The 264719-nt window shown below is 40.6% G+C and overlaps 9 protein-coding genes and 1 long non-coding RNA gene across 22 annotated transcripts; 4 read left to right on the forward strand and 6 right to left on the reverse strand.

Moving 5' to 3' along the window:
* Positions 1 to 2628: 2628 nt before the first annotated feature.
* Positions 2629 to 115886, forward strand: LOC144038104 (protocadherin-15-like). Of its 2 annotated transcripts, XM_077550271.1 has the most exons (40): positions 2629 to 2940; positions 16913 to 17072; positions 27860 to 27874; positions 28067 to 28132; positions 32681 to 32841; positions 33800 to 33955; positions 37079 to 37198; positions 37753 to 37863; positions 40474 to 40644; positions 44276 to 44384; positions 47106 to 47218; positions 48499 to 48705; positions 52027 to 52161; positions 54113 to 54262; positions 54356 to 54447; positions 55370 to 55471; positions 60072 to 60204; positions 62102 to 62181; positions 63580 to 63673; positions 66558 to 66686; positions 72727 to 72846; positions 72922 to 73107; positions 73281 to 73517; positions 75970 to 76086; positions 78782 to 78919; positions 79663 to 79775; positions 91443 to 91552; positions 91762 to 91902; positions 95504 to 95631; positions 99391 to 99621; positions 99803 to 99891; positions 100196 to 100372; positions 100445 to 100663; positions 101515 to 101523; positions 101935 to 102045; positions 108744 to 108765; positions 109112 to 109150; positions 109264 to 109337; positions 112430 to 112559; positions 114825 to 115886. In XM_077550271.1, the coding sequence occupies exons 2-40, from the start codon at positions 16931 to 16933 to the stop codon at positions 115530 to 115532; spliced, it is 5385 nt and encodes a 1794-aa protein (XP_077406397.1). In that variant the 5' UTR covers positions 2629 to 2940; positions 16913 to 16930; the 3' UTR covers positions 115533 to 115886. The 2 variants fall into 2 exon arrangements, with proteins under 2 accessions (XP_077406397.1, XP_077406396.1); XM_077550270.1 differs by lacking the exons at positions 27860 to 27874; positions 101515 to 101523; positions 101935 to 102045; ... (3 more) ...; positions 112430 to 112559; positions 114825 to 115886 and having other exon boundaries at positions 100445 to 101364.
* On the reverse strand, positions 5788 to 111031 carry LOC144038110 (uncharacterized). 6 transcript variants are annotated; one of them, XR_013289148.1, is made up of 6 exons: positions 110976 to 111031; positions 110623 to 110695; positions 108711 to 108850; positions 92392 to 92512; positions 6267 to 6379; positions 5788 to 5981 (listed from the first exon to the last, which is right to left on the reverse strand). It is a non-coding gene; the product is annotated as an uncharacterized LOC144038110 (long non-coding RNA). The 6 variants fall into 6 exon arrangements; XR_013289147.1 differs by having other exon boundaries at positions 5788 to 6379; XR_013289149.1 differs by lacking the exons at positions 5788 to 5981; positions 6267 to 6379 and adding an exon at positions 16882 to 16994.
* LOC144038109 (uncharacterized) lies at positions 112566 to 114551 on the forward strand. Its single transcript, XM_077550281.1, has one exon. It carries the CDS (start codon positions 112994 to 112996, stop codon positions 114062 to 114064), a length of 1071 nt encoding a protein of 356 aa, XP_077406407.1. The 5' UTR covers positions 112566 to 112993; the 3' UTR covers positions 114065 to 114551.
* A 2122-nt stretch (positions 115887 to 118008) lies between the features above and the next one.
* plce1 (phospholipase C, epsilon 1) lies at positions 118009 to 180042 on the reverse strand. Of its 5 annotated transcripts, XM_077550264.1 has the most exons (45): positions 179944 to 180042; positions 173332 to 174486; positions 172876 to 173226; positions 171773 to 171988; positions 154299 to 154498; positions 153019 to 153164; positions 141980 to 142131; positions 141731 to 141898; positions 137574 to 137719; positions 137356 to 137503; positions 135857 to 135967; positions 135670 to 135779; positions 135479 to 135598; positions 134702 to 134743; positions 133771 to 133899; positions 133497 to 133633; positions 133123 to 133229; positions 132871 to 132995; positions 132024 to 132168; positions 131795 to 131959; positions 131268 to 131382; positions 131000 to 131159; positions 130809 to 130931; positions 130602 to 130738; positions 130292 to 130530; positions 130098 to 130159; positions 129851 to 130016; positions 129661 to 129768; positions 129421 to 129537; positions 128744 to 128902; positions 128532 to 128667; positions 128359 to 128400; positions 126908 to 127026; positions 125455 to 125572; positions 124737 to 124874; positions 123392 to 123694; positions 123162 to 123325; positions 121482 to 121743; positions 121293 to 121411; positions 121068 to 121196; positions 120784 to 120981; positions 120497 to 120688; positions 119552 to 119764; positions 119156 to 119371; positions 118009 to 118156 (listed from the first exon to the last, which is right to left on the reverse strand). In XM_077550264.1, the coding sequence occupies exons 2-44, from the start codon at positions 173836 to 173838 to the stop codon at positions 119195 to 119197; spliced, it is 6921 nt and encodes a 2306-aa protein (XP_077406390.1). In that variant the 5' UTR covers positions 173839 to 174486; positions 179944 to 180042; the 3' UTR covers positions 118009 to 118156; positions 119156 to 119194. The 5 variants fall into 5 exon arrangements, with proteins under 5 accessions (XP_077406390.1, XP_077406392.1, XP_077406391.1 ...); XM_077550266.1 differs by lacking the exon at positions 134702 to 134743; XM_077550265.1 differs by lacking the exon at positions 128359 to 128400.
* Positions 180043 to 182086: 2044 nt separating this feature from the next.
* Positions 182087 to 191029, reverse strand: slc35g1 (solute carrier family 35 member G1). Its single transcript, XM_077551613.1, has 5 exons — positions 189849 to 191029; positions 188474 to 188648; positions 187272 to 187406; positions 187003 to 187199; positions 182087 to 186094 (listed from the first exon to the last, which is right to left on the reverse strand). Exons 1-5 carry the CDS (start codon positions 190153 to 190155, stop codon positions 185682 to 185684), a joined length of 1227 nt encoding a protein of 408 aa, XP_077407739.1. The 5' UTR covers positions 190156 to 191029; the 3' UTR covers positions 182087 to 185681.
* A 147-nt stretch (positions 191030 to 191176) lies between these two features.
* Positions 191177 to 199591, reverse strand: lgi1b (leucine-rich, glioma inactivated 1b). Its single transcript, XM_077551612.1, has 10 exons — positions 199077 to 199591; positions 198914 to 198985; positions 197575 to 197646; positions 197402 to 197473; positions 195292 to 195363; positions 194954 to 195123; positions 193979 to 194143; positions 193667 to 193887; positions 193343 to 193589; positions 191177 to 192986 (listed from the first exon to the last, which is right to left on the reverse strand). The coding sequence occupies exons 1-10, from the start codon at positions 199268 to 199270 to the stop codon at positions 192637 to 192639; spliced, it is 1635 nt and encodes a 544-aa protein (XP_077407738.1). The 5' UTR covers positions 199271 to 199591; the 3' UTR covers positions 191177 to 192636.
* Positions 199592 to 200503: 912 nt separating this feature from the next.
* fra10ac1 (FRA10A associated CGG repeat 1) lies at positions 200504 to 216352 on the forward strand. Of its 2 annotated transcripts, XM_077551614.1 has the most exons (14): positions 200504 to 200622; positions 201001 to 201083; positions 201205 to 201297; positions 201377 to 201422; positions 201500 to 201576; positions 201639 to 201722; positions 202428 to 202512; positions 203446 to 203491; positions 213121 to 213234; positions 214121 to 214163; positions 214250 to 214383; positions 214502 to 214546; positions 215838 to 215922; positions 216240 to 216352. In XM_077551614.1, exons 1-14 carry the CDS (start codon positions 200605 to 200607, stop codon positions 216280 to 216282), a joined length of 996 nt encoding a protein of 331 aa, XP_077407740.1. In that variant the 5' UTR covers positions 200504 to 200604; the 3' UTR covers positions 216283 to 216352. The 2 variants fall into 2 exon arrangements, with proteins under 2 accessions (XP_077407740.1, XP_077407741.1); XM_077551615.1 differs by lacking the exons at positions 215838 to 215922; positions 216240 to 216352 and having other exon boundaries at positions 214458 to 214546.
* Positions 216353 to 218314: 1962 nt separating this feature from the next.
* On the reverse strand, positions 218315 to 234993 carry pde6c (phosphodiesterase 6C, cGMP-specific, cone, alpha prime). The gene is made up of 21 exons (XM_077551611.1): positions 233651 to 234993; positions 232200 to 232352; positions 232017 to 232106; positions 230445 to 230660; positions 230291 to 230355; positions 229676 to 229742; positions 228554 to 228601; positions 228308 to 228457; positions 226465 to 226608; positions 226306 to 226371; positions 225541 to 225696; positions 225268 to 225375; positions 223942 to 224051; positions 223769 to 223856; positions 223584 to 223684; positions 222852 to 222959; positions 222692 to 222755; positions 221661 to 221735; positions 221441 to 221524; positions 220914 to 221067; positions 218315 to 219714 (listed from the first exon to the last, which is right to left on the reverse strand). The coding sequence occupies exons 1-21, from the start codon at positions 234116 to 234118 to the stop codon at positions 219671 to 219673; spliced, it is 2559 nt and encodes an 852-aa protein (XP_077407737.1). The 5' UTR covers positions 234119 to 234993; the 3' UTR covers positions 218315 to 219670.
* A 2342-nt stretch (positions 234994 to 237335) lies between these two features.
* Positions 237336 to 240122, forward strand: rbp4 (retinol binding protein 4, plasma). The gene is made up of 6 exons (XM_077551102.1): positions 237336 to 237383; positions 237496 to 237604; positions 238022 to 238158; positions 238232 to 238338; positions 239247 to 239459; positions 239589 to 240122. The coding sequence occupies exons 2-6, from the start codon at positions 237503 to 237505 to the stop codon at positions 239609 to 239611; spliced, it is 582 nt and encodes a 193-aa protein (XP_077407228.1). The 5' UTR covers positions 237336 to 237383; positions 237496 to 237502; the 3' UTR covers positions 239612 to 240122.
* A 260-nt stretch (positions 240123 to 240382) lies between these two features.
* cep55l (centrosomal protein 55 like) lies at positions 240383 to 248961 on the reverse strand. Of its 2 annotated transcripts, none has more exons than XM_077551101.1 (11): positions 248851 to 248961; positions 248058 to 248268; positions 247846 to 247953; positions 246688 to 246843; positions 243841 to 243894; positions 243473 to 243766; positions 242626 to 242819; positions 242414 to 242537; positions 242217 to 242288; positions 241623 to 241748; positions 240383 to 241473 (listed from the first exon to the last, which is right to left on the reverse strand). In XM_077551101.1, exons 2-11 carry the CDS (start codon positions 248244 to 248246, stop codon positions 241261 to 241263), a joined length of 1530 nt encoding a protein of 509 aa, XP_077407227.1. In that variant the 5' UTR covers positions 248247 to 248268; positions 248851 to 248961; the 3' UTR covers positions 240383 to 241260. The 2 variants fall into 2 exon arrangements, with proteins under 2 accessions (XP_077407227.1, XP_077407226.1); XM_077551100.1 differs by having other exon boundaries at positions 248058 to 248271; positions 248851 to 248958.
* Between the last annotated feature and the right edge of the window lie 15758 nt (positions 248962 to 264719).

Below are 264719 nucleotides of genomic sequence, written 5' to 3' on the forward strand. Positions count from 1 at the left end.
CACGTCAACATACTTCTTTGATACCAATAACTACTTTCCTATTCGCCACAGCTTTGACGGCATCTTACTTCGAAAGCACAAAAACAATGTGGATTTAATTAATTGATTCATTTAGATGCCTTGCCCTATAAAATCACACTTTTTTGCGGAAATATGCTACTCATAGCATCGGCGTAATCTGTGCCGCAATCTCAAGAGCAGATGGACGGATGAAGAGGTCCGCAGTGATTAGACTGCTCTGGCTCACTGCCTCCATCCATCACATCACAAGTTTGACACCAAATTATAAAATAAAGAAAGCAATATCTCCGAGCAGATGGTCTTCTTTGGGCTATTACTCATTCTATCACAATTTACTGGCACAAGACGAGCGTGCCGCGTTCCAGTAAGCCCGCGCGAGTCCGTTTTTTTAACATGCTTATTATTATTATTATTATTATATCGCGGAACATTTTTTATTAGCTCATTGTTGCTTTGCTACTATAACTCGTTCAATATGACAATAAAGCCAGACTTTGCTGGCCGTTTACCAAAAGCGATGTAACACTCAGCCAAAATGGCGCCCTGTAAAGAAAATACTTTTAACTACCTTGGCAGATTTTCACTCACTGACAGTGAGTCAAAAAGAAATGTTGTATTAAATAGGGCTGATTAATAAAAAAGCGCGGCGATAAAAGTAGGCATCGTTCCACAGTCGAACCAACAGCCCGTGTCATTTGCCATGTACCTGTTTGGAGTTTTACAGCAGATGCATTTAAACGGCTCTCAAGAGCTGCAGTGCACAAACACTGCTGGCACTGCACTTTGCTTTAATGGAGCTTCGACTTAACACCTGTATTACATTTCGGCACGGAAATTCATTCAAAATAAAACCGAGGCAGGGACACGCCACATCATTATGCATAAAAATGAGAACCTTTGTTAATTAAGGGTAACATGTTTTAATTAACATTGGAACATTCCTACACAGTAAGTTCTGTAGAGTCAATTTGACAGAATTTACTGAGTGGCTGCCGTAAATGGGGAAGGTGCGAACATCTTCATATAATTGATGTTCATTAAAAATGCATTGAGTTTTCCTTTTTTTTTTTTTTCATGAAAAATCTGGGGTTCCCCTTAAAAATAAATGTTTTTAATTTATATGGCATATTTAGGTAAAAAGTAAAGAAATAAACAGTTTTTGCCACAACTGTTTGCTTTTGCTGCTCCTTCTGGTGTACCTTACTTGGCCAAGGGGGGCAGTATAATACAGTCTTCCACACACAAACAAAGAAGAGTCATGACTACCCTCAGTGAAATCTTATTAGTCATTTTTTTGCAGAGGATAAAAAATACATTTTATTTATTTATAAAATATGATTTAAACTATATATATTATATATATATTAAATTATTTGTATATTATTTTTTATAAATTAATAATAATATATTATTATTATTTATATTATTGGTTTACATGTTTTGCGCTAACAACTATCGAAGCTAATCATTAAACCTGCCTATGGCTTTTTCCGTTGTGTATTACAGGGATGTGATTTGACCAAAGTGAAATTATCTGAAAATTTAGCCGGGGGTCTGGGGGCCGCTGGCACCCAGCTAGGGTCTCCCCGGAGCTCATGGGTTTTCCGTGTTTTTAAGTACTTTCAATGCACTCACATAACAAAGAAATAGACAAAACAACAGCATAAATTTTCAATGTATATTGAACTATCCCATATAAAATGGCAGTTTTAGTCAACTCAAAATCAGTCGCATTCAAAAACATTGGACTGCCTTTGCTTTTAAAAACTATCACTGAGAATATCGTCATATCTAACTAATGTGATTACTAAGTTAACACATAAATAATGTTGAAGAGTTCAAATTTCATGAACAAATAATTGTATCATGACCAAATGAAAAGTAACTCATATTAGAGCATACCACAAATGTCTTTGTTATAGCAGAAGATGTTATCTGTCGGAGTCATGTGCATACACAATGAACTACTACTACTACTACTAAAAAAAATTAAATAAAAAATCGGAGTTTTTTTGGGGGGGGGGGGATAAAAAAAGCGGAATTCCGCGAATTAGCGGAAAAATCACATCCCTGTATATATTAAATTATTTGTATATTATTTTTTATAAATTAATAATAATATATTATTATTATTTATATTATTGGTTTACATGTTTTGTGCTAACAACTATCGATGCTAATCATTAAACCTGCCTATGGCTTTTTCCGATGTGTATTAGCATTATGCTAGCTGGGGCATTTACCTGCAATTATCAGTACACTGCACATGCTTCTTCCCTTGCAGTAATTAATAATCATTTAAGAGTGAGTCTGTCTGTCTGTCTGTCTGTCTCGGTGGTGCAATAGCCCCGTCAGGAATCTGTGTATCCCCAGTTACGCTCCTCCAACATTTTTGATATTCTACAATATATTTAGAAATTATTTTCTCAGCCCCCTCTCCCCGATGCATCGGTCGAGCCTCTTATAGACCTAGAAAAAAATAAATAAAAAATCCTGGAGCTGTGCCTGCCCTCTCTCTCCCCCCCCCCCCCTCTCTCTTTCTCTCTCTCTCTCCACCGCCCTCCACTTGCTACCTCCTGGCTCCGGTTGTCAAAGCAGAGGGGGGAACACAAGAGAAGGTGTCCTGTTACTCTGTAGCACAGCTCGAGCACCCTCCGCTCTAAAAGAAACCGGCAAAAGGATTTCCACGCAACCAAAAGACACACTCTTCATTCCGTGCTAGGAAGTGTGCCCCCCCCGCCCCTCTTCTTGTTCTGGGAGGAGTCGCTTCGCACCCGTGGTCACGCAGGCGTCCGGATGACTTGCATGGATGTTATTTGCCGGATTGTCTCCCGGGTGGCGCGGGGCCCATGCGGAGCCGCTGACGGCGCGCGGAAAAGTGGATGTTAACCTCATGGCTGCGACGAGGAGGATAACGCGGTGAGTGGAGTCTCGGCGCCGCACTTCTCCCCTCGCGGAAATGCGCATTCCGGATGGGAGATGCGAAACTATTGGCGCTGAAGTCACGGCAAGTGGGGATTCGGGGCTGTCCGTGGTACTGAAAAGTGACGTGACGAGAGCTATCCCTGGTGCTGAAAACGACCAGACGCGCTTTTTATGCAACAAGATGCCTTATGTACCTTTTTTTTTTTTTTTTGTGTCTGTTTTACTTCCACCGCATGACTCCAACAAGTGTATTGTATGCGGAACGAAAGCCCACTTTCCACCTTCTTTTTTTTTGAGGGGGGGGGTGGGGGTCTCTTTTCTCCCGTGCGCATGTGCATGTGTGTGTTTTCAACAAGTAGGCAAGCGGGAGTGTGCGGCCGGTGCGAGTGCAAGCCGGTTACCTCACGGCAGCCGGTGTCTCGGATTAGGAAGGAAGGGAGAGTCATCCGATTAGCTAAATGAAGGCAAGCTGTCGCCGCCTCCTGCTCGTTCGCAATCGCAGTGCACGGCCGCGGGGAGAAAGTCAAAGGTTACCAGTGTGTGTGTGTGTGTGCGTGAGATGGTGGGCATACAAACAAGTGGCCGTTTGTTTGTTTTTCCACGTTGTATGTTGTTATGAGAAAGAGGTTAACTCTTTGACTGCCAAAAACGTTAAATAACGTTTAGTAAAATCCTATGGAGGAGTGCCAAAGACGTTAAAAGACGTTTGTTTCAAAACAGAGGTGAAACTAACCATTTTCTATTGTTGATTACTGAAAAACGGAATAAGGTAGAAACAAACTTTTTTTTCTGATGAAAGATGAGAGTACAATCTTTCATTTGGTAGTATGTGTGTTTCCATAGTCCAAACACATAATTTTCTATGGACCTTGAAAGATCAGTCAAAATGCTTAAAATCGGCTGGCACCCACGGCATCCCTTTTCTGAAAACGTCTGGCAGTCAAAGAGTTAATTTATTGATCGATATGTTGATCAAATTCACTTTACGGATGGCTAAGTAGGTTGTTAGATTGATTGGATTATTGATTGAGTTCAATTCAGGCAAATGTAGTTTGTGGAAGGCGATGGTTGGTTGATTGATTGATTGAATCGGTTGCCAATCAATAGATTATACTTTTCTGATTGAGAGCTGGACCAATGGACAGTAGATACTGTCCATCAATTGATTAACTAATGTTCAGGATCAACGGACAGTTGACGGTATTGATTGACTGAATTCATCTTATTGATGGCTTATTAGGTAGGTAGAAAGATTGAATGATGTATTAAGTAAGATCATTTCGCTGGACAGAAAGCTAGATAACTATTTTGATTAATGGATTGAACATGTTTTGTTTGTTTAATTTAAAAAAAAATATTATTATTATTTTTAAACGTGTTAATATTATGGATCGATGGATGGACACAGCTGTGGACAATTTGATTTGATCGATGGATTGGCATTATTAAACTGGTGAGTGCACAGGGGACGCGCTGTTGATTATGAGTAATGTTCATGTGTCATATTACACGTTTGGAAGAAACACAGCGGGTAGAACACTCTGGCATATAAGAAGCTGATTGGTAGTACACAAGGGGGGCGGGGCTAAGACAATCTCATCACAAATGTAAACCAGCATCAAGTGGAAAATCAACAGCTCTGACCTGATATATGATGAGCACAAGTGCTAATGGCTGACAAGCCTAATATGGTCATCGTATTTTGACATCGTCTCCTTGTGCGTGTGTATATTTTTTTGCATTCAAGTGCGCTAGTGTGTGCGAGTAGAGGGTCAATCAGACGGGATGTGTTAGTCCAAGCTGGGACACGTCCATGTCTCAGCATGTCAAAGCCTGTTAGTCATGCCGGATGACAGAAGCTGCAAGTTTCAGGTTTAAATGGCGGCCGCCGCTAAAGTGCTTAGACTGGCAGTTTGTCCTAAAAGCGACGGCGCCGGAGAAAAAGTTTGATGGATGAAGAATACTTGAGTGCATTTTCAGTCACGGTGTGGTTCAAGCAGGAAATGAGCTTTTTCCGTACGTGTAATTATCTTTAATTAAGGCAACAGCAGAGCGACAAATCAATATTTTGAAATGAGATCGTTGCGATATTGCAAATTTTGTCTGAAAAAACGTTTTCTCGTAATATTACGTTTTTCTTGTAAATAAAAAATGATATTGTGACTGTTATTGACTTTTTTCCCATAAACAAAGAAAGACACATAACTTTATCACCATATTAAACTTAAAATATGACTTGAGAAACTATTTTCTTGAGGAAAAAGAAGCACATTTATTCTTGCAATATTTGTGATATGACTTATTTAAACATTTATTATTTTATAAATCTTTTTTTTGTTTGTTTGGCCAAGGTAATATTATGACTTTTTATATATATTTCCCCCCCCCCTTGTGCAAATCAAAATGTATTCTGTAATATAATTTTTTTTCTTCAGGGGAAAAAATACAAATTAATTCATATAACTTATATTTCACATAAAAATATAATTTTATTCCTGTGATATTTCCTATTAAAAAATGACGTTATTATTGTAACATTAAACGTTTATTTTCTTAACTTTTCTTCGGTTCTAACTTTTTGTTTTTGTAATGATATTAATGTCAACTAAACACACATATTAATTCTTGTGTTTAAAAGGATCATTTGGTTTCTTTTTTTATTTTAAAATTAAGAGCAATAAATGACTTAAGGAATGAGTTCCATATGCATGGAAATTTGAAAGAACAATAGAATAATAAAGAATATGCCATCTTAATGACACTTTTACATTCATCAGGGGAAATAAAAAAAAGTTGAGTTTTTATTGAAACTTTCACACCTATCATTTATTTCCCAATTGCTTGCTAATGTACACACATCATGATTAGTAAACGCAATTAGATAAATCCCATGGCGACAGGAAACTTCTCTTTGGCACTAACGTTGTGAAGAATGCAAAGTAACATGGGGCTAATTAGCGGTGTACCCTTTCCAAAATGGGAAATCTTTCATTTTTATGGCGGAAACGGGATCACTTGATGGCGTCTGGGGTCGACTGAAAAATAACACAATTCCCATGAAGTACGACTGGCGGGCACGTTAGGAGGGGGGGGGGGGGGCTGAAATCAATCTTGCGATTTTGACGCTTCAATTCTTAATGAGGGGCTGCCATTAAAAGTGCCGAGAGGATTTCAAGCGCTGCCGTTAGCTCAGACGCTCACGCAGACGCTAATTAAAAAAAATAAAAAAATAAAAAAAACGTTTTCTGGACTTTTTTTTGCAAGTGATGTTTGGTCTGAGAATGGACATTGATGGAAGGCAGTGTTGGCCACGCACGCACCTGCACTTAACCTCTGGCTGCGCTCACTCCTCTTCAGCCTTGTGAAGCTCTGACGTGATGTTAAAAGAAGACTGAAAGGCAGCCATTAGTGAAGCTCACTCAGATGGAAAATTCTGCAAAAGGAAGCACAAGAAAAAGTGTACATTAAACTGCGACTTAGTAAGATGCTTCAATTTAAGTCATTTTCATAGAAGAGGATAAAAAATGTACTCCTGAATGCTAACCGTTAGCATGTCAGCGGTGTTTTGCATTGTTTGTTAGTGTAATTCAATTTAAGTCATTTTCATAGAAGAGGATAAAAAATGTACTCCTGAATGCTAACCGTTAGCATGTCAGCGGTGTTTTGCATTGTTTGTTAGTGTAATTCAATTTAAGTCATTTTCATAGAAGAGGATAAAAAATTTACTCGTGAATGCTAACCGTTAGCATGTCAGCGGTGTTTTGCATTGTTTGTTAGTGTAATTCAATTTAAGTCATTTTCATAGAAGAGGATAAAAAATGTACTCCTGAATGCTAACCGTTAGCATGTCAGCGGTGTTTTGCATTGTTTGTTAGTGTAATTCAATTTAAGTCATTTTCATAGAAGAGGATAAAAAATGTACTCCTGAATGCTAACCGTTAGCATGTCAGCGGTGTTTTGCATTGTTTGTTAGTGTAATTCAATTTAAGTCATTTTCATAGAAGAGGATAAAAAATGTACTCCTGAATGCTAACCGTTAGCATGTCAGCGGTGTTTTGCATTGTTTGTTAGTGTAATTCAATTTAAGTCATTTTCATAGAAGAGGATAAAAAATGTACTCCTGAATGCTAACCGTTAGCATGTCAGCGGTGTTTTGCATTGTTTGTTAGTGTAATTCAATTTAAGTCATTTTCATAGAAGAGGATAAAAAATGTACTCCTGAATGCTAACCGTTAGCATGTCAGCGGTGTTTTGCATTGTTTGTTAGTGTAATTCAATTTAAGTCATTTTCATAGAAGAGGATAAAAAATGTACTCCTGAATGCTAACCGTTAGCATGTCAGCGGTGTTTTGCATTGTTTGTTAGTGTAATTCAATTTAAGTCATTTTCATAGAAGAGGATAAAAAATGTACTCCTGAATGCTAACCGTTAGCATGTCAGCGGTGTTTTGCATTGTTTGTTAGTGTAATTCAATTCTGCATTTTAATAGGACAATTTTGACTGGGGAGTCCAGAAAACTGTCCTAGTCTCCATCACATTTACACAGGTTTCTGTTTAAACATGCACCCGTTGCTCTTTAACTCATTTGCTACCAAAAACATATAAATACGTTCTATTTTAAATATGACCATGCTCCCAAAGACTTATTTACATGTTTTTTTTTATGCTTTTCATGCTAGAGCATACAAAAGGTTTTGATGCAGCCTCTGAACTGAAGAGAATGGTTGAAGCAATGGTAGTTAATACAAAAACGACCAGCAGGTGGCTTGGCTGGAGAGTATAAGAGATCAACCAGGTCCATGTTGCAAAAAGCTAATTTACCCACAGTTTTAAACATATTTGTAAATAATGATGAAACTTAGCTATATTCTATTGTGAATTACTGCAAAACAGAAACAGATACAAATATACTTTTTTTTTTACTGATGAAACAAGAGATCGAATCTTTCCTTTGGTAGGTTCCGTATTTTTTATAGCAATAAAGCAGAATATTCTGTGAGCCTTGAAAAATCTGTCAAAATCCAGCTCCTTTTCATATATATTTTTTTTTAACTCCACTCTCACTTTCCATCTAACGGTAATATAAACAATGCTTTTCTACCAATTTTGGCACCGACTAATAAATGTAACTAATAGAAGCCTGTTTCTGTCTGCAGTTGGCAAATTAACACCCCCCCGGCCACTTTATGGCTACTACTGTAAATAGATGACATTAACGTGACTATTATTTCCTCGCTTTCTGTGCAAAAAAAAAGAAAAAAAATTGTGTCGCCTGACAGATTCAAGCTCAAACCTTTTAGGGATCAACAGAACTCAATTATTGTTAAGTGAAACTGCATTGACGGCCTGACTGCAGTGGTGATGTTTGCATTTTTTATCTTTAATGTTAATCATTAGGATAATGCAGCCTCTCTCTTTTTTTTTTTTTTTTTTTTTTTATCTGCTCCTCTCAACATTCATCAGGAAAAACCAAGTGACAGAGTGTCTTGCATCCTGCCATGGAGTCCATTTATCCATTTGGACACGCTTGTCCGCAGTCAAGAGGAGAATAAATGAGGTGCAGTTGCACCAAACGGCAGATTAAACAGAAGCCTTTGACAAGCAAATGTCGTCCATTTGCAGATTGCGGATCAGATTGGAAATGGACCTCGTCCAACTGCCCGGAACGGAGTCCACTTTGTTTTGGGATTCTTTTACTTTCACGTTTCCCCTTGTTGCAGCTACAAAGTCTCTGTCAGATATTTCTTAGGAAAATGTTCTTGATTTAAACAAACCTAACCCAACCCACAGCAAAAAAATGTTACTCAAGTCCCCCTGAAAAGAAATTTCGACGATCGCAATATTGTGGAGCGGCCACGTGTTAAAGACCACCGGAAGGCCGGACTGGATGTGTTCTAATTCCCATTTGTTGGAATGTGATTGGCTAATTCGGAACGCATCAAAAGCCCAGATAAGAAGGCGTGTACACTTGTGCAACCGAATAAACAGTTTATTTTTAATGCCTCTCAAATCTATTTTTTTACAGGTTAGAGGTAACTTCATTGGTGTAAAAAAAAAAAAAGTGCTTATTTGTCGACAATTATAGGGCATATCATATATTTATCTACGGGAAATTGTTATCCAGTATAAAACATCAACTTAAAATGTATATGCATTAGTAAGGACCTACTTTTAGTGTAATAACGTCGTCTTTTCAACAACCTCCATGTCAATATGCCTCAGGACTCTTTTTCCAAATGTTATTTTCTGATGTTTTGAATCCTTTTTTTTCTTTTCTTCTGGACAATCGCCACACCTCAGGGTGCCTGACTCATACTAATGACCCTCTCAAATGCCTGATGAGCAACACTCATCTTCCTTTTTTTGCAGCCAGTCCATTTAGAAAGTCTTTATCTCCCCCCCCCCCCCCCCTCCAAAAAGCACGGCCCTGCTCGTTAATCAAACACTTTGCACGAGTTGTAAGCTGTCACGGCGCATCCGACGTTGCGATGCTTTTACCGAGACGTTCTTTGCTAGTTTCCCTTCAAAGTGTCAGATAAAAACAGAAACGCTCAAGTATTTTTTGCGCATTAAAACACAACACGCAGGCAACACCGTGCTCGTTTGAAACGGATATGCAAAGAGCGACAAGTTGCTGGGTTTGACTTGAATTAATGAGAGATGCAACATTGTCTGCAAAAAAAAATCATCGGAATACCCCAAGGATAAGTAATTACAGCACACTTTACACACGCTTTTCAACATTCCCAAGCAACAGAAATTGCACTTTGTCTAGTTCTGAATCTGTCTAGTGCATCAATGCTGCTATTGATAACCTTTAACTCACTCACTCCTCAAAACGTATTTATACGTTTTTAATACTTTTGTCCCTCCCTCCCAAAAACGTATTTATACGTTTTTATGGGGGTTTTTTTTATGCTAGAGCATACAGAAGGCTTTCTTGCAGCTTCTGACATGAAGAGGCAGCTTAAGCAACGATAGTTATTACAAAGAACGGCCAGCAGGTGGCAGCAGAGTATAAGAGATCAGCCAGGGTCATGTTGCAACAAGCTCTTTTTGACAGTGTTTTTAACAGGTTTGTGAATAATGATGAAACTTAGCTATGTTATTGTAATGCTAACTGCTGCAAAACGGAAACAGATACAAATGTACTTTTTTTTTCCTGATAAAAGAAGACACTCTAATCTTTATTTTGGTACGTTCATGTTTTTGTAGCAATAGAGCTAAATATTCTGTGGGCTTTGCAAAATCAGTCAGAATCCAGTAAAACAGCCAGGAGCGAAGGGGGTTGCTTCAGTGAAAATGGCTGGGACTGAATGAGTTAAGCAAAATATATTTGTTGTGGACTGACACTATAACACTCACAAGCAAAAAAAAAAAAAAAAAAAAAAAACACTTAACATCATGTAACTTAATGCAGCTCTGCTTACCATTTACCATTTATTTTCATTTACTTACGTTTTGAAAAAAAAATCCACGTAACGTATTTGCATCCAACTGACTTTCATATTCCAAATTTATAAGTCTCGATCCTCTTTCCGCAAGCTTGATGAAATTTGACGGTTTCGCTGCCTGCATATTGTTTTCGACAGCCCGTGCAAAAGATTGGATTTACATTCAACAAAAACAACCAAGTTAATTGTTCCGAACAAGTTTATGCGCCTGTCGGCCAAAACGCGGCCGGGAATCTGCATAGCTGGCAACCAAAGCAGGAGAAGAAGCACCGAGTCAAATCAGCCTAACTTCTTCTCACGTCTCATCACAATGTTTTCATTCTCTCCCACCGATTTCCATTTGTACATCCACTTTGGACATTTGCGAGCGTAATGAAGACGTTGGATGCATGGAAATGTTTTTTTTTCATTTATCCACTCACAAAAGGAAATACAAACATGAAGCAATTAAAAAAAAAAAAAAAAAAAGATACCCTAGACTTTACCCCCCCAAAACGTATGAAATGGGTCAAAAAATTTTCTTGGGCCGCTTTTTGAATTAAAAGTTTACAAGTGTGTTTGAATCCCGGCGGGAGATTAAATGAGCACAGTTTTAATCCATTGTGGTAAAAAGTTGCGAGAGGCTGCCCCAGTTAAGTTATTCTAAGTAGCTTTCTCTCTGATCAGCGCCTCCCCCAAAACATCGGCAGTCCCCGGACCCAAATAAGAACGAATTAGCCAATATACACATTACTGTATATTCTACCGTTCAGCATCTCCTCGCTGGAGGCTGACGCATGATTTGACTTAAACTAAGAAGCAATCATAAGCTCGAAAATGTGGAGAATTGAAGTTAGGGACGCAGTTTGGTTATTTGGGTTTTATTTTCAGACGCAACGGGTGCTTTTACTAGCACTTGAAACTCGAGTCAAATTTATTTGTGTAACCGCAAAAAGCGGCTCATCAAGCCTTTAATTGACAGAGTTTAATGATAATGAAAATGAGGGGGGGGGGGGGTTGATACAAGAAACCTTGAGAAGGGATAACAGCAGAAAAGGTGAAGAGGCAGTAAAACAGGCCAAAATTCCGATGACAGCGAGTAAGGCGGTGTAAGAGGTTATTTGCATATTTTTTTGATTTAGTATTAGTTTGTTTCCCTTTTTAACTCTTTGACTGCCAAAAACGTTAAATAACGTTTAGTAAAATCCTATGGAGGAGTGCCAAAGACGTTAAAAGACGTTTGTTTCAAAACAGAGGTGAAACTAACCATTTTCTATTGTTGATTACTCAAAAACGGAATAAGGTAGAAACAAACTTTTTTTTCTGATGAAAGATGAGAGTCCAATCTTTCATTTGGTAGTATGTGTGTTTCCATAGTCCAAACACATAATTTTCTATGGACCTTGAAAGATCAATCAAAATGCTTAAAATCGGCTGGCACTGGGGACAACCCGTTTCTGAAAACGTCTGGCAGCGAGGTGTCAGGTGAAAGTAAAAAAAAAGCACACGGTTGAAATTTGATTGTGATTAAACAATTCGATGATACAGCTACCTTAATTTAAAAAAAAAAAACATATACCTTTTTAAAAAATTGTTTTTAAAGAATTGATATCAATATCTGTATCGGCGATACTGGCCTTTATTTACTTGGTATCGAATCCAAAATTTCCAGTATGGCACACCACTAGTTTTATTACCAGGCACTTCTTCCTTTTTTTTTTTACACTCAGTAAGGTTATTTTTCATTGGAGAGCATCCTTTTTATTTTATTTTTTATTTTTTACTACCACCGATGTGAAAGTACGAGTAGTAAAGACTCTTATTCACACTTGCGTAACTGTCAGCAAGGATTTCCACTCCAGATAGCAAGAAAAGAAATAAAATGCAAGTCGTTACCGCACTTTTTTTCCCTTTTTTTTTTTTACTTCATTGGAGAATACATCAATGTTTATCTCTGTAGGCAGGAGACACTGCAATTGTGCGCGTGTGCAAGTGGTGAGTGAGAGGCAGACTACACGTCAAGCCACAGTGTGTTAGCGGTGTTAAGTCTTGCCCCTGGCTGTGCGCGCGCACGTGCACGTGTGTGAGGGAGATTACAGTGCCGGTGCCAACTTCAAAGTGTCTACTGGTGTTGTGCCAGGTCAGCATGTTTACACAGGGGAGCGTGTTGTTGCGACACACACACACAGCATAAGTAGTCCACTTGCTAGCTCACACGAACAAACACACACCGACAACACAAATGGCCCCCCCCCCCCCCCCGGGTGCATTGGTCTTATCAGCGGTCCCAGTGAGTGAGGGGAGGCGTTTAATCAGGGGCAACTGGCAGCTGTCGGCATCAGACTGCTTCCACCGTCTTTCCTCTCGCTCGGCGCCGATATTGCTGGGCGCCACACCCGCGCCCTGGAAATGTCGGCGGAATTGGCCCGCCGGAGGCTCAGAATAGTTTGACGCTCGCGTGTTTTATTTACAAACGTTCTCCTCGAGCTGTGCGCAACATAGCGAGTTGCTCGCGACGCTCTGAATTAGTTCCCGTTCCTCATTTTTTGGGGATAGTCGACCTTTATCATGCTTAAAAAAAGACAAGGTTGGCGATTTAGCAGTATTTTTGCCCGATTTATTTACAGGTAACGTCAGGACGACAAAGGAGGAAACCTTAAAAAAATGTGATATTTCAAGTGTCACAAGCTTTGGGACACGCATGAGATTCCCGCCAAGTTATTAGTAAAGGATGTATCTGTGGTCGCTACACAACACTTCCAAATATGGGCACGCTGGCAACCGGGGTGTAATCGTCTTTCACACTAAGCAAGTGCAGAGCGAAAAGGGTGAAAATACAATCAGAGGCGGCAATTCCAGGTCCAGAAAGTACTACAAACCCTTCCACAGTTTGGCTTTAGCCCCTGATGCTAGCTAGCTAGCTAGCTCTCTAGCAGGTAAACGAGCAACAATGGAGCTAGCTAACGGTCATTGCCTTTGTTTAGTTGGACAGTTCTAACATAAGCTCGAAAAACTCTCAAGTCAGGTCACTTGTATCTCAAAGCACCATTGTGACCAATGGACACTTTTACCCTTGTTATGTGAGTGATTTACAGTATGTGTTATGAGCAAGTGGCATTGGACAGGCTCATTGTAAAGAGCAAAACTACACATCGGACCAAAAAAAAAAAAAAATAGACTTTAGTGAGATAAAGGCCTTGCTGTTGTGGTCTTTTACGAGATAAGAAGACAGATTTGTTTCTCTGCTCTTCATTTCTTCTCGCGTCTCGTCTCAACTCTGCTTTTGCTCCTTCCCCGATTGTAAAACCGCCACTTCTTCCAGAAAAGGCAACCTCGCAGCCAATTATTTTCACGTCATCAATTATTCGAGCGCGATCTCTGCCTTCCAGTTCTCCCTGCTCCCCTCCGTCATGAATATTCGACAGAGTTGTCAGTCTTGACGCCTAATTGCTCTTTGTTGCTCTTTGTCTGCCCAGCAACTTGACTTGCAGTTTGTCCGAATCAGAAAGGTGCTTTTGTGAATGATTTGTTTGACGTGCCCGCTGCAATTGTTCTTTCTGCTGCCTGTCAATTGTGACTGAACGGTTGTTTGCTTGTTTCAATAAAATAGCTAAAAACAATTTCCACATAGTGACACTTGTGTTTTACTCGTTCTGTAGGAGTGCACGTAATGGCCGCCAGAGGTCTTGATTAACTAATTTGCTCCCAAAAACGTATAAAAACGTTCTATTTTAAACATTGTCATGGTCCCAAAAACGTATTTTTACGTTTTTTATGCTAAAGCATACAGAAGGCTTTGATGAAGCCTCTGACCTGAAGAGGTTGCTTAAAGCAATGGTAGTTATTACAATAAACGGCCAACAGGTGGCAGCAAAGTATAAGAGACCATGTTGGGCCATGTTGCATCTTTTCCCCAGTGTTTTGAAAAGGTTTGGGAATAATGATGAAACTTAGCTATATTCTAATGTCAATTGCTGCAAAACGGAAACAGATACAAAGTTTTTATAGCTAGGAGCGAAGGCTTCAGTGAAAATGGCTGGGAGTGAATGAGTTAAAAAAAAAAAAGAGAGAGAAAGGAGCCCTAAAATAGAACCCTGTGGAACACCATATGACAGAGACCAAGGCTAACACAAAAACTCTTGCCTGCCAAATAGGATCCAAATCACTCTAGAGCGCTACACCACTAATGGCCACCTTGTGCTGACAACAAGCCCAAAAAAAGATTGTGGCCCACCGTGATCGCACCCAGTGTCATTTGCCAGAAGGATATCACTAACAACTCATGACAAGGCTGACTGTGCTATGCATCATCTTAAGACCTGACTGGAAAACTTTGGATGCAATGCAATCCGTGATTTATGGAATGAATGTGTTGTAAAGCGCGAGTAGCACTATCGGCAGATTTGTAGCCCAGTTCAGGTTGACGCCGTTTAATCGGTGCTGGCAGCAGAGAGGTGCGTGCCAGCCTGAGCCGCCTGGTCCAGGGCAGTGTGTCAACCCCGCGTCGTGGGAATTGGAATTAGCTCATCCGCCAATTAGTTCACCATGAGGATGGCAATTGGAATGTAAACATGATTATAACCAGAGCAGTGTAAGACTAAAGCTACATTTCCACCATTTTTTTTCACTTGTTAGAAGAGAACAGAATTTTTGATGTGAGCTATCTTAATAACACACAGTGACCCACATACAGTATCAACAGCGTCTCAGTCCATCTCGGCCCTCAAAATTGACAGCGACATCAGCGCCAAACTCAATCATTGTTAGACTTCTTATGGTGGGACAAATTGAAACCGGAGACAACATTAGAGGAGAAGTCAAGCGGCGGGAATGAGATGTGGGACGTATCGCCAGCCGCACAATTAGACCATTGCGGAAGTAATGAGGGGCAGAAAGATGGCGGCTTATCCGTGCGATCAAGCGTGGCGCACCGGTGGGGGAGCCATTCGTCATGGTTAGCCACGTAGCTGCGTCCCGAGGGAGAGTCCATACCGTGTGTTAAAATGAATGGATGGATGGATGTCATGTGCTGATGTAGCGGTTGTATGACGCAGAATACCTCACAGCTTCAAAGTAGCATGAGGACCCATCGTTTTTGAAGCGTTAGTTGAAAATATAATCGAGATTTCAACAGTCCAATTGATTCAGGAAAACTGGATGGAAATTCAGATAGAAAATGATCACAAAGGGACTAGCTAAATTTGACTTTTCAGTTAATTTGGATTAATTTGTGATCTTTTGATTGTGAGATTAACAGATTGTTGTAGCACTGACGTTAGCTAACATGCTAGCCAGTCTTGACATCTTCCTGACTCCGATTAGCTCTAGGCTAATGGCTTTACGTGACTGCATTTGTCTATTGTTGTGACTTAGATGACGATCATCATATAATTTGGTGTGATCAATTTATCGTTGCCGTTAAGATTGAATTCTCACATTTATTCCAAAAAAAAAAAAAAAACAGACGATGTGGGGAAAGACCAAAAGGTAATTTATCTGAAAATATGACATTGACCATATTTAGGCATTTATTGTTGATTTAAAACCTCCATATCTCTAATGAGATCGTATGCCTTTTGAATTCTAACAAAAGTTGAGTTAAACTGTGATTTCCAGACAACGAAGGGCCGCGGGCAGGAATTGATAAGAAATGGATTGAAATCATTTCAAGGCCGTGCATTCAGATTTTGTCAAAGCGTACCCGTTGGGTGACATGCTAAATCCTCTAAGTGGAACAAATAGAATTGGAAACGCCCTGGAAGTCACCTCGGCTGACATGACATCGCAATTCATTTAAATCTGAAAAATCTGGCTTTGGTTTTCAATTATTTATTGGGAGTATATTTCAACAAATATATATATATATATATATATATATATATATATATATATATTAATGTATAATACGGCAATTTGACACTTTATTGCATAATTTCCGAGCGGAGAAGATGCGTTATATGCTGCAATTTCTATCTTCCTTCACTCACCGTAGTCACATTTAGTTTTATGATTATGGTGTGATTGTTCTTATTTCGGTTGTTTTTGGCTTGAAATGCCGTCGCGCAGATTTCAACCTGCGACACTTCGTTTTGCCTCAATTGCTGAAGTGGCGCGGAATGCGCACTCGCATTTTTGTTCATTGTGCCTTTTGTGGCGGAGCGATAACAGACTGCTCGCATTGGGAAAAAGAAAGGTCCTTGGAGGCAGACGCGTGGAAATCCCACAAATTGCTCGAATTATTTCGGCGCCACTTCAAGTGACATCACCGCAACAAGTGTCGGCTCTGTTGACATGATGCTGCCGTGTTGCCAATTTGTATTCCGGCTGTTGAAAATATTCCAATTACAGCTCAAGTGCATAGAAAAGGCCAGGCGACATCATCGGAAATATTGAGTTAATGAGATATAATAGAAAGGGTGCTATATAAAAAAAAAAAAACTTTTATTTTGAGCTACTGCACATTCCACTTTCTACATTTTTTTTCCCCGATTTTAATGATTGTAACGACACGTTGCTTTCTCCTCTCCTCGCAGCTGGGCGCTGGGCAGAAGATGGTGGTGAAGATGGCGGAGACGCGCTTAATGGGACCCCTGTCACATGCCGGGGTCAAATGGCCTGGGAAAACGGGAATAGGAGTCGTTTATCTGCTGCTCTCGCTGCTGCTAACAACTTGTCAGGGCCAAGACACAGACGGTAAATATGGAGCCTTTTTTTTTTTCATGAATTCAGAGAATATATTGTACGTGTTAGATAATTGCTGATAATGGCTGCTTTAGAGCGCCTCGTTGTTTGGCCACGAGCGCATGCACGCCACGGGGAGAAGGCGGCAGGAGCGCGGGAAAGAAAGCATCGGGCTTGAGAGGCGCTATGTGGATTGGGGTGGGGCTGGCTTTAGAGCGCCCCGTTGTTGGGTGTGAGTGCAGAGAGAGGCCGAGGAGTCATTTTATATGCTTGCCGATTTATTTAATTATTCAAATTAGGCAGGGTTGTTAGTAAAAGTCCTTTCTGTAGTGTATCAAATTTAAAAGATGTTTATTTTCGCTTTAGGTGTGAAACGAAGAACCCGAGCAAAATGAATACATTTGGAATAAATAAATATCCGCATAAAATGTTTTGAGCAGAAAGAAAAAAAAAGTCACCGACGGTGGCGAAGCTCAGCGCGATACCCGCGAGGCTCCATTTGTCAGAACATTAATATTACGTTTATCGTTGGGTCCTTGAGATTTATCTGCTTGGCATTTAGCCGACACGAGTGCGCTGATATTCAGCTCGGGCCACGTAGATGTGAGCATCAAGTGTGTGCGTGTATGCAAGTGCGAGAAGAGCTTTCATTTCGTTTCTCGCCGTCCATTAATTCACAACTCCACTCAATGCCTACCATGATAGCACGGATACACCTCAATTTAGTCCCACTTGACGTGGTCTTTAAAACGGTGTTTGCAGGGATGGATTCTGAGGATGACCTAAATACGGTACAGTTCTGTCTCGAGATAAAAAAAAAAAAGTAGAAAGAAAGAAAAAAAATAAAGTAACAGAACTTTTGCCGATTGTGAACACGCCACACTCCCAGTTTAAGTTTGCAAAAAAACTTTCGAGTCACAAGACAAAGTGCAATTTCTGGAGTGGTAATGCTGCTAAAGCTAAAAAAAAAAAAAAAAGAAGGTGAATGCATTTGGAATGCTTGTAAGTAAATTGCGTGAAAATGACTTATTAATTGTAGATGGGGGGAAAAAGAAGACTTGAATTGCAATCAGTCTAAGCTGGAATTCGAACCATCGTCTCCCGTTTACTGGACAATGCACCGCCGCAATACCCACTGAACCACAACAGACTTGCTGCCATCGTTGAAGTCTTGTGAAATGGTATCGAAGGATTTCAATTTCAATGTGTCACATTGAAAATGAATGAGGAAAAAGTTGATATGTAACGTTAAATTGTGCAAAAAAAAAAAAATCTGTCAATAATGTGGAATCAAGACGATATATTCCGAGGGAGGCGAGAAGCAAGCACGGCAAAAAAGTGTGGAAAACAAAAAGTACCTGAAACTAGACTAAGTGCAATTTGTGCAGAAATTGCGTGGGAATGCTGAAAGCTGAATGCTAATAGCTGAATGCGAATGTAGTAAATTGAAAGATAAATTATGTTAAAAATACAAAGTTTTAATTGTAGAAAAAGGTTGGATTTAAATCCTCGCCTACCGTTTATCGGTCAAAGCTCCGCTGCCATAAAAGAATCTGTGACATTGGATGTAATTGTAGTGAATATTGAGGTAAGCTGAAATCTTGCGTTGAATTTTGAATATAGAACGGATAATATAGAAACAAAATTTAATAATGAAAAATTGTAGTAAATGTAATGAATGCTGAAAGCTAATATCTGAATGCTTGTGAAACACTTGTGGAGTGCTTATGAAGTCAAATGAGTTGACTTCATAAGCACTCCACAAGTGTGAAAAGTTAAGTCGGTGCTGGATTTCACTTTCCTTTCCTTTCTTTGGTCCTTCCTCGGGTCTCCTGACAGCCTCACGGCTCTGGCTGGGTTCTGAAGTGTTCGGTTTAGGTGAACGGTATGGGATTTTTTAATAGGTTTTTGGTTAACTAATTAATACACACTCACACACATGCAAAATAAAAATTAATTAAAAAAATTTATAGTAAAAAAAAAAAAAAAAGAGCAATGATGATGACTTGGCAAATCGGTAAAATTACTGAATGAACAATACTGAGCTCTCCAGAAAAAACTAAGCAAAAACAAATGAAAGTTAAATTATTATGCAGTTTCAGTGTTTTGCGTTACGAGCATGGTTATGGAACTACAACTCTTATCTCAAGTCAGTTTTAATGAGGCTGGTTTGCGATTGGCACTTTTCCTCAATTCAACCCAAGCGCCATCACCACCGGGGACTTTGCCTTAATGAGCCGCAGTCCCGGGATGTTTCTAGCGGTTTGGACCGGGTGCGATGAGCAGGAGTACTACACTTTTAATTAGACCCCATCCCTTGCTGAGAAAGGAGATGTATTCATTCTTTTTGGTTCCCCCGAATGACACGAGTTCTGGTGCATTTTTAACGAGCCCAGTGTGAGAGAATACACAATGTGTCAACTTGGAGCTCCTGGCTGAAGTTTCCGCTCTGAAGCAATTTACTCCCGTTTGCTTTTCCTCCCAGGAAAATGTCATAACCAAAAGACTAAACTGCTATTTATTGCCTTGACGAGCTCGGATTACGCCGGATTCAAAGAGACGAACGAACAACACAACGGGCGCCGATTCGAGGAATAGCGAACCCGCCGCTGCTCTGGTGAATTCCTTGCACTCGACATTCGTCTGATTAGGAATTCATGTGAAGTTTTGGGCTGTGTAGGCGGCGCCTCCGCGGCTGCTTTAATTGAATGTGACTTATGTGCGCATCAGAACAAGACGCAACAGGAGGCTCGACTTATGCCGGCGTCTTCGAAAGTATTCTTGTGAGCGTGTTTGGATGAAAAGCTAACATGACGTTCAGCCATAACATGGCTGCCATATGGCTAGCTACCCGTTTGCTAGCATGACCGTAATTCGGACTGACTCTTTAACATAGGAACGATCACCATCAATTAGCGTAAGCAGGACCAATTCTATTTAAGACTTGTTCAGTCAGATGTGATGCTATACTGTTGCTGTATCCAAAATTCCAAAACAAAGTACAGCACAGTGATACAAAAATATTGTCACTTTTTTTTTTTTTTAAGTGTGATATTCAATATCACTTTTTTCAGACAGATAACAGTACGAATATCCACAGTTTGAGTACTTAATGTCAGATTTTTTCGCTTTAAGTATTGGTGGCTGGTATCGGCAGTCTCCATGAGGCCCTCGTTACCTTAATATAAGGCTGGTATTGGCCCCGTTTCCTATTCGCCCATGCTTAAAAAAACGATAACTGAAACTACATTTAACGTTTACAAAACAAATTTTTGTCAAAATCTGCTTTGTTTTTGTCAATTTCATAATTGGTTTTTGGGGGTTTTCATCCATCCATCTTTCCATTTATCGATTTATTCACCCCTCCATCCATCTTTTTTTTTTTTAAATGTATCTATTAACAAAACTAAAACTAATAAAGGCTAAACTAAAATTTAAAAAAAAAAAAAGAGTACAAAATAACAATCCTGCTCCAAAACCTAATTAAAACTGAGTTTGAAAAGCAAAAGTCAAAACAAAACACAGCAAAAACACATAATCGATTCTATTTTCCTCAATTGTTTCGATTTCGATTCACAAAAAATCAGTTTGATTAGATTTTGAATTTTTTCTCCACAAACATTAAATTCCAAATACAAATTTTGGGAGGCAGTACTTGGTTAAATTATTTATTTATTAAACATAGTGATGAAAATGTTTTCATAATTTTAATTCAATATTTGTAGATAAAAGATTAAAACTTTCAGAATTATTACGAAGCGCAATAAGTCGGGCCTTTCATAAATGTAAAAAAATACTTTTATATTCACGTGAACAGCAAATTTCAAGAAAACAGTAAGATACAAAAAATACTTGGCTTTTAAATTCTTGTTAATTTATTGGGGGAAAAAAAATTAAAATAATCGATTCATGGTTTTATGAACTGATATCACGCTCGAAAAGGCAAATCGGTTCAATATTGATGATTCAATTCTTTAAACCCAGCCCTAGTATAACCACAGGGATAACCCGCCAATAAGATGAACTAAGGCAGCTGGCGCCTGGCAGAGGATCGAGACGCTTGCAACCGTAGGAGACCCGCGAGTTGACTTGCAGCTCAAAGACTCAACACTTTGAATTGGGCCCGCAATAATCATCTGCGCTTTTGGAAGCGCCATTGTTTACCACACGCATCGCTCGCTTGGCTCACTGCTGTCGCCGGCTGTCAATTAGTGCAAGCATGAAGCGTAGGCATGACTCGGATTCGCGTCACCTGCGTGCCAGACAGTGCGGGAACGTGCGTGTGAGTGTGTTTGCTGGCGACAGACTTTCTTAATTCCTTGTTCACCTCAAGGATCGCCTGGCAAATTGTTGTTGGGGAAACTTTGCATTTCAATTTCGGGTCGCAATGCAAAGCAAAAAAAAAAGAAAAAAGAAAAAGATTAAGCAATATATATATATATAAATAAATTAAGAAATAATATATTAATTATTAATATTGAGTTAATTTAAAGTTTCTTTAACGCCACAAAAAAATTTGAACGCACGATTAATGACCGCCCCTTATTTGGAAAGCCGGTACTGGGGGAATCCCAGTCGCAACGCAGCAGACACATCCATGTCAAAATTTAGCAGTAATAAAATGAATAATAATGCACATAATATTTGTGGCGACTGGGGGTCAATTTTAGAAATGTGCAGAATTTTACAAGTTACTTCATGTTAAAGATTAGATAGCTCTTAATATGAAAAGAAAAGTGCACTGCGCTGTCACCAATGTCTTACAAGTGCAATTATGCCATCTAGTGGCAAAAAAATTTCTTTTTTAAGTTTAACTAAATTTTATGAATTATGATGAAATTACTGTATGACTAAAAGATGCAGCCATATTTCTATTAGTTTAACATTTTTTATACTTTTAAACAAACATATGAAACTTATTTAAAAAAAAAACATTTTATTGTATATTTAGAATAGATTTAAAATTTGCGATCAATCGTGAGTTAACTATTGAAGTCATGCGATTAATTACGATTTACATTTTTAACCGTGTGACGCCCCTAATATTTTTAGATTTATTTTATAATCTAATATATAAAATATTTTATAATATCTATACACTTATTAATAATTATTAATTATTGTGTTTAATTAATAAATGTTGACATTCGCAAGTTAATGTGAGGCTGAATAATTTGCTCTGTGTTAAATATAAAATACGAGAAAAACAAGAAACATTTGGAGTAGACGGGCTTGAATGCCAGCTGGGTTGTTGACGAGATGAGCATTAAGCCCAACAACAAGGCTCGGTCGTGCGTCTTCGCCTTTGATTGGGCTCCGCCGTCAGCCGCGCTCGGCTCCACGCGGGCTCCGAGCCGGGCTGACACTCCCGAGAGCGGGACGGAGAGCCCGGTTAATGGACAACCCGGCCCGGTGGCAAAGTGGCGATCCCTCAAGCATTCGGTCTGCACGTGCGTGACTTTCTTGGGTGACTTTGTGTCTATGTGCGTGCGCGGGCGCGCAAGCTCAGGTCAACAATGCGTCGCCTCCAGAGACGCATCAATCTAACACAAGGTCACACTGTCTCTCGTCAGCCTTCTTTTCCTTTTACTCTCCATCTACCTTCTCCTACACGTACCGTCTTGCTTTTAATTCCTTCCCCGACGTTTACGTGTCCATTCCCCGCCAATCGCCCCACCCCCCCGCCTCGATTTCACCTCCCCACCCTGTCCTCCACGGTTGAGTGGATCGAGGGGCAAAAAGGATGGACGGTGTGATTGCTGAAGAGATGATGGATGGATGACGGGCGGGCTGGCCAGAGGCGAGGGATGGAGAGGAATTGGACCCCGGGGAGAGGTAGCGAAAGGTGCACTTGCTGATGGAGGCTTAAAGAGGACATGACGCGAGAGAACTTTTAGAGGGGAAAACTAAAAAAAAAATAAAAAAATTTCCGCGGAAATTTTGAATGGGACTGCTGACTCTTGCAAGGTGGAAAGCCGCATGTAGTACTTGTAGTAGTAGTGGTAGTACTTGTGGAAGTAGAAATCAGGTCACCTTCTGTTGATTTTAGGCCATTTCCTGTTGAAACAGGTCACTTCCTGTTGATTTGACAGTTTGGCTTGAGCCCCTGATGCTGGCTAGCTAGCTAGCTAGCTCCCTAGCAGGTAAACGAGCACTATGGGAGCTAGCTAGCTAGGCACCTGAAAGTAAAAACCCCGTCAAAATTTGGCTTCAACCCATGATGCTACCTAGCTAAGCTAGCTACCTGGCAGGTAAATGAGCACCATGGGAGCTAGCTAGGGAGCTAGCTCGTTTTTTTATTTTTTATTATGAAACTTGTAACCAGGGGTGTGTAGATTTTCTCACTTATGAATTTCCCTGAAATATTTTGCTTAGCATTCCGATGGGCTAAATATGGCCTTATACCTTAATTTGTTCTGTTTTATCTTCCATCCTAGTGTCTATATTAATCCTGTTTTTGTTTCGTGCGACCTCGCATTTTCTTTTCGGAGCGACTCATCCTCAGATCCGATGACGCTAACTCAATATACCCAAAGTTGGTCTCGATCAGCCAGATGCTCCGCTGAGTCATCGTCTAGCATGTATATTTGATGGTAACGCGAGCGTGCTTGTGTCGAGTGTCGATTGGTCTGCGTAATGTTGCGCTTGCGTCTCATGGAGACGTTTACTGAGGGTTGTTTGGGTCTTGTCGTCATGGTCACCTCTCGCTGTCTTCTACTTGTCTTTGTGACAACTGAGAGCTTATTGGCAGCCCGTTTTGTTGTTTTCCGCCTGCCAAGTCTGCATGGACTGCATTCATATAGTAAATAAAATATATTGATAGTCGGAGTTTTACAATACAGAGCCATTGGATGTATGATGCATCTAAAATGCAGCACGCCTTCTTATTGATTCCCTTTGACGTTCTCGGAATCAAACCCACCTCCCATATCCGTTCTTTCCTTCGTGTGGGCTACACCTTGAAAACGTCGCCTCATTCCCTTCACGTGGCTCTAAAGGGAGCGTTTCATCAGCTTGACAGAAACCTGGCATCAGATGGATTTATTCAATTTGCCTTGCACATTTCATTTCACAGATTTTTTTTGGGGGGTGGGGGTGGTGGTGGTGGTGGGGGGCTTTTCACAAGAAGAGAAAATAATCATATTGTTACCAGTGTAAGTGATGGCAAGATGGGCAATGAGGGTGAAAATGCAGATTGTGTGAAAAAACAGATCATTTTCTGCTGCCTGTAATCACATACAGTGCATATAAAAAGTCTGCACACCCCTGTTAAAATGCCAGGTTTTTTTTGTGATGATATGGAAAGATAGGTAATTTGAAATTTTCCTACCATTAATTCATTTGCTCCCAAAAACGTATAAATATGTTCCATTTTAAATATTACCATTGTCCCAAAGACGTATTTATATGTTTGTTTGTTTTAATGCTAGAGCATACATAAGGCTTTGATGCATCCTCTGAACTGAAGAGAACGGTTGCATCAATGCGACTTATTACAAAATAGCCAGCAGGTGGCAACAGAGTATAAGAGATCAACCAGGGCCATGTTGCAACAAGCTGTTTTCACCACAGTTTTAAACATAACTATTACTAAGGTCTTTCAAGGCATTTTTAAAATCATGTCTAAAATTCTCCTTAACTAGTAAATGCCTTTAAATGCTGTAGCCTACTTGTAATTATGTGAAGCACATTAACTGATGTTAAAAACAAGAACCCCAAAGCAGTATTTAGCTAAAAAGTAAAATCTTGGTTTCACCTGACAATAACAAAAGAGTAGAAGTCATCCATATAGGTTTGAAGCATTTTGTGCAAATTCCAAGGCTCATTCTTTGAAAACTCCTACTAGGAATTTCTCCCAAATGAGTCACAATTGGAAGCAGGTATCCCTGACGGATGTTCAATTGCAAAACCTTTTTGCCTACGGTGTCTAATGTTAGTGGAAAATGGCATCAACGCTTGAAGATTCGCCATAAAAAAATAAAAAAAGCGGTGCAAGGGCCTGCTCATCACTACCTTAATTAATAGCGCTTTTGCTTTTATATAGCGCGGTAATAGATGTCGAAAGTTTGAGGATCGTTTGAAAACTCTGCCAATTTTTTCAGTCGTGAAAGTGAAACCAATTACCTGCAGATCAAACTTTTGACCTCCACTAACTAAACTTGGGAGTCCTTTGAAATGAACAGCTCCGTTGCGCATTGCCATCCCGACAATCTCTGAACGTTTCAAGATCGGGAACCATTTGAAAATCTGACTGCGAGAGCACTCAAACTGCTAATTTGACCCCAGCTACAGTGAAGAATCGTTAGCTTTCTTGTTTGAATATTAAGGACGATTCTCATCGTGCAATCAACTCTTATGAGATTAGTGAGCTTTCCGTAGTGAGGCCAGAAGTTGCGCTAATTGGACTGTCATGGCGAGATAACGCGTATTACCGCGACATGATTTAATTTGCCGCCGATAACAGAGCGTCGCATCTTCCACTGATCTCATCTCCATTGTATCACTCATGGCTGCTTTCCTGCAATATCTAACATTTTAGTGAAGACGTCTTTAAATTTATTTTTTTTTTTAAAAAGGACTTCTTCAAATTATGCCCGCATAGTCCTTCATGATATTCATCCTTTTCAGGAAGTAACTCATTTCATTGTGCGATCTCATTGTGTTGCACCGTCACTTTGGATTACATCCCTGGCTGATACGGTTTCATTCCATTTAATGGGGACGGCTACAGAGGCAAAGTAGAATGACAGGTAAAAGCTGGGTAGATGGATGAGAAACGGCAGAAGGAAGACGAGTATGCGCGCCGCTTCCCAAAAAAAAAAAAAACACACCGAAATTCCCCATGTGGAACAAGTGGATGGTTCGTAATAGATGAGGGGCATCGTCTTACACCGAATAAAGAGGCAGTCGAGCAGGAGAAGCGCATCTGTCATGCACGCACACCCGCAAACAAATGTACTCTCTCAAAGGCCAGCTGGTCCGCTAACTATTGGCCATTGTTACGCTGCCTCGCTTGCCGGCGATGCACAATTACAAAAGCTTGAAAGGAGCGAGACGGAAAATTCCCTTCCAGCGTTTGAGCTTCAAGTGTTGGACGAATGAGCAAACCAAACATGCTTTCTCTATGTCTACAATATTGCCTTTAGAGCTCTAAACCAAAGCAGCAGGACGATCTGAATTTGGTTGTTAGTTGAATCCCACCGAAAGAACTCAAGGGATTCATTGTCGTTTATTTCAGTATCTTAACATGAGCCAAAAATGGATTCATTGTCGTTTATTTCAGTATCTTAACATGAGCCAAAAATGGATTCAATGACAGTTCTGTGATGCTGTGTAAGCACCCTAGAATGTTATAATTTCCTGAAAATACAATAAAAAACAACAACATATAAATACATTCTATTTTAAATATTACCAAACTCCCAAAGACGTATTTATATGTTTTTTTTTTATGCTAGAGCATACAGAAGGCTTTGATGCAGCCTCTGAAACTGAAGAGAATGCTTGACGCAATGGTAGTTATCACACAAACGGCCAGCAGGTGGCAGCAGAGCATAAGAGCTCAACCAGGGACATGTTGCAAAAAGCTCTTTTAAACAGATTTGTGAATAATGATGAAACTTAGCTATATTCTAAATGTGAATAGAAATATACTTTTTATTTCCTAATGAAAGAAGAGACTAATCTTTCTTTTGGTAGGTTCCATGTTTTTTTTATAGCAATAGAACAGAATATTCTGTGAGCCTTGCAAAATGAGTCAAAATCCAGTAAAATAGCCGGGAGCGAAGGCGGTTGCTTCAGTGAAAATGGCTGGGAGTCAATGAGTTAAGCAAAGGTGTGTTGATCAAAACTTACGCCTACTTAGACCATTTCTAAATATCGGCACAGCTGGTCTAACACCTTTGGGAACTCCACGAGCAACAAACTATCTGAATGATTGAATTCAAATTTTTAAACTGTCCCATCAACAGATACCTCGTCATCATTAGAAGTCAGCGTTCGATACCAACTGACTATGAGATAGAGAAATGGATTATAATTTCACGGAAATGATTTAAGCACATGCATTCAAATCTTCGCATTCAGCTCATCAGCATTCCCACCCAATTTCTGCAAAAAATGCACTTTGTCTAGTTTAACAGTTATATTTTACAGAAGTATTCTATTCAAGGATCAAAGAAAGCTATTAGAACAGTTTTCGATTCTAAATATACTTTCTATTTGATGATTTTACATGAATTCCAAGATTTGACTCAAGTAAATATCTGTTACAAGCTTAAGTAGAAAAATGCGATTAATTACAGAAAAACATTTTAATCGTTTGACATCACTTATTTTCCCCCCAAAATGCAAACCCATGAGTAGTTTAAAAGTAAATTTGTTTGCGACCTGACCTCACTACTGTCTTTAGAAAAAAAAAAATGTGATTGGTTGTGTGTCCTGGAGAGCATTTGAATGTTGTTGTTGAATGTGCCAAGGACGGATGGATCAGCCCCCCTTTTTGAATACTTGAATGTCACATTGGCACCTCCACACTCCTGCTTGGGTGCAAATAATTTCACAGCAGTCATTTTTTTTCCCCCCCTAAAATGTGGATGCTGGTTGTGAATTCAGGCGGAAAAAATGTCATACAGTACACATCAATGTCGCGCCTTAGAGTGCACATCTTTTCAAAACCTCAAAGGCACTCACAGCCTGCAGATTTATTCCTAATTTTCCTTCCTTTTTGTTGTTGTTGTTGTTTTTTTTCCTTTCCTTCATCTCTCCTTTCCTCCCTCCTGGTGGGTCTTCTGCTGCAGACTGGCAATATGAGGGTGAGAACTATTTCCACTTTTCCTCCTCTCCATTAATGTTGCGTTTGTGTGATCCTGCGACAGTTTGTCGAAATCATCTTAGAAGTTAATGGACTGTATTAATCCAGTGTTATTCAATGCGTCAATTGCACAATTTTGAACAATGTACTGCCTTAGTGATGCTCATGATGATATTTTGTCTCCCTCTCACAGAATGCAAACTTTCTCGATCGGGTCCTCCCGCTACCATTGTCGCCATAGATGAGGAGAGTCCCAATGGTAAGGCTTCCCTCTTTAATTGCCGCTTGAATGGCGGCCTGTGTCCATTGACTTTTGACAAAGTGTTTTAGGGGCTCCCATTAAAAATTCTACTCATAATTTGGGTCAAAGAATTAGCAGTCCGGATAACTTAACTCTTTGACTGCCAAAAACGTTAAATAACGTTTAGTAAAATCCTATGGAGGAGTGCCAAAGACGTTAAAAGACGTTTGTTTCAAAACAGAGGTGAAACTAACCATTTTCTATTGTTGATTACTGAAAAACGGAATAAGGTAGAAACAAACTCTTTTTTTTCTGATGAAAGATGAGAGTCCAATCTTTCATTTGGTAGTAAGTGTGTTTCCATAGTCCAAACACATAATTTTCTGTGGACCTTGAAAGATCAGTCAAAATGTTTAAAATCGGCTGGCACTGGGGACAACCCGTTTCTGAAAACGTCTGGCAGTCTTAATTACAAGAAAAAGCTAAGAAAAGATGTAAAAAAAGGTTGAAACGAGGGGTTAACATTTTTAATCGTAATTATTTGCATGATTTCAATAGTTAACATAAAAGTGGGAAAAAACAAGTAATTTTATAATAATAATAATAATAATTTTATAATAATTCTTAAAATTGAGTTAAAATTAAAAAGATGTACTGTACTGTAAAAAAAAAAAACGAGCGTGATATTGATTTGTGTTGAGGTCATCTTTCTGCCACTAGATGGCATAATTGCATTTTTTTTTTTTAAAGACATTGGTGACAGCTCAGAGCCTTTTTCTTTTCATATTAGGCGCTATCTAATCTTTAACATGAAGTAACTTGTGAAATTCTGCACATTTTTTAAATTGTAAAATACAACTGACCCCAGTCTCCACATTTATATGCTTTTTATTACATTTATTACAGCTAAATTTTGACGTGTACGTGTCTGCTGCGTTGCGACTGGAATTCCCCCAGTACAGAATTTCCAACTAAGGGGCGGTCATTAATCCCATGTTTAAAAAATGATTGGCGTTATAGAAACTTTAAATTAACTCACTCATTTTGAAACCTCTAACATATTTAAATAATAGTAATTGTGTTTCCGGATAGGACTGTTTAGGTTTCTGCTTGGCTAAGATGGCCTTATGGTTATTGGCTATATCAATTTGTTTGTAAATTGTTAATGCAGGCATGGTAATACCCAATTATTTTCTTGTAAATCTCATGAACCTGTTTGTTTAATGAAAGGCCATCCTATATTAACTGTCAAAAAGAAAATGCACATGAAGATAAAAACCCAAATCCAATGGGCTTACCCATGTAAACAGCTCAAGGGCTCGCAAGGACTGTCATGGCATTTTTTTTGTGTGCTGGAATATTACACCCAAACTCGCAGGCACGGCACTTTCTTGCTCATTTGTGGTCACATTGTGTGTCCGCTGCGAAATATATTTTAGTCAAGATGGCTGCAGGAGATCAAATGGATATATTTATTACAATACAGACAAGATATAATGCTAATATCACTTCTACTACATTTTATAGCGCCACATGTGCTTTCTAACTGGACTGCTGGACAATAAATAAACGGTTTGCATTCATAAGACATGGAAGGAGAAGGCTTTAAAAGAATAATGGATGTGATTTTTTTTTCTTCTTCTTATCCGGGTATGGTTCAGGCAAAGCAGGCACGCACACATACTCATATTTATTGCATATGCAGCCGCCAATCCCCCTTGTCAGGTAATCAGTGTGTAAAAACCGCACGCGATCCTTGATGCCGGGGCTGCTCGATGTAATCTCATTGCCATTATTTATCGTAAAACGTCTCCAATCTCATTGAAATTGTTGTTCTGCACCCAGGACATTAGCGGAACCCCCCCACAGCAAAATAAGATTTGCGTTTGTTTCCACTCAAGTCTACACGAGGGTTAAAGTAATTACTGAAACAGATCAATATTACGGAAAAGCGCTAATGGCGATGTTTATTATTCATTCATGTGCAAAGATGCAGATTAATTTTCAGCTAATTAGTTTATCAAACGAAAGTTCATGTGAGATTCACATTTTATTTATTGTTTTAATGAACTTTTCCACCGCAGCATGGCATACTAAAACGATTAATAATAGGATAGATACTGGTCTTAGCAAAGACATTATTTGAGGTTACAATCCATTTTATTTCACAAGAGTTGGGTCACATTAACTTTAGGAAAGTAATTATAATTATAACCATGTAAACATGATCAATATATCATGAAAAATCCACTTGCAAAGCTTCTCTGAATAAATGATTTGATCTGCTGCGTCCTGGCACGTTGAATGAGCGTACACGACCAAAAGTTATTTAGTAAAAATTTAACGAGCCAATCATCACGCCAAGTCAAATTGACTTTATTTATATAGCGCCAACTGACAACAGAAGGGCTGGATACACTTCCGCTGGCAACTTTTTCCCCATTTGCATGCAGCATAACAGCTAAATGCTGCTTCGCCATGTTTGCTTTGAAACCTTTGAAAATAGTGGCTTCCTTTTCTGGAAAATAGTCAAGTCAAGTCAACTTTACTTATACAGCACTATATTATTCAAATGCAGCTCAAAGTGCTTTATAATAAAATTAAAATAATTGCAATTTGAAATCAACTGATAACAACCCCCCCCCCCCCCACTCATCCTAGCCAAATGGAAGCAAAAAGGATACTCAGTGAATCACAGGAGATCAGAACTAAGAGATGAGCCAGACTATAAATTTTTATCGTTGTTGAAGAGAATAGCTACAACAAAAATAATAATAATAATAATCACAATATTTGCATCGTACCATCTACATGTTTGCTCCTTTTGGCTTTCCTCATGCAAGACCGAAACAATGCTAATGTGCATCGTACCTGGCTGATACCCCAGCTGCGTCGTCGCTTTCCGTTAAGCTAATGTACTGTAAAAAATGATAGATCAGCGCATCAGCACAAACGCTCATTTTCACCCTCAAGTCTTTATCAACAGCCTTTTATTATAGCGCATTTCTCGTTGTGCTTTATTGCGGCGGAATGGTTCTTTCTCTACCGAGTTACGGGTGTTATGCTAGCCCACAGTTATTCTCTGCTTTCTACACGTGGGTTATTTTAATCTGGCAGTCAGTCACACGTAAAGGGTGAGGCCACTGTGAAAAGAGCCGGTTTATATTACAAGCAATGTAAATGAGGTAAATTCGTTTTTATTTGTTAGCAGTACCTTTTTATTTGTTTTCCCTTAACCGTGAGAGACGAGTCGAGAAACCGGCAGACACCCGCCAGACCATATAGACTGAACCTCTGCGTGAATCTCATTTCGAACATAAAAAAAAAAAAGGCAATTTCATGAAATTCACCCCTCACCCCTTCCAGTATTCTGCGCAGCAGTGAATCACGTCAAGGCTTTTGACACGGTTTCCATGGGAGCGCAAAGGGCCGTGGCCCAATTGTGTGTTAAATATTAGATTGTGCAGATGTTGGATGTGGAAGCAAAAAAAAACAAAGATTTTTATGATTCTATTGAGACAGATGGCCACCGCCGTGCTATAAAGTGCATACATTTAGCATGTTTGCTGGGGCAAGCCTCAGTATGGCAAACGCGTTTGGGTCATTCTCATTCTTTTTTTTCGTCCAACAGACGACGTGGCATGCATTGCATCAATCTTTTTTAACAGGCGGAATGGCTCTTGAATTCTGTGGTCAAACACAAAATAGTTATGTGATTAATAATGCAGGACCCCGGGCATGGTAATGGGTCTCTGAAGACTTTGCTGCACAGCATATGTACTTTCAAGTAAGTTTCACTTGAAAACACATTTCTGTTCCAAGACGTCATCCCTGGGCTTGAGGTGGCGCTTATGGATGTTTATTTTTCATCTTTTAGCTGATGAGTGCGTCTCGTAGCTCCTTGTGAAAATGATCTGCTGCGAGTCGAGCGAGACGGAGATGATAGGACGACACATGCAAGCATTTAGAGCCAAATATATGTCGCTGTATCGACAGATCGTAATCATTTCTTTTATGGTCTGTGATATCTAGAAGGCACATCCAAAAGGAAGAGGGATGGGCGGAGTGATTTCAGAATACTATTTTGCCAGACGTACTGTCAACAGCATTGGCAAAAATGGAGGAAATAATTGCGGTGTCCCAAAGTCCTGAGCTTTAGGATAATAAAAAGTCTCCCAGTTACTTCCTGGTAGACTGCTAGGTCAGCGCTTCCAAATATGGACAAGCTTGCACCTGGGCGGTGTTGTCCTGTTGCAGCACCATGGCGAACACCAAGAAAACTAAGCGCAGTGTGAAAAGGACTTTACTTTGTTCCAGTGGTTTAGACCAGTGGTTCTCAACCCCGGTCATCGAGTACCCCTATCCAGCCAGTTTTCCATGTCTCCTTCAGCCAACACAGCTGAGGATCGTTATTAGGGTTCACGCAGCGCTGGCTGATTAGCTGTTTGAAAGACCTGTGTTGGGTTATAGGAGACATGGAAAACAGGCTGGATAGGAGTACTCGAGGACCGGGGTTTAAAAGCTGACGCATCTCATATCCATTCACTTCCCCTTCCTTCTCTTCAGGAACGTTGTTGGTGGAGAACATGCAAATCAACGGCGTGGCACAGGGGCCGGACCGAACCATCTCCTTGTCTCTGAGGGATAATCACAACTACTGGGTGATTCTGGACCCTTCCAAACAAGCCCTTTACCTCAACAGCACCGGACGTGTTCTCGACAGAGATGTAAGAAGGCAAAAATACTTTTTGAACCTGACCCGATGACTTATAAAAAAAAAAGGTTTGCTCCCCAAAAACGTATTAATACGCTCTATTTTAAATATCACCATGTTTTTTTTTTTAAATGTTAGAGCATACAGAAGGCTTTGATGCAGCCTCTGAACTGAAGACAACGGTTGAAGCAATGGTAGTTATTACAAAAAACGGCCAGCAGTTGGCAGCAGAGTATAAGAGATCGGGGCCATATTGCAAAAAGCTCTTTCCCCTTCTGGATATTCAAAGATTTGTGAATAATTATGAAACTTATATGCTATATTCTAATAGTAATTGCTGCGAAACAGAAACAGATAAAAAAATATATATAATTTTTTCCTGATGAAAAAAAGAGACTAATCTTTGTTTTGGTACGTCCCATGTTTTTTTAGAGCAATATAACACAATTATATATTCAAAGATTTGTGAATAATGATGAAACTTATATGCTATATTCTAATAGTAATTGCTGCGAAACAGAAACAGATAAAAAAAATATATCTATTTTTTTTCCAGATGAAAAAAGAGACTAATCTTTGTTTTGGTACGTCCCATGTTTTTTTATAGCAATATAACACAATATTTTGTGGGCCTTGCAAAATCAGTCAAAATCTAGTAATACAGCCGGGAGCGAAGGGGCTTGCTTCAGTGAAAATGGCTGAGAGTGAATAAGTTAGAGAGATTCAACTTCCTGGAGGAGCCCTAATGTCCATGCTCAAAAACAAAGGGTACTGATTGGTCAAGGGGTGATGTACGTAAATAAGAATCCTCCAGTTCCCAGATGTCTGTGAAGTGTGAAGCGAACTGAATTTGTAGTGAAAAGAACACGAAAATGATATGAAAACCGAAATACATTACATATGAATTATTTCAGCCTTTATTTACTGCTATTTTATAATTACACAACTTGAACTCTCCTTGTGTTTTTCAGCCTCCGTCGTACATTCAATCCATTGTGGTTCAGGTGCAGTGCACCAACGAGCTGGTTGGCACCGTGATACTGCACGAGGTCCGAATTGTGGTGCGTGATCGCAATGACAACAAGCCGCGTTTCCAGCAGCCCAGATACTACGTTGCCGTGAGCGAGGTAACAAGATACGCTTCAAGCAGCCCGCTTCTTATTCGCCGGCTGTCAATCAACCTGCCGCATGCAAGACTACAGTAGCAAGGACTGCGACGTTCCAAACAGAAACGCCGTCCAATCGATCAGTTGTGTCAAGTGTTCTTCTCTTGAGGGTCGAGTGACAACATTGACAGTTACAATGACTCTGAGAACTGTAAGCGGACTCTTTCCTTTGGATCCAGATGTCTCAACTCCAAAGTCAGACTTTAACTAAAAAAAACCTTACAGAAAAATATGCTTCAAAATTTTCAAACCAACTCCGCAGATGTGCTTTGTTTTTCAGTTGGCTTTTCTTACCACAGAATTCAACCAGTCATGACAAAGACCAAAAACCTGATGAGCTGGGATAGGCTCCAGTTAACCCATGACCTTAACTCTTTGACTGCCAGACGTTTTCAGAAAAGGGATGCCGTGGGTGCCAGCCGATTTTAAGCATTTTGACTGATCTTTCAAGGTCCATAGAAAATTATGTGTTTGGACTATGGCAACACACATACTGCCAAAACAAGATTGGACTCTCATCTTCCATCAGAAAAAAAAAGTTTGTTTCTACCTTATTCCGTTTTTGAGTAATCAACAATAGAAAATGGTTAGTTTCACCTGTTTTGAAAAAAAAACGTCTTTTAACGTCTTTGGCACTCCTCCATAGGATTTTATGAAACGTTATTTAACGTTTTTGGCAGTCAAAGAGTTAATGAGGTCAAGTGCTGTAGTAAAAGATTGGATGGATGGATTGTATTGCACTTTGGAGGTTCCACAGATTCATAAGCATCCGAAAGACATTTCAAAATCAGTTTCTCGGAGGCCTCCGCAAAAGTCTTTTAAATGCCAAACCTGTTGTTCCTCTGCTCTCCGCAGTCTGGGAAAGCATAATTTAAAGGTCCAACTGGATGTTGGCCTGCATGTTGGCGGCTGTTGCAGAATATCTCATTATGCAGTTTTCCACAGCCTGTCCAACTCAATCGGTCCTCTCAAGCCCTCTTTTTCTCTCTCCCCGGCATCATCAGCATCCACTTTTTGTGCAGCCCTTCTCCCTAAAAAAAAAAAAAAAAAAAAAACCTCCCCCCACCTCTGGCAGCTCTTCATCCTGTCACCTTTTCTCAACCTCGCCGCCCTTCCCTCTGCCACACTTGATATACTTCCCACTGTTCTCCTCCTCTGCCGCCTCATCACTCCCCGGGCAAAATGCGGCCCTTCATTCAAGCTGCCGCATCATTAGGAGATGCTTCGTTATTCAAATATGCATCGGGAACGTAACGGCTCTGGCTCTATGGCAGGCCCAGATAAAAAATGTGGTCGGTGTGGCTGTGATATATTTTTTTTTTTTAAAAAGGGATACATTTGCTCCCGTATGGGCGGTTCGGTCAAACTTGAGTGGGATTCTTCTCATTAGAAAGGCCATCAAATCACCTATTAAGTTATTACAAGTGCTCATAAGAAGGTACTCAGCTCATTTATGAGAACATCATAAAGGGAGTCATTGACATCATTGTGGAGGTTTTGGGCAAGAGGTTGAGATTTTTGCTGGACTTTATTATCTCGCTGTTTGCACGATACAAACGATAAATATAATTATGCAGGACATCAGTGATGGAGAAGCCAAATATACTTCATCATATGTTTCTCATGCTGTTTAGAGATTCACATTCTGGCACAGATCTAAAAAAAGCCCTTGGCTGTTGGAAACCAAAAAACAAAACAAAAATGTAGCATGGAAAATCATTGTTGGCAACATTTTATTTTTCATGTTGCGTGGCAAGTGTTCAACTGGAATAGACTTTTCCTCTACAATACAACAAATTCTCAGGGAAAATGAGTTCTCCTGCTGTGAGTATCCCGTGGTCTTAATTGAAAAGCCGCAAACTATAAAATGACTTGTTAGTTTGTATCCACGACACAGATAAACACTTCTCAAACTAACTAGTACTTTAGTTTAGTTTCTGCTAAGACGTTAAAAATATCAAACTATTATCGGGAAAAATCGCTGAGGGTGTGTTAGAGCAGGGACCAAATGAGATTGAGGTCCTGTCCTGTTTTCCTCTGAAGCTTAAGAAAAAGACTATGTTTCTTGAGCGCTGTAAGAATGGCAAAAGTCCAACATGTTTTCTTTGATTGGTCTGTCCTGAATGGGCTGATATTTAATCATGTCAGAGAAATGACCATATTTGGCCAATCCTGCTTGGACCTGCTTCTTTAGTGGTGTCATAAGTACGATCTAAAATAAATGAATAGAAATATGGGCTGCATTTTTTTAGTCACTGATACAGTAATTTCATAATAATTCATAAAATTGAGTTCAAATTAAAAAGATGTACTGTACTGTAAAAAAAACGGTGTGATAGTGATTTGTGTTGGTCATTTTTTTGCCACTAGATGGCATTATTGCATTTGAAAGGCATTGGTGACAGCTAAGTGCATTTTTCTTTTCATATTAAGAGCTATCTAATCTTTAACATGAAGTAACATGTATTTTAAATTGTAAAATACAACTTGACCCCAGTCTCCACAAATATATGGATTATTATTAAATGTATTACTGCAAAATTTTGACGTGGACGTGTCTGCTGGATTGCGACTGGAATTCCCCCAGTACAGGCTTTCCAAGTACGGGGCAGTCATTAATCGCGTGTTAAAAATTTTTTTGGTGGTGTTAAAGGAACTTTAAATTAAGTCTAAATTAATGCACTAATTTTGACACCCCTACTTTTTAATGTCTGTTTCTCTTTAATGGTGTCACTCTCCGTGTAGTATATAATTTATTGAATTTCAACTGAGGATCATTTTATTATATTGGAATCTCACTTTATTTAAAAAAAAAAAAAAAAAATGCAAGTTGAAACATATGTGAAAATCAAGTGTTTAGAAACACCATCCACCCTCATACAACCTACAATGAACAAAGACTTGCTAAAAATGGCCTTCCAGAAAGTCAGATATTATTAGCCCAGCACAAAAGGGAATTATCTTTTAGTCAACAAGATTCAAGTCCATGAAGAAAGTCAATTTTAGCTCAACCCTCAATGAGATGATTATTGGCCTTGGGGTATCTTGTCAGAGATGAATGAGAAATATCTCTTGTGTTTGCAGTTGACTCCAGTGGGCACCACCATCTTCTCGGGCTTTTCGGGCAACAATGGAGCGACCGACATCGACGACGGCCCAAACGGACAGATAGAATACACAATCCAGTACAACCCAAGAGACCCGGTGACTTTTCAATCAGCTCATTTGTCAGCAAAATGCATTTCATGTAACTTTTTCATGATCGAACCCATCTGAAAGTGACAGACGTCACAGCACTTTAGTTTGTGTCGCCTACATGACCTGCGTCTAAAAAAAAAAAAAAAAAAAAAAATGACAATCACGAATTTTTCAAAAATGACCCTTGGGGGCGCACACTGCAACTTTTTTTCTTTTAATCAACTTTTCAAAGCCCCGTCGACGATTCTGATTGGCTCAGTCCAATGAATCCGGTCTATCATTTCCTCTCTCTTTTCATCTGTATTGATTTGCCGGGAGCGTTTTTCTACCACAAGAGTGGCCATTTTTAGCCCTCCAGCACAGAAATATTCAACATCTAATGGAAAATCTCTCGCTTACCGTTTGCCTCAGATTTTTATTTTGATGCTACTTAGCCAAAGTTCATCAACGATACAAATACAATCCGCATCCTTAAATAAGACCTTTAACACACTGGCATCTACTTGAGGATATTTTGTCGTTATTAGCAGAGCGTAAGTGTGTTTTTTTTGTCTCTTCAGACAGCCAACAGAACCTTCGACATCCCGCTGACGTTGTTTGGCGCCGTCGTGCTCAGAGAACGCCTCAACTATGAGGAGATAACGCGCTACCTGGTCATCATACAGGCTAATGTGAGTTGTTACTCGATTCGGAATCGAAAGTGCTGCGCGGGGCCATTGGAAGGTGGCTAAAGGTAATCTGGGGCCAATAAAACGGCCTGCTGCTTGAGCGGGAATCAAGTTATGCAAATGAGCCTTATCATGGCAAAATTATTTACACAGTCTGGGACTATTTATGCTCTCTGAAGCCCGCCTTGAGGGAACCATGAACCCATCCTTAATTATCACTAATGTCTTTGTTAATGCCTTTGTTTTCCTACTTTTATTCCGCTGTCCTGTGAATGTTTTATTTGCAAACAAATACATTTTAGGATTCATCCATTAAGGCTTCTGTTGAGACAGGCCGACACCTTTAAAGCTCTTCAACAGAGCAAATAAACATTTTATGTCCTGAAGGGTTTTTATAGGGATGACGACGGAGCAAGCTTATCCTGCAATCTCCCGTAATATCTTTAATCTTCCATTAAAAAGCAGATTTCTTGGAATGGAAAAGAGCTTGGAAAAACACTCACCTATACCAAACAAACCATACATTTTGTTCATTCGCTACATTTCTTTAACTTGAGTCTCTTTTTTCATCAGGAAAAAAAAGTACATTTGTATCAGTTTCCAGTTTTGTTTCATCATTATTCACAAACCTGTTGAAAACACTGGGAAAAAGAGCTTGTTGCAACATGGCCCTGGCTGATCTCTTATACTCTGCTGCCACCTGGCTGGTCGTTTTTGTTATAACTACCTTTGCTTTAAGTAACCTCTTCAGGTCAGAGGCTTCATCAAAGTCTTCTGTATGCTCCAGCATAAAAAAGAAAAAAACGTATAACTACGTTTTTGGGACCGTGGCAATATTTAAACGAGAATGTTTATATTTGTTTTTGGGAGCAAATGAATTAGAAATTTGCTGGGACGTAAGCATCTAAAGAAATAAATAAAGAAAGTAACAAGTTGTTTTTGACAAAGTAAGAAGTCAAAGAGGTTGTCATGGCAAAAATACGCACAGTACACAGCGACTGCAGGAGTGAGTAATTCGAAGTTTCTACCGTATATCTTCACAAGTGACATCTTATCTCATGCACAAGGGCGGCAATCACCCTTGAGGAAGTTGATAAAGAACATTTTTTTTCCCTACCACACTTCATCTTGACCTCATCTAACTCAGCCAAAGTTAAGAATGAGTTCTTTCTCCAACACAATTTCCTTCTCCTGGGGTCGCTCAACCCCCAAAACGCGGAAATTTTCCAATATGAGAAGACGTGTGTGGTGTGTTAGAATTCATATTGATTTGATATTTTATTTGATTTCTTTATTTAACTATGAAAGCAAATGAGTTGACCAGTGGGCCCATTCTAGACTCAGTTATGCGCTGGACTGCTTAAAACCTCAAGGTAAAAAGTGATCAGATGAGTATTCTAAAGCTTTTAGGTAACAAAACGTCTGAGGAATTACTATTAAACCATTTAGTCTGAGGTCAACATTAGCCATCAAAAAGATATGCATAGTGGGAACGTCTAGTTCTGGTTCCTGTAACTAGTGTTACATTTGGAGGTTGCGCTCTACTGAAGAAACCTTAAGAGTTTAAGACTGATTCACTCCTTTGCTCCCCAAAACGAATAAAAAGGTTATATTTAAAATATTACCATGGTCCCAAAAACGTATGTATACGTTTAAAAAAAATAAAATAAAAAAATTATAATAATAATAATTATGCTAGAGCATACAGAAGGCTTTTATGCAGTGTCTGACCTGAAGAGTTGGTTTAAAGCAATGGTAGTTATTACAAAAAAAAAACGGCCAGCAGGTGGCCGCAGAGTATAAGAGATCAATTAGCAGGGATGTGATTTGACCAAAGTGAAATTATCTGAAAATTTAGCCGGGGGTCTGGGGGCCACTGGCACCCAGCTAGGTCCAGGGCAGTGCCCAGTGGGGGGGGGGGGAGGGGTGGAAGCATGAACAAATAATTATATCATGACCAAATGAAAAGTAACTCATATTAGAGCATACCACAAATGTCTTTGTTATAGCAGAAGATGTTATCTGTCGGAGTCATGTGCATACACAATGAACTACAAAAAAAAAAAAAAAAAAAAAAAATCGATTTTTTTTGTGGGGGGGGGGGGGATAAAAAAAGCGGAATTCCGCGAATTAGCGGAAAAATCCCATCCCTGAATTAGGGCCATGTTGCAACAAGCTCTCTTCCCCAGTGTTTTAAACAGGTTTGTGAATAATAATGAAACTTAGCTATAATCTAATGCCAATTGCTGCAAAACAGAAACAGATACAAATGTACTTTTTTCCTGATGAAAGATGAGACTCTAATCTTTCTTTTGGTAGGAGTTCCCTGTTTTTATAGCAATAGAACACAATATTCTGTGGGTCTTGCAAAATCAGTCAAAATCCAGTAAAACAGCCGGGAGCAAAGGGGCTTGCTTCAGTGAAAAATGGCTGGGAATTAATGAGTTAAGCAAACTCTTTGACTTAATAAACTGTATATTTCCATCAGTGACATTTTGTCTTGTGCACAAGGGCTTCAGTAAAATAATAACGTTCTTTACTTCCAATAATGTTTTGAATTTGGAGAACCGTTTAAGACCGATAAAGCAAATGGATGTACTTTTTTCCTAATAGGATCGAGCACCCAACCCCAGCGAGCGGCGCACCGCCACCACCACGCTGACCGTGGACGTCCTGGACGGCGACGACTTGGGGCCCATGTTTCTTCCGTGCACGCTCATCGGAAACACCCGCGACTGCAGTCCCATCACGTACAAGTCCAACGTGCTCGAGCTGACGGAGCCGGTGAGGGACTTGATAATCACTGCTCTCCTAACTTTATTGCTCTTTTGACTTTAACATTTGGAACGTGTAAGAGTTTTGATTTTCGCAAATGCAGTTGCTTCACTGTGGCGCGCTTTCCCAAGCCGCATCTTACTTTGCATTTCTACGGCGTTTATATTATAATAATCCTACTTTGTAAACATGACAAACTCGCTAGAATCCTCAAGCTTGCACTCAATAGTATATAGCCTGTGGAGCAGTCACGCTTTTACTGGACTGTCTTCATCCTGTTGTTTATCTTGTCGTCGTTCATACACATGCACCCGTCGTGAAGACCCTGGGAAATATCGCAGACACAGTCAAGAGCGGTCTGAGGCGCAACGGTAGTAAATCAAGTTTACAACCTGCTGTTTGGAGAAGTCGCAAGCAGACGCCGACAAGGACGGGCTTTTACGATAGCGAGGTGGTTTTCGTCCAAATGAGGCAGATGAGGAGAAAGCGGCAGTACTTGGAGGGTTGCGTTTCAAAGTTGAGCTTTTTAAGCTATTTTGCAGCGATTGGAATCACGTTTCGTCGCTGTTGGAGATAAAATCGAATCGTTCATACAAACGCAGCCTTCAATATTAAGTTCAACCTGAAATTGGCACATACATTGGGGAGAGTTTTAACTATGACCAGTAAATTGGGCTTACTCACATTAGCCACTGGAGCAATTAGTTGATTAGCAATGATGGCAAGAGCTTGAAGTCGATTAATTGGCTTTGTTTTGACATTAACTACATGGATGTGAGAAGGGTGTTGGGCCCAGGCAACAAACTAGCAGTGGCTATTAAAAATGAGACCGTGACGGGGGTGGGGCAACTGAGGTTGTATTTAGCAGTTACACAGAAAATAAATATATCAATTCAAATCCTCAAATAGTCGACGCCGACTTGACTATCATCGCCTTAGCATGGAGTGGAACAAAATGTGAAGTTGATCCAATACAAGAATAACTTTTTAACATCTGTAACTTTCATCTATTCTAAATATAAACAATCTTTATGTCAGGGTGGGCGTGAGTGGTTGAGGGATGGTGGACCCAAAATGCGGGCAAGCAAGGCAGTGAAAGAGGAATGAAGTGCAATATGAGCGCCTTTAATGAAACATAGGGAGAAAGGTGAGCAGACAATCGCGACAGACTTCCCTCTCCCCAGCCACTTCAACCAGCTCCTCTAGCCAGCCGAGAGACTTAGTGTCCCATCCAGCACATCCCTGGGGCCTCCCCGCTGGTGGGACATGCCCGAACCACCTCAACTGGCATCTGGCCAATATATTACATTATATAACAGTGTTTCCCACAGATTTGAAATCTACTTGGGTGGGTCTCAGTCCTGTTACTACGTCTCCTCTAGCCTCACGATCCACAAGTGAGTGGCGGCGAACTAACGTTACATGCGGTAAATCCTGTCGCCCCCCCCCCCCCTCTTTTTAAATATATATTTATTTTAATTTCTTGAAAACTTCTTGGGTGGTGGCCAATTTAATTGGGTGGCCCGCCCAAGCATTAACATGGTGTGGGAAACACTGCATAATATTAATATATTGCATTTAAAAATATATATATATATATATATTGGGGATGTGGTAAAACAATGAGTGATTACCGATACCAGGTTATCTTACGCTTAGCTAACTTGTGTTTTTATGATGTCGCATCCTGTGATGTGCGTTTGTGAACGGGCGACATCACAACAAATGGGATGACTGCGAGAGTGCCTGTACGTGTGCCTGCTATACTTTCCATCTTGTTTGCATGTTTATCATCAACACACTCAGTTTCATTTACAGCCTCTTTATGCCACCCCATTACTCACCGTAACTTCTTCCGTCACTGTGCTACACACACACACACACACACACACACACACGCGCCGGCGAGATGCATAGCTCATGATGGGGCTTGTAACTTGACTGCCGACGGCGCGTTTGCGAGATCACAGCAAGCCTATACGAGTGTGTGCATCTGTGATGCGTTCAAGCACATTTGTGAATATGGACAGCCCCCCCCCCCCCCCGCTTGACATTTTACAGCTTTGGTGATTGTGGATTTCTTCCAGTGGGGTTACTGCTGCTATTGCGCAGGGATCAGCATATTGCACCCGTATAAGTCATTATTATTGTTGGACCATTTAATTGCGGAGTGTGTGTGTTTGTGCGGATATGACGGTGCATGTGCGAGTGTGTCTGGCTCTCTCCCTAGTTTGTGTTTATTGATGTTATATTTTGTGTGTGGTTTTGTTTTATTTGGACCACACGTAGAGCTGAATATTGTACTTACCAGAAATGGATTTTTCTTGTTTTCCTCTCATCTAATAGCTTTTCTACGGTTGTATTTCTATCCCAATCTCATAAAAATTGATATTTTAGCTCATACTGTTTTTCATCAGTAAAAAAGGCAGACCGTCAATATATTCTTTATTTTCCTGCCTGAAATAATGTGTTATAAGAGTTCTTCATTTTTCTCGTCTACTACTTATAAGGTGGGCTTTCCATTGAGCTTTAATAGAGAGGCATCTTTAGATACGAGCTGTCATTATGCTAAAGCATACGGAAGGAAGGCTTTGTTGCAGCCTCTGAACTGAAGAGAATGGTTGAACCGATCGTAGTTTTTACAAAAACGGCCGGCAGGAGGCAGCAGCATAGTACAATAGATCAATCAGGGCCACGTTGCAAAAAGCTCATTTACCCACAGTTTTAAACAGACTTGTGAATAATGATGAAGCTTACCTATATTCTATTGCTAATTGCTGCAAAAACAGAAACAGATAGAAATATACTTTTTTTCCTGATGAAAGAAACAGAAAGTTACATTTAAAATATTACCATTGTCCCAAAAACGTATGTATACGTTAAAAAAAAAAAATAATAATAATATAATAATAATAATTATGCTAGAGCATACAGAAGGCTTTTATGCAGTGTCTGACCTGAAGAGTTGGTTTAAAGCAATGGTAGTTATTACAAAAAAAAACGGCCAGCAGGTGGCCGCAGAGTATAAGAGATCAATTAGGGCCATTTTGCAACAAGCTCTTTTCTCCAGTGTTTTAAACAGGTTTGTGAATAATAATGAAACTTAGCTCTATTTTAATGCTAATTGCTGCAAAACAGAAACGGATACAAATGTACTTTTTCTTCCTGATGAAAGATGAGACTCTAATCTTTCATTTGGTAGGTTCCATGTTTTTATAGCAATAGAACACAATATTCTGCGGGCCTTGCAAAATCAGTCAAAATCTATTCAACCGCCAGGAGTGAAGGGGGTTGCTTCAGTGAAAATGGCTGTGAAGGAATGAGTATCATTTGAGCAACTGATATTTGAACACAACCAAGCACAAACACATTTACAGTCAACATTCAATATAATACTGACAGTTACAGTATATATTCTTTATCCTCTGTGAGGAACTGGGCTATATATACTGTACAGTGGTGTGTGTGCAGTATATCCACCTTACTTGCACTGCCCTCCAGGTGGCCAAACTCACATAAGCTCTTGTTTGCATTTAGATAAGTAGAATCATGTGACCTTATCAAGGGGCCACAATCCTTTTCATATTTGAACCCTTAACACTGTTCAATAAAACAAAGCCAACTGCGCTTGTGTCTCCAGAACAAGGTGAAACCCCTCAATGTGACTCCGCCCATTCAGGCCGTGGATCAAGACAGGAACATTCAACCTCCATCGGACAGGCCGGGAATTCTCTACTCCATCCTTATTGGTGGGTAAAAAATAAAAATAAAAATGTCTTTCTAGAATTAACCCACATCATCAATCCAAGTACTTTTATTTATATCACAGACATTAAGACAAATATGCAAATATCACACACACGAGCTATTCAAAGAGTGCTCCAAACCAGCATGATTGCACAGTTCAGCGTCTGAGCCGCAACAAAAGTTTCTTCTTTCCTACTACCAACGTGCAAGTCGCTCTAAATGGACTGACATGCCTGACACGGACTCGATTCCGACACTCTCCAAAGCGAAACTAATCCCCGTCTGAGGCAGGATTATGAGAGACACAGTCACAAACACAACATCAGGAAAAAATAAAACTCTCTCGCAACCTCGTGGCTACGCTGCCATCTGTTATTTGAGTGAGTGAAAGAATCAAATAACTTGCTTAATGCCTAATTGATGCTTTCTTGTTATTAGCAGTAAGCGGAATGTTTCTTTCTTTCTGTCTGCTGACATTTAAATTCAAAAGTTGAACCGATTTACACAATCGCAGCTTTATTGCCCAAAGTTTTCATTCCCGCACAATCGTGTCTCAGTGACATTTCCAATGAATGTACCCCCCCCGAACAGCACATATTGATTTTAAACTTCTTGGGGGTTTGCATTATTAAGTCCTAAATGTTGTTTCTTTTTGGTTCAGTTGCAAAGATTAGGTCAGAATGATTACTGACCAAGTTGAAATGATTGTTTTTGGGATACAGTCGAGTTTTTTGGGAAACAAACTGAATTGTGGCAAAAGGATGAGTCACAGCTGGAAATTGCAATCAGCCAACTGTTTTCATCCAACCAAGACAGTTTTCATGTAATGCATATTGATGTCAATGGAGGGGAATAATAAAAAAATAAAACGTTACTCTCATGTATTAAGGCGCCAGATTATAGTGTCTTGCCAACGTCTACATTTGGGAGCCTACCAATGTGGACAGATTGATAAAATCATTAATCAACATTAACATCGGAATTTCTGGGATTGTCAGGACGATTCCACGTAAACGAAATTCACTTCATGAACTATCATTTTCTATCGCAATTGTGTCCTCATTGTGGGAATGTTGAACAGCTTCAACTTTTCCCCCATTCATTTGCTTTGAAGTCAAACTTGCCACGCCCACTCCCATACATCCAACTGATCATCATGACCAGCTGTCTGATGGTGCTCGGTGGGGCAGTCGGTAAAGTGCATTGTCCAGTAACCAGGAGGTCACAGGTTTGAATCCCATCTCCGACTGTACGTTTTGCTAAGTGATAAACATGTATACCAACTGACTATCATATCAGGAAATGGATTATAATTTCACTGAAATGATAAAATGCATGTTAGCGTTCAACATCAGATGACACTTTTCAAATAATATCTATATTATATAAAATATCTGCCTCAAATAAAAACCAAATATCAAAATTTATAGAAACATGGTCTACGTATATAGAATTTTTTAACCTAATTCCGGTTACTTAATTCTGTCTGTTAGCGAGAGCCACTACATCGTGATAACTTACATTGATGTTTCTGCATTTGGCAATTTATTATTATATTATATTATTAGTATGGGATTTTTTTTTAATGGGCTTTAGGTGAACTGATGAATACACACACGCTCGCACGCACGCACGCACACACACACACACACACACACGCACATACTCACCCACATACAAAAAAAAAAGTATATATATATATATATATATATATATATATATATATGTGTGTATATGTATATATACACACATATATGTATATGTATTTAAAAAAAAAACAACAACAAAAAAACATTTATTAAATTTTTTTTAATTGATTTGTTGGTTTAAAAAAAAAAAAAAAAAAGGAGAGCAATGATGATGTCAAATCGAATGAACAATACTGAGCTCTAAAAAAAAAAAAGATGACACTTTTCAAAATGAATACGCTATTAGCAATGCTTTTGAACAAGTCAAGTTATCTCAGTGGTTAGCGCAATTTATCTTTTCGATTTACTTCATACGCACATGCATTCAAATCTTAGCTTTCAGCTAATAGCATTCCGCTTTTCAGCATTCCCACGCAATTTCTGCAGAAATTGCACTTTGTCTCGTTAGGCTTGTAGGTGAGCTAGGCGGGGTGCAGCACTCTGGACTCGTCGCCAGCTAATCACAAGGCGTTATCAACCTCCACACTTGATAAAAAATGAACCACATCTAAAATCAATTGCACCAAAATTAGTTTGAAGTGAAGCAAGTCTATCAAGTGGAAAATGTGGCTTCAAGCCTGAATGTATATTTCAGAATGAAAAAAAAACAGTCTTTTTTTTAAAGCTGTTTGAGACAGAACCCATGGACAATAAGACCACCACTCAAAAGGGACTTGAACTTTCTTGGAGGCCAGCGTCCCTAATCTGAAGCCAGTCAAATAAATAAAAACTTTTTAAGACGCTGCTCACTGGCCGGATGCGATTGCGCACGTGTGCCGCTTCGGCCGCCGCTGCCAGCGCTTGATTTCCCTGCAGAGCAATGCAGCATTCCAAAGTACCGCATATGTCTAAAGAGTGAGCATCCCACCCGTGGAGAACAGCATTAAGCGTGCCTATCCCCTCTCTCTCTCTCGCGCTGTAATACTCTGCACCAAGACACCCAGCAGGAGACCATTTATTGATTTTTAACCCAATTGTGGATTTTTTTTTTTCCTCAATTCCACTTTTGGTATATATTTTTTCCTCCTCTCACAGGCAAACCAGAGTCCTACGCGGAATATTTCAGCTTGAACAGAACCACTGCTGAGCTTTTGCTGCTGAAGCCCATTGACAGAGAGCAGCACCGCAAATTCGATCTGGTTGTGAAGGTGAGAGACTGTGGACGTTTAACGTGAGCAAAGAAAATCACAGGTCAGGGGCTTCTCGGGCCATCGATGTGCCAATAGTTTATCCGGAAACGGTAGTACAGATTAGGGACTAGTTATTTTTTAGAATAGTCAGAAGACAGCATTACAATTAATTAAATAATTAATTCCAATAATTAATTAATAAAATTTAATGAACTCGTTCAAACACAAAAACGTGTAAAAAAAAATTACAAAAAATAAATCCTTAAAAAATTTGTTTACTGTTTTTTTAATATGTTTTTTTATGCAAGAGCATACAAAAGGCTTCGCTGCAGCTTCTCACATGAAGAGGTGGCTTAAAGCAATGATAATTATTTCAAAACACGGCCAGCAGGTGGGAGCAGAGTATAAGAGATCAGCCAGGGCCATGTTGTAAAAAGATCTTTTTGCCAGCGTTTTTAACAGGTTTGTGAATATCGATGAAACTTACTATGATAATATTCTATTGTCAATTATTACAAAACGGAAACAGATACAAATATACTTTCTTTTCCCCGATGAAAGCAGAGACGCTAATGTTTGGTAGGTTCCATGTTTTTATAGCAATAGAACACAATATTCTGTGGGCCTTGCAAAAGCAGTCAAAATACAGTAAAACAGCCGGGAGCGAAGGGGGGTTGCTTCAGTGAAAAAGAATGGGAGTGAATAAATTAATATATTTAAAAAAAAAAAAAAAAAACTCCTTTCTTGTCATTACAATTGTGGCCGTGTTGCTAAGCAGTAGAAATGTGACGACTCGGGATTAATTCTTCATTTGTTACCGTTTTGCTGCCAAAAATAACTGTAGCTGAAAATTAATACTAACACAGCATGAATTAGATAACAGCATGCTCACCATTATATTAATCTTCTGGAAATAGTAAAAACATTTTTTTAAAGCTGGGATAAGTCCAACTCTGCGTATAACATTGAGCCACAGCTAACCATTTCCTCAAACAGAGACTATTAGAAATCCTCGATTATTCCGTTCTCATCATGAAAAGCAGCATACTTGGGACCAAAGCTGATTGGCCAACGTGTTGTTATTTCACATGCACATCGCAACGTGGCCTCCAACAACACAAGCCGAATCCAAGGTGTTAATTACCATCCAGTATCATATTGCGAACCAACAGATGCTGGCAGAGGAAATCTATTATTTATTTGATGCGGCAGGATCAGCCACTGGATTCAAGAACAACCACGTATGCTAACAAAGCGCCGTGATATCATATTTTTTTGGGTTGTTCCTGTGATTGTAGGCAGAGCAGGACAACGGCCACCCGCTGCCGGCTTTCGCCAGCCTCCAGATTGAGGTGCTGGACGAGAACAACCAGGCGCCGTATTTCCTGGAGAGCAGTTACCACGGCTACGTGGTGGAGGGCTCGCCGGTGGGAACGACGGTTGCGGGCAACGCGAGTCTGTCGGACCCTTTGGCCGTGGTGGCCCTGGATAATGATGTGGAGGAGGTGAGCTTGAAAGCATCCCGGGGCGTGTGATTAAGCAAAGGCCGTGAGAGCTGCTTCATTATTAAGAATGAATGATCTCAGGCTTATCAGATGGGAGATAGCGCGTATTACAAGGAGGGATCAGTTGACTTAAGTGGCACCGCAAGGCTAAAGGCTTTTTTTTTATTGTCACATCATGAAGGAATGAGATGCAGTATGGTCATAGATATTACAGGCGATTAAAATATTTATTGAGTGATTTTTTTTTTTTTTCATCGGATATTATTAGTTCCATTTTTCCATCTAAATGAATGGAGGGTACTGCATGCCTAGGTGGCGCAATTGAGTGATTTTTTTTTGTTGTTGTTGGCATTTTTCCATTAGTTCCACTTTTCCATCTAAATGAATGGAGGGTAATTTCAGATAACACTTTTCCATATAAATTTCAACTTGCCTCAAAAATTCACAACTGTTCTTTTTATTCATTTATTCAACTACAATTTATACTTTGTCATTTTCACATAATTGATCTTCTAATTTACTTCATAAGCATTCAGCTTTCAGCATCCCCATGCAATTTCTAGCAGAAATTGCACTTAGTCTAGTTACATTTATGACTGCTAAATTTTGACGTGGACGTGTCTGCTGTGTTGTGACCACCAGTACAAGCTTTCCATTCAAGGGGCGGTCTTTAATCGCATGTTAAAAAAAAAAATTGTGGCATTAAAGGAAATTTAAATTAACTCTAAATGAACGCACTAACTCTGACAATTATCTCCCCAAAAAAAAAAAAAATCCTTAACTCTTTGACTGCCAAAAACGTTAAATAACGTTTAGTAAAATCCTATGGAGGAGTGCCAAAGACGTTAAAAGACGTTTGTTTCAAAACAGAGGTGAAACTAACCATTTTCTATTGTTGTTTACTGAAAAACGGAATAAGGTAGAAACAAACTTTTTTTTTCTGATGAAAGATGAGAGTCCAATCTTTCATTTGGTAGTATGTGTGTTTCCATAGTCCAAACACATAATTTTCTGTGGACCTTGAAAGATCAGTCAAAATGCTTACTTAAATCAGCTGGCACCCACGGCATCCCTTTTCTGAAAACGTCTGGCAGTCAAAGAGTTAACCCTAACCCTTTTGAAATTGGAATTGGCCATCTGTTTTCTAAAACTAAATAAAACAACCGTTTACTCACAGCCCTAAAATGAATACAATTCAACTTGTCATTGCCATTTTGTGCCTGTTGACAATTAAGACGCCTCCAATTAAAAACACTTCAGTTTGTAAGGATGAAATCCATTAGAAATGAGACCCTCAAGCATGAAATGTGATTATAATGTTTGTCATTTTACTTTCCCAAATAAACATGAATATTAATGATGTTTGTAGACCCGCAGTACAAGTCAGCCACTGTGCGTGACTGAATTTATTTTGTTTTGTAGGTGACAGCCAATGAGATGCCTGTAGGTACCATTTGAGTTAATATACCTTCTGTCTTTCTCTTTCTCTGTTGAGTGGTGTAGTTAGGCGTTATTGACTGAAACAGATTTTAGCCTCCCCCCCAAAAAAAAATCAGCAATCGTTTGACCTTTCCAGAAATTTACATGCTAACATGTAAATTTGTCAAAGTGATGCGATAACGCTAGAAGCTTACGAAACAGTGTAAGAGACTGTTAGACTTTACACAGATCTGATAAGATGGATTGGATCGGCGGATATTTTGCATTTTGTGCAAAATTTGTGATCGGTCATAATGTCATCATTTACCGATCAATCAGTGATGTTGTTGATTGGATCCACAAAATAAGATCCGCCAGTTTTTTCAGTTTGGTCGGATTTTCCCCCAATATTTTTTTCAATTTTTTTGAGAATTTCTAGAGTTAATTGTTATTATTTTCCCAATGTATTTGTGCGGGCGTCAATTAAACGCAAATTTGCCCAATCCCCTGCGAATAGCGGGCGTCGACCATACTGTACATACACAACTTGGATTGATTGATTGTTTTTTTTTTTTTTTACTCGATCGGCTCCAACATCCTGATCACGTAAAACTTACTGGTTATTGTCTACTAAACATTCAGACTTTCAATCTTGAGGCGCCATGATGCTGCACGGCTCCTGCATTGTGAGAATACTTGTCAGACTGTTCAAGACTCCAACAGTTATTTGATTTTTTTTTTCTCAAGCTATTCAACACTTTAAATTGGTTAATAATTCATAAAAACAAAAACAAAAAATGGACGACATGGGAACTGATCATTAGTATCAATTAAATAAAATACATTAAAATGGTCCTGCTTGGACGTACAATGTTAAAAAAAAAAGTGTTTCCGATGAGTGTGTAGCTATTTTCCCGAACAAGTATGTCAATGTGCAGCATGGCAGCAATACTAATGCTGCCCAAATGTTGCTATAAATAGCAGCATACAGCGGGTGTTTTTTTTTAATCCAACCTATAGTTGATTCTGGAGGCGTAGAGCCAACGCAACATGCTCACAACGTGCTACTATAGAAGCTAGCGCCCGCCGTTTTCTGCCCTTCTCTGGAATTGTTTCAAATCTGCTTTTGTGTTGATTGCTCTTTTTAATGTGACGCAAAAGCGTCTTAAGTGCCTTTCACCTATAGGATGAAATGTACTCTGCCGTGGCGTCGTTATCACCGATCGCTTGCCTTGCTTAAGATGTAGCACAGGCCTCTTGACACATTCAAGCTTTGCCTGCCCTTGTAGCACCGAATGGTCTTTGTGCAGATAATCTGCTTATGAATGCTTGTAGCCAATGATATACGTTGACTTCTTTTAAATATTGCTTACTCGTGGCTTTCCTCCAGCGCTAAGGAGCAACAATGATGATAACGGCCATCGCTTTTTATGCGCGCGTGCTTATTTATGACTCAATATTGGCGCCGGCTACATCGGCAAAATTGTCACACGCGAAGCAGCCTTATCTGAAGGAGAGCGCACACATGCACGTCCATGTTAAGAATGCTAAGGCGGAAATATTCGGCTGTATTATCATTTCTTTGCTCGCAGCTATTTCATGCATGAAGGTACGATAGTTTTTTTTTCTCTGCACACACACACACACACACACACTCATTTCGACATTCATTAATAAGCACATGGGCCATATAATAATACAGTGTAACCGTTTCATAACAAGAATAGATCCACCCTTGATTATTCACATGCTATTTCATCAAGAATCCAATCTGCATACCATGAACATACTCTGTCACTATCTGGCCGTTCATCAATGCTTCCTTTGCACTTTGTTAAAAAGGAATTGACAACTCTCCCCCCCTAATGACTGCCTGTCTATCTCTATCCATCATCCATCCAGACCAGGGATCCTCAGCTGCAATTGTCATTGGACAGCTACTCAAACATGTTTGCCGTGTCAACCAGCGGAATCGCAAGATACCTGACTCTGGTGCAGCCGTTGGATCGAGAGGCACAGGACTCCTACACCTTTATGGTAAGCCCGAAATTGGTGATGTCATTAGAGCACGACTGATAGAGGATTTTTTTGGGGAAAGCTTATACCGGCTTGAATTTTGTTTGTTAAATTTAGTTGGATTCAATTTCTTCACAGTGGATTTGTTGTTTTTGTTTAATCCATTCATTTTACTTACATTTTTATGAGTTGTATTTTTTATTTCATTTGGTGTATTTATTATGTCCGTAAGGTAAAAAAAAAAAACATCACGGTAAGTATTACATTTTAAAATAACCACCCAGTTACATATTGACCGACGTCGGTTTATCTGTGATATTCTATTAACTCATTCAAACCCAAAAACGTCTTTCACTCCCAAAAACGTATTTATACGCTTTTTATGTTTTGTTTTGTTTTTTATGCTAGAGCATATAGAAGGCTTTGATACAGGCTCTGGCATAAAGAGGTGGCTTAAAGCAATGGTAGTTATTAAAAAGAAAAAGAAAAAAAAAGGCCAGCAGGTGGCAGCAGAGTATGAGAGCTCAGCCAGGGCCACTTTGCAATGAACTCTTTTTGACAGTGTTTTTAACAGGTTTGTGAATAATGATGAAACTTAGCTATATTCTAATGCTAATTGCTGCAAAACGGAAATAGATAGAAATATACTTTTTGTTCTGATGAAAGAAAATACACTTTTTTTGGGGGGGGGGGGTAGGTTCCATGTTTTTATAGCTATAAAACAAATATTCTGTGGACCTTGCAAAACCAGTCAAAATCCAGTCGAGCAGCTGGGAGCAAAGGGGGTTGCTTCAGTGAAAAAGGCTGGGAGTGAATGAGTTAATCAGTACAATTAGTCGACCCACCGATTTACCAGTCGGGCACTAGATGTCAAGTATTCACAGTCTGTACCGCTGCTTCTAATAAAAAATACTCTGGTAAAACTAGAGGTACTGATTCAACTACTTTCCTTAAGTATAAGTAAAAAGGTACAGACAGTACATGTCCCTACAGCTTTTTTTAACGTTGTGAATTGAGTAACAAAAAAACAAGAAATATAAATAGCCGTTTCAAACGTAGGAAGTAAAAGTCATCAGAAAAATTGTGTAAATACAGACACCTTCAAATCTACTAAAGTACAGTTACGAAGTACCGGTATTTGTACTTTGCTACTTCCCGCCAGTGCCGAATACCGACATGAAAAACAGAAAACCTGACGACAATAAGAAGTCCGCACACTACATACGGCTCACTCGATATAAATTGTCATGGCTATTATGCTAATTCGCTCACTTCCTGTCTTGAAAAGTCAATGCTCGATCCACGCTTTGCTTCTTTTGTTGTAGCCGTCATCCTGCAGCCCTCCCGGCTCTCGCTCCTATTTCGGTGCAATCTCATTTAGCCGTGTCTTTACTGACGGGGGCACGGCGAGGCTGCCCTGTCGCCACATAATATAGAGCCAAGCTGGAAGCGTGCTTACGCGTCGAGCTGCGCCCCGGTCACGGCGCCGGCATTGTGCGTGCGCGGAATTGCGTCGGCGCGTCTCCGCTTGTCCTTGAGAGCCCATGTAGATATTTGGAGGAGATAGAGGAAGGAAAAAAGGTATTGATTGGAGAGAAGTACTGTACGGTAATCAGACCAACGTCTTTGAGGCGAAATGAAACTACTGAGAGAGGAGACGCGAGGCTGGCTGGGTGATTTTCATTTAAACAAGTCCATCAAGCTCTCGGCTGATGAGCCCAGCGAGTAGATTGAACATACACGCAGTTTCTAATCTTCATTTTAGTTGACATCCAACTAAAATGTATCTTTTGTAATCTGGAGAACGCAGCAAGCATGACATCACGCGTAGGCCGCGGTGGCGTGCAGCGCGTTATTTTGATGGAATTGTATTGGTTTAGAAGACTGAAAAGGCGCATAATGAACCTTATGTTCATTGATGTTTTTGTACCAATTGAAATGTAACTGCCGTCTTCTGTGTTTGTTGCTGTAGCTGCAAGCGTCAGACGGCGTCCAGCGGAGCGCCCCGGTCGCCGTGACGATAACCGTGTTGGACGCAAACGACAACACTCCGACGTTTGCCAACGTGTCCTATAATGTCCACCTGTACACAGACATGATGCCCGGAGAAACGGTGCTGCAGGTACGATTGGACTCGCGCGCCGCATGCATCTGCAATGATGGGAGTTTATTGTGTTAATTTTAATCAATTTTTTTTTATTTTTTATTTTTGCAGCTGTCAGCACTCGATAAGGATGAGGGTCCCAACGGACGGGTTACCTATCGAATTTTAGCGGGGGATCAAGGGCAGTTTCTTATTGGCAACAGGTAAGTATATTGTTAAAATTACTGAAAAAAATATATTACAAATGCCAATGTGGAGTAAACAGTTTTGACTGGGCTATGTCATTTGAACATAATGCAAAGTGGTTCGAACGACTTGGAAAAGTGGTTCCAAAGTCTTGACAAAGTCATTTGAACGTATTTCAAAGCGGTTTGAACGTGTTGATGAAAGTCGTTTGAAAATATTGGTAAAACGTAGGCTGAATGCTAACAGAACTTAGCATGAGCATTTGGCATTTCAATAAGTTGGCTCAACGGAAATCATGCACTGCAGACATAATAAAAATAAAAAAAAAGACAAATGCCAATGTGGAGTAAACAGTTTTGACTGGGCTATGTCATTTGAACATAATGCAAAGTGGTTCGAACGACTTGGAAAAGTGCTTCCAAAGTCTTGACAAAGTAAATTGAACGTATTTCAAAGCGGTTTGAACGTGTTGATAAAGTCGTTTGAAAATATTGGTAAAACGTAGGCTGAATGCTAACAGAACTTAGCATTAGCATTTCAACAAGTTGGCTGAACGGAAGTCATGCACTGCAGATATAATAATAAAAAACATTAAAATTACAAATATTTTTTTTTCTTTACTTACTGTCCACCTAATGCTATGTCATCAGCACTTGGTCTACATTTTAATTTTAATTGTTTGAATGACATAGCCCAGTCAAAACTGTTTACTCCACATTGGCATTTCTACGCTTCCGTAGGAGAGAACTTCAACTTTTGTAAGAATTTAAAAACAAACATGTCTACTGTCTAAGATAAAAAAAACTAACATTTTGCAAAACTGAAATGTGTTTGGATAAACATTTGCTTAAAGGTATTTAAACGGGGAGAAAAAACAAATCTATAATTTTCATGTATGTTGAGTTATTTTTCTCATTTCTGTTCATTTCCCCCTCCCAGCACTGGCATCATTACCGTAGCACCAGGTGTGGGACTGTCTGTGGGTCGAAGCTACGCGTTGACAGTGAAAGCCATGGACAATGGAGCAGAACCTCACAGAAGGTTAGAAAAGACAAACAAAAAAAAACTTTTTGGTTTCTCTTGCACCACACACTTTCTAGTCCAACCTTCCTGCTTTGCAGCGGAACCTATTTCACTTTCACCGAGATGTCATGAATTATAGATGTTGTATTGGAAAATGGCGAGAAAAGGGTTTTTGGGCTTCCCGGACGAAAGTGGGCAGCGTGTGTGTGTGAAGGAAGGAAGAGAAATGAAACGGAAGCGGAACGAACGGTAATGAGAGGGAGAGACACACTACTAGTTAGCTTCTCCTTTAGGGCGGCAGAGGAAATATATTGCAGAAAGACGAGAAAAAAAATGGACATGGAGGAGAAATATGAAGAAAAATGCCATATCTTGGCGAGGTGTTTTCCTTTTTCATTTCATTTGATGCAATCCACATAAAACATCCGAAGAACTGTTTAATAAGCCCAAAGTATTACGCTGCAAATTCTCAGAATATACAATAATAAAGCGCACATTTTTCCATAAATTCCGTATGGCCCTCAGGGGACTTGCCAAGGACTTCTATTACTAAGTCATGAGTTGTAGACATTGAGGATGGAAATTGATTGAATTTCCCCCGGGGGTCGAGGGGGCGGATCTATAAGTTTTCTGAATTCAAAAGATACAATTCCAGCTTGCACACAAACGTATCCCTGCTGACTGAAGTAGCGGTTGCCGAGAGATTCGTTCCTTCACTCTTTTTATTTGTCGGCAACACAACTGCACGCAGGCAGACTGCAAGCCGTGTACAAACTGCTGTCTCGTCGAGCTAACGTTCTTTTGATGCACGCTGACCTTCTTTTTCCTTGTTCTCGCTGCGCTCTTGTCTCGTAGCGCATCATCTGATGCAGACGCGCCGTAGGGAGGGCATAAACAATAGCTACTATCAAAATAGGTACCAAAACACAACACGTGCAAATCAAGCAACGCGCTTTGTTTGCTGACACTCAAAACGCATGCCGCGTTACACTTTGCCATTTAAAACAATGTTAACAATAAACTTGACAGGGAAAACAGCTCTCAGTAGGATACAGTATTTTTACACTGACTGAAAACCAAAATAATAATAAGTAGGGATGTTCGATACCAATACCAAGTACTGATACCACTAGTACTTTTGATACATAAAATTTCCCCTCAAAACAGGGATGTGATTTGACCAAAGTGAAATTATCTGAAAATTTAGCCGGGGGTCTGGGGGCCGCTGGCACCCAGCTAGGTCCAGGGCAGTGCCCTAGTGGGGGGACAAGGGGGGCTTCGCCCCCCGGAGCTCATGGGTTTTCCGTGTTTTTAAGTACTTTCAATGCACTCACATGACAAAGAAATAGACAAAACAACAGCATAAATTTTCAATGTATATTGAACTATCCCATATAAAATGGCAGTTTTAGTCAACTCAAAATCAGTCACATTCAAAAACATTGGACTGTCTTTGCTTTTAAAAAATATCACTGAGAATATCATCATATCTAACTAATGTGTTTACTAAGTTAACACATAAATAATGTTGAAGAGTTCAAATTTCATGAACAAATAATTGTATCATGACCAAATGAAAAGTAACTCATATTAGAGCATACCACAAATGTCTTTGTTATAGCAGAAGATGTTATCTGTCGGAGTCATGTGCATACACAATGAACTACTAAAAAAAAAAAAAAAAAAAAGGATTTTTTTTTTGGGGGGAGATAAAAAAAAAAGCGGAATTCCGCGAATTAGCGGAAAAATCACATCCCTGTCAAAAGAACGACAGATAATTCAGAGTCCACCATGCAGCCCAAGCTTATGTTTTGTTGACCTCAACATTTTTTTCTCCAGACCACTGAATGCATTTTTTATTGGGCCAGATGCAAGGGTGGCCTCTCGCCAATGATTTTTGTCAGTTATCAGCTGTGTGGTCCCCCTAATCAATAAAGAGCGCAGATTGTGCAGGTGGTCTCCACGCGGGTCCCCCCCCCCCCTCCCCTCCCCTCCCCCCTCAGTTTATCTCTGGAAACATAACCCGCACTGCAAATCAATATCCATCTCTGCTAGCTGATTTGTTATGGGTCAGGACCCAAAATGAGTTTTGTGTCCGCCTTCTGGTGGGCCCCTAACGAAACATGACTTCTCATGGGGGCTGATTACAGAACTGTTGACCCTTTGTTGTCATGGTGATGGATACGGAAGGATTCTCATTTTAAAGTCAGAATTCTGAGAATAAAGTATAACCTATATATATATATAGGTTATACTTTATTCTCAGAATTCTGACGATGATGGTAGCACTAAGAAAGTCACAATTGTGAGAATAGTTTATATATATAAACTATTCTCACAATTGTGACTTTCTTACTATTCTCACAATTGTGACTTTCTTAGTGCTACCATCATTCTCATTTTAAAGTCAGAATTCTGAGAATAAAGTATAACCTATATATATATATATATATATATATATATATATGTATATATATATATATATAAAAACTATTCTCACAATTCTGACTTTCTTAGTGCTACCATCATTCTCATTTTAAAGTCAGAATTCTGAAATTAAAGTCAGAATTCTCACTTTAAAGTCAGAATTCTGAGAATAAAGTCAGAATCCTGCCAACTTTTTTTTTTTTTTTTTTTTTAAATCTTTACTGGCCCTAATTCTCTTCCGTAGATGGACGGGTTCTATGATTTTTAATGTTGGTGACCAAAGTGAGCGTGCATCGTTTGTAAATTGGGCTCTTAAAAAATACAGTTGAAGTTTATTGGATTAGGAGGAGCAAAAGCCAATATTACTGACGTCCATCTAGCTCATGCTTATTTTATAATAATAAGTGGTGCCACGAGATGACATAATTAAATTGAATGTTCCGTATAATACAGACAAACTATGTTTAGTAAGCCACAGTAATATAAATAGTTCTTGGAGCCAAGTAAAGGAACTCCAAGCCAATTCTCCGACACTTCATCTTGAACTTTACCTGACATGAAGTACACAAGGTCACGAGTTACTTTTAGTCATGATACTATATTTCTGCCTGAATCTAAAGTTCCTCACACCCTCTTTTTTTGGCTTCAACTTTGGCCCTCAGCCACTCGGGGAAAATCAGCAGACTTGGCAGGTAGCGTGCGGTGGGCGTTCGGATGCTTAAGGCTGCCTGCGAGCTGTTTGCCAACCGACACTTGAGAAGCCGTCGTCATTTGTTTCCGCAAATTTGAACGTTTTGATAGCGGGCACACGAAGGCCCCTCCTGATAGGGATATGGTGGTAAGCTTTGTAAATAGTCTGTCTCCACGGTAACAAGCTGTCGCCAAGTGTCACGCTTATTAGGATGTTAAGAAAACATCGGTGAGCAGCACGAAGGAAAGAGGTTAGGTGAGCGGTGAGTCATTAAGACTTCATTAAATGACCTTGTGTTGGTGTCATTGTCTCAAATTAGCTTGCAGCCTCAATGACACTTTGGAGGAGGGGCCCGCCTGGGGCATAGCCAGGTGACATTGGAAGGATTTCCTCTCTTTTCTTTAATCCTTCCTCGGGTCTCCTGACGGCCTCACGACTCTGGCTGGAAGTGTTCGGTTTAGGTGAACGGTATGGGATTTTTTAATAGGTTTTAGGTGAACTAATGAATACAGACACATTCGCACATACAAAAAAAAATTATAATTTTTTTTTTTTAACTCTTTGACTGCCAAAAACGTTAAATAACGTTTAGTAAAACCCTATGGATGAGTGCCAAAGACGTTAAAATACGTTTTTTTTCAAAACAGAGGTGAAACTAACCATTTTCTATTGTTGATTACTGAAAAACGGAATAAGGTAGAAACAAACTTTTTTTTTCTGATGAAAGATGAGAGTCCAATCTTTTTTTTGGTAGTATGTGTGTTTCCATAGTCCAAACACATAATTTTCTGTGGACCTTGAAAGATCAGTCAAAAATGCTTAAAATCGGCTGGCACCCACGGCATCCCTTTTCTGAAAACGTCGTGGCAGTCAAAGAGTTAAAGAAAAAAAATGATGACATGTCAAATCGGTAAAATTACCGACTGAACAATACTGAGCTCTCCAGGAAAAAAAAAAAAGAAGGAAGGAATTTAAAGCAGGGCGTGGTTGGTTTGATGGGTCTCTGAGCATGACCCGTCATTGTAGAAGCTGTGCCACTGAAAATTCTTTTGGATAATATGCAGTCTTTCTCTGTCTAAAGATCTTGTTCTGGTAGTTTTCAAGCCACTATGCTGTCAACAAAAAGAATCCACTGATTAGCCTCATTAGTTGAGGTAGGCCCATTATAAAGAGACTTTAATCAATGCATACACGTTTATCTCTGTGCTGAAGCGGCGTTCCTAAAGGTCTTCCAATACTACATGCTGTATAATGAAGTGAGGGGCTGAGCATTGTTTCCTTACAAGGGGGCTTTCACGAAAATGAAGGAATACGAAAACAAAAGCTTTCCCGGCATTAAGCCTGAGCTCAGCAAGAGCACCTTTCGCAAGACTCAAAAGTTTGCCTTGTTGACTTGAATTGATTGATTAAACACAAGAGGGTAAGTGCAAAGAAAACCAAATCTCAAAAGGACAATTTGCAGTCTCTGACGCGGGTGTCTTGTTGTGTCATCCTCTCAAGGTCGTCCATTACGACGGTCTACATTGAAGTTTTGCCGCCCAACAACCAGAGTCCGCCGCGCTTTCCCCGCCAGCGGTACAGCCTGGAGATTAGCGAAGCAATGAGGACGGGGGCGACGCTGCTTAACCTCCAGGTACGAATGGAGACTACTCGCAAAAAAGTTGGCAGCGCCAATCGATTGATTAGCAGTACCTCAACCAGGGTTTAAAAAAAAAAAAAAACTGTCTGTGTTAGATCCTCTGCTAGTCGACAAAAGTATCAAGATAACTTGACTTTTCTTGTTTGTTGATGAAGTGTCACCTTGACTCCAAAAAGTTTCTTCAGTTTTACATTCAGTACAGATCAGTCCAGTTGGATGGACTCAACCTTTGCGGATTTACAACAGGTTGTTCTCAGCTAGAAGTGGCTACTGGAAAGGCCACAGAAATGGTGGACGTCCTGGGAAATCTTCATGGATTTAACACCTGTTGTGGATTTTCCCGCCTATTTCCTTCTTAACCCATTAAAGCCGGGAGCGCTCCAATGCTAACCTAGCAATAGCCAGATTGATAATCGTGATTCACCCAAGGGATCAAAAGGGAGTTCTCCACAAAATCCGTCTGGGATTGCTCCACGGTGATTTGCTCGGGAAAAGGCGGGACATTGGGTGCAACACTTTGAGCTGATTGGACGATGCGGCATCTTGTTACACGCTTGTTTTGACCAATCACGGCAACGGATGAAAATGTCATCTTTACCAACTAAAAACGCACGACGCGCGCCTCTTGCTGTTCAACATTCAACAAGGAAACAGTGAGTAATTCTGCAAGAATAGAATTAATTGCAGCGTCCCTTCGTCGATATTAGGTTATTACGTTTCCCACGGTGTCGCCGCTTCCTGGTTTCGTCCTACCAACCAAACACAATTTCGCTCTGTGATTGGTCGTTCGGATCGCTGGAAATCAACGGGCTCGGTACAAGATGTATTTTTGGGAGTTTGTGGAATCACAAATAGCGCGAGAATTCAGCTTGCAGAGCAAGGTTACTCCAGCTAGCTGTCTTCAACCTTTAAATCCGGGTACGAGCGGATACGTCATTTTGTTTTGTTTTGACCAATTCTTGGTCTCTTAGCCGATGAAATGCATCAGAATATACACGAGAGGGTGACGTGGGCCTCGTAGCACGGCCTGGATTTTTATCCGAGCATTTATGGCTTACGCAAATTCACGGGAGTTATGGAATAAATGACGCGATTGACCGCGGCGCGGGAGAACTTCGAATCAGTGTAATCAGCCGACGGGGACATATTGTTAAGAAATATGTTTGTAGACGATGAGGATGTTGAAAATTTGAACGGCTTTGTAACGGGATGGACGACGAATAATTAACAATCGATTCCCCGAGGTTATTACAATATGCGATTTCACTTTCCTTTCTTTGGTCCTTCCTCGGGTCTCCTGACGACCTCACGACTCTGGCTGGAAGTGATCGGTTTAGGTATGGGATTTTTTTAATAGGTTTTAGGTGAACTAATGAATACACACACACGCACGCACCCACATAAAAAATAAATAAAATAAAAAATAAAAAAAGAGCTGTGATGATGACATGTCAAATCGGTAAAATTACCGAATGAACAATACTGAGCTCTCCAGAAAAAAAAACAACAACAACTATGCAACGGCAGTGTTGAAGGTAAATATACTCGCAGATGCGACACATTTTTCCAATATTGAAGGTTTATAATAGTAAACTTACTGTAGGTTTGTGTGAACGCCACAGGTGTAAGCTCTGAAATGTTTTTTGGAATTATGTTTCCGCATCAGGCGCTGAGATATCAACTATTTATTAATATTGTTGAATTTCCAGGAAACTTCAGGTTTTCGGGGGTGACTCTCAGGCGCTTTAGGCCTTAATGGGTTAAGCAAGTTTTGTATCAAGTACTGAACCACTGAAGGAGTTTTAAAGTTTATAGTGCATTTGAAGTTCCAGCAAGTAACTTTTTGCGAGTTGGATACAAAGAATATCATGATGGTTGATCTTGATTTTAGGCCATCGATCGGGAGAGGGACCCCATCATCTACAGAATCAACCGTGGGGATCATCATGGACAGTTTTTACTGGAGCGCAAGTAAGCGTCAACAAACTAACACACACAAACTCAATGTCTGTCCGTCTTCAATCCCGCCTATCCGGGGTCGGGTCGCGGGGGCAGCAGCTTTAGCAGGGAAAGCCCAGACTTCCCTCCTCCCCAGCCACTTCACCCAGCTCCTCCGGCGGGATCCCAAGGCGTTCCCAGGCCAGCCGAGAGACGTAGTCTCTCCAGCGTGTCCCTGGGTCGTCCCCGGGGCCTCCCGCCGGTAGGACATGCCCGGAACACCTCCCCGGGGAGGCGTCCAGGAGGCATACGAACCAGATGCCCGAGCCACCTCAACTGGCTCCTCTAAATGTGGAGGAGTAGCGGCTTCTCACCCTAACTCAAACTCAATGTCTTTCTTATCTAATCTGCATCAATCTTAGAAACGGCAAAACAAGATCTTGTACGATCCAATATAAGATGTCTGCCTTTCTAAAGAGAAGAAAAAGAGCAACTTTCCTGGAGTGGTGCATGCTGAGTGTTTGTCAACAATCAGACAAGAGCGATGCAGTCCAAATCAGTAAGCACCACTGGAGAGACAATAATAGCTCCAAACGATCTTGGAGTCAAATAATGCCACGTTAGAGAATTGGGCTCCAACAAGAACTTTCTAACAAAAGGCGCACTGCTGTATTTATTCATTTATATGTCATCAAAAATGCATTTCCACCACCAGGGGAAGGTCTATTTACATTTCTTGGGGGTGTGAGGAGAAACCCGGGAATTATATTTTCCGAAAGAGAAACACAAGAGATGCAAATGCGAAGTGACGTGTGGAGTAAAAAATGACGGACCTAATGTTGAACAGCAGCCAGGAAGCGAAGACGCAGGATTTAAGGATTTAAAAATCCCAATGTAAGAATATGTATTCAGCAAAAAATAAAAAATAATTCATGAAACAAGCACTTTAAGGCGCTTTCATCTCCACGTTGGAGGAATATTAGATAGGCTTTGTCAGACATTGTAAAACTACTCTTGCTGAGCTTTGGCTGTATTATTATAGCACGACTACAAAGGTGTGCTGACTTGTACTTTCACGCAAGCTACATGACGCCCTGCAGCTCATGTCGACACAAACTTGCGCAATATTTTTTTACATTGGCCCACTTTGCAAATTAAAGACTTATATTTTGCTTTAAGAAATCCAAGCCGACGCAGCGCAGCCAATGCAAGGATGTACAGTCGAGAATTACATCAGCGTGCGTTGCATCTGTAAGCACGTTCAAAATATATTAGCATCATTTTGCTAACTGCTTAGACAGTAGCTTTCCTATTTTCAGAACTATATGGTTGTTAAGTATTAGCAAAAACTAAAATAATAATTTTTTAAAACTTTTTACACTCATAGCTCCAGGATTAACCGTATTTTATTGATGTGTTTCTCTCCTCCAGTTCCGGGTATCTGGTCCTGGAAAAACCTCTAGACAGGGAGGCTCTGGACTACTATACCCTGGTGGTCACAGCGTCAGATGAGCGACCCGATGGGGTAAGAACACTCACATTAACTCATTTGCTCCCAAAATTGTAAAAAAAAATATTCTATTTTAAATATTGCCATGGTCCCCAAAACATTTATACGTTTTAAAGTTGTTTATACGTTTTTTAAGGCTTTGATGCAGTCTCTGACCTGAAGAGGTTGCTTAAAGCAATAGTAGTTATTACAAAAACGGCCAGCAGGTGGCAGGAGAGTATAAGAGATCAACCAGGGCCATGTTGCAACAAGCTCTTTTTGCCAGTGTTTTCAACAGGTTTGTGAACAATGATGAAACTTAGCTATATTTTAATGCTAATTGCTGCAAAACGGAAACAAATACAAATATACTTTTTTTCTGATGAAAGAAGAGACTCTAATCTTTCTTTTGGTAGGTTCCATATTTTTATAGCAATAGAACAAAATATTCTGTGGGCCTTGCAAAATCAGTCAAAATCTAGTAAAACAGCCGGGAGTGAAGGGGGTTGCTTCAGTGAAAATGGCTAGGAGTGAATGAGTTAACAAGTAAATGAGGTAAAACATATACTGGAACCTCGGCTTCAAGTCGGACTAAATTTGAATCGTACGAAAACCAAAGCAATATTTCCAATAGGAGAAAATGTATGAATGTAGACAAGTAACACCTTCCAGTTTAACGATGGTCCTTTACGGTGCCATTAGCCTTGAGGGAATTGCAGATGCAGCAAAGTTAGAAAATGGCTTCTCTTTAAAAAAAAATTTTTTTATTTTTTATTTTTAAAAAGGATTGATTTGTGTTTTACCTAAAAATGAGCTTGAACCTGCAGTGCCTTCCCAGCCTAATTGATCTCAGGTCACCCAAGTCCAACTCAATCACTAGGCCTTATCTTTTCTTTATTTAGTCAACTCTTCAGGCGCTGGCACTTGAAAGTGGAATGAAATCACTGCATTTCCTCCTCGTCTTCTATACGCTCTTGGACCTCCTTTTAATCTTGTAAGAAGTCTACCTCCCCACTTAATAGCCCCGCCATTACACATATATAACCACGTGTAGTGTTCAAGGTGGTCCCCTTAAGTCGCCATGAGGCTTGCGTGTTCATTCAGGAAGGAAATGTTGACACTAATAGTCGATTGCGGAGTCAGCCTTGACAATTAGTGCAATGTCCTTGTGCTCTCAAGTCGGAGAAACGCTAAAAGCACTTTGACCATTCTTCCTGCTTGACACTCCATTACATACTTTTTTTAACATCGGGAAAAATATGGGTGCCGCGGAGAGAGAGAAAGTTGGACGGTTGGAGCACAGTTAGCTCACATACTCGAGGCTATTAATCAGCATCTTTCTAAAAGGCCTTGGCTTGCCTTCACGTACTGTATATGCGCACATAAAACTACACACACGCACGCTATTATTAAATGTAGCAGTGGCGAGAGTGTCAAACTACAAGGTGCCTAATTGGCTATTTGGCCGCTGAATCCATCATGCTGCCACTGGTTCCACAGGTTGCGAACAAGCCGGCCCTGACCCGCTGCCAGCATGACAAGCGTGGTCCGATTGGGCAGTTTTGCAGCGGATCACAGCGTGAATAAATCATCTCGTGCTGCAGTCATTCCGCACGAGCATACACACAGTTTGTTGTCATTACTTTAAGGAATTACCAATTTTTATTGGGCCCAAGGCATCTATTTTGGATTGCCAAACTAAAATAACACAAACAAATGGGAATACTGAAATGATGATAGTAGATGTGCAGCGATTAATCGAAAACTAATCGGTTATCAAAATAGTCGTATATTATTTTTGATAATTAATGAATTGTTTCGATGTCGTTTTTAATTTAAAATTGTCCAAATTCTCGGAATTTCAGTTCCTTATCAGAAATTATTCTCAGGTTTTTCGCTCCAATATTCTCCCCATGAAAGCGGACCGATTACATTTGTTTTGAACTAGAGGTGCACCGATCACAATTTTCCGGCCAATCACCAATCTTTTAAAAAGTCTGACCTGCCAATCCCGATTTTTGCCGATCCCCATTTTTTTCACAACAAGCAGCAGACACCTTCAGTGCGTGTTCCAATCTTATTTTATTGGAAAACATTGAAAAATATCTGTGAAATAATACAAATGGGTTTTAACTGCACATGAAGCAGTTCTCTCAAATAAAAATGAAAAACCTGTTAGTCATTTCAGCAGAAGAGAACAGTGGCTGACTTTTGAGGGAGCGATTGATGGAAAAGATCGGTTTAAATTGAAAAATGAAAAATTAAATTAGGGCCGATGAATCGGACGGCCGATCGATCGGTGCACCTCTATTTTGAACCAAAATAAAATTATTTTACTTTTGAAAACAATGATCAACACTTTTGCCGATTTCCCTCACATTACAGACCAAACCAGCAACTGAATCATCATTTGTTTGGGCGCTCTCGATTTGAAATAATGTCCAGTTTTTGAAAAAAAAGATGGAAATTTAAAGGGATTTTTGACCTACTTCATCAATTAATCGAAAAAATTAGACAGATTACTCGATTACCAAAATAACAATTAGTTGCAGCCTTAGATGAGAGTCCCAATTTACTTACTTTCACCAGTTTTGCTCCTAAAAAAAAGAGAGCACATTTTAATAACATTTCTAAAGTAGAATGGATGCAAAAGCAGCAATTTTTAAAATGAGAAGCTCACACAAAAGCAAGCAAGCAGACCACCAAGGTCTAAATGCAGGTAATTAGTAAGCAAAATTAGCTTTTAGTATCTCACACAGGGGAACTGTTGGGAAGAGAGATCTGGACTGGGAAAAAAAAAAAAAATGAACATAGCAACATGAGTGGCATATTTGCAGAAGCTTCGGATGCTCTTTGATAAAACTGTAATGGTAACAAACTTTTGTGTGATGTGCGCGTGTGTGTGTGTGTGTGCGCGTAGACATCCACCGCGACGGTGAACATTGTGGTGACAGACGTCAATGACAACGACCCGCTGTTCGATCCTTCATTGCCGGTGAACCTCACTGTCACCGAAAAGCAAGATCATGCATTTGTTGGACAGGTCAAGGTAGGAATTACCACACACACACACACTTTGATCGCCTGAATTTCATTTCAGTTTCAAGGCGCACATGATGAATATGAATGTAAAATGACAGATTGGAGTCGAGAGCAAGATTTGACACCAAGTGCCACTTTTTTTTATGATTAAATGGAAATTTAGTAACTCTTGCTAGGGCAATGCACAATTCCATATGATAGAATAAAGGCCTATAGAGACAAACAAAGTGGCTAATATATCATCATCATCATGAGGGACATAGCAACTACAAATATCACAATTTTTTTTTTTTTTTTTCAATTTCAGTTTCAGTTAGTTTTCATAACCTTAACGCAGTCGCATTTTCCTTCCAACCGCGACGCTGCAATAAGTCACGCGCGTCTCCTCCACCTGCGAAAGGTCACCACCATGACACATAATTAGAGACGCTCTGATCTACTTTCACGTGTCTCCTCCCACTCCACAAGTTCCACCGAGACTCTTAATCAAATAGAGCCGCTACCATTTACAGCGGGGATCGACGATCATCAACATACCTCTCTAATTAGGCCCGTGAGTTATCACGCTCACATGTCAGTGCGCATTTGCAGGTAATTTGAAGAGTGTGCTCGCCTGCATTCCCAAGTGCTTATTTTGAGCATTCTTGGAGTCTGTTTGAAGCCTTTGACCATGAAATGTAAAAAAAATAGTATGCTCACAACCTAATGAGATTTAGGATGCAACAATGAAACGTTTATTATTTTTGATAAAAATCAGAATTTTGAAATTAACTCATTCAAACCCAAAAACATATAAATACGTTTGCACTCCCAAAAACGTATTAATACGTTTTTTTTTTTTTTTTTTAATGCTAGAGCATACAGAAGGCTTTGATACAGCTTCTGCTTAAAGCAATATATATATATTTTTTTTTAAAGGCCAGCAGAGTATAAGAGATCAGCCAGGGCCATGTTGCAACAACATCTTTTTGACAGTGTTTTCAACAGCTTTGTGAATAACTAGACAAAGTGCAATTTCTGTAGAAATTGTATGCGAATGCTAAAAAGCTCCTGGTTGCTACCATTGGAAATGATTGGGGGGGAAGTAAATTGAGCAAATACTGTAAGTAATGTGGAATCAAACGATATAAACCCCCCGCAAGGCGTACATTTTTTAAGCAAGTTGAAATTTGAACGGTGTAAATCGGAAGTGTTATGTGGGAGCTGTTTCACGGCAAAAAAAGTGTGGAGAATAAAAAACAATGACGTGGGAATGCAGCAATTAGCAATGCAGAATTCAGCATTCCCACAATGATGAAATTTTGCTATATTCTAATGCAAATTGCTGCGAAACGGAAACCGATACAAATATACATTTTCCCTGATGAAAGAGACTCTAATCTTTCTTTTGGTAGGCTCCATGTTTTTCACACAATATTCTGTGGATTTTGCAAAATCAGTCAAAATCCCGTAAAACTGCCGGGAGCGAAGGGGGCTGCTTCAGTGAAAATGGCTGCGAGTGAATGAGTTCACTTTTGGGGGGGTATTTTTATTACAGTTCCTCTGAGGAACCACGTTAAGCGTAAATAATGAAAACTCCGGTGAGCATGTGGTAGACTTTTCCAAGAAGGTGTCATTTCATTTCGATCATTCCCAAGTATTCCCATCCTGATTTCCATCTCTGGAAATTCTCCAAGACTAAACAGACGGCGCTCATCCCCAGAGCGTGCGAGATGTGCGAGGCGTGACTGTGGGCCTCGATCCAAATCAGGGTCGCCACCTGTAGTTATTAAACATATTTTCCGGAAGGATGAATGGAGACCTGAACTTGGTGTGCTGATGCTGCTACAATGCGGCAGAGAAGGATGGGAGAAAAATAGTGAGAGCAAATAGAAAAAAAGTTGACTTTTGCACCACTAAAATGATTCCCATTTAAAGAAAATCGTTGAAATCAACAATCGTTAACAGGCCATTTTGCAATGATGTGTTTGGTATCAGGGCCACTATCCTGTTGTTGCAATTATAGCGAACCAATCAGAGGCTGGAAAAATGCTCAAGAAAATCATCACGTGCGATGACAATTTTGAAAACTGATTGGTTAAAGAAAGAGACCCTTTGCTAATAAAGTTGAAGTTACATCGGTCAATGCTGCTAATTCTACGGAAGAGGATTAGGGCCAGTGAAGACAAAACTATTGTATATTTAAGTGAGAATTCTGACTTTAAAGTGAGAATTCTCACTTTATTTTCAAATTTCTGACTTCTCCCAACAATTCATAGCTCTAGGTCACAGTCAGAATTCTCACTTCAAAGTCAGAACTCTGAGATTAAAGTCAGAATTCTCACTTCAAAGTCAGAACTCTGAGATTAAAGTCAGAATTCTCACTTCAAAGTCAGAACTCTGAGATTAAAGTCAGAATTCTCACTTCAAAGTCAGAACTCTGAGATTAAAATCAGAATTTTCACTTCAAAGTCAGAACTCTGAGATTAAAATCAGAATTCTCACTTCAAAGTCAGAACTCTGATATTAAAGTCAGAACTGAGATTAAAGTCAGAATTTTCACTTTAAAGTCAGAACTGAGATTAAAGTCAGAATTCTCACTTTAAAGTCAGAACTCTGAGATTAAAGTCAGAATTCTCACTTTAAAGTCAGAACTCTGAGATTAAAGTCAGAATTCTCACTTTAAAATCAGAACTCTGAGATTAAAGTCAGAATTCTCACTTCAAAGTCAGAACTCTGAGATTTAAGTCAGAATTCTCACTTCTAAATCAGAACTCTGAGATTAAAGTCAGAATTCTCACTTCAAAGTCAGAACTCTGAGATTAAAGTCAGAATTCTCACTTTAAAATCAGAACTCTGAGATTAAAGTCAGAACTCTGAGATTAAAGTCAGAATTCTCACTTTAAAGTCAGAATTCTCATTTTAAAGTCAGAATTCTCACTTTAAATTCAGAACTCTGACATTAAAGTCAGAATTTTCACTTTAAAGTCAGAATTCTGAGATAAAAGTGATTAAGTGAAAATTCTGAGTTTAAAATCAGAATTCTCACTTTAAAGTCAGAATTGTGAAAACAAAGTGAGAATTCTCCCAAAACTTTTTTTTCTCTTTTATATGATTCTGAGGGCCCTCGGCATCTTAGATATTGAAACGTCAACACATAGAAGCTGAAATCTGATTGGTAAATAAATAATTCAATAGAATTTAGCTATGCTGTATGTAGGTAATGCTAAAAGTATTTTGGCCATCTGAAAAGACTTCAGAGTGATTTTCCCTCCTCAAAAAAAGCAGTTAAAGAAAGAAAAATAGTGAAATGAGTAATCACCAGTTACGCTTGTTAGCGAGACAAAAAAAATCTCCACTCATTGGCCCCTCGCGGCGTGATTGTTCTCTTGCAGCGTGATTGTCGGCACCCTGCAGGTCCTGTCACTTCCCTTCAACCATGCGTTGATTAAGACGAGCATTTCCGTCAAAGTTATTCTCCCAAAGTAAATTGCCGATGTTTGAATACAAACGTCAACGATTGAGAAGACACACGCGAGAGCTTGGGAACAAGACATGAAGCTTCGTCTGTATGCAGATCAGCGCCGTGAACGCCTCCCGCGCTGTTGCAACACCTGGCTGCGCGCGCTCATTTGTTAGCGCGCTAATCGCGCAAATGTGACCGGCAAAATGTTTTATTTAACAAAAGTAGCGAGAGCTTTTGCTCATTGTTCCCAATGCAGACACGTACGCCGACCGCCGAAGGCTGCTTGCTTGGGATTCTGTCGCGGCTTTACAACGAACAAGCTCCCCTTTTTTGTCAACAACTTTGGCAACAGACACATTAATCCTTTTGCGTTTGTGGCCTTTAAATGTGTGACGATGTAATTACGCCACGAGACAACGCCGTGAGCGAGTGATGCGGCACCGAGAGTCGGATCTTAAATGGCTTTAATGCCACGCTGCAGGCACGTAAGCCCAGAGTTTTATTGATGGCGACAGATTGGGCATCTGTCGCTTTAAAAATTCTTTACTGGGGAGCATAACTTGTCTGTATATCATTTTCTCCTCCTCGTTCTCTGGCCTTGCAACTTTAGTGCCGTCACAAGACTGAATTATTTGTAAAAGTTGGGTGTTGGACAAAGTTGCTTCATGTTTATTGTTAGCTATTTTGCTAGTTCTTTACATCATCTTGATTTTAAACTGATTTAAACCCGTCCGTTTTCTTTTCAACTTTTTTCTCACTGAATGCGTTGTAAGATAAGTTAAGATACACGTGGTTCCCCCAGAGGAGAAATTCAATTCTTACAGTAGGAGCACATTCCATGCTTCAACAAATAAGAATAACAAAAAATAGACATTTATACCATTAAAGCAATAGTTTGGATACTACACTTGCTTGCTAAATGAGGATAGCATCTCCCTAGCCACCTCTCGTGATGTGTTAGCTTTAGCGCTGCTGCTAACATGCCTGTTCTGATTACCTGCTGTGTCTAAAAGTCCCTGAAAATAAAACTGCCTTGTACATTTGACACACCACAGAAATGAGTGCTGTTAAGCCGGCCAAATTTGAATGAGGGGGAAAAAAAAAAAAAGAGCCAAGTATACAAAATGAGGCTTCATGATGGTGAAAAATGAAGCCCTTCGATGATGTGACTGAAAACACTGTCAACCAAACAGTATATTTATGTGTCTAGCATCTTTATTAAGCTTACTACATACCACCGTTACCTGGAATATATCCCAGCGAGTCATCATGAGGCTTTCCGCTGACAAGAGATGCTAGCCGCCAGCTAGCTCGCGGGCTAACAGGCTTCCGGATGCGGTGGACCAACACTGTTGTGCTTGTCAAATAAGTCACCAAATGCGCCTTGCTTGGTGTTGTATCGTGTACAAATTTAATTGTACTCTGCAATGCTATAAATGAGCCAAGTAGGCTATAAGTCACACCTACACTGAATAACCGCTAACAAAGAAGCTCAATTTTTATATCGCAAGGGAGGGGTGATTCATGCTGGATGCCCAAGTATGTGACTGGGCGCCATTTTAGCCATGAAAATGGTGAAAAACTGTTTAACGCGGAGTACTACACAGTACTCAGTCTTTGCGCTTAATTTCAGAAATAATCTTTAACCTATGTATTTTTTTTTGTATTTAACTCTTTGACTGCCAGACGTTTTCAGAAAAGGGATGCCGTGGGTGCCAGCCGATTTAAGCATTTTGACTGATCTTTTGACTGATCTTTCAAGGTCCACAGAAAATTATGTGTTTGGACTATGGAAACACACAAACTACCAAATGAAAGATTGGACTCTCATCTTTCATCAGAAAAAAAAGTTTGTTTCTACCTTATTCCGTTTTTGAGTAATCAACAATAGAAAATGGTTAGTTTCACCTCTGTTTTGAAACAAACGTCTTTTAACGTCTTTGGCACTCCTCCGTAGGATTTTACTAAACGTTATTTAACGTTTTTGGCAGTCAAAGAGTTACAAACAAATTATGACTTTGCCTTACAAGGTCTTGAAAAATACTTATGGGCTGTTTTGGTTTCACAAATAAGCACCATAGCAAAAAAAGAGAATCAGATACGCACGCGGTTTCATCTGTTTTAATGCGACTCACCTCGCAATTTGTCACCTTGTGTTGGCCGAGAGGGATGACGTGGATTTATAGCACGTACCAGAAGAGGAGGCCATTTGCGGGAATAAACGAAGCGCAAAGGGAAGGAAGGAAGGAAGACGCTGTGCTTCTCTGAAGATTGAAACCGCCGTCTCATTAACTTTAGACGTTTGATGTTTGAACAATGGCCACTGGTAATAAAGCGCTTTTGATTCCCGCTGCCGTACTATAAAAAGAAAAGAATCAACAGATGAAGACAGACATACATCCACATTTCTTTTGTCTGAGTAGAAGAAGAAAAAAAACGGTTTGAACAAAAGACATACGCCAAGGCTAAAACCTTTGTCCCTTATAGAACTCAATGAGTGAATGGTAGACATTTTGTTCCCTTGAATCCAGAAGGTCACCGCATAACAAATCCTGAATGGATTTTATTTTAGACCTAAGTTGTGGATGCTCTGTGCAATTAGGCCACTGATCCAGATCTGGGGGCGAGCGGTCAAGTTCACTACCGACTGGTCAACCATCAAAAGCTTTTCTCCATCAACGCCACGGGAGCCATCAGAACCACGCTGCCGCTGGACAGAGAGGTACGTACACGTTCATGTCGGATTTCTGTCAACTGCGATACAGAGCCAGTTATGTTTCTAACTGTCGCGTCGAAGGTGAAGGGTCACTACTTTCTGATCGTGGAGGCTTGGGACGGCGCCGTGGACCCGCGGCGGTCCCGGCTGACGCTTTTGGTCACAGTTCTAGATGTGGACGACAACAGTCCCGTATTCAGTCAACAGACGTACAAGGTCAAGCTGCCAGAGAACAGCCCCAAAGACACCGTGATTCTCAGGCTGCACGTGAGTGGACCAATGACGATGTTCGCAATTGATCTGAGCAGTACCAGCAACAATTTCCAATACAGTACACCGATCCCTCGCTATATTTCGAATATCAATTTTTTGGAGATGGTGTCAGTTACTTTTTGACTTGTATTTCAGTTTTACACACTCTCAATCTCTGCCCCGTTTAGGCGATGGACGCCGATCTCGGCTCCAATCTCACCTACCGCATCAGAACCCACGGCTCCAGCGAGGAGATTCTTCGGCTATTCCGCGTGAACCCGATCACAGGAGAGTTGTCCGTGCGGAGAGTTCTAGACTTTGAGGCCTTGACCCCCTCCAATTATTCTTACACGTTCACCGTGGAGGCTCTGGACACGGAGGGGACGATGCCTCCGGGCCTGGCCTCCGTTACTGTAACCATCACGGTGCGTTGGTGTGAATGTGTTCTGGGTCTTGCGGTAAATGAGAAATATTGTGATAACCTTGTAGTTGTTTATTTGCCTTCACCTTTAAACATCATGCAAATATCTTAAGAACCATACAAATGTTTTTAACCCAATTATTTTTTTGCTATAATCAGGATTATGCTAACTAACGTTTGTGTGTTAAAGAAGGGCGGGTAGCACAGGCCAAGGTAGAGCTCATTAAATGGAGGCCAAATTGTTGTTTTGGCTGTTGTTTTATATTGGCTTTGGCAAAGACGTGACCTTCTCTCGGCATACAAAACAAGTGTCATGGGACTCTATGAAAGGGCTGGATTTTAATAGCGGAAACAAATACAACCAAAGTACCACATAATGTAGAGTAGAAATGTTTCAGCACTCTATTGAACTTGGATGACAAATAATTGTAGAAAATAGTTGTTTATTTTAATATGATATTTCTCCATTATCTCTATTCTTCTCGTTTTTACAACCTCACAGGGATGTGATTTGACCAAAGTGAAATTATCTGAAAATTTAGCCGGGGGTCTGGGGGCCCCCCGGAGCTCATGGGTTTTCCGTGTTTTTAAGTACTTTCAATGCACTCACATGACAAAGAAATAGACAAAACAACAGCATAAATTTTCAATGTATATTGAACTATCCCATATAAAATGTCAGTTTTAGTCAACTCAAAATCAGTCACATTCAAAACCATTGGACTGCCTTTGCTTTTAAAAACTATCACTGAGAATATCATCATATCTAACTAATGTGATTACTAAGTTAACACATAAATAATGTTGAAGAGTTCAAATTTCATGAACAAATAATTGTATCATGACCAAATGAAAAGTAACTCATATTAGAGCATACCACAAATGTCTTTGTTATAGCAGAAGATGTTATCTGTCGGAGTCATGTGCATACACAATGAACTACAACTAAAAAAAAATAAAAATAAAATAAAATAAATAAATAAAATAAAAATGGATTTTTTTTGGGGGGGGGATAAAAAAAAGCGGAATTCCGCGAATTAGCGGAAAAATCACATCCCTGAACCTCAGTAGCTGGTACGACAGTGTATTAGGGCCACATATAATATATATATTTTTTTTAGAGGGCGGGGGGAATAATCAGACGAGGAAAAAAGTGGCAAATTTGCGAGAGAAAAAACTCAGAAACGAGAAATACACGTAGCATACTACTTGGATGTTTGTGCCAATACTTTTCAGCCGGGTTTTCAAATAAGGAGATGCAGTAGTAATGGCGTTATATTTATATATATTTATATTATATGGCCATATTATGTCAAACATTCCCACTTTGAAACGTTGGGTACTGCCAGAGACAAAGACGCCTGCCTCGCTTTGCGAAGGTCCACACACCCTGAGGATAAAGTATTTAAGTTAATTTCTTAAAATGTATATTTAATTGTACATTTATCTTTCTAGAATTATTATTTACACATTCAGACATTTTTTTTTTTTTTTTTGTACAAGTAGCTAAGATGTGTCGAATCTGCTGTTCTCCGTCATACGCTTTCATTTACCTTTAAGTATGCTAGCTTCTGATTGGTTAGTGTTTAGTCAGCTGATAGGGGATCAGGAAGTGTTGTCGCTCTTGCTGCTGTGTATGACAAGTAAAGTTTAAATTAAGAATGAATCCGTCTCCATCTTGCCTTTTCCTTTAATGAACAGTGTCGCATTAACCACCAACGAATCTTCACATTAGATTATAGCTAGGCTACGTGTATTTATCGTTCTCGCAAATTTGCCACTTTATAAACTCGCAATTTTAAGATTTTTTTTTTAACGCAAATTTGCCACTTTGTGAGTTTTTTTCTTGGAATATTGCACCCACCCTCTAAAAAATAGATATATTTATACATGGTCCTAATACGCCGTCGTAGGTCTTGTGTCCTTGAATGTCAAAACCTAAAAATCAAACTGTGGTTTTCCTTCACTCTATCATCCATTTCACTCTATCAGATTTTTTTTAACGCAAATTTGCCACTTTGTGAGTTTTTTTCTTGGAATATTGCACCCACCCTCTAAAAAATATATATATTTATATATATATTAATACGCCGTCGTAGGTCTTGTGTCCTTGAATGTCAAAACCTAAAAATGAAACTGTGGTTTTCCTTCACTCTATCATCCATTAAGAGTTTTTTTGATGAATGATTTTAATCGACTCCACTCGAAAAGCTGATCAAAAGAACATTGGTCCATCCACTTACCATTCAGTGAGCAATTTTAATTTGTTCCTAGTCACTGGCTTGAGTAGTTTCTGACTAGCACATACACTTTTGTCACCTAGCAAGGCATGTTCTTTCAAAAGTCCTAAACACAAAAATAAAGCTATTTGGTGGCACATTTTTGCCATTTTATTGAAATAAGGCTGACATTATCAGCAATAGCACTAATGTTGCGTTGTGTTCATTTCTCCGCAGGACGTGAATGACTTTGCGCCAGTCTTCAGCCAGCCAATGTACCGTGGCATGGTGGCCCCGAACGCCGTCAAGGGGACTATAGTAACCACGGTGATGGCCAATGACTCTGACCCCGTGGTGAGCCTCTCCTGCTTGCTGTTATTCAGGCGAGCCGTTGTTGGCGGGGAGATATTGTGCATGGGAATGACGGGCGATAATGACATTGATTATCCCCTGTGTGCACTTCCAATGTGTTTCTCTTTTTCTCCTGTTTGTTTTGGCTCCCAGGGTGCCATTTCCTGATACGTCAGCCGGGCTTTTAGTATTGAACCGCTCTGTGATACGTCATTAAATCAGCGATTCTCAAACTTTTTACCCAATGTCAAATTGACCACCGTCTGTTATTTCCATCTACAGTAACATTTTTGCATTTTATTAATCAGTGATTCTACCACTAGTAGTATTGTCACTGCACTCGATGGTTCTGTTATGCGCTGCCAGATAGTTACGGGCCATTAAGGTCAGGTCTAAATGGTTGTCAAATGGTCAAACTGGGCTCTGAACGCTGTGCGAGAGAATGCCTTGAAAAGCATCTGCTCAGTCACATCACATTTGATTTAAATGCAGCTAAGATAGGCAGTAGCTGACTGAATAAGCACTCTCAAAAATAATAAGGGAGTTACATATCTAACTCATTTGCCTTTGAATAATATCATAAATCTCTCCAGATAAATATTAATGAGAAAGAACAAAAAAGCAGAAGTAGCTCGCGCCTTTGCAGTATTGCGTAAGATCCATGCCATTATTGCAAAAGAATACTCGGGTAGGAAAGTTATACTTATAGAAGAATACAGTTGTAGCATTAAAAGAAACATTTGGCCATGTTAAGAGAAAAAAAGATGGTCTAAACATAAAATGCGATGTCTGGAGAAATTGTGTTAAGGCGGAGAGGCTGTATGAAAAATCGTGGAATGATATCCATGGTGTGGAATAGCGATAGACCGATATTTTTTTTCAAGGCAGACACCGATACAGATTATTAGTAGTCAAGGAGGCCGATAACTGATATTTCAATCCAATATTCATTTGCAGTAAAAGAGAAAACATTAGCGCCAAAATAAAAAATGTTTTTTTTAATTTGAAACATAAAAAAAATAACAGCACTAATTAAAAATTAAAAATGCTAGCAAAAAAATTGCAGGAAGCTTCCAGGGTCATCAGCATGTGTTAAGCTAAATTAAAAACCAAGCACATAAATAGTTCCCCTTAAGGTTTTCTACTGTAAATAAAGTTTTCCAAAATTTCAAACAAATTTCTTAATTTTATATTTTTTTTTAAATGCAAAATGTAGGGAGTTCCCAGTGTCAGCTTAATTTTTTATAAAGTTCCGTCAGGGTTCATAAAAGGTTTCAAAAGTTAATTCGCAGACTGAAAAATTGTCTGAATATGTTCAAAATGTCTTTGAGACAAGTAAAAACTGTCTGCGAACATCTTACAAATCCTGATAAAAACCCTAAATTCGCTACCAGCTTTATCGATATTTGTCAAAATGTCAAATATCTGCACCGATAGTCGGCCCGGCCGATAATCTGAATGATATTCAATGACACATAATTATAAAAAAAATAATAATACTTTGAATGACCTGATGACATGTTGAAATTGGAATGGTTAGAATTAGTCGAGAAATGTACAAGTCGTTGAAGGAGCGCATTTATTCCATCCTACTTGATCATACCCTCAATCTGCTCATGCAATTTTGACACTGGCCGTCGTTGGCCCTTAAGCCGATTTCGAGGCACGGCAATCTTCCTTTGAGTCATGCGCTTTTCGTCAGCCACCGCCAGCTACTTTGATTCAAGTTTGAGCTTTAGCGTCAATCTATTCCCTCTGGGGTCAAACAAGTAACAATGTTATGCCGGCTAGACGCAATAAAGCTACGCCCCCGTCCTCCGACAAGGAAGTCAACTGCACCCTGACCGCTCGCTGATACATATATATGTAGGTGTTTATGTCATTTATACCCTCCAGTTCTTCAATTTACTACTCAACTCGGGCTGAGTCAGCACCCTTTCATGGCAGCTCAAGTACTTGCTCGTCTGGCTATAAAAATCAAGGTGGCCGTTAAAGAGCAAACGGCTGTATTCTTTGCTTCTGGGGACATTTTCAACCTTGCAATCTGATGACACTTGAATACTTGATTTAACTCAATTGTGTACGTTTTGAAAGTGTTGACCGAAGGGGAACATTTTTGTTTAAATCACTGTAATTCTTATATGGCGGATGGTAGTAGGTACAGTGGTAGCTTGATATGCAAGTGCCCTGACTTAGGAGTTTTTGAGATACAAGCACAGTCATTAATGCTTCATTTGAGGTAAAACAACCATGGCCAAATTTATTCCACGCTTTGTAAGCAGGACACACTGTTTTGTATTTGCGCCGCACTCATTTCTATTAACATCAGAGAATCTACTAGTGTGACTACATTATGATTAACTCATTCCCTCCCAGCCATTTTCACTGAAGCAACCCCCTTTACTCCCGGCTGCTTTTCTGAATTTTTACGGATTTTGCAAGGTCTACAGAACATTGTGTTGTAATTCTTAAAAAAATATGGAACATACCAAAAGAAAGATTAGAGTCTCTTTTTTTTTTATCTTAAAAAACGTATAAATACGTTTTTGGGAGTGAAGGATAAAGTATTAAAAAAAAAACTCTTTATACGTTTTTGGGTTTGAATGAGTTCATTCTCTGTACTAGGCAACAACGCAAAAAGAATCAAGATAAACTTGCTGTAGTTTTCTTTCCAAAGTGTTTTTTCTTGTCTCCATAGGGAACGCCAGCTGGTCTGGTGCGCTACAAAGTGGATCAGGAGGCCTATTCATACTCTGCTAGTATATTTGAGGTGGAGAACACCGGAAATGTTGTCACAAGAGTCAACCTCAACGAAGAGCCCAACCTCAAATTCAGTGTGAGTTTTCACACGCACAATTAGTGTTCCATACAATTTACAATATTTTCTGAGTAAAACATGCCTTTGATTGCCGCACTGGTATGTCGCATGATTATTTTTGAGTCTTTCACGACTTTGTATCCCGACCGAATGTAGCATGGTAGTTTATCAGATTAAATAAAGCCTCTTCCACGCTGTTTTCTGTAGTGGGGCTCTGGGCTATGCTAATTCAATCTTTTTGCTGGGCTTTAATTAACGGAACGCAGATTCAAAATCCTCTCAAGACCTCCAATTTTATCTCAGCTTACTAAATGAACCAAGCGCAGAAAAATTGTGCAATCATTGCTTGTATCACCACCTGAGGTACAAGTACAAAAACATGGTTAGATTTTAGGAATGATATAATTGATAGTATGAGCCACGAAAGTAGTGTCTAAAAAAAAAAAAAAAAAACGCTAATAGTCATTGAAGTTCCCTTGCTATGCTTAAATTACAATATTGTGGAATTTCAAAGGAGGACCAAATGTGTTGCTTTGATGAGATCATATTAAGGTTTGACTCTAATTCTCTGCTTCGGGTGCAGCCATTGGCAATTAACCCCCACTTAAAGGAGGAAGCAATGCTAAGCAGGAAATAATAAGCAACCCATTGGGACACGCACTCATTCTGAACTCCATGTAAACAAATGTTTGCCCCCAAACAATTATTTTGGTCATTTAGATCTCTCCCGTTCAGACTTTTCCCTTCCGTGTGTGTTTTAGCTGGTTGTGGTGGCCTACGATGACGGCGAGCCAGTAAAGGAGAACACCACGTTGGTGGAGATCACCGTCCTTCAGCCTTCCATTATTCCCATCTTTACTCAGGAGGAATACAGGTACGCCCTCCGTCTTTGATCTTTGATATCTTGGGAGGTATTGTTTTGATGGGCGCAATTCAACACAACCATTGGTTTCAGTGACAGTTTCCAGAAGGCTTATTAACTAAATTGATTGCAAAATGATGGTGGCATCTACTGTCCAATGTAACGGTGTACGATGCCTCTGTGCTTAAACAAATCCCGTTTCTCAAAACTAACAAACTCATCGTAGAAGTCTCCGTCTCCGTCTTCTTCCGCTTATCCGGGGTCGGGTCGCGGGGGCAGCAGCTTTAGCAGGGAAGCCCAGACTTCCCTCTCCCCAGCCACTTCAGCCAGCTCCTCCGACGGGACCCCAAGGCGTTCCCAGGACAGCCGAGAGACGTAGTCTCTCCAGCGTGTCCTGGGTCATCGGTAAGACATGCCCGGAACACCTCCCCAGGGAGGCGTCCAGGAGGCATCCGGACCAGATGCCCGAGCCACCTCAACTGGTTCCTCTCAACGTGGAGGAGTAGCGGCTCGACGCTGAGTCCCTCCCGGATGACCGCGCTTCTCACCCTATCTCTCTAAGGGAGAGCCACTTCATCGTAGAAGTGCATTACAAAACTAGACTAAGTGCAATTCCGGCACAAATTGCGTGGGAAAGCTGAATGCTAATGGCCGAATGCAAAGTTGAATGCTTATGAAGGACATTGAAAGAAATTATGTGAAAATGACAAATTATTAACTCATTCCCTGCCATTGACGGCTATAGTCGTCAAAAATTCATTTTAACTCTTGATATTAGTTTAAAATTTATTTTCCATTTTTGTTAACTAGAGCATGAAAACCTATATATATATATTTTTTTACATTTAGAACAAATATAAAATTTGTGATTAATCGGGAATTAACTAGTGAAGTCATGCGGATTTTTAAAAAAAAAAAAATTAATAGCTTGACGCCCCTAGTTTTTAATAATCTTTTCTTTCTCTTTTTTTAATCGCGTCAGGCGATTGTAATTAATTGCATGACTTCAATAGCTACAATATTTTATTTCTAGGTTCTCATACTCTTGTTAACAAAAGTGGGAAAAAAATGTAAATAGAAATAGTTCAAAATAATTTTTGACGTCTATAGCCGTCAATGGCAGTGAATGAGTTAATTGTAGTTGAAAGATAAATACATAAAATTAACACAGGAACTGCAATCTGTCAAAGGTGGGATTCGAACCATCGCTTCCTTTCACTGGTCAAAGCTCTGCTGCACTAAGTGAAGAGTTGTCCAAGCGGTCTTCCGGTGTGGTACGCAATTGCTCAAACCACTGTCCTAACTTGTCTTGTTCAAAATCATGGCTTGTGCTGTATTTATAATTATAATGCATTTCCTGACTTGTAATCACTTAGCATAATTGCCGTGGATACATTTTCTATGTACAGTCGGAGGTGGGATTCGAACTCGTGATCTCCTGGTTACTGGACAATGCAATTGACCAAGTGCAGCACTGAGCTGTGTCAGAGAGCTGGCAACGATGATCCGTTGTATTTATGGAAGTGGGCGTGGAAAGTGGGACTTTGGAAAAAGTTCAATGTCAGTCCCATTGAAAATGAATGGGGAGAAAATTTAGATTTGACGTTAAATTGTGCGGGAACTGTAAGTAATGTGAAATCAGAGGATATATACCCCGGAAGGCGTGAATTTTTGAAGCAAGTTGATATTCGAACAGTGTAAATCGGAGGTATTATGTGGGAGTTGTTTCTCAGAAAAGAATGAGGAGAATAAAAATCACAATAACAATAATAATAAGTACATTCTCAGTATATTCTCCTTTTGCCGTTTCATTCATTATTGCACCATCGCCCGACTAGTCAAGCTAAATTGGACTCAAGTGCCGGTTGTAACACTCAACAGGTCTAATGTTTGCGCCACAAATTTAGTTTTCCAATTTCCCTAGTAAACATAGCACAATGTGTATGCTCATTTGTTAAACATGTCTATTCAAAAATCAATATGTACTCATAAATACTGTATGCGTCACAACCACCCTTCCTTCCACAATGTGGTTTTCTTCCCCCCCGACACCGAGCGAAGAGGTGCGATCTCAGACAATTTCCTCCTCGGAGCGTTCCATCCTCACATCTTAAATATATTGACACTACTTTCTTTTTCAATTATATGACAGCCTCGTATTTCCCGCTGTTTCCCGCCTACGTTTATCCCGCCGTATGCCCGTCATCGCTGCTCCTCAGAATGATGCAGCAGTGAAGGCATTGATCTCGCTTCTTGTCAGATGCGCTGCTTTGCTTAATATTGAAGAAACCCGATTAAAATGGCTGCATATGTTTGCTAACTTTTTTTTTTTAGAACTGGAGATTAAATTATTCCGCTTGAGTCAGACAGAGACGCTTATCCACCTGTAGAAAGTCTCATAAGAGATTAATAGCTTCAACTAAACAGGCCCGGATTATACTGAGTATGCATGCCTGTGAGTATTTTTGTGCACGAATTGGTTCATTTGAGTGGATGGTCAGAAGCAGTTAAGGGACTATTTGGCTTGCTAACGCCTCGTTAAGGAGTTTGCCTGACCTAAGAGATGAGCTAGCTTAGCACTAGCTAGTTTGATGCGAGTAGCAACGCAGTTGCATTTGAAATGGGACCAAAAGACGAAGCCCATTCTTTGTTCCTTCGATGGCAAGTTTACGGTGGAGGATCCTGGAGGTTAAAGTTAGCTATTTTAAACTAAAAAGGCTTTCCGTGTGTTGACGCTACACTGTGATACGTTTGAATGTGAAAATAGCTTTGTAAACGTATGCTCAAGATAAAACAAAAATTAAGTCATTGATATCACTGTCAATACGGTTTGTCTCTCCCATGAAGCAGATTTTAAGGAAAATGCTGAGAGGTGATAGAAAGAGAGGAAGAGTGAACGAGAGAGGAGCAATGCCATACCGTAATATCATGCAGCTGTTATGAATATGGAATATATCTCCCAACTAAAACCGTGTGCTTGTCTGTTTATGTGCGACTGCATCTTTTTGATCCTGCGTGGTGTAATCACTCCATTTCTTTTCTCTCAATCAATGCCTGTATGTGTACGTACGTGTGCGACTGCTCACGCAGTTTGAATTAATTAGCCCGGTATTATTGAACAGAGGCTTAACTTTGCACCATTGTGGTTTTAAAGGCTTACTAATGCAGCCTAATGAATTTTTATGGTTTCAAGCGGCAGTCGCCGAGCCATGGGCAAGGCTGAATACGTAATATTGATTTGTATACTGAACAGGAGGAGAACAACAATGAATAGGAGAGTAGTTGTGCAGCAATGTTGTCCCTCTCATTTCTCCTGTGAAGAATCGCATTCTCTCGGTCGTGGCGCTCTCCTGGTTTGATTGATTGTAATGCAGGCGGATGGATAGATGGATGGATGGGTGAATAGATCAGCAAGCTGATGTGTTACTGATGTAAGAGCCAACAGATGAGGTAAATGGATTATGGATGGATGGATGATAAAAGGCTCATTAGATAAATTTGATAGGATGGGTCAAAGAAGTTACTTGGATGGCCCGACAGAGGATCAAGGACTGATTCTTGAACGGTGGTTGGGGTGGATGGCTCAGAGGCGGATGGATTTGGACTACAGAGTTTCTCTTATACTACCTATTCAGGAATTGAGAAACGGGATGTGGCCAGACTGGTCGCCATGACCGTCCAGTCCCGGCGACCAGTCCGGCCACGGCCAGTCCCGGGCGACCAGTCGGCCGCGGCCAGTCCCGGGCGACCAGTCCGTCCGCGGCCAGTCCCGGCGGCCAGTCCCGGCGACCAGTCCGGCCGCGGCCAGTCCCGGGGACCAGTCCGGCCGCGGCCAGTCCCGGGGACCAGTCCGGCCGCGGCCAGTCCCGGGGACCAGTCCGGCCGCGGCCAGTCCCGGGCGACCAGTCCGGCCGCGGCCAGTCCCGGGCGACCAGTCCGGCCGCGGCCAGTCCCGGGCGACCAGTCCGGCCGCGGCCAGTCCCGGGCGACCAGTCCGGCCGCGGCCAGTCCCGGGCGACCAGTCCGGCCGCGGCCAGTCCCGGGCGACCAGTCCGGCCGCGGCCAGTCCCGGGCGACCAGTCCGGCCGCGGCCAGTCCCGGGCGACCAGTCCGACCACGGCCAGTCCCGGCGACCAGTCCGGCCACGGCCAGTCCCGGCGACCAGTCCAGTCACATCCCATCAAGTCAAGGTTGTCTGCTCACCGTTTTTCCTATGGTTCATTAAAGCGTCCATCGAGTGTAGGTCATTTTCATCACTTAAGATTGGTCAAAAAATTTGCACAAATAACACCAACCCCTGCGGACTGACCAATAGTATCGATTTGTGTGGGGGGGGACATGAAATGTAACAAATTGTAAGTAAGGACTTTTTTGGCCCTACGTGAGCAAATGATCTAGTTTTAATGGCCCTTCTGCAACCCAAGCATGCCCTTTTCTCGTGTCACGCTCACTATAGGAGCGTCCTTGCACCTGCACCATCAGTATGCAGTCCACGTCACACACACATGAATAGTTAACAGTGCCCAGTGGCAATTAGCAGTGTGAGGATTAAGTGAACAGAAAGAAAATATTTATCATCATTTTATAAGAAAATATTGCCCTCTAAAAGATTATTTAAAACAACCGTGAGCTTGAGTGTGACTGTGTGAGTTTCATGTGTGCTTTTAGACTCGCATGTGTGTGGAAAAGCAAGTTTCCTCCCGTGCAGTCGCCGTGCCCTGCAGCCTGTTACGAGCTTAATGAATCTAATTATCGCGCGGTTGCAAGAGTTAAGAGCCAAATCACCTCGAAACAGCAAAGCTTTGTGACTCGTCGGGAGAAGCGTCGCAATCGCACGTGAAAATCTGTTGCTTCGTCTTGCGCCATTACAGAGATGGAGATAAGAGAGAGAGAGAGAGAGATCGGATCAATCTGGCCACGTCCCACTGATTCGTGGCGCAAGATCTGTTCAGGAATCTGGCACGGATTGGAAAGTCCGGGGATGTATTTTTTCTGCTGGTCAGGCAATAGCGAAACCGCAGCTGCCGCTGGTACATTGAGCGATGCATCTATTACTTCTGGCAAATTGATCTGCCGTTAATTCATTGCAACTCCACAGAAGCAAGCCTTAATCTTGCTCTTGCAACTGATGGAATGGTTCGCTTTTGCGGCAAAGGCCCAAAGTGGGCCCGAAAGGTAATCCGTTCCGATTCAACTAATTAAGGAAAGAAGTGTTAAGTTGGATAACAATCTCAAACTCTTTAATGACCCAGTGATCTCATTTAGATGTTTTTTTTCTTTCTATGTGACTTTCAAACACAAAACACACACATATTGGACCAAAAGTAGGTGATATTACTCACAAGAGTACTTACTTATTCTTAGTAACGCACACCGAAATGGCGCTGCCGGAAGTAATGAAGTGTTAACTCATAAGGAGACACACAGGAAACACAACAGAACTACTCCGTATTTCCGTTTCCTGTTTCACGCTCCCCGTTCATTAAAAATATAATGTAGTATGTATAAGAGCTATAATTAGCGTCTGCGAGGGCCGTAAACTACACCGTTCTATATTTAGCACCACACAACGTTAACAGGCAACTAGAAAAATTCACAAAATTTTGAATGGGACTGCTGACTCTTGCAAGGTGGAAAGACGCATGTATGTAGTACTTGTAGCAATAGTAGTAGTAGTATAGTAGTAGCAAGTACTTGTAGTCGTAGTAGTAGTAGTAAGTAGTAGTAGTAGTACTTGTACTTGTACTAGTAATATAAGTAGTGCTTGTAGTTGTAGTAATTTTAATAGTAGTCAAATGGCCAAGATGGCCGCCCACCCAGGTGGGCGAGAGTCCTGGGCGTACCTAATCAATAGGCCAAAATGGCCGCCGCCCTGGGCGAGCAGAGTGGCGAGTTTCCTAGGCAATTAAGCGTGCGGCAAATGTAAACGAGGCAAACACTGCGAAGTTACGTGAGCTGTAAACATACAAAAGACACATTAAACCACAGATATCGGTGACATTACTCACTACAAGAGTACTTACTTATTCTCAGTAAGTAATAAAATGAACAAGTGTTACCTTATAAGGAGACACAGGAAATGAACGAGACGGGAAAAAAAAACATTTGTTCCAGTCTTTCTGACAGCTCCTGACGAAAGAGAAAACGTGTTGACGACTGACATTTTTAAGTGTTTGTCATTGTCTGTAAACATCTCTGTCATATGACAAGTTTTTTTAAAAAGGCATTCCAGATGACTCTCCAACGTGACTGATGTTGAAAGCGGGAGACTTAAAAAGAGACCGTGAGATTGCACGTCACTCAAACTGGAGGGAACCGATAGGCGAGGACACTACAATCGAGGTATAATAGCGTGAATGAGTGTAGCCAAAGGAACAGATTGACACGCAAGCGGGACATTTAAAGCGGCAGACGATCAGAATACCTGTCGGGCTGAAGTGCGCATAAGAGCAAGGTAAAGACGAACCGGGAGATTGCCACAGTCAACATGACGGGCCGGCAGATTGACATTAAATGCTTCGCTTGCATCTCAACAAGAACACGTTGTGCACGCCCGTCGGCACACTTGTCTGCTTGCTGGTTAGCTTTTGAATTTAAATCAAAACTGAGCTTCCGTCTCCCTAGCCTGAGTAGCGAAGGTCACACAAGAAACACAGCAATAGAAAGTCATTTTTTAACTATAAAGGCGACAAGGTAGAAGAACCCGAGACTTTAATAAAAGGACACACAGTTATTGAAACGCTCCTTTCAAAACCAAAATGTCAGGACACGAGATTCTTCTGGTCCCCTGCTGGTCTCATCAAGAAGGTTCAAGAACCCCCACTGACTCTGACCCACGTGCCCTCCCGCCGTGGCCGCTACACGTTCTGACTGTCTATTCGTCACACTGTTTTTTCCGGATGAAACCGGTCATAATATTTGGACGTTGTGCAGCGTGAGGAGCCGCTGCTGATTTTGCCTTGTGTTGATTGCGGACACTGCGGATAGCCGACTGTGGAAAGTTGGCGGCAAGCCTGATTGCGATATGACCCCAATAAGTGAAGCGCAGATGTGGCTCAGCTGTCAAGTGTCTCCTCAAAATTGGCGACAAAGGATAATGAAAGCTGACAAAGATTGACGAAGTGGAGTGGGTGAGACAAAGGGGCTTTTGATTAAAGATAACAAGGAATTGAATCTTTTCTTTTCTCACAGAAGTTGAAGTCACATGGTTATAATAGCATTAAAGTAGGTGATTGTTGGATTAAGCGACTTCTGCAGACTCACCTTCTTTTCATTGTATTCCTCAAAACTTTCAGCCCCTCGTAAGCCTGCTCCGTATTTCAACAGTGCCTCCACTCGACTCTTAAGCCGTTTGATAGTCGCGTTTGGCAATTACCGCAGTGGCGTCAAGGGCAAGGTGGCAGCATGGCGAGGTGCAAGGCAAACGTTGAGGTGCCGACTACTGAAAAGAGTCGCTTTGAAAGGCGGCGAGAACCCGAGAAGAGTGATTGACAGACATAAAGGAAGACGTTGTGCCTGAGCAAATGTGGTGGAGTGGAGAGAAGTAGGATATGGCAAGGGGGGGGGGGGGGGAGTTCCACAGAGTACAAAGGGTGTATTTTTATCACTCCAACATGGATACGACAGCCTCTTCGGGACTAGTAATGGCGGAATACTCCCGGATGGATTTGATTGAAATTAAGCATCAGTGGATGGGAGCTATTGTTAAAACCGTTTAGAATGAGTCACTTCGTGTGTAGCATAGATCATGTCAACACAAGTTCCAGAACTGGTGTCATAAAAGATATTTCAAATCTAAAGTACGAACCACGGATGATGTTCCGCATCTTTAAAATGAGTCCCCCATTAACTCATTCACTCCCAGCCATTTTCACTGAAGCAACCCCCTTCGCTCCCGGCTGTTTTACTGGATTTGGACTGATTTTGCAAGGCCCACAGAAAATTGTGTTCCATTGCTATAAAAACATGGAACCTATCAAAAGAAAGATTAGAGTCAATATTTGTAGCTGTGTCTGTTTTGCAGCAATTAGCATTCGAATATAGCCAAGTTTCATCATTATTCATAAATCTGTTTTTAAACAGTGGGGGAAAGAGCTTTTTGCAACATGGCCCTGGTTGATCTCTTATACTTTTGTAACTACTACCATTGCTTTAAGCATTCTTTTCAGTTCACATGCTGCATCAAAGCCTTCTTTATGCTCAAGCATAATAAAAAAAAAAACATAAAAAACGTATAAATATGTCTTTGGGAGCACGGTAGTATAGGTAAAATAGAACATATTTCAAAGTTTTGGGGAGCAAATGAGTTAACTTGGGAAAGAACCACATGGAGCCATGGTTGGGTGATTGGGAGGTTGACTTCATCACTACAATGTTCTTTCCGCTCTGTCAGGAAGTGTTGGATGCTCAGGGCCTGCGAGTTGCCCTCACCTCTTCTTGTGTACTGAACCAATCAAACCGCAGATAATTTGTTTGTATACATGTTGGTTGATTGACACTAACTAGGAAAGCTTGTAGTTTCAGTCCTGGAACTTTTTTTGACACAAAATTTCAGGATTTTGGGGCACAGTTTTTTGAAAACAAACAAATGGCATTGCATTTAGCGCAAATTAGTGCTGTGACTATCAAATATTTTTCACTTCACAATATCATACTTAAATGACATAGTAATATGTAAGTTAGAGGATAAGTAAGTTACATAGTCTGCCATTGGGAAGGCCAACAACGGTGAAGAACGTAAATGAAGTTCAAGAAAGAAACTGAAGAGGAGCATAAAGAATGATGACAACAGGGAAATATGATGGATCCTAATAAAAGAGCGTGCGAAGGAGGCGAGCTTGTAGTAATGAGTGAGACAAAACAAAATGGCTGCGGCAATAAGAAAGACATCCACAGAGAGCCGCCTTATCAGTGCCGACATCTATCAACACCCTCATTATTTTGCCTCTGTAACCTACACATCCGACACACACTTGTGCGTACCTCATAATGTGAAGACAAAAAAATGTGGGCTCTTATCTGCAAATTCACCTGCTACATAATTTGTAATTATCGGATGCCACTTTTCCGATTTTCCCGTCTTATCAGCATAAAGCCAGCTTGCTCCACTTAGTGAGGAAGTCCATCTGGTGTCAACGCCACTCTAGTGTAGGAAGTCTTGTACAACACGGCAATGTTGTGCGTTTTTGTGAACGCCGCTAGCCCGACAGCGTGTGGGTGCTTTAAATCACCCCTAGTGGTCTCAGTTGATGTCAATTAGAGGCTGCTGCTGAAGAAAGAATGGCGGCATTGATAACAACTGTAGTCCAAGTCTGTCGGGAGGAAGAAGGACCCCGAATGCTGGTCGAATTACACAATTGGGAAGACTGGAATAAATGTTTTAAAGACCAAATGGAGTTGGAGTTCCATGTTGCAGTGCTTCGAATTAAATGTGCATATTAATGAACAGGTACAATGTTTTCAGATAATTGCTTCACAATTTGCGGTCAGGACAAAATACAGTCAAACTTGCAACTGCCTTTTTAAAACGCACAAAGAAAATTCAATTTGAGTCTTAAAGGTCCCATAATATGAAAATGCACTTTAGCAGAAACACTGCCAAAAACGTTAAATAACGTTTAGTAAAATCCTATGGAGTGCCAAAGACGTTAAAAGACGTTTGTTTCAAAACAGAGGTGAAACTAACCATTTTCTATTGTTGATTACTGAAAAACGGAATAAGGTAGAAACAAACTTTGATGAGAGTCCAATCTTTCATTTGGTAGTATGTGTGTTTCCATAGTCCAAACACATAATTTTCTGTGGACCTTGAAAGATCAGTCAAAATGCTTAAATCGGCTGGCACCCACGACATCCCTTTTCTGAAAACGTCTGGCAGTCAAAGAGTTAAACTTCCATGACTTGGTGACCTTCGAGAGAAAAGGGTATGGCGTAGGCGTGGCCTGGTTCTGCTATTTACATAAAAGTGACACGCCCCTAAAACAGGCTGCTTTGAACAGAGCGTTTTTTGTTTTTGTTTTTTTTTGCTGATTCAGGGACAGCAAAAATGTCCGTTTTGACAAATGCATGTCAGACATGTCTTTCGCACTTTTGAGAACTTTATTAGTATGTTGAAAAGTTGAATAATATAAGACCTTTAGGCTCTGTTTCTACTTCCTGTTGCTTTGGTCTATCCTGAACGTTGCCTTCTGTTCCCCAAGCGATTTCTCGGCCAATTCTATGTGGCATTATCTTAAAAGAGGTTTGCTAATAATTGGTTTTAAACTGGAGATGATTAGTTAAGAGTATAATTTAGACACGTCATTGTGACATATAGATGATTACCTAAGAGCAAATTAGCATTTACACTCCCCTCAAATTTTGCCATGTCATTTACCCACAAAGTGTGTTGAACTTTTGACAGGAAGTCATTTTCCAATGTCACCTTGAGTCTAATTGGACCAGGCTATTTTTCTTATTTCTATCTGACATTTGGCCAAGCGCATGCTAATTCATTGTAAAAACCCAATTTCTGCATTACGGCGACCACATTCAGGCTGACATTTACCTACTGATGTATGAATTCATTATCGAACAACAATTAGTAGTGATTTACTCCCTCCCCTCCAGTCAGTTGTAGAATTTCGTTTTCTCTGTCATACTTATCTACACCTGAGCGTCTTTGCACAGATTTGTTCGATACCTGTAAAGCAATTAATGTTTCCTAGCCAGCGCTCACTATCTGTCAACGTCGTTTTTTCAACCACTTTTGAAACTTCCCCTGTTAAATCTTTGCCATGTTATTGCATTTGTATATGTACAGGCCACCGTTGATCTTTTATTTTGTTGGGTGCATATCAGCTGGCAAAATTTGTTCCAATACTTGGTAAAAGTAGACATCCTCAAATTTTAATTACGTAACTTAAATAGTAAAAAAAAAAAAAGTCATTTGAATAATCAATACTCAGTTTAACTCATTTGCTCCCAAAAATGTATAAATTTGTTCTATTTTAAATATAACGGTGCTCCCAAAGACGTACCAAAATGTTTATTTTTTGTTTTTTTTCATGCTTGAGCATACAGAAGGCTTTGATGCAGCCTGTGAACTGAAAAGAATGCTTGAAGCAATGGTAGTTGTTACAAAAACGGCCAGCAGGTGGCAGCAGAGTATATGAGATCAACCAGGGCCATGTTGCAAAAAGCTCTTTCCCCCACTGTTTGAAACAGATTTATGAATGATGATGAAACATAGCTATATTCCAATGCTAATTGGTGCAAAATGGACGCAGATACAAATATATTGTTTTCCTGATGAGATAAGAGACTCTAATCTTTCTTTTGGTAGGTTCCATGTTTTATAGCAATAGAACACAATATTCAGTGGGCCTTGCAAAACCTGTCAAAATCTAGTTAAACAGCCGGGAGCGAAGGGGGTTGCTTCAGCGAAAATGGCTGGGAGTGAATGAGTTTAGGACAGATTTTTAAAAAAAAATACACTTGATTACTTCAGTGCAGATCATGTTTACCGCTAATACGAAGGTACGAAGGCGGGCAGGGAAGGCCTGCATTGGAAGTACTTGACAGATTTGAAATCTCAGCTGATTGCGGCCGAGCCTCGGGAGGAAAGAGATGGCCCCGAGTAACTCGTATCCATATTTAATGTTGCTAAAGGCGGCTGTTGCTCGACTGATGTGTTCCCAGGTTTCCGCCCGTGAGCGAGGAAGCTGCGGTCGGCACACCGGTGGGAGTCATCCTGGCGGCTGCTGTCAATCAAACCATCGTGTACTCCATCGTCGAGGGCAACGAGGGAGGTGAGCGCAGGATGTGGCGGCGGCGCTCGGCTGCCTTCGCTAATTTGCATGACCGCTAACTAAGTATAGCTTGCGGGTTTCTAGCATGTAGCTAAGAACAGGTGTGATTTACCTTAGATGGCAATATTTGTGAGTTTTTCTGTGACGCTTTATAATATGGCTACATAAAAACATGAAACCCTTCTTACATAGTCTCTTACTGCTTCCAGGTGTTTTTGAATTAAACAACAAAACGGGATTAATATCCACAGCCAAACGGCTAGACTACGAGGCCAACTCCAGCTACGTTCTCAATGTCGAAGCAGACTCCATGAGGGTGGTCTCCTCCAACCTCCGAGCTCCCTCAAAGAGTAAGCGAGTTCATCTAGACCAACTCTCCTCCTCTGAGGCAGGCTGGGTCACAACGGCCGCGACAATTAACTCCAGGCTGGCGTTTCGCTGTCTAATGAGGACATGCGAGCGGACACGTGGTGTGAAAGCATTCTCATCTCCATGTCAGGCGTTCTGTGTCCGTGCAGTCATTTTCGCACTTTGGCAGCCTTGGTGGCAATTAACCCTGACATGTTAGCATATAGCCTCGTTTCAACCAGGCACTTGCGCGTCATTTCGGTACAATGGGAAGGACGTCAGAATTGGAAAGGAGAGGTGGGAGTAAGTCACATGTGTGTGAGTTAGAAGTAAGTCTCAAGTCCTAAATTACTTTTATTTTCTACTCATTGAACGACATAAATGGCATCGCTTAGAATTAATGTTCGGCCAGCTAGCAGCTAGCTTAACTGTGACATTAGCTTACCTGTCTTTGTGGGATGAAGTTAGACGTCGCAGTTGTTGTCTCTTACCTTGAGTTCAAATCTTGCATGTTGCTTTTCTTTTCCCCCCCTGATTGTATCAGACATGATCCTTGAATCCAAATGTGGTCGACTTGAGCGCTTAATGGTCCTTTCTTTGTGACAAGGGCTTCTAAATGGGAAGAACACAAAACGAACATTTGTTGTTGTTTTGTAATAGATGTATAAATAACAATGAAATCTATTAGTCATATGGGGTTTCTACATCACACATTTACGCTCATTACAGATGGAAAGTATCCCACACAGTTAACTCATTCAAACCCAAAAACGTGTAACTACGTTTTTATACTTTGTTCTTCACTCCCAAAAACGTATTTATAAGTTTTTTTATGTTTTGATTTGTTTTTTTTTTCACACGCCAACAGAAGGCTTTGATGCAGCTTCTGATATGAAGAGGTGGCTTAAAGCATTAATAGTTATTGCAAAAAACGGCCAGCAGGTGGCAGCAGAGTATAAGAGATCGACCAGGGCCATGTTGCAACAAGCTCTTTTTGACAGTGTTTTTAACACTCAATGTGAATAATGATGAAACTTAGCTGTATTCTAATGCCAATTGCTGCAAAACGTTAAGAGATACAAAAATGCTTTTTTTCCTGCTGAAAGAAGAGACTCTAATCTTTCTTTTGGTACGGCCCATGTTTTTATAGCAATAGAACACAATATTCTGTGGGCCTTGCAAAATCAGTCAAAACATAGTGAAACAGCTGGGAGCGAAGAGGGTTGCTTCAGTGAAAATGGCTGGGAGTCAATGACTTCAGTTAGGGTTCACTCTGTTAGATGCACCCTGCAGTTGTTTTCATGACATCAATGTTGCTGCTATTGTGTCAAAGGTTCGACACTGGGAGGGTTTTCGGCGAACCAAAATTACAACTTAAATTGCAGTGTTTTGCATGTTTATGATCCTCCATCTAAGGATTCCTTCTGTCTTTCCCCACGAGTGCCGCTCGACTCGCCAATTTGTGTGCATCTTAATTGATGCTCCTTGGCTTTCTTCTTTAATTATAGTGTTTTACCACATGCTGGTGCTCGCTTCATTTACACAATTTAAATCTTAAGTATTCCGCCAGGAATAAAGCTCTGCATCATTGTGTTCATTAGCGACTCTTCAATTCTCGTCAGGCCGCACTTTTAATCAGGCAACAAATCAATAGCATTCTAACTACACGGTGCTGCCACCATTTTCTGACTTAAGTGAAGGTTGGAATCGTAAATAAGCATTCTGGTCTTGCCGATCAACAGATTTGGGGGTGGGGGGGGGGGGGGGGGTAGACACCTCCTGTTTTTGTTTTGGTTAAAGCCACAATCTTTGGATTGTAATGTGTGACACGATTCACTCTAATTTCTTTATTTCCTGTGTCTCAGCTTCACGTGCGTGTAATTCAAAATGTGTTCTGACTATGCGGTGAGTGTGCCTGAATGACTGGGCCTCATTGGCTTATTGTTTTGGAAATGCTGCATCTGTGACCATTGCTTGGGAAGGCTTTGAGCTCATCTTTAGTGTCTCTAGACACGGTAGACATGGTGTCTCATCAAAAGATGACACGACATGAACAATACTCAGTTGTGCGCAGATCCTCATCTATGCTATGCTAATTAACAGATGTCTTTGCATACTTTCGCGCAAGCTTGATTTCCTCTAACTTATGCTTGCAGACTGAGTAAGTAACAAGGACAAAGAAATAGTAAAACGGCATTTGAATGATCCAAACTAGCTTGTGGTGGTACCAAAGTGGTTCATTGAACTTTTACATTGAAATCAGACCAAGTCATACTTTTGATTTTTAACCCGCATGTAGTGACCATCTGCTATAAACATCAAGTTTATGAAGTTCATGTAGCATTAGAATATCATCATTATGTTAAAACAGAGATTCAGGCAGCTAAAAAATGATCTTCCATTACAGTAGTATTGTTGCAATTTTGCCTAATTCTAACTCATCCAAACCCAAAAACGTATAAATACGTTATTTAATACTTTGTCCTGCACTCCCAAAAACCTATTTATACGTTTTATATTTTTTTGTTTTTTTATGCTAGAAGATACAAAAGGCTTTGATGCAGATTCTGAAAATGAAGAGGTCGCTTAAAAAAATGGAAGTTATAACAAAAAAAACGGCCAGCAGAGTATAAGAGATCAGCCAGGGCCATGTTGCAACAAGCTCTTTTTGCCAGTGTTTTCAACAGGTTTGTGAATAATGATGAAACTTAGGTAAAATTTAATGCTAATTGCTGCAAAACGGAAACAGATACAAACAAACAGTACTTTTTTTTTCCTGACAAAAGAAGAGACTCTAGTCTTTCTTTTGGTAGGTTCCACGTTTTTATGGCAATAGAACAGAATATTCTGTGGACCTTGCAAAATCAGTCAAAATCCAGTAAAATAGTAGGAAGCGAAGAGGGTTGCTTCATTGAAAATGTCTGCGAGTGAATGAGTTAAGTTTCATTGTTCGTAAACAAACGGGCAAAACAACAGCTTTTATTTGTGTTTAATTGCAAACAATATTGATGTCAGATAAAACAAGGCGCACTTGGGTAGCTAACACAACAAGCTTTCATTTGTGGCTCAGCGTGACCCAATGCAATAGTTAATGTTCATTACGGAAGGAGCAGATCCGTAAATGTCAACTCGCATAATTCAGTCGTTCGAAGCAAAAACTGTTCTTTGAGGACTTTGAGCCGCTCTGAGCAGCGAGAGGAAAAAGGGAAGGGTTGCAGTGGCATTTTCAGTTTCGACCAAATGTAAACATCTCTGCGTTGTCTCCTGCAGGCACAAAAAGGTAATAGCTGCCGAGTTCTATTTCGCCGACGGCCTTTTAATGTGATGTTCCTTGCCAGCAGGCATTTAAAAGTTTTTAAATGCGTCGCAGCCATTTTTTTTTTCTCTCCCGCTGTCGGATGTCAAGTCGCGCCGCAGGTCTCAATGGGAAGCTTATCTTTTATGGTGACAAGTGACTGCGACGTCAAAGTCGGACCTGACCGGCTTTGAAATGTCTTAATCTGCCACGTTGCACTCGCTTGATACTCTTCTTTGTACATCCGTTTGGATGCCTGTCTTTCTTACTCAAAACTGATTCTTTAATTCGCCGCGTGTGCGTTTCAGGTAACACGGCCGTGGTGGTGATTGACGTCCAGGATGAGAACGACCACTCGCCAGTTTTCACCACCTCTCTATACATCGGAGGAGTAGCAGAGGATGCCAAAACATTCACATCTGTCTTGCAAGTGCAGGTACTGCAGACGTAGATGCAGCAGCACGTGGTAAAGGGATACTTGACTCAAATAAATAAATCTGATTTTTTCCAAAAATGAATTTGGTAACGTCGTTATTTTTTTATGTACAATTAATACCTTTAAAAACTATTTTTTCTACTAGCTGTCGACTGAAGATGACATCACCTGTGCTGAGGAAGTAGCTAACAACCAATCATGGCTCAGTTTGCTGACCAAAGCCAGAAAACAGGTGAGCCATGATTGGTCATTTCCTACTTCCTCAGCACAGGTGATGTTATCTTCAGTCGACAGCAAGTGGAAAAAATATATATTTAAAGGTATTAATTATACACAAAAAAATAATGAAGTTATCAAATTAAATCTGGAAAAAATATGAACTTTTGACTCCTGAAAATGGCTCAATGAGTCAAGTATCCCTTGAACACACAATATAACAATGCTTCGATGCATATATTTTTCATCGCTTGCGAAAAATGCCTTCATGCAGTTACTGAGTCACAGTAGCTGTGAAAGTCTTCTTTTTTTGTGTCTGCTATTATACTGCCCCCAGTGGCCAAATCAAACACACCAGAAGGAGCCGCATTAAGTCATGATGCACAACTTTTTTATTCTACAATATAATAAGAGGGCTATTTTTATCATTGAACACATTACAAACAAAAAATATATATTTTCTTTTTTAATAGAGTGGATTAATAAAAGTTCCATTCATTTAAATGGGGAAAGATGTTTCGGGAGGATTGTATAGTGTTCTTTTTCAAGTTGGACCAAATGTACTTTATTTGTCAGAAAGCGACAAGTTTAAACAGCATCTGAATCTGATTAAAAATCCCAATTAACATTTGTATCTCGACCAAATTTTTGTCAGATGAGATTTTTCTCCTGTGGTGTAAATTTACATGATCTCCGATCCAGTTCTGAATCCGGATGAAACTTCACCTCCTTTTAGTTATTAATATCCGAGCTCTTCTCCCGTGGGGTTTCACCAACTGGATCGTCGCAGAACTCTCTTTTATCCCAGTGTTATCACATCCTCTTCTGTCAAATAATATGGCTTGCGCACACTCGGGTCTCCAAACCACGAGGGTATCCAGCTAAATTAATTGAAAGTACATAAAATACAATGCACTGCGAATGCCTAACATTTATTTAGCCGATAATATTCAGTAACATGATTCCCCGTAAGGTTATCTCTCCGTGCTATCGACTTCTGCTTATGAATTAATTGGCACGTCTCTCAGCTGTCTTGGAGAGGTCCACATCGCAGTAAATAGCAGTTACTGTGGTACTGTGGTGCTATTAGAATAACTTCTAAGATGCAAAATGGGTTGTAGCACCACTTTCCTTCAGCCCACGTTTTGGGACATATAAGCAGCATGTTTTAATGAGCCCAGATGCCGCATGAGATTTGCGCGTAATAACTGTGGTCTATGGAAGGCAAACTATTTGCTTCAATATTGGATTGCGATTTTGAGCTAGAGTAGAAAGAAAGATGAGAATCTCACTGTAAATGACACATGACATTTTTTGCACATGGATATTGAAAGCTGAGACGAACCCCCGACCCGACCTGTTTTATGGTAACGTCTCCCTGCCACGATTGTGACCGAGTCAATACAGGAGCGGGCTGGGATAGGTTAAGGAAGTTGATGGAAATAACTCGCGTCCTCCTGAATCTAATTAAGAGCATAGTCACGAGTTATAAGGGGATGAATAGATGGAGCCAGCAGCAGGTCCACGGTGTGCATGATTGATGACTGCAGGCTGTAGGCCATCACATTGAATAGAAGGCTAAGTGGTACAAAAGATGAAGGGAAGCTTGATCTCGGTAGTCTCACTGTAAATATTACTGGCCTTTGCAAATCCACCTTTTTTTTTGTTGTTGTAAGCAAGTCAAAAGCTGCAGATGGTGCGCCTGACATTTAGTAGCATTTGACGCTTCCTTGGCACGTTAAAAGCCTTATAAATCCCAGCTGGCTGATGTTACAATCACTAATAGAAACCACTCTGCATCAGCTTTAAAAAGCTTTGGAAAAGAAAATCATCTGTATTACAGTTTACCGTTGGGGGAGTGATTAACTCAATTGTTTAACTTGGCCTTGACCTTAAGTTTGTCTATTTTGTATTTGATTGTTTTGATTGTGTTTTTATTTTTTATTGTGATCAATTTGATCTGTGAAGCACTTTGTGACCCTTTTGTCTGTAAAATGTGCTATATAAATACAATTTGCTTTACTTACTTACCTAAAGAAAACAAAAATAAGGTGAACTGTAGTGGCCTACAAAGAGAACCCTGAGGCACCCCACATCTAATGCCATGCATGGTGACCCAATAAGACCTAAAACATTACAGTGCCATTTGAACAAAGCCATTTTGAACAAAGTTCATAAAAGACTATGGCGGGATGGCATTTTGACAAAACCACTGCTTTCTTAAGGTCAAAGGTCGAGAAATAAGGCAGTCTGAATCAAGGGAGAAACCGTCGAGAATTGCTGCAAATGCCTGACTAATCAACAAAGCTTGATTGTATCTGAGCACTACACTCTATTAACTCATTCAAACCCCCAAAAACTATAAATACGTTTTTTAATACTTTCTCCTGCACTCCCAAAAATGTATTTATACGTTTTTATGTTTTTTTTATGCTAGAGCATACAGAAAGAAGGCTTTGATACAGCTTCTGACATGAAGAGATCACTTAAGGAAATAGTAGTTATTACAAAAATATGGCCAGCAGGTGGCAGCAGAGTATAAGAGATCAACCAGGGCCATGTTGCAACAAGCTCTTTTTGCCAGTGTTTTCAACAGGTTTGTGAATAATGATGAAACTTAGCTAAATTCTAATGCCAATTAACGCAAAACGGAAACAGATACAAAGAGCCTAATCTTTCTTTTGGTAGGTTTCATTTTTTTATAGTAATAGAACTGAATATTCTGTGGACCTTGCAAAAATCAGTCAAAATCCAGTAAAACAGCCGGGAGCGAAGGGGGTTGCTTTAGTGAAAATGACTGGGAGTGAACCCCTAGACGGCATTGTGACCCGTTTTGGGCTTTTTGATGGTTCTGACCAGGTCATTTCAAAATAAAATACTGCCCACGAGTTATGTAAAATCCTACGGAAAGTTTTAATAAAGACAGGATCAAAATATTGCATCGCCACCTCTGCCTTTTAAAATGTCTTTTAAATTTCACTTCTTCTACTGTGCGTAGACAAACACTTTGAAGCTTTGGATAATGTATTTTGAATTTCACAACTGCTTCTATTTCTCTGAGGCCATTTCAGGGTTTTTTTTCACATAGTGTCATGAAAGATTAATACATGCAGTAACGTGGGATAAAACGGTCAATAGAGTTAAGGCCATCTTTGTGAGCGTGGCTCGTGCACCAAAAAGAAATCTTGGCTCTTCGTTTTCATTTTGTCTATAAAACATGACTCGGGCAGTTGGAGCTGTACAGTGGGGGTCTCCCAATTCTTGCCAGATTAAAAGGATTCTTTTCAGAAAAATCTCTCTTGCTGTTACCCCCTACTACGCACTAGCATGCAATACATCCGTCTCTACATGTTGACAATGTGGGGCCTTCAGCTCTGACCGCATTCCACAATCGTTTGATCCAGCTACAATAACAATGATGTCATTAATTAAATCCCAAAAGGACGATGATCATCACATTGACGCTGGTAGTGATTATGTTAATATTGCTTATTGAAGTGTGATTATGCTGATGACAGCATCTACTCGATTCTAATCTTGCAGGCCCTGGACAAAGACACCGGCAACTACAGCTCCATGACGTACCGCCTCATCAACGCCCCTTTGGCCGGGAAAGACGCCAAAGACAGCAAAGACGGCTTTGTCATCGAGCCGCTCAGCGGTGTGGTCAAGACGGCCATCATGTACCGCAACATGCGGCGGTCCTACTTCAGGTTCGAGGTGGTCGCGACGGACGACTACGGGCGAGGACACAGCAGCAAGGCGGAGATAGTGGTGAGTATTGGCGGCAGTATATGTATGTATTTTACATGCATGATTATAGTTGCACGACGTGGACGTAAGAGTTAATTGATTGGGTGTCTCAATACTTCTTTGCCATTCATTAGGTGTTTTTTTACAGGTTGACATGATTCCAATACAGCAATGAATTTCATTTCCATTTTGTCATGTGAAGGTGTCAGTGGTGAACCAGCTGGACATGCAGGTGGTCGTATCAAACGTCCCTCCGACGTATGTGGACAAAAACAAAGACAAGCTGCTCAGGTAACGAGTATTGTTCAGCTCGAAGATTCTTTCTGATGGTTATTTGTGGCTACATATATTTGATCAAAGCCTGACAGGAGCTTGATAATGATATTTTTGAGAGCAGTGCACACAGACACAGAAACGCACCTTCCCCGCTGTGAGCCGGTGTTTCGCAGGGACAGGAATCAATGTTGCACAGCGGGCGGTGTGCCCTTGCTGTCAGGATTCGAAAAAAAGTTGTTTTGCGTGTGGATGCGTGGGACTTAATTCCTCTAAACATGGAGCCTGTGTTTAACCAAAGAGGTCTTTTTCTCCTTGCCAGTATTTTGGAGCGCTACGTTCAGGATCAGATTCCGGGAGCTAAGGTGTTTGTGGAAACTATCGGTCCCCACCGTCACGGCGATGGACTGGAACAAGAGGACTACACCAAATCGGACCTGATGATATACGCTATCGACCCGCTGACAAATAGAGCCGTGGCCAGGCAGGAGCTCCACAAGTGAGAACGATGCCAGCTGATGAGCTGATGTCAGCATCGGTTCTAATTGAGCATTTACGTGTATTTGTCAAGGTTTCTTGACGGGAAACTCCTTGACATCAACAAAGAGTTTCAGCCCTTCATGCCTCCAGGCGGGCGCATCCTGGAGATCCGAACCCCGGAAGCGGTGACCAGTGTGAAGAAGGCTGTGCAGACTGTCGGCTATACAGAGGGGGCGCTGTTGGCCCTGGCCGTCATTATCATCATCTGCTGTGTGCCCGCCATACTCGTCGTTATCATCACTTACAGGCAGTACGTGCACTTTATTTTACATTGGCCAATAAAATTATTGAATGAATTGGTATACTTGTACAACAGTCTAATGTTAGGTCTATGGAGGACCAAAACTGCTAAAATTCAAAATAAATAAATTAATATAAGTGAAAAAACACATATAAAAACATAATTTCAAAAATGTAATTAAAAAAATAAATATAAATGGAAATAAAAAGAACAGTTATGAAATATTATTTAAACAAGGGGGCGGTCCTAAGCGTGTCTTGGTTTGGACCTTTCATTGGTCGAGTGAGCGGCTCGGCGAACAATGAAGTCTCGCCAGCTTTCATGGAGAGCGTCTGCAGCATGAAATAAATAAATGTGAGAGCAGAGCCTTCTTATTGATTGATATTTAATTATATTTATAAATTTATTTTTGTATTTATTTCAACATTTATTTTTATATTTATTTTTTGTTTTTTGAATCTCCTTTTTAATTTTTGTATTTATTTATTTATTTATTTATGGATACATATTTTGTTATTTTTATTTCTAATAAAATTTTTGAATTATATTTTTATGACCATTTTTATTTTCACTTTATTTATTTAGTCATTTAATTTATTTTGAATTTTGGCAGTTTTGGTCCTCCATAAAGGTCAATTGAATTACCAAAAGAGAGCAAAGTTAATGTTAATGGTAGAGGCCCCCATTAAGAACCCTGTGGAACCCCACATTTAATTCTCTGTGTCTTCGTGTTTTATGTATTCTGAATCCCCATTTATCGCAGGGAATACATTCGGCCAGCTTCAAAGAGTCACTAATCTGTCTCTCTATATCGCTCTCTCGTTCTCTCCATCTTTCTCCATCGAACCCGTCATCGGCAGATTTAAAGAGTGAGTACAGTTTTCATATGGTCATGCCAAACACACTTGTCAACTGGGAATTCTGTCCATTTCTGTCCACTTGAAATTGGATTTGTGCACTCGTAAGCCCATGCCAAGGCAGCAGGTGGCGATGTAACCTTGAACCACAAGGTCATTTTAGCTACTCAGAAGCTGGAAGGTCATTTGTTAAATGACAAATTCGGGGAAAGAATGACAATTAACTACAAAACTATTAACAAACTATAGTGGTAAATGAGAAAAGCAAAAACTAAAAAGTCATAGTGCTTAACAACGTAGATAATTAGTGGTCGTTGGCATGCAGTCTTTGTCAAGGACACGAGTAGTGAGGGATTTAGTGGCACTTTTTTAAGCCCTCCTAGGGTGCTGCTTCAGATCTTTAAATCTGTGCTTCCTCTGCAGACGACAGGAAGAGTGTGCCAAGACCGCCCGAATCCAGATGGCGCTACCAAGCGGCAAACCTGGAGGGGGCACCGCCAACAACTTGTACGAAGAGCTGGGCGACAACGCCATGTGAGTGTCGTCGTAGTTTTTGCAGATTTTTTTTTGTACAGTTCCTCAATTCTCTTGTTTGTCTCCCATTTACTACTAAATGGTGGCATACTTTTTGTTCGCCGCTGTTAATTTGAAATAAGAATAAAAACAAATCATTTCAGCCTATGCTGGTTTTTGCTGAAGATTATCGAAAGTCAAGTCCTCTTGAATCCTGCTTTTTACGCCTACAGAAAGCTGTACCAAGTACTACCTCAAGTCCTGCCAATATGACCAACATTAAAACACAAAATGTCCTCATAAGGAAAATGTAATTTTTGGCTTTGTATTAATATTGTTATCAAATATAAAGCATATGATGGGGGGGGGGGGGGGTAATCACTGAGCTGAAATTGCACCCAATTGTCCAAAAAATGTTGAAGTTCAAAATGGCAGTGTCCAAAATTTCAAAATTATTGTCATTATTATATGTGGGAAACAAATTTTTATAGTACACGTGAGTAAAAATATCCAAATTTTGGCCCATTGACTCCCATTATAAATCATATTTTTTCATGTTTTTTGATGCACTGTACACCTGATGTTTTATAGTGCATTTCCCGCAATTACCCAACTTATCCCTTCACTGGCGCATCAACTAAACATAGGGGGAAAAAATGACTTCAGAGTAAAAAAAAAAGCCATAATACACCAGATGGCGCTAGAGAGCTAATTATCATTTTTGGTTGAGCTGACTTATGTGCTTCCTTTCCATTCTTATAGCAAAACACGCACACACAGATAGTTGTGCTTTTGGGACAATATTGCTTTTTTTGTTCATAGAGGGCATAAAAACAAATAAATAAAACTATATATGTATGGATAGGTCTGATGCTACTGAACATTTTGAGTGGTCGACTTGGATATCACATTTCCAATAGTGAGACGAATTTTGGCTCATTTTACTTATATGTCGTAAAAAAAAAAAAATACCTTACATGGGTTTTAAAATGCAAAAATAAAATGATTGATCATCCTTGAGATGTTTCTACAGATTAAATAAAATCCACCTGTCATGAATTCAGTTGATTAGACACGATTTGGAAAGGCACACACCTGTCCAGAAGGTCCTACAGTTGATAGTGTTATCAGAGTGCAAACCAAGCATGAAGTTCAAGTTATAAAATTCCTAATTTCTTTTAGAAGGCTGTAACACAAAAGAATGTGGAGCAAGTGAAGCACTGTGAATACCTTTCCAGATGAACTGCAGCTTGCTTCAGGTCCTCTTAAGTCATGACACCTTTGTGTATCTATGTTTTTCATGTGACATTACAATCCCGTTTCCAACCTTTAATGATATGCTCACAATTTGTGGTCGCTCCCTCGATATCCCCCAAGCGCGCCGCGTTTAATGTAATCTTGTCACTTTCCTCTGTTTCAACGGCTTCGACGAGATTCAAACAGCGCTTGCATGAAGCGATGCCTTATTAATTTCCATCCGCAGGTTTTAACAAGCCAGCGCACTCTTTGACGCACTCAAGGCGCTGCTGCGCGAGATAGTTTAATTTAAATTTCCTTTCCCGGGCACAAAAGAGCAAGTCGCGAGGAAGGCCTTATCAGCATTCCACGTATCGCCGCTCTCCCCGTCTGTTTTCGATACGCTTTCGCACCGCCATTAACATGCGTGTGCGAGATGGGGGGCGCGCTCAATCAAAGGACGCTGCGGCATTTCATGCAGGCGGCCTCAACGTGCACAAAAAATCAACACCGAGATGAGATAATTGAAATAAATGCAGCTAATAATTTACAAGGCGACCGCCACGGGCGATCATTAGTTCCACTGATAACATGCAGAGTATTTGTAGCGGTGTTTTTGTTTGTAAAAATGAGCATGTTGGTATTTTTGTGTTACATCAATGAGTTCAGCGAGGCTGGCATCTCGCAGGGTACAAACGGTTTCTTTGTTATCAAAGTATAAAACCAGAAAAAGTTTGCGTATACGTAAATGAGGTCTATTATAAAACTTTTTTTTAAATTAAGAATCTTTTTATTTGGTGTTTGGATACCATAAAATGTGGGGTTTTTTTGCTTAACAATCTTAATAGTTGAAATAAATCGACGGAATTGCCTAAAAACAGCAACATTTCAGATTTCATTTGTTGACCGACTAGGACTATAAAAATCCACAAGAAAATGATCTGCAATCTCAGCACTGTATTCAAAATGTTCTTCCTCCAAATTTGTATTCTTTGCATGATTTCTCTTCCTGGTCCAAGAACAAACACTGAGTGCTGTAAAGGCGCATTACTTTGTCTTATCAAACATTTCCAGGACAACTCGGTTCCATAATCATTTTATTGTATTATATATGCTTGTACAGAATGTTAAACATAATCAATCTTTTCATCTTCCTGCCTTTCTGCAAAACTGACAGACAAAAGTGAGTCAAATGTTCAAAGTGCTGTCTTCCTGCCTTAGCTTTTTTACGCTTTGGATTGGTTAGTGGCGCCACGTGTCCAAAGCTTGTACGTGGGAAACGTGTGTAGGTAGCGCAAGGTTGAATCAACCTTTCAAGGTGGAAGCCGACGCTTTGGAAGTCTGCAGAGTTTGGTTGTCGCCCCGCAAGCTGCGATTCAGCAAATACTGGAGAGTGCGTTCAATTGGTCGTTTGTCAAAAGGAATCTGCAAACTCTCAGAGCGCAGCGAAAAACCATTGATCCTTCCTCGCTGTCATTGATAGTTGTGATGCGGTGGCGTCTTTGTCTTTCAGTCGACAGTGTTTGCGGTCTTCGTCTCTTAGCTGTGATATTAGTCCACCATTATTGAGTTTTATAACCTTCCTACGCCCCATTGTAACTTCCTCAGTAGAGTCCAGATCTCCACCAAGGGTGAATAATCCTAGTGTCTTATAATAGATGTCCACTCTTTTCAAACATCCGCCATTAATAATCGTTCATATTACTTTAGCAACAGAATTCCCTAGACACGATCCTTCACGTCATCCGCAAAAAGTTGCATCGAAGCACCCGGACTCTCTTTAGTTGTTGAAGATGTGACACCATTAATCCAAATGTCTTCTGGCAGTGGTCATGACTTTTTGCATATCAATCAAACTGATGGTTCGCTTGTCTGGTGAGAAAACTTCTTGTTAGTGGCAACTTTCTGGCAGAGATTTAAGCCAACGATTAGCGATGGATTATCGACTTCAACAACCGAGACGAGTCCAGTTGCTTTGATTGACCTTTTGCAGTTTACCACAACATGGATAACTTCTGCACAGGCATCCTTCACGTCATTCCATCTTTCATTTCTGCTCTTTCCTTCCCTGCGTCCTTTACGCCAGCCGTTCAGGCCGCAGTGCCGGAAGTTTGGATGAAAGCGATCGGCAACGCCTGATCTCCGATTTCGCCACCCGAGCCATCGCCGCCCACCGGCAGTGCGTCGCCAACGGAGGCGTGCGCAACAAACTTCCCAAGTCCGAGTCCAGCATCACCTTTCTGTCGGACGAAAACCCTCTGACCATCAAAAACCCAATCTACCATGAGGACGGAACCCTGAGCAGTCCAGAGACTCTTGGACGAAGCCAGAGGAGGAGAGACCTTCTCGGGCATTTCTCGCCCTCCAGGAAAGGTCTTCGAGAGGCCTGGTTGAGGATTAGCTCCCCTGGAGGAGACACGGGATTGGGCGGGTACAGCGGCAGTGACAGTGGGAGGGGGTCCGGGGGCGGCCACAGCTGGACTCTCCCTTCGAGGCTCCATCGCCGAGAGATGTACGATGCCTTGAGGAGGCAAGTGGTTATGGATCCCGTGCAGTGGGAACTCGAGCTCATGAAGGCTGAATTCAAAGAGAGCAAAGACGCCGGCCTGGATTCAGGATTTGAGCACGGCTTGGATTCGGATCAGATGGTGAGCCCCAGCCTTGAACCCAAGCTGACCGTGAAACAACAGGCACGGCAGTTTGAGCAGCAGGCCGTCCAGGAAATGAGACAAAAGCTTAGCAGAGACTTGCGGGCGTCTCTGTCCCCTGACATCCTACTGTCGGTCTTTCCGGATTCCCCTCAGCATCCCAAGTACATCGCTGCCCCGAATGCTCCGAATTTCCAGCCTCGAGAGAGCCCCCCAAGTATCATTGTCACCCAAACAGATGGAGGGACGCCTCCGCCGAGCCACAAGCCAACCCCGCCTGTGTTACGACGCTTTGGGGCCGGTCTGACAGAAAGGCCGAGTTTGGAAGACAGACTTCAGGTGCATTTAGACATCATCCCCGATCCTCCTTCCACTCCACCACCGCCGCCGCCCCCATCTGCTCCAGCACCTTCCCCGCCGGCACCTCCCTCCCCCCCTCCTCCTCCCGTCCACCCGTCGCCCCCTCCTCCTCCCCTCCCCGCAACGCCATCTCCCTCCAGCCGGCCTCCTCTGCCAGCCCCTCCCCCTCCGCCGCCTCTCCCGCCCCCTCTGTCGCCTTCACTCTTGAGACCATCCACCTTTGTGCTCCCTTCGTTTTCGGAGGCGCCTGCCCTGCGACCCGTGTCCCTCCGACCCACGCCGCCACCCCTGGCTGCGGAACCGGAACCTCCACGCAGGGAGCTGAAAGGCATCTTGAAAAATATTCAGAACATCGCAGACATCGAGAAGTCTGTCGCCAACATGTTCAGCCAGATCGATCGGAAACAGAACCCTCTCGTCAAGGCAATGAAGAACCGCGCGGCTTCGGAATCTGCGGACTCTCTTGACTCCTCTGATGTATCAGCCGGAGGACGAGGAGGAGTGGACGGAGACGAAGGAGGAGAAGTGAACCCTTCACCTCCACAGATTCCGCCAAACCCAAACCTGAACTCCATCGTGGTTGAGCTTGAGAAACGATTCCCCCCTCAGTCCACAGTCCTCTAGCTTTCGCATACAATGAATAAATGGACCTCAAATCATTACTTTTAAGTGATCTAAAGAAAAATCACATCCTTCCGGACCCTGACGAGCTCCCATGTACAATAACAATCAGATATAACAGCAAGGGTTTTGCATTAAATAGGAGTGAATAATATCAAGACAGCCTTTTTTAACGACCCTAGACTCTAAGGAGGAATTATTACAAGGCTTTCTGTCCGCCACAACTCTTGACCGGCTCCAGACTATCAGCCGGGGGCCATTATTTTTTCCTCTCATCGCATCGCAATAAGTTTATTCTAAACTGTGCACTCAATGGGCCTTCAGCATCAAGTATTATAACAAAACATCGTTCAAAATGAACTGAATTGTTTCTCAGGATCTCCTGTCGTTGTGCTGGGAGATCTGCAGAAGCCATTTTTGCCGATTACATGGCAATCTTTTATTCTTTCTTTTTGGTGGGTTTTTCTACTATTGGATAGATACTGCATTATTCTGTTGTTGTTCTCTTAGCTTCTTTTTTTTTTTCTTCTCTTCTTCATGTCCCAAAGACTCATCTTCCATAAATATCCATTCATGGTTGCAGTTTAATTTTAGCCAAAATGAAGTGCATTTGAACACCCTCTTTGGGGGGCAATTATGAAGATGAATGTCATGTAATTTGTGTTCTCGCATCTCTTGTTTACTAGGGTTGATTTATGTAAAATTATGTCCCGTAGCGTGTCATTTTTCATCGCAACCTTGTGTGACATTTTTACAATCGTTTCTTATTGGGATCAATATATATTTTGTCAATAAAAAACATAGTGGCAATTTTTATCGGTACATACTAGTCAAGAAAGTTTTTTTCTCCTCCGTGTTAGAGAATGAAGAATTTAGTCAATTGATCGAAATTTTTTACAAAAAATTTGCCAAACTGTTGCCGGAATATCAACATGGCTTTGAATTAAAAATGTGTAAGAAAATCCAATCAGCACATTTTTCAACAAACTCTTTAACCAAACCTTAAGGCTATTGAACTACTGGATGTGTGTGACATGAAAGAAAAGTGCAGAACGAAAGATGCCATGGGAAAAAAAATCACGCGTTTTAGGGCATTGTTGTGAAGAAACTAATAATGTTTGCGCTCTTGTGTTACTGTCACAACAAACACACACACAGAAAGTCAAGGTGGAAAGGATATAAAAGAGTCAATCATTCCAGGTGTGTTTGTGACAGAACACAGATTGTCTGCAGGGTTTTTGTCTCCAGAGGAACTAATAATGTGTCTGTCAGAGCAATGAGGGCACAAGGATAGACTTATCGTTGTGTTCACGCACACAAAAATTGCAAAATTGCTCGTTTTGGTTTGAAGCGGAGGATGACCCGCGAAGCACCTTTTAAAGCAGACATTCATCTGTTTATCATGCCTTCATGTGCTCCCTGAGCCGGCGCGTCTATTTTTCTTGCAATTGGCTCACGCTCGTCCATCTCGCCTTTCCTACCTTTATTTCAACACATAATGCTATCTCTTTCTCTCTCTTTTTTTTTTAAGCCCCGAAAAGCGCTAAGCTTTTTTTTTTAGTGGCTGTCTCACCCAAGTATCCTATCACAGTCCAAAGTGGCATGTTTTAGGAGTTGTATGTACTTTACTTGTATGTACTTTAAGTATTTGATGACCGATACTGAGAGCCGATACCACTAGTAGTTTTGTTAGGTCAAATTTCAATGATCTTATTGTCTTTTTTTGACACCCATGATGACTGAATTTTTGAGAGCACTTGCAATGTGTTTAAATTGGGAACAGGTTGCATAACGAGAACTGTAAAATGTGGATTTTCTTACGTTTCTCTCTTTGTCCACCCTGTCATCTCGCAGTCGTAGGTACGGACAACAGGAGGTAGGTGTCGGCTTGCCGTCTGTTTTCCAACGTTGCATGGGTGTCTTTTCTTCACTTTCCTATCTCGCATGATCGTCTTTCTTTTCTGCTTGGGGGGAAAAAAAAAAAGACATTAAGTATGTTGTCATTTTGTTTTCCTTATCTGCATCTTGGACATTGAACTGACTTGAATGAAGAAACTAATGGCATGTTCCTTGTGTACAAATTGGACTTGTGGCCACAAATGTGTATATTTAGACCCAAACTGAAAACAATGTCAAAAACGTGTCGAGTTTGGGGGACACAAATGTGTTCAACGCTTTATGTCCTCAATTTGTCATCTGCTGCTTCTCTTTTCTTCTGGAAGACGCAACAACTCCTCCGTCCTTCTCTCCTCAGGCCTGAGGTACTCTAGTCTCTTTTTTGACTTTTGATGACTCATTGAGGGAAGTGATTGTTCAGCTTGTCTGGCTGCTCAATGCGTGTCCATCTTGTATTAACTGTCCGTCCTTCTGGCAGGAGTTATCCATGGAGTCTGGCATCGACCCGGGTCAGGACTACTATACACAGGATTACTATAGCTATGATCAAGGGTCAGTATTGCTGTCTGTATTGTTAATTCTACATATAAATTGCTGGTGTCCCTCAAGGTTTTATGCCAAGACCCTTCATGTTCTCACTATGCATTATTTTCTTACAATTTCTTAAAGACGTCATCCCATTATTATTATTATTATAGGGCTGGCTTCTTTTTTTTTTTTTTTTTAATCGATATCGAATCGATTTTCCTTTTTGAGCCCGATACCGATTCATAAAACCATGAATCGATTATTTTAATATCTCCTTTTTTCTATACATTTATAAGAAAATAGAATTTTAAAGGCTATTTTTTTCATCTCTCAGTATCAGTCCTGTTACTACGTCTCCTCTAGCCTCACGATCCACAAATTGACGGCAAACTAACATTACATGCAGTATATCAGGTCGCGACATACACGCACACACACATATATATATATTTTTTTAAACATTTTCTTGAAAACTTCTTAACATGGTGAGGGAACCGCTGGGATATGAACAAAATACGTACTGTATTATAATGACGCCTTTGGCCCAGTAAATTTAACATTTTTCGATCCGCCGCTCTTCCCCAAATGCAATAAAACTTTTCTTGCGATATTGTCCATACAGTGTTGAGTGTTACTGTAAAAGCCATCGTCGCTCATCTCCTATTGGAGAAGCAAGGCCAGTGCAAAAGGATGCGGTCGATCAAAGCATTTGTGAATGAGACAATGATGGATTTCCTCCCCAAACTGTGTGTGCTCGCGTCTGCAAACTGGCTGCCAACAATGATGCATTGTATAGAATTGTATAGAAATTATCATTACAGCTGCATCGTGGTTTTGACACTGCCACCCACATTAATAGACAATGGCACACTTGTGTGTGTATATAAGCTACATAGAACGTAAGTTCACCAACTGCGAGGCTCGCTCATTATTCTTTCATAACTTTCTGCACACACACAAACACAAGTAGGCACAATTCTGTCGAGGTAGTGTAGCAACAGTGCTAATCAGGCAGCCTGCCATGGCAACACACACACAAAAACACACACACAAACACAATAGGCCAGATGCTGCTGGCTCGCAGCAAAACCCACTAACTCATTTTTGAATGTGTACATAAACGGGAGCGCCAAATACACACGGCGCGATCTAATCGCGGTGTCTGTTGCATTTGTTAGGGTTCGAGCTTTGCTGGAAGACAGAAGCGCCAAACAAAGTTTGTGACAAATACAACAAAACGCCAACAGACAAACAATGAGGGCAAGTTTTTTTCTTTGTCAATATGGGAATGTCAATGTGGCACTCTCACCTGAGAAGTCCAAACGGTATGAAATCCATATGAGATGCAAAGCAGGCACTTCCAGTTGAGGTTTACTGTAAAACTGACACATAAAAAAAAAAAAAAAAAGGATATAAAATACTGAAATGCTTCGCCAAACTATTTATTTTCATCAAATAAAGTCAGCTAGCTTCATGCTAACATATGTAGCCTCATGGTTAACATTAACACACACAAACAAATGGCAAAACACTTGACCAATTAGCTTGCTCACCGACAGCCCCAAAGCCCCTCAAACACTTTACAGCAAAAATATTAACCATTATACTGCAAAATAACATCACATGGAAAACTGTATTTAAAAAAAATATATATATATTTACATTTAAAACTTCAAAAAGTACTTCTTTAGACGCCGTTCTCCCTAATTAAAAACGTACGCACCTGTTCGTAGGCCGGAAGCGAGCAACACGTCATATCCTCTATTCCTTCAAAATAAAATCTCAACGTGATTAAAAATACAGGAAGTCTACATTACAATATACAGTAGAGGCACAATTGTTCAATAAAAACTCAATTGAAATGAAAAATGAAAACAAATCAATAAGTGTGGGGAAACTAATAAACAAAACTACAATAACTAGCTATAGTATTTTTTCCCAACTACATATAATGTGAAACACTGTAGACAGGCTCATGGAAGATAGTGCTACTGTACAATTTAAACAATTTAAAATCTCTTTAATACATCAACACAATAATAATAATAATTTGTATATATAGGCGCCTTTCTGGACACGAGGTCACCTTACAATAGTTAAAACATACAAATGCAATGTTAAGAACAACATAAAATAAAATAAGAAAAGACACACATACAGAGCTTATAACAGTACTCGCTCTAAATGCACTTTTATTGCATTAATATCATCACTCTGTCATCAACAACTTACTTGCAATAGTTGACTGCCCCCTGGTGGTTATTAACGGAAATAGAAGCTGCATATTGACTGGACGTTTTGTTTGCAATTCTCTATAAGGGGCTGTGAAATCCCTTCAGTAGCCTTTATTGTAAGGTTAAGACGTATTACTTTAGATTTAGTGTCCATACTGCAAGTATTAGCAGCCTTTACGAGTAAGCTCGTCCTCTCTTTCACCCCTCGAATCCATCCACGATTGTTTACTGACAACACCCCCTTCTTCCCCCTCCTCTTATTCTCCCCGTTTGTTTATGACTTGCTTGCTCGATATAATGGGATGGCACAGGCTTGACTGTAAGCTGAGTGATTACATGAGGCAACTTTTCTGTATCTGGAAAGCAAGCCAAAGGACTCCTCGCTGATTTGTTACTTTAATCACACAGGCCAGGATATCATCTTCCGTGTGTGTATGTGTGTGTACGTGTGTGTACGTGTGTGTCATCCAGTCTCCGGCTCCGGGGCCTGAGGTCCATAAACGTTGATACACGACCGCATTTCTTTTGGTTGATGGAAGCAGGCATCTCTCCCGGAAGCAGAGTGGGACAAAAAGAGAAAAAAATCGATTCCGTTGGGGCTAACAAAATGGCCGCTGGCAGCAAAATGCTCCTTTTGTGATTAAATCTGGTTTAGTCTGACGTCCATGAAGCGTAGCGCCGCGCCGCCCTGCACGCCGCCGCTAAGTGGCTCTGGGTAATCTTTTGTTTGCTAAGCTGATTCCTCTTGTCTTCACCTCTGATTGGTTTAAGATCCGAGAAAAAGACCATTCTTTTCGGTTTGTTTTTCGCATAAATCTCGGAATACCCACAAGGTTTTTGCATACCGCTTCCCCTTTTTGATGCTTTTGTGCGTGTTTCCAGCTATGACCTTCCTCAATACGGGAGTCGACGGAAGCTGATCTCGCCCTCGGGCCTCTATGACGAATATGGAGAGGTCGTTGTCGACGACGACGGCAGCTACTACTACAGCCCGCAGGAGTCTGACGCAGAGGTAGGCAGAAGTGGCGAGAACCGAATACGAGCTGAAGCGTATGTACTTGATTGTCTTAATTAGTTTGATTCCGTCGGCTACTTCTACAAATCAAAGCTTAGCCTGGTTCTTAAAGTCCAATTCAGGCATGTCAACAGTTGGATTAAATCTATGTCAAAAGGAATCGGTCTCAAAGAAGTCTACATCTCAACCGAGGGGCTACATTCAGACTGGGATGCTAGCGGAAGTCTTCGTCACATGCTGTATTGTTATGACTGTTCACTTCCTGTTTTTAAAATCTTGCTCTGGTTTTTGGGATAATGTCTCGATGACAGCAGGTTAGAAGACAATTTCAAGGAGGCGCATTACCGACCCGCCGTCCCTACCGCCAGACTCGTCCCCCGCCTCCCCACCGTCCCGCAAAAACAACCCAAGCGCCCCTCAAAGCTGACAAAATGCAGCCGCCCGAAAATGGCGCCAAGCCAGAGAGTTTGGGCACGGCGGCCAAGCTGAAGGCTCTCATGAGCTCGCTGCTGTCCTCTGGAACAACAGCTGGGCGGCCCCCGGCCATCCACCTGCCGTGGAACAAAGCCAGAATCAAACCGGGGGGAGCTGAAGGCAGAGGGGGGTTGGAGGATAACGTGGCGGCTGGAAGACGGGAAGAAGATGAAAGGATTAGAATATGGCGGGCCAGAGCAGAAATGGAAACGTGGGCGAGGACCGAGGCAGGTGGACTGGGATTCCGGCCGGAGTACAGGGGACAGCTTCCTGGTTTAGTCCCCAATGGCGGTCCTGCCATCAACAGGAGTTATCGGCGAGGGTCCGCCGAGGCTGTCCAGCCGCCGCAGAAGCAAAAGTTGAATGACTCTCTCGGTCTTATCGCCGTTAACAGAAGACTCCGAGGCCCCCGTCGAGTGCGGAGCGATGCCATTGGCAGAGGCGGCGGCAGGGTTCGGAAGATGTATGACTCCGTCGGAGATATGAGTGTCTCTGCGTTCGTGTCAGGTCGAGGCGGTGCAGCAGAGGGGGGGAGGCGGGGGAGGCAGATAAGAGGGGAGGACAGCTTTTCAGAGGGATGGCACACGAGGCCAGAACTGTTTCAGGAGCAACGTGATCCAGAGTCGGAATTTAGCGCCTCCGACACCAACGTTCCAAGCTCGAGCGTTTCGACCGAGCGCGAAGAAACTGAATCGGATACGGAAAGCCGGTCAAAGAGCGGCAGCCGGGACGGGGAGGAAGACTCTGAGAGGGAGTCGGGATCAGACAGTGATGAGCATGAAGACTCTGGTGGTCTAAGAGCTGGCTCCAGAAGTGAAGTACCAGACGGAACCAAGAGGCAACGTAGAACTAGTGAACGCCATAAGAACCTGACAGAAGGCACCGGATACGCTTCCGTTTCGAAAGCAAAATCGCATCGTGACTCTTCTAACGAAGACCAAAAAGAGAGGTCGCCGCCACAGACCATCGACCTCTCGGACGCCTTGTCGCCGATCATGGAGGACAGCGAGGAGGAGACGAGCGCATAGAGAACAATGACTAAACAGGATGCTGAAAATGACGCCGATGAGGTCCAAGCACACTTCATCTTCTTCAAGATTGAGTTCTTTGCCAATAAGTAAGATTTCGATTGCGCTGCCGTGACCTGCGTGCAAATACTTGAAACAACTCTGATTTTCTTGCTTTGGGTTTGATTGTTGCATGGAGTCCTCTTTTCAAAGGTCTGTTTCTACCAAGAAGTTCAGTATGCCCATGATAAACCCTCATCTTGGGTTTTAACAGTGCCTGTTACGATACTGTACTTCTTGATGGAAACAAGATCTTAACTAGTTTTTAGGTGCTCCTGATCTTGGGAATCTCAATCTAGCATCTCTTTCCTTGGTCTTACTCTCACCAGTTTTGGGTCAGATTATTCATTGACCTTGAAACACATCAAGTCAGTCCGTTTTTTGTGTGTGAAACCAAATGTTAGGAAATGCCGAGTTGGGATGCGTTAAGGGCAGAGGTGGCAAATCCAGGTCCAGAAAGTAAAAATCCTGCCACCGTTTGGCTTTAGCCCCTGATGCTAGCTCCCTAGCTAGCTCCCATGGTGCTCATTTACTTGCTAGCTAGCTAGCATCAGGGGCTAAAGCCAAACGGTGGCAGGAGTTTTACTTTCTGGACCTGGATTTGCCACCTCTGGTTAAGGGCTTAGACCTCTAGACCTCTTCACCATCATATCACAAGTCTCTCTTGTTTCCAAAATATTCTGAAAAGGTCTATTGACTTCCGCTTGTGTCCGTTTCCCAGCATGGCAACAGAAAGCGTCGGATCAAGCTGGTGCTGGACCGCGAGTGCGAGACCAGTTCCACCGGTGACGACAGTGCCCCAGAACCACTACGCGGCCGCTCCACCACCACATTTACCAACCACACCAACGTCAACGGCGGCCTCTACGTGGCCCAGAACGGCTCCGTCATCCGCACCCGGAATTCCGTAACGCCCACCAAGCCCCCGTCGCCCGTCTTCAGCTCACGGCTGGCCAAGCACTTTAAAAAACTGGACAAATTGGCAGCCACCCTGGAGGAGAAATTGCCCCTGAACAGCCCCAGAACTGCGGCGGACGGCGGCGTCAAAACCCTGCGCACCTTCAAGAGCTCGAGGCCAGCCGGCCCGGCGAGCCCTTCGTTCGCTAATTGCGACATCCATAAGACAGTCAATGTGTTTGACACTCGACAATCCAGCATTTCCTCAGAGTCCGCCAGCAACGCGGGCGCGGGGCAGCCTTCCGATGCGGACGCGGGGACGGACGGAGGACTCAGGAACGGGACTAGCGAGGACACAGAAGTGGGCGAGGGAGAGAGAGAGTCCAGAGTGGACGGCAGCAACAGCGAGGGAGACGAAGGCCTGGTTATGAGACATATTCCCAGCTGTCCTAGTGAGAGGACGCAGTCGGACGAGGAGGAGCTTTGGATGGGACCCTGGAACAACCTTCACATCCCCATGACCAAACTATGACTGACAAACTCACGTTACAACAATCTTTCAGTCACAGCAAATCTTCATTTGTGCTAAAAAAAAAACAACAACAAAAAACACACAGGGACGCTGTAGTGAAGTGGCAATTTGAAAAACGCTGATCAGCATGTCAAAAGACTTTCAGTTTTCAAAATGGGAATTCATTTTTATTAAACTGCGTGTTACGATTAAAAAAGTCACACCGGTCATCAAAAGTTGCCTTCAATTTGATCTTCGTGAAGCACTTTTTCTTTGCCGTTCAGTGTCAACGGCTCATTTCGAAAATGTCCGACTGCATCGGCTCGTGACGTCTTGTTTGATTTTTGTCAACGGTATAAAAAAATTAAATGTCAACTAATATTTGTGTGTTTCCTCTTTATAGAGCTAACGTTCTTGAGACATGCTAGCCTTGGTATTAGCTAGCAATAAGCCATCCAAGAAGAGAAATGACTGACTGATATGCTAAGCTAGATTAGCAAAAAACTAGTTTGGCACTTTGCTTTTTAATAAACACATTAAGGGTGAGCACTACTTTTATGCTAGGCTAAGTTAGCTTAAAAAAAAGCTTCTTCTTTTTAAACAAAAAAACTAAGGATTGTGCCACTTTTATGTTAAAAAGTTTGCCTTTAGCTCGTTAGCATGAACACAAACACGAGTGACGACATTCAAAGTATCCAATATGGAGCAGTTACCATGTTGTATTTTTTTTTTATTGTTATTCCACTATGCCACAAATCCACAAGTATTCATCCAATGAAAAATTCAAGTAACAAGACAACATTGGCTGTCATCATGGTGAATGTTAATGCACATTTTTATATATATATATATATATATATATATATATATATATATATATATAGTGAATACACTATTAAAATATAGATTTGAAAAAAAAAAAAATAGTGTTACCTTTGTCCAGCTACTCGACCTATTTAAGAAAAGGAATTTGCTGAAACGACTGCAGGGATGAAGAGTTGAACGGCTACTTTTCACAATTTACACCATCAATAAAAGACAATCTCCTTTTTCAACGCATTCAAAATAAATTAAAAACAACGATGCGAAAATACACAAAATAACAGTTAAATGCCAACCAGGGCTTTAAACGTCAAATAAATAACATCTGTCTCAAACAATAAGATACATCATAATAATGATACATTCAGGGGAGGAAATAAAGAGTTGGAAAAGAAGAAACTGCAGAAACTAGAGGACAGAATTCCTTCCATTATTAATATTTGTCCACAAAAAAAAAGCCAAAATTATCAATTACGTGGGCCCTTCAAAATAAAATGCTACATAAACTACAACCTGCTATCACTTTTTAAACGGTCTAATTTTTTGGACCCGGACCTTCAACAAATACAGCAAGAAGTATTTAGTTAAAGTTTAAAGTTATTTTAACTATTCTTAAGCTTTTAAAAAAAAATAAGTAATTATAAATATTACTTTCAATCTATATTAAAATGTGTTCCTGTTTGACGTTGGAATGTGAATTAATGCCAAAATTCCCACTCAAAAAAAAAAAAAAAAGACCTATTGATGACATTGCAAGTCTTCCATCAAGTTATTTAGTGTTTTTATATTGTAGTGTATTTTTCTTTTCTTTTGTCTAGCCAAGCAAGAACATTTATGAAAGCTAAAAAAAATCTAAAATGTGAATATTTTACATGTCCAAAAAGGATCAAGTGGCCCCAAACAGGTTTAAAAGTTGAATATCACGAACATACAGTCATCAGAAACCGTTCATATCCGTCCAATGAATTCAAACTGAAAAAAAGGGAAACCTTGCAAAGTCAAACCAAATAAAACAATTTAGGTTTGGGGCAGCAAACTTTTCAACTAGGCTGAAATCTAAAGAAATAAAAAAGGATGATCATTTTTCTTCTGACCGTCCAATCACATTCAAGCCTCGTGAAACCAACTCCAAAAAAAATGTACAGAAAGAAAAAAATGTGCAAAATGCTGTTTGAAGACCTTTAAGCTGCATTTCTCTCAAGAAATTGACCTGACGACGCATTACTTTGAATGAAAAAAAATATATTATTGTTGTTTTTCGACAGTAAAAAAACAGAGCTAATGTCCACAAGAAATGAGCTTCAGATCACATGACCACAAAATTAGAAGAAGAAAAAAGTCAAACTAAAGAACTAGTGCGACATTTTGGGGGCAAACGAACATTCTCATTTTTACTGACCATCTTGAAAGCCGACGTCTACGAAATGTGCTTCTTTTTTTTTTTTTCCACGTTTGTCTCTTTGCTACCCAAAATGTCTTCTTACAGTACGTTGACACAGTAAGACAGGAAGTAAACAAGCCAGCTCGTCTCTCTTGTCTCCAAACTTTTTTGTCGCTGGCTCCCTCACCTTAGGCTCGGCCCTGCGCGCTCCGCCAAGCGAGCAAGAAAATCGGCCACAAGGACGTCACCTTCACGAGGCAGGGTTGGGGGCGGGGTTGGCGATCGCCATCGCTCTCCTTGTTTCATTTGTGGATCTTCCAGTTGTGAAGGATGTGAAGCTTCCACGCGGCCGGACTGAGGGAGGAGGCGGGGAAGGCGTCGGGCCATCTGGCTCCGACCTTGCCCTCCGCCATCCACGCCTTCAGCCCCGTGCTCGTGGACCCTGCGGAAGGTGACGCGTGATGACCACGGATGTCATGAAGGTAAAACACAGCCTCCTCCAAAAGTATTGGAACGGCAAGATGTGACATGCGCTTAAATCAGTGAAATGATCATCCACAGTCGGAGGTGGAATTCGAACCTGCAACCTCCTGGTTACTGGACATGGCCCTTTACCATTTGCGCCACCGAGCAGTATCAGACACCTGGCAATGATGATCAGTTGTATGTATGGAAGTGGGCGTGGAAAGCGGTACTTGCGCTTTCTCCTTTTAGTCTCATCTTAAGATGGTAAAATGCATGTTCTATTGGGTTACGGTCTGGTGACTGATTTGGCCAATCGATGAAGGAATTGACCTTGCCGTCCCAATACTTTTGGAGAGGACTCTTGGTCTGTTAGAGCGGCGGGCAAACGTATGGCGTGTATCTTTCATTTATTAACCCTTACATACTACTCAGTTTGCATATGTGATGGGAAAGACAGTTTTACCATATTAATTAATTAATTAATGTTTATCTTAGTAAGTCACAGTGTACCACTCACTGGTGAGCTATTTTTAGAACATACTTGGGGACAACTAGTACCTTCTGGCACCAATTTTTTTTTTTTGTGCCCAATATTTGGGTAGTAAATAAACACATTAACTTTTCTTTTGTTATAATTTCTTATTATTTATATTATCATATAATATTCATTATTTTAAAAACTTTTTTTTGGTACAGTAGGTACCATGTTAATCTTAAATAAATTAACTAATGTTAATGTTCTTCTTAGTGAGTCAAAGTGTAGCATTCACTGGTGAGCTATTTTTAGAACATACCCGTGGGCTACTCATGTTGTCCTTGGGGCCAACTAGTACCTTCTGGCACTTTTTTTTTTTTTTTAAATTAAGACAATGTGCCCAAACAATATGCAAGGGTTAAATAGCCATACAACTAAAATTACACACATCACAACAGTTGGTCCAAGTGAAGGTTGTTAGTCGACGACGCGGTCCGATACCTCGGTTTCACTCGCCATGCACGGAGCCGAGTGCGAGGCTCACTCGTGCAGCTCGGTGAGCGCCACGCAGCATGCGGCCCTCTCGTCCTTACTGTGGGCGGCGCCGTCCACCGCCGCGCCCGTCGTCATGCTGCGGCTGCGGCTCGTCAGCTTCTTTAGCTCGCTGGCTAACGACATCACCTTCTTCTTGTCCTCGCGCGCCACCTGCACTTGCACCTGCAGCAGGGCGTCATTTATCATGTTCAGGTAGTTAGCATTTGAAACAAATTGTCGTTCCCCATTGAAATGAATGGAAATGCTTTTAATCTGTTCCATCCTCGCATAGAAAACAATTTTTTGGAAGGTATTTTTCAATAAGTACTTTATGAACTATACTCTAAAACGAAGCCACTCTACCTGCTCTTTCAGCTTGAGAATGAACTTTCCGGCGCCCCTCCAGTGTGACTGCGCGTGATAGACGCACTCCTGATCCAGAAGCACGCGCTGGACGGGCTTGGCGGCGGACGACTTCTTGGAGCTGGCGTCCTTGGTCACCTCCTCCATGAGGACGTAGTCGCTGGGGTTGGGGTTGGACAGGATGCTGTACGAGTACTTGGCCTTGGACAGAGTCTGAGGGGAGGGCACGTTTAGAACATTCCAGAAGATTCCGGCAAGCGAAACCAGGTGTGACCAAAACTGCCAAAATTTTAAATAAATAAATAAAGAAAGAAAATAAATGAACATGTGTGAAAAAAAAAAAAAAAAGAAGTCAAAAATTAAATACAGAAAATAAATATAAATGGAAATATAAACAACAACAAAAAACAAAATATATATTTATATATATATATATATATAAATAACCATAAATAAATAAATCAAAGTAAAAATAAATACAAAAATAAAAACTGAAATTCCAAAAATAAATTTAAAAAGTAATATAAATAGAATTAAATATCAATCAATAAATAAAAAACACTCTGCTCTCACATTTATTTATTTCATGCTGCAGACAATGCGTCAGGATGAAATTTAAATGAGGGGGCGGTCCTAAGCGTGTCTTGGGCGGGTCGGCGAACAAGGAAGTCTCGCCGGCTTGCATGGAGAGCTCAAGCAATGGACAACACATATTTTATATATTTATTTTCGTATTTATTATGTATTTTTGTATTTATTTTAATTAAAAAAAAAATTCATCTTGTTTTATTTTGGGGGGTGTTTTTATTTACATTTATATTGTTTTTTTTGTATTTAATCTTTGAATTATATTTTTATATCCATTTTTATTTTCACTTTTATTCATTTATTTATTCATTTATCTATTTTTAAATGTGGCAGTTTTGGCCCTCCATATTTCCGCACCTGCTGTATGATGTCCTGCGCGGAGCTGTAGCGCGGCGCCTTGATGACGGTGTGAGGTTGCTCCGGGGACACCTCGTGCACCTGCACCAAGAACATGTCCTCCTCTACGCCGCTCTCTCCTCCTCTACCTCCTCCGCCAACAGTGAGCGCCTCCTCCTCACCCTCTGCCACCGCGTTCTTCTCATTTAGATTCTAACACCGCCAGCACAGAGACGCATAAGTGTAATGACACCAGGCGACCACAAGAGGGAGCCATACTCTCAGTTTATCAGCATCTGTGTGCGCACCTCCTCTCTGGTCTGGAGGCAGATCCTCCCCACGTAGCCGTCCTCGACGTCCCAGCCGGAGACCACCCGCATCGGCGCCTCGTCGGGCGCGAGCGGGCGGCGCTGGGCGCAGCGCTTGGTCTCGCCGCGCTCCTTGGACAGGGGGAGCTTCTCCTCACACAGGAAGTAGTCGGCCGGGTTCCCCTCGGGAGTCATGATCTAGGATGAAGTAGGTATGAAAATGTCAAATGATCACAAAATATAAAAGTTGTATTTATTTATTTATTTATTTATTTATTCCTGACCATGTCTAATAGCTGTTTGCTGGTCGTGTGCTCCGTGATGGAGAAGACAGTGAACGGTTCTGGTCCAGGTGCTCCGTGTACGGTCACTCTGTGCTGTTGAGACGTATTCTTCTCCTCAGGGTTGAACAGCTGATGGAACAGCACAAAACAAAAATAGTCAATAGTAGCATCAGCCCAATTTCCAATCTATGACTAATCTTGACACAAAGCCGTTTCCGACCTTACCTGGGCCGCCGGACACGCGCCGCCTGTTGCACTTTCTTCCACTCGTTTACTGTAGATGAACAAACTGGACACTTCCATCGCCTCGTTATGTTGCGTTCGCAGCTGCACGTGCCGGTAACCTGCAACGCATTTCCAAACGCGGCGGTTGGACGCAAACCGCGGGACAAAACGTGAGGCGTCTCGCCCGACCTGCTTTGAGGGCCCTGAGCGGCAGCGTCCTCTGCGCGGTGACCTGCGAGCTGTTGTTCTCCACCACCGCCAAGCGCAGGAAGCACAGCTCCGGGAAATGCACGCTGAACTGGTAGCGCTCGCTCCACATGGGGTTGAGCGTGTTGCGGTGGATGGGCTTGGTGCGGAAGTGGCAGCTGTCGCCCGGCGTGCCCAGGACGTCCACCTCCACGCAGGGGCTGCCCGAGCCGTTGGCCGGACACACGTTCTGACCCGATACGATCTTGGGGGGAAAGAAGTCAAAAGTTTGTGAGGTTCTCACTGCAAAAAAATGAAATCTTAAGTAAGTTATCATTTATTACATTTAATCTAAATTTGTTTATTTTGCTCTGACAAGTTATTATTACTTAACTCATTCACTCCCAGTCATTTGCACTGAAGCAACTCCCTTTGCTCCGGGCTGGATTTTGAGTGATTTTGCAAGGCCCACAAAATATTGTCTTCTATTGCTATAAAGACATGTAACCTACCAAAAGAAAGATTAAAGTCTCTTCTTTCATCCGGAAAAGTATATTTCTATCAGTTTCAGTTTTGCAGCAATTAGCATCAGAATATATCTAAGTTTATTCATATTCCTTCACACTGTCAAAAAGAGCTTGTTGCAATATGGCCCTGGCGGATCTCTTATTCTCTGCTGCCACCTGCTGGTCGTTTTTTGTAATAACAACCATTGCTTTAAGCCACCTCTTGATGTCAGAAGCTGCATCAAAGCTTTCTGTTTTTGCTTGCATAAAAAAAACAAAAAAAAAACATTAAAAACGTATAAGTACGTTTTTGGGAGTGAAGGACAAAGTATTATAAAAACGTATTTACACGTTTTTGGGTTTGAATGAGTTAAAATAAGAAACATCTTTCTGCTTATTTTAAGATACTTATTACTTAATTATCTTATTTGATAAAGTAGTCTTAGCCTTGAGTGTTTGTTAACAGCCAGTTTCACAAGTAGAATTTTCTTATTTTAAGATTTGGCATAATCTAGTAATAAGATAAATGGAAAAGTGTGGAAACAATTAAACAAAAGTGCAATATAGCATTTTATTATTTATTTATTGTAAAAATCATCAGTTTGTCTCGTTAGACTGGGACGTTGTGGGTTCAATCCCTGGCTGGGTCATACCAAATATAACAAAAATGGGACCCGTTACCACCCTGGTTGATACTCAGGCTAAGTTGGTCAAACATAAATGAGTACGTATCATTTTTAAGAAAATAGTTCTATATATTACAGCATGAAATAAGTCAATATTACTTGGTTTTAGACTAAAAGTATTATTTTCAAGACTGCTATGGTTGATATGGGCCTAGTATTATTTGCTTGATTTTCAAAATATTGCAGGTAAATTTAAATTAAATTTTCTTGTTCTGTTGGCAGATAATTTTTCTTATTTGGAGTAATATATATATATATTTTTTTCTTATTTTACTATATACTTCTTTCTTTCCTTTTTTTTACTATATTTTTTTGGCAGTGAGCTGGTACAGCTCAAAATTGTACCGAAGTCATCCTGTTTACTTTCAGGTTGTCAAATAACGAAATGAACAGGTGACCTCATCCTAAAGCTGTCCAAACACGGCTGAATGGACCCAATTGGAATACTTCATGTCAGTGAAAACATACACAAACGTCTTTCATGTGCTCACAGTGAGGGAGTAGACGGCCGGACTGCTTCTTTCCACGTCTCTCTCCATGGGGCAGAACTGCTGGTAGAGAGGACAGCTTCGGTCCCACAGCACGGCCGGCTTCAGCACGTACCCGCAACCGCCGTTGGCCTCGAATAGCGCCGTGTTCAAATGCATCGGCAAGTCTGAGGACAAAATAAAATGGCGTTAGTAGCTGAGATTCCTCAACATTTTCAGTTTTTTTTCCTGACCGTCCGTCTGGTAGTTGAGCGCCACCAGCTGGATGCCGTGCAGCCAGAAGAGGAGCGGGTTGGGGTTGGCCGAGTCGATGCGGGTGGCGGCCGGGTAGGTCCGGAGGAGCTGGCAAGCCGTGTGCTGGATCAGCTTCTGCGAGAAGCGGCGGCACAGCCGCTTGGCGGCGTTCTCGTTGACCGAGGAGATGTGGTAGCACTTGGGCGTGCGGATGATGGCGCTGAGCGACGTCGGCGGGTTCGGCGCCGGCGACGCCTGCTGCTGCTGCTGCTGCTCGTCCCAGCTCAGACGCTCGGCACCGCCTGGAAGCAAAGAAGTAGAGATGGACGTTAGAAAAAACCTCAGGCCAAAATAAAATGGAATAGCACCCCTGGAACTTGATGCTAATTTTACAAAAGTATGTCAATGGGATTTTACATTGACTTTAGCATTAGCGCTAGTGATGTTTCTTACACAAGTAATTTTTTTTTGTTGTGTTCATTAGTGCTGCAAAATAATTATTTTTAATAATTGATTAAGCTGTCGATTGATCGGTTTAAAAAAAGTTTTAATTTCCATCACTTTATTAAAAAATAGGAAATTATTGCAAATTGCCCCAAAAAAATCTCAGGCCAAAATAAAATGGAATATCACTCCTGGAACTACAAAAGCATGTCAATGGGATTTTACATTGACTTTAGCATTAGCGCTGTTTCTTCCACAAGTAATTCCTTTTTATGTGTTCATTAGGGCTGCAAATAATGATTTTTAATAATTGATTGAAGCTGTCAATTGATCGGTTTAAAAAAGTTTTAATTTCCATCACTTTATTAAAAAACAGGACATTATTGCAAATTGCAAAAAAAAATCTCAGGCCAAAAAAATAAATGGAATATCACCCCTGGAACTTGATGCTAATATGTCAATGGGATTTTACTTTGACTTTAGCATTAGCGCTAGTGATGTTTCTTACACAAGTAATTATTTTTGTTGTGTTCATTAGTGCTGCAAAATAATTATTTTTAATAATTGATTAAGCTGTCGATTGATAAAGTTTTAAGTTTTAATTTTCATCACTATTAAAAAACTAAGCAAATTTTTCATTTTAATTCAACAAATCAGATATTTACTGTCGAGAAGCTGAAATAACCATTTGGGCATTTTAAATTAAAAAAGGCATGTAAACGATTACCTTGATTGATTATCAAAGATAATTAAACTAATTTGATAAACGACTAATCATTGCACTCTGAGTGTTTATCCATCCATTCATGCATATAAGACGAATGGATCATAATAATGACCATCTTGTCTCACATTAAAACACCCCCCCCCCCCCCTGTAACCAAGCATTTGGTGACGTACTTTTCCCGGGCGCGCGGCTCTGCGCGGCGACCTCCCCCGCTGGGCCGGAGCGAGCCGGAGCCGTGCCAAATATGGACTTCCTGCACTTGCCGCGGTCCTTCCCCCTGCCCGAGCCGGACGGCGACAGCGTGGACAAGCCTGTGGGAGGTCCCGCAAATCAGTACGATCAACCGGAAATATTTATATTCCCTATATGCTGCTATGGGAGAAAAAAAAAGGACTCTTTTTTTTTTTTTTAATCTCCATAGTAAGCTAAAAACTTATTAAAAAAAAAAAAAATTAAATTTATGAGGGCGGCAGCCTGCCGCTCACCCTTTCTGGTCTTTGTCAGAGCTCAGGTCAACAAAATAAAAGTGGAAACACAAGGCTTGGTTTATAAAGGACCAAGAAGAAAGCAATTGAGGGAGGAAAGAGGCAATAAGAAGCAGGAGACATTTCACGAGGAATGAAGTTGTTGAATTTACGAGCACATCAGCCAGGAAGTTCAATAGTGCTGTCCAAACTAATATGAATGTCTTTCCCATGGGGGTTGGAAAGGGATTCATCATCTTAGTGGGTGTGCAGTGTGGGAGAAGAGCGGAGTGTGACACATGGATATTGAATGTCTTGCAATGAGAAGTCATTCAATGAGAAAGGGGAAAAAAAAAAAAAAAAAAAAAGAAGAGGAACGATGACGAAGAATCCGAGAATGGGGAAAATCCCTCCAAAGTCTGCTGACCTGGGAATTTGACAGCCTGGCAGTAGATAACAAGGTCGGACAGCTCCTGCGCAATCTGCCGACTCTCCTTCTTGTTCTGAGGGAGGTAGAACTCCTCGCCGAGCTCCATGTCGAACACCTGTGGGTTGCAGGAAGACCAGTTCTTTGTTATTTGTAATCCCTTCATGGTATGCCGAGCAAAAAAAAAAAAAAAAAAGGGAAAAAAAGGAATTCACATGTAGAACGGAATGTATGGTGTTCCACAGGGTTCAATTCTGGGCCCTCTGCTATTTTCATTGTATCTGCTAACGTGATCAATCACAAGCTGCTTGTAACGGTCACATTTCCAACTTATTGGTACGTTTTGAGGATAATTTTTTTTTTTTTACTTTTTGAACGCCATTGATGTAATTTGTCGTCAACGGGAAACCAACTGACTTTTATGTGAACGGGCAGAGAAAAGTCTTAAGCAGCTTTGGTTTTGTCATTAATTTGAGGGGGGAAAATACTGCCAGCAGATGGCAGCATTGGGTCTCTTTTGGATTAAACTGCCATGTCACAAACGTATAAATAGGTTCCATTTTAAACATTACCATGCTCCCAAAGACGTATTTCTACGTTTTTTTTTTTTTTAATGCTAGCACATACAGAAGGCTTTGAAGCAGCCTCTGAACTGAAGAGAATCTATGAAGCAATGGTAGTCATTAAAAAACGGCCAGCGGGTGGCAGCAGAGTATAAGAGATCAAACAGGGCCATGTTGCAACAAGCTCTTTTTGACAGTGTTTTCAACAGGTTTGTGAATAATGATGAAACTTAGCTCAATTCTAATGCCAATTAATGCAAAACGGAAACAGATACAAATGTACTTTTTTTCCCTGATGAAAGAAGAGACTAATCTGAATACAGAATATTCTGTGGGCCTTGCAAAAATCTGCCAAAATCCAGTAAAACAGCCGGGAGCGAAGGGGGTTGCTTTAGTGAAAATGACTGGGAATAACCCCTAGACGGTATTGTGACCCGTTTTGGGCTTTTTGATGGTTCTGACCAGGTCATTTCAAAATAAAATACTGCCCACGAGTTAAGTAAAATCCTATGGAAACAACCACAAACGTAAATATTGATGAAGCTTAGCTATATTCTAATGCTAATTGATGCAAAACGGAAACAGATAGAAAAATATAATTTTTCCTGATGAAAGAAGCGACTCTAATCTTTCTCTTGGTAGGTTTCATGTTTTTATAGCAATAGAACACAATATTCTGTGGGCTTGCAAAATCAGTCCAAATCTACTAAAACAGCCGGGAGCGAAGGGGTTCGCTTCAGTGAAAATGGCTGGGAGAGAATAAGTTAAGACCACAGATTTGAAATGTCACTTTCACAACCCATGTCAGCACTTCCCATTTGAGGACCTCGAACAGTCAAAACGCACACACCAGGCCGTCCTACTGCTGAGTGACGCTTAAGTGCTCTGACCTTTCCTTTGCTCTGAGTGCTGCTGTCAGCCTTCTTCATACGCTTGGGCGCTTCGTCGGCGGGCTGCTCCTCTTTGTCCGCCGAGCTTTTCCCTTCCGATTTTTCCTCCAGGAGGTTATCTGTCAACACAAGTCACATTTTTTTTTTTCTTTTTCCCATCAATGTTGAATTGGGGAAATTGACCCTGCGATGTCACGCTATTAACATCCCGCATACAGGATGTAACCGGGCCACACTATCAGGACTGGTTGTCGTAAAAAATTGTGCACGCCCGGTAGAATTCTCCAATTGCGAGCCAAGACGGGAAGGGGTTGTGGGGGAGGGGGAGGGGGGTGGCATCGGGAGAGAGTTAGTGCTGAGAGTGGGATAGGGTAGTTTCCCCTGATCCGTTGGTGCGGGGGGCAGCGTAGGGCCTGAGAAACCAGATGGTTTTGTTTTGTTTCCCCGATGAGGCGAGGTCACAGACAAAAACAGCCGCACAGAGGCTCGAAAGAAGGGAGGTGATGTGTTGGTGGAAAAAGAAGAAAGCATCCAGACAATGTAAGTCTTCAAAAATGCTAAATGGAATCGACATGAAAAGCGTTTTGTTCTTCCCCCTCGATTGAGTCATAAATTGTATGTCGTTCATTTTTTATTTATTTATTTTTTTTAATGGAGGAAGTGAATGCAGTGAGGCAGGCAAACACACACAACACACATAACTAGAGCTTAAACCACAGTCACTATACAAAACTGAAATCACGTGTACACACGAGCCAACATGAATGCACATACAAAAGTTCAATTGCCAAAACAAAACAAAGTCGACTAAAATACCAGAATGGATTGTGTCCCACCTCAGACGGTTTACTGTCATTTTGATTCTTCCCAGAGTCAAACACCTCATTGAAATGTCTGTTTCATATTTATGGTCATTCATACAGTCCTTTTGGCCCATTTATCACGTCACGATACGATATTGTAGGGAGGTTGGTATAAAAAAAAAATACTGTAACACTCATGGCATTGTAAAAAGAAAAAAGAAAGTAAAAAATGATAATTGAAAATGCTAATAGTTCAAATAGTGTCATCTGGCGAGTAGCGTGGTCAAATAAAACTGAGCTAATAAACTCACCACCAGAGGGTGCTAGAACTGCATGAATGGAAATCAGCCTGACCTTTTTAAAATGATGTGCTGCTTTTAATTAATATCGTAACATGGTGACGACGACATCGTGGCAATTTTCGATTATCACAATATTGCCGTTCTTGTTACATCCCTGATTGCAAATATGTTCAACAAAAAAAAAAGTAGATGTATGAGTAACAATGAAGCAGTCACTAATCTATACAAATCCCCTCGACCACAATAATAACAATGGGAGCAGGAAACCACAATGTTAGATGTATTAACTGCAGCCAGCACTGCAAAACAGAATGAGAAGGCAACAGCCGTGCACATGGAGGTTTACCTTCCAGCCCATAGGAGGCGGTAGAGGCATTGAGGACATCGGCTAAGTAGAGAAGAGGTCAAATCAAATGAAACGACATTGTAAAAACTCAGGATTAAAAGGAGTGTAAAACGATAAAGAACACAAAGCAAGACAAGGGGGTCACATGACATTTGGATAAAATGTGTGCTTACCATCTGATAAGGACTCATAGTCGTAATCGTACTCATCTTCGTCCTCATCCTCTTCCTCATTCGTGTGGCTTCCAGGCGAGCTGCTGCTTGGTGATCCGTTGCTGGCTTGGGCCTGCAAGTGGGCCAACTGGTGAGCCTGAAATAAGAAAAACTAAGAATTTACCATTTAAATATTCACTTGTGTTTACTGGCCCTTGAAATTATCGCCTCACCTTCTGCTTCAATATGTCCACTGGCGCCTGGTGGGCTTTGAGCTTCTTGTTTTTCAGGAGGATCCTCCCGCGTAGCTGCAGCGGCGACGGCAGGTGAGGGTCGTCGCTGAAGTCGCCCTCGAAGAGGAAGCGCGTCACTAGGCGGTCGCCAAACACCGTCTGAAAATTTCAATGTCACAGATAAGGACCTGTTAGCCACGCCAGGAAAACCATTACGAAAAAAGATTGGTAGGGATTGGAGTTGAGAAGATCTCGCGTGGCGTCACACATGATATTTTACAATCCCCCAAAATTCTTATTCTGAATTTTATTATTCTACTTGTAAGCTTCAGACAACTCTTCCCACTACAGTATATTTCTCTGGAAAAACACAAAAGAAGAGCTCACATAAACAAAGCAACGGTGTGTGTGGACATGAAAAGAGTTATGTCCATCACGTCAGTTCCCCGGGGCGGAGTGGACTGCTGGGAGGGCTTAGCAAGATGAAAGCCTGCGCACATTCCAGCACATACACTATCTCTCATGTGTGTTCATGAGTATACAAAATAAATAGAGGGAGGATTAGAGAGGTAGACCTCTCGACTGGAGGATTGCAAAAATAAAAATGCCAAGGCAAGAAAAGTTAAAAAGTGCATGACTTGATTCAAGTGAATTTGTATCTCTTTTAACAGTCGTACCCTAAAGATGTCAGCCATCTTGCGTTGCTGCGGAAGGGAGCAGTGGTTCTCAATGGACAGGATGACCGGCATGTCCGAGTTGACAAACGCAGAGCGGTTAATCGCCTCCACCACATCCTGAGGAATCACCGACGAGAGCGGTACTTTGGCTTCAATTATTCAAGAATGTTACAGCACCCCGGCTGTGACGGTCGTACGATGGAATTTTAATAGCCGACAAATAACGCATTTGTTCATTACCTTGAAAGGTATTTTGGTGGTGAGTGTGTGTCCGTGATAGATGACCGGCATGCCGTCATCGCCGTCCCAACAGTCCAATTCCACACTCCGGCAGCCTTGCAGCAGCACCTTCAAAGTAGCGTTACACGTTTCAATCTGTGACCATTAGGAATGTTCGATACCACCCTGCTGATGTTTTTCCTCCGCTGACCTGACTGTAAAGCTCAACAGAGGACTCTCCTTTGAGCTGGTGTCCGGTCAGGTAAGTGTTGTGAGAGGATTCGATGTAGTAGTAGGACAAAGGGTACTGGAGCTGATCGGGGTTCATCTGGGATTCGTCGTTGCGACACGCAAAGTTTTCCTTGTCCATGAGGTACCTGATAGAAGGGAAAAAGAAGAGCTTTGATCTACTTTGACGTATTGTTGGGTTCAATACCGTGTGTTTGTTACAAGTGTACCTTGCAAAGCCTTCGAATGACATCCAGCCCATCAGCCTCATGTTTGATGACGGCTCAAATGTCTGCAATGCATATGAATTCATCAGCAAAGTCAATCGCCACCTTCCTTCCTTTTTGCAATTCAGTTATCTGTTCCACTTCCTAATCAATATCAGGCTGTTCCTCATCCTCATTCGCATCAAAGCACTCCTCACTTGTATAATGCTGAGAATGTCGTCGTAGCTCAGGTGCTCCCTCTGACAGTTGACCAGGAAGTCGTTGAGCTGCGGGATGGCCAAGCCCAGGACGCCCAGCGACGCGTTCTCCACGCCCGTGCCGTTGGTCACGATGCTGGCGGCGGCGATGGCGTCCGAGATCTGCTTCTGGTTGTCCGACATTTGCTGCCTGGTCCGGATGAACAGGTTGAGGTCGGAGCCGTTGCGAGTGAGAAGGTCTTTGGAAGATTAGGAAGGCGATTAGAACCGTGTGGACGTTTGTATAGGTGGTATTGATTATTGTTCGTACCAAGGTCTGGTTGGAGGCCCACAACCCTGTCATCAATCTTCAGGCTAGTGTAGAGAGGAGCCGACTCCGGAGTGGAACGACTGCAAGGGACGGCGAATGTATCGAAAAGCTCCTTCAGGTCCTTTCTGCTCCGGATACTGCCGGCAAGCAAAAATGAATGAAGTCACTTCAGTCAATGATTGGATTGTAAAAATCGCAAGCATCTACCTGAAAGACTTGAAGAGTTCCACAAACTCGATAAAGCTCATGGTGCTGTCAGAGATCATAAGGTTCTGGAAACCTTTGAAGCAGCCTTTCCCACGCCCGTGCCACGACCTGCTGCTCCACGCCCTGTTCATCACAAATACATTCACTAAGTAGTCGACAGTTGATCTTTGGCTGACCGCATGTTAACATACCCGGGCTGAGCCTTGCTAGTCCCCGAAAGAACTGGAGAGGATTGTGGGCGGGACGGGTTGGAGCTGGCCATGCTGGAGGACGATGAAGAGGAGGAGGAAGAGGCAAGCAATCCAGGACTTCCTTTCGAGGCGAGGGAGAACGGGCCGGGGAAGCTGTCGTCTGTAGAAGGTGAAAAACATCAAGGCTAAACATGAAGGCATTTCACTTGATGAGGCCTCCGATGTTCATCTTCGGCTCATTTTCAAACTCTGAAGAAGTCGAGGTCACCTGGATCTTCTTGGTCTATGCTGTCCGACTCCGGTCCATTGCGATAGAATCCCTCTTTGCAGCTGCGAGTTTTCCTGGAAGCCATCTCGTCATCGGTGGCATCCCCGCTGTCTCCCTACAAACGTAAAGTCAACTCGATTAATTAACTCTTTGACTGTCAGACGTTTTCAGAAAAGGGATGCCGTGGGTGCCAGCCGATTTAAGCATTTTTGACTGATCTTTCAAAGGTCCACAGAAAAATATGTGTTTGGACTATGGAAACACACATACTACCAAATGAAAGATTGGACTCTCATCTTTCATCAGAAAAAAAAGTTTGTTTCTACCTTATTCCGTTTTTCAGTAATCAACAATAGAAAATGGTTAGTTTCACCTCTGTTTTGAAAAAAAACGTCTTTTAACGTTTTTGGCACTCCTCCATAGGATTTTACTAAACGTTATTTAACGTTTTTGGCAGTCAAAGAGATAAATGCGAACTAACCATCAAAAATGGCCGACACATTTTCACCAGCAGAGGGACTACTAACCCTAACAAGGGCCTTCTTCTTCTTCTTAGCCTTGTCATTGATTCCAAGCGGGCTGCTTTTGGTGGTCCCCGATTTATCCCCTCCACTTGCACCCATGTTCCACCTGCGGCCACCAAACAGCTCGATGGCGTGGGCCAGCGTCGGCCCTTCATATCGACATTCCTCCTGGTGAGCAGAAGAACAAAAATTCAAGGAACTGATATGAATTGAAACGGATGAAACGACATACCTGATACAGACTAACGTACTGCCTCCTGAGCCACTGCAAGCGCTGATCCGGAAACTTCTTCAACTTCCTGGTGGCGTTCACCAACTCTGACAGACCCTTGTGAAGCATTTGTGCAGTTTGGTTGGGGGCCACAAAGTGCAGCAGTCTGTTGGATGTGGCACAGGGTCAAGAGGGGTGTCAAAATTATTTTAATTTAAGGGCCACTTTCACCCAAATGGGCCCAGTATGTCTTTGACTGCCAAAAACGTTTAATAACGTTTAGTAAAATCCTAAGGAGGGCTGCCAAAGACGTTAAAAGACGTTTTTTTTTTTTTTTTTCTGGAAACGGGTAGAGGAAAGCCTTGGCCAGCTGTGCTAAAAGTACCAAGCAGATCTAGTTAGTATAATGACTAATGTCAATACATTTAGTTTTTTTTGGGGTGGAAATAATTACAAGTACATTTAGAATTTTTTCCATTTCTTGACAAAAATGAATACAAAATTTTGCATCAAATCCAGAGTAACCGCAAAATTTCCGACCATCATTGAAGTGCTCATCAATACAACTAACAAAATTAGCAACAAAAGTTCATTTTAGTGAAAAACTGAAGTTTGTGTTCTGTCAGATTGAGACCCCTGATGGGCCGGTTCTGACCCGGGGGCCATATCTTTGGCACCACATGCATATATTGTATCCAGGGTGTCACGATACACTTCCTTTACACAAATTCTGCCCGGATATGTAAACTGATTAGCATAAACATAAAATTTAAAAAAAGGTCCAATAAGAAAACAAATCTGTAAGAAAGACGAAAAAGAAATATACATAAAATTGAACGTACAGTAATATAGCTAAGCAAGTGTCGACCTGTTGTCGGTGGTCGTGAGGCCATAGAGGAGGCTGAGGCCGTTCTCCTCCACCGTCATCTGGCTTAGTTTGTTCTGCAAACAAACAGCGTGGACGTCCACTCCCTGGTGACCCAGAAACACGGCCTGAAAGCGCAGACGCGCACAAAATTACCAATCCGCTCTTCTTTTTTTTTTTTTTTTTATCAACCAAAAAAAACAACAACAATTCTGTCATATACTCGGGGAAAAATAAGAAGTGGATTTTCAAGACCTTCACCACTCCGAGGTCCAGCAGACCTTCTGCCAGTCCTGCCACTACAGTCTGTCCCAGTCCGAGGGGTTGCTCCGCGGGGGTGACGCCTCCATTCTGAGGCTTCCCTGCAATACGTTTACAACATGTTTGCCGCAGGAAATTGACACTGGCCTCATATTGCTATTTACAACGAGTTACAGTAAACATGAATTCATTTGACTAAACTGAATGGAGAAAAGGTGATTAAATGGAACTCAATTACTTCGGCTTTACAATGCGAGCCCGAGGACATTGTGACCTTTTTTCCTTGAGCTCCTCTTTCATTTCAAAGTTGGCGACAGTTCCAATGTTAATAAAAGCGATGTAGTAATAATAATAATAATAATAATCACCCCAAGTGAGTGTGGTGTTGTCGGGCTGGAGTCTTAGCAGACAGCGGGCTGTCAAGTGGCTGTCCTGGTCGTAGTGGATGACGGTGGCGCCTTGCAGGAGGAACTGGTGAACGTCTGGTTGCAGGGACAACACGTACCTTAAAAAAAAAAAGAAAAGAAAAGAAAAAAGTTTGAATTGTGTGTCATCTGCACTATGCGTGTGCGTAAGAGTGTTTGGACTTTTCTTGACTCGTAACTTTCCTTCCTCCTTTTCTTAATTTCGCTCGCCTCTTACCAAGGAATGAGCTCGGTGCCGTGGCAAAAAGCTCTGTGCGTCTCTTCCGTGCCCTGGAACTCCATCTCGTTAGCCGCGGGCTCTGATGACAGGTCGCCTTCGGAATCGGACAGGTCGCCCACCATGAACCTGGAAATGCAGCACAGGGAGAAGATGAGCTACATTCAGGCTCATGTAAATAATTCTGTCTGTACAAACAAGGCATACCATTAACTCATTCAAACCCAAAAACGTACAAATACGTTTTTTAATACTTTGTCCTTCACTCCCAAAAACATATTTGTTTTTTTTATGCTTGATAAAACTTCTGACATGAAGAGTTTGCTCAAAGCAAATGGTAGCTATTATAAACAATGGCCAGCAGGTGGTAGCAGAGTATAAGAGATCAGCCAGGGTCATGTTGCAACAAGCTCTTTTTGACAGTGTTTTCAACAGGTTTGTGAATAATGATGAAAATTAGCTATATTCTAATGCTAATTGCTGGGAAAAGGAAACATATAGAAATATGCTTTTTTTTCTTGGTGAAAGAAGAGACTCTAATCTTTCTTTTGGTAGGTTCTGTGTTTTTATAGCAATAGAACACAATATTCTGTGGACCTTGCAAAATCAGTCAAAATCCAGTAAAACAGCCAGGAGCGAAGGGGGTTGCTTCAGTGAACATGGGTGGGAGGGAATGAGTTAAAAGTCTTTCGATACATTACATTAAGCACAATGCTCCAAAAAAAACACAAAAGGGAACATGTTTAAGGTAAGATCAAGGTAACATCCACAATATGGCCAAGGGCATCAAAATGCAAAAAACGTCAACAACATCCAAGTGCGGACGCGTCATGCCTCATTGCAAAAAGATTCACGGCTATGAACAAGCCGGAAATTCAGACCATGCTGATGTTAGCTGGCGATGTTCATGAAACTGGAACAAACCACTTACGAGACAGGTTTTGATTCTTGTGACATCTTAAATGATTGGGAGCTGGAATAGTAGATGTTTTTTTGGAGGAAAAAAACACAAATGACAAGATGTGAGAGAATGAGGAGAGTAAAAAAGAAAACTCTGGATAACGGCAAAAGAAACAAAACTCAAGTCCACTCGTTATCCTGTGCGCTAACATCAACAATAACTCAAGTCAAAGAAAGCAGATCCAGAAAGCAGGGAAGATTAAGCAGGGAGGGAATCGTGTCCAAATTCCTGCCGGTGTCACCAACTGTGCGCCATCGGTGCCGTGAAAAGGAGCAGAAGTCTGCTCCTTCCTGGCCTGACGGGAAATGAACCTGCTAGCTTTTATTCTCTTGGACACCGCGACGTCTTCTGCGCTCATAAACAACCTGCAATTCGTTTTGCCAGAGCCGTCATCGTTATCACGTTTTCGAGACTAACCTGGAGTCTTTTAAACAAAACGTGACAATGTATCATCAATTTCCGTTGAAATAAAAAAATCTTGTTTTTTTAATGAGGAAAATAAAAAGTATAAAAACATAACACTATTCGATTGAATGTAAAGAACAACTTCTTTTGACGTGCACGACTTGGCCACTAGGGGTCAGTATAATACAGTCATACAGGCACAAATGAAGAAGAGTTTCACAACTACTGTGAGTCGGTAAGATGCTAGTCGTTTTTCGCGAGGGATAAAAAACTATTTAAGAGATTCTATCCATTAGCTCGTCTATGATATTTCACATTCTAAATCGTCACTCCGATACTGACTGGTAGCGGCAGCGGTCCCTGAGGGAGTTGTTTCTGGAAGCTGGAGCTGGACCAGAAGACGAAGAAGGACTGCTGGAGGCCTCATCAGGATCCTCTGCCTCCAAACTGCGATTGCATGATCTGGAAACCAAGTGCGCTGTTAACACTACTGACTATGCAAGGATAAAATCCAGTTTCAAGTTGTGACGTACCGAATAATCTGCAGAATGTTGCTGACGGTGGCTTCTTTCTCCGGGACGTGAAGACCGTCAGTGCCGGCGCGGGACAGGAAGTTGTGCTGGCCGCTGTAGTCGGAGACAAACTGGAAAAGGAGGCAGAGGGAGAGTGAGCGGGGTCAAATGAGGGACGAGCACGAGCACGCACGGTCGAGTGTGAAACCTCGATGGAGTCGTCGGTGTGATCCGCGGGCGTTTCAAGACGGATGATGCTGGCGGTGCCGTCTAATGTGTCACTAAGCTCCTTCAGGAACACCCCGCAGAAAGGTACCACCTATGTTTGGAGAGAAAACATTTGCATGGCTCAAACAAAAACACTAAAAGAGGCGCTATATTTACTCTCTTGCATTTACATAAGTCACTTTTTGGATACATTGCACTTTGTTAGGTCATGTGATGTTCGCAATGCGAGCCCGAGGGCATTTTGACGTCATTTTCAGTCAAGACGAGAGGGGGCACGTTAAACACATAATTGCAAAAAAATAAATAAAAATCGCCTTTAGTTCTCCTTAAACTATTCCACTCCCAGCCATTTTCACTGAAGCAACCCCCTTCGCTCCCGGCTGTTTTACTGGATTTTGACAGATTTTGCAAGGCCCACAGAATATTGTGTTCTATTGCTATAAAAACATGGATCCTACCAAAAGAAAGATTAGAGTCTCTTCTTTCATCAAGAAAGAAAAAGTACATTTGTATCTGTTTCTGTTTTGCAGCAATTAGCATTAGCATATAGCTAAGTTTCATCATTATTCACAAACCTGTTAAAAACACTGGCAAAAAGAGCTTGTTGCAACATGGCCCTGGTTGATCTCTTATACTCTGCTGCCACCTGTTGGCCGTTTTGTTGTTGTTGTAATAACTACCATTGCTTTAAGCGACCTCTTGAGGTCCGAGCCGTTTGTATGCTCTAGCATAAACTAAACATTTTTTTAAAACGTATAAACACGTTTTTGGGATCAAATGAGACAAAGGTCAATTAATCCTTCAGTGTTTCTTGAGCGCACTAAGCTAACACTGATGAAATTCATAAGACGTTAACGTTGACTCACTAAAAGTTGCACGTACAAATCTGATGACTGAAATAAGTCTTCTTTAATTTAGTTTTTTTTTTTAAACTTTAATATTATTATAAAAACTTTAATATTATTATAAAAACTTTAATATTATTATAAAAACTTATAATATTATATTATAGTTATATTATTTCATATATATTACTTATTAATTATTATTTATTGCTTCTATTAACTCTTTGACTGCCAAAAACGTTAAATAACGTTTAGTAAAATCCTATGGAGGAGTGCCAAAGACGTTAAAAGACGTTTTTTTTCAAAACAGAGGTGAAACTAACCATTTTCTATTGTTGATTACTGAAAAACGGAATAAGGTAGAAACAAACTTTTTTTCTCTGATGAAAGATGAGAGTCCAATCTTTCATTTGGTAGTATGTGTGTTTCCATAGTCCAAACACAAAATTTTCTGTGGACCTTGAAAGATCAGTCAAAAATGCTTAAATCGGCTGGCACCCACGGCATCCCTTTTCTGAAAACGTCTGGCAGTCAAAGAGTTAACAACCGAGGCTTCACCTCGCTCCTCCCCGACATTCAAAGACGATCGTCTCATGCTCAGACGACAGAATCGAAAGCATTACAGCCGACTCACCTTGCATCCTGGGATATTGAGCGCTCTGGTGACGACCTTCTTATACTCCGAGGAGGTCTCGTGCTGCGCCATGGCGTCCTTCAGGCTTCTCATGGTCTCGATGTCGGACTGGTCCATGAACTGCCACATCTTCAGCACCTTGCGGGACCTGCAAAGCGGTCCAAACACAACAATTTTAGGTACAGCCGTTGCGGCTGTGCCGAGCGAGTGCGTCCAACCTCAGTCCTGCCAAAAACTCCATGACGCCGTTGTAGTTGCCCATATTCCAACAGCACTTGGCCACATGGACCAGATAGGAGAACACGTCCCTCTTCTCCTCCATGGAGCTAGCAGTCAGCACCAGCCATGTGACCCATGAACTCACCTGCGGGGCAGGTACACACGCGTGAATACAAGACTAGGTTGGACATTTACAAAAAAAAAATTAACCCTGCAAATTATGGAGGACCATAACTGCCAAAATACAAAATGAATAAATAAATAAATATAATTCAAAAATTAAATCCAAAAAATAAATATTGATAGAAACATAAATAAAAATAAATAAATAAATAAAAGTAAATTACAAGAACATTTAGAATTTTTTTCCATTCCTTAACAAAAATGAATTCAAAAATTTTGCATCAAATCCAGAGTAAGCGCGAAATTTCAGACCATCATTGAAGTGCTCATCAATACAATTAACAAAATTAGCAACAAAAGTTCATTTTAGTGAAAAACTGAAGTTTGTGTTCTGTCTTCGCGGGCCAGATTGAGACCCCTGATGGGCCGGTTCTGACCCGGGGGCCATATCTTTGGCACCACATGCGTATATTGTATACAGGGTGTCACGATACACTTCCTTTACACAAATTCTGCCCAGATATGTAAACTGATTGGCATAAACATAAAATTAAAAAAAAAAAAAAAAGGTCCAATAAGAAAACAAATCTGTAAGAAAGACGAAAAAGAAATATACATAAAATTGAACGAGATTCAAAAAGTGGAAATAAATACAAAAATAAATATATAAAGAGAATTAAATATCAATCAATAAATAAAAACGCTGTGCTCTCACATTTACTTATTTCATGCTGCAGACGCTCTGTTAGGTCGAAATGTTATTCATATGAAGGGGCGGTCCTTAGTGTGTCTTGGGTTGGGCTATTTATTCTATTTATATATTTATTTCAACATTTATTTTATATAAATTTTTACTTTTACTTATTTATTTATGGATATACATTTTATTGTTTTTATTTCCATTTATACATTTTTTTATTTATCAAATTTTTAAAATTATATTTTTTATATCCATTTTTATTTTCACTTTTTGTCATTTATTTATTTTAGAATTTTGGCATTTCCGGTCCTCCATCGCAAATATTTTGTCGCTTAACAAAACAATCCATTTTTGGGCAAAATTGTCGAAATCAGTGTCAACGACTACAAACACGCACTTTGAATGACATCCAAATAAAACTGTGACATGTGTTGTGTTTGCATATTTCATGTTGGTTTTATTTCCCGTTATCTACGACCAGCGAGAAGGGTTCGCGGGCCCCTAAATTCCAGGCAACTACGCGTACGTCCCAAATGAAAACATGAGATCATCATTATTTATCAGCTGCATCGCACTGACTAACCTCAGGAAGTCACAAAAGACACTCTCTCTCTCTCACATACAGCTCTCTCACACTCACACCGAGCAAACTATGAGCTATCAATCAGGCCGCTTCTCCGTCTCGAGTGTCTCGTGAATGTATGCGTACCTACACACACACACACAAAGAACTTGCTAACCCCCCCCTGGTTACCGGTTACGTAACAAGCCCGCCGTGAGCCACAAATGAGCCAGGATCATTCAGAGAGACGCGAACGACAACATCCAGCCATGCGCGAACGGTTAGGAAAGTTACTGCGATCATCCTAATCCTTGTCCAAACGGTCACATTTAACTTGCTCAATGCAATATTTACTCCAGCTGACAAATACAAAAACGATTTCAATGAGGTCAGGGGTGTCCAAACTTTTCCTTCCACGTCTGCGTACAGAGAAATTGGAGGATTATCCAGCTTTATTAAAAAAATAAAATAAAATAAAAACAGTTAAGCAATTATGTATTAGTTATTTAAGCTTTGTTTTGTTTTTAGTTAAAGGTGATAAGAAGGGCTAGGTTTAAAAAAATAATAATAATCGATGTTGAATGGAAACATCGAAAACAGCCACTGATTTTGAAATAACGTACATAACTGTCCATTGAATCTATTGAGTGCAGTTTGTGATACAATTCTCAGACTAATTAAAACTCTTTGACTGCCAAAAACGTTAAATAACGTTTAGTAAAATCCTATGGAGGAGTGCCAAAGACGTTAAAAGACGTTTTTTTCAAAACAGAGGCGAAACTAACCATTTTCTATTGTTGATTACTGAAAAACGGAATAAGGTAGAAACAAACTTTTTGTTCTGATGAAAGATGAGAGTCCAATCTTTCATTTGGTAGTATGTGTGTTTCCATAGTCCAAACACATAATTTTCTATGGACCTTGAAAGATCAGTCAAAAATGCTTAAATCGGCTGGCACCCACGGCATCCCTTTTCTGAAAACGTCTGGCAGTCAAAGAGTTAAATTGGATAATTTCACAAAAGACGGACGGGAATCACCGTGCCAGTTTATACATATCTCTAAAATGTAAGCCGCACATGCGCAGTTTCCCAGCAGTGTGAGTGCGGCCACAAACACGGTTTCACCGAAACGCCCTCGCCGGCATAAGGCGAAGCTCTGTCAGCAGCCGGCTAGCGTTACTCAAGTAATTCAGGGCAGGAGATCCAATGCGAAAAGTGACACTTGCCTCACACACACACACACGCGCGCAGGCTACACACTGATCCGCCATCACTTTGATGTGGTGTGTCTGTCGCCGTCTGGGCATGTGTTATAGTTGAGCTGCGAGGGTCAGACTCTCCTTTGATGCACGTGTTGCGTAACCGTTGATGACGCGGCGCTATTGCAAACTAACAACAAACTGCAAAGCATATCTTGCAAAAAAAAAATAAAAAATCATCTTTAAATAACTGTTGAAATTTATTCCCACTCATACAGCCAAGTCAGTTTATGGCCTGTGCGATTTAAGACTGTTTGACACTGTTTACAACTTCGGCCTTCCTCCTCGCTAATGGTTGTTTCCGGCGCCGTTTGTCATACGAACAAGCCCAACCTATTACACCAAAACATAATAAAATCTATGCCTTGAGATACAAATGACCCAACTAATAAGTTCTTCGAGTTGGATTCCTGCAGTTTACTGAGTCGGTTGTGAAATTCTTCTTCATGTGTCTCTTATGTCTGGATTATACTGCCCCCCGGTGGCCAAGGCGAGCACGCCAGAAGGAGCAGCACATTGTTGAATTGAATTGAAGCAACAACAAAAAAAAAGGGTCCATGTATGGAAGTCAAAAATGCACATACGGGGAATTTTGTGTTCTTTCGGCGTCTCCCGGTGCCTTTAATGAAAAGTACGCAAGGTGACATCATTGCCTTTCAATCTCTGCCTCACTTCCCCATTTTTTTCCTCCCCTCCACCCGTGTTTATTCAAAGACTCACTCGCCAGGCACGGCGAAAGAGCGTTCTCGCCTCAGCGGACTCGCACCTCCTTGCTGGCGTTCAGCCAACAGTTTCAAATAGTGGTTCGTAGTAGGGCTGTGCAATTAAAATTTAAATTAGCACATTCCACAATTACAAAATCAGCATAACCCAAAAAAAAAAAAAGATTATAATACTAATTTTGAGTTGTTTATATTTACACATTTACACCTTTCAAAATTTCTAAAACAACTAATAATTTTTTTTTTTAATCATCCAAAAGGAATTATAGTGTTTTAAATAATTGTATTGGTCTTATATTTTTTTCATTTAAACATTTTCTTGTTTTGTACCAAAAAATAAATGATCATCTTAATCGTGATTTCAATTATGACCAAAATAATCGCGATTACTATTTTCTTTATAATCGAGCCGGGCCTAGTTAGCACTTAGCAGCGATAGCACAAAACCTTTTGGCTTTTGCGAGAAAATCAAAAAATAAATGTCAGGAAAAGCCTACTAGAACAACTGAACTTTATTTGGGGTTAATCAGATGCACTTTTTTTTTTCTTCTTCTTCTTCAGAAAAAAATAATAATAATCAGATGCACTTTAAATGGTGGCATGTATGGGCTGACTTAAATTAAACTTGGGGAAAACAGTGGGTGTGCACACTTTTGCAACCACATTAGTTATTTATTTTTACTTATTTTCTTTTTAAATCGAATAAAACGTATCCCAAAAAAACTAGCATTTCAACAGGGATGTGTCGACTTTTTATATCCACCGTCTTGCGCCTCATAAATGTCTGACCTCATTGAACCGCGCCACCAGGTCCTCCACAGCATTAGTGCGCTGCGCCGTCTGCGTGGGCATGTTGGGGGCCGACAGGGAGGCCTTGAGGTTGGGGTGCCGCCTGCTTTGACTCTCCGGGCTGCCCAGGTCTCGCGTCAGAAAGCACAAGTAGTCCAAGGGAAACACCTGCGCCGGGAAGAAGCAGAACGCTTAACGCAAGTGTCAAGATCCCGATGTCGGGCGTCAGGAATGTTTTTCCGGTCCCACCCGCTGGTAGAGCTGCTGCTCCTGCTCAGTGAGGATGCAGGCGATCTCCTCGGGGAACTGCACCAGGTGCCGCAGCTCGGCCAGCTCCTTGCTGATGCCGCTCACGCTGGCGGGGAGAGCGCTGCTGGTCATGCTGTTGGCCAGCTGACGCTCTGTGTGTGTGTGTGTGGGGGGGGAGACAAGAGACACAAGATAAGACAAGGTTGGACATTTAGGAAAGCAGACCTCTCCTATAATTGACGCCATGCCTGGTCACATTTTTTGCTTTTGATTCAATGGCCATTGTTCTGCTCCGTCTGCACCTTGGCCACCAGGGGGCAGATTTTCATAACTGAACAAGAGAACTGTCAATAACATAGGGTGTCCTTATTTAAAAAACACACGATTTCCTGCCCAATTCCGCATTTTAAAGTCAACATTTTTTTTTATCACCTGCCGGTTCTTGTGTTTTGTGATTTCCGTTCCATTAATACAAAGCATCCACGGACGCGACGAGCGCCACATGAACGCGAGTCCTCCCTTCCAAAACGGAGGACCGCACTATTGTCCTGTTTTTATTCATATTCACAATCGGCGCTTTCTGGATGAGCCGTTTGCTGTAATGAGATGCGCGTGAAAGAGAGCGCCGGCCAAACAAATGACACGCACCGCCTTCTGCTCATTGTCAGCACGCGGACGCGCACATCAAAAATGAAGCTTCCATACACAACGCAGGCAAACACACTTGCGGACTGTCCCCGGCAACCCTTGAAATGGTTGGCGGGTCGCCACGGCAACGGCGTCGCTCTCGGGGAAACCAAATCTCCTTACTTTTTATATACTGTATATACATATACTATTATATTTATTAAATGAATATAATAATACAAATAATTGAAAATAAATTTCTACAAAATTTTGCAAGTAAACTTTTCCAGATGATTTTTCTGCACTGATTCCGAATCTGCCCTTGTTTTTTTCCCTAGTATAATAAATAAATAAAAATTTATTTTGTATTTATATTTACTTATTTTTTTAATCTATATAATAACATTAACAACAGCTGGCAGATTTATAACATCTTTATAATAACATTTTATTTAGAGTAATTTATTCAAAATTATTATAAATTTAATGTAAATGTATTCTAAAATTTAACTCTTTGACTGCCCAAAACGTTAAATAACGTTTAGTAAAATCCTATGGAGGAGTGCCAAAGACGTTAAAAGACGTTTGTTTCAAAACAGAGGTGAAACTAACCATTTTCTATTGTTGATTACTGAAAAACGGAATAAGGTAGAACCAAACTTTTTTTTCTGATGAAAGATGAGAGTCCAATCTTTCATTTGGTAGTATGTGTGTTTCCATAGTCCAAACACATCATTTTCTGTGGACCTTGAAAGATCAGTCAAAAATGCTTAAATCGGCTGGCACCCACGGCATCCCTTTTCTGAAAACGTCTGGCAGTCAAAGAGTTAATATATATAAATTGTATTTATATTTTTTTTTCTAAATTATTATACATTTAATATAAATTTATTATAAAATGTATTAAAAATAAAATTGATTATAAATACATTTTATTTAAATTTATTTATTATACTAGAATAAAAAACAAGGGCACAAAATCACCTGGAAAAGTTTACTTACAAAATTTTGTAGAAATTTGTTGACCAATTAATTATTTATCCCTCATCAATTTATCGGCAAGCCTCTTTGATTTGGAAAACAGAGGCCGCCTCAAAGGAGATCTATGAATTTCATGACCAGCCATTTATTTATTCATTCCTTCTTTGCTTCGGAGAGACAATCGACGTCCTCACCCAAGACGGCGACGACGCGCTCTCGAGAGGCTCGGCGGAAAGGATGAAACGCATTTTGTCCCAAGATGCGGCTGTACGTGTTCCGCCTAATGAATACAAATGCAGCTCGACATTTGTATTTACGCCCCTTGACCTTTCTGGCCAGGAAGTGCGAGCCCCCCTCCCCCGCTGAGAAGAATTTAGAATAAACGTGATGTTTATGCATCGAGGCCTATCGCATTAAAATGGCCGCCGCTCTAAATGCGAACATCCTACTTGGTAAAGCGATCATGAAAGAAAATGTCACGCTGTTCTTACCGGGAAAGAATATTTTGAGGCAAGTGTGGGTATCTCAGAGGATATTGATTGCATTCACTGATTTATTCGTGCGTTTCTGCAACAGGGACTTATTAAACTATATATACTCGGGGTATCAAAATTTGTGTGTTAATTATTATTTTTTTAAGTTCTTTTGACCGGCCCTTACTTGGAAAGCCTGTACTGGGGGGATTCCAGTTGCATCGCACCAGAAAAAAATAATAAAATAAAAATAAAATGATTAATAATGCATATATTTGTGGGGACTGGGGTCAAGTTGTATTTTACAATTTTAAAAAGTGACTTCATGTTCAAGATGAGCTAGCTCTTAATATGAAAAGAAAAATGCACTGAGCTGTCACCAACGTCTTACAAATGCAATTCTGCCATCTAGTGGCAGAGAAATGATCAACAGAAATCAATATCACACTCATTTAAATTTTAACTCAATTTAATGAATTATTATGAAATGACTAATGTTTTTTTTCACTTTTGTTTAGAGTATGAAAACAGCATAAAAAATATATATTTTGTAAATTTTATTGTTCATTTTGAGCAGATATCAAATTTGCAATGACCTCATTCGCTCCCAAAAACGTATAAATGCGTTCTATTTTAAACAATGCTCCTAAAGACGTTTGTTTAAAAAATAATAATTATGCAGCTTCAGAACTGAATGAACTGCAATGGTAGTTATTACAAAAATGGCCAGCAAGTGGCAGCAGCAGAGTATAAGAGATCAACCAGGGCCAAGTTGCAAAAAAGCGCTTTCCCCCACTGTTTTAAACAGATTTGTGAATAAGGATGAAATTTAACTCTATTCCAATGCTAATTTCTGCAAAACGGAAACAGAAATATACTTTTTTTTTTTTTTTTTTTCCTGATGAAAGAAGAGACTCTAATCTTTCTTTTGGTAGGTTCCATGCTTTATAGCAACAGAGCACAATATTCTGTGGACCTTGCAAAATCAGTCAAAATCCAGTAAAAGTTAATGAAATAACTATTGAAGTCATGTGATTAACTCTTTGACTGCCAGACGTTTTCAGAAAAGGGATGCCGTGGGTGCCAGCCGATTTTAAGCATTTTGACTGATCTTTCAAGGTCCATAGAAAATTATGTGTTTGGACTATGGAAACGCACATACTGCCAAAAAAAGATTGGACTCTCATCTTCCATCAGAAAAATTTTTTTGTTTCTACCTTATTCCGTTTTTGAGTAATCAACAATAGAAAATGGTTAGTTTCACCCGTTTTGAAAAAAACGTCTTTTAACGTCTTTGGCACTCCATAGGATTTTACTAAACGTTATTTAACGTTTTTGGCAGTCAAAGAGTTAATTAAGATTAAAAATGTTAATCGTCTACCACCCCTAATTATATACAGTATTGTAAAACTCAATTTATACACCAAGACTGGAACGTGGACTAAGCAGACAAAACTAGAGAGTGAAATAATGAGACCAACCCAACTCGTGATGGATGTTCGGGTTGATGAATGTTGCGCGTGTTGTGTTCACAAATACCATCCACTCAATATCAACTAACAATGGACTCATACTCAAGTGCTGTTAAGGGACTATTGGAAAAAAAAAAAAATAATCAATAGGGCAGGAAATGAAAAACTTTTAGAGTGGTCTTGCCTTGATGGCTTTGTGCATCATAACTTATTCATACCAAGTAAAAAGCACTCGTTGCGATCCAACAAACAATTGACGCCGATGCCCCCCCCAAAAAAAATGTTCAAAATCATCATCACTTATCGATTCATCTCACCAGGTGGTCACCGAGAAGAAATGAACATTTTTCCAAGAAAATGTCAGAGCGACCTCGGTCCCGACTCCAGTACTGGGAAAGCTCTTTTTATAACAGCTAGTTCCTCGCTTGCCCCCCCGTTGATCTGTCGGTCTAGCGTCTAGTCCTTGGAAGATAACACATGCGCTCGAAAGGAGTCCACTCGCACCCGCGCACGCGTTCCCGCGACACATTGTAAACAGAGTTATAAGAGGACGCGTCTGCATGCGCGTCGCATTCAAATCGACGCGTCGCTGTTACCTTTTGGCGGCCGATTTGAATGCGCAAGGCACGTTCGCAAGCAAAATGGAGTCAAGTACAAAATGACATTTCGCCCTTGTTTTTTTGTGTATATTTTTCTATAAAAGCGAGACCTTGTGGCGGGTGCACGACGCGCCGTCACATCCAGCGTCGGTGTCGGCGGGTCAAAACCTGCACGGCAACACGGTAAAAACAGAACCTGGATACTGTATGGATATTTTTTTTTTCAAATCCAAACTAATCGAATCAAAACTATTTGAATAATCAAGTCATCGTTAATAAGAGACGTTCTTTTAATTAAATTTGTCCAAATCCTCTGATGTCAGCCTGTCGACAGTAATTAGGGCCCGAGCAGTGTCCGATTCCGAAATAATTTGCATATTTGAGGGCCTGGCAAAATTAATTGATTTCAGTCGTCCTTTATGTAACATGTGCAAAGTTCTATTTTTACTTCAGGAAAAAAAAATGACTGAACCAATATCTTGAATCAGTTTCAATAAATAAATAAATAAATAAATAAATATTATTATTATTATTATAAAATATTTGACAGTCACTAACTTCTCATTGCCACGAGGTGTTGACATTTTTCATCATCATTTTCAGGCACATTTGTATTTAAGGGGTGATTTTTCATCAATTCATACAATTGCAACTAATTATAATATTTTTTTTTTTTTAATGTGCCGAGTCAACAGCTTACGTCATTCTTACAAAACAGACGTAACCTTAAATTGTACATAAAGCAGTGAAGGGATAATGAAGCTTCATGAAGCACTTATGATACATATATATATATATTTTTTTTTTACTCCTGTAGATGGTGCTCTCGGTTTAAATAAAAGCCAGCGCAATGGAAATTGTGTTGACATTTTTCATCATCATTTTCAGGCACATTTTTAAGCGGTGATTTTTCATCAATTGATACAATTGCAACTAATTATAATAATTTTTTTTTTTAATGCGCCGAGTCATCAGCTTACGTCATTCTTACAAAACAGACGTAACCTCAAATTGTACATAAAGCAGTGAAGGGATAATGAAGCTTCATGAAGCACTTATGATACACATATATATATATATATATATTTTTTTTTTACTCCTGTAGATGGTGCTCTCGGTTTAAATAAAGGCCAGCGCAATGGAAATTGCATACATTTCCACCGCATCTTTAAACCAACAGTGCCATCTAGAGGAGTATCACACGTGTTTCATGAAACTTTCACGAAGCTTCATTTGTCCATCGCTAACGTGAAGTACGTCGGAACGCATCATTAACCTATGATGACACAGTAGTAAATTACATCATCAAGTACACATCGGACGTAGTAAATATTTGCATGAAAGTTAGCTGCGGGCTATCCATACAAAACAAACAAATGAAAAAAAAAAATGGTATCTTTACAATTAAGTCCAGTAGGAATTGTTGACTGGGCAATTATGAATTTTCTTTTGCTACGAGTGCCTGTTTTAGTTGACCATAAAGGTTATTATTCTGAAATATGACAGCTGCTGAAAATGGGTATAATAAAGAAGCAGCTGTAACTATAAAGGTAGCAAAAGGAGAGAAACCGAAGATAAGCATAATCTTCTAGCCAAACATTTACTAACAAATCCGTTGACTCTTTGTGAAGCCCCGGATTGGAGCAGTTGGCGCTCAACACGTGCCCGAGTCGACGCGCTGCGAGCGGCCGGACTTACTGAACAGCTTGAGGTCCGTTCTGTGTGAGTGCTTCATGGCTGCCCGACGCGGCAGCTGACCACTCCGCCTCCCGCGCTGTCACTTCAGTGGCCTTGCGAGGTGCACCCGTGCGCGCTGGAGCCACCGCCGGCGCTACGCCTTTTGCCCCCCCCCGCAGCTGCTCTCTCTCCCTCTCATCTCTTCCTGTGCATCGCGCCTGGATCTATCTCTCTCTCTCTCTCTCTCTCTCTCTGCCTCGCTCGCCCATTCCCCTCACCAGTAAACACTCTTAACATGTTCTTTCCCTCGACTACATTCACTCCCTCTCGCTCTGTCTGTCTCGACCCCCCGCCTACTAACCCCCCCCCCCCCCAACACCACCCCCCACCCCCACCCTGCGCCATACATAGTTTACAGCCATGTGCTAGAGGTTCCACCAAGCAGGCAACCAATCACCACGAAGAATGAGCGCGGGCACGAGAAGGGTTAGGCAACAGGAACATCCAATATGAAAATGGGGTGTCCAAAAGTGTCACAAACAAAAAAAATGGCAGGATCTTTCTTTAACTTTAATTTACATGCGAAAAATTAGTCAAGAAAGCAATTAAAAAAAAATTGGGGTCAGTTTTGAAAAATTGCTACATGACAGCTTTGTGTTAAAGGTGATTTAGATTTTTCAGGATTTTAGGGTGGCCAAGAGCCCTGTAAACCCCCCCCCCCCCCCCCCCCCCTAGAATAAATCCACCTCTGCACTGGACAGCATTCAGAGCTAAAATAAGAGCAAACAATTTTTAACATTTTTAAAACAGTTACTTGAGAATCATTCATGTGATGTGTTCATAAATTAGACTTTGGCGCAGCAGAAATTTCAGGAAACAGAGAAATTGTCTTATTTTAGTTGGACTGGAAATAGTTCGATTTTGCAAATCTAGAAATATCTTTCAGCATTCCCGCTGCGATTTCTACAGAAAGCTGAATGCTAAGATATGAATACATGTGGAATGCTTATGAAGTAAATTGAAAGATAAATTATGTGAAAATAAAAAATGATTCATTGTCGTCGAATGGATTAAAAAAAAAAAAAAAAAAAACTTGAACTGCAATCTGTCTAAGGTGAGATTCGAACCATCGCCTCCTGTTTACTGGTCAAAAATGTCAAAGTCTGTCCCATTGAAAATGAATGGGGAAAAGTTGATGTTTAACATTAATTAAATAGTGAGAAATTTTTAATGTGGAATCAGACAATATATTCCGAGGAAGACGTGAATTTTTGAAGCAAGTTGAAAGTTAAACGGCGTAAATCGCATGTATTATGTGGGAGTTTTGGCACGGCAAAAAAAGTACCTGAAATAATAATAAAGGTTAGAAACACCACAATAATAAATAATAAAAAATAGGAGCCGTATCAAATGTCTTTTTTTTTTTTTTTTGTCTATGTTGCGGGCCGCTGAAGAAAAAGGTGGCGGGCCGTAAATGGCCCCCAGGCCATAGTTTGGATACGCCTGCGTTGTGAGCGTTTTATCAAATCGGACTGTGAGACGATGGAAGCGTTTTCATTGGCTGTGAAGAACGCGAGTATAGAAGAAAAATATGAATGGCGAGTTATGTACGCGTTTCAGACACCGATCATTACTCAGATGTCGTCTTTTACGAATTTTGTGTATGTGGAAACAAATCCTAGATGCTGACTTGTTACAAATGGCTGTCGCTATATCACTATCATCTCCAGAAAAAAATTTAAAAAGGGAAAAAAAAAAAAAATCACTATCACGTTACATAACCAATTGCTTACCGGAAACCCGTAAGAAGCACTTTCACATCACAGCTTTTTTATTTTTAGCTACTGCATAGTGGCGTGAACAATACGTAATCCTTGAGACTTCCCTCCGCGATGACTCACCGCCGCATCGGCTGTCGGTGGCTCTTAAAAAGGCCGGCGGGCAAGACAATGCACCACGATGACAGACGGGGAGACAGAAAAAGTACCAGGGAAGAAAAGTAAATTGAAAGAGAGCCACATCGAGCTTCGGGAAGGGACGGCGAAACCCGAGCGACTTCCGTTTCAGCCGCGCGGTAAATTGTGTTGCCGAGGAAATGAGGCTTCAACCGCTCCCATTTTGAAATCTGGGCGGCCTTCATTTGGCGCGTCGGAGAAAAATGCTGCAAAATGATTCGGAAGCTGGACTAAATGTGAGATTGTTTTGTTTGTGTGTGTGTGTGTGTGTGTGTGTGTGTGAAGAGCAGGAGAAAATAGGAGAAAATGTAAGAACAGTCATGCTTCTTTTGCCATTGATATGAATGAAAATGTGATTCATTTGTAGTAAGTAGCAGAAAAGATGTGCAATACAATGAAGCGATAGACCGATATGGTGTTTTCATGGCCGATACCGATTATTGGTAGTCAAGGACGCCGATAACCGATATTTGGAGCCGATATTCACTTTCTAAAAAGGGAAAACATTGGCATCAAAACTAAATATTTGGGAATTTTTAACTCTTTGACTGCCAGACGTTTTCAGAAAAGGGATGCCGTGGGTGCCAGCCGATTTAAGCATTTTGACTGATCTTTCAAGGTCCACAGAAAATGATGTGTTTGGACTATGGAAACACACATACTACCAAATGAAAGATTGGACTCTCATCTTTCATCAGAAAAAAAAAGTTTGTTTCTACCTTATTCCGTTTTTCAGTAATCAACAATAGAAAATGGTTAGTTTCACCTCTCTTTTGAAAAAAAAAACGTATTTTAACGTCTTTGGCACTCCTCCATATGATTTTACTAAACGTTATTTAACGTTTTTGGCAGTCAAAGAGTTAAGAATATGCTTATTGAACAATTTTTAGGGTTTGTTAAATATTGGAGTTAAAAAAAAAATCTTTGTTTTAAAAATCTAACAAAAAGTTAAATAAAAAAATGTAAGTAAATAGCTCCCAATTGTTTTCGACTTTAAATAAAGTTGTCCACAATTTTAATATATCTCAAGTACAGTATTAAAATTCTACGTATCTTCGTTTTCATTTCAAACATCATCTCTGAAAATTCCAATAATTAGTGCCCGGAAGTTAACACTTAAAATTGATCACATTTTAATTGATCTATTATTGGGTGTATGATTCTTCAAAATGGCCGACACCAACCCAATATTCGGTCCATCCCTACTGACGAATACCTTGTTTGTTATGCAATAAATCAGTTGGGAAAGACGCACACTTAAGATGATTGGGGGGGTGGGGGGCTCCTGAAAGCTCAAGGTCAGCACGATCTCAAACGAGGTAGGCCATACGACGAGGCCGTTTTGTCAAAACAGCCGCTGTGGACAACCGTTGCCATATATGGTCGGAAAACAAATTAATGCACTATACAAGCTCAAGTCGAAACATTAAGAAGAAATGTCTCCTATAACATCCAATAATGACTTCAACCTTAAAAACGAAGTCCTCGCAGAAACGCAGTAGGCCCGCCCGCCCGCACTGCTTTTATCAGCTGCAAGCACAACATTAGACGGTACGCTTATAAACGTCTTGGATGTTACACGTGCGCGCTGGGTTTGAAAGATGGGAAAGTTGCACCGAAGCGCATGTTGACAGTGAGCGCGCGCGGGGGGGGGGCCTCCCGCCGAGAGACGGCATGTCCCGTGGAGCGCAGCCAGCGCACTTTAATGTCCGGCTCAGCTTACATTTGAGTCATACGCAGCATCATTGCGGAGAAGCTGGAAGGCCGGCGAGCAGCTGAGTAACCGACTGGACGCTTAGTCAGAACGGTCATTTGACTTTTAGGAGTACGTGCGGACGGGAGCTTACTGTGATGTCAAGTGGCTTTTAGTTTCTCTAGAAGAAGATGACAGGAATGACTACTTTTTTCTTTTTTTCTCAAAGAGAAAGGAAAGAGGCTGTCTGTAAATCATGGAACGTGGAGTTTTCCTGAGACTTGGGAATGCCATTGAAATCCGTGAAAAAGATAGCACAGTTTACATTTGCAACGGCCTAATAAGCTAGAAAATAATGACTTCCTGGTTTTTGGTGCAAATAATTACATGAACATTGTGAAAATATTTCCATTTCGTAACTCATTCACACTCAAAAACGGATTTGTTTTAATATGTTGTCTTTCACTCCCCAAAGACGTATTTATATGTTTTTTTTAAATTTATTATTTATTTATGCTAGACCATACAGAAAGCTTTGATTCGGCCTCTGAACTGAAGAGAATGCATGAAGCAATGGTAGTTATAACAAAAAACAGCCAGCAGGTAGCAGCAGAGTATAAGAGAACAACCAGGGCCCTGTTGCAAAAAGCTCTCTCCCCCACTGTTTTAAACAATTCATGATGAAACTTAGCTATATTCTAATGCTAATTGCTGCAAAATGGAAACGGACAGAGATATACTTTTTTTTCCTGATGACAGGGGAGACTCTAATCTTTCTATTGGTAGGTTCCATGTTTTTATAGCAAGTGGACCTTGCAAAATCAGTCAAAATCCAGCAAAGCAGCCGGGAGCGAAGGTGCTTGCTTCAGTGAAAATAGCTGGGAGTGAATGAGTTAACAAAAATGAGCACTATTTATTTATTTTTTTGTAACAGCCAAATTTAAGAATGTCATTTAAGTGGTTGTGAGTGCGCCCTCCGGTGGACAAAATTAGCAACAACAATTAATTTGAAGGAAAAACTGCTGTTTGCTTTTTGTCCTCACGGACAAAAAACTGATGGGCCAGTTCCAGTACCAGTTTGACACCCCTGGTATATAGTCGCGGCTCGGTCTGAAATTTGTAACCACCTATAAATAGGGGTTCATGTCTTTAATAATAATAATAATAAAAAAATAAAAATAAATAAAAAAGGGAGAACAATGATGATGACATGTCAAATGATCAATACTGAGCTCTCCCCGGAAAAAAATAAAAAATAAAATAATAATAATAATAATAATAATAATAATAATGCATTTTATTTGGATGCCTTTCCCTTGTCAAGGCCATCTTTACAGGTTAGAATAATAATTTAAAAAAATGCATATATGGGCATGGGAGAAATGCTTTCTTTATGTCTATCACTCAAATCCCTCTAAGGGGAAAAGCCATGTGGGAGTAAGGAGACCGCAGGGGAAGAGCAGGAAGCGTATCTTCCCCAAATCGAACCCCCGCGAACCATATTTAGCTTGACGAATACTTACACGGCGGAGCCGACTTTGCAAAAACAGTTTGACACCCACCTTTCAGCACGCCGTGGCTGCTGTTTGGGAACTGGCCGAACGGACAGGGCAAGGAGGACCGGGCCCCGAGAGCGACCGTGGCTTCCAGAAGGGCTCCGGTCAGCAGGGAGCAAACAGACGTCCTCTGACCGCATGCGAGATAAAACCTAGAAAGAAAAGAGAAAAAAAAAGGAGGAACTAAGACAGGTGAGTGATTCAAAGGGAGTTTTCCCTCGTAAGTGCTCACTTAACTCTTTGACTGCCAAAAACGTTAAATAACGTTTAGTAAAATCCTATGGAGGAGTGCCAAAGACGTTAAAAGACGTTTGTTTCAAAACAGAGGTGAAACTAACCATTTTCTATTGTTGATTACTGAAAAACGGAATAAGGTAGAAACAAACTTTTTTTTCTGATGAAAGATGAGAGTACAATCTTTCATTTGGTAGTATGTGTGTTTCCATTGTCCAAACACAACATTTTCTGTGGACCTTGAAAGATCAGTCAAAATGCTTAAATCGGCTGGCACTGGGGACAACCCGTTTCTGAAAACATCTGGCAGTCAAAGAGTTAAAGGGAACGGAATGAGTAGGCTAAATATTTTAGCTTCTCCTGTCATAAAAACGGGAGGAGGCCATCACACATCATGAAATCAATTTTAGTCAGTTTGATCATTTCGAACGTGAATGGAGAGTTACAGACAGGCTATTCATTAGCCTGTCTAAGGCGTTTTGCATTGTTTGTTAGCATTAAGCTACGCCGACTTTTCCTTAACTCATTCACTCCCGGTCATTTTCACTGAAGCAATCCTCTTCACTCCCGGCTGTTTTACTGGATTTTGTCAGATTTCGCAAGACCCACAGAATATTGTGTTATATTGCCATAAAAACATGGAACCTATCAAAAGAAAGATTTGAATCTCTTCTTGCATCAGGAAAAAAGTATATTTCTGTCCGATTAGAAAATAGCATTAAACTATAGCTAAGTTTCATCATTATTCACAAATCGGTTTAATACTGTGGGGGAAATAACTTTTTGCAAAATGGCCCTGCTTGATCTCTTATACTCTGCTGCCACCTGCTATCCATTTTTGTGATAACTGCCATTGCTTCAAGCATTCTCTTCAGTTTAGAGGCTGCATCAAAGCCTTCTGTATGCTGTAGCATTAAAAAAACGTATAAACACGTCTTTGGGACACTTAAAACATTTCAACTATTTATGCGTTTTCGGGAGCAAATGAGTTTTAAGAAATTGCTATAATAGATATTTCTTCACAGGGAGTGTTTGTGCAGAAAAGTACAAACCTGGGTGGGTAAGACGATCCCTGGCTCGGATCAGGACGGGTGATCCGAGCCGGTCCAGGCGGACGCCCGCTGACAGGCGGCGGCGGCGGCCAGCAAGAAAGTCGGAGTCTGATGCATCCAGATCCGGGCGGCAGCAGAAGCAACTTCTTGGCAGGGTGAGTCAGGTTAAGTGCAGCAGCATGCCGAACACTGTGTGCTACCTGGAGAGGAGCACACAGTGTGTCACTTCGAAGAATGCCGCGTGGGTTCGGGAGTATCAAAGTAAAGGCAAGTGGAGAAGAAAGAGCATAATTGGTGGGAAAGTGGGAGGCGGCAGACAAAAGTGAAAAGGTTGAAAAAGGAACATTCGGACCCTTTTCAATACGACCCATTTTGGGCAATTTCATGCTGCCAACTATGCTGGATGACGGTACTTTGCCTCTTTGCAGGTCCAGTGCACAAAGAAAGGTCCACGAAGCCAATCTTTGAGTGACGCTCGATATTTTACATGAGAAAAATGTCAATAGCAAACAATACTTTATCATTTAGGTCATTGCACAAAAAGAAAGTTTAAGTTATCAAATCATGTTTTTGCTCTGCTTGCTTGACAGTTAAGGCCATTGCACTTTCTTATATACTGTTTCTTGTATACTTTTAACCTAGGCCACTCCTCTTGGCTGACGTAAACCAGAATAGAAGTTAAATTCATTTCCATTTCCGGTTCAGTTTTAGCAAGAATGATTTTCTCTCAATGAAAAGCCCAAGCAGGCTATTATTCCTTAACCTGTCGACAGCGTTTTGTTAGCATTAAGCTAAGCGGACCTTTCCTGAACTCATTCACTCCCAGCCATTTTCACTGAAGCAATCCCCTTCGCTCCCGGCTGTTTCATTTTATTTTGACAGATTTTGCAAAGCCCTCAAAATATTGTGTTCTATTGCTATAAAAAACATGGAACGTACCAAAAGAAAGATTAGAGTCTCTTCTTTCATCAGGAAAAAAAAGTGTATTTCTATTTATTTCCGTTTTGCAGCAATTAGCATTCGAATATAGCCAAGTTTCATCATTATTCACAAATCTGTTCAAAACTGTGGGGGAAAGCAGCCTTTTTGCAACACGGCCCTGGTTGATCTCTTATACTCTTCTGCCACCTGCTGGCCGTTTTTGTAATAGCTACCATTGCTTTAAGCGTTCTCTTCAGTTCAGAGGCTGCATCAAAGCCTTCTGTATGCTCAAGCATTAAAAATAAAACATTTTAAAAAAAGCATAAATAAGTTTTGGGGAGCAAATGAGCTAATTCCAATGTTAAACGCGCTGGCCATGTCATTCTTCAGTTAGCTTAGCAATTAGCATGGCTTCGTCTTTTTTTTTTGTCATCACTTGGTGAGAATGACACAGTTTACGATGACTACTGACTTAGGAGCGACTAGTAGCACAGCTAAGTACGTTATAGCGCAGCTACCATAGCTTGTTGCTAGCTACTCTTGCTGTTTTTGCGTTTTCGTTGACTAAAACTATATATCATGTAGAAATCCGACCAAGAATCATTTTCATCCAAAAGACTAACACGAAGATGGCTGCCAAAAACACTGACTCTCAATTTCTGTAGGAATATTTATTAGCTGTGTCCCCAAAACTTTTGCCATCACGCTGTTTTCACTACACTAGCCAAATTAAGAGTCCATCTTTCTTCGCAAGTATTCAACAAAGATAACCGGTCCAAGTAGAGGGATGGGTTTCCTGCGCGGGGAGTCGGTCGTACGATCATATCTGGACCGTCCCAAAGGGAAATGGGAGCGACCAGGATGCACGTTTGCAGGGGGTGAGAGTGCCAGTTAAGTCACAGCCCCCCCCCCAAAAAAAAAGAGAATATTCAGATGAATAGCTACCATCCGGATGTTTTTATGATGACCTCAAGAATTTTTTTAATGCCCAAAAAAAGCAGACATAAAGTCCACTAGATTAACAACGCCTTTTTTCCACATTCAAGGGATAAGCAAAATGGTGGACTTGGCCCCCATTGTGCATAGCCCGCATGCCTTTCTTTGTGACTGTACTTTGCCGTTTGCTACTTTTCTACACTCCGGCAACTTATACGCAATCAACAGGTGTGTTCATATTTAGTTTCTGTGTTGTGCAGGTGACCAACGTAGCTTACTTTCATTCCACGTCGATGAACTCACTTCAAGCTAAGCTAAGTTAGCTCACCTGATGCGTCAAGAGGACGACAACTCAATGCCGGATGAACTGAAACGTAACAAGGTCAACATGACGACTTTAAGCCACACCCATGAAAGCCGGACTGACCAATCACAGCACAGAATCGAACGACATGCCAAGATGATTTTTTTTTTTTTTAGGAAGTTTTAGATGCTAATATGGCGACGGACAGGAGTTCGCGCTTTCTCCTCATTCTGTAATCACTTGAAAAAAAAAAAAATGGGACTAATGAAGCCCAGTGTGAAAGTGTGCATGTAAGAGGAGAGGCCAACAACAAAAGACTCTGCAGGGGAGTGTGTTACTGCCCCTGACGGACACCCGGCAGCTGCCTTCACACGCACACGCACAAACAAACATTCCTGTCCTCAAATCGCAAGCGAGCGCACGGCATACACACACACACACACGCACGCTTCCCATCAAAATGTACAACATTAGAGGTAAGCATTTTTACTGTCATGAGAATTATAGTCAACCAGAAAGAGAAAAGTTACCAACATGCTACGTTAGCCGCCGTAGCTCAAGTTACTCCAAGTATACAGGAAACACTAATGGTGTCATCCTGTGTTTTTTTCTTCTTTTTTTTAAGACAAAAAAAAAAAAGGCTGTGTTTTACCTTAACTAGTTTCTGAGGAAGACGGCAGTCGTCGCCAAAACTAGTCAAGGTAAAGCACAGCCATTTTTTTTTGTCTTAAAAAAAGAGAAACCACAGGACGATATAGAATTTTTTTTTTTTCCACTAATTGTGTAAACCCAGTGAAAGTACATTCAAGAACCACAAGTGGCAGCTGCTCCCCCGCGCCAAAATCCCAATTTAGGGACGTGATTAGGAGATTAGGATTAGGTCGTGAATTTAGGAGTAAAATGTGCTGGTTGTACAAGCTAAAGTTATTACACAACTCCGTACGCATTGGATTTTAGGGATATTAAAAAACAAAAGCACTCGAATGCATCAATCAATATTAGAGCTCAACATGCAGTGGTTCAACTATTTTCACATCGTTTTAAATTTTTACTTAAGCAAATTTGATCTGGATGAATCGTCTCCATTTCAATGCTTTCCTAAAGTAAAAACTGAAATCCACAATCAATCAATAAATGAATAGAAGAACATCCTTGGTGTATTTTTAATATTCATTCACCCCCTGGGTGCTATTCAGTCATAAATAATTCTAACTCTTGTGCTCGGCCACTTAAAAACCGACAACTGTCCGGCGAGGTCAGATCATGTGTCCTATTTGTTTCGTTGAGAAAGTCCGTGCCTCCAACTGCTCGTCCCAAATCCCGCCCATAAATCCCGCCGTAAAAATAATCATTTATACACCCGCCACCTCATTAGCAGCTTGCAGGCACTCGGGCGGCGGAACCTGCACTTTTGGGAGTGTGTGAAGTTTCCATTAAGATCTATTAGCAATCCATTGGGTTCGATTGTCTGCCCGGTAACAGCCATTCTGGGAGGGGATTAGCGGAGGGCAGAGTGGGGCAGCGCGCAGATCTACTGAACTTTGATCTGGAATGCGCGCATGCGAAGATGACCGCATGCAAACTTGCACACGCACGCTCACAACTCACGCCCGTGCCGACGAGGCAGCCTGGAAGCGGTCCGCGCTGGAACACAACCACCCACATCTCGACCTCTTGGCTTGGATGAACGCGAGCCACCGCAAACACTCCCATGCTCTCGCTCGCCATGACACGCGCAAATATTTTTACTTGTCGTTAATATTGGTGCCTTGAGGCGCGAGTTTAATTCATCCCATGGCCCACGCTGGCAACTCACTCGGAGTCCCGCAGGGATCAGCGCTTATCCCATTATTGTTTAGTATTTATGTTTCCCATGTAAGAAACAGATTTTGTGGCTTTGTGCCACCTAAAGAATTTCGGTGTTACAGTACATGCCGAGATGAATCGATGCTTAGCTAGCTGTAGCTAGCCAGGTCACAAGATAGCTAGCTAGATACTGTATAGCCTACATAGAGATAAGTAGTGTCGATACTGTAACCGAGAGATAGGTAGATACTGTAGCGAGATTTTTGAAGATATAGTTTGTTGTGCAGTGATGTAGAACTGTGGGAGACAGCTAGCTCGCTAGTTATCTTAGATAGATATAGATTTGAGCTTAATTAGATCTGATTCGATCTTTTAATTAGATCTCACTAAGATAGCTAGCTAGCAAGCTAGCTGTGTCCCACAGTGCTACACCACTGCACAACAAACTATATCTTCAATAATCTCTCGAGTGACCTGGCTAGCTACAGCTAGCTAGCTAGCTAGCTAAGCATCGATTCGCATGTACCGCAGCGCGCGCAGGCCATCGCACGGGAATAGATCAAAACGCCCGGCGTACTCTCCCACGAAGCGCGCATTCGAAAGAAAAACTCACAGTGACGTCACTTCTCCCGACAACTACTTTTAGACGTTTCATGAAAGGAAGGGGTGAAGGTTAGCGCAGCCTGGTGGGAGAGGGGTCGCGCATTAAAAGAACTCTGTTATTCTGGTCGGTGGCCTCAGAGCTGAGGTCAGCGCAGAGACGTCAGTCGTAACCTTTTTCTTCTCGCAGGAGGCCTGCCACGCACTTGGTGGCCATGTACAGTATGTGTACATTTTTGGCTTTTCACAACAAAGGCTGATTGGTGGTTAAATATGCGTATCCGCTGATCTTTCACAGCACGTTTTGGTCGAGAGACACTGAATTGCGTGGCCACCCAAAAAGTGGCTTTAAATCAATAGCGCTTTATCTATTTCAAAAGGCGGCAGGTATGTTCAGCAGCTTTGGTATTTGAGGAAGCAGACGCTTTTAAGCCGACCTTCCTCGGACTGCGTGCGAACTGTGTTAGGAGACATAAACCTGTTTTTGTTTTTTGTGCAATGCGTCTCCACGAGGTAATGTTTGCCCGTCGCAGACACAGCCTGGACTTTCTCAACTTGATTAAGTTCTGTGCTTGTGGAAAAAAAATTTTTTTTTGTGTGTAGGCCGGCAAATGTACAGATGTGTATATGTTGCACTGAATAAGCTAAAATGCTAAGTAAGGTTTAGCTTATTTATCGCTCGTACGGAGTCATCCTTTGTGAAGAACACGATATGATAAAATGACTTTGAGGCTGACATTAATTTACAGGCTGTATTTGGATACAAGGGGGGAAAAAAAAAGACAAGTCTTAGCCTTAATCATGCTGACTGATTTTTGTGGAAGTGGAAGGACCAAAAGGAAAACCTTCATTTTAAAGAATTGCCTCTTGACTGACAAAAAAAAAAAAAAAGCAGTTTAAAAATGATCGTATGAGTTTTGGCTCCTAAATGCGGATGGACGTCTGCTCGGCCTTGATTCATAACGCTGTGCTGAATTTCACATGGAGTTGCTTGAGAAGAGCAAAGCCCACCCCCGGAGCTCTGCCTCGCACCTTTTTTACCAAGCTTGCAGCATCGCACTGTGTACACGGCGGGTTGTGTGTCTGGGGACACACGCGAAGAGCATTTGTAAACAATGAGGCAATAAGGGGAGGGAAAAAAAACGACAAACTTCTAAAATGCAAAAACTGTCACAGCAAGTTGTCATTAGCGAGTTCAATACGACACAATTGCTGACTTTTTATTTTTTCACATTTAATGGCACTACGCAGACAATTGGTTTAAAGCTTATTATAGGAGACGAGGTCAGCGTACCGAGCTTGAAAAACGATCCTCATAAAGTTAACGCAATCAGCGTCTCGGATTTCTGGGACAATCGTGCGCTTGATAGATCTCGTTTGCTCCTCTTATCCTCAGGGGGGGAGGAGAAAACGGTTTCGTTTTTATAGTTACGCTTAGAAAATTGAGAACAACAAAAAAATACAATAGTGTAATTTTCTGCTTTTATATTAGCAGGAGACGACGTTTCATTAAAAAAAAGAAAACACCACGATAAGTTTTTGTTATTTTACAATTCGTCTAATACAAACTTAAGAATGACCCCAAAAATGTCAACATCAGGCCACGTTGAAGTCCCACAACAAGCTGGAAGTCATTACCCACATGCAGCCAGTGGGACCCTTTCACACCACACTCCCCCCCCCCCCTCCTCATTTACAGTTCTCATGATGTCATACAACACGGGGCTGCGACACAATCGCGCAAAATGCCGGCGTGACAGTGCCAGACTAGCATGATGGATGTTCTTCCGTTCCATAATGCAAGAAAGTTCTACGACATGTAAGGCGTGCGCAAAAATTAGGCAGAAGTGACTCCGGCTGATGTCCATTTCATCATTTTTTTTTTTTTTTTTTAAAAGTCGCATTCAACCATTTTGCCCGATACCAAAGTAGCACAAAACTCACAAAATTCATGAATGAAAAGACAAAAACGATGACTTACTGGAAACGGTCACTTACAGTTCAGGTACAAATTCATCCAAATCCCTCGTCTGAGAAAGCTTGCAAAAGAGTGAAAGTACATATATGGGAGTAAAAAAAAAAGAAAAAGAAAAAAGGTGGGTGCAGGAGAGTAAGACTGATGAAGAAAGAGTGGGAGTCTGTACTCTCTGCATCAACAAAGCTCACAAAATAGAGAGAGAGAGAGAGAGAGAGAGAGAGAGAGAGAGAGAGAGAGAGAAAGAGGAGGGAAGCAAATGAATGTGAGGGACAAAGCAAAAAAAAAAAAAAAAAAAAGAGGCTGATATCTCTGCCTTGGGTAACCCCCATATTAGGTTATAAGGCAACGGGCCGACAAGATGCTATCGGTCAGCGCACTGTAAACACACAAGGACGGAAAGGGGGGGGGGGGGGGAGACGCTGGTATTGTACATCAGGTTTCAATCGATCCTCCTCCTGCGCGTGTACACAATGTGTCCGACAAAAACCTCAGGAGAACCCTCGCCGTGTGTTTTCATGGCGAGATGACTCCCAGCTCAAAGTCATCTGGTCACGTCAAGTATCAAAAACAAGAAAAACTCATGGATTCCAAAATGTCCTGTTGGTAATTGAAGGTTTATTTGACTTTGAATTTCAGAAACACTGGCCATATTTTGTTAGCCTGATTTAGCACAATTGCCTTAAACGACTGTAATATTGACGAGCTTGTTAAATATTGTGTTATTTATTTATGTCTAGGTATATTCTTAATGTCTGTCAAAAGTTGAATGGAGGCAACGAGACTTGCATTTTTCCTTATTTTTTGGAAAATGTTCAAATACGGCTTTCGGCAAGCGTGCTAACCCGCTAACCTAATTTCAAATATTTATTGCATGGAATTGTATTAATTTATTCCCAACAGTATATTGTGTCTTTGTTACATTTCTTTTTGCTAGCCACATCCAGTATTTGTATGTCAGTTTTTGTTTTGTTTTTCTCCGTCCAATTAGATGTCAGTTTCAAAGGTGGCCGGTAACTGTCAACGTAAACAGCCGTTTCAAAACTGCTAAAACGTTCCATCAGTGATATGATCTTGTTTTTTTTGTTTTTTTTGCGCCATCAGTACAGGCAAAGTGACATGACTGTTCCTCAGCGAGCCGTGGCGACTTTTCTTTTTTGTTAAAATTTTTTTTTTTTTTACGAGAGTCTTCAACATCATGCTTGAAATGAACCTTTGCAAACAGCTACGAGAGTTAGCATGGCGACAATTAAGTGAAATAAATACTATAGACTTGCTACCAAGGCACGATTATTATCTTAACTCATTCACTGCCATTGACGGCTATTGACGTCAGAAATTCATTTGAACTATTTCTATTCGTTTCACATTTTTTTCTACTTTTGTCAACAAGAGTATGAAAACCTAGATTTTTATTTATTTATTATACATTTAGAATAGATATAAAATGTGTGATTAATCATGAGTTAACTATTAAAGTCATGCGATTAATTACAATTAAAAATTTTAATCGCCTGACTTAAAGACAATTAAAAATTCGGGGCGTCAGGCAATAAAAAAATGTCATCGTAATTAATCGCATGACTTCACAAATTTTGTATCTGTTCTAAATGTACAATAAAAAAAAATCTAGTTTTCATACTCTTGTTAACAAAAGTAGAACATTTTTTGAAACTAATAGAAATAATTCAAACGAATTTCTGACGTTCATAGCCGTCAATGGCAGTGAATGAGTTAACTAGCTAATTAGCATGTTTGGCTAACATCAGCTCGTTTCCGGACAGTTATTGATATTTACCCAATCATTTCAAAATAATACATTTTAGAGCTGTAATTCCTTTGAAACCACAATATTTTTTACTCATGGTTATCATACCGTCAAAATAGTCGTTTCAAATAGTATTGATAGTTTCTCTTAATTACAACGAGACAATGGCGGTATTAAGAGGTGGGTTGAGTCAGGGCCCGGGTGCCAAACGCACGACCCACCACGGAATTAAATACAGTTTGTCCCACTGAATGTGGCTAATGAAGTGGAAACATCAACGTGACATCAAAGTCACGTCGAGGGCGACGCAAACAGCTGGCCACCGCCTCGGCCTTCGCTTTGCATGTCTTTGATCAACGCTTGCCTTGCTAATGAGGGCGCGCATTCATCATCATGGCTTGTACAACAAGGGGCCGTGTAATTGTTTCCACAAGGTACGGAGGCAGGGTTTGTGCACGCAACGTTGCCCTCTAGTGGATGAGCAAGGACACGGTTGTCTGTGCACTGCTGAGTTCTCTCCCCTAGGTGGCGCCATTTCCACGTGTCCACTCGCTCGGCCCGAGCGGGCTCAATTATGTTTTGTCATATTCAATAAGAAAGCTCAAGTTTTGAAATGACGCTGCAACATTCCAGATGTGCCTTAGTTCAAACCGGCTTTACTGTACAAAACCCTGACGTCACACTTAGAACATTTTGTTTCAATTTGGGTTCAACCCTGGCCGGCTGACCTCTCATGTCACAAGCGTAAGTGCTAACAAAGGGCCAGGCTTTTCTTTTTTTTTTAACATCAATTGTGTGATTCATCGAGTGCGCCCAAAATAGTACACATGCGCTTATTTAATCCACTTGTGGGTGGGCAGCGCTAATCCAAATTGAGCCGGCAGAGGTGGTGGGATACCCTCAGAATCAGTCCCTGTGCTAAAGTATTACATCATCTATAACCTGTTATCCAAATACACACTGCGCTTGTGTTCCACAGAGGGAAATGTAGGTAAATTGAACACATGGCTTATAAATGAGCTTGACTGAAAAAGATCTTTCTATTTGTCACTTAGTAAAATTTGTGAGTTATTTTAGATATCATCATCATTATTTCAACATGTAAAGTGTTTGTGGCATTTTTGTTGGAAGTTTTTCCATGCCAAGTCACCCAAAAATAAATAAAACCTAAACATTTTAACCAAGCCAGATTTTGATTTTAACTCATTCGCTCCCAAGAACGTATATGCTCCCAAAGACGTATTTATACGTTTTAAAAGTTTTTTTTATGCTAGAGCATATAGAAGGCTTTGATGCAGCCTCTGAACTGAAGAGAATGCCTGAAGCAATTGCAGTTATCACAAAAAACGGCCAGCAGGTGGCAGCAGAGTATATGGGATCAAGCAGGGCCATGTTGCAAAAAGTTCTTTCCCCCACAGTTTTAAACAGATTTGTGAATAATGATGAAACTTAGCTATATTCTAATGCTAATTGCTGCAAAACGAAAACCGATAATAATATGGGCCTTGCAAAATCAGTCAAAATCCAGTAAAAACAGCCGGGAGCGAAGGGGGTTGCTTCAGTGAAAATGGCTGGGAGTGAATGAGTTAATGAATTTTGGTGTACTTATTTATAGTGACGGTGCAACACAAAATCTAAAGTTTTCGTTCAATCAGAGCAGGGGTTTGGGTGCTACGGCCTGCCAAACTTGGATGTTTTCATCAAAAAAGGGTGTGGCCGACATTGAAGGTCAAAAGGGTACTAAAATATGCACGCACCATTCTTCTAGATGATTGCACATTTGGAATCCTTGTTGAATTCCCTTTCCAGCAAAACCTGTTGTGAGAAGATTGACCCAGAAGTTCCAGAGGGTTCAAAGGAAGATGGCCACGCCCCTTTTTGCCCAAAATGTCCAAATTCGACTGGCCCGTAGCTCCCAAACCCCTGCTCCGATTGACCTAAAATTTCAGATTTAGTGTTGCGCCATCACTATCAACAAGTATACCAAGATCCATAACAATCGGAATCTGCTTGGTTAAACCCGCATGGAACGACCCTTTGGTTGGCGTAACCATGAGATTTTTCCAAAAACCACTGACGCTAAGCAATCCTTTCAAGATGACACTGTCACCAAGACGCGAGGCGCCTGACCTGGCATCTTATGCACACATTTCCACCCAATGAAATGGAAAAACACACCCAGATGCATTTTTGACACTCCAATGTCACCCCGTGCGTTTCAGCCAAAACAAACTCCACTAAAACAAACAGTTTGAGAGCATAGCAACAGTTAACGGAGCGTCCCGTGTGGTACAGTTGAGTGCTCCCAGCAAATGCCGCTAAATTCTATGTTGAGTAGACATCTGAGGAAACAAGAGTGTGTTTAGCACACAAATACTGTAACCCCGTCATCATCATCGCACACACACACACACACACATGCGCTAATCTCCGGCTAAGCCACAACACGCAGCAGAGTGAGAAAGTGGCCTGCTCGGCACATTCCTTTGTAGCGGAACAACACAGCGAGAGAATAGAGGAATGATAATAATGGTCACGAGGCGAGCGCCTCAACTCCATCAATTTACACAAAAAGTCACTTTGAAAACTACAAACAACGGATATTCGGAACTAAAATTACAGTCTCAGCTTTTCATTGGATACAATATTGGTCAGTCTTTGTGTGAATATTGTTATATTATCTGTAGGAAGGTCAAAATCAGTGCGTTCATTTTGAGACAATTTAAAGTTCCTAAAATGGCACAAATTTTTTTGAACGTGCGATTAATGTACCGCCTCTTACTTGGAAAGCCTGAACTCTGGGAATTCAAGTCACAATGCTGCAGACACGTCCACGTCAAAATTTTTGCAGTAATAAGTGTAATAAAAATACAGATATTTGTGGACACTGGGGTCAACTTGTATTTCACAATTTTACTTCATGTTAAAGATTAGACATCTCTTAATATGAAAAGAAAAATGCACTGAGCTGTCACCAATGTCTTACAAATGCAATTATGCCATCTAGTGGCAGAAAAATGACCTCAACACAAATCAATATCACACTTACATCTTTTTAATTTTAACAAAATTTTTATGAGTTATTATGAAATTACTGTATCAATGTCTAAAAGATGCAGCCATATTTCAATTAGTTAAAAATAAATTCCACTTTGATGTTAACAAGCGTATGAAAACTTAGGAAAAAAATATGTTATTGTACATTAAGAACAGATATAAAATTTGTGATTAATATTAAAGTCATGCGATTAATTACGATAAAAAAAACAAAAACTAATTATCTGTCGACATAGTCATAGCCATTACATAATACCGCAACACTGATGCTATTTGTTAGCATTAAGTAAAAACCCTGCCACAGTTTGGCTTTAGCCTTCGGTGCTAGCTAGCTAGCTAGCTCCCATGGTGCTCGTTTACCAGCTAGCTAGGACCAGGGGCTAAAGCCAAAATGTGACAAGGTATTTGCTTTTTGGACCTGGATTTGCCACCTCTGAGCATTAAATTAGCAGATTTCAAGGAAAAGCCAAATGGTAGTTTTAAGTAATAAGAAAAATGATACTTGACATTTTTAAAGCGGTGCATTTATTCCTATATCGATAAAGCAACATCTCAGCGTGATCTTAATATGCTCCAATACTGTGACATTAATAGCCCGTGAGAAAGTGCATTTTCCTGCGCTTTATTTACTTTCCCATGACACAGATTGACGGCAACATTTACGGCCCGAGTCCTGCCTGTGATGAGACACGCCGAGGAGTAAACAGCAGTCCCTCGAGGACACGCTCTATTCCTGTATCATCTGTAATAAGACAAGCGTAATTACGCGGACGCGTCCCGGCTAGCCGTGTCTCACTGCCACTGCACGGTTACTTACCGCTCAGTGAAAGGATTCAAAGGGGGCTATAATTGATGGAATTTCACGAGAGAAAAAACGACAAAAGACACTTCTGGTCTGATTGCTGTGCCAGGTGTGTGCGTGCCTGCGAGTATGTCGCTACAGCGCGGTGGGGGATCACTTCCTCTTTGTCTGTTTGACTTCCCTGGCGCTTAACGGAAAACGCGACATGGGAGAGGAAGGTAGCTGTGAATGTCAACGCTGGTAATGGCCACGTATGGTAGACCCGAATCACACAAATCCGGATCTTGAACCGGTGCTAAGATTTCTATAAATCTGAAAGGACTTTAACTTGAGTGAGCATCTAAAAGTCGAAACTTTTTTTTTTTTTCACGTCAGATGAAGAATATGAGTTAAGCAGCAAAATCCACCCGTTTTTTTTTTTTTTTCCCCACCGGAGAGGGCGGCCATTTTGCCATTTGCTGTCGACAGAAGATGACATCACGGTTGCTCAGGTAACAACCAATCACGGCTCAGCTTCAAAAAAACAGGTGAGCTGTAATTGGTCATTGCCTGAGCAACATTGATGTCATCTTCAGTTGAAGAGGGATAAAAACGGCTGGATTTTGCTTCACAACTCATCTTCCACAAATGTCGTATTAATCAGGATGTCATGTTTAGACAAGTGAGGTCACATATAAGATATTATTGTCAAGAAATGCTTCACTCATTCACTCCCAGCCATTTTCACTGAAGCAATCCTCTTCGCTCCCGGCTGTTTTTACTGGATTTTGACAGATTTTGCAAGACCCACAGAATATTGTGTTCTATTGCCATAAAAACAAGGAACCTATCAAAAGAAAGATTAGAGTCTCTTCTTACATCAGGAAAAAAAAAAGTATATTTCTATCTGTTTCCGTTTTACAGCAATTAGCATTAAAATATATATATATATATATATATATATATATATATATATAAAATTCAACAAGGATTCCAAATGTGCAATCATCTAGAAGAATGGTGCGTGCATATTTTAGTGCCCTTTTGACCTTCAATGTCGGCCACACCCCTTTTTGATGAAAACATCAAAGTTTGGCAGGCCGTAGCACCCAAACCCCCTGCTCTGATTGAACTAAAACTTTAGATTTTGTGTTGCACCGTCACTATAAATAAGTACACCAAAATTCATTCACTCCCAGCCATTTTCACTGAAGCAACCCCCTTCGCTCCCGGCGGTTTTACTGGATTTTGACTGATTTTGCAAGGCCCATATTATTATCGGTTTTCGTTTTGCAGCAATTAGCATTAGAATACAGCTAAGTTTCATCATTATTCACAAATCCGTTTAAAACTGTGGGGGAAAGAACTTTTTGCAACATGGCCCTGCTTGATCCCATATACTCTGCTGCCACCTGCTGGCCATTTTTGTGATAACTGCCACTGCTTCAAGCATCCTCTTCAGTTCAGAGGCTGCACTATAAATAAGTACACCAAAATTCATTAACTCCCAGCCATTTTCTCTGAAGCAACCCCCTTCGCTCCCGGCTGTTTTACTGGATTTTGACTGATTTTGCAAGGCCCATATTATTATCTGTTTTCGTTTTGCAGCAATTAGCATTAGAATATAGCTAAGTTTCATCATTATTTACAAATCTGATTAAAACTGTGGGGGAAAGAACTTTTTGCAACATGGCCCTGCTTGATCCCATATACTCTGCTGCCACCTGCTGGCCATTTTTGTGATAACTGCCACTGCTTCAAGCATCCTCTTCAGTTCAGAGGCTGCACTATAAATAAGTACACCAAAATTCATTAACTCACAGCCATTTTCACTGAAGCAACCCCCTTCGCTCCCGGCGGTTTTACTGGATTTTGACTGATTTTGCAAGGCCCATATTATTATCGGTTTTCGTTTTGCAGCAATTAGCATTAGAATATAGCTAAATTTCATCATTATTCACAAATCCGTTTAAAACTGTGGGGGAAAGAACTTTTTGCAACATGGCCCTGCTTGATCCCATATACTCTGCTGCCACCTGCTGGCCATTTTTGTGATAACTGCCACTGCTTCAAGCATCCTCTTCAGTTCAGAGGCTGCACCAAAGCCTTTATGCTTTAGCGTAATTTTTTATTTTTTTATTACATTTAAAAAAAAAAAAAAAAAAAAACGTATAAATACGTCTCTGGGAGAATGGCAGCATTTACAATATAACGTATTGATGCGTTTTTGGGAGCAAATGAGTTAAGAATGTTACGTAAGATGTTGCTTTACTATAAATAAAAGTTTCAACTTGAAACACGTGAATTAATTTCCCACGGGAAAAATCTAAATACAAGCGAAAAAAAATATTTGCTTTTCCAAGGTGGCTTTTGCACCTTCGGTTACGCTTCCCATCCTCTCAGACTGTCCTCATTTCTGACGTTTGTTCCAGAAAGGGATTTTCTTGCTACTTTTTCCACCACTCAAGTGTAATTTTCTTGTAATTGTCGCTGCTCTCCATCTTGCTCCCTGCTCATATTCCACCCTCATATAATCCTGTATTCTTTGGCCCGCCTCGTTAGTTGTAGCAATAAACACGCAGGGGCTGCGGGATAGCCCAGAAACAAAAACAAAAAAAAAAAAGACTTTGCAACAGGGAGCCAGTGTACTAAATGTTGAGGAGTGCGAGTGAAAACATAGTTTTATAAATTCAATTAGAGATTTGGAGCCGTTTTTTTTTTGCCAATACTGTATGGATGGTATACTACTTTATTTCTGATTGTTTTAATAACGACAGCTCTCGTCATTGACTGCAGCTCATTGCTGTCAAACGCGGGTAAGCTCACATGGTGTGCGTTGGCAACTCCCACTTATTTGAATGGATGCATCAAAAGCGGCTCCGCCTGGCCCCGGCTCGCGCCGTATTCCGACAACCGCAAAGGGCCTCGTAAAAACACCCGGCCCGAGTCAGAAACCGCGCTGCGGGTGAACGCGTGCGCCCCACACACTTCCACATGCCAGTAACCTTAGACAGTAACCTTAGACAGTGTCGGGCTCTGTTGTGGTCGTCCCGGGGCGCGCGTACGAACAAATCCGCGGAAAACACAAGAAGGTCCATTAAAAAAAATGCAAAAGTCAAGCGCCGCATGCAAAGTTGCCAGACAGCGCCTCTTTTGTGTTGGACGGCCTGCAGGGACGTGGATGAGGACTTTGGGAAGGAACATGATGACTGTGGCCTTGAAATTTGAACATGAACAAATACCCCTAATATGATACTGTGACCTGAAAAATGGATGCTAATTCATCTAGCATCTTTAGATATATATAAAAATAAATAAATAAATAAATAAATAAATATATATATATATATATATATATATATATATATATATATATATATATATATATATATATATATATATATATATATATATACACACGTATTATGTATGTATGTATTTGTTTACTAAAAATAATTGAAAAAAAAATTAAATTAAAAACACAATATGATAAATTCTCACATACTGTAAAACTAATTTATTCACTAGTTATTACTTTGGCAAATGCTACATTTGCTAATTTGACAGTTCAACAATAAGTAAATAAGGCAACGCACTCAGCACCTTTTTAGTTGTCTCGGACTTGTCTCGTAAAATATTTTGATCGTCTTGTCCAAGTCCAGCTATGTTTTTATTCCTGACAATTAACTCATTCACTGCCATTGACGGCTATAGACGTCATAAATTCATTTGAACTATTTCTATTAGTTTAAATTTTTTTCCCACTTTTGTTAACAAGAGTATGAAAACCTAGAGAACTTTTTTTTGCACATTTAGAACAGATATAAAAATGTTGATTAATCGTGAGTTAACTAGTGAAGTCATGCGATTAATTACGATTAAAAAATTTAATCACCTGACACCCCTAATTTTTAATAATCTTTTCTTTTTTTTTTTAAATAAATAAAAATAATTGTAATTATTTTTTTCCAGTTTTTAATAATCTTAAAAATATATATATATAAAAAATTAGGGGCGTCAGGCGATTACCATTTTTAATCTTATTAATCGCATGACTTCACTATTTAACTCACGATTAATCACACATTTTATATCTGTTCTAATACAATAAAAAAAATTCTAGGTTTTCATACTCTTAACAAAAGTGGGAAAAATGTTAAACTAATAGAAATAGTTCAAATGAATTTTTGACGTCTATAGCCGTCAATGGCAGTCAATGAGTTAACAACCTCTTCCAAAATAAACTTGAAATAAAGTTTTTTCAGACGAACAAAACAGGCCAGCATTGACACTGGCCACCAATTTTTGTGGTTGTGAAATAATAATTTTCTGTCTTAAGGTTTACTCTCGATCTCATCTGGACTTGGACTCGGACCCCGTGAACTCGGACTTGACTTGGCCTCAATAAAAGGTAGACCGCATTGTGGCACTGGAAACGGGCTGACAGAAAAGCTCGGGTTGCGTTGGCTCTGAGCAGAGACCACAGCATTAGGCTAGTAGGACTACAACAACAACAAAAAAAAGCCTACTAGGACTACATTTCCCATGATTCTTAGACACCGAAGCAGGAAGTAGTTGTCGTTCCGGTATGACAAAAACACGCCTGCAGCTTTAACAGTTCTTCCTTTCGAATCGTTTTATCGCATGAATCGCCGTGACAACGGCGTGATTGACATGCACACGGTCCAAACAATTAGCTTCAAACATCAAACTATATGGCTAAAAAAACAGCCGTGGAAATACGCGCAGTAGTTGACCTAGAACGTTAGTTCTCAACCATCTCCTTTGCCTTCCCCTTCAATTTTTGTGGCTTTTCCAACTTGCCAACTCTGCTCGGTGCATTCGCACACACACACCACACACGCACGCGCGCACGCACGCACGCACGCACACGCATGCACACACTAGGACAGAGGGCTCAGTCATTGGGCCTGTCAGTAACATGGCGAGCAGAACTAACGGGGGCATAAATCACTTTCCCGCAGCCTGAACAAAGAGCCTGTGTGTTGATCTATTAGCATACTTTTAGAAAACATTATTCATCTTTAATGCATCGCAGGCTTTTGCCTCGCGAGCCAAATAGGAGAAAGCAGAAAGGCTTCAAAGTCGGTAAATGAGTGAAAGCGCAGTCACCGGCAGAGCTTCACTCTCGGTTTGATGAGAAATTTCATCCGTCCAAACCCCCGGTGCCTTATCGTCAGTGGAAATTTCACATTTTGAAAACACGTCAAGGCTAATAGGCGCATCGTAAGCGCAAGTAGTTGTCATGGAAACGTACGTCCACGTCTCATCACAAGGCAACACGGTTCCGTTATCGCATCTTTACCTCGCGCATCCTGGCCCAGACGAAGTGCAGCATTCCTTCGCGGACTCTGAGGTCTTCTCCCACACGGCGCCTCAGGATTGGCGAGATCTCTTTCCTGCCGGGCCGCCATATCAGGCGGCGGACCGCCGCCACCTCCTCCCAGGCCTCCTCCGAGATGCGCCCCGAGGGCAGCGTGCGGACGATGGCTCTGGTTCCCGTGCACACCGACTTGGTCATCTTAAGAGAAAAGAGACAAAGGACCCCTCTCAGCGTGTCTGCGTAGATTCTCGCTCGCCGTTCCGCAGCTAAACGTTGAGAACTGAAAGAAGCCTTTTCGAATGAACTCATTAACATCAAAAATCGATTTGAACTGGACAGTGAAACGTCTTCAACAAACTAAAACAGTCCAGTTGCCGCAAATTAGAAATTGTTGCGTCATTCAGTCCCAGCCATTTTAATTGAAGCAACCCCCTTCGCTCCCGGCTGTTTTACTGGATTTGGACTGATTTTTGCAAGGCCCACAGAATATTGTGTTCTGTTGCTATCAAAACATGGAACGTACCCAAAAGGAAATATTAGCGTCTCTTCTTTCATTAGGAAAAAAAAAAGAAGCATGTTTGTATCTGTTTTGCAGCAATTAGCATTAGAATTTAGCTAAGTTGCATCATTATTCTCAAACCTGTTGAAAACACTGTCAAAAAGAGCTTGTTGCAACATGGCCCTGGCTGATCTCTTATACTCTGAAACGTCTTCATCAAACTAAAACAGTCCAGTTGCCGCAAATCAAACTTTGCGGATTGGCCTCCGTTTTTTAGCAGAAACTGGAAATGCCATTTCCCTTACAAGCGTGATTGACTGCTGAGAGACGCCATAAAATAACGATGACACTTTTACTTGCGGTGAAAAGGCAAAAACTGAAAACTGCAGTTTCCTGAAAATGGCACTGAAAGGCCAAAGAAAACAGTGAAATTGTGACTACCAGATACAATTCAAAACCGGCCCACATCCGATTGGATGAGTAGTCCTGACGCTTGCCCAGAACTCGCACACCGATTCCCTCTCCCCGAAGACATGCAAATTCATGTGAAAAGACCTTCCAAAAAAAAAAAAAAACAAGTCCGTACCTTCTGATTATTCTTAAAGAATCGCCTCACCAGGACGGTGGAACGCTCCTTACGGTTCCTGACAAACTCAGAGTTCTCGAGGAGGTCTTCGTCTTCGCTGCCGCCCCCACTGCGGCGCTCCCTTCCCTCTTCGGAAGACGACCTCTCGTCACGCATCGGGGCCGGCGTTGTGGATTTGAAAAACGTCTCCGAGGGGCAACTGTGTCCGCCGAGCCGCTCTAAACTTGAGAAGCCGTCTTTGAGGCGGTGATGGCGAACGTGTCCGTTGCGCCGAGGCCGCCGGGGGGGGGAGCTGCAGGGGGAGGACGCCAGAGAGTTGGGTTCGCTGGAGGGGCTGCATCGGGAGGACGTCTGCAAGTAGAAAACATTCAAACAGGTAAGAAGCGCCGGATGAAGTTGTCGCTAACGGTGACCTCTGCGTGACCTCCATGTGAAAATTCAGTTGGCGTTTGCTACCTTGTGCGAATCCCGCGTGGACAGCGGCAGGCTGGAGCGCCGGCTGTCCTGCCGATTCAGCCCGTAGACGCGACCGAGCGACGGACTGTGAGCCGGGCTGGAGCTGGAGCAGGATGGGGGGCGCTGGCCGGAGTCTGCCGTGGAGTCCCGGCGGGTAAAGCGGCCGCAGGTGCAAGGGGCGCCGCCGGTTCGGCCTTCATTTACACCCTCACGTATAAAGTCCAGTTGGCGAAAAGAGCCTTCGGAACCTCTGGCAGGCTTTGAGGTGATTCCTTCGATCCTTCTGCCAACCAGTTGCTCAAAAGAGCCAGACTCCGAGTCCAGAATGGTCTCATTCTCACCGTCATACGCCAACTTCCTGTAATAAAGGAGGGCGGGGCTACTCCGCTGCGTCGGCAGCCACAACTGCTCCGGGTGCTGACGGACTTCCTGGCTGTCGTTTGAGCGTCTGGTTTCTCTGACCGCCGAGGGCGGAGTTGTGGAAATCGGATTCTCTTCGGTGGCCATCGCGTCTGTTCGACAGCTCGCAAATGAAAAGGACAATTGAGTATTGACGCTAAGTCAAGACGGCTAACCAGCTAACAAGTCATAATCGCTCATATTTGCTCCTCCGCAATAGGAACGCAACTCGAGTCCCAGACTGTCGAAGCAGCCGGTTCCATTCCAATTATTGACTCCATAAAGCAGCAAAAGGAAATGAGCTCTGCGGAGGAAATGAACTCTGCAGGTTTATTATGTTTACCGGGCTGAGTGCGAAATAAGCTCTTCGTAAAAAGCGATTGAGCTAATATGTCGTCAAGACCATCAAACGGACCCGAGCCGGCTTATAACACGCAAAAACCCCCCTTTCGTCCTTCACGTTGGAGAGCGTGTCATCGCGGCGGGGATGATTGCGTCCTGGTCCGATAATCATCCAATAACCAAATGCCCGACTCGGTCTCCCGAGTGTCTGAGAGCTTCAGGCGTGTGTTGTTGTGGAAACGGAAGCTTGTGCAGCTGCACAAAAAAGCGGCCTGATAGCGAAAAAAGCGGCGGTGACCCAGGAGGCCTGAGGAATTTCCTTGATAGCGAGTGCGGCTCACGGTCGCAGCTGACGAGGCCAAGTGCAAGCTCGGACCCGACGTGTCGCTCGGGAACGGTGATTCATCGCAGGTCCTGAGGGGGGAAACAAAAGCAGAAAAATCCCCAGTTAGCAATCACTATTGCATTATAAGCTACTTGACATTTACAACATTTTTTTGTTTGTTTGTTTTCAGCGCCGTTAAATAAAATGAAAAAAAAAAATAAAAAATAAAAAAATAAAAACATTTATTTTATTTTTTTTAATTTATTTGTTTTTTTTAAAAAAAAAAAGGAGAGCAATGATGATGTCAAATCGAATGAACAATACTGAGCTCTCCTGGGAAAAAAAAAATAAATAAATAAAATAAAAAATAAAAAAATAAAATAAAATATGGGCTAAAAACACATGAAGAAAATGAGAACTTTCACTCATTTCCTGCTGTGCTCGCGCTCTTCTGCCATCAGTGTCCTTATCTGCAGACACGCAACTCCATCAATGCATACGACATCAGCCTTTGTGACCAAAAACAACCGAGCCAACAAATACACCGCGGCAAGGTCAGGACATATTGCATTGCAACTGGCAACTGGCAAAAAGGAAGGAAAAAAATGTGCAATATAAATAAAATGAGTTAACAGCCAGCCAACTCTATATTCTTCTTCAGTGACACCCAAGTCTCTCACCAGTCAATGCAACGCACATTCAAAGACACAGATACTACAGCGGAACATGAGGATGGCGACTCCTAGTGGACAAAAAAAGTCAAGACCAAGACCCAAATCCAGTATAGATACTTTAAATCCACTCTATCAAATTCTGGCAAGGTAATTAAGCTATTCCGGGAGTGATTTTAAGCATTGCGTCATTCAGTCCCAGCCAATTTAACTGAAGCAACCCCCCTTCGCTCCCGGCTGTTTTACTGGATTTGGACTGATTTTGCAAGGCCCACAGAATATTGTGTTCTGTTGCTATCAAAACATGGAACGTACCCAAAAGGAAATATTAGCGTCTCTTCTTTCATTAGAAAAAAAAAAAAAGCATGTTTGGATCTGTTTTGCAGAAATTAGCATTAGAATTTAGCTACGTTTCATCATTATTCTCAAACCTGTTGAAAACACTGTCAAAAAGAGCTTGTTGCAACATGGCCCTGGCTGATCTCTTATACTCTGCTGCCACCTGTTGGCCGTTTTTTTGTTAATAACTACCATTACTTAAGGTCAGAAGCTGCATCAAAGTCTTCTGTATGCTCTAGCATAAAAAAAACATTTAAAAACCTGGGAGTGCAGGACAAAGTATTTAAAAAAAAAAAACGTATATAAACGTTTTTGGATTTTGAACGACTTAATTGAGAAGGAGTGTTTCTTGTGTACCGGAAGTTCACAGCAAACATGCTATACATGACTTTAGCTCCCATAGTTCCTTACTGCACTCATTATCTGGGTATGATCCAGCGTTTTTAGTGTTCAAAACAAAACCAAGAGACCAGAAGAACCCAAAAACAGGCAAGTGGACTCAAAGCATTGGAGAGAGTGAGTCTGAATGTAGCGCTAGCCTCTGAGAGGATGTAAATATCGCGCACCGTTCACAACCGGGCGGCGGAGCACTACTTTGCTGATACTCTTCAACTGACTTGACAACCTCTGATGACTCACACACGCAAAACAAAAAAAAAAAAAACAACAAAAAAAGTCCGCCCAAACTCATTCACACTTCATCAGAAGTTGCGCCATCTGGACAGGAAGCGTCGCACGTGGGAGTGTCTTTTTTTTTTTTTTGCCTGCGGCGACACTTCCAGTCAACCAATCAACCCACAACAGCTGGAATTTTGGACTTGTGACACGCCGACGAGTCCGTCCGTCCGTCCGTCAGCAGGTGCTCACGATACTTTATGAGTAATATGTCAACACGTCCGACCGGGTTTACGTGCCAATAACAATTGAGATCATTTTTTTTGCCATATTTTAACTCCTGCCGCCGGAGCGCAGGCAAGTCGGAGCAAAGTGCACCAACCAGGAATGTACGGAGCTCTTGACTCGAGTTTGCCTTTATGAAGGTTGTGACGTCAAAGCCGCCCGAGGACACGGGTGACATAAAACGCGTTTAGCTAGCCTACGAACCGCTTCAAATAGGCGTCGGCATTAAAAGACAACAGTTGGTCGGAGAGTTGTTTTCAATTCTAGGGATCGCTTTGCTGTCAGGCTAAAGACCAATTTGCATTATTTTCAAAAGGATTTTCAATCAGAATGTAATCAAATACGATGATTTAGACAGAAACAGGACATAGCGCAGCTATCTGGCTAACTTTTGTCTCCCTTTTTGCTATCAGCTCAACTGTGACCCAAAGCAAACAAAGCAAAAGCTCAGCCTGGAGCCAAAAGTGCAGACGACAAAACAAAAAACAAAAACACCCCAAAATCGAGTCGCATCAAGTGACAAGTGCAATTCAAACGCCAATCCGCTTCTTCCTCTGGTCGTTGAATCGGTGGAGGCTGATGTCTGTGGATCTCACTCTGCATCATCTCTCCTTCCTTTAGTCTTTCCCTTGGTCTCTTGAGGTCTCCCTAATTTGTTGGAATTTAGATGTTTCTGGGGTTGGTGAAAGATTCTGGTTGGTAACCCGGTGGGTAGTAGGTGATGTCTGGCCGGTGCTGGATTTCACTGTCCTTTCTTTGATCCTTCCTCGGGTCTCCTGACAACCTCACGACTCTGATTCTGAAGTATTCGGTTTAGGTGAACGGTATGGGATTTTTAATAGGTTTTAGGATTTACATAGCAACCGCATAAAATGACAAGTTTCTATCCGACGCAACGCCACGGGGAGTATCCACGAGGCTGCGAGTTGACGAAGCTCTTGGAAGTGGTCCGAAATCGTTGTTTTCCTCGACAAGAGCAGCCCTTCACGCTCGCATAAAAGCTTTCTCCCCCCCCCGCCCTCGTGTCCATTCATGCGCATCATCTCTCAATTCATCCAAATGATGACTCACCGCCTGCTCTGTTGTGATTAGGCGCGACCTTGCATCCCGCACGCCATGTGAGACTCGGAAAGTGGACCGCAAAAAAAGTGCGCAAATGGGGGTTCGACACGACTAATACTTTTCTTGCGCGTTTCGTTCTGGTTCTTAAGCATTCCAGAAGCAGGTTGAGGAGAGCAGGATTCCACTTGTCTATTGTGTAGTGTGTGTGTGTGTGTGGGGGGGGGGGGGGGGGGTCACAGACAAAAAGAAAGAAAAAGGCTCGAGGGCAACATTGTCTGTGACATTGGAGGAGGCAGGGTTTGGGGGGGGGGGGCATCAAATTCCTTAACACTGTTTTGTGTTACGACGCAAATTTTACTATCACCTGTTATACGATTGCATGAAGCTTTGAATTGCCGCTCAAGGATTTCATTTTTTTTAAGTGGTCTTAAAGTAAAATAGTAAATACACACCAGCAAGTTCATTTAGGGTTTAATTATTATTATTATCATCACTAGTTTGATTACCAAGTAAAGCTGCAACTAAAAATTATTTTAGTAATCAATTAATCTGTTGGTAATTTTGTCGATTAATCAGATTTTTAGAAAACATGCTTTAATTTACATCTCTTTATTTAAAAAAAAATGACAATATTTCAAATTGACAGTGCAGAAATTGATGTGGATAACTGTTTTTCTTTTTTTTTTCTTTTTTTAAGGAGAGCTCAGTATTGTTCATTCGATTTGACATCATCATTGATCTCCTTTTTTAATTTTTTTTTTTTTAAAAATATATATACATATATATATATATATATACACACATATACATATATATTTTTTTTTTGTATGTGGGTGAGTAAGTGTGCGTGCGTGCGAGCGTGTGTGTATTCATCAGTTCACCTAAAGCCCATTAAAAAAAATCCCATACTAATAATATAATATAATATAATAATAAATTGCCAAATGCAGAAACATTAAATGTAAGTTATCAAGATAACTGTTTTCCAAAATAAGCCTCTTTTTTTTTATTCAACAAAAAATATATATCTATATGTCTGCTTTCATTGTGGACTGCAGAAATCAGAGAATATTTACTATTTTGAAACTGACATTCTGATGATTCAATTTTTATTTTAAATTAAAAATGACATCTAATCAACTATCAAGAATAATGATCAATTACTTTGAAAGTTGATACTTGTTGATTAATCGTCGCACCGCTATCAAATAACTAGCCACGAGGCAAGCTTGCAAATTGCGTCAACAGACGTCAGCCACATGTGCAATCTGCAACAACAAAAAAAGACGAATTACAAAAATACACAAACAGCGGCAAACGAGAGGGGGCGAGAGAGATGAAACGTCAACCTGTAATGTGCTGCAGGTTGCCTTCCACTGTCAACACCGAACGTGGCAAACACAAGCAACGTTTCATGGAGAACAGCACATATGGCTTCGATTAGAGGGAAGGGCAGAAAGCGACGCCAGTGGAAAGAGAGCGAGGCGCTATGTGCATGCGTGTGCGTGCGTGCAAAGTGACAAAGGGAGAAGGCTGACTGTATTTTCACTACGAATGAGCGCTGGTGTGTTTACATGTGTTGCGAGAGCAGACTAAAAGATGACTCACGAAGAAGACAAGAGGGGCGGGGAGGGCGTCCGAATGTGTCTGTGTGTGACAAAAGGTGAGTCAAACAAGTAGAAGTGAAAGTAAAATCATTTTAAAAACATGACTTTTCGCTCTCGGGCTCCAGCGAGCGCATATTTTTTTCAAATTCGAGTCCAATCCACTAGCTGGTGAGTGACATGGGTGTCGGATGAGATGGTTGAGTTCTAACGACTGCTTTTTTTTTTTTTAACGTGTGTTTTAACTTATTTCTTGTTCAGAGAATTTTTTATTATTATTATTTTTTTAATTAGAATGATTTGAGTTGAGATTTGATTAATCGTTGCAGCCCCAGTCGTTTGTACTGTAGTTTAACAAGTATAAGAGGGTTAACTTTAAATTGTCTTTGAATCTTCTGCAGCAAGCAATTGTAGTTTTCTAACAGCCAATAGTTTGGGGGTAATTCCCAAAATGTAATAAAGTTGAGTTGCTCCACAGCTGAAAGGCCAAAGGGGGTCGTCTGCACAAAAAGCACGTTATAAAGTCCAACCAAATAAATGCCTGACTCTCCTCACTTATCCATACTAGTGTCAACACAACTCCAGCCATGATGCAAAACAACCCACTAGCGCTGACCTGCACAAATGCAACAAAATGGCATCCATCTTTAAATCCATAGACTTTTACTTAGTTTGCCATATCATTAAAAAAAACTAACTCAAGGGTCAAAGGTAACGTCACGTGATGAATGAACACAAACACAACCGAATTAGAGCTAAAAGCACATTTCCCTTCGTGACATTTCAAGTTGATAGAAAAATTGAAATCTTATCAAACTTGAGCTAACGTGTTGACGTCAACAAACAAACGTGACGTAGCCACACGTCAAAACTGGCGTTAATAAAGCGCTTTTCAACAAACAAACCAGGCTCCCGAAAAGTGTCAAAAGGTGTCCGCTGATAGTTTAAGAACGTCGAAGCTCAAACCTACCGACGTGTGAAGTTATATCCAGCAAGTTGAGGTCAGGTGAAGTGAACGAGGAGGTTCTCCGTCCGTGGCCGACAGTTGATTGAACAGCTTGAGTTCAGTAGTTGCACCATGCAAAAACGCTCGCTTTCGCTGATGCCTTCAGGGACACCTCGAGAGTCTGTGTTTCAGAAATGCCGAGGTGTCTTCGTGAATATTTGACAGCGTTTAGGTTGCGTTTTGTTGACATGCTATACGAGTCTATACATTTTTTTAAAAACTGAACGCTGTAATTCTTCTGTTACGCGTATTATTATATAATTTTCATGCGAGTTTTTTCTTGTCATATTTTATGCGGTCCCTAAAGGCGCCTCCATTCATCCAGTGATCCAGTGGACCCCCGTATACGCGCTGTGCGGCACCTGAGGATTCACCCATGTTTTTGTTTTGTTTTTTGTTAATTTTTTAAAATATATATTTATTTGAACATTTGGTTTGTATGCCTTTCAACTCCTGTTTTTGTGAAAGACGCTTACTGGCGGTTATATTTGGAGTTGAGGGCGTCTATAATGATCATCAATTATATGCGGAGTTCCCCCGCGAATAGCGAGGGTATACACAATTCAGTTCAATTTTATTTATAAATCACTTTAAAACAACTATCGCGACATACAAAGTGCTGTACGGTAAAAACAAAAATCTGTCATGTAATAAAGACAGGTAAAACAAAACAACGCAAATAAATTAATACATTTCATAAGTAGTTATTACGTAAATTGAATTCAAATTAAATATCAATAAATATACTAAGATATTTCCTCTTACATCAGAAGATGGTGGTTCTGCAAAGGTTAAACATTCTATGCTGCTGTTTAAAAAAAAAACGCTGTATAAATAAAAATGAAATTAAGTAAAATACTTTTACATTTGCAATCTTGAAACGGATCCTAAAACATCCGACTGTACTTGAATGCAGCATTTCCATCGTTACTGAGCTGGGGACAGAAAGACAATAAGTGAGTCTGCTCTGTGTCTGATTGTGTGTGTCACCCGTTTGGAATGTCTTGCAAATGCAATTTACAGCTCACATTTGTCCTGTATATTAGGTGGCAATTAAATTACGCTACTGTATACTGACCTTGTCACTTGTGTGCTTTCTTACAATCACTCTCCGGCATGTTTGCATGTAGCTTTGATGACTAAAATGCATTTGTATGATTTTTTTTTTTCCTGAACTGACTGCCCATATGTTGCTTTAGGAGTCCTTTCAACTTCACGTCCAATAAAGGCGCCTAATTCAACTTGGAAAAGTTAGGGATTCTTTTCCCTCCCCTTCGCATTGATGGGAAGCATGATGCCATCCTGTAGGAATGTGTAATCCCCCCTTAAAAAAAAAAAAAATATCCGCCAACATTCCTCCCCACCGAGTGTGCATAAATTCTTTGGGATTCCCCCACTTTTTGGACCAAACAGGCAGATATTTTTTCTCTTTATGTCTTCTTTACTATACGCCAAAAATTACCTCACTGACTTTAATGATTGTATTAAAAAAAAAAAAAAAAAGCTGGAAAGGAAAATTAGCCCTTTAGAAAAATATTGAAAATCGATGGCTTTCATAAAACTGGCTAGTGATTAAGTCTAAAGATGTAATTTTATCATTTGTACATTAATTTAAAAAACAAACTTATGCTAGTAGGCAGGCAAGTGATGCTGCTTGCTAGCACAGATTTGTGGATTCCGCCCTCTAGTGTCAGAAATAGTTAATTACATTCAGGTGGTTCACATGAGTTTTTTTTTTTTTTTAAACAATCCTTAGGATAAAAAGCAAATTAGATTTAAGACTTATTTTATTTTTAAGAAAATCAGCTAAATCCCGTCACTTTAAGAGATCGGGTGTTCTATTTATCCGAACCTAAATAATATCAGTTTAATCAGATTAAAAGTATTTTGCAACACTGCATGGAATGTACTGTACAAAGTGCACACACACGTACACAATGACAACAATCCATCCCTGCGGCGATACCCCGCAGGGATTGCCTCTCTCACCTGACTCGGTGGTTTATTTTTTTTTACCCCTTGTGATCTTTTGGAGGGTTCAGTGTTTGGGAATGTTTTTTTTTTTAACAGGAGAGATTGTAAAACCAAACCAGTCACACATGAGGTATAAATGAATGAAGTCATCGATTGGGATTTTATTACTGAGCCATGTCGGACTAAATAGAATCCATATGTATGCAGAAATGTACAGAATGTCGTTAACAGCCCTGAAACAAAGGTAATCATTTACTTATAGTTGGATCAAGTCAGCAGAAGTACTCCAAAATCGATTTTTTTTTTTAATCAAGCAAGCACGTAGAAAAAAAAATATATATATCCATAGGGCAACATTCTTTTTTTTTTTTTTATTGTACATATTTTGTTGAAAACTAACACTTTCATTTCAACATAAGCCATAATTTACATTGAACTGCGTATAAATAAATCAAATGTTGTGAACCCATGTCACGTTTTCTCTAAAGAGGCTTTTCTCAAGTTTGCGTGACGTCCCTGTTTTACAAGGACGTCGAAATATTCATGTTGGATTAGTACATTCACTTTGGACTTCTTGAGGAAGAGAACACACATCAAGAGTACAGTACATAATTGTCATTTAAGTGACGTACAGTATGCGGCACTCACCATGAATAGGAAGGACGAATGTCTGAAGATGCTGATTTCACATCTAAATGTTCATTTTTATTATTGCAACGCGGTGCATTGAGATACGAGCCGTCGTTTGCTTCACAGCGAGAGACCAAATTCTTCTTAGAATAAAAAAGAAAGACTTCCTGATGTTCAATGCCACGCCCAGTTCAAGTTTATTGTCTAACTAAAACATTTAATAAATAGAATTACCATTACACGTTGTTTTTAACCAAAACTACTTTGCCTTGCTAAAGTCCACTAGCTTAATGCTAACGCACGATGCTAAGTCCGCTAGCTTAATGCTAACGCACGATGCTAAGTCTGCTAGCTTAATGCTAACGCACGATGCTAAAAAAGTCCGCTAGCTTAATGCTAACACATGAAGACATTTAATAGTTTCAATTTGTGGTTTTACTGTTTTTGAATTAACTTATAGACATATAGATGTGATATAATCATGAGTGTTTAAAATAATACAGTGGAATAATGATTTTGTGAACTTTATTTTATCCTCTCACCCTCATAGCTATTAAAGATAGGAATGTGCATGATGTTATAAGCGCCTTTTGTCCTTAGAGACTAAAAGTCTGGGGTAAGATCCTGACTGCATTTGTTCCCCCCAGTCAAGAAGGGGAACTGTATGTAAATATCTGCTTGCTAATAACATTACACCTTTGTTAAACCTGGAGTTGACATGTCTGTCCTTTCATCAACTTAGGAGGGGAAGAGGAACCTTTTATCTTTTGAGTATAAATGAGTCGATGTTCTGTAAATTGACACACACTTGGGGTCATCACATTGCATTCAGATGTGGTGTCCTAACGGTGTCTTTGGAAGCTTTTAAATAAATCCTTGCAAGGAACCTTGTTCATCAGATCTCGGATACAATTATTTTGAACACGCAAAGATTACACTTAACTCATTCACTGCCATTGACGGCTATAGATGTCAAAAATTCATTGGAACTATTTCCATTAGTTTAACTTTCCTCCCCCTTTTTTGTTAACAAAAGTAAGAAAACCTAGAAAAAAATTATTGTACATTTAGAACAGATATAAAATTTGTGATTAATCGTGAGTTAACTAGTGAAGTCATGCGATTAATTACGAAAAAATTTAATCGCCTGACGCCCCTAATTTTTGATAATCTTTTCTTCTTTTCTTTTAACAGTACATTTATTTTTTAATATTTTTTTATTACTTAAAAAAAAAAAATACAAATAAAAGATTCTTAAAAATTGTTTTAATCATAATTAATCGCATGACTTCACTAGTTAACTCACGATCAAGCACAAATTTTATATCTGTTCCAAATGTACAATTAAAAAATTCTAGGTTTTCATACAAACAAAAATGGGAGAAAAAAAAGTTAAACCAATAGAAATAGTTCAAAGTAATTTTTGACTTCTATAGCCGTCAATGGCAGTGAATGAGTTAATATAGTCATCAAACAATTCCTTCAAAGTCCGCTAGCTTAATGTTAATGCACGATGCTAAGTCCGCTAGCTTAATGCTAACGCACGATGCTACGTCCGCTAGCTCAATGCTAACGCACGATGCTAAAAAAGTCCGCTAGCTCAATGCTAACGCACGATGCTACGTCCGCTAGCTCAATGCTAACGCACGATGCTAAAAAAGTCCGCTAGCTCAATGCTAACGCACGATGCTACGTCCGCTAGCTCAATGCTAACGCATGATGCTAAAAAAGTCCGCTAGCTTAATGCTAACACCCAATGTTAAACACCGAGACAGGCTAGCGGCAAAAGAAAAATTAAACTTGTATCTCAAGGCACCACTTTTATCTATTAAAGCATTTCATTCGACAACATTTCTTCCAAGGATGTTTTACAAACGTTCAGTGAGCAAATAAGACTAAAAGTATTGGTGCACCCTCTTAACTAATCATTCAGTGTTTGGGCTAGACCCCTTGCTAAGGTCATGTGCCCCAATACTTTTTACCTAGAGCTGCCTCTTTCAGACAAGGCACATGTTGAGTTCAAATAATTTTTAATTTACAGTATATTCTTTTTCACATTAAATCATCTTTGGGTAGAGGAAATCCATTCTAAGTGATCCCTGAGAGAATCCTACTTCATTTAAACCAAGAAATGTAATAAACAGAAAACTTCATACTAGCTGAGAAAAAAAAAAAAATGTTAAATGTATCGAGATGGATGTCAAATTGTGATTGGGCGAAATTGATTGAAACATAATGGAGTGCACTTAAAAACTCAACACCGTCACCCATCCTTAGTTTAAGTGCTATAAAACTGCTGGTGTGCATCAACAACATGCTGGGTTAAGTCAACGCTCAGCATCAAGACAGTCTTTTTAAGACATTTTATCATCGATTAGTTTTTCGGACACAGTGGAATGGTCCTAATGCTGGCTTTGGTTACTTCATTTAGGCTCGCATTGAGAAAAAAAAAAAAGGGGGGGGGGGGGTTGACGAGCTAAGGCTGTCCTTAGGTGATGCTCACACTTCCACCACAATTTTTGCATCGCACTTAAGAACAGAGACAAAACAGGAAGTGTAATGCAAGGTTAGCCAGCGGTGGCCGTCTTCTTCACTAGTGCACGACAGTAAAAAAAAATAAAAATAAATCAGAAATGTCAAGAAAATGAAATCTGTTTGACTTCCAGGGTTTTGTCATTTCAAAAAAAAAAAAAAAAACATTTGTCATGGCCTCGTAACTGTTGCCCCCATAAAGCTCGACAATGTTTTAAATGACATTTAATTTAACCATTGTGTCATAAAACTAAAAGTAAAACTGACCTTTTGACGACGCCTGAGACATAATGGCGTGTAAACCGGAAGTTGTTTTTTTTTTTCACGCTGACCTAATAAATTTATGGTGAATTGAATTGATTGCTTTTAAATTAAAGTCATTGAGTTGTTCCGAGCAGTTAGAACCTTCCCTATTTGTGTGTGTGTGTGTGGCAATAAGTTCCATTTCTGTTTTTTCACTGCAAACCTCCTCGCAGGTTCGATGTTCATAACAAGAACAGAAGAAACCAGTAACAGTTAAACTGCAAACAATCAATAAATAGCGATGATCGCTAGGCTACTTGCTTTCAGCTCTTGCGCGAGTTGCTGTACCACTTCCTCAAGGCCACGCCGCTGGTGCTCAGCACGATGAACAGCGCCCCCCCGAGGCTCCACCAGCTGGGCGCTTGGCCCAAGAAGACGAACTGGAAGAAGAAGGCCAGCACCACGTCCACCGTCCGGGTCAGGGCCACGGGGCCGGCCTTCTCCCGCTGCAGGGCTTTGGTCAGGAAGGTTTGGCCGGCGATGCCCAGGACGGCGATCAGCATCAGCATCCAGCGGTCTTGGCCGCACGAGGGGATCGTCCATTCGCCGAGCACGCTGACGGCGATGACGCACTCCAGGAAACCGATGACGGCGTAATACCACACCGAGAGGTAGTAGTGGACGCTCTTTCCGAGCTTGCGCAGGACGACCATGGTACATGCGGCCCCGATCGCTCCTATGGAAAAGTACAGAAGAAATCTAGAGCGGAACGATTTTCAAATGGTCATTATTTTTACTGATTGTTGCGATTGTGATCCAAGCGATTATTATTTTTTTTTAAAGGTCCTCTTCCCCCTGTATTTTTTAACAAACACAAGCGATAAATTAATCTGTATGCAAATAAACTATGTCGTATTTACTATATTAATAATAATTTAATTTAATGCAAACTAAATTATAGTAATATTTTAAATTCAAAATAAATTCCAAATTATTTTTTTTAAATAACAGAACATTTTTAACTTAAATTCAAAGTGAACTGACTTAAATTGTTACTAATATTAGTAACAATATAATTTAATGCAAAAATAAAGTCTAAATTAAATTGCAATAACATTTCAAATTAAAAATAAATTTTACCTTAAATTTTGCATTTTAATACTAGATTTTTTTCACGTAAATAAAAAAAACGGATTTAAATGTATTTATTTTTTATTGTAATTAATCGCATGACTTCACTAGTTAACTCGATTAATCACAAATTTGATATCTGTTCTAAATGTACAATAAAAAATTCTAGGTTTTCATACTCTTGTTAACAAAAGTGGAAAAAATGTTAAACTAATAGAAACAGTTCAAATGAATTTTTGACGTTTATAGCAGTCAATAGCAGTGAATGAATAATAATTAAAAAAAATTTTTTTTTGGGGTGTCAGGCGATTAAAATTTGGAATTGTAATTAATCGTATGACTTCGCTAGTTAACTCACGATTAATCACAAACTTTATATCTGTTCTAAATGTACAATAAAAATGTTTTAGGTTTTCATACTCTTGTTAAAAGTAAGAAAAATATTAAACTAATAGAAATAGTTCAGATGAATTTTTGACGTCTATAGCCGTAACTGTTATCCGTTCAAATCACCTGCAAACGCAGCGATGGTCCCCTTGATGTGCTTTGTGTAGTTTCCCTCGATGCCCTGGATATGTTCCCCGAAGATAAACGGCGGCCGGGCGATGAGGACGACCCCGCTCAAGGTGAAGACGGTGAAGACGCAGTCCCAGATTGTGCACTTCTCCTTCAAGAACACCCAGGCCAGCAGCGAGGTGAAGACCGGATTACTGTTCAAAAATACAAAAAAAACAGGTTCACGTAATCGGCCAAATTCAGCGTGTCCCAGTGTTTCGTCTCACCTGAACATGATGACGGTGGCGTCGGCCAGCGGCATCTGCTGCACGGCGTAGAAGAGCAGGATCATGGCGTTGGAGCCCAGGAAGCCCCGCAGCATCAGATACAGACGTTTATTGCGGGGGCCCAGGAAGCCTATCCTGCGGGAGCACAGATATGAAGGGTGACGGATGAATGGAAAACAAAATGGATGGCGGTGGGGTGGCGGGATGGATGGCTGGCCAGACTGTGACGGTGAAGGTCGTAAATCACGAGATGACACAAAAATGGATGCGTGGGCTGAAATGTGGTCCGGATGTAATTTTGTTGAGAAAAAAAAAACAAAAACATAGATGGAAGGACACGCTGGTGAGTCTTCATCTATTTTAAATCTCTTTGTAAAAAAAAAAAAAAAAACATTTCAGGAAGCGTAAATCAGTTACAATTGTGATTATTTAAAAGTAATTTAAAAAAAACATCACTAATTTGAAAAGTATTGATTTTTTTGATTTGCTTACTGTAGTGATGCTCCTCTTCATGTTACCAACATGAATTATCTATTCATATTTAATTTTCCTTTTCAATAATATATTGAAAATCAATTCAAATGCAAACAATTAGGGCTGTGCAATTAATCGAAATTCAATTACAATTTCAATTATTAAACCCCACAATTACAAAAGCGGCATAATCGTAAACAAAAATAAAAAATTATTAATACTTATTTTGAATTAATTAAATGTATACATTCTCACCTTTTTTTTAATTTTAAAATGACTGATTTAATATATATTGTCTGGTCAAAAAGGAACTTCAACTTATATAATTATAGTGCTTCAAATAATGTTATTTTTCTTGATATATTTTTTAAATGTTTAAACATTTTCTTGTACCAAAAAATAATCGTTTGAATAATCTGGATTAAATTATTACCAAAATGATCGTGATTATTAATTTTTACATCATCAAGCAGCACTACAAACAATTAAATATTGTGAGGTAAATCCACTACTTTTGTTAAATGTCAAAAAATAAATTAACATTTAAAAATGCATTAAATGTTTTATATTATAGCACAAATATAAATGTTAGGGGGAATAGAGTATTATGTATATGTATCGCCTCATATACACAGAAATGCCATTCTATATCCCCCCCTTCTCGTACATGACTAACACTTTCATCTCGCAATGGTGATTCAAGGTTCTTTCATTCCAATCACGCTTACTTGTGGTAAATAAGTAAAGGTGCGATGAAAAGCATCTGGAAGAAGCAGCGAATGCCGCTGATCTCGATGGCGTGCACTCCCTGGATGGTCTTCACCATGAGGGCGATGATGGAAAAGAAGACTGAGGAGAGGAAGGCATAGAACAAACCGAGACCGGGACATCTCTTTGGTTTCCCTGTGGAACGGAAACAATGAAAGGTAAGGGTAAATATTACAGAACAAAATGTTTCAAGGGTACGCTAGCAAATTGGAAAAACATTTCAAGACAACCTTGCCGCCGGTGCACTGCACATGCTGACTGTCAAGATTATATTTCCGCTGTCTTTGTGATCGCACACAGTGTGAAGTCTATTTTCAATCCCGTATATCAAATAACTTATTCTAACCTTTATTCAAGAAAAGGCCCAATTGTTCAGGTAAATCAAAGTGGTCGGGATTACAAGGTACAATGCCGTTAGTAGTATCCAATTTCCTTGAACGGTTCCAAAAAGAACTTCAATACTTTCTTATTCATTGCAAACGTTATTGTCACTTTCTAACCTTTCACATTTTCCCAGCTTGAAACTGAGAATCGGCAAATCAGGTCACTTTTCTTTTCTTTTTAGCGCTTGTCCTCAAGTCACAGGTGAGCCGACTCGAGTTGATTGACGAGGCCTGGCATATATGAACAAATTACCATCAAATGCATACTAACGTGAATGTTTTTAGAAAATAGGAGGAATATAAGAGCACCAGGAGCAAACCCAAGCAAGCACAGGGAGAACATAGAAACTTCACAAAAAGGCCAAACCTGAAATTCAAATCCAATAATGTATTTTCATGTTTGTTATTATATTTAGACAGCCAATCAAACTGAATTGTATCCCTGGTGTCTATATTCAGGCTTTTTTAAGCCACCTAAAAACATTTCACAATGTATATAGGTTACAAATAAGTCTTACCAATGTAATAAAAAAATGTGATTAAATTATGCAAAATGGTCAGCTAGCCTAACCAGCTAAAATGATGACGTAACGACGTATACGTTGATTCGTAGACGATGTTGAGCAGAATTATATTTGTTCTTTTAAGTATTAGCCTCGTAACGTCATCACTGTGTGGCTGTGAGGTCCACTATTATCTTCCAAAACATTTCAATTTAGGCGAGAATACGTGACGCCAAACGACTCTTACATTTCCTATACTGTACAGTGGTTAGCTAACAGCCGTCACGTGACATTAGCACCGTTATCGTTTATGCGTGACGTCACGCAATAGCAAATCAATAAATGTTTTACAGGAAGCCATTTATTCCGTATCATAACGGTTCTTAACGTTCCAAACCGAAAGCGGCAAGAGCGGGCACACGCGGATTGGAATTCGAAATCATGTCAACCTTGGCTCGCGCTCTGGCCGGCGGATGCTGCCTTCCTGCTGACGCACGACGCCGGCGGGCATAGCGTTTCCAACTCGCCGCCCTCCGGCAACTTGGAGTCGGTCGTCTCCTCCTCCTCAGCATCCCCGTCGTGGTCCTGCCACAGGCGCAAGCGAGTCCTCTCCTTTGACGGCTCGTGGTCGCCGCACCAGCGGCCGTCGTCGCTGCCGCTGTTTTCGCCATGACTGGCAACTTTGTGGAACACCACCGTGACGTGTTCTGGCGCGGCTAAAGCGCTCTCCGGTGGGCAGTGGTCGCGGTCAGCCATGGTAAGATGTGAGGACCGGGCGGCAGCATGCCTCGACACGGCGACTGCCCGGCTCTTGGTTCCCCAGAAGTGACTGGAAAGGCTAAGTTAATAACTAACCTTGGTTTGGCCCGGACGCCAACTCGCTTGCAGTGATTACTTTAGCCACAGGGGGCAGAAGAACTGAAGCCTCCCGTCCCCCCACCTTGATGGACAACCAAAACATTAAACGTTCACGCCCACTGTTTGCACCTATCAGCTGACGTGTATTACGTCATTAAGACCCGTCAAGCGACCAACTAAACGTTTGTTTTTTTTTGTCAGGTGACACTTATATCCCTTCAATCAGAGGTGACAAATATAGTTACCTTAAATGCTATTCATTTTGGTAGACTCAGTCAGGTCACATATCCCTGGAAGAGTTACATTCACAGTTACATTACAGTCACCTTAGAAAAACTCATTACATTTCAGTTGGTTTTGGTCATCAAATATCAAAGTGGGTCAAAGTTAACCCAAACAGTATACATCTGTACCCAAGTAAAACATTAGAAATGATCTTAAACTCCAAAAATAATTTTCTTGCTTTGCTTACAGTGGATCAGCTTTGATGCTATCAAAAAAGCTGACAACACTGAACGAACTAAAAAAAAAAAAATGCAAAATTAGTCATGATAACAACAGAAAAGATAACACCTTACCTGCGAGCCATTCTTTGTGCCACACCCTCAATTATGCTATCTGGCTTTGTGTACATTTTGTCGTCATCGTCCTTGGTTCACCTTCCTTAATGTTGCTGCTGTCCCCGTTTTTCCGCCAAATCAATCATTTAGTCACGATCACAAGCATGGTTGACGTTGCCCGCCCTCTTGCTTATCATCTATGAAGGTTGAAGTTGAAAAAAGTAACAAGAAGCCTGTACATAAATGTAGAAATATACACCATACTCAAAAGCATAAGTAAAAAAAAGTTCCTATTTGTGTATTTTTATCGGTAATTGAATTGATACCTCTTAAATGAGAATTAATAACAGCAAGAAAAATCAGAATTTTCTATTGTTTTAATATTCCACATTAAACTGCTTCTACAAGTGACACAAACATGAACACAAATTCTATTTAAAAAATAAAACACTGAGTGTGGTCATTTCTACCTACAAAAGCTGTATCAATTATAAATTACTTTATACAGTATTATATAAAAAAAAAAGGAGTACAAATCATATTTGGCAAATTGTTGCCAGTTAAAGTTTTGTTGTTTTCAGAATTCCATTGTGATTCCCCAATAAGAGGACTGTGTGAAAGCACAGGTACAGGTACTGTACATACAAACAATGCTTTTGTCAATGAGGGCGAAAAAGGGGCAAGAGTGCAGTGAAAGGGAGAGAGGCGGGTGACACAGTGGGACGCTTCTAGCGAGTCATTCATCCGAAAAGCAACACTGTGAGTGTCTGCATCATGCATAGAGTCTTGCGTAAGCCATGGAGAAGAGCTGAGTGGATTCTTTATTCCGGGCTCTGTAAGTGGCGAGCGGTGACAGCAGATGGGCGCAGCGCAAAAATGAATGTGATTCGCACTACGGAGCATGTTTTTGTTTATGCTCAATTTTTGCTGAGTCACGCTCACAATCAAGCGACAGTGAATGAAGTATGCTAAAGCTAGTAGCTCTTACGTTGTCCATTCTTGTAGACCGACCATTTTCTGTACCGTCCATTCTGCTCAGGGTCATGGGTGACCTGGAGTCTATCCCAGCTGAGGCCGGGTAGACCCCGGGTCAATCACAGGGCACATAGACAATACAACCATTACAGTATGGACAAATTAAAGTTAGACTAATACAAGTTATCTTAAATCAAACTAGCATACCGGTACATGTTTTTGGGAATTTGAGAGGAACCCTGAGTACTCAGAGAAAACCCAACACAGAAAGGCCCAAGAACCTCTTGATTGTAAAACCCTCATACAAAAACCAGCGAACCACCGTTGAGGATGTTAAAAAGCCAAAGAGCTGAGGTCTTGTGCGGTACGCCAAAGTCTCTCCTGACCCTCTCCCAAGTATGATACTCAGAGGTGGCAAATCCAGGTCCAGAAAGTAAAAACCCTGCCACAGTTTGGATTTAGCCCCTGGTGCTAGCTAGCTCCCTAGCAGGTAAACGAGCACCATGGGAGCTAGCTAGCTAACTAGCACAAACTGTGGCAGGGATTTTTACTTTCTGGTCCTGGATTTGCCACCCCTGATCGGTACTCAACAAAGTCTGCTAGTTTTCTAGTCTGTTTCACAATTCCTCTGGACCACAGCTCAAGTCTCCCGAGGCCATGTTCTATTCTTAACGCTCGCATGATCTGCTATTCTCAACTTCCTATCCTCTCATCTGCGCCGTATTACCCCCACCCCCGCCCCCTATCAACCACATTGCATGTGCACTGCCGGCATTCTAAAAGAGTTGAAACAACGGACAAGATAAACGACTGAGGAAAGGTAGTCCAAAACTGTACGGCAAATTTAATTGCTAAGATCGATCATGAGATGCTCGTATATTTGAGACTTCCCCTTAAAGCTGGACGCAATCAGGAACTCTCGCCCGTCGACGGATACCAGAGAAAAGCCTCGCGGCGCCTGGATGCTCAGCTCCTGGGACGGGACAAACTGGCCCCTCTTGGTGTCCCACTGGTAGACCTGCGTCAGAGAATAATCACTACCCAGGATGGCGTACTGCCAGTTGCCAATGGAGACGGGCTGGAAAACCATAGATCCGCGGGAGGGAAATGTCTGGATCTCCTTGAACATGGCGCCGTCCCAACGCATCACCTTGGAGTCCCCGATAAATCTCGTCAAGCAAATGTACAGCTCACCTTTGGAAAAGGACAAAGGTTCAAAAGTCTGGGTAATTACTTGAGACTTGACTCTGTTTTGGTCTTGTTGGAGTAGCTCTAAATTCTAAACTAATTATATTGGAGTCAAGGTAACAAAGTCGTATGCCCGAAATCAGGGTTCACCAATTGCGGTCTTCGAGGTCCGTAGTTCTGCAGGTTTTAGATGTTTCCGCCTACCAACACACCTGATACTAAAGATTGTTATCAGGCGTGTTGATGAGCTGATTATATGAATCAGGTGTGCTAGTGGGCTTAAACGTCTAAAACCTGCAGGACTCCGGACCCCGATTGGTGAATCCTGCTCTAAATTGCACAAGTCAAGCGGAAGTACGTACTTTTGACCCGGAAGTGTTGGACGGATAAGACGTCCTCCATCTCTGGTAAGTCAGTCCTGCGGTCAAACTTCTTCTGGCCCCGGTTCCACTGATAAACCACCGGCCTCTGGGAGCTGCTGGACAAGATCAGGTGGGGTTTGTTGGAGACCTCCAAGTATTCCACGTCTGTATCTCGGTACCACGGATGGAGGGACTGGTGAGAGTAGAATCCGTTGCCGTTCCATTTGTATATGGTTGTGGAGCCGGCCTACAAGAAGTCAAAGGTTTGAAGTTACCCAAGAAATGATGGGACGCGAGAGAATGACATAGGCCAAGACACGCAACCTTTGAGCTGTCCGCAATGACAAAGAACGACTCTCCGTCGATCACGAAGGTCTCAATGTCGTTGGGTTTACGGATTTTCAGGATGTCGATGTCCTGGATCTTGATGAATTTGTTGGCGGAAATGTCCCGTTTGTAAATATGGGAGCCGCCAAACAGCTGCGCCACGATGACAAAAAGGTGGCTGCGGATCACCATGGGCTTGCAGACCACAGTGGAAGTGCCTGGAAATGTCGCAGAACCGTTACGGCCTCACTGTTAAGACACTGCTTTGCAGTTTGTGGAGCTCACGCAACACAACACAACACGACTTACTTTCAATGGTGTCAAAGCTTCTGAAGGTCATCTCAACATGATCCCATTCCAGGAAACTGCATGTGCCGGCAAACGGTTGCGCAAAGACAACATACTGATCTTTACCAAAGGTGAAGGCCTCTACGGAAATGGACTCAAACTTCAGCAACTGATAGGCGGCAAATTCTGCAAAGGACAACATCACAACCACTCATTTACTGCCAGTCCAGTAAAATTGGATCTTTGACGTCTTTAGCCGTCAATGGCAGTGAATGATAGATTTTAGCATCCATATATAGTTTAATCGGTCGCCAACTATAATCGGACGATTATTCTCGTCTTAAAACATTATCGAAGAAAACCGCAGAAGTTTCCGATGCTGTGAAAGTACCCTGAATGTACCATTTTGCTTGCGTAGCATTAGCAACTAGCAAGTGTGTAGCGTATGTTATTTTGTCGTCCCTAAACGTCCTTTGAGCTGTTTAATGATACCACAGTTGGAGTTAACTGTAAAACTAAACACTTGATGTTAAGAATGACATCACTGTATATTTAAATACAAAACGTGCTTCGTTTTTAAAACATCGCTAGCCTAGCGCTAGTGCTAAGAGTGAAGGGAGGATCCCATTCAAATGCTAACAGGAACTTAGCATCAACTTCTGGAGTGTTTTTCCTTCAAATAATGAATATCCACACGCAAATAACACAAGATAAAAAAATATATTAAAGAATGATGAATAATAAGAATGGTTTTATTATTAGCACATAAATCTATACAACAACCTTGTATAATTTGTTGATAAGGTCATACTTTGGACTTGTCATTCAAAGCAGAGAATCTTAATAGCGAAAGGTTGAGCGTAAGTGACACCCATTGAAAATATATTGGGGAGGGGCTCATTTTATGCATTATATATATTTTTAAATAATCGGCAATCAGTATTTTTAAGTCGGGCCCTGATACACAGTAGGTAAATGTAATGTGTCTTTTGATACCGGACGTGATGCAGTCAAAGGAGTGCGGCAGCAGGTCATTGATCTTCTTGCCCTGGTGGACGGGCGGCCCGCTGCAGTAGATCTGGTCCAGTGTGGCGTTGGTGCGGTGCATCCACTCTACCAGCCACTTGAGTTTGCAATCGCATGACAGGTTGTTGCCTCTCAGATCCCTTCACGTAGTCACATATGAGTGATTAACAAATACAGGACCCGGCACGTCTTTCGGTTGAGTAAATAAACTCCCCAACCGCAAAATGCAGTCTCCATTATTGTGAAAATGACATGTGACTCCTGTGCCTTTAAGAGCCACCATAACTGACAAAACATTGAATACTCACACTTTCGTCAAAGCATCCATCCCCTTGAACACATCTTTAGGCAGCGTCTCAAGGTTGTTGTAAGCCAGACTCCTTCAGGAGAAAGCAGAATCGTGTACAATTGGGACTGAAGAGACATTTGGTCCGAAGCCCCAAAGCGGAACGAGAGGCGCATTAAAACCCCCCAAAAAAAGTCATCTTATTTCACGAGCGCTGCATTATTTATTTGGGACTTGGTGTTCCGAGTGGAGAATTTTTGCATGGCTGCACTCTCTAAACACATGATGACAGCAGAAGGGGGCAAGCTTTAGACAGCTTGGCCAATTTAATAATGCATTCATCATATGGAAATCTGATGATTTCTGTTCATTTTTGCTGCAGTTACCGAAATAGCCTCTGACATAATTACTCCAAAAGTTGTGCTAGATTTCTTGTGTTTTTAGGGAATTGGTTCTTCTTAAACCATTAATAAAGCTGGTTGCCTGGCAACCTTTGAGTAGTCTTCTAGGAAGTCACTGCTGGGGCCAACACTGCTCAGTGTAACATCACGTCCTGTTTGGACTGTGGACATCATAAAAATGTCGAATATCAAGACAAGTTTTTTTTTTTTTAAATAGTGCAACACAGATTCCGCCTACACAGACCCACATTTTACTCTAAAAAGAGACTTTTTGGTCACACTCTAAACAGAGTAAAATGTACACTTGGAAGAGAGTAAAGCATTCAAAGTAAATTTTACTCAAATTATTTTGTGCACGAGAGAATGTTTTTGGTCTCCTTTCGGATAGTAGCAAACCGTAGGAGTGGCGTAGCTCCCAAGCTGAAGGTCGTCAGTTCGTTCCTCAACCCTTGAGTAACTTAACTCATTCACTGCCATAAATTCATTTAAAAAAAAAGATTAAAAATTAGGCGTGACAGGCGATTAACATTTTTAATTGTAATTAATTGCATAACTCACAATTAATCACACATTTTTTATCTGTCTAAATGTACAATAAAAAATTCTAGGAGTTCATATTCTTGTTAACAAAAGTGGAAAAAAATGTTAAACTAATAGAAATAGTTTAAATGAATTTTTGACGTTTATAGCCGTCAATGGCAGTGAATGAATTAAAAAAAAAGAAGAGAAAACATTATTAAAAATTTGGGGCGTCAGGCGATTACAATTTGTAATCATAATTAATCGCATGACTTCACTAGTTAACTCACAATTAATCACAAATGTTATATCTGTTCTAAATGTACAATAAAATAAAATCTAGGTTTTCATACTCTTTTTAACAAAAGTGGAAAAAAATGTTAAACTAATCGAAATAGTTTATAGCCGTCAATGGCAGTGAATGAGTTCAAAAATAAATAAATAAACTAATAAAATGTACTTGCAAAATTTCTTAGAATTTCTAAGTGAAAAAAAACCCCTCTACAAATGTTTTGTCATGGGATAGGCCAATTCTCGTGTACACATTAAAATTCATTTGCTAATATTTTACTCTCTTCCAAGTGTAAATTTTACTCTGTTTAGAGTGGGACCAAATAGTCTCTTTTTAGAGTAAAACGTACTCTGCAAAATGTACTGTGTACTTCTCTAACGTCTCTACTGTTCCCCTTGATGCAGATGTGTGTTTTTTTCTCATCGTTTCACACATTCAACTGCTGATATCAAGTCAATAATCTGCACTTCACTTGGAAGTGCAGATTATTATATTACATTATACTCCTCTTGGAATGAATTGCGAGAAACCTCAGAAAAAGATTATAGGTCACCTGGCTGAAAGTTACAGCACGGTTATTTTTAGTTTCAACCTGCAGGTCACACGCAGGCTACGCTATCTTTGCACGGGCAAGCATGCAGTTGAGGAAACTGATATGCAATAGTGTCAAAATGTAAACTGGCTGTCATGTATTATATTAAATGGCTTTTTCTGATTTGGGTTGACTGTTTTTTTTTTTTTTATCTGAATCAAATAAACAAACTAGCCTTGCGCAAGAAAAATTGAGAGGGAAGTCACTTATGTAATGTATTTGACTGTTTTTGTAAAAAAAAAAAATTTTTATTACAATATGGTGGTGCAACGGTTAATCCTGAGCGATTAGCAATTCATTATTTGGTGTATTGATAAACAATACTCACAGATGAATCAACGTTTTGAGGCCTCGAAATGCAAAAGGGGAGATTGATGCAATCTGGTTATTTTCAATGAATCTGTAAAAAAAAAAAAAAAAAAAAGTTAATATGTGATTATTTTACAATACAAAAACACGATTAGTGTCATATTAAAAAAAGAAAAGAAAAGAAATGCCTACAGATATTCGAGATGCGGCAGACCGACGAATGCGTCATCATCAATGAGGTCAAAGGAATTGGCCGTGAACAATCTGTGAAGACAAAACAAACAGAAAAGGGATTCGAGCCAATGACTCATTTGGTTGCGCGAGAGAAAAACAGTGACGTTATCATTCGGCTTGCGTATTGGGGTATGCGAGCAATAAAGTGGCACGGCGCTCCCACGTGTTTCTCATTATTTATGAATGATCTCAAACTTCACACATGTTTCTGTGGAACACCATTTTGAGTAAACAGCATGCGTGCACATTAACATTCAGTTTTGATTGACACTCTTTGCAGTAAGTGTAATACGTGCAGATTGAGATGGATTTCTAATATTTGGCCAAACTTATTGTTATTGTAACTAATTGTCAAAATAGTACATGTCTAACTGTATCAAAGCTGAGCACGATCATCTTAAGTTGGCAGAAAGTAGCTCAAGGTCAGAGTTAACGGCAGAGAGTGTCTATTAAGGGTAAGGGCATTTATTATTCATAGAAATGCATTTTTTATACAGCGCTATAAAATACAATCAGAACATAAATGGGTGTTGAGGTAAATGTTTATTATTTATTATTACTGAGTACAAATGCATAGAGTGAATCTCAACTTTATTTATAGAGCACTCTAAACAACTGCATTGATAAATAGGCTCAGCCGCAGAAAGCTTTCTATAGGGGTACGATGTTTATTTGTACGAATGCATTCAATATTGTTATGCAAAAGTTGAATGGGTGGACGTTTTCCTAAATATTATCGCTTTAAATTTGTCAAAAGCCAGAGTATCGGGTCTCTATTAGGAGTAAGCCGTTTATTATTTGTACAAATACATTCTTGTTTGATGGAAACACAACTGTAAAATCTCAACCAACAATTGGAGTAAGGCATTTATTTTTTCCTTTGTTCAAAATAATATTAAATACTCAATTAAAACATAGCATGGTCGATATACTCAACTGCACACAATGGCAGCCATCAATTTGGGGGTAAGGCATGTACTGTATTCTTTGGTACAAGTGTGTTTTTTTTAGTAGTACATGCATACCATGGATAGATGGATGACACTGTAGATAGATAGACACATAGAATCAGGTGTCTATTTGGGGTATGGTGTTCATTTTGTAATGAAGCATTTTTATACATCAGGTGTCTATTTGGGGTAAGGTTTTTATATTTGTGAACATGCATTTTCATAATATCAAAGCAGGTGTCTATATGGGGTAAGGCATTGATTATTGTAAGCATGCATTTTGTAATATCAAATATATGTTTATTATTCATAAACCTTATTTAAAATAAGAAGACAGGTCGACTCACAGTAGTTGCAGGGCAGGTGTATGCACAAAGCTTCCTCCTGTGATTTCATTGAATCCAGACTTGACAAAAGACCTGAAAACGAGCAGAATATTTGAAAAAAGAAATAAAAAAATTCACAAGCGTCAAGCACGTGAAGCAAACAAAACAAAAAGCAGCCACTTACAACGAGAGCACGTCTGAGGGGAAAGTGTGAGGCACGGATCGGACGTTCTCACACAGGGCATTATCCTTGGTGCAAGTACATCCGGCGGGGCATCGGGGCTGCTTCACTCTCCGTCCGGTTGCTAGAAGCGAGCAGGCGGCGACCACCCAAAGCACGAGCGTCCAGCCTCTCACTCTTCCGCACGGGGATGCCATTCTGCCTTGTCCCGATTGAGACTTGCAACCATACAACTTCTCGCTGCAATCGGCCAAATTGGTTTCCTCCCCTTTTTTGCAATGAGCGTTGTTTTTGTGCAAAGCTTTCGATCCGAGGCACCCGTCCAGCGTGCAGGGCTCCAAATGGGCACAGAAAACAGGACCCAGATTGATGTCACCCTGCTAAATAGCATCCCCCCTCTCTCTCTCTCTCTCTCTTGCTTTCTCTCCTGCCTCCCTCCTCAAAATGTTGTCTGCTTCTTATTAGTCTGCTGCATACAAAGAAGTTGGACCCCATGAGAGGAGAGCAAAGACAAGGATGAAGGGGGAGAATGGGGGGGGGGGGTGGGGGTACTCCAAACAAATGCGCATGTTTTGTCTCTCTTATCAGCCGCTCCAGCTTTTATTGTCATTATTTATGCGCGCTTCCAAGCTGTACACGCTATTTAGGAGGCTACTATTCATTCACGAGGCTAAGCAAATGCACCTGCCTCATTGAAATGATGACCCCTTTTTCTTGCATGCTTTGCTATGGTAATAAGATACATTAAATATTAATTTAGCGCACGAGACATTTTAATAAGCAACCCCCCCCCCAAAAAAAATAATATAATGGCATTCTTGTCTAGAGAGGTACAACATAATCCCAGATTTCTTTTCCTTCTTTTCTTTAAGGAGACATATAAGATATTCCATTATTGATAAAAATCTTTCAACAGTATCAATCACTGCCTGTTGTGTACATGTCTCACATTGGCCCCTTTGTTTCTGTGTGGGTGGGAAAAAATGGCACAAAACACAAGACTTCTTTCTTCACCACCTTTAAAAACGGATGACTTGAAACTTTTCACACATAATAGCCTCTTTATATTCCAACCCAGAATTTAACGCTTTTGTGCACTGACTCCTCAAATTAAATCCCCCGTTCATTTCCTGTTTGACTTAAAATTATCAGCCGCGTTTAATGTTTACATTTAATATAATTACATACAACTAGGCATGGCGAAGGTGAATAGTTACCTTAATAAGAGCTAAATAACTCAATATACCAAGCAAAATGCCATCTAAATGAGGTTGCTAGTCGACATAAAAGGAAAAAAAGTTAACTAAATGTACAATGAATAATATATCTAAGGCAAATTAAACAGCATTAGTAATCGTTACACGAGTACTTTTTACATTTTCGGTCACAATGCCGTGATTTTCAAATCAGTCCTACTCATCCGGGACAACCGCGACGTCATCAGAGTGCGCGCTCACTCGTGACGTCGTTATTCAACGACGCCAATTTGTAAACAGTCTCGACCAGCGTTTTCAATGCGAATGCGTGAACTATGGATGATCTCGTCAAAGTATGCATTTAAAAAAATATATCATTTTGGGATGTTTAGTGCAATAATGTCGTTAGTTTGATTAAGAATCGACTTTACATTTACGGGAAGCGATGGTCGCTACGGTAACGGAATCGTACATTCCTTGCTAAATCACTGAGTTTATATGTACATGTATAAACAGTTATACTTTAAGGCTATTTCTTTTCAAGTCAACATTGCGTTTGACTTTTAAAAATGACTAGAATTGTTATCATTCCGCTTTGATAGGCTGAGCATGTTGCATTTCCCCCACCCCCACTCGACTTCTGTATGTCGTAAAGCAAATCACCATATGCATGTCCTGTACAGCATAATGAATGTTGATTGACCAACACAAACGTGCTCGTGTATCGAAAGGTGCACGGTGGTGGTGCCAACTACGATTCGGATTTCAGCGACGACGAGAGACAAGGAGAGACCTCAGAGAGCAGACTTAAAAGGTAAAACATGTGAGGCTTTCACATTGAATATTCTGCACCGTTACCGTCAGTAAAATTGGGCCCTTCGGGGTAATATGGATGAAATAAAGGAAACCAAAGTTTGTATTCTTTTTAATGGTAGGAAACATGAAGAGGAAATTTTACAGAAGCCATTCCAGAAAAATCGAAAGTCTCAGGTGGCCCACCGCACTTTTCATTCCAATGAAGTGGACAGGTATGCAGCAGTCAATCCCATCTGAATATAATGTAAATATGTTAAAGGTTTTAAATGCTATTTCTACTTTTTTTTGCAGAGAGGAAGCCAGGAATAGAAGAGCCCACTTGATATCGCTGACTGCTGTATCCTCTTTGTTTACTTGACCCATCATTTCCAACATAATGCATTTTTAATAGTGTCCTTAAGCAGCTGTCTACAGTTTGAGCGCCATAAGAAGTTTGTCGGCGATTATATACTTTACTATGGAGGACATATGGCTGACTTCAAACGCTCCGCGTATGTATTTTGTGTTAGGTTATCTCTTCATCATCCTGATCTTTACATTTTCTTCCCCTCAGCGCAAACGACAAAACAGACTCGGATGTTCTACGTGAGAATCATCGCTTCCTCTGGAGGGACGAAGATGAAGACGACATGACGTGGTAACGCCTCCAAGTCAACCTTTTCGTATATTAGATTGCATTTTCCAGGGATGTGATTTTTCCGCTAATTCGCGGAATTCCGCTTTTTTTTTTTTATCTCCCCCCCCCCCAAAAAAAAAAATTCAGATTTTTTTTTTTTTTTTTTTTTAGTAGTTCATTGTGTATGCACATGACTCCGACAGATAACATCTTCTGCTATAACAAAGACATTTGTGGTATGCTCTAATATGAGTTACTTTTCATTTGGTCATGATACAATTATTTGTTCATGAAATTTGAACTCTTCAACATTATTTATGTGTTAACTTAATAATCACATTAGTTAGATATGATGATATTCTCAGTGATAGTTTTTAAAAGCAAAGGCAGTCCAATGTTTTTGAATGTGACTGATTTTGAGTTGACTAAAACTGCCATTTTATATGGGATAGTTCAATATACATTGAAAATTTATGCTGTTGTTTTGTCTATTTCTTTGTCATGTGAGTGCATTGAAAGTACTTAAAAACACGGAAAACCCATGAGCTCCGGGGGGCTTCGCCCCCCTTGTCCCCCCACCAGGGCACTGCCCCTGGACCTAGCTGGGTGCCCCCAGACCCCCGGCTAAATTTTCAGATAATTTCACTTTGGTCAAATCACATCCCTGATTTTCTCTGGACATTTTTGTGGTTTTTAAAACTTACCTCTGGTATTTTTGTGTCCAAGGGAGAAAGAATTGGCGAAGAAGTATTACGACAAGTTGTTTAAGGAGTACTGCATAGCTGATCTCAGTCGGTATAAGGAAAACAAGGTGGGCTTCATGGATAAAAGTATGAGTTGACTCAGACAAATTTCTTTATTTTCAGTTCAGCTACGAGGTAGCAATAATTATCTACTGTACTGGATTTAAAAAAAAAATATGTTTAAGCCATTATAACATTAAGTACAGTTTGAACATTTAATTCAGTATTTTTTTTATACCACACGCGTGTGCACAAACCACAGCGACAATCTCTGATATTTTTTCTTAAACACAGTTTTATTTTTTAAGATTAGAAAATGTTTTTCGTACAAATAAAGGATGACTCAACATGCCACTGGTGCAATTACGTAAATAATAAATACATACTATCAAGGCAAAAATAAATTGAGAGTGAATGGGGAAATCAACGTGGCAAACTCACAATGAATTACAGTTGTTAAAGTTTCACACAAAAGCTTTCCAATGCACGGAATTACAAGTCATTCTTTATTCATAATCAATGACACAAGTTGCAAATGGGAACAGAAAGTGAAAGTCAAGGTTGACTGATTATATTCCCTTCTCGCCGCTCATACTTTCCCTTCGCACATAACATCGTCATCTGATTAAATGTTGTATTTTGTCAACCGGGGGTTGTGTGACAAGACTCGCACTTGAACATTAATACTTTATATGACGTTCCGGGCGCCTGCATCCTTTCCACGAATCGGGTCAAATTCCCGCCGAGGACGGGCTCGGCGGAGCGTGAGCCGAGGAAAGAGGCCATTCAATTTTGGGTCGGATCCATTGAACATGACAAAAAAACGAAATGGCGTTTTATTTTCACACTAGCCTTGGCACAAGTCTGCACTCGACGAAATGCCCTTCCAGTTATCTCCGCTCTAATGTCGACGGCGCCGCCGCGCCACATTGGAAGCCGTGCTTTGAAATGCAACCCGTGAAGTGGGCTCATTGGGATTCCTTTCATTTCTCCTTCAATAGTTTGGATTCCGCTGGCGGACGGAGAGTGAGGTTGTCTCTGGCAAAGGTAGGCACTTTTGAACTTTTCAAGTTGCAATAGTATCACTATTAATAGGCTGTGTCATTAACGTTGATGGAGTTAGATGAGAATAGCGATTCCCAAAATGGTGCACGCCTGGTATAATAATGACACTTTTACAAAGTTTGTTTGCGTGTGATTTTTTTTTCTACAAAATAGAAAAAGTAAAGACAAATATTTCCTCAGGAAACAGGCTGCTATGTAGTTACGGTATCCTTTGCAGGGCCGTTATAACTAAATAAAGAGTTTACTTTATTAGCTTATTAGTTTTTTCCGTCATCTTAAGGTGCTTTTCTATTGGCTGCTGCTAGATGACATCACTTCTGTGTCAAACGTCCTTATTCCTGTTAATATTGAAATAAATATACTTAAATCACATTTAAAATCAACCCCAAAGGCTCATGTATTAAATTAATTACCGAAGACGAAAATAAAGGACATTTTCACTATAATCATAGTTTTATTTTTTATTATTTTTTATTTTGTTAACGGAAATGTTTTTTTGAATTTTAGTTTTAGTTATTTCGTTAGTTTTTGTGAACTAAAATAACATCATTTTGGAACACATTGTATTGAACTAAGAAAAAAGTTGAATATAACTGCTAATATAACTGCTTGTGGAAGCCTACAGTTTAAGAACAACTGCAGTTTATAATACAATTTTTAGCTAAGTTAACACCAAAACAATTTAACCAATACAAAAACACCCTTAGAAAATATATGGATGGATAATAAATTCTAGATCAAACACATCAGGGCCACAGTGACAATGAAGTTTCCAAGTGTCGCCACTAGATGGTGACAGAGACAAGCCGGTGGACAGCCATCCGCATCTCCTTGCACAATTCCCTCCTGAGCCCGAGATGTGTCACTGTACTTTGGCCTCCATCTTGACAAAATGGCACCGCAAAGCCTTTCGGATCTCTGACCTTTTCTTGTAAGGCTTTTCATATCATAGACCTTTTCCTCTTTCACCCTCAACCTTTAACCTTTAACAACGCGGGTCTCCCCAGTTCATCTGCTGCCTTCAGCGTTTGCTTTTCCACAAAACCATCGTTTGAGAAAATTGGACACCATCTCCTCCTCCTCCTCCTCCTCCTCCTCCTCTCGCACGCACGCATATTTACCTGTGACTGGCAGACTTTCTCATTTGCATACTGTTGACATCAACACAGCCTCGGCAACATACGCACGCGCGGCGTGTCTGAGATAGCTGACTAAGCCAATATATTGTTCCAGATTAAGTCTGTGTAATCCCGGTCGGTCACATTTCAACCACCAGCGGCAAAACTCGACAGGAAGCGGGATTAGACCCAACCTGAGCGGTCATGTCTTCCCTGCGCTGATTCCACTCGGCGCGCTTTCATAAGCGCCAACACCCTGCAGCTAAATCAATACTAATCAAATTAGAAGCGCCGCGCAGGGTTTGCAAGTTAAAGGTGGGTTGCTTTGAGCTCGGCTAATACGCAGTATGATGATTCATTGATTAGTCACCACGGTAGAGGAAAGTTGCACTCACTCTTACTTTTTCGGCTCACTTGGCGGGGCTTAGCGAGAGCGCTGACCTTTTCCGTCAGGGTCGTAGCATGATTATGAGATGAAGAGGAGTCACAGCATCGCGCACGACGTTATCCTCACCTTGCTTATGCTCTTCACATGTCACGCACAAACTTTCGCTTTTAAGATTCTCTGCTTTGAATGACAAGTCCATAGTATGTACGACCTTAACAAATTTCATGAAGTTTACAAGAGTGTATAGATTCATGTGTCAATAATAAAACCATTCTTACTTGTTTACAACTGCTGTCAAGCATTAACCTTTTACATATTTTTATCTTGTGTTCTTTTCACAAGTCTTCAGACTTACTGGGCTGACCTGGAAACCTCGGGGATTGTATGTCATGAGCAAATGTGTGATAAGACAATAATAAAAATAAAAATCCTTAGATGTATGCATCCTTGAATTTTGAGAAAAAACAGTCTTTGAATCCTTGGAATATCAACTTTAAATACAACTTGAAAGGACAATGACAAAATAAAACAAGAAAGTGAAATAAGACTAGAATTAAAACACACTCCCGAAATCGATGCTAACTTCCGGTTAGCATTTGAATGCGATCCTCCCTTCACGCTTAGCATTAGCGCTAGGCAAGCGATGTTTTAAAAACTAAGCATGTTTTGTATTTAAATATACGGAGAATGCAATTCTTATCTTCGTGTGTTTAGTTTTACAGTTAACTCCAACCGCGGTGTCATTTAACAGCTTAACTCTTTGACTGCCAAAAACGTTAAATAACGTTTAGTAAAATCCTATGGGGGAGTGCCAAAGACGTTAAAAGACGTTTGTTTCAAAACAGAGGTGAAACTAACCATTTTCTATTGTTGATTACTGAAAAACGGAATAAGGTAGAAACAAACTTTTTTTTCTGATGAAAGATGAGAGTCCAATCTTTCATTTGGTAGTATGTGTGTTTCCATAGTCCAAACACATAATTTTCTATGGACCTTGAAAGATCAGTCAAAATGCTTAAAATCGGCTGGCACTGGGGACAACCCGTTTTTGAAAACGTCTGGCAGTCAAAGAGTTAAAGGACGCTTGGGGGCAACAGAATAACATGCGCTACACACTTGCTAGCTGCTCATGCTACGCAAGCAAAATGGTGCATTCGGGGTACTTTCACGGCATGGGAAACTTTGGTTTTCTTCGTTTTTAACATTTTAAGGGGAAAATAAATCGGCCATTTTGCCCAATTGTTTTGAAACAGCTGAAAAACTACCATGGTACAATATATGTACTTGTAGTTCTGAGGACTCAAACAAGGTCAGTTTCTATACGGTGCCCTGAGCTCTGCTTTACATTATATAGCGCTCTCATTAGTACACATCAGTGACCAGTATTATCCACGTAAGGTTGGAAGCGTTTCAAAAGTCTTGACTTCTAATACGCCGAGACGCATCCCATATGTGAACTTGGAAAAAAAAACAACTCCTCCTCCAGCAGTCGTGTGATGTGAAGGAATGCAGAAAAACAAAGTGTACTCTTATGAAAGTGAATTTGTCTTTTGGCGTCTTGTCAGTAGGAAGTCAAAGGTAGCTGAGGCGGGGGGGGGGGGGGATTGGATGTATCTATCTCGCAGCACACACTCCGTTATTTAAATAGAAATAGTTCATTTTAGGAAATGCTTTAGCCAATTTATCCCGAGGAAAGTGTTTTAAAAAAAATAAATTCTCTAACCTGAATGTTTTTGCTAGATGAGCTTCTAGCCTTTTCCTTTCTCCGGGAAAATGAAATGCACTGTGTGCCAAAGATACAACTTGAATAATTTAAATGAAAACATGCCGGCGTGTTTCCATAATTGACATTGGAGGGCAAAAAAAAAACAAAAAAAAGAAGAAGAAAAGAACAACATTTCAAGCGATGTTGGACACGAGGCGATTACGCGGGATGTGTTTTGACAGAAAAGGACTTTTTGCTGCTCGGGTTTTCTCGTTGGCGTGGAACAGCTGGAAGTGTTTGTTGTTGCGCTCGTTGTCTGAAAATATCAGTAAACAGCGGCGTGATGGCTGCTGCGCAAGTCGCCCGTTTTCCTGCCCTGCTTCAAATGCTTTACCCTGGACCATGTAGGGGAGATATAATAAGTCTACACACCCCTTTTGGAATTCTAACGTTTTACGTGATATGAAGGAGGAACAATGCTGGTCATAATTGTGTCACATTTTACTGGCCAAAGAGCGACGTTCGATTCCTAAAAAACAACTGGCATTAATACAAATGCTTCGTCTTACCACATTGCCTTCTTAAGATCAGCCCGACCGCTGTGGTCCGAGCACCTGGTTAGTGCCTTAGCCAAATCCTAAATCCCCGCCTCAGGCCCACGTAGAATCTCCATATTCGTTGCTTTTGATCACAGCGCTACGCTGGACCTTGACTTCTAATCCTGAAGATCTGCTCATTATGGGGCAAAAAAAAAAAGTGCACGGACCAAACCCGTATGCTCATTTTAAAAAAAAAACGGGCCTAGAGTCTTTTTCGTCTCAGAAAAATGAAACTGTTCTTTAATCTAACCGCAGACCGGATCTAAAATATGCGCTGAAAAGGAAATCCTGCTGGGCTCGATTGTGCCGGAATAAATCAGCTCCGGAAAGGAACCAGCGTGTATTATTAGGTGAAGAACTGCTCTCCAAGCGTTCTCAATAACGGCAAGCAATTCTTCAATACAATACATTTTGGTTCCCTCTTCTTAAAAGTGAATATCACATCTTTTCTTGAACAACTCTTTCAATGCGGTAGAAGTGTTTTTAACAACAAACAAAAAATTGCTTAAAATCTAAAGTTATGGAAAACGGCCATTTTGTGATGGCGCCATTGATGGCAAAGAGGAGTTACTCCACTGCAGTTACATGCGTAATATCTTGAGGTTGAAACTGGTCAGTAAACTTTGACTTAGCTTTGTTAGAACGCCTCCAAAGATTCATCCGCCCTGACGGGTAAACTTCCTCCGGTGTTTGTTGATTGCGGTTGCGTCAAACGCCCTTTGCACCACCCCGTCAGCCGTTCTCTGCGGAGCAAATAAATGTTACGACACACAGCCCGGGTGTTGCATCTCCGCTCGGCAGCTTGCTCGGACTTCTTGTCAAAGGCAAAACAAACGCACGCAAAAAAAAAAAAAAAAAAAAAGGGCAGCTCCTCTCGTTTGCAAGTTTCTGCAAAGATTACCGACTTGCGCTGGTTGACAATCGAAAGACTGGGCTGTTAATGACTTGACCTGTTTGTTTAAAATGGCGCGCTTTTATTTTTGCCGGATTGTCTCCTTATGAGGTTGCCTGGCAACCAGTAAAAGAAGACCCCCCCCCCCCCCCCCCGAAACAGGGGCACGGACCAAACGAGATGTAAAATGCTCATTAGCAAGCGAGGGAGGTTTCTGGCAGGCGCGTTTTATTGGATTCATTGTCGTCAGACCAAAAGGCGACACCGGCGACACAAAAGCCAATCGCCGTTACTCTTGTTTTAATACGCCAGCTGTCGGCAGGCTCGCGTAATGAACGGGATGCTTGGAGAGATGATTGAAGGTGTCATTTTGCTCTTTACTTCACAATTGGGGGGTGGGGGGGGGATAAAATTAGCCACTGGCCTATGAATTTAGCTGCAGTTTACCGTCAAATGTCATTGCCAAGGCTTTGCAGCCATCAGCTAAATGAAGCTTTTTAGTATTTTTTGTTTCAAAGTACGGGGTGAAATTTATGTTGCTAGAACGTTATTTGAAATATTTTTATATACAAGGTGAATTTTTAGTACAAGTGTGCCCGTAACATCACATTTATTAAATGGCATTTACAGTTTGCCCCATATATAAATCACAAAAAGGTGAAATAGGAGTTCCACAGGGCTCACGTCTTTGGCCCCATGTATTTTTAGGTGAGATATACAGTATCGTCGAAAGCACACTACAGTTATAAGGGTCGCATGTACTGTAATTAGAATGTCACTCAGAGCACAGAACCTCCGCAAAGGCTGAATTATTGACGAGAGGGAGTATAGTCTGCGGAGAGGAATTAGTGATGGACAAATGAAGCTTCGTGAAGCACTTGTGATGTTTTTTTGACTCCTCTAGATGGCACTCTTGAGTTAAAGATCCGGTGGAAATGTAATCAGTTTCATTGCACTAGCCTTTCTATTTAAACCAATCTAGAGGAGTAAAAAAAAATAGCAGCCTTTTCTGCATGATGTGCATGCACTCAGGGCCTGCAACCAGGCGCTCTAGAGTGAACATGCTAGTGGACTTTCCGAAGGGAAGAATGTTTTGTTTTAGCCCAACAAAATCAGGATGCTGGAAGGGTGAGAAACAGTTTGACAATACATTTCCACAACTAAATACTCCCCAGTTTATGTTTTCACCAATTATCTTCAAACGTATATTCTGTGATGTATTTAGAACCACAACTCTGAATTCACTTTACACAGAAACTCTGAAGGCTGACATTGAAAAACAATATCAAGAAAAATCTAAATAAAATGACTACGCGTAAGTGTTAATTCGCTGTCTGCATTTTCAGCGGAATCTTTTTCATTTTGGCGTCTGCATGTTTCTTTTCTACAATGTCAACGTTTATATTCAATGCCACCACAGAATGGCCGCATTCTGGCTCCCACACAGCTTGAGGAATAAAAGAGAACGATGATCCCACACAGCTTGAGAATAAAAGAGAACGATGAATTGAAATAACTTAAAAAAAAAAACAAAAAAAAAACTTTTAGACCCATTTTTGAAGGTGCCTTTACATTTGAATTCAGGCTAAAAGCTTAGCACAATGTCGAGTTTTTCCAATAACATGACACAAACCTCGTGCCTTAAAACTTAGCTGCTCCTTCATCCGACTCTTTGTTTGACATCTCATTCTAAAGTCCTCCAGACATGTGATAACGAGCTTCTCCCTCCTTCGTGAATGACCTCCGCGCTGTCAATCACCGAAACGCGAAAGAGCATCCACGCCCGGCGCTCGCTCGGGGGGTCACGACCTCACCACGTCACCCGGGCGATTGCTAATCACGCGGCCATCTGCCTCTCTGCGCGTCCTCCTTGATCTGCAGCCGCCGAGCGGCAGGAATTAGGAGCCATTGACGTAAGCGGGACAGGAGTTTCCTCACTTAACGGGTTTACTCAGCCGTGCCGGTGCCAACACTTTTACCCCCTGGAGCACGTGGGGGTCACTCCCACTGTGAGGAGTCATGACAACATGATCCTTGAGGCCTGCTACAGATGAGCGAAAATGTGTCGTTATGTGGTCCAATATTCATTTAAATCCGTGGTTCTCAAATTTGTGATTCCTGAGGGCCCGCAAAAATAGTTAGCAATAGGGCTGTGCAATTCATTGAAATTCAGTTACAATTTCAATTATTACGCTCCACAACTACAAAATTGGCATTAAATAAAAATATTTTTAAAATAACTAATTTAATAAAAATCTTGTCTTGTTTGGTCCCAAAAACGTATTCATACGTTTTTTTTTTATGGTTTAATTTTATGCTAGAGCACACAGAAGGCTTTGATGCAGCTCTGACTTGAAGAGGTCGCAGGTGGCAGCGGAGTATAAGAGATCAGCCTAGGGCCATCTTGCAACCAGCTCTTTTTGTCAGTGTTTTCACCATGAATGTGAATATTGATGAAACTTAGCTTAGCTAATTGCCGCAAAACGGAAACAGATACATATTCTTTTTTTCCCTGATGAAAGAAGAGACTCTAGTCTATCTTTTGGTAGGTTCCATGTCTTTATAGCAATGGAACACAGTATTATGTATGTTAGCGAGAGCCACTACATCGTGATAACTTACATTGATGTTTCTGCATCTGGCAATTTATTATTATTTTATATTATTAGTATGGGATTTTTTTTTAATGGGCTTTAGGTGAACTGATGAATACACACACGCTCGCACGCACGCACACACACACACATACAAAAAAAAGGGTATATATATATATATATATATATATATATATATATATATATATATATATATATATATATATATATATATATATATATATATATATATATATATATATATATATATATATATATGTATATGTATTTAAAAAAAACAAAAAAAACATTTATTAATTTTTTTTTAATTGATTTGTTGAATTTAAAAAAAAAAAAAAAAAAGGAGAGCAATGATGAGGTCAAATCGAATGAACAATACTGAGCTCTGCAAAAAAAATAAAAAATAAAAATAAAAAAATGGAACACAGTATTCTGTGGGCAAGACTCGGAAGCACTCGGGAGCGAATGGGGTTGCTTCAGCGAAAATGGCTGGGAGTGAATGAGTTAAAAAAAAAAAGTCAATGTACTTTATGTGGTAATGACAATTAAATTGGCCACTGGGGGCAGTATAATGATAACACAAACAAAGAAGACGGTCACAACTGCTCAGTAAGCGGCAGCAAAAGGAATCGTTTTTTCGCAGAGAATACCGATTGTATGTCTGAGTGTTGTTATATTGTCTGTCAAATATGTCAGTCATGGATTTTGCGCTGAAAAATATACTTGAAAAATCAGTTTGTTATACTTTTAAGTACAGTAATTGTTACTAGTAGGGGTGTGCATCTCTCCAACAAAAGACGATTTAATACGATAAATGTGGTGTGATACAATTCAAGGACGGTTTGATTCGGTCCGATATGTCACAGCTCAATTCCAGAACGTACTGTACAATGCAATGAGTTTCTTGTTGTCATTTTACATATATATGAATCAACTTGTCCGTTATTTAAATGTCGCATTTCTATCAAATCTGAATTTCTAGTTTTTATCATTGGATTGTGGAACTATAAGACAAATGCAATTTAGTGGCATCACAATAAAGTTTCAGAGCCTGCAGCTCTCAACCCCCCCCCCCCCCCCACCCCCACTGCTGACATCATAGCTTTTAAATCCAATCGCGCATGTGAGGAGAAAGTCTGCCCCGTGGCTCAAAGCCATCATCGGTGTCCGTCACCCTCCTGCTGTCCCGGGGTCAGGAGCATTGTTAGCCCTCGTGCCAACTTGGGACCTGTGTGACGCACTCGCACCCGCTGTTGCAATCTGGAGGAACCCCGAGCTGATCAGTGCCGCTTTAAGACGGTCTAAGGATAACGGGAGGGCCCGGGCGGCGGCTGGAGGGAGGCCTGAGGGGGATGATGATGATGAGGCGAGGAGAAGAAAGGGCAATGAGAGCGCGTTGAGTGGGGAGGGAGGGAGGGAGGGAGGGGGGCTCTTGGATGGAGATGGATGGAGGCAGTCATGGAGAGCTGCAGGCAATGGACGTTGCTAGAAAAACGGCACAGCTCCATTTCTCAGCTAACCTTTGTGAGGGGGATGGATACACAAAATTGAGAATGTATGCGTGTTAGCTTTGTGTAAGCGTCTTCTTTTTAATATTAAAATGAGGATTGGGAATTGACTTTTTGAATAAACTACTAAAATAATTAAAAAAAAAAAATTACTTATTTTTTTTATTATTTTAATTCTCTATTGTAATCTTTATTATTCTTTATTTGTTTTAATTCTCCATAAATTAAAAGGTGATGCTTACTTGTGATGGTGGGTGCGTTTGAAAGAACATTCCGGTAAAAGTTCTGGTCAACAAAAAGATGATCAAACAAGAGAAGTGGGTGAAGAACTGAGCCCTGTGGAACTCCTACTTTAAATCATGGGATAGGTTGTCCTACATGTTTATTAGCTAAAATTAATAATTTTCACATAATTTATCTTTCGATTTCCTTCATAAAAGCATTCAGGTTTCAGCATTCCCACGCAATTTCTGCAAAAATTGCACTTTGTCTAGTTTCAACAGTTATTTTAAATTGCCTTTAAATGTTATACTGTAAGTTATAAAGTTTTAAGTAGGCCACTCGCATCTAGGTGAAGTTTGTAAGAAGGTACCGGTAGTCATTGCCTTTTTGTTTATTCCTTAAAAAGGTTAAATAGGAGTCCCACAGGGCTTAATCCATTTGCCCGCTTCTTTTCTAGTTGAGTTTGATTCAGTTTTCTTTATTTTGCTGATGTAATACTAAATGCTAAAAAAAAAAAAAAAAGAATAACAATGACTATTTCAGTGATGTGTTTTTATCTTCTAGGTCAGTTCCAGTGTGGGAACAAACGCTGCGAGAAGCAGGAAGGCCTGAAAAGCTGGGAGGTGAATTTTGCCTACTTGGAACAGGGCGAGAAGAGGAATGCATTGGTCAAACTGCGTAAGTTCAATAGATCAATAGCATTATTAATAGCAAAAACAAATGGTGTAAATGTGTGTCTCTGTGTGTATGAGAGTGTGTTGCAGTCTCCTAGTTTGTTTTTTTCTTTTTTCTTTCTCCAAGCGCCAGCTCATAATAATCCTCCTTCAGGTATCACACCGCAGAAAATCCTGTTAGAATAATTACAGTAATTGGAGAACCCACCAGTTCCAGACGCTACAGTCACGGACCAATTGACACACTTTCTGCCTTAACAAGCTCATCTGTCAATATTGGCCTAAACCAAATTATTTTGAATAATGAAAGAAAAGCAACATCAGAGCATGAATTTGATGTAGTGTACTCAATTTAGGATTGGGAATTATTATTATTATTATTATTTTTTTAGACACTTGATGTAAGGTTTTTCTAATAAAAATGATTTCCCCTCCCCCACTTGTCATATTATATTAGACTTTATCTCAGAATATTACTTTATTTTAGCTATCATCTACATCAAACATTTCTCATAAAAATAAAAAAATGTCAACATAATTCTTGTAAGTGTATGTATGACAGATTTTTTTTTTAAAGAATTTTATTATTTTTTTTTACAATTTTATTCTTGCAATATTACAGCTTTTTATTATATTATAGCTCCATTTTCATTGTTTTACTAATTTTTGTTTGGGAGAATTGGAGAAATAAAAATATTATATAAAAAGGTGTACTTTTAGTACAAGTGTGTCCATAACATCAATTTGAAATTAAAACTAAAAGGCATCTTATTGAACGTTTTAATAAATGGTGGGTTCATATTTTAGCCCGCATAAACTTAAAATGTGAAATAGGAGTTCTGCAGGGCTCATTTCTTTGCCCACTTCTGTTTGTCTTTTTTGTCTTCCAGGACTTTGCCCAGAATGTTCTTTCAAGCTCAACTATCACCACAAGTAAGCATCCCTTTTAAGACTTTCTTCATTATTCTTACAAGTGACATTTCCATCCACGTATTTGGGCCACATTTTCCTCATTCTAGGCAGAAAGAGGTGAAAGCCAAGAAGCCGCTTCGTGAAGTACCCGAAGAGAACCAGGAGCCATCCCGAAAGAAGAAGAAAAAGACCAAAAAGAGATCGTCACACTCCAAGAAGCACAAACACCGGCGGCACAGGGGTAGCGTCTCTCAACAAAAAAATAAAAAAATAAATCCACATTTTGCACTTTTCATTTTGTCTCCTACTCCAAAGCGACTACTCCCTGCTGATTGAGACGAACTCCTGTCTCCTCACAGATCGATCCGCCTCCTCCAGCAGCTCGGAGGAGTCGCAGGGCAAAGGTAAACACACTCCCGAGCACATCCACGCAGGCATTTGTCATCCTCGTAGACAGACAGTGTATGATACACTCCACTCGTGGGGCCTTCAGGCGCACTCCTCCAAAATGTTTGGAGTGAAAACACCCTGCAAACAACCCCTTCTGGAAAACACCAGCCATTAGCCCGCGGGCATGCCTGCTTTTTCTCAGCTGTCTCGCTCTCCTTTCATATCTTTGTATACTCCTGTTTCCAAGAGTGTGTTTTTTTTTTTTGGGTGGCCTCCCCCTCAAATAGATTCCTTCTCTCAATGATTTGCAAGGTATGTCATGTATGAAAGTCACAAATTTCAGTCGACTAACCAACGGAGAAACATTTGTAGCCCCACTTATACCACAATTTGTGCAAATAACCGACTTAATATTTCCTCAAATTGTGGATTCCACTGTAATAGATGCCCAGCCTCGATTAATTGCGGGATGCGCTGTTCATTAAAGTTTTCAATCGACCAAAAAAGGGAAAGTGGCATTTCTGGTCAACTCTTAAGCAAGAATTTTTACAATTTTTTTTTTTCTTCCTTCGGCCATTTATTTTTATTTTTATTTTTATGTGGCCTTCAATCAAATGATGCCCTGCCTTAAATAATTGTGAGGTGCAAATAGTCAAAGTTTTTTTAGTCTATTAATAAAAGGGACTGGCATTTCTAGTCCTCATGGTTTTTTTTTTTTTCAAAAAGTGGCCTCCACTCAAATAGATGCCCTGCCTTAAATAATTGTGAGATGCAAATGCTAGTTAAAGTTTTTAGTCGATTAAAGGGAGAGTGGCATTTGTAGTCATCACGCGTTTGTCACAAATTTATTTTATTTATTTTTTTGCCATATTTCTTTGAAAAGTGGCCTCCACTCAAGTAGATGCCCTGTGTTAATTAAAGGCAAGATGTGTTGCTCATGGAAGCAAACGTTTTCTGTAAAACAATCAAAAGACAGAAATATGTCTCATGTCACACTTACACAAGCATTTATACAAATATTTACTATTATTTCATGTAATAGTTATCTCCAATCTAATAGATGCCCTACCTCAATTAATTGCGGTATGATAATAAAGGGAAAGTCAAATTTTCTCTGGGTCGTATTTCTTCAAAAAATGGCCTCCACTTGACTACGGTTTCGTCAAATAGGGGTCTCCACCCTTTTCAGTCGCCCAATCAAGGGAGAGCAGCGTTTCTACTAGTCCAGCCTTCCACCAGCATTTTGACAAAGAAATCACCTCCTCAAATAGATGCCTTATTTCCAATTAACGCTTAAATTTGCAGGCTCTGAAGCCGAGGACGAGCCCGAGTGTCAGTCCGAATCGGACCACTGGCGAGGACCCGCCCCGGCAGTGGAGGAAAAGTCAAGGTGAGGCATTGCTGTCCACGTTAAAACGACCCCTGCTAAGCCACTGTAATGCAATAATCGCACAAGGTGTCGCGTACATAACGTGTACGGGACCACCCTCGGTGACGGAAAAGTTAATACCTTCTTGACCTTCTCTTGACTCACTGCTCCTCTGTCTGGAGGCGACTGATTTTTAAATTGTTTTGATTAGTTTTTGTCTTGTATTAACAGTTTGTGATCGTATTCAAGTAAAGCACTTGGTGTGTCCTCGCTGTGAAAAGTGGCTTTTAAAGAAAATGAACTTGCATACATTTTAATGTCATTTCTGTTCCCCTCAGGGAGGAAGAGTTTGATGACTACTTTGAAGACTTGTTCCTCTAAACGCCGACGCTGCGATGCAAAGTATTTGTGTGTTTTTAAGTGCTGCAGAAATAAACATATTTCAACGTCATCCATTTTCAGTCTCGCCACTGCTATCGTTCTACATTAAAGCGACTGTGAAATCTGGAGTGTGTGTATACCAAATTTATATATATATATATATATATATATATATATATATAATTATTATTTTTTTAATGGTATTCGCCGTTAAAAAAAATGATCTTTAAAAATTGGGAGTTCCACAGGGGTCAATTCTTTGCCCACTTTTATTGTTTCTGTTTTTCCTCCAGTATGTTAAATTTGGAACTGTGCTAGTGGATTATCCAAGTCTAAAATGTAATTAAGTTGGTACTTGTTGAGGAAATGATGGATGAATCTTAATAGATTTGTGCTAATTGTATTAATATTAACTCATTTACTGCCACGAGTTTACTTGTCAATTACATTTTGTCAACGGGGATGGATACATGCACAAACCAGACAGGTCGGATATCATAGATCACAATGAAGCGGCAGGAGTGCTTTTTTTTCCTCTATCATGCTGGCAGATAAGGGAGAATGTTCCAGATCTGCAGATATCTACAAGCCAGTGAATATTTTGCAATGACAGTTAGTCAATTAGTGTTATTTTGCCATGAACGGTTCTGATTGGTCAATCACCGGAGTCACGACCTGACACGTTTACTGGCACAAAGTTTGTACTTGTCATTCCAACGCGATTCACGGAATAATAACGCAAGGTGGCGAGTTGTCAGTCGCGGCAAAATAACCACTTTGATAACTAATACAATCAAGCTACATCAACATGACTAACTGATTGAGTAATTGACTCACCTGATATGATTGTTTCAGACGCCATAACCAAGCGTCCCAGTCCCAACTTCTCCCTCTTTTTATGGCTGCTATCCATTAGCTACACCTTGGTTCCTTTTATGTTAGCCTGTAGAATGTTCATCCCTTCTTTTGCCTCCTTTTGTTGCGGCAACCTGGCGCACAATGGTTGTCTGACATTGTGAAACGGCGGCGTTCATATTTACTCAAACTAGCTTCGTGTTTCCCATCGCGCCAAACTGACGTTTTTTACGTTTGGCGCAGTGCTTTGTGGGATGCGTGACGTAATCGACAGGCGCTATTGTCAAAATGGCTGGCAGTGAATGAGCTAACTAGAATTTAGCATATTAGCGCCTTAGCTAATTCTAAACGTGCATTTTGACATATTTTCCCCCTCATTATTTTTTTAAATATTATGACTTGAACTAAAAAAAAATGTTTGTTTATTGATCAATCGAACAAAAAACATTTTCATGTAGTATATGAATAAAATGCATATATTTACACGAAAATGGTTTGTTCCTTGAACAAAAAAACATTTTGTGTTCCCCCCTTCCATATATTGTATTAAAACTTTCTCATTAAATTTGTTTTTTTTTAAATAGACATTTTAATTTCTATCCATTCATTCAAATTGATATGTGAGGATTATTTCAATTTCAAAATGTGATAACAATCTGCCTGGTTTGCTTGTTAGTCACAGGCAAAAAGCAATACAATACACCGTTTGTTTTCACCATGTAAAGGAAATGTCTGGATACTCGGAATTAACCATCCAACTGGTCAACCAGCCAATCACAGAGCACATAGAAAGAGACAATTCACATTAAGACAATTTGGATGTGATTTTCTTAATGCTTTGTTTTTCATGCATCATTTTACTATTTTTTAGAATGGAAGCATTTCCTGTACTTGAGCCCACCCCCTTACAATATTTCAGAATGACAGTATTTCTTTACAGGATGTCGAACAACGGCCAGACAGTGTCGATTCGGGCGGGGAGATCAGAAGCAATCCGCTGATCCTCTTTCCTGCCAGGCTCATCCAGCTTTGGAGCCTCGAAAGATCCCTTGCACGATATGCGACCTAAGAAGGAGCGCTTGTTTCTGCTAAGCCCCGACGGGTGGGGGCGGGGGTGGGGGGGGAGGTTTGTTTCATTCTTTGTTTAACCTTGATGCGACCAAGTGACACCTACAACTCCATGCAGCCGTTTTATTTGCCGTTACATCTCATGACAAGTACATACATACATACAGTAAGAGGTCATTTCATATGCGAAAAGGTTCTAATGTCTGATAGGAGGATTTGGGGGTGATCAGGAGTTATGTCATTTTGGGCGCATGCCTCTCTGGCTCCTCAAGAGGCAACGGGAAGTGTTTCCAGGTAGTTGTAAAGCTCCCCTGATTGGATTAAGGAGGTTTGATTGACACCTCATTGATTCGAGGTGATCACTTGGTGTAAGAAGAGGAAGGGGAGGAAAGTGCAAAGCGACCCAGTTCCCGCATCCAGGCAGAGATTGCGCCACGAAACCGGACTTCGACCTGATCAATAACACGATGCGCGTGTCACGTTATCAACAAGACATATTGATAAGGCTTCGCTAGTCATGCAATGAGACCCCCTATGGGGTTCGCGCTATCTTCTTTTTTTCTTAAACAGAAGATGCAAAAAAAAAAAAATGGTGCTTTTTACATCTCTCAAATCCATTTCATGCCTGGGTTATTTATTATTTTTTTGTGCTATGCCATCCACTATGTTTGCGCGGGAAATCGTGCAAGTCAAGTCATGCAAGCAGCACATTTTTTTATGGATTTGCCACCTAAATCATATCACATATTCACAGATAAAGGGTGACAAGTTCTGGGTGTTTTTTTTTTTATTGTCCTCGCAAAGCCAGAACAAGTAAAAAAAAAAAAAAATATATATATATATATTATAATTAATATATTGTTTTTTTATCTACTGGAGATGGGATTTGATCACAATATTTTGATGGTGGTAGATATCTAATAAATATATTAAAAATATATATTTTAAAAATAATGGTCAATCTTACAAACTTTAATGAATGTTGTTGACACATGTTAAATTTGTGTTATTTTTTTGTCGATTTGTTTTTGTGCTGCTGTATGTTAAAAGGGGGTTTGCAATCCGAATACTGCGCACGAAGAATCCAGAAAATCTGATGTACGACCTTTCGCAACTTCTCAGTGCAGATTTGTCTATTGAACTACTTTTAGTTGATATATCTTTTAAAATGGTGTCGCCGTGCTCCATAAACAGGGTTAGTCCAAGGATGCTGTCCGAAGAAGTGGAAGAGGTTTCCCCTGAGAAAAATTATTCCATCGCCCTTGTCCTTCTCCCATTGTTCATTATCGTTTTTTTGGATTTCAGGCCTCCTCAAGACGCTAATCCAGGTGGAACTAGGTGAGACAGAAAAAAAAAAAAAAAAAGTGGTCTAGACCAGACCAGGTAACCAGGAAGAACTATAGATCCAATTAGAAGGCTGAACCAGTCCAGCTGTAGTCCGTATCCGAGTGTGGCGATGAGGAATTTAGGAGATCGTGCACGTTTTTGACTTCCCGTCACCGCCGCCAGCTAGCAAACGAAAAAGAAAGAAAATCAATACAAGTTTTTAAAGAAAACAATTTTTTCCACAACATTGTCCAATTAGCTAATGCTAATTGAATATAAGCCCCCGTATGGCTATGAGTCTGCAACTTGGGTCCAGAGGTGGTAAATCCAGGTCCAGAAAGTAAAAACCCTGCCACAGTTTGGCTTTAGCCCCTGGTGCTAGCTAGCTAACTAGCTAGCTCCCTAGCAGGTAAACAAGCACTATGGGAGCTAGCCGGGGAGCCAGCTAGCTAGCACCTGAAAGTAAAAACCATGCCACAGTTTAGCTTTAGCCACTGATGCTAGCTAGCTAGCTAGCTCGCTAGCAGGTAAACAAGCACCATGGGAGCTAGCCGGGGAGCCAGCTAGCTAGCACCTGAAAGTAAAAACCATGCCACAGTTTAGCTTTAGCCCCTGATGCTAGCTAGCTAGCAGGTAAACAAGCACCATGGGAGCTAGCCGGGGAGCCAGCTAGCTAGCACCTGAAAGTAAAAACCATGCCACAGTTTAGCTTTAGCCCCTGATGCTAGCTAGCAGGTAAACAAGCACCATGGGAGCTAGCCGGGGAGCCAGCTAGCTAGCACCTGAAAGTAAAAACCATGCCACAGTTTAGCTTTAGCCCCTGATGCTAGCTAGCTAGCAGGTAAACAAGCACCATGGGAGCTAGCCGGGGAGCCAGCTAGCTAGCACCTGAAAGTAAAAACCATGCCACAGTTTAGCTTTAGCCCCTGATGCTAGCTAGCAGGTAAACAAGCACCATGGGAGCTAGCCGGGGAGCCAGCTAGCTAGCACCTGAAAGTAAAAACCATGCCACAGTTTAGCTTTAGCCCCTGATGCTAGCTAGCTAGCAGGCAAACAAGCACCATGGGAGCTAGCTGGGGAGCTAGCTAGCTAGCACCTGAAAGTAAAAACCATGCCACAGTTTAGCTTTAGCCCCTGATGCTAGCTAGCTAGCAGGTAAACAAGCACCATGGGAGCTAGCTAGCTAGCACCTGGGGCTGAAGCCAAACTCTGCTAGGGTCAATTAGTGGAACTGAGGTTTAAAAGTAAACAAGGTGAAGTCACATTTAGTGGTTATGGTGCACACAAATGGATCAAGTGCTTTTTAAAATGATTTCCCTTTTCTTGGAACTTTTTTCGCAAGGAGGGTTGGTTGTGGTGCGCCAAGTGCCCCCCCCCTTTACCTTTCCTGGCCTCCTCCTCCTCAAGTTTCTTCTTCTCGTCCTCGATGGCCTTCATCTTGGCGTTGTAGACTTCGGCCTGCTCGTTCCAGTGGGCGCGGTTGTTGTTGAGGCCGTCAAACATGGGCGTGATCTCTTTGTGGAAGCGGGAGAACTCCTGACAACACGGACGCAGAAATCGCTTTGAGTTTTTTTAAGTCGGGCGGACCTCGGTGACCCCCCCCCCCCCCCCACCTCGCTTGTGCGGTCTTGTCCAAATACTTTTGTGATTGATAAACGGCCAAGGAAAATTCCTGCACAGGCCCGCAGGTTCAAGTATGATGTTTTTAAATCAACTGCTACTTTGTGGCCCCAACTTGAAAACTATACCCCCAAAAAACGAGATCCAAACGCATAAGATTGACTATTGGCTTGTTGGTATGTTGAAATTGCAGATTTGGTGGGCGTGATGAGCCTTCCCAGAAACTTGTTGTGCAAATCACTTTTTCTGCCTTCTTATCACAGCACAGCACCGCTAATTAACTCATTACCTTGTACACAAACGAGCACACGAAGTCAATGAAACCGCACTGCATCTTGGGTAGCTGCTCGGCGCAGTTCCTGTCCATCATGGGCTGGAAGACACACACACACACACACACACACACACACACACACACACACACACACACACACAAAAAAAAGAGACATTTTTAGTTGAGAGAAGAAAATCATTTAGAATTATATAACTAAAAAACTGGACACACGTACAATTGGTTGCTGGTCCAAAACCGACCTCTCCAAATCTCCCTGTTCCCAGAATTCCGCGGCGACCATCAGTGCCACCTGGAAGAAAAATTGTTAACTCGTTAAGAAGTCCGCACTAAAGAGATAAAAACGTTGTTTTTTTATTGTTGGGGGGGAAAAAAATCATCTTGACAAGCCGTTTTATGCCTAATGGGGCAGCAAAAAAAAAAATCAAAAAAAAATTGTGAGCCCAGAAATTCTGCCTAGCAACAAGAGAACGCACAAACATGTGACATAACCAAGAAATGACCAAGATGAACAAATCTTCTTTTTTTTTCTACTGCAGTTTTAATGCCCCAATTTTTGACCATATAATGCAGCTACTAACTTTTTTTTTTTTAAACACGTAAAACAATGATGCACATACCAAATGTATTATTATTTTTAATCGTATTCACTGATTGCTCCGAATAAATAATTACTTTAAAAAACGTAATAGGAGTTCCACAGGGGTCAATCCTTTGCCCACTCTTCTGGTTTGGCTTTTGTCTCCAAAGACTTTTTCTGGAAAAGTTATTTCACACAACTGTTAAATTTAAAACCGTGCTGGTGGACTATTTAAGTCAAAAATGTAACTGAGTTGGTCGTCGTTGAGGTAATGAAGGATTATTTAATGGATTTGGATTTTAATTTAAGTAATAACAGCAACAAGAATCATTACATAAAACATGACATCAGCTTAGCGTTAGCTTTTTAGCATTGTCAACTTCCAATTTGATCTTATCCTTTATTCATTAAATATAACTTGCAATTTTTTTCATGTATAATATTAATATGGCTGTTTTCCTTCCTTAAATATAAAAAAAAATTCCCATTAAATTACATCATCTAGGAAAAACAATGAGTTTTTCTTGTAGGGGAAAAAAAATAAATAAAAATATCCCATTTTATCTCACCTGCTCCAAGGCACATCGGCGTCTTGCCGCCAGCTCGGAGCTAACAACTTATTCATCGTATAAACCGACACACGTCGGAAGGCTGCGAAGGCCACCCACCTTGCTCTGCACTTCCCAGGGTTTGGTGATGGCTGACAAGTCGCAGCCGGTCATCATCATGGCCCTAGAGAGGCCAAAAGAGAGACAATGAAGATGGTTAAAAAAAAAAATTATTATTATTATTAATTTTTTTTTTTAAAGAAGCGTGCGTGTTCCATACATGACAATCTCCTTTCTAGTGGAGTTGTTAGATATGAAGGCAATGGCCTCCTTTTCATCAGGCATTGGCTCGGTGGCGTTCACAATGTTTTGGAACATGGTTCTCTTTCTGCGGGACGATGAAAAATGGTCATTACAAGAGTCAAACATTTGTTTGTATCAGTAAAGTTTTTTTTCCCCCGCCTAATGGAGTACAAATTAGTACCCAACAATTCTGCCTAGCAACAAGTGACTGCAGAAATTGGATTTTTTTTTTTTTTAAAGTAGCCCAAATTTGTTTGTTTTCAAAGTTACATTTGTTTTTTTTAAATCTGACGGCATTCTTAATTAAAAACATTTTTTTTATTAATCACACTTTATGTATAGCCCTCCATACGCATTTAATAAAATTTTAAAAAAAAAGCTTCTAATTTTCAATAATTATTTCTGTGAATATGGTAAATCCCAGAAAACATAAAAACAATTAGTTGAATAATACTGTAATTGTGGAGAAAAAATAAAATACATTTAATATTTTGGATCTATTTTTAGTCCCTGTGTCACTGCCAGTAAATATATTTAGCATAGTATAACATGTAAATTCAGAAATAATTTTAAAATAAATAATAATACAATTAAAATTAAAGATGCACTATTGGCTAACTCATGCGCCGATAAACCAAAAAACTAAATTCCAAAAGATGATGCTCCACGAAGTCCGCCTAGCAACAAGCGACCACTTTTCCCAACTCACTTGAAATAAAGCGCCAGATCGGTAGCGATGATGCAGACGTCAAACAGGTGCTGCACGGTCTCGAACTGCCGCTTCTGAAGGTTGCAGAAGATGTTCAAACTCTGCCAGGGACAAAACAAAATCCGTCCAGATGATGAATGGGACGAATAACGAACGCCGGCGTGCTGTCAGCAAACGCCTCGCACCTCCTCGCGCATGAGAGTTTTGCTGTACTCCAAGTGGTGCCTCTCCATGATGGACGAGCCGTGAAGTTTGGCCAGAGGAGACGCGCTCCTGCCCGGGAGGGAGGAAGAAAAAGCAATCACATCAGGAGTGGCTCACAAAGCATCTCACCATCGCTGACGTCTTTTGCACTTGCTTGGTCTGGTAGAGGTTGTTTGTGCCTCTGTGGTCGATATCGTGGCAGAAAGCGGCGGCCACCATGGCGAAGGCATCCAGGTCCGAGTAGTACTTCCTCAGCTTTCCTGTCTGCAAAGCAAGAACAAATGCTATTCTTACTACTAACGCTACGACCCTCACTCAATGCCAGGGACGTATTTTCCCGTCATTTAACAATCCAAACATTCAATCCCATGTATGTATTTATACTGTATATTTTTTTCCCCCTTGTGGTTGGATAAAGGAGTGTCTGAAAATGTATTAGGTTGGGTATCGATTCCATTTTGATTCACTTCAGTTCAATCCGATATTGATTAATTATGGAACATTAATGCTTCTTAAATGTCAAGGTTATGATAATCTCCACAAATATTAAATTTTAACAATAAAGTAAATTTTAGTGTTATAATCATTTTGACATCAGCAAAGATGAGATGAAAATGTTTTTATAATTCTAATTCAATAATTATAAACTATATATATATATATATATATATATATATATATATATATATATATATATATATATATAATAATAATAAACTAAATAATAAACTTAAGAAAATACTAAGAAAACAAAAAATAAAAAATAAAATAAAATAATAAGAAAACGGTAAGATACAAAAATAATTTGTCCTTTGAAATGCTATGCTTTTAAGAATTTGTGGAGAAAAAATAAGAGATATTTAAATAATCGATTCAGGGTTTTATGAATTGATATTGGGCTCGAAATGGAAAATTTATTCCATATGGATTATTCATTTTTTTTAAACCCCAGCCCTAGAAAATTACGGAAGAGGATTAGGGCCAGTGAAGAGAAAAAAAAGGTTGGCAGGATTCTCACTTCATTCTGAGAATTCTGACTTTAAAGTAAAAAAAATATATATATATTTAAAAAATAAATAAATCTCAGTTTAAAGTCAGAATTCTGACTTGGAAGCAAAAAAAAATAAAATTAAAAAAATTCTCACATTTAAGTCAGAATTCTGACTTTAAAGTAAAAAAAAATAATTCAAAAAAAATTCTCAGTTTGAAATCAGAATTCTAACTTTGAAGCAAAAAACAATTAAAAAAATCTCAGATTTAAGTCAGAATTCGGATTTAAAAGTAAAAAAAAAATAATCTCAGATTAAAAATTGTGAAAAAACAAAAACAAAAAAGTGCTAATTATATTATATATCATTATAAAAATGCTATTTGAATTTGGCTTTGTAAAGTCAATCATTTCATTTTGACCCCAAATTTTTTTCCTTCTCCAAAAAAAAAAAATACAAATATTCATCTATGTATTCCCAGTGTGTCCTACCTGGAGCAGGCAGAACATGGTGTGGCCCACGTTGAAGCCGTGCCGCCAATTGTGGTAGGTGATGGAGCGGTAGCCCTTGCGCACCGTGTACATCCAGCGGGTCAGCGTCTGCGGGAGGACACAAAAGGCTTCACGTCGACGTCACGCCTCCTTCCCTCGCCTCGCAAAGGAAGACGAATGATTTCCATCTGGGCTTTGCCTCGCATAATTTATCCCGAGGAGGAAGAAGGGGCGAAGGGCGAAACGACATCTCGAGCGGCGTCTCGCGCTCACCTCTGCGGGAACTTTGAACTTCTCCACCACCCCGAGCTCAAAGAACATGCGGATGCCGGCCTTGATGAGGTCGAACTCGGAGGCGGGGAAGTCGCTGAAGGCGAACGAGTACAAGTTCTCGCCGTTGATGTTGTCGGCCGGCGGGCATGTCGCTCTCTGGGCAGCCAAAATGATGTGGGTTTTTTTTTTCTTATTGCAACTTTTTGTTCAGCCATCCAAATTTCCATGGACAAAATGCTCAAACTTATTTGCAGTCATTCACTGCCATTGACGACTATAGACGTCAAAAATTCATTTGAACTATTTCAATTAGTTTCACTTTTTTTCTCCACTTTTGTTAACAAGAGTATAAAAAAACCTAGATTTTTTCAATTGGACATTTAGAACAGATTGTGATTAATCGTGAGTTAACTCATGAGTTATGATGATATGTTGTTAAGTCATGTGATTAATAACAATTTAAAAAAAAATCATCCCCTGATGCCCCTAATTACAAAAAGAAAAGATTATTAAAAATTAAGGGCATCAGACGGTTCAAATTTTTAATTGTAATTAATCGCATGAGTTCAATAGTTAACTCGCGATTAATCACAAATTTTATATCTGTCCTAAATGTACAATAAAAAAAAATATAATTTTTTTTATACTCTTGTTAACAAAAGTGGGAAAACATTTGAAACTAATAGAAATAGTTCAAAAGAATTTTTGACGTCTATAGTCGTCAATGGCAGTGAATGAGTGAATGGCCACCTCTGACAGTCTTACCAATAGTTTGTACATTTCCTTCTGGTCGCAGTCCTCGGGCTCACTACTGAACTTTTCTTTGGTGTTCTGTGTATCAAGCAGAAAAAAAAAAGGGATAAATATAGCTTCAAGTTCCGGCCCGGATACGATACGGATGCGATACGGAGCGGAAGGTCTGACCAGGATGGACTGCAGCTCCACGGGGGTGCACCTGGTCTGGCACATGAGCATCTCCTGGGCGATGTCTTTCCTGTACTCCATTTGGTTGAGTCGGTCGTAGGTGTCGCAGTTGAGCACGGACCAGCCCAGGAATTGGGTCAGCGCCTGCGGAGCGCAGGATGTGGAAAAAGGAATAAAAACAAAAAAAGTGCAGAGGAAAGACAAAGATGAAGGAAGAGGATGTGAGGAAACAAGGGATCGCCAGATGTATCACCGACTGATCTAATTGGCTCATTAATTAAACTCATTACCGAAATGAGTGGCAAATCTGTTTGGATACTTTCGCTTTTCACTGATAAAAGGGGGAAGCTAATACGGGGCATGCGCATTTTCAATTCGCGCAGACCTTTTTCTAATTGATGAGCTCGTTGTGTGAAATGAGATTAAAAATACATTAAATGGCACAGTGACGCTTAGTAATAGGGTAACAAAAGTGTGTGTGTGTGTGTGTGTTTTCCCGTGTTAGCATTGTAGCTTTCACTGGGACTGGACCAGGGTTTTTGTGGGAATTTCTTTTTTGCCGTGAAACAACTCCCGCATACTTCCCATTTACACCGTTCCAACTTGCTTCAAAAATTCACGCCTTCCGGGGTATTTATCGTCTGATTCCACATTACTTACAGTATTTGCACAATTTAACGTTAAATATCAACTTTTCCTCATTCATTTTCAATGGGACTGATATCAATTTTTTTTTTCTAAGTCCCGCTTTCCACGCCCACTTCCATACGTACAACTGATCATCATTAGTTCCACTTTTCCATCTAAATGAATGGAGGGTACTGCATGCCTAGGTGGCGCTATTTAGTGATTTTTTTTAGCTAGCATTTAGCTTAGCATTCAGCATTCCCACGCAATTTCTGCAGAAATTGCACATAAGTTTAGTTTAGTTTTTTTTAAATTTAATTAGTTTTAAACATACTTCAAGGTGGTTCTGTATTTTTTTTTTAGTTATTTAACTCTTTGACTGCCAGACGTTTTCAGAAAAGGGATGCCGTGGGTGCCAGCAGATTTAAGCATTTTTCGACTGATCTTTCAAGGTCCACAGAAAATTATGTGTTTGGACTACCAAATGAAAGATTGGACTCTCATCTTTCATCAGAAAAAAAAGTTTGTTTCTACCTTATTCCGTTTTTCAGTAATCAACAATAGAAAATGGTTAGTTTCACCTGTTTTGGAAAAAACGTCTTTTAACGTCTTTGGCACCCCTCCATAGGATTTTACTAAACGTTATTTAACATTTCTGGCAGTCAAAGAGTTAAAAATGCTTAATTTGAGTTTTCTTTCTTTTAAAAAAAAGTGTATTAATTGTGCGCAATATTTAATAAACGTTATGATAAAATGAAACATGCAATGCATTTCTTACCTAGCATTGCATTTTGGTTGAGTTAAATGAAAAAGCACAAAATTGTTGCCAAAATTGTTCTCTTTTTCTATTGGCTGCTGCCAGATGACATCACTTCCGTGCCTTATTCCGGTTAATATCGAAATAAATATACTTCAAATCACATAGAAAATCATCCCCAAAGGCTCATGTATTAAATAAATTAGCAAAGACTAAAACAAAGAACATTTATAATTTTAGTTAGTTTTAGTTAGTTTTGTAAATGAAAAAGCATTTTTGTTTTTATTTTATTTCATTAACGAAGTTGTTTTTTGAATTTTTGTTTTTTGTTAAAACAACCTTGGACTGGACCAGATTTGAATGTGGACAAATAAATGAATCTAACAAAACCATACAAATAAAAATAAATCGAACAAAACAAAAAAACAAGCACCCTAAGACGGAAATGTGAGGACCGACCTCGGTGATCTGCTCGTCGCATTCGTCGAAGGGCTTGGCGTCTTTCCTGTTGAAGAAAGTAGCGATGCCCACGATTTCCTCCTTCTTGTTGACGATGGGCAGAGACAGCACATTCTTGATGACGAAACCCGTCTCGTCCACCGCCTCTTTCTGGGGGGTCGGGGGGCACGCGCACGCACACACACGCAAATGAGGGTGGAACAAAGTCGGTGCAACTTAACTCGCCCGTCTCTGCGCAACACGCACCTGAAAAGTGAAAAAGTCATCTGCGGCCACGTTCATCATGTTGCAAATCTGAAAAAACAAAACAAAACAAACAAAAAAAAAAAGAGTATTTTTTTAAAATCTTAATTAACCACATGACTTTAATAGTTACCTCACGATTAATCGCAAATTTTACATCTGTTCTAAATGTACCTTTTTTTCTCCTAAATTTTCAAACTCTTCTTAACATAAAAGTGGAAAAATGTTTCATAGAAATATGGCTGCATCTTTTAGACATTGATACAGTAATTTCATAATAACTCATAAAATTGAGTTAACATTAAAAAGCTCTACTGGGACTATAAAAAAAAACGAGTGTGATACTGATTTGTGTTGAGGTTATTTTCTGCCACTAGATGGCATAATTGCATTTGTAAGACATTGGTGGTTTTCTTTTCTTTTCATATTAACTCATTCACTGTTATTGACGACTATAGATGTCAAAAATTCATTTGAACAATTTCTATTAGTTTCACTTTTTTTCCACTTTTGTTAACAAAAGTATGAAAACCTATAATTTTTTTTATTATACATTTAGAACAGATTTAAAGTTTGCGAACTATTGAAGTCATGCGATTAATTACAATTAAAAAAAATTATCATCTGACGACCTTAATTTTTAACAATCATTTCGTTTTTCTTAATTAGGGGCATCAGGCGATTACATTTTTTTATTGTAATTAATCACATGACTTCACTAGTTAACTCACGATTAATCACAAATTTGATATCTGTTCTAAATGTACAATAAAAAAAATGTTCCCTAGGTTTTCATGCTCTTGTTAACACAAGTGGGGAAAAAAATGTGAAACTAATAGAAATCGATCAAATGAATTTTTTGACGTCTATAGCCGTCAATGGCAGTGAATGAGTTAAGAATTCATCTCATCTTTAACATGAAGTAACTTGTGAAATTCTGCACATTTTTAAAATTGTAAAATACAACTTGAGTCTCAACAAATATATGCGTTATTATTACATTGATTATTATTTCCTGTATTCACCACTAATTTGTTCATCTATAAATGCTGCATATTAATGACATGATAATAGTAATTGACGTGTGTGTGTGTGTGTGTGTGTGTGTGTGTGGGTGGGACTGACAAAGCCGTTCTCCGCCACGTAGGTGGGCAGTCCGCTAACCAAAGCCCAATGATCTGCAGGAGGAGCACTGTAAAAAAAACACACAAAAAAAAACACTAAAACTTTTAATAATAATTCCATACATTGTTCCAATCAATAGGACAGCGGCCATTTTGTTTTACACTTGGCATGACAGAAATGTGATTTCAAACGGTGACGCCTTGTACAGATACATTCATTTTCTAATATTTGATTTTGAACATGTACAGTATATAAAGAAAAAACAGACTTGTCATAAAAGTACACGCGTAAAGACAAAATGTACAGCATAAGAAAATTTGACGGAGTTTCACCCGATCGTTATGAATAAGAACAAAATCGACCTCAATTAAAATTGTTGACCTCTCAAGATCATTTTGAATAAATCGCTTTCAATCTTTAATTTTTTTGTGCACTTTTCAGCTCGGAACATTTTTGTTAAAAGTCTGCTAATTAATTTGTGTTGAAACTCAGCTCTAAGGTTTGCTAATCCACCTTGGGACTGTTTGGCCTTGGAGGAGGTCGGCACTAAATTGATGGATTGTATTGTGCAGGCCGTCGCACGCAATTACGTCAACCCGTGTTGATTCCACTCACGGTATGACTTTAATTTCCTCCTTGCCCTCCAGGAGGTAGTCGATGATCTTGTAAAAGATGACCTCCTGCGTTTGGGGGGAAAAAGGAAATATAAGAAAGATTGCGAGGGCAAAAAAAAAGTAGCGATATGCACGTTTGAGGAGATTTTTGGTACCCTTCCGTCTGGCGTTTTGGGGCCTTTATAAGGCTCGACGTCTCCCAGTTTCACCGGCCATTCGTCGTAAAATTCCTTCTCTTTGGTCATGTCCAGGAGGCCCACCGAGTAGCGTTCGCAGTTCAGGTAGGTCCTCACGGTGTACAGAGCTTTGTGGAACTGTCTCTCGATGTCGGTCAACTCTTCAAAAACTTTACTGGCAGACCAGAGGAGAACCTAAACACGGCGGGATGGAGTCAAAAACGATTTTTTTTTTTAGGAGTGTGGCAGTTCTCAAGATAGACCGATAATCGGCCTGGCCGATATTGGGCATTTTGATGAATATCGGTATCGGCCTTTTTTTTCAAATCTGACGGCCGACAGCCTAAAAGCATTTTAATTTCAGGGAGCTATTTATTAAAAAATTTCAGTTAATGCTATAAGAGATGCTACTGACCCTTGGGAACCTTCTGAACAATTTGTTTTTTTTTGGTCAACATTAAAACAAAGAGATGTGAAAGTTTAAGATTTCAGGTATTTTTTAAATTTGGGGAAAATCTTACTTAAAAAAAAAACAAAAAAAACTTTACTGTAGAAAAATATAGAGAGCTATGGTATTTACTTGCTTAAGTTTCCATTTAACTTTTTAACTCATTCACTGCCATTGACGGCTATAGACGTCAAAAATTAATTTGAACTATTTCTATTAGTTTAACATATTTTCACTTTTGTTAACAAGAGTATGGAAAACTACATTTAGAACAGATATAAAATTAGTGATTAATCGTGAGTTAACTAGTGAAGTTATGCAATTAATTACAATTAAAAAATTTAGACGCCCCTAATTTTTTTTATTGTAATTAATCGCATGACTTCAATAATTAAGTCATGATTAATTACAAATTTTACATTTGTTCAAAATGTACAGTCATTTTTTTCTAGGTTTTTATATTCTTGTTAACAAAAGTGGGAAAACGTTTTAAACTAATAGAAATAGTTCAAATGAATTTTTGACGTCTATAGCCGTCAATGGCAGTGAATGAGTTAAGACGTACTGCTAATTTGTGAGCACCTTGAACGTTTTGTTAGCAATTTAAAAGGATGTCAATTGTCTAAAATAAAAAAATTAAATTTTTTTTTTTTTGAAAAGTCACTAAACATACTTTAAGACATTACAACAGAGTCAAGATTGGCATTTGTATTTAAAAAAAAATTTAACGCCAATATTCCCCAAGTTTACTGAAAATGAATATCGGCTTAAAATATCGGTTATCGGCCCCCTTGTTACTAATAATCGGCATCGAGCAGGAAAAAAAAAACACATATCGGTCTATCTCTCGTCAGTTTATATTAGTAGACCTTTTGGCTAGCATTGCTTTTTTCGAGACACTTCATTTTTCCATCTGTTTGTGTTTGACAATAAAGATGCTGTGATGTACAGTATGTTAGCTTCTTGTTAGCCACCATCTGGTTAGCTTCTTTGTTGTTCTTCTTCTTTTTTTTATATAAATTAAAAAAAATAAAATAAAATGTCGTTTTGAAAGTCAACCCTCAAGGTACCGCACGACCCGGACTCCATTTTGTAACGCTAACCTGACTCCTCCTGGACTCCACGTTGAACATGTAGGTCATGTGATTCTGCAGGGTGATGACGTGAGCGAAGGTCATGTACTTGTGGAAGAGCTGAGGAGCACGTCGGACACATGAGAGTCACCCCAAAACAACAAAAAAAAAAAAACGGGTGCTAATTGCAGCCGTAGCATTATTTGTCAGTACCGCTTCATCCTCGGGTGTGAAGTGAGCCGCTCCGATCTTGTTGAGCGCCGTGACCACTCCCAGGCACTCTTTGTCAGCCATGAGGGGGTACGTGAGCATACATTTGGTCTTGTAGCCCGTCTGCTTGTCCACAAAGTCGCAGAACTTTTTATTCTGGGAGAAGAGCACAACTTTTGACATCCATTTTAATCCCATGTGGTTTAATTAAGGGCGATCAACACAATATCCCGCTGCCAAGTCCACGTTGATGACTGCGGTTTCTATATTTCTTCTGCTCAAATTAAATCTCATCGCGCTCGCTTTCATAAATAAACGGCGATTAGTTGCCTTGTCAGTAATCAACCTTGATGACAGACAACGCTGAATGATGAGCCCGGAATTAATCGCGGCGCTGCTCTGATTGTGTAATGACAAAATATGAAGCAGGCGGCAGGAAAAAGTCATTTAATACCTCGTATTTTGTTTTTTGACAAATTGAGGCATCACCTTCTATATTTTGGGCCGAAATGAATTCAACGGCCCGAGTGTACTTTTGGACCCGAGCTTCCTTTTTATAGCCCGTTTAAGAGCATTAGCGAGACACGCCAATCGACAGCCAGCGGACATAACATTAAGCACGTATTATATATAATAAGAAATATTGATAAATACTTCCGATATTGTCCAAAAAAAATATGCACTGGAGCTTTCATTCTGTATTTTTTTTAACCGTTTTAAAAATGATAATATCGATCAGGGGGAAGAATGATTGTAGATTCCATTTAAGTCATCATATTTTCAGAGAACAACAAAATGGATATACATCAGGATTCTTTGCTCAACCTTGGCGGAGGTAATAATTGTCTCATTCAACGCCATTGACGGTTATAGACGTCAAAGTAGAGCTGTGCAATCAATCGAAATTCAATTACCGATACAATTTCAATTATTACACTCCATAATTATAAAATGAGCATAATCATAATCATAAAAATATTTTTTTATTTTTTTAACGATTATGCTCATTTTGTAATTGTGCTGTGTAATAATTGAAATTCTGTTTGGTCCAAAAGGAACTTATATAATTATAGCGTTTCTCTCTTTTTTTTTTTTTATTGGTCTTAATATTTTTAAATGAGTAAACATTTTCTTGTTTTGTACCCAAAAATAGATGAACTTACTTAATCATGGTGTTTTTATTTTTTAATTGGTCTTAATATTAAAAAATAATAATAAAATATATATTATATTATATATATATATATATATATATATATATATATATTATATAATAAAAATAATATTAAAAAATGTGTTGTTTTGTACCCCAAAAACCAAATAATCGTTCGAATAATCGTGATTTCAATTATTTTTCTTCCCCACAATCGAGCAGCCCTACGTCAAAGATCCATTTGAAAAAAAACATATCTGAGCATTTCAAGTCAAAACAGCATTCATTCGCTACCTCTCACCTGCGAGACGTCGGGAACATTTTGGGGCTTTTTGGAGGACGCGGTAAAACCGATGATGCCCATCTCCAGAGGGAACACGATCTCGGTCTGGGGGTGCACCAGGTTGGTCTCGTATTTGGACGTCGGGGTGACATCGAAGAGACACGTGGCCAGCTCGGGTATTCCGTTCCTGGACCTGCAGAGGTAAAAGCTGACCCTGTCGGCCTGCAGGATGAGGGCCACCCGTTGCAGCACCTTGTGCACGGACACCTCCACCTCGCCTTGCTTTTGCAAGGCCTGCACCAGGTCGAAGATGACGGCCGCCTCCTGCACCGAATTGATATCCTTGAAGGAGGCCGTATCCTTCACCTGGAAGGTGGCGGAGAAGGCGGCGGTGAGGGCCTCCGCCCGCACCTTCTTGTCAAAATATTCTTTGGCGAACTGCGGGTTGTTGTCCAGATATTTCTCCACGCTGTCTTTATCTGCCATTCTTACAACTTTTTTTTTTTTAAAAACGTCTTCTACTGAAACATCACCTGTAAGGGGAAAAAAAAGAAAAAAAAAGGAAAAAGTCCTACAGGGGTGAGTGCATCCTCCTCCGCGGCGCCGAACGGGAATCACTGACGGTGTCCCGGGGCGCACCGCCACGGCTTAGAGGCTGAAAGGATCAAAGCTGCCGCTAATTAATGTGACGTCATGCCATTAAAAGCCCTGCTCTAAGCGTCCTTAACCCCGGCAAATCCCAGCAACTGATCATTTTATATCTGGCCGGGCCGCCCGTGTGCAGGAGGAGAGTCGGTTCGGGTGTGACGCGTGCGCGTTGACACTGCCGTCGTGACGCATTGTGAGACCTCGACGATGTTCGACGGGTTGTGGAAAGGGGGGGAATAGAAAAGACAATGTGTTGGTCTCTTGAGGTCTCCCTGATTTGTTAGAATTTGGGTTAGTGAAGGTGCTGGATTTTACTTTCCTTTCTTTGATCCTTCCTCGGGTCTCCTGACGGCCTCACGGCTCTGGCTGGGTTCTGAAGAGTTCGGTTTCGGTGAATGGTATGGGATTTTTTTTTATAGGTTTTAGGTAAACTAATGAATACACAATTACATGCGCATAAACATACTCACCCACATACAAAATAAAAATATTTAAAAAATAAAAAAAGAGAGCAATGGATGATGACATTTCAAATCGGTAAAATTACCGAATGAACAATACTGCGCTCTCCAGAAAAAAAGAAGAAGAAAAAACTACTTTACTGGCTACTTAGCCCTATTTTTTTCAAATGCTAGCTAACTGCAGTCTACATTTCGACTTCTAACAGGCGAAAATCCGAGTTCAACTAAGTAACTTTATCATTTAAAAAACGTATACAAGAAACAAAATGTCTTGATAGGACCATATAAACCAAGACATTTGCTGAGTTCCTTAGCATTAGCATACCCAAGAATGAGCTAACCCAAGACTACAGAGTCCAAATTAGCATTAGCGTGTTCTCCATTCAGCCAAGCCTATTGAGGCTCTATTAGCATTCCAAAATGTTAGCTAACTTTTTATAGCATTAGCATAGCCACCAAGGGTACCGTATACAAACAAAAATTCTACTTTTTTGGGGGGTTGTTTTTATACTGAACTCTTGCAGTGAATTTTGCTGAGCCTGAGCATCACTTCGATAATAAAGACAGAAGTTGAACCGTTATGAAAACAAATCTGTGGAATTCAGAACTTGGAAAACTTTCAGTACACTGTCAACGATGTTGAGTTACGAGCAGGAAAGTTTTTTTTTTATTTTTTAAACTTGTCCAGCTTGTACCGTAAGGCTACGAACGTGCCTAATTACACTTTTAAAATTTGTTGCTCGAGGTTGTGTCAGCAAAGTTGGCCAGAATTGAATTCATTCAAGATCATGTTGAGGCCTGCAGCTCACTTACCTGCTAACATACAGTAGAACGATTATGTGTTTTGTTTTTAACATTTCAGAACAGCAATTTCGGAACAGAACATGTCAATTGTTGCTGAAAAATATTGCCTCTACAGTTAAGAGGTTTTAATGACGCCCCACAGTGTGTGTAGCGCCTGCTACTGTTCATCGCGGCGTAGCCTCACAATTCGCACTCCCCGTAATGAAGTCATCATGGAAGTCTCCATCCTCCGAGTTTAAATTGGCCAATTAACAGGACTTGGGGCGTCTGAGACCTAAACAAAGATGGCTGGCTATTATTAACCGCCCTGTGGGGCGTCTGCTTAGCTTGTTGGCCGCCTGGCAAGACAAGCGGTGGCTCTCTCTCTTTCTTCATTTGCTCCGTGGGCGGAGATTAAAGGTGATCTTAGCCCCGGGGAGAGCTAGACAAGGTAGCGTGGGCGGACGTGAGGAATGCTGCAAGTCAATTACATGCGTAGGAATCGGCGATATGAGGTGGTAAATACATGACGATACGCCGCAATCCTGTGGCCTGTGTGTTTTTTTTTTTTTTGTAGACTATACGAATGTTCTGAATGCTTGGATGGAAGGCGGGGCTTAAACAGAAACCCAAGTCACCGGTGACCAGATGCAAAGAAAACAAAGTCTTGTATAATAATACTCGATTATTTTAGTAACACGTAAATCACAATGTTGGAAACTTCATGATGATATATTTCAAAAAGTTTTTTTAAAAAAAATCTCCAAAGCAAAGCATGATTAACTCCCTAAAGGATGCTAGAGGGGGATTTACAGCCAAGTTGATACATTGGATTGCATAAGATCACCCCCCCCCCCCCTCCCCCACCGATGAAAATTATATATCACTTTCTGGCCAACGCTTATGATTGTGAAATGTAGCGCTTGCCTTTGGACGGGTTCCAGCAGCTATTCATTTTAGGGAAAAATTGGCAAGGAGCCCTCGGGTTACGCAGTCCGCAGATGTTTTTTTTTTTCTTCTTCTTCTTCTGTGCAGTCTTCTTATTTAAAAGGCAAAAGACAGGTGAGGTTGCGAAACATGACGACGAGAGGGACTTATTCAACACATGAAATCGGTTAACATCCGATTATGATATACGACAGCCTCAAATCACAACTGACTTAATTTTGCGGTCAATCACGCTTCGAAGTGAAAATCCCAAATCAATTGTTACTAGAGGAATTGAACGCTCCCCAGATGCATAACTGAAGAAAATTGGAGGAGGCGTTTATGTTGTCCGTTTAAAAGTCACGTTTTGATTTCGGGACTCTTGGGCAAACGTTCAATATCTCTTCATTGACTGCGGTGAACTCACTTGTTTGCGTTGCGAGATGCAATTACCTCCCGCTTTCAACACTAATTATTTCCAGCTGCGAAGTGGACTTCTGCACGCCGCCTGTCATCCGTACAAAACACGGCTTGTGATTTAATCAAGTCAACAGAAGTCGCCGTGAAGAGTTGAGTCAATCAGAACTGGCTTCACGTTTACTGCTTGTTTTTTGAAACACGCTGCAAAAAGTGAAATCAATATTGTATGGGACGGACTGCCTGTGCATTGCACTTCACATGTTGCGTCTTTGGCGCGGCCGTCAGCTGTTTTCATGAAAATGAAAAACACATGTTTGGCCTCAAAGAGGGCTCACAAGTTATCTGAGGCCTGCGGTTATGTAAATTTTGGTCCAATGGAAGGCGAGCTTTTTCGGGTGCGCGGCGTAGGGGAGGTTCAGGTCTCTGCGAGTCATTACGCAACCGCAGCCAACGGTATAAAAAGCCCCCCGGCGCACCTCATCTGCGGGAGCTGACTTCTGTTTGCTAACAAGGTACGTATTGATCACAGCTCTGCGTTCTTGGACCCTGGATGCTAATGATTGGCACTTTTTAACTTTTTACTGACGCAACTCTTCTGTCCTCCCACCTGTCGGTCTTGTTTAGAACCAGAATGCTGCGGTATTTGGTGTCTCTGTGGTTCCTGGCCCTGGCGTGGGCGCAGGACTGCCAAGTGGGCAACATTCAGGTTGTGCAGAATTTCGACAGGAACAGGGTGAGTTGCAAGGTTTATGCCATCACTGACTGTTTGATTGGGTGCGTTTAATGTCATTGAGTGAGTCCGGAGCCAACAGAATTCTTAGATTCAACCCCACAGTAGCTTTAAAAACAAAACAAAATGTAACTATAGCAACTTGAAAAAGTAGCTCACTTAAACACCAACCAAAAGAATAAATATGACATAACGCAAGTCACTAAGAGCTCTGACACCTGAAGCATGAAGTCCCCAAAACTCAAGTATGAAGGATCCAGATGGACCCATTTGAAGATCCGATCAATCTTTGGCATTTAAAAACCAAAAGTGGCCTTTTTGATTTTGAAATTGTTAGATTTTCCCTCCTCAAGTGTCATTCAATGGCCAGTCAAAAATGCTAAAGCGCATGATAACAATTATGATTTTGTTTGCCCGCAGTACGCAGGGCAGTGGTACGCCGTGGCAAAGAAGGACCCCGAGGGCCTGTTCCTCATCGACAACATCGAGGCCCAGTTCATCGTCGGCGATGACGGCACGATGACCGCCACCGCCAAGGGCAGGGTCATCATCCTCAAGTGAGTTCACCCGGACGATCCCGTTCTTTGTTACCGTGCCGACAACAACGTCTTCTCTCTGTTCGCACCCTAGCAACTGGGAGATGTGCGCCGACATGCTCGCCACCTTCCACGAAACCGGCGAACCCGCTAAATTCAAGATGAGGTACTGGGGAGTGGCGGCCTACCTGCAGACTGGACGTAAGTTTTGGACCCGGACGGAAACCCTTCCGTAGAGATACAGCTGACTATGATTTACTTTCATGTTTTCGTCACAAGTATGATCAGGTCATTAGCTTTGTCTGTTTCCTGAAACCCGCAGTCAGAACGATAACAGTCTAACTAGAAGGGTTGCGGGTATGGAAACGACATGTACTGACTTTTGGACCGAGACGACGACCCTGATAAGGTTACGGTTATGGAATTTCAAGTACGATGACACAAACCAGCGCGTTACGGACTTCAACTGCTACCAACTAATCATTACCAAAAAAAAAACAACCCAAAGCTTTCTCTGTTTGCCGAGAATTGTTTGTACTGTATAAGCTGGTGACCCTGTCCTCCGGAACATCCAATCTAATCTAATCAACGGGGGTCGGGGAATCCAGGTCCACAAAGTTGCTGAAGCGAAGGCGTTCAACGTAAAGTCGCATTTTCGGACAGAGTTAGGATAGCTGATAGCAAAGTACGGAATTTTGGCTTTGTTAAGTCTCGTCAAGTTCTTTGACATGCACTGATGAGTTATGGACTTTTGACTACCACCCGAACCCAAGCCCAGACTTGCCTCTGCATCGTGTTAACACGCTTCATGGGGACTAGTTAAGGCACGTGGCATTCATCTGTCTTAGGGTTCACCATAGCAAGGTATGGAATGTTGGCTAGTTATCGACTTTGACTAAGTCAATTAATCCAATGATGTCTTTCATAGAAAACGTAGGTGACTACGAAACCTTTTTTTTTGGGCAATTCTGTCCTTTAGAATTCAATCCGAGAGTGATCCAATGTCATTTTTGAACATGGCTTAAGGTATGTCAAGACTCTGGGTATGAGGACTCCACATTTTAAGCAATGACCTTGACAACTGCCCCCCCCCCCCCCCTCCCCTCCAGACGATGACCACTGGGTCATCGACACGGACTACGACAACTACGCCATCCATTACTCCTGCCGAACCCTCAACGCCGACGGCACCTGCCTGGACAGCTACTCCTTCATCTTCTCCAGACAACCCACGGGTCTGAGGGTGGAGGACCAGCAAAAGGTCACCCAGAAGAAGAACGAGCTGTGCCTGCTGGGCAGGTACAGGCCCGTCATACACACAAGTAAGTCGACTACGCTGAATCCGTCCCCGGCCGGGACTGAATAGAGTCTCTTCCGGGGTGGCTTTTTTTTTTTTAAAGATTCAGCATGTTTGAGAGTTCACGCTGCTTTTGACTGTCTCGGCTTCACAGACTTCTGCTACAACACCAGTTGATCGACTCCCACTCCGGGCGGGACTTTCTTATTGAAGCAGCCATGAGAGGGATCGCGCACCCCCGCACCGCAGTTCCCTCGACTTGCTCTGTTTGAACGGAAGACAGCTGATTTCTTTTTTTTTTTCAAACCAAAAAAATGTCACAAGTGTCGTATGTACTGAAATCTGATGTTCCCAAATGTCTTTAAACATTCCTATCACGGATTGATGTGAGTTGCAGTCAGAAAGCCAATGTTACAAATTGTGTTTATATATAATAATATACAGTATGATTTTCAAGTGAGGCTGAGCAGGAGTCTTACCTGCCTTGTTTACAAAGTGAAAAAAAAAAAAAAAAAGTCCCCCCCCCCCCCAAAAAAATCACTGGCATTTCCTTTACACTTTTGTCTTAGTTAATTATCCTTCATGGATATATTAAGTCACAGGCTTGGTATTATTCAGCATTATTTGTCTTGATTTTGTTCTTATGTACTTGATATAGTTTTGTGAAATAAAACATTCATACAATTGACTCATTCACTTTTCATCGTGCTGAAATATTTATTCAAGTTGCAAGGTGCAAATAAGAAGTTCATGCCTTCGCCTTTGGACCCGATCGAAAAGTTTTTCGTTCGAATCTTTTATCGCAGAGCGCAGCTCGACTCGGCGGAGCTGGTGCCAGCTACTCGGTAATTGGACATAGCGTCATGGTGGGTCGCCATGGAAACAAGGAGGACAAAAACAAGTAAATCATAAGGTCCACATATAATTGGAAACAAGAGTCCACAGAGATCCCGTGAAGTCGCTTCGCACCTTTATTGCGCATTTTGCATTTTGTACAGTACATTAAGAGAACATAAGATGATTAGATGTCTTAAACACAAAAGGATAAAAATGACCCATACCTTAAAAAAAAAAGAAAAAATCCCTACAGTCTAAAAAGTCACATTGCCGAGGGGGCGGGAACCGAGATACCTTTCCCTCGACTGAGCAGACTAATCCGCTGCCTTAAATAGTTTAGTACAAGGAATTAACTCAATGCAATCTTTTTTTGCAGCCTTGCGGGGCTGCAGACGTGACAAAGTCAAGGTGGGGACGCGAGTGGGCGGCTAAAATGTAAAAACACGACAGGGAAGACGGCAACGTGTCGTGACCACGTGAAGGTCTACTTGAGAAAATTATTCTACATCTATCTATTCAAATTTCCTAAAAGCACGGTAAGCAATAAAAAAGCTATTTAAAAATGTTGCAGGCAGGCAGGCAGACTGGAGTGCTGAATCCTAATCGTTTTGTCCCTTGATGATACAAAAAGATATACATAATCACACAATTCTTAGATTCAATCCCGCACTAGCTTTAAAAACAAAACAAAATGTAACTATAGCAACTTGAAAAAGTAGCTCACTTAAACACCAACCAAAAGAATAAATATGGCATAACACAAGTCACTAAGTGCTGTGACACCTGAAGCGTGAAGTCCCCAAAATTCAAGTATGAAGGATCCAGATGGACCCATTTGAAGATCCGATCAATCTTTGGCATTTAAAAACCAAAAGTGGCCTTTTTGATTTTGAAATTGTTTGATTTTCCCTTCTCAAGTGTCATTCAATGGCCAGTCAAAAATGGTAAATCGCATCATAACAATTATGCGATGGAGTGTGGGACGTCCATTAGGCCAAGCAGAAGTCGATGTGGGCCAGCAGCTCCCGGTGGCGGCTTGTGGGGTAGAGGGCGCGGCACCGGGGGCACTCCAGGAAGCTCTCGTCCAGAAGGCTGCCCGGTTTGGAGGGCGATGTGGGCGAGCGGGGGTCGTCCAGCGCGAGGCGCTCCATGTCCAGCTTGTTGTAAGAGCTGGGCTCGGAAAAACGGCTGTTGGGCTGCTTCTGAAAGGACGATGCAAACAAGCCATTCAAAAGCCAAGAAAGAGACAACTTGTATAATAAAATACGCACTAATGAAGAGTTATAGTTTGATATTTTTGGGCTGTAAAAAGTTGAGTTAAGTTGAGGTCACAGACCGAAACGATACTTACAGTCGACTCCAGTTTGGCAATCTGATCACGGGCCTTGCGGAGCTCCTTGAGGACTTTGTGAAGCTGATGCTGCACGCTCTGACGGTCCATCTTCTCGTTCTCAAAATCTTTGACCGAGAGCTGAATCTTCGAGACGGAACAGACCAGAAGTCTCCGTAACTCTTGATGACAAACGGTGAACCGAAATGCGCCGAAGACTACGTTTCCTTTTTTTTTTGGGGTTAACAACTTTTGAACCACTTCCTGGTCACTAATCTACGGAGGTCATTCCTGTCTTTGCCCACTAATGAAAGTAGTACGGAATGAGTTGGAATGGTTAAAACTGAACAAAGAAACCGGCATCGAGCTTACCTTAAAAGCACCTTATTTGCAGTAGAGTGTTAGTACAACAGGAAATGTTATCGGTTTTTGGTGCGAGTTTATAAAGTGGCAAATTTGCGAGAACAAAAAAAAACTCAGAAACGAGAAAGAAATAATACTGGGATGTTTGTGCCAATACTTTTCCATCGGGTTGGTTAGCAACAACTAGGTAAAGTCTTTGTCCAAGTGTGAACAATCGCTTCCTTTAACTCGAAGATGCGTTGCCGTGTTTACCTGCTGCTCCAGCGCCGCTACCCTCCTCTGCTCTTCATTTTGGCTCAGTAGAGAATTCTGCAGCAGGTTAACCTGTCAGGTTTGAGTCCATATTTCATTTCAGATCGCGTTTGCATATTATGCTCATTTAGCACACTTTGCGTATTTTGTAAGTATCAAATTGCTTGTTTGTTTGAGTATTAAAAGACGTCAATCACTTGGAGCAGAAGTTCGGCAGATCTTTTCCTCTCCTCCTCCAGCCTGAGGTCCACGCTGTCCAGTTCCGCTTTCATCCGGTCTGCTCGCTCCGAGGACACCTGCCTCTCTGAGGACACGGCGTGTCTACATTGCGCAACAAAATCACAGAATTGAATGTGGCATTTTTCCCCCACGGAGCGAGTTTTTTTTTCCTCGATTTGGAGCTTCGTACCTTCTGGTGAGCCGCTCCGTCTGCATCTGCAGCTTGGCCTCCTCCAGCTCTTCGGCCCTCTCCTTGTACTTCCTCTGCAGGGACGACAGCTCGTCGCATTTGTTGTCCAAGCGCCGCTGCAGCGCCGACGTCTCCTCCTGCAGCCGGCCGACACGCTCCGTCTGACGCTGCAGCTCGGACTCGCTTTTGACGGCCTGCGCAGTAGGGTTGACTCGTCAACACACATTTTTCACCGGACTAAAACTAGACTAGACTAAAACCCTCATTAACTGCCATTGACGGCTATAGACGTCAAAATTTAGTTGAACTATTTCTATTAGTTAAATTTTTTTCCCCCATTTTTGTTGACAAGAGTATGAAAACCTAAACATTTTTATTGTACATTTAGAATAGATATAAAATTTGTGATTAATCATGAGTCAACTAGTGAAGTCATGCGATTAATTATGATTAAAAAATGTAATCGCCTGACGCCCCTAATTTGTAATAATCTTTTCTTTTTCTTTTTTTAAAAATAAATAAAATAAAAGATTATTAAAAACAAAAAATAAAATTACTTTTTTTTTGCTTTAAAAAAGGGGCGTCAGGCGATTCATTTTTTGCGTAATTTATTGCATGACTTCACTAGTTAACTCATGATTAATCACAAATTTTTTATCTGTTCTAAATGTACAATAACTTTTTTCTAGGTTTTCATACTCTTGTTAACAAAAGTGGGGGGAAAAAAAAGTTAAACTAAAAGAAATAGTTCAAATGAATTTTTGACGTCTGTTTCCGTCAATGGCAGTGAATGAGTTAATAAACAATAACTGGGACTAAATCAGTATGTATTTTGGTCGGTGTGCACCTGCTCCTTCTGCACGACGAGCTCCTGCTGCGTTTTTGCAAGCTGATCTTTCTGCTCATCCAGTTGTTTCTGCGAGGCCAACAAGGACTGCTCGTAGCGGCTCTTGAGTTGCGCTTCCTTCTCCGAAGAGTCAGAAGCCGCCTCTTGCGCGAGGACGGCGACGGCACAAGTCGAGTCCTGCTGCTTGACCTGGCTCAGCTGTTGCTCAAGCTCCTGCGTGCGGGCGAGGACCGACTGGACGAAGGCCTCTCGCTGCTGGTCGTACACCAGCCACTGCTGGTTCTTCTCCAGGGCCTGGCGGACACATTTCAGATTTGCACCATTTCCTTCGGCGCGCGTGTTCGCTAGCCAGCTTGGGGATAACTCACATCGCGCAGCTGATCTTGTACCAAGGCCGAGTCTGCGGAGGATGCTTGTCCATTCTAAGCACACAAAGACAAAGAAAATTAAACAATACTTATACATGGTGCTTTCAGACTGCATGATATGGACAAAAGTAATGGGACACTTTCGTTGTACATCAGCACTAATATAGCTGCCAAGTGTGGCACACACAGACTATTTTGTCTAAATACTTTTGTCCACATAGTGCACTTTTTTTTTCATTTTTACTTGTCATCACCAGTTTCCTCATTGCGGTGAAATGATAAACAATAATTAGCATTTTGACAAATATCGGCATCGCCCTTTTTGCGAATCTGAAAGCCGATAAAGCTGGTATCTCACTGAGCGGCGAATGCTTCCGAATGTAGCGAATTTAGGGTTTTCGTCAGGATTTGTGAGATGTTCACCGACATTTTTTACTGGTTGCAAAAACATTTCAAACATGTTCAGACAATTGTTCACCGTCTGCGAAGATCTTATGTACCCTGACAAAAAGACCAAATTAGCTACATTAGCATGGATTTGTCGCTCAGTGAGATACAGTGAACTTTTCATTTATGGATTCATTTAAATTTTCACTTTATGAAAATTTAAAAATGATGCTGACAACTGGAAACTTCCTACACTTTTTATCTTAAAAATATATATATATTTTTTTAACAATTAAGAAATTATGTTGACATTTCGGGAAACTATGTACAAAACTTAAAGGGACTATTTACTTGCTTAGTTTATATTTTAACTTATCACATGCTGATGACCCTGGAAGCTCCCTGCAATTTTATTTTTATAATTTTGCAGTTATCATTTTTAAACAAAGCTGTCAATTCTTTATATGTTTAAAATTAAAAGATTTTTTTTATTTATGCTAATATTTTCTCTTTTAATCAAATGAATATCGGCTTGAAGTATCGGTTATCGGTCTCCTTGACTACTAACATTCGGTGTCAGCCTTCAAAAACCATATCGGTCTATCACTAGCTTTCAAACTGCATGAAACGGACAAAAAAAATGGTACATGCTGTGTAGTGTGTAATTTTGTTGCTGTCAAGTGTGGAACTGTCCAAATACTTTTGCTCACATGATGCACGTTATTTTTATTTTTTTCTTAATTTTTACTCGTCATCGCCAGTTTCCTCATCGTGGTGAAATGATAAGCAATATAACAAAGACAAAAAAAAAATGCCGAGCTGCTTTGCCGCGCCCTACTTTTGCCCATCTTATGATTCTTGTTTGACTTCTGAAATTTCCTTTCCTTGAACTTTAAAGCTCAACTCCTAATAAGCTTCGCCTCCACTGTATTCGTTCCCTGTGTAGTAATAACCAAAGTGTATATTCTCTGCACTCTTATGCCCCTCGGGGCATTTGCCGCCGGGCCGCTTCCTCTCAAGAATCTTGGCGGTCAAACCTCTCACCATCATCTGACCCCCCCCCCCCCACACACACACACACACACACACACCTTCGCGAGGGTTCCCTCTCGTCGTCGAAGAAAAAAAACCCTTTGACGGCACTGTCACAACAGGCGGCATCTGAATGATCATCTGCGCGCTTACTGCGCTAAGGCTGCGTGAGCCCTCGCAGACGAGCGCGGTGAGCTTGTCAACTTTTTCCTGCGTGGATTAAAAACGCAGGCCGGCTAAACCAACTAATAGGTTTCGTGCATCCAGGAAGGATGGGCGTGTATGGGGGTCATGAGGGCAGATTATTTTCTTCAGGGGGTAATCCAGCGACCTGGAAGGTGACAATTCCTAGAAAATTACTTCATGTGCTACTTTGCACTTCTTCTAACTGAAATAATATTAACAATAGTATTTTTATTTACCTTTTACGTGCATTACATTTTAAATGGGATCATTATTCAAGTGCATTTTTTTGTGTGTGTTTGGATTCAAATGTTACATTTTTGGCACCCTGGTGGCAAACTTGAGCATAAGAATGTTTTTTTGGTGTTTTTTTTTTTTTTTTTTTGCTTTGCATGAAGTTTAAAATCATTTTAGTTTTTATTCATTTTTCCTCCCCCATAGAGGAGGTGTTGTTCTGTTTAACACCCGAGCATGAGTCAGAAAGCGCACACTTCCTGCCTATTTATAACCTGACAAAAACCAAACATGACAAACCCAACAAAGCGGAGACACGAGTGTGTTCTAGCGTCGCCGGGCTTCACGCTGGGCTGTGTCTTGTGGGTGATGATGGCAATGTTGATGTTTTGACAGACACTTTTCGAGGCTGCCGGGGAGATTACGTCAACGCCAGCACAGGTCAAACAGTCCCACCTAGTGGTCAGAGCTGTAACTGCATTTGTAATTGCTATTAATTGAATTTAGTTTGTCACCTTATATTATTTCTTAACCTTGGCAAGTAGGATGTTCCAGGTCAATTTTTCCTAATGGTCTGCATCAAATTATAAACTACAACTCATTACAAATGTAAATGATTAAGTAATCCTTACACCAATGATACACATACAAGAGTGTATTAGATTTATATATTGCAACTATTAATTGTTACATACTGAAGCAGAAAGGGTTAAAAAATGTCTTGGGAGCAGTGACAAGCAGTCTGTCATAAATATTCATCCGCATGGGGGAATGAATAAACCTACAGATTTAATATACAGTATCTCTCTGGTTTTTATTTAAATGCCACTTTTAGAACCAAAGAGGCTAATTAAGATTTCAAGACTGCGCTCGCTGAACCGCTGCCTGATTAGTCATCAAAATTGAATTTGCTCTAATCTAAACTAATCTTCATGTAATTAATTGAAAAATACCATCAGGGAAAAACAAGCAGATATCCTCAAAAAGGATGTCGTTACAGGATCAACATACCGCCGCTTGCGTCTCCAGGGACTGGCAGCGGGCGGACACCGTGGCCAGCGTGTTCTTCAGGTTCTCATTTTCCTGGGACAGGTTCTGGACGTGTAGTTCCCTCTGCTCGGCATCTTTGCGCCGCTGGTCCAGCTGGGACTGTAAAGCTGCCACCACCTGAAGCGGGGTACGTTTCAGAAGAAGCCGTGAAAGATCTGTTGTGTCAATTAAGATGCTTGGTGACCCCGTTTGATTATTTTTATGACTGACAGGGATGTGGAATAGGAGCCACGTCAGCCATAATGAGATACTTTAAGTAGTGGATGAAATTTTTATTTTATTTTTTTTAAAATCTGAATAGTTATTTATTTACAAAATATATCGTATGAATGGGACTCAAATCTACAAAATCGATATATTTCTACAAAATGAGCTACAGTTATATATGGAGATGGCTATGGCTAACATGGTTATGTTTACATATCCTTGTTTTTACTCACACATGTAAAAGCAGGTAAACAGTTATTTAAAAAAGGAAACACGTATAATCCTTGTTGCAAAATAAAAAAAAAAAATGAAATTTTTGTTTTTTCGATTAAAAAATAATTACAGGCGGTGAAAAATAGGTATATGTTCCCAGTATATATAAAAAAAAACACGTACAATACTATAGATAATAAATTTGTAAAAATGAATGCATTTTTTTTTATAATAAGTATTAGTATGTGTTTTGTTTTGCTTTTTTAATATATAATTGTATACTGTACCCAAATTTTACATTATTAATAAAGTCTTTGTGTTGTGTTGATTGAATTTCTGTTGGACCGCCTCGAAAATGAGATAACTCATCTCAAGAGGTAACTCCACAATAAACGGCAAAAAAATAAAATTAAAGTAGTAATGCCATTATCAAAAAATAAATAAAAAATCTGAGTATTCCATTGTAAGTACATGTTACAATTTTTTTTTATATTGGTTTGATTGAATAGTTGTAATATTGCAAAAAGATATGTAAAGTGTTACGGAAAAAAAAGTTGTATGAGAGAAAAAAATCATGACGTTTTAGCAACATTTCTGAATAAAAAATTGTACAAAATCTCTCAAAAAAGGTCATTCCGTTTCAATCAGGTAATTGTTCTCATACTGATGTTTTGCGTGTGACATCGACTAGATACGTGCCTCTCCCCCTTTCGCTGCCAGCTGCTGCCTCACAGTTTCCAACTCTTGCTCCTTGACCAGCAATTGATGATTGTTCCTCTCGCGAAGAGTCTCCAGCGAAACAATCCTCTGCAACACGCAGCACAAAAGGGGAGATTGAAGCAGTCAATCATGTCACACCACTGAGTGAATTTTGCTGATTGCTCAGACGACCCCACGCTTCCCGTCCTCACTTCGAGTAGCTTGCTTTTGTCCGAGTCAGGCGGCCTTGTGAGTCGTTTGGCCATCTCGTCAATCTTCCTCCTGAGATGCGCGTTCTCCTTCCTGACTCGCTCCACTTCTGCCTCGGTTTTTGAGGCGGAGCTGCCGGATTTGAAGCCCAGTTTGGCGACGATGCTGTCCTTTGCCCCTTTGGATGTCATGGCGGCTTTTACAGGAAATGGACTACTAAGAGAGGATATGTGGTTAATTCAGTCTTCACATACTTAAAAACTCAACTTAAACTAGACTATTAACATTAGGGGGGCTTTCTTTAACAAATTAAGTTGATATAACATATCTGGCGTCAGGCTGAAACCTCATAAGTCACAATTTGGTAACCCCCCCCCCAAAATCTCTACTTTTGGTCAGTCCACACGTGTGGGTGTTACTTTAACGAATTTATTGACCAATGGTGCAATGCTAATGGTTGAGCTAACATGCCGTTTTTTTTTTTTGGGGGGGGGGGGGGGTCTCCTGAAAAAAGTGACGATTTCGAAGGTAAAGTGTTTTCTTCAGGTAGTGAACATAAATCTAAAACTCAGTCCCTACTTGCACCATTACACATCCACAAAGTAATGCATTTTTATTTAATTAGAAAGCCTAATAAACATGCTAGGCAACACTCAGCATTGACAAGAAATCACCTGTCATTAGACCGCAACCCACGTTACACGATAACGTAAAAGCTTCGCCTTGAACTTTAACATTAAATATATGATACAAAACGCTGCTTAGAATTAAAAACATACTCCCAAATACACTCACGGGGGGTTAGAAGATAGGCTTTTTTGTCAAAACAGTCCGTCGGCGTCGTTGTTTACGGCTTCCTCAAACGATTTGGCTTCCTCAAATTTGAATTACACCGCCGTGACGTCACTTCCGAAACGGCTGCCGGGTGCGTTTGCTTCCCTTTCAGATTTTATGTTGTTTGCGACGCGATGCAGAGAAAACATCAGTTCCACACTTCATATGGACATATTTTTTAGACATTTTCAGAAACACATGTCTATACTAACGTATATTGTTATAAAACTGTGAGATTTGTGTCCAATTTAATTCTAATAATGTCTAACGGCGTTGCTCCTCGACGCCACCGGGCTGGCGGCTGCTAAGAATGAAGCACACATACGTCGGAGACGTCAGTCTAGTTCTTCTGGCTCTCCTTTGTCAAATTTGACATTTTTTGTACAAGTCGGTTGACACTATAAATTGAGCAATGTAAATAAATAAATAAATAAAACATAAAAAAATAAAAAAAGGGAGTCAAACTCAATCAATCCATCAATACGTGTATTTAAATGGCAAATTCACAGTGGAATATGGTCCCAATACATTTTACAATAAAAATCGCGTACGAGTAAAACAATTCACAATAAAATCAGGCACAAAAAAAAGAAATAAAAGAAACACTTAAAAATAATAACACAAAAGGACAATGATAAAACAATCACAGACTAAACCGTGCCAAAATACTAAGCAAAAATGTATGTTTTGAGACGGGATTTAAAAATTGGAATGAGGTTGCAAAACAGGCAAAACATTTTTTTATCCATTCACACAAAAGAGTAAGTCATAGCACACTGAGTAGCTAAATTGAGATGAGGTCATCAGTTTACTTAGTTGGTGTGCACTTTTGCAAAAGTGAACCCTCCTATTTAAACACAGACCAGTGCAATGTATGTCTGTGAATTAGAAGTAAAAAAATAAAATAAAATAAAATAGCCCATGGCTGTTTTTCTCCAATTTATCACAATAATGACCTTGCTGTAAACACAAACTGAAACATCATCAGCCCTGTAGCAGCTACAATTGATTGCCAACGGTGCAGGACACTGCAAGGGAGGAGAAGAACAAGGGGTCTATTTTTCGCCCTTTAATTTGGATCGCCCATTTTTGATGAATTTGTGGGCGGGAACACTTTGCCTCTGCTAGCCATGCTATGCATCTCAATAATGTTTGAACCGAAAATTCAGTCTAGAGGGGTGGGGTGGGGGTGGTTACCCAAAACATGAATTGATGTAAAAATGCAAAAATAATGCATGCGAGTGAGGTATACACACTTGGGATGCAGCTCAATTCCAATGTAAAGATTTGTTTCCCACTGAAACAGCAGCCTGAGAAAAAAATACACAAGGAGGCAGGTTTGCGGCCTCATTAAGGGAAGAATAAGTTGCATGCGCTCTATTCATTATAAGCGCATGGAAGAAGCCATATCTGTCCAACAAATCATCATTATCCATCTGTGGGGGATGTATTCTTTCTGAGGAGTTCATAGTAAAACAAAAGCCTGCGTGAGCAGTATAAAAGCAGTATATATATCCACAGAGCCTGCACACTTCTTTGAGGTGGAAAATAGTCTTTTTGGTTCAGAGGATTTTATTTTTTTTTTTTCCATTTTCAGCGTACGTATTTCCTCTTTTGCAGTTCACCGTTCTGGGAATCGGATTTCATTGCATTGACTTGGTTTTGTGCTACACTCCAAAAGGCACAATACTTTTTGTTTTTCCACACCGAATGAATGATTCACCTTATTTCACCCACTGTGGGCTGCGGAATAGTACACACACACAAAAAAAACACTTGCATTTATTGATGTAGTGTATAGTACTGTATTGTTAGGCTATGTTTGAAAAGTTGACATACAGTAAACGACAATTCTGCCGTAGCTAGCGACAGTGCTAACTATGCTAACAATGTGTTGAGCTAATTCAACATCAGGTGCTTCCTAATTAGTCTCCTTCCAAACCTTGACTGTTTGTCAACCTTTATCCAAACTTCCTTTTTTTTTTTCCTGGAGAGCTCAGTATTGTTCATTCGGTAATTTGACCGATTTGACATGTCATCATCATTGCTCTCTTTTTTAATTTATTATTATTCTTTTTTTGTATGTTGGTGAGAATGTGTATGTGCGTGCGAGTGTGTGTGTATTCATTAGTTCACCTAAAACCTATTAAAAAATCCCATACCGTTCACCTAAACCGAATAATTCCAGCCAGAGTCGTGAGGCCGTCAGGAGACCCGAGGAAGGACCAAAGAAAGGAAAGGAAAGTGAAATCCAGCACCGACCAAACTTCCAGCGAATTACAAAATGAGACGGTCTCATGTAGCCGAGTGAGGTTGTACAATTCGTTCTTGGACCACCAAAAAAAGGCCGTCTGTCGTCTAACTGATCAGACAGACCAGCAGTCACTTCAGTCAGACCGCGACTACAAAATGGATCTCTTGAGGTTCTCGCTCGTAGAGCTGATTAAAGGTACAGCAGCGCCACAACAGCATGACAAGTCACACGTCACCGCTCCGGATTTATTTAGAAGGGAACCTGTTAAAAAAAAAAGCTCGAAACGAACGAGACGGTATGACATTCTGGGGAATTTAGAAAAAAATATATTTTCACCATCTGTTTCTTGGTGATTCACTAAGTTGGCAGAATCTCAGCCTCCTAACGAGAGCTGGCGGGGTAATGTGTGTGTGTGGAGGGGGGGTGGCGGGGGTTGTCTTGGCTGGTGGATCAGTCTCATGGTGAGTTGTGTCAGCATCATCGCCGAAAACGGCTCCACCACTTGGCAGGAGACCACATGCTGACCGGCACCGTTGTCAAAACGGCCTTATTCCCATTATGGCGAGCTTTCTGCTGACCTCTCAGCGCCCACCAGCAATTTATAGTCTGGCGGCTTGGCATTGGGGTCATGCCCTTAAAAAAACTACAACACAGCAGTGGATTATTTTCCAGTTTGTGCGTTTGTTTGTTTGTTGCTAGGCAGAATTCCTGGGGCTCGAACGTAACTGCCCCATAAGACAATAAAAAGGGCCCACATTTTTGGAACCTTGGTTTACACGTTGAATTTCCAAATAAGGATTGATTGACTTGACTCTGCGTTGAATGTAAAATACATATTAGAATGAAACAGCACCATCTGCTGGATCTGTTTGTGTAAACGCCTCGCTCACCAAAGAGCCTGGATTATACTGGATCACTGTTCTGTATAAACAGCACAGAAACAGGATTGTAATGACTGATATTTGGAGAATATTTGGAGGTGTAATTGTATCGATGCTAAAAGCATATAATTATATTTTATAAATTCCAACATTTTTGCCGTTCAACTACTTCTACATTTCTTGACCGATTCAAACCATTCCAACTTCAACATGTTCCAAAAATTCCTGCTTCGCAGGCTATTACTTTTTTCATCCCAAACATTCACAGCTTTCCCACAATTAAAAAATGTTCACTCCAAAAATTCCCATTCATTTCCAATGAGACACATCACTCCCGTTCTAAATTCCAAATGTTCCGCTCATTAGATTCACCCAATTCCCACATAGCAAAAAAATAAATCAGTCAAAAAATCTTCACTAAATATTGCACATTTTTTTACCAACAGAATTCCTCACTCATTTCGAGGGTAGAGTTCGGTAGGGTACAGTTTAGGGTTAGGGCTCGTATCGTTCCTATTCAACATTCATTCAATTCAATATAATTTTAACTAATTCCACATCATTAAATATCATTCAATATAATTTCACATCTTTCAATCATTTCATATGATTCCAAGTCGTTCATTAGCATATCTTTAAACAACATTCCATCTGAATCCAGAACTTGCCTCATCTAGTACTGTATAAAAGTTTAAGCATTACATTCCAAACCCCGCCGTGCTTATATCTTAATATTGCGTCCAACAAAAACAACATCGACGGCACTCCATCCAGCCGCAAGAGACAAGTTTACACACAAAGCGTAATGTATTTGATAACCTTCAGTGCACTGAATGAACCGCACTGTGTCTTTATGTACTGTATCAGCGGGTACGAGGCTGCCGTAGTAAAACAAAAGCCTTAACACAATCATAACCTTGTCAACCTGTGACACCTTTCAGATTGATTTTTCGCCACCGACCCAAATGTTGCAGATGATTGCGTGCCGTCACCAGACAAAAAAAGAGCGAGCGACGCTCTGCGGCGATAAATCGCTGGCGCCGTCTTCTCTGCATGAGCGAGCAACCAAATCGGATCTTTACTTTTTATGACTCCGCACCGGTGACGGTCATGGCTGGCGGCGGCGGCGGCGGCGGCGCGCTTTTCAGGCCCGTTCTCCTTATGAAAGCAATATCTCAGGAGCAGCTGAGAGGGGATTTCATTACATCTGGCGCAAACTTCCATTAAGACTCCCGATTCAAAGGTCACTGCCAATGCGATATCAAAATACAACTTTTTTACCATAATTCCAAATAGCGCCGAACCATAATGTCAATGTCAAACGCCCCAAAAATGGGTTTTGGAATTCTGAACCTGGAGTTCAAACCATTATTATTGAAGTTTTTGTGTTTGGTAATTGCCACTAGTTTGGTCTACTACAAAGTCTCTCTCCATTACATGCTTTTAAAGTGTGAGTACTTTTATTATCCAGTGGGTGATATCTCGTTACACTTGCATGCCAGTTAATGTTGAAATGTGACTTTGCCGGCACAGTTAATAAAGGTTTTATGATCCCCTGGAACAAATTAATTCACTTTATTTCCCATGGGGACAATGGTACTGAAGTCAACAAGCGACGCAAAAGGGATTGTGTTGGACTGTACAGCTTTTCGGAACCAGATATGGGTACCGTTTTTTTTAGCTCTGTGCCGTTGCCGACACTCTCGTCCCGTTTGAAACTTTCTTGGCCTGATAATTAAAGTATCGCTCTTCACCTGTTCTGTCCCGACTCAAACGGCGGCAAAGATTGAGATGTGACCACATACTCACCCACATAAAAAAAAAATAAAAAATAAAAAATATATAATAAAAATGATAATAATAATAAAAAAAAGAAAAATAAACAAAAAGAGAGAGAGCAATGATGATGACATGTCAAATCGGTAAACTTACCGAATGAACAATACTGAGCTCTCCAGGAAAAATAAATAAATAAAGATTGAGATGTGACTCGGACCGTGAGTTTGCAATCAATTAGGAGCCTAATAGAAATTCCTTTTGGCCTTTTCCTTTCAAGAAGAGGGCATAAAAAAAAAAAAGCCTGCTAAAACAGAAATCTTGATTAAATGTAGCAACGTCACATTAGACGGAGCATCTGGGCGTGCGTATTTTTGTCTTGGCATCACATAAACAGCCACCATCCCGACAGTGTAATCACGTTGGACAGAAATACCCGTACAAAATGTAATTTAATGAAGCGAATCCCGCCAAGCCCAACACAGACGGATGGCAGACTTGATTTCCTTTGCGCTGTTCCACTGCGGACACATTTGACGGCGATAAGCCTAATGAACTCTTCTGCTCTTTATCACAAACTCAAGCACAGGCGGGGTGTTTATGAGACACAGAGGGAATAAAAGTGGGACTGACTCAACTTTGATGTTAAACTCTGAGCGCAGAAGGTTGAATGAAGAACGAATACGCAGGTTGACATAGGATTGGGTTTGAATTGATGTGAAAATCGAATGTCTGATTTGTATGACATCCTGGGGCTTTAAAGCCTTGATACGTGACGTTAGCAATGCTAACATGTACTGTACCATGCTGGGGCTTTTAAAGCCTTGATACGTGACGTTAGCAATGCTAACATGTACCGTACCGTTGCGATAGGCTACAAGTAGAAACAATTTGGAAAGGCCAGAATTGAAACTCAAAAAAACAAAACAAAACAACAACAAAAAGAATCCCACCAACAGGATGTATTAGCATTCGTTTTGTTAGCTATCTGGCTACTTCCTGGTTCATAGAGAATGATGGCCAAACCATTTTTGACTCTGTGGAAAGAAAAACTCCATTATTGTGATTAAAAACGACCAAAAAAAAGTGGAAAAAAAATATGGGAGAGAACAGTTCCACGGTGACTCAAAACACAATAGATTTGTTTCTCCTATAAAAGCAAAAAACTCGGGAATTGTCGTATTAGTCTGACCATTTGTTAGCTAGAAGACATTCCAGTTCATGAAGAATGATCTAAGATCATTATTCTGCTTACCGAAGATGGACTCAAATGTCAAAAAGACTCATTGTTCTAAAAAAATTTTTTTGCGTTTGGTCGTCCATTTGTTAGCTAGCATGCTACGTCCTGGAGGATGAGATAAGACAACTGGACAATACCATTTTGATTCTGGGATGGCTGGTAGAATTCAATCATGTCTCAAATAGCAAAAATATAAAATAAAAACAAATCCTGAATTGTCGCATTTGCGCTTGTTAGCTACAATTTCTAATTCCTAATTAATTACGGTGAATGGAGAAAACTCCTTTCATGTAAAAACGGTATAGTCAAACACACACATACGAAATGAAACCACTCACAAGCACCAAAGCCAAATCTTCCATCCAGAAGTTCACACAAAAGACGAATTGGCCACGCACTTGGCGCTACCCACTAAAAAATAGAACGGATTTTCTGTGTCACCCACTCAAGTTATACCACTCAACAAACAAAAAGATGAAAACATTCACTACAATCTCTCATATGCCAGCAGGATGTGTGTATAAATGTTGAATTGTCGCTTCAATCTGTCTTTGCATAACTAATAGAACAGCTGTCAGGCTTGTACAGCTGCCCGCCCAATGACTTTCCAACCAGTTGTTGTTGCTTTAATTGCACATTAAAGTAGTGTCTGACACGGAATCCAGTTATTATTCTTATGCAGCTCATTTGTTTATTGACAACCGGGAGAGAAAAATGTGCACGCACGGACAGCAGTGTACAGTACTACTTGTTTGTGCACGGCGATAATAGCAAACTGTGCCGCGTCGCTTCCGTAAGCCATTCTAACGGTTTCTCCTTCTTTCTGATTGGTCTTCCAACGCGCTTTGCTGACACACTTTGCCATTTCACAGCGCACATCATTAAATGTTTACGACTGCGCATCCTCGCCGTCAACTTTTAATGCGGGAAGGGTTGTAAAAGACAAAGCAGTGTGGGTTATGTTTACGGCACTGATGTTATATTATTATATATATAAAAAAAAAAAAAAAGTACAAAACTATTAAGGCTTGCAAAGTTTGCTCAATGGCAGCCATGTCTTAAGTTGTTCTTCACGCTAATGCTAATGCATATTTCTGGCGGGTGATAACAGCGGCTAGCTACATTTAGGGCTGTAAAGTTTTAAACAACAAATACATATTTTAAGGATACAATTTGTATTGTACGGAAGTGTATTGCATTCACTTGAAAAAAAACCCCTCCTGTTTTTCTGACAATTTTTTTGGGGTTGCTTTGTTTTTTGGAGTATTTTTTTTTCTGTTTTACTGAATTTTTTTTTTCTGTCAAAAAATATTTAGAAAAACAGGCTGAAAAAAATATTCCGAAAAACAGGAGGAAAAAATATTCAGAAAAACAGGGAAAAAATATTTTTTAAAAAACAGGAACATTTTTTTTTTATAAAACGGAAAAATTACTCAGAAAAACAGAAACAAATTATTCAGCAAAACAGAGGATTTTTTTATTGTTTAAAAACAGAAAAAAAAATCCTCTTTTTTTCCAGAATAATTTGTTTCTGTTTTTCTGAGTAATTTTTCCGTTTTATAAAAAAAAGAAAAATGTTTTTTTGACTATTTTTTCAAAGCTCCCCCCCAAAATAAATATATATATTTTTTCAAGTGAATGCAATACACTTCCGTAGTATTGCAATGATGGTGAAAAAAAAACGTCAGCACCCAATTAAGAAAAAAAAGAGTAAATTCTAATCTTCCTTATTTGAACCGAACAATAATGATCACATCACATTTTTATTGTTTCTTTTCCCCAAACCGCAACACTTGCTAGGAAATCTCCCCTCATTGCACACCTGAATCGATCGTTCCGTGTAGAAATGTCACCTGTGGGGGGGGGGGGGCGTTTTACGCACCTCTCGAGTTGCGAGATTTAATCGCTCGCCCAAATCATTCTGCTGCGCCTCTGCTTGCGACTTTGCTTTTAACAGCACAATTATCTTCCAAGTCCCTAATCTGTTGGTTTGGTGAGCGCTTTGTCTCACGGCTTAAATGGCTCAAATCTACCGTGCGTAGAAAAGCCATTTAAGAGAGACGTCTGACTTTTTGGAAACCCGAACATGCTGAGAAAAAAGTAAATGGAGCTTACGCTATGAGCTGTTGCGTTGGCACCAGTTCACCTTTTGCTAAAACCTAGCCTTGTTCTTAACTGGCGGAAATTTAACCGCCTACTTAGCTAAATCTGACAAGTTAAATTGAAAGAATTCACGGTGCATCACTTGAGATTTAAAATCATTTAAAAGCAATGAAAACAACAAATAGCATGTAAGCTAACCCTCATACGCTTAGCTGGCTAGCAGTTAGCACTACGGATTGTGACTAACCCCTCCAAATTAGCATGCTAGCAGCTGCATGCCAATATTTTATAGATATTACAAGTACATTATAACATTAAGTTACGCATTTTAATTATTCTGTGAGCACTTTTGTACCTTGTATGTCAATTTTACATAAAAAAAATATATATCTGTAAAATAGTCATAATGTAATGGACTGACAAAAGATGTGCTATATTATGCTGAATTTCACTTTCCTTTCTTTTCTTTGGTCCTTCCTCGGGTCTCCTGACGGCCTCACGACTCTGGCTGGAAGTGTTCGGTTTAGGTGAACGGTATGGGATTTTTTAAAATAGGGTTTAGGTAACAAAAAAAAAAAAAAAGATGTGCTATATTGTATTTTCAAATACAGTGGTACGGATCAATTTTTAACTGTGAAATTAATTCAAATGTCATTAATCCGTACAGACCCCTCCCCCCAAAAAAAAATCATACATTTTTGCTAGGTGGTTTAAATAAAGAAAACTAACACTGCCTGTATGAAGCAAAACAAAATAAAAGAGAATTTATAGCGTTAAATTGTCTGGGTGTGATTATCTGAATGTGAATATTATAATATTACTATTTATTTAGCATCTGTTTCCACATCATGTTGGAAAGAAGTGGGGGGAAATCTTTCCGTAGTAGATGTACGATAAGTGTGATGAAATGCTGCATTCATATCTGCATGCTTGTGCCGTGCAAACAGCAGTAAGCAGAAAAACGACTTGCACTGTTATTACACTTGAGTGATCCTAAGAAAACTGAAAATAGTCGTAAATGCATATGAAGCCCCCCCCCCCCCCCCCCCCCCCCCGTGGCACCTCTTCCGGAGAGGTTGTCACAGCACAGCGCCGAGAGCAAGTGTGCAGTTGAAAAATGCTAACGTTTATTTTAATCTTTGGCGTAATAAACCTGACAGCCAATTCCGCGCCGCCGGGATTTGATCTCGGCACGACAACGATGAGCCGCTTGATGGAATCGACCATTTATAGCAAATGCTTTTGATTTAACGCGGCTCTCTTGGAGGCTTTTAAAGAAGAAAATGAGTCCCCCGGGAAGACGTGGCGTTCATGCAAAACACTAAAAGTTGTATGTGAAATCTTCGCGAAGCCAACCATGCTAAAAGATGAGCTCATAAAAGGGAGTTGTGTTAGATACTGGATGAAGGAAATATTCATTGCAAACACTGTCAAAAAAAAAAAAAAAAAAACAGGTGGGGAAAAGGTATTTTCTGTCTGATTGAAAAGCAATTTTCCCCATAATGGTTTCTAATGTGTAATCTCTAGTTCCTGATTGTAAAACGGCCACAAGAGGGCAGCCTAATCGGCCGCCATTGTGAGTGGCGATGCCATTAAATACGGCTGGGTATCGTCCCGATACTTGATATGGGATCGGTACGCGCCCATCCCTAATATATATATATATATATATATATAAAACAAAAGATTATATGTTGAAGTTATAATTAATACATAATAATTTTTTTAAGAGCAAAGGCATATATTTTTCTCAGAGCACCATAATAACAGCCTGGGTAACAAAATAATTGGTCTCTTTGTCGTATATTGAAAAATGGCTACATTCAAAATGTTGGCGTATAATCAGAGTGATTTTGAAGTAGTGAATGTAAAAATGACATATTATAGCTTTAGATTTTTTTCCTTCACATTGATACAAAACATTGATGTTATTATTGTGGCTATGCATCTAATCCTACATTTCCACAATACTCTTGGTATCCCCCCCCCCCCCCCCCCCCCGCTTGTGTACTACAGATTTCCCGTGAAAAGGAAGCGCCAGGAGTTAAACTAAAAACTAGACACGACAGAGACATGGAACCACAGACCGGAGGCCGGGGGGGATATGGGCAACTTCCATTTTAGCACTTAAAAAGGAGAATTCCCCACCACCCCCCCTTCAAATTAGCAAGAGTACACTGTGTTTGGCGTCTGTACAACACAGAAACAACAACTCTTTATTGGACGCCAAATTTTGTATTCATCCGCTTCCACCTGCCGAAACATGTTTTCTGTCCTAGTTAAAAAAAAACACACTGGTATTTTTCTTGTAGCCCTTCATAAATTGCAGTACAGTTAAACCTAGTGGATATGCTCCAGAACATTCGATACATACAAAGCTTACATATCAACATTGGGAAACCATGTAATTAAAAACAACAAAAACATCCGGCACGCATTAAACACATTTACACTTATTACAATTCACTTTTCAAAGTATTCCTCAGTGCCAGTTCTCAATTCTCTGTTTATTTTGTCACTCACACTTGAAGTTTACGGTCAAACGGATACATGAAACAAAAGAGGATTAAACTTTGGAAATTAGCATAGATTTTTACAGTAATTTAAATGATCAAACATGAGCTGTTTAGTTGGCACCAATTCACCTTTTGCTAAAACCTAGCCTTGTTCTGTATTGGCGGCAATTTAAGCTTCTGTTAGAGAGGGCAAAAAAAGAAACAGAAAAACGGCCTACGGCTCATCGCTTGAGATTTAAAACCATTTAAAAGCAACAAAAACAAATGACAATAGCACGTAAGCTACCCTAATTAGCCTAGCTGTCTAGCAGTTAGCACCACGGATAGGCCACCCTAAGTTAGCATGCTAACAACAGCATGCCAACATTTTACAGATAATACAAGTCGATTGGTATATGTTAAGCTACAAATTGTATTCATTCTGTGACCACTTTTGTACCTTATATGTCACCACACTTTTAAAAATATATATTTTTTAAAAAGTAACAATTTTATGGACTGACAACAGACCATTTTATACAGTGCTTCCTTATTTCTAGCCGCGCAAAGTGTACCCCGCACGCCTGCGACCCTTCAAGAGTTTTCATTTGCCCGTCCCTCCACAGGTGAATCCCACCCCCCCAGGGGACTTGACGGGAAGCAGACAATGTCATTAAAAACACATCTCCGCCGCCAAAGGGGATTTCGGTAGCAGGAATATGAATGTCTCGAGACCCGCCGCTTAAAAGTGACAAGGACGTTTCATAACTGCGACGTTGCTGCTATTCGTTAGCCCTTCAAAGTGTTTGCATTGTTCGTTAGCATTAAGCTAAATAGACCTTTTAAAGGCAAAGCTATGTGGTTGTTTTAAATACAGAGCGCATCCTTTTCATTGTTTTATATTTCGTTATAAACTTCAAATTGGACTACCAATAAACAGCTTGAAGCCTCTTTTTTTTTGACAAATTGTTCAATCACTGCCAACCCTTAGTTTTGGAGTGAGTCGACTAAAAATAACGCCGTACGTCTTGAAATAATAAGCAAAAGAAAAGCTGACCTCATGATGTGCTCTAATCTTGGCTGCCATCGTCCACATTCTGAGAAAACGATATAAACGCCTCCCGCATTTTTGCGAAAAGCGGCGCGTGGCTTTTGCTGATATCCCGAAGGCGGCCCGCCGGTGGCGGATAAGGCAAGGTCACGCCGGTGTTTTCCGTCTGCGGGTCATGGTGAGGCTTGGGCGCATTAAAATGCCACACAAGAGGGAATGAAACTCATTGGTGGCGCTTTTCTTGATAAGATGGTTGCGATATATATTGTCTGCAAGTTGGGACGCGACAACACTGACGTAAGCTAACTGGAAGCTATTTCATTGCTAAAATAGTGTAAAACAGCCCTCAACAATATTGTATTTAAACAATGTTGCTTTTAAAGGGTATAACAGCGGTGCACTGATGCTATTTGTTAGCCCGCTTATACCAATTAGCATTGTTTGCTAGCATTAAGCTAAACGGACTCATCTAAAAGCAAAATAATTTGGTATAATGAGTAATTCTTTTTTTTTTTTTCTCATTTTTAGTTTACAGTAAACTTTGAGTGGGCGTGGCAGTAAACACTTGGAACGCGACAACACTGACGTGAGCTAACTGGAAGCTATTTCATTGCTAAAATAGTGTAAAATAGCCCTCAACAATATTGTATTTAAACAATGTTGCTTTTAAAGGGTATAACAGCGGTGCACTGATGCTATTTGTTAGCCCGCTTATACCAATTAGCATTGTTTGCTAGCATTAAGCTAAACTGACTCATTTAAAAGCAAAATAACGTGGTATAATGAGTAATTATTATTTTTTTTTTTCATTTTTAGTTTACAGTAAACTTTGAGTGGGCGTGGCAGTAAACACTTGGAACGCGACAACACTGACGTGCGCTAACTGGAAGCTATTTCATTGCTAAAACGGATGCCTTTTTAAATGTGACAAATAGCCCTCAACAATATTGTATTTTAATGTTGCTTTAAACAGCACACTGATGCTATTTGTTAGTCTGCTTATACCAATTAGCATTGCTTGCTAGCATTAAGCTAAACGGACTCATCTAAAAGAAGAATAATGTGGTTGTTTGAAGTATAAAATGAGAAAATTATTTTTCTTATCTTTAGTTTACAGTCAATTATGAGTGGGAGTGGTAGTAAACATTTTGACACCTTTTTTTTGTTGCTATCTTGGCATTGCCATTGTACAGCATTCGTATCTCAAAGCAAAATACGACAACTCGGCAGGCAGTTAGGCAGTTAAACACATTTTTTTTCTGGTGGCGTCGGTCACTCCATTTTTCCAAGGTGGCAAATCCAGGTCCAGAAAGTAAAAACCTTGCCACAGTTTGGCTTTAGCCATTGATGCTAGCTAGCTAGCACCCTAGCATGTAAACAAGCACCGTAGGAGCTAGCTAGCTAGCTAGCACCTGGGGCTAAAGTCAAACTGTGAAAGGTTTTTTCTGGACCTGGATTTGCCTCCTCTGACTACAGTCAAATTCCGACTTTTGAGTCCATGTGTCGAGCGCTCCACGCGATTTAAGCGGCCCCATCTGGTTGATGTCTGATTGCCTTGCGGTTATGCGCAGCGCGACCCTCGCTTCCATCTTCCCCCTTTGACTGATTCGTAGCGACAGCAGCTTGGCGGGTCGCGGGTCGCACACCGAGCTCACACTGCAGGGCCGCACTTTCAGCTGGCATATAAACTTGTTGTTTTCTTCGTTTTCCAACATAAGAACACATAAATGTCACTTTTTCCTCCCCCGCATCGGAATAGTGGCCTTTCGAGGACTCTTGAAAACAGCACAAGTAGCACCAGAGGGTCCATTTGGGAGGTAAGTTCCCTTTTCAAAGCTCGATTTTCCTTAAATGGTGTTGAAGGGGGAAAAACAGGAAGTTGACTTGAAGAATAAAAAAATGATTTTTTTTGTGCTCAGCGGCCTCACCTGAGCCCCTCCACCGGCCCGACTGATTCATTTTGACACAGGCGTGTCAGACTAAGATTTAAAAAGACAACAGCTCAGGTGTTATGAGAGTCGGGGTCAGTTTTGCGGTCTTGTTTTATTGAAGAGGGTAACATCGTGGCCATCTGCCTCCAACATCTCAGCTGGTCCTTAACTCTTTCACTGCCAGACGTTTTCAGAAATGGGTTGTCCCCAGTGCCAGCCGATTTAAGCATTTTGACTGATCTTTCAAGGTCCACAGAAAATGTTGTGTTTGGACTATGGAAACACACATACTACCAAATGAAAGATTGGACTCTCAGCTTTCATCAGAAAAAAAAAGTTTGTTTCTACCTTATTCCATTCTTCAGTAATCAACAATAGAAAATGGTTACTTTCACCGAAATTCTCTCTTTTGAAACAAAAAACGGAGAAAAAGAGCTTTTTGTGAAACGATGTTATTTCATGCACTCTAGTGAATTTTACACTTCTTTTTGTCCATGAATGATGCCACAAACACCTAAATAGTGCTTTACTTCTGTAAAACGCTTTCACCAACAATGAAAAAGTGTTTTTTTGATTGCAAAATACGTTTATTTCCATTCAACAGTGTAACAATTTGACAAAACAATTTCGCAAACTATTTACAAATGTGTGCAACTGTGGTACTATTTACAATTATGTGGATGTTTCAAATACAGTTTTTCTTTTTATAACGCTCCCCTGCGTGCAAGGAGACGCCGCTGGACTCGCACAACAGTTTACTTTCACTTTGTCCGTTTCGCGTGCAAACGTTACACTTTCTTGACTGCCTTTTTTTCCGGGGAATAAATAGCAAGTAGCAGACTGTACACACTTCCTCCGATGAATATGCATTGGACTCGGGGCACTCTTCGTCGTCCGATCGAACGTCCGCCTGTGCGTGCTCGGTTGTGCTCCGCGTTACGACGCCGTCATAGCCGCCGCATCAGCGGTTCCAATTTCGCCGTCAAGCTCGGATTCACCTTCATCATCATCGATGATGATCATCGTCGTCATCAATGTGCTCTTTTAGCGTTGGTCAATGCCTTTTGTCTTGTAAGTGTAGAGCTGCTTGCAACCGCTCGCTGCTTACAACCGCTCGCCTCCTCGGCCATCTAGCTCCGCCCGCCTAACGTATTCTACTGCCGCGTCAATGCTTTCCATCTACGGAGTCACCATCATCATCATCATCATCATCATCGATGATGATCATCGTCATCATCAATGTGCTCTTTTAGCATTGGTCGACGCTTTTGGTCTTTGAAAAAAACGGCTCGGGCGTGAGCTCCTCGCAACCGGACGCCATTTTTCCTTTGTTTTCCATTCTGATCTCCTGCTCGACGCTCTAGCTCCGCCTCTACTGACGCCCACCCGATCTTGTCAAAAGAGAGTCATCGCAAAAATAGTCCTTAGGCACAAGAGACCTAATTGAAACTTTCACCACAGATGCGGAAGGGTTCCCTCTACCCGTTTCAAAAAAAAAAATTGGATGACGTCTTTTGACGTCATTGGCAGCCCTCCGTAGGTTTTTACTTGACGTCTTTAAACGTCAGTGGCAGTGAAAGAGGTAAAGGCACTTCACGCCTTCCAGGTTGCACTTTGTCACACAACGTACACAATTACATCACGCTTGTAACACGAACGGGGTCGTATTGCCGCTCTTCAGTTTTCTCCGCGGAGGCGTACTTCGGCACCTTTTACGCTGAAAGCCATCCATTTGTCTTCACTAATATGAGAATAACAACTCTATTGATTTGTCCAAAGAGAAGAGCATTGATTTGAAAGCGTCCTTTTATGACGGAGCCAAGGGTTCCAGTGCGCACAAGTGAAAGGAACGCTGTCCTTTGAGGTGACCAGTAAAAGGTAACTATCAATAATTACCTATAGAGCTTTTAGTGCATGGGGAGCTTTTAGTCTCGCGTTGCTTTTGTGAGATGCCGGTACACTTTGTGGTAAACTCTGCAAATGATAAAATCATTGCTATACCACAAATTTAGAATTAAAAAGTTTCATTTTAAAGATGGGCGCAGTTCAACTACAAGGCAAAATAAAAGCAAAAAAATGTTATTTAAAAGCAACTAAAA

The sequence above is a fragment of the Vanacampus margaritifer genome, chromosome 18, assembly GCF_051991255.1.
Source record: "Vanacampus margaritifer isolate UIUO_Vmar chromosome 18, RoL_Vmar_1.0, whole genome shotgun sequence".
In the NCBI taxonomy this organism is placed as follows: Eukaryota; Metazoa; Chordata; class Actinopteri; order Syngnathiformes; family Syngnathidae; genus Vanacampus; species Vanacampus margaritifer.

What these genes read in the sequence shown, in the direction of transcription:
- LOC144038104 (XM_077550271.1), top strand. Translation starts at nt 16,931, where the DNA reads ATGGTGGTGAAGATGGCGGAGACGCGCTTAATGGGACCCCTGTCACAT. An exon ending in GGAGCAGAACCTCACAGAAG is followed by an intron (nt 55,472 to 60,071) that starts GTTAGAAAAGAC and finishes CATCCTCTCAAG; the next exon opens with GTCGTCCATTACGACGGTCT. An exon ending in CGCAGGAGTCTGACGCAGAG is followed by an intron (nt 112,560 to 114,824) that starts GTAGGCAGAAGT and finishes TCCGTTTCCCAG; the next exon opens with CATGGCAACAGAAAGCGTCG.
- LOC144038109 (XM_077550281.1), top strand. Translation starts at nt 112,994, where the DNA reads ATGCAGCCGCCCGAAAATGGCGCCAAGCCAGAGAGTTTGGGCACGGCG.
- plce1 (XM_077550264.1), bottom strand. Translation starts at nt 173,838, where the DNA reads ATGGCCACCGAAGAGAATCCGATTTCCACAACTCCGCCCTCGGCGGTC. An exon ending in AGAAGAAGGCCCTTGTTAGG is followed by an intron (nt 131,383 to 131,794) that starts GTTAGTAGTCCC and finishes TTACGTTTGTAG; the next exon opens with GGAGACAGCGGGGATGCCAC. An exon ending in GCCTCCAGACCAGAGAGGAG is followed by an intron (nt 120,689 to 120,783) that starts GTGCGCACACAG and finishes TGGCGGTGTTAG; the next exon opens with AATCTAAATGAGAAGAACGC.
- slc35g1 (XM_077551613.1), bottom strand. Translation starts at nt 190,155, where the DNA reads ATGGCTGACCGCGACCACTGCCCACCGGAGAGCGCTTTAGCCGCGCCA. An exon ending in CCTTTACTTATTTACCACAA is followed by an intron (nt 187,407 to 188,473) that starts GTAAGCGTGATT and finishes GTGCTCCCGCAG; the next exon opens with GATAGGCTTCCTGGGCCCCC. An exon ending in GACCATCGCTGCGTTTGCAG is followed by an intron (nt 186,095 to 187,002) that starts GTGATTTGAACG and finishes ACTTTTCCATAG; the next exon opens with GAGCGATCGGGGCCGCATGT.
- lgi1b (XM_077551612.1), bottom strand. Translation starts at nt 199,270, where the DNA reads ATGGCATCCCCGTGCGGAAGAGTGAGAGGCTGGACGCTCGTGCTTTGG. An exon ending in ACACCTGCCCTGCAACTACT is followed by an intron (nt 197,647 to 198,913) that starts GTGAGTCGACCT and finishes TTGTCTTCACAG; the next exon opens with ATTGTTCACGGCCAATTCCT. An exon ending in CTCAAAACGTTGATTCATCT is followed by an intron (nt 195,364 to 197,401) that starts GTGAGTATTGTT and finishes TTTCTCCTGAAG; the next exon opens with GAGTCTGGCTTACAACAACC.
- fra10ac1 (XM_077551614.1), top strand. An exon ending in GCTGACTTCAAACGCTCCGC is followed by an intron (nt 201,577 to 201,638) that starts GTATGTATTTTG and finishes TCTTCCCCTCAG; the next exon opens with CGCAAACGACAAAACAGACT. An exon ending in GAATGCATTGGTCAAACTGC is followed by an intron (nt 213,235 to 214,120) that starts GTAAGTTCAATA and finishes TTTGTCTTCCAG; the next exon opens with GACTTTGCCCAGAATGTTCT.
- pde6c (XM_077551611.1), bottom strand. Translation starts at nt 234,118, where the DNA reads ATGGCAGATAAAGACAGCGTGGAGAAATATCTGGACAACAACCCGCAG. An exon ending in GCGACGAGCAGATCACCGAG is followed by an intron (nt 226,609 to 228,307) that starts GTCGGTCCTCAC and finishes TGCGCTCCGCAG; the next exon opens with GCGCTGACCCAATTCCTGGG. An exon ending in TTTTGGACCAGCAACCAATT is followed by an intron (nt 221,525 to 221,660) that starts GTACGTGTGTCC and finishes TGTGTCTTCCAG; the next exon opens with CCCATGATGGACAGGAACTG.
- rbp4 (XM_077551102.1), top strand. Translation starts at nt 237,503, where the DNA reads ATGCTGCGGTATTTGGTGTCTCTGTGGTTCCTGGCCCTGGCGTGGGCG. An exon ending in GGCAGGGTCATCATCCTCAA is followed by an intron (nt 238,159 to 238,231) that starts GTGAGTTCACCC and finishes TTCGCACCCTAG; the next exon opens with CAACTGGGAGATGTGCGCCG. An exon ending in GGCCTACCTGCAGACTGGAC is followed by an intron (nt 238,339 to 239,246) that starts GTAAGTTTTGGA and finishes CCTCCCCTCCAG; the next exon opens with ACGATGACCACTGGGTCATC.
- cep55l (XM_077551101.1), bottom strand. Translation starts at nt 248,246, where the DNA reads ATGACATCCAAAGGGGCAAAGGACAGCATCGTCGCCAAACTGGGCTTC. An exon ending in ACGGAGCGGCTCACCAGAAG is followed by an intron (nt 242,538 to 242,625) that starts GTACGAAGCTCC and finishes TGCGCAATGTAG; the next exon opens with ACACGCCGTGTCCTCAGAGA. An exon ending in TAGCGGCGCTGGAGCAGCAG is followed by an intron (nt 241,749 to 242,216) that starts GTAAACACGGCA and finishes TCCGTCTCGAAG; the next exon opens with ATTCAGCTCTCGGTCAAAGA.